Source organism: Melanerpes formicivorus, unplaced genomic scaffold (genome assembly GCF_026170545.1).
Source record: "Melanerpes formicivorus ecotype bairdi unplaced genomic scaffold, bMelFor1.0.p_v2 SCAF_35, whole genome shotgun sequence".
NCBI classification, from domain to species: Eukaryota; Metazoa; Chordata; class Aves; order Piciformes; family Picidae; genus Melanerpes; species Melanerpes formicivorus.
This window is the reverse complement of record NW_027142387.1, coordinates 8,779,987-9,068,344: the sequence shown is the minus strand read 5'-3', so window position 1 is coordinate 9,068,344 and position 288,358 is coordinate 8,779,987.

The following is a 288,358-nucleotide window of genomic DNA, read 5'->3' as shown; positions in this document are numbered from 1 at the left end:
ATTCGAAAGACTGCTAAGTGGGTTTCTTAAATTCACTGTTGCTATACATTTGTGTTCATGGTTATTCTCTTTTCAATCATACAAAAGCAAAAACAGTCTTGCTCTTTGGATTCATGATTGGGAAAATCATTACTGTTCTTGACAATAAGAATATATATTTACAAATATATATTTATAAAGTTATATTCAGGTATATAAAGTGTTTGTAAAGGTATACAAAACTCATTAATATCAGATTTTTGTAGTTATTTAGCGGCATGAGTAACCCAGACAAAATTTTAAGTTCTACTCAAGCTGGAAAGAAAGTTCTTGAGAAGACATGCAGTCAATAACCTGCTTCACAAAGGCAATTGCAGGATTTTTCATAGTTTCATAGTTTCATAGTTTCATTCAGGGTTGGAAGGGACCACAAGGATCATCTAGCTCCAACCCCCCTGCCATGGGCAGGGACACCCCATACTAGACCAGGCTGGACAGAGCCTCATCCAGCCTGCTCTTAAACACCTCCAGGGAAGGGGCCTCGACCACCTCCCTGGACAACCCATTCCAGTGCTTCACCACTCTCATGGTGAAGAACCTCCTCCTCACATCTAGCCTGAATCTCCCCACCTCCAGCTTCATTCCATTCCCCCTAGTCCTGTCACTACCTGAGATCCTGAGAAGTCCTTCCCCAGCCTTCCTGTAGCCCCCTTCAGATACTGGAAGGCCACAATTAGGTCACCTGGGAGCCTTCTCTTCTGCAGACTGAACAGCCCCAACTCCTTCAGTCTGTCCTCATAGGAGAGGTGCTCCAGCCCTCTGATCATCCTCGTGGCCCTTCTCTGGACATGTTCCAGCACCTCCACATCCCTCTTGTAATAGGGGCTCCAGAACTGGACACAGTACTCCAGGTGGGGTCTAACCAGGGCTGAGTAGAGGGGGAGGATCACCTCCCTCGACCTGCTAGCCACACTTCTCCTGATGCAGCCCAGGATCTGATTGGCTTTGTGGGCTGCAAGTGCACATTGAGAGCTCATGTTGAGCTTTGTGTCCACCAGCACCCCCAAGTCTCTCTTCTCAGGGCTACTTTCCAGCCAGTCACTGCCCAGCCTGTATTTGTGCCTGGGATTGCCTCGACCCAGATGCAGGACCCTGCACTTGCTCTTATTGAACTTCATGAGGTTGGCTTGTGCCCACCTCTCCAGCCTGTCAAGGTCCCTCTGGATGGCCTCCCTTCCCTCCAGCGTGTCTGCTGCACCACACAGCTTGGTGTCATCAGCAAACTTGCTGAGGGTGCAATCAATTCTCTTTCTCAGCTGACACACTTTGCCATGCAAATCTGTAAGTGTCAATTTCTTCCACCAGTGTTTAAAGTAAGTTTATAAACAGAGATTTATAAATATGGATGTGGTCTTCGTTTTGGAATAGATTGCTCATGTAGAAGCATGTTAAGGAAACTAAGGTATCATAATGTATCTTTTCAAAGCAGAACCCCTATGTTTATTAATTTGTTGAAGAAGCAAGCAGAAGGAGCTTTTGCAAAGTTAACTCTCAGATTTTTTTCAAACACAAGAAACAAAACCAGCATGATTCAGCAAGTAGACTGAGCACATAGAGGTAAGATATGAAAAGAGCATTTAAAGAAGCACTAGCACGATAAACATGTCTATAGTAAATTCTGGCCAAACCTTGCAATTACATTCTTTTTAAATGTGAAGATGTTCTGCCACTTTTCCCCTCAAGGAGTTACACTTTTGTTCTTCAGCCTACTGTATCTAATAATTTGTCCCATAGGACAGCATAATTTTCTCATAAGCACATAATTTATATTTCAGTGGAAATGACATTTACTTCAATTACAGTTCTACTTTTATTTATAACTATTTATTAGGTTCTAGTTTTAAATAAAGGGCAGTAAAAATGCATAGCAGAGGTAATTCTGAGACAATGTTTTGAGTGCTTGCCTTTATTTGTATACATTGCACCTGTGGTGACTGAATAGTGACAGCAATAAACTGCAAACTCAGATTAAAACCTACAGTGTCAGTAAGTGAATGATCCTTTTACATAGTTGAGAAATGCTGAGATGACTAAACAGTCTGCCTTCTTCATTTCGTAGATGTTAGCCATCTTAATAAGCACAAGAAACCACACTGTATAACATCCTCCTTTCCTCCTTGAGTCAGAACTGATGGATAATGATCAAATGAGGCAGATTCAGAGCAAGTCCCCCTTACTAAATTGGTCAAAGTTAATTGTAAGGCAGGCAGAGCCTGAATTAGGAAGGGTTTTTTATTTTTTTTGCATAGATATGCCTAAGCTAATTCACTGCATCATTCTCTACTACGCTGTAAACTCATCAATCTGAATAGCTTCTTCTATCATGCATGAAGAAATTCACACATCTTGTTGGTCCATATTTTCTTTATAGAATCATAGAATCCTTTCAGTTCTAAAAGACATTTAAGATTTAGTCCAACTGTCAATGCAACATCACCATGCCTATGCTTTTATTTATATTTTTTTTAAACACCTCCAGGGATGGTGACTCCACCATCCTCCTGGGCAGCCTGTTCCAAAGCTTCACTGCTCTCAGTAAAGAAATTCCTACTATCCAATTGAAACCTCACCTGACAAAATTTATGGGGAGCTCAGGACTGATGCTGACTTTTCCCATTGTTGCTTGCTTGGGAGGCCCAGAGCACTGCAAACAGGCAGTGCTAACAGAGCTCAGGGACAATCTTTTTCATGATGCTGTAACTGCCGATTATTTTTATAAGGTAAGCTGGTCAGTTTATTGACAGCTTGTCATGTACTCTGCAAGGTGTTGTCTGGTCCCTAATAGCAGATGCATACCCCTTCAGAGGCCAGCCTCTCACTGGCTTGCAGTGGATGCTGGACAGTGCCTGGAACAGCTCTCGCTGCAGCTGTACGCAATGCAATCAGGCAAAAAAAATTCAGCTCAAGTGTTTTCTTCTCCTATGCACTCTCTTACTCTCTCATGCCTCACCTCCACCCTTGCTTAATATACTCTTCCTCCTTCTTTATGCTGCACAGCATTTTTACTAACATTGAAAGATATTGTTTAAATGGGTTCAGTAAGTAGTTGTTTTCATGGGTCTACCTTTGTTCCCTTTGCTGACACCTTTTCTACAAGAGCAGCAGACTGCAGCAGTCCTGCTGCCATTGCTTGGATCTGAGAAATAATTTCACAGTAAGGATTTGCTTCTTTTTCTCTACAGGCTGCTTGACAGTGATGCATGAGGAGGCTACTGTGAGCAAGTGTTGGCCTCCTCCCTCTCCCTACTGACACAGCTATTACTTCTGGCTTTGTAACAGCTTATAGAAGATCACACCAGAGCTGAGGATTTTGCTTTGGTGACCGCTGTTTCTCTCTGTTACTTTGCTTTAAGTGGAATCATTGAACCCTACTTTCCTATGGTAGCATCATACCTTCCTTTCAATTTTCTCATAACCATTCCATCTTCTGCTTGGATGGTTACGTACATGAGGTCTAAATAAGGAGAAATGGAGGAAAGGCAGAAACACAAGCACCTTACCCCGACAGCCAGAGAACAGGCTGTTCTTTAGGTGTTTTCCCTATCTTATGACACGTAACATTCTGCTTTAACTTGCAGCCAAGCAGGTCTGATGAAAATAGTAATCCTGAAGTCTGTGCGAGTGTGCACACAGATATCTGAAGTTACAATTGTTCTTCATTTAAAGATAACAATGAGTTAGGAGAGGACTGCCAATAGAAATGCAGTCAAAAAATATGGAGAAGAAAATAAATGTACCAGATTGGATTGGGAAAACGCCTTCTTTTACTGGCTTATGACACTGGACAAGTCATTCACTGAGAAATCAGCTACAATAGTGACAAGCTGATATTTGACCAGATGGGAAGAAACATGGAACAGAAAGGGATAAGTACAGGCTATGATTTGTTACTGACAGAAAATTTTATAAATCAGAATTCTTTGCACTGTAGAAGTTGCTTTCAAGTAAAGTTCCTTCTTTTAGATATAAAACTATGTGTCACAGAGAAAATTGCCTGTGTTTGAATAAAAGGTATCTCCAGAAAGCCTTATTTCTATAACAAAATATTTTCTATCAATAAAACAATGTAGAAATAAATATCTTCATTAAAATATACCTCTTTTCTTTTCTTTCTTTCTTTCTTTCTTTCCTTTCTTTCTTTCTTTCTTTCTTTCTTTCTTTCTTTCTTTCTTTCTTTCTTTCTTTCTTTCTTTCTTTCTTTCTTTCTTTCTTTCTTTCTTTCTTTCTTTCTTTCTTTCTTTCTTTCTTTCTTTCTTTCTTTCTTTCTTTCTTTCTTTCTTTCTTTCTTTCTTTCTTTCTTTCTTTCTTTCTTTCTTTCTTTCTTTCTTTCTTTTCTTTCTTTCTTTCTTTCTTTCTTTCTTTCTTTCTTTCTTTCTTTCTTTCTTTCTTTCTTTCTTCCCTCATTTTTATTTCTTCTCCCTGATTTCCTGTCTTTGATCTCCAGGATCAAGTTCTCCAGCCCACCCCTGGACAGGTAAGTCTTTCCATCTTTCACACAGCAGTAAGAAAAAGAATGGATAATGAAGATGAGAGTGACATTTTTATAAAGAAAGAGATGAGAGAGTTCTGGCAAATGGGAATTTTGCTTTGATTTGGAGTTTCTAGGTTTTTGTGCATCATAGCTACTCATATAAAGCAAGACTTAACTCTTAACTTCAGACAAAAAAAATCTACATTAGTTAGGCAGAACATGTGAAAAAAAATTAAAAGAAATAGTGGAAAATGGTAGATAATTAATCTGAGGTAGCTAACTCCCTTAAGTTCCTTTAAAATGTATCTACAAGTTAAATGTATGTTTGGAAGTTAGGTAGAGAGCTAGATACCAATTTTTCCTTTACTGCTTATTTAGCCTTTATCCTTTGATAATGGGCATGACTGTTTGAGAAAATGGAGTACATCAGGCAAATAAATGAATATTTGAGTACATCTAGGACCAAAATAAAACATACTGAATATCATAATATAGTCCAGATAATAATTTCATTGCCAAAGGAATAGGATTTTATTTTTCTCCAAGCATCTGCTACATCAGCAAACAAATCTGCAGTAGATCCATGATTTGGCAGAGAGTACATCCTGATGAATTTCTTTTGCTGAGGGAATTAAAATTAATGCCACTATGATAATAAAACTATTAATATCACCAAAAACCAACACACAAGAAGCAGAGTCCAGAGTAGGTTTCAATTGTCACATTCTTTGGGCAGCAGTATTTAGCCCTGTGCACTCAGTCACATGTTTGTGCTTTACCTCTTTTATTCCTCTCTCCAGATGAGCCACACCTTGATATCTCAAAGAGAGTGATTTGGTTTTTAATTTTATTATAGACCAGAAAGCATTGACCTGAAGCAAACATCTTTGGCAAACACAGAATGCATCAGAGGCTTTAAGGGCTTAGCAATCCACAGGCAAGACATTTATCAAACTATCTGAAACATTGGCAGAGGAACAGTGCAAGGAGTCACCTGGAAATATTTCATGTTGGGAAACAAGAAAAAAATCACATATGGAAATATTTCCTTGCACAAGCACAAGCAGATTTTACAGTGCAGAAGTTTGAGGTCATCTTTACTCTGACCTCTGTATCCAAAATGCCCCACACCACGCAGAATATTACAAAAATCTCTCTCTCTTTGAAACAAACAAGCAAACAGGCCCATCTGCTGCCTTTTGTTGAAGAACCCTTAAGGCAGCTGAGAGAGTAATATTTGCCTTCATCACTGCATTACATTCTATTCACATATTTACAGTGCAGTCAAAATTAAATACAAGAATGCAAAAGGAGTCTTAGCCAGCTTGAATTTCATCTACATAAGAGGATGTAAAAGTGGTGCTTGAAAGAGCAGCGCTCTAGGGAGGTCAAAACTGGAAAGTTATCTGTGAATATAAGTGAATAGGTTTACTGTACCAGTCAAGCATGCTGGCAACAAGGACCACCTGCCAGAATAATCTCTTCGAGACTCACTTAAGGAACTAAATCACCTGCTTAAAGTTTTATTTAAGTGAAATGGCCCAGAAAAGCAAACACAGTGTAGCTCGTCAGGAGATCCTCAAGGGAGGAGCCATTTGTTACTTGCCCAACTCACCAGACGATGAGCAGTACGTTTTCACTTAGCCTGAATGACTGTGATCCTCCTCTCCTACTTGTACACACAGAGTGGTTGATAAGGCATGCCAAAAGAATTATTATTTTGGTCAGAGATATGTTAATTATGGGAAAATAGACACTGCTGTGATAGCTATCCACACACCTAAAGGTACCTGTAGCCCAGGGAAACAAATCAGAAGTATTCTGATGGTTTTATGGTTTAAGTTTGTGCTCTCTTAAATTACTGTTGCACCAAACACAGTTGTAGGATTACTATAACAACTTCAGGTAGGAATTTCACTCAGTCAGGTGCAGGTGCATAATATAGACTAGTTCTTATTCTTGAAAAGTCAGGCAGAGAATGAGGTATTATTTAAAAAAAAAAAAAAAAAAAAGAATAATTAGTTTCATTTTACAAGAAGAAAACTAAAAAAGGAAAACTTCAGTGTTTCACCTGCATCAGCATATAAATTTTTAGCGCTGCTAAGACATAGTCATTTTTGGTTCCAGTCAAATACCTTACAGAAGGATTGTTCTTCCTCTGAATTGTGACTGTTGTAGGAGAATAGCTGACTTTAGGCATTAAGCTGAGACCATGTGAAAAATTTAGCAGTCACTCATAGAATCACAGAATGGTCTGGGTTGGAAGTGACCTCCAAAGGTCATCTCATCCAACCCCCTCTGCAGTAAGCAGGGACTTGCTCAAGTAGATCAGGTTGCCCAGAGCCCTGTCAAGCCTCACCTTGAATATCTCCAGGAATGAGGGCTCAACTGCCTCCTTGGGCAACCTGTTCCAGTGCTCCACTACCCTCATGCTAATAATGCAACTGTTGTGTTTTTCTCATTGTGGCATATGCATTCACATCCTAGGACATGAGGTGCAGAACTCTCATAGTGCAATGTGCCTTAAAATTTCAGTCCTCATTCCAAGTTCTCTCATTGGAATGTTTTGTTTTGGGGTTTTTTTTTGTATCACTTGGCACCTGCTCATTCACAGAATGGTTTAGGTTGGAAGAGAGATCATCTAGTTTCAACCCTGCTGCCATGGGCAGAGACACTGTCCAGTAGACCAGATCACTCAAGGCCTCATCCAACCTAGCCTTTAACAACTCCAGGGAGGGCGCGTTCACAGCTGCCATGGGCAACTTCTTCTAGCGTTACACCATTTTCACTGCAAATAATTTCTTCCTAATCTCCAATCTAAATCTACCCTCCTCAAACTTCAATCCATTCATTCTCATTCTTTCACTACAAGCCCATGTAAAAATTGCAGGCTCCCTTCAGGCACTTAAGGCCACTATGAGGTGTCCCAGAGCCTTCTTTTCTCCAGGCTGAACAGCCCAAACTCTCTCAGCCTATCCCCATAGAGTAGGTGCTCAAGCTCTCTAATCATGTTCACGGTCCTCTTCTGGACCCTCTCTAGCAGTTTGATTCTGATGCAGAGGGCATCAGAACTGGATGCAGTACTCCATGTGGGGTGTCACAAGCAGAGCAGAGGAGCAGAATCACCTCTCTAAAGAGCTGTGATGGTTTAACCCACCCACGTTAACAAAAACTCAACTAACCCAGTTGGGAAAGCAAATGGAAGCTGTAGTCACAAGCAATACTACAGTCTACAATGGGATGCAATGAATATGTACAAATATACAGTATTTACAATATTATACAGGTATTTACAAAGAGAAAATAGCACAGAAATCCTCCTGCCCAGGATGACACTGCCTCGTTTCCCCCCTAACCCTTCCCTCCCCTTTTTTCTCCGGTTAATTAGAAGAAAAAAAAGAATGTTAGAGAGGACCATCATCTCAAAAAGCATTGTTAGGAAGCCAGTATTGCTTATCTCAAAGTTAGCTGATAAGGGTCTCTCCAGCAAAGCAGACATGCATGCCAGCAGAGAAAGACTGAATGAGAGAGGAATGTGAGATGGTTAGAACTACATCCCACACATCTAACCAATTAAATTCGTTTAGAATAATCTCTTGTTTTCCTTTTCACACCCAACTGTGGATTTGTTTGTACTTCTTCACTCTCCTGCTTGAAAGCTGCAGCTAGCTTTTTAAAGGCATAGCCTAAAACTGTCACAAGAGCTCACTGAAGAAAGACTTGAAGCAGTGCATTATGTCTTGTACAGCCTTGCTTGTTGCAATTCACTTTATTGCAAGAGCAAGATTTTGTCATTCTCAGTGAATTTTTGACTTTACTGTGATGTTATAGAATCATAGAATTTTTAGGGTTGGAAGGAACCTCAAGGATCATCTAGTTCCAACACCCCTGCTGTGGACAAGGACACTTAACATTAGATCAAGTTGTTCAGAGACACATCCAGCCTGGCCTGGGATGGGGCTTCTACCACCTCCCTGGGCAACCTGTCTCGCCACTCTGAGGGTGAAGAATTTATTCCTAACATCCAATCTGAATCTACCCATTTCTATTTTTGCTCCATGTTGAACAAGACCAAACCAAATACTGACCACTGGGGAACACCCCTAACTCCAGCTGTCTTGTTCTGCCAGTTCTCAATCCACCTCACTGTCCAGTCACCTAATCCAGACTTCCAAAGCTTTCCTATGACCATGTTAGAGAAGATGGTGTCAATTGCTCAATTCAAGGTAGACAACCTCCACTGCCATCACTACTTTATTTTATTTTCTCCACTTATTTTTTTCTCAAATGAAATAATCAGCCTCCATTAAAATTTCATTTACCAACCAAAATGAGAGCAGCATCATGATGTAACGTGTTATTTACAAAGATCTCTAGGTGGCCACAGTAGAATTGCAATGTAATAACCAATTAAAATGAAATCTTGTATGCTCTGAAAAAAGAAAAAGGAAAAAAAGAGAAAAGAAGAAAAAAGAGGTCAGTCAATCAGATCCAACATAGCTTGCAGCATTGTAAGGCTACACGTTTTATATTAACAAGTGGAGTGGTCTCGAACACATTTAGAATCTCTGAATTGACACAGAAGGTGATTCTGACATTTTTAAGTTCCAATTTTGTATTGTTACTTCCATCATTTGTTGCTAACTTGACATTCATAGCTCTTGAGAGACAGACATTTCCCCGAGAGAAAGAAAACTACATGTGAAATACATAGGTATGTGAAGGAACATGGATATATAACACAGAGGACAAAAAAAAGTAAAATAATATAATTGCATAATACCTCTGACCTTGACTGAAACTAACTGCACCACGCAGCCTCTTTAACATTTAGGAAGATTACTCTTGGAGTAATTCGCTGAGTTGTAATTGCTTGTACTCAATGATCTTAGAAGATGTGTCAGTATTACTTGTTTTCCAGAAGACTCCAGGATCTCAGGAAAGTATTTGGAGTCACATCATACACAGCATCACAGAACGGTAGGGGTTGGAAGGGCTGTCTGGAGACCATCTAATCCAAACGCCCTGCTAACACAGGTAGATCAAGTTGCACACCAACAGGTCCAGGCAGGTTTTGAATGTCTCTAGGGAAGGAGACTCCACAACCTCTCTGGGCAGCCTATGCCACAGCTCTGGCACCCCTGAAGTAAAGAAGCTTTTCTTCAAGTGCAACCTCCTGTGTTCTAGTTTATACACAATGCTCCTATCACTGAATCTCACTGAAAAGAGCCCAGCCCCATCTGCATGACCTCCACCCTTTAGATATTGATCAGATACCCTCTCAGTCTCCTCTTTCCCAGGCTAAAAAGCCCCAGGTCTTTCAGCCTCACCTCTGCTCTCCTTAGAGATTCTTCAGTCCCCTAATCATCCTCGTAGCCCTTTATTAGACTTTCTCCAGTCCCTAGATGCAAGGTTGCTTCCCAACCACACAGATCCTAACCTGTAGTGGGCTGCTTGGTTATTCCATCCCAGGTGTAGGACTTTGCATTTGCCTTTATTAAACTTCATTAATATAAAATGATAACCAAACCTAATTTTTACCTGATATTTGAATACTTTGGTGTTTCAAAGTCCAGTAAATGAAAACTATACCAAAAGAACAAAACTGGAAACAATTTTCTGAAGAAATTATGGCCAGTCACAAGGAACTGAGAGTGCTGAGAGCTCAGAAGAAAACAATCCTCTGACTGTTAATGCTGTATAAAGTCATGGGTGATACTAATAATATTTCTTTTATAGTTTTTATGCACAGGCTGTAAAGTGAAACAAAACTCTAAGTGTTCCTTTTTTTAATTATTATTTATTTATTCAGCATTACTTTTCCACTTACAAGGCTTCTCCCTCAGACAACTGCTGGAACAATGACTGGTAAGGTGACAGAAAAGGAAATTTTTCTGTCTGTATTCCCTATACACAGCACAGCTGATGGCACAAAAGATATGCACTATAAAATACTCAGAGCCCCTAGATGGCAGTCAATGGAGGGTTTAGAAATGACTTGTCCCTTCAGCTGCAGAAAATGAGTAGCAGGGACACCTCTGTGAATCCCTCTTGGGACCCTGTGCTAGTGAATCCTTAATTTCATCCCTACAAACTAACATTTCCTTCTCGTTGTTGTGTATTGTTGTGAATATCTGCCTGATACTGTTGCTGTCACTTCTGTAAGTCTGATATGTTCACTGTTACACCAGACTGTACACTTGGAAATGAAGTAATTGCAGCAGAGAAAATTGGAGGATTCAGGAGTTGTTGCACAGGACTATCCACGTTTGTTGTGTTCTGCAAAATATAGCTGGCACAGAAGATGTGCACTGAAGCACAGACAGTGGATTTAGGTGGATTTACTGCTGATATCTTGCTGAGAAGGATGGTGTCCCTGGGCCTGCTGAGACACCTAACATGCAGAAACACTGACAGACTTGCACCAACTTCCAGCACATGGAGAAGGGCCTTGCTCCCCATCCTGCTCCTCAGACTTTGTCCCTTTGCCCTAAGTTTTCAGTAGGGTCAGATTTCCCTCTAAGTGTGAAAATCATTTCAAGTCCAGTACATTTTTATCAGCCTGAGATGTGGGTTTCACTTTCAGCATGCATAATCAAAATGCATGTTTATAGACCTGGTATGGATTTTTAGGGCCTCTGTAAAAGAAATGCAGAGTTAAGTGATCTTTACTCACTTCATATGCATAAGAATGTGGGGTTTTTTGTCCTATAAAACATAATCTTTAAAGTACTGAAAATGAAATTGGCCTGTTATAAAGCTATTTGAAATATAGTAGCTAGTGCCTCTCTCTTGCCTTTTATATTAAATGAGCTGTTGTGATCAAGTTCTAACTTCTGCTAAGCATAAAACTTGGTTTGATATTTAAACTAAGCAGTAGCAATTTAATTTTCAGAGTCTGGAAAAGTAAAGATTCCAATGAGTTCAGTGTGTTCTGAGAGTTATCAGAAAAAAAAGGGGTTTTAAATTGGTATCTTTGCTTGGGATCTGAAAAGAATTCCTTTCATTTTTTAGTTTCCATTAAAATTAGTTTGACTCTTTTGTTTAACTTCTGGCCTGTTGGGCTGAATGTCTTATATTAAGCTTGAATATCCTTCAGCCAGATTCCAAGGCCTTTATCAAAGACCCAGCTCAAAAACATTTTAATCAATTGGGTGATTCCAAATTGCAAGAGTGGAAATTTGTGAGAGTTAAGATCAAGTGAAAACTGGAGGAATTTAAGCAGCTGGGTTCAGTCCTGCACCCAAACTGAAATAATTGATTCAACTGGGAACAGAACTGAATGACTGGTAAAGGCTCACAGTACAACAAGGCTGCTACAGTTAAAGGCACAAATGATGGATTGTCTTTATCAAGAGAAATAAACTAACAACATTTGGTTTCCTTATTTAAACCAACTAGATTTGGTTTATTTACTGTAATGAAAATATTATAGTTTGATGTATTTAACATTTTCCTAGGTAATTTATTTTGTTTTTTGAATATGTCTTTTATGCACTCCTTTTAACATCTTATACACAAGTACAGCCCATTATCAGGATTAATTCAAATGGACCACAGTGTTCCATACTCAGTAAAAACCACTAACCTTCACATAAATGCACTCAAAAGCCATGATGTATTCAGATGATGTTTTAAAGAAAGGTTGGCCTTTTGATGCAATCTTTCAAAAAGGTCTCTCCCAATCACATACAAAAAAATAAAGAGTTGGCATACTCTATAACTCTTTCTCCTTGTGATTTCTATTGCAAAGTCTGCAGAGAAAATGGTGTGGCTATTAGATTGCCAGTTCTGGCCTGAAGAGGTCCATATTCATTTCTCTAACCACCCTTCTATTTTCACTACTGTTCTAGGGAGAACTCTGTCCAGAAACTATTATAGCATCTTTCACCTTATTGCTGTCTATTGATTTCACTGAGAATTAAATACCTTACAAGCTCTTGCCTTTGTTTTTTTTCTGGGAGAGTTTCACCTGTTGTCAGCCATCTTGTCAGGTATCTAATCTGAATCGACTGATTTATACTTGGGATTCTTCTGATTTACTGAGGGAGTGAGGACAGTACTTCCAGAAGCTCACTATTCTAAACCAAGTATTTAGAACAGCAAAAATATACTGTTCTTTGGAATTGATGTCTTTCTATCTTCATGTGCTACAGAGGGAGGCTAAATGGTCAGCTTAACTGTTCAACAATTAGCTGCATATAGTGAATGGAACCGTCTCTCTCCCAACACTTATTTATTGAATAGGAACAGCACCAAAAAAATCTCACTAAGCATTTAAGATTAATTTTTCCCTAATGAAAACATTTCTCATCAAGACTTTATATCTCAAAAATTTAATCTGCTACATAACAGCAGAAGGAAAAGCATTTTTTAAGGGTCAAAACCTGATCCCCTGGTCACTATATAGAATACTTTGTTCTTTCTTGGCAGGCATAATCACATTGAAATAACATAAGGATATTGACATTTAGTGACCTGTTTGGCTTTCTTGTCTGACTTAATAAAAAAGCTTTCTCTTATTTTTTATCTGAAAGACTGTTTGCCCCATGCTAAAACGCAGAATGTTTTTCTGTGTCATGCTGAAAGCTACATATTAATAAAATGTCATCAGCAGCTAAAGTAGCAAAATGAGTTACAAAAGATACTAATGGTAGAATTATTATCTGTCCAATTTTCTGAAACCTCAAAGCCCATAGCAAAAATAAAATCAGTCTCCAATAGTTCAGAACTATTTCTCAGACCCAATGGCATGAAGTCCTCACTCTACAGCAGATAGGATTAATTGTGGGTGAAAAGGTGCATTTACTACTATACATTCTGGTGTTGTAAATAGTAATACAGCTTTTAAGCACTGAGCAGAGTACTAATATGGATAATAAAAGCAAGTTGGACACTCTTAAAACAGTCTGCTGAAGACTTATATAGTAAATGCAGTTCTTAATGATTGGGGAATTTGCAATTTATTTATTTTTTACATTTTTTATGGCATAAGATTCTGCTACTTTCACTTGTATTGCTTCACTTTGCAGTACATTGTACTTATTGGATTTTTTTTAATAAACCTAAGAAAACAGAATGAAAACTATTTCATTTACATAAGTTCCCCAGTAATATAAAGAAAAACAATTATGTAAAATTCAAATGTTGACAGATTATTCTGCCCCTCTACTCTGCTCATGAGACCCCACCTGGACTGAGTACTGTGTCCATTTCTGGTGCCTTCAGCATAAGAGGGACATGGAGCTGCTGGAGTGGGTCCAGAGGAGGGCTACAAGATCATCAGAGGGCTGGAGCTCCTCCTCTGTGGGGACAGGCTGAACGAGATTGAGCTGTTCATCTTGGAGAAAATAAGGTTTTGGGGAGACCTTATAATGGCCTTCAAATGCCTGAAGGGGTCCAACAAGAAAGCCAGGAAGTGACTTTTTACAAGGGCTTGTAGTGAAAGGATGAGAGTGAATGGATTGAAGCTCGAGAAGGGCAGATTTATATTGGAGATTAGGAAGAAATTAATTACAGTGAGGGTGGTGAGACACTGGAACAGGCTGCCCAGGCAGGTCATGAATTCTCCCTCTCTGGAGGTGTTCAAGGTCAGGTTGGATGAGATCTGGAGCAACCTGGCCTACTGGACAGTGTCCCTGCCCTTGGAAAGGGAGTTAGAACTAGATATTAATGTCCTTTCCAACCTAAACTATTCTATTCTATGGATGTATGAATCCAGCAGAAGTTGGAGTTGAATAAGAAGATGTAGCTCTGACATAGTATTCTATGGTTTTGATCAGTTATAATTCTTGTTTATAAACTAAATGAGGAAACTAAACATACTTTTCTTCATATGCCAGTTAAGATAGTCCTCCTTTTAACACAACATTAAAAAATAGAGCTAGGAGATTTGGATGTCTAGTCCCTCTTATATCAACCATAGCATAATCAGTTATTTTCATGAAAAGAAATAATCCTTCTACTGCCTTCTCAGCTGTCTCATTTAATCTGTATTCTTCATTCCTAATTCTGAGTTACCTATAACAGCCTTAATGGTCATATCCAATTTTCTTACTAGATTAAACAAAATCCTTTCACAAAATATATTCTCTACCTTTCCTATTGTTCTTATTAACATTAGTACCTTCTAGTTATTATTTTCCTTACTCAATAGTATTCTTTACTTCTATAGTCACATTCTCAAAGTTGCTACTATACTAACCTTTCACAAGGCCTTTCTCCCCATTCCTTAGCTCAAAGATTTTATCTTAATTTCCTAAGCATTTCTTCAGAAACCTCAACTACACAAATGTTCAGAAAGACAGCAGTAAGAGTTCTCATTGCAGGAGTAGGAAGATCAGCTGTACTCCAGCTTTCTCATTGTAGCTGTTCCTCATCTTCAAAGTACCCTCCTCACCACCACTCCCAGAAGAACCAATGCAAAGAAAGTCTATATTCTCCCTCAAAACTATCACAATAATATAGGCCATGTCTTTTATATATTGAAAGTAGGTCTTAGTTCAAATTCCTCTGTGAAACCATCTCCAACCTAGGATAGAGAAAACAGCAACCCTGTGTTAAGAAATCTGCAGCAGTTTAGGTTACTCCAAAAGTGGAAGATGGAAGCCCACAGGCAGTCACTGCAATAATCCTTATATACTTTTACAAATAAAGAGAGGAGCTGTCAAAGTGTGAGAATTAAAGGCTTTAGTGGCTTGAACTGACATTATTTCTCCAAACTTGTTCTCTCTCATGTTGGAAGCAAGCTAAGTTTGCTGAGCTGATCTTTGAATTCTCACTGCTCCATCCAAAATTGAGGTTTTGTCACTAAGGTCAGTACAAGGCTTCTTTTCATGTCAAAGAAACTAAATCAATACCATAGAGAAAACATTATCAACCCAGAAACGGCTATAAAGACCTGAAATAGGTTCATCAGCTGGTGGAACACAAAGTCAGAAGTCATGATTTGTAAAGCAAGGAAGCCATGACTGGAAGAGCAGATCGTGCTGGGGAAAAAAAACAAAACAAAACAAAACAAAACAAACAAACAACCCACAAACAACCAAAAAACACCAAAACCCCCCACACTGTTACAAAACCAAGGGGCAGTTAGTGGAGGTAAGACCTTTCAATGAGTATCTGCTTAGTAATTCTGAGCTGATACTTAGATTTGGAGACAGTAATACGCTGAAGGTGGCTCAGAACTGTACTGATATTCTCCTGCCTTCTAGAGCAGACAGTGATCTGAATTAATTAATACCAATCTACTTTTAATAGAGTGTTTCTGAGCCACATTTCAGTAACAAATGTTACAGACCAGAAGATAAAACATAGCCCTACCTGATATATGTGGAGCCTCAGCTGTACATATTTGACCCCTATTTTACACAGTTGTGGCTCATTGATTCTCTCTTTTAAACTCCTGGACTGAGCACTCAGCAATCATTGGACCACCCATACATCTTCTGAGCTGATTTAGTCTATGAACTGTAACCCTGCTACAGGGCTGTAATGTTTCTGGCACCTACAATGCTGGCTGCTTGTCATTATGACATATAACCTAGAAGATGTACTTAAGAACAAATAACCTCAGAAGTGTTAACATTTCATCAGTCTTTTCAGCTAAAGCAAAGACAGGGCTCAGGACTACCTGAGAGAGAAAAAAGAAAAAAAAATAATAATAAATGAGCAAATTCACGTACTATCCCAAGAGCCACCAAAGTTCAGGTTTGGAAACAAAAGTATTAGAGAAAGAAAGAAACCCAGACAAGGTCTTAACGGCTAACGACCCCACCCCCCCTATTTATTTTACTTCATGAAAGGCTGAGAAGTCACACAAGCTATTTTTCCTGGCTTTTACTTGAGGTACATTCTTTTTCCTAAAATGCCTGCAACTGGCTGCATGAATATGATTGACAAGCTTAAATTATAAATATTTTCCTTTTCCAAGGTTTATCAGAAATGCCAATGTGAACACAGAACCAATTGAAATAGAGGATCCTGATTTAATGTAGTAGAGCTTTCCAAAAGGTCAGGCAGAACATTTTATATTGAAAATTAAAATACAGATAACACTAGAACTGGAAAAAAATGTTTATCCCACTTTGGTTCTTTTTTTTAGTGAAATGGTATTAATTTTTTTTAATAATACATCAAAGAGTCAACAAGAAACAGTTCACAGAGTATTAAATATATCAACAATAAAAAGCTGGGTCAGATAATGGCAGAATTAAACAAAGACGAAAGGTAACAATCATGGCTTCAATTAATGTAGTGAATTAATGAATGATCTCTATTACTCTACTCATGTTCATTAAACAAGTATAATGGGCTTCTGAATTGTCCATGTGAACCTAGAGAGTCTATTCAATCAAAATTACCTATGCTTACTGTCAATCCCTTGCTGATTATTCATTGTCAGAGGCATACATAACTAGCCCTTTGGCATTTTCAGTTGCTTCAGGTTGAAGAATGCAGTATTACCAGGGCTGTGCCTATGAACAGAGACACCTCAGAGGAATAAATCTTCATTTTATGTAGTTATGTGTATTTACATATATAAATAACATGCTAGTCCTTAGTAGGGCTAACCAAATTTTCCAGCTATGTACCCATCTCAGCTTTTAGAATAATATAGTGTGATTAGGCCTGTGGATTGCCATAGGGAGTTAAGGAATAACAGTGGCGGGCTGAAAGATCAAGTGGCTTCTTTCAATCAAAGTAGGATTCTTATACATAAAGCAGGAAAATGGAAGGAGGATGTGCACAAAACTGCACCCTTACAAGCTGGCAGCATCCAAATACAGGTGTGCCAGCAGCTGGCAATAGTGGATAGAACTACAAACAGTTCCTAAAAGGGAAGAGACTGTGGGCCCTGGTAGCCATTCTTTCTCTGCTAATTTGTGATAACTTCAATTTTGGGTTTTTTTCCCCAGCATGTTTGAGTAGGACACAAAATTTCCCCATTGCCCACACTGATTCTTATAAACAACCAATTCCTGTGTTCATCACAATGAATATCCCAAACAGACAATAAAAAGCTACAGGATTTCATGTGTGCATTTTCAGCGACCTTTAAGAACCAGATCTCACAGCCTGATCCTTTCTTTTTACTAAGGTCAATGACGGCTACATTGTCTTAAAGGAAACATCACTGCCTTGCTCACATTTGCCCAGCCACTTTCTCACAAACTGTAGAAGCAGGATCATTTCACCTGCTTTGCTTTCATGTGCTTGAGTTAGTTCAATCCTTAACATTCTTATGTTTTTTCCTGCTGTTTCCAAGCTGAAAAAAATGAATCTTTCTCAATGGCCTATACAAGATGGCCCTGTGGTTTTCTGTTAAGATGCTACATTACTTACGTGCTATTTTACGGCAGGCATATTAGAACGAGGTAAAAGCACTAAACTCATGCTAAATGTTTCTGTAGGAAAGATGGTTGCATTTATTAGGATTAATAGACTACTTATACTGGAAACTAAAATCCTCTTTTTATTCACATGCAATATAGTGTGCAGGTAACCAAAATCCAATCTTCGTAATTCTCAGCGAAGCAGCTTTTTCCCTGACTTCAGCGACAGTTCAATTTCTGTTATGCTAACCATATGCTTCTGATTGATTATCAGTTATATTTAATTATTTGGAGTTACAGATGGCAGTTTTGTGAGGCAAACTGCTGATCTCTGGGGGCCCTGTGTGCTGATACCACTGCCACAGCAGTTACACTTCCAGTGTCCCCAAAGTTGAGAAAAACAAGTAATTTAATCACTTTTGTAAGCTCTATTGGTCTATCCAGCCAGAAGAGAATGACAAAATTCTGATAGCAAAGCAGTAAAATAAATACAAAGAGGTGGATGAGAGGATATTAAGATGAATACTCTGAAACAATGTGTGTTGCCTGTAATCGATGCCATTCTTTCTCATCCCCTGAAAGAAACCTTCAAGCTCCACTACATTTTTTTTCCTCCACCAAGTTTTCCCCATGTTTTACATTTGAATGGTGTTTGTACTATAGTAGAGAACCACATACCTGGTTCCTTACTGGTAGGACCTCAAGTTTAGACTCCGAGGCCCTGCTGTCAATCATTGGAACCCCAGTGTGCAGTAGAGAGCAATCTTTGGTGAGCAAAGCAAGATGGATCAAATGCTTTGGTACCAGAATGGAAATGATGTAGACAGCAGAAAACCAATGAGAATAAAATATTCTCTCTCTCCTTCTCCAGATGTTAAAAAAACCCAAACAAACAAACAACAAAACCAAAACAAGCAAACAAACAAACCCCAAACCACAAGCAAGGAAAGTTACTCAGCATTTTTCCTCCCTGTGTGTTTTTTGGCAATGCATACCACAGGGACAGTGAGAGAGAATTCACTGTTGGTTTTTGGTTTTTGTTTTGTTTTGTTTTGTTTCATGCTGGTTTCTTGAGAGAGGTTTTTTGTTTTCAATTCACCTGATAGTGCAGTCCCAGCAGAATGCACCTAACAAATCATAGTGAGTGTCTTCACCTTGCTATGTATCAAAGTCCCTTAATGTGCCAACAAAGTTCTCCAAGGTCAGAAAAGCAGTTTATCAACCTCTTATATCTCTTATAGGAGACAATAAATTTATTCTACTGGTGGAATCTATGAATAATTCAGATACTCTGTGAGATAAACACTAGTGCTTAAGATGCTCTGCATGTCATTGTCAACTAATACCAAACACTGTCGTTGTACCACTCACTCTGCACTTCTGGCTTCCTTTCAGCTCAGGATAATGCAATGCTGTATGGCTTGCATTTTCCTATGTCCTTTAGCTGTATAAAGATTGTTTTCAAATGCAACTTCCTATTAACAAATGAATAATTGAATTTAGAATTTTGAATAGTTGCTCATTCCCTTCTGTCTTTATTTCTAAGCAGTTTAAAACTATATTTAGATATGGGGTGGGGGGAAGAAAAAAGAAAAAGAGTCTTCTGTAGTCTTTTGAGTTCCTTATTCCTATTAATAAAGCAAACAAAATATCTTCCTTGCCTATTTTTATAGTCATTAATGAAATCTGGTACACTCATGTCTGCTTAGCTTAAACAAATCTATATGATTTAGTATATATATATGTCTAGCTAATCACAGTTTTATAGATTCCTTTAAAATATCTAATGAATTATTTAATTCACCTATTATAAAATCATTCTATCACATTTTAAAAGAAGTACTGCCATAGTGAGCCAAATGAAAGTTTCATTGTATGATCTAAGAGAATGGGAACAAGAGAAAAAGTAGAAATTTATCAGCTTTGTGGAAGGGCCTACAAAGACAAATATGACATTGAACTTCTTGGACTTTCTCCTTGATCAGAAGCTTCACACAGAAGTAAAATAATGCAGCTGTACTTTGTTACCTGTGTTAAAAATCTGATTTTTTTCAGAGAGGTCTCTGCATCTACCTCTATGACTTGATCTATATTTTGAAACTTTATTTGATGGAGGCATTCAAATTTTAAGCATGAGAAAGTGGTGGAAAGTAATATATTTGTATACAAGACATTTGTATACAAAAGTCCATATTTACAGTGAATGCAAGTATTCAAATTCACTGTGTTGCTTACCATGTACTCTACCACATTTTAAAAGTAAATTTAGTGCCATTTCAACTGAAAGAATTTTTTTCCACAGCAATTTAACATACTACTAACACCTGCTTCAAAAGGTTAAGACTCACTTCGGTAATGACTTTTGTATTAGAAAATGCATCCTCTCTTTTGAATGCTGTGAAGTAAATGATTATATTTGTGCTAAGCTCCTAAAAGAACATATATTTGTAAAAATACAAATTATGTGTAAGGGGTTCTACAAACAGAAATAAGTTTATATCTCCTGGTTGTTTGTGTCATTTTTCCAGTAAAAGGTAAGCAATTAAAACATCTCCCAACGTGAAGAATAGTAGTAATGGTTTGGTCTCAAACAGAAAAGCTAAAAGGAAAGAGAATCAAGAATCATAGAATGGCTTAGGTTTGAAGGGACCTCAGAGATCAACTTCCCCACCATGGATATGGATGCCTCTCAATCAGACTTGACTGCTCAAGGCCTCATCCAACCTGTCTTTTAACACCAGGAGACATCCTCAATCACCTTCATACTGAAGAGCTTCTTACTAAGATCCAATGCAAACCTACTTTCCCTCAGTTTAAAACCATTCCCCCTAGGCCTGTGGCTAGACACCCTTATGAAAAGTCCCTCTGCAACCTTCCTGTAGCATCCCTTCAGGAATGGGAAGGCAGATATAAGGTCCCCCCCCGAGTCTTCTCTTCTCTGGGCTGAACAACCCCAGCTCCCTCAGCCTGTCTTTATAGGAGAGATGTTCCAGCCTTTGGATCATCTTTGTGGCCCTCCTCTGGATTCTCTCCAACAGCTCTGTGTCCTTCTTAGGATGGAGGCACCAGAACTGGATGCAGTATTTAAGGTGGGGTCTCATAGGAGCAGAGAATTCTCTTATCTTTTCCTGAATGACAGAATGACACACTGCTTTGTGCAACAATCCTCAACAGATTGTTGCCATTTTAAGAGATTTTTCAATAGTGAGAGAGTTAGAATCATAGAATCAATAAGATTTGAAAAGACCTCAAAGTTCATCAAGTCCAACCTGTCACCCAACACCTCATGACTAACTAAACCATGGCACCAAGTGCCACGTCCAATCCCTTTTTGAACACTTCCAGGGATGGTGACTCCACCACTTCCCTGGGCAGCATGTTCCAATGGCAAACAACTCTTTCTGAAGAACTTTCTCCTCACCTTGAGCCTAAACTTCCCCTGGAGCAGTTTGAGACTGTGTCCTCTTGTTCTGGTACTGATTGCCTGGGAGAAGAGACCAACCTCACCTGGCTACTACGTCCCTTTATAAAAGGCAAAAGGATTGTGTTAAGATGGCAGATTTCCTAATCATTCCACTATCATAACATCGAGGCTTTTTAAAAGAAGTTTGTTTGCTTCTTCCTTTGCTTGGCATCACCAGAGTCTTAAAAAACCAAACCAAACCAAAACACAGCACCACAAACAAAACTGGTCTCTATTGTCCCTAAATTGAATCAAATCTTTTAAGAAATTGTTTCTCCAGACTGAACATATGGATGTAAAGCAAACATTTTGTCAAGCCTCTAATATTTGTTTCCAACACTCCTTATGAAAGCCCCAATGAATACAGTCTGTGATATTTTTTTTTTATTTACATTGGTTTACAGCACAATGCCAGCATTAAGAATTAAATATCGACTGAAAGGTAGTTATCTAGAAGATTATATCTTCTTTGCTGCTAGACCTAACTTAAAAGCCTGATTAATTAACATTCAGCCTATATGAATAATAGGCTTTCTTATTTTAGCGTAAATCCTGTTTCTAGCTCAAAGTCCTCTTCAAAAGTAAACCAAGGTTGGGTTGTTTTTCTTATTAATTGAAAATGATTTCATCTTTGCAAGTAAAATATTTCAAGTTAAGAGGTTATTTTAATCTGAAATTAAAAAACCAAACATCATATTCAGTGTTTCTTGTGTGGTTGGTTTGGGTTGGTTTTTTTAACTAGACATGGAGCACATCCAGTTTTTAATATTTTTTTCTGCATGCACTTGAAGGATATGAGTCTCAAAATGAAAAATTGAATATCAGTTGGAAAATATTAAGTCTTTTCCTTTTTAAAAATCCCCCAAGTGGTTTTGAGTGCACTTTTTATATATATACACTATATGTACTGTGCAAATAATCAAAACAATAATCACTCAAGCCCTCACAATTTCAGATTAATTTCTGAGCAAAATGATTTAAATAAATGGTGGTGGTTTTTTTTTTTTTTTTCCCATAAATATTCCACCAGAAATAAATAAATAAATTGAAAGATGTTCAGTGAGAGAACCTGGAGAAACCAGCCTCAGATTTCTGGGACAGTGATAGCAAGTCACAAGCTCACTTCTATTTTACAGGTTTATCAACCCAGCCACTGCTCACTGGCTGTTCAGACACTGTAATTCTTGTAAAAACAAGGCTGTTTCCTTCCATCATCCCCTCTTAGGTCTTGCATGAGCTGCAAGGACTAAGAGACTTAGGATTTCCTCATATACGTCTGAATATGGAGTCCTCCGGATCTAACACGTCTGACGCATTCTCAGGTAGCCTTTCCTACAGTGCATTTCAGATGGTAGCCTCCGTATCTCTCTGGATGGGCTTTTTTCTTCCTAAGACTGGTATAGTTCCTGAGCTACAGTAAATTTATGGACAACAACTCATTACCTGTATTTTGGTGATAGATCTGGACAGATTTCACACTTCCTGTAATTTGGCTGTGTTTTATTCCAGTCATTCCAGTAGAACACAGTCAAATATGCTGTACACTGTTAAATGAGTGCATGCAGTATTTATAAACTGCTGCAAGGAGTGATAGTAAGATGAGTAGAAGCATTGGAAGCCTGCACAGAAAAATATTTTTTCTGTAATTAGGCCTCTTGTAGAATTGTTTGACAAAACAATGTCACAAAAAACCCCAGTGACTACAGAATTAATTTCCTACAGCCTGAAGAGCTTCCCTGTAAGCTATTACCTGCCTCTATTGCACAATGTAAACAGTATCTACATATTTTTTGTCTTTAATGCAGTTATAAAGTAATGTTTCTTTTATATGAGTCTTATCTTCCACATATAAATTTAATAGTTACTGCAGACAATAAGACTGACATTAGTTTTAATGATGTAAGACTCCAATAATCCTAGAGTTCAAGATTAATGCAAAAGAACTTTGTGAGTCATGACTTACTTTTATTAGTAGCACTGCAGTTTGATTTAGGTTAAGAACAGAAAAAAGTACTATTTAACAACAGAAATTAGAAGCTGGGTTTTTTATTACATCATTTCTATGTAAGATGTGTTTGATTCTCATTTCTGCTTGCAGTAGAGATTCATATATTTGGCGGCAGGTGTATCAAAATTATTGCAGGTTGCATCGCACCAGTATGATCCCCATTCAAACTCTTAATAAAGGCTTGGTGGGAAAGCCCAACCATCAGCTTCAGACCGAGACTTGTGCTTTGTAAAGCAGAGGAAATCCTTAAGTACCAGAGACAGAAACCAACCAGAAATTATTTGCTTTGTTGAACCAACAGTAGAGAATGGAGTGTGGTGTTACATCAGATAAGGACATTGCCAACTTGAAGCCTGATAATTTCTTTGTACTTGTCTAATAAGTCCACTGGAAAAGTACCCTCCCACTCTATCTTTTCAGGTAATAAGAATGAGGCTGTCAAAAACTGAAGTATGGAATGAAGAAAATAAATAGTTTTCATATTGAAGCAGCCTGACAATGAAGTGGCTGAGACACTGACAAAAGTATGTAATTTAATGTGAATAAACTGTTACACCACATGGGAGCAGACATATTAACTCTCTTTAAAAGATATGTTCATCACAAGGTTGATGATTCCAGATAAGTGAATTTGACCTCAGTACCAGGACAAACTGTACAGTCTTAAAAGCAAAATTGTAACCATAAAGATTTTATAGACAGAAGAAAATAAAAACTATTCTCTGCTAAGTAAAAGCCACTAAAGCACTCTTGTCTGATCTGTTTGATTACCATGAATAGCTAAAAAAATAATTCAGCCAGAGGCTAAATTGTATGAAAAGAAATAAAATCTTTCTGTATAGATTTCCAATGTCTTTACTCATTTTATTATCCTGTCTTACAGCAGTTAATAAGTATTTTGATGTTGAAACAGTGGCCCATACCACTGATCATTTATCAGCCATTCTCATTATTGGGGTTCAGAGTGATCAAAGTGATATTAAGGTAGCATGATGTAGAGGAAGAAGATTAATAATCTAGGACTCTCAAATGCTAAGAAGAAACATAACAAAGTAAAGTTAAAAGCATCCTAAATGATTGACGCAGAGAAGAAGAATCCTTGTCATTGTTCCTTTGTTCTCAGGAAACAAAGATGAGACATCTGATAACCCTGATATGCCAAGAGGGACACCACTTTCAGTGCCATTTTGATTATTTATTATTGCTTTTACAGTTTTTCAGCTGATTGGGATCTTCCAGCTCTTTCATCTCCTGTTGTCCCATTAACAACAATCTTGAGTTTTGGTTTATGCCAAGTGTCTCTCATCCATACAGAAAGCAAGACCAGCCTGAATTAGAAGAGCTAACAGTTGCTTAACTGTTGTATTATGGGTAGGGGCTATTGTGATCTATGACAGAAACACTTGGTTTTACCAGACATGATCAAAACCATATCTCAAGTTGTCAGCATTTTTTCCTCAAGATATCAAACAAGGAAGCCATTAAGGGATTGAGATGTGTGCTAGGAAATAAGAATGTTACCCACAAAAGGACAGTTCCCCCAGAGCTGGATTCATTAACAATACCAAGCAAGGCCACAAATATTTTAAACCCCTTGAAGTTTCAGAAACAAGCAACAAGCTTTACAGCACACACAGAGGTTGTTAGAGAAAAGTAAGCATTTTCAAATGGGTTATGTGCATAGAGTCTGCAAGTGAAACCACTCACTGAATAAAATAATGACTGAAGAGTGATGACAGCATCATTTTAGGAATGCAATCACTTCTCTGGGTAAGCCTTTTTTCACAGCTGGGAACCTGAGGCATGAAGAAGTCATCAATTTAAAGATACCAATGGTTCTGAGACAAAAGGTATGTAAAACCTCTCATGGACTTCATTTTCATTGCTGTCACAAGCTGAAAACCAGAGTGTCTATGTTTAGCCCATGTCTAGGGTTAAACTGTTGCTGTATTGCCTGATAACCCCTCCCCAGCAAAGAAGGGGAATGAAGTAGAATGAAATAGTCAAAATAAAACCAATAGCAATACAAGCTATAAAAATTCTCAGCCCATCAAAATTGCAGCCGGAAGGTAGTCCCCAAAATCAGAATGAAGAGCAATCTAAGGAAGAGCTAAAGAAGACTTAAACAAGAAGCTGACCAAAATTCTTCCTTTATACTGTGTGATACTGATGGTCTGAGGTACACATGTAGCCATCTAAGGTCAGCAAATGACCTGCAGCCCATGGCTGGCTTGGGATTCTGACCCAGCAAAACCAGGACATGAAGTCATTTCTATTTCCTTTACGTTCTGTTGCTTGTTTTCAAATGCAAAGGATTTCACAGGTAGCTGACACTTGCCAGGAGTGCTTGTCTTTCCAGTAAAGATTTTCTTCACAACTTCTAAACTGGATTTGGAGATGAACAACTGTATTTTCAGAAGTTGTCTGAGATTAACTACTGCCAAGAGTTTTGCCTTTAGCTTATTTTTATATGTCTTTCAGCTCCAACAGGGAACAATAAAAATGAAACAGTGACATCTGTATCATATCCATAATTGCCAATTTACTGCTAGGTTAAAAATGTATTTTTCTTGTTTATCTGATGCTCTGCTTTCCTTCTTTTCTCTTTGTTTGTTAGCTGTGTTTAAGCAGTTGTGGGAACAAATCTTGTTTGTTTATGTCACCCAGTCACAGAATTGTATGTAAATACAAATTATTAAAGAGAATAAAGACCTCAATTTGCTGCTTTGGAAACATGCTTCATTGAAAACATAGAAATCAGGGCCTAGCTATGAAATCTGTTTGGGTTTTTTTTTCTCTTTCTTTTTTTCTTGACAGTTTCTAATAAAGCTAGCTAGTTTAAAAGACTGCAGATTGCACACAATTTAAAAAGACTCAAGGGAAAAGTGCTTCCTTGTGAGATTTTTTTTGCTGTCTGACTTTACAGGTCAATGTAAAACATATAATAAAACATATGTAAAACATATATACGAACAGCTCAAATATTTCTATGTCATTCACCTAACACAGACACATGATGGCAAATAGTTATTTCACATCATAAGTACAGGTAAATCCAGTAAATGATGGGAAATACTGGCCTCTTAAATATTTTTACATTTGATGTTACACATGAACTTCATGGTCCCAAAGAAATAAAGATCACAGAATCAATAAGGTTGGAAAAGACCCCAGAGATCGTCGAGTCCAACCTGTCACCCAGGACCTCATGACTACTAAACCATGGCACCAACTGCCATGTCCAATCCCCTCTTGAATGCCTCCATGGATGGTGACTCCACCACCTCCCTGGGCAGCATGTTCCAGTGGCTAACAACTCTCTCTGTGAAGAACTGTCTCCTCACCTTGAGCCTAAACTTCCCCTGACACAGTTTGAGACTGTGTCCTCTTGTTCTAGTGCTGGTTGCCTGGGAGAAGAGACAAAGCCCCTCCTGACTCTTCTTGTTTGCTGACTCACTGGAATTCTTCTCCTCTATATTTCAGTTTCTGCATTACATCTATCCAAGAGGCTGAAAATTGCTGCTTTTCTTTAAGAAGTGAAAGGGTATAACTCTACATTTATGGATGAGGGAGAAAGGACCTGGCTTAGGACACAATTGTATAAGTTCTCTTTCAAAGGTTAACCTCTAAAACACACTAGAAATACAGCATGGAAACTAAGTGTATTTCTGCAAGAGGACAAAAGGAGATTTCAAAGATGTTCTTTCCCAGATCAGACAGAAGTTATTAGTGAGGTGCTGGTATTGCAAGCACCAGAGCTGTGTCCTCTACTGTTTTTATTCATATAAATGAATTGGATAATGCTTTTGAAAGCAAGATTTCCACATGATTCTAAATTAGGAAGAATAGTAAATAATGAGGAACCATGCAGACATTAACAGTACTAATAGATGACAAATGTAGTTCAATGCAGCTTAATGCAGAATAATGAATCTGGTAATGAAGAAAGAAAAAAAAAAAGGGGCGGGGGGGGGAGAAGGGAAAGACAAAAAAAAGAGGACTTGCCACCTGCAAGATGAAACACACATGTACACAAAGGAGCAAAACAAGTGAATTAAAGAAAGAAGAAAGAAAGAAAGAAGAAAGAAAGAAAGAAAAGAAAGAAAGAAAGAAAGAAAGAAAGAAAGAAAGAAAGAAAGAAAGAAAGAAAGAAAGAAAGAAAGAAAGAAAAGAAAGAAAGAAAGAAAGAAAGAAAGAAAGGAAAGGAAAGAAAGAAAGAAAGAAAGAAAGAAAGAAAGAAAGAAAGAAAGAAAGAAAGAGAAAGAGGGAAAGAGGGAAAGAAGGGAAAGAAGGAAAGAAGGAAAGAAAGAAGAAAGAAAGAAAGAAAGAAAGAAAGAAAGAAAGAAAGAAAGAAAGAAAGAAAGAAAGAAAGAAAGAAAGAAAAGAAAGAAAGAAAGAAGAAAGAAGAAGAAAGAAAGAAAGAAAGAAAGAAGAAAGAAGAAAGAAAGAAAGAAAGAAAGAAAGAAAGAAAGAAAGAAGAAGAAAGAAAGAAAGAAAGAAAGAAAGAAAGAAAGAAAGAAAGAAAGAGAAGAAAGAAAGGAAGAAAGAAAGGAAGAAAGAAAGGAAGAAAGAAAGAAGAAAGAAAGAAAGAAAGAAAGAAAGAAAGAAAGAAAGAAAGAAAGAAAGAAAGAAAGAAAGAAAGAAAGAGAGAAAGAAAGAGAGAGAAAGAAAGAGAGAAAGAAAGAAAGAAAGAAAGAAAGAAAGAAAGAAAGAAGAGAAAGAAAGAAAGAAAGAAAGAGAAAGAAAGAGAAGAGAAGAGAGAAAGAGAGAAAGAGAAAGAAAGAAAGAAAGAAAGAAAGAAAGAAAGAAAGAAAGAAAGAAAGAAAGAAAGAAAGAAAGAAAGAAAGAAAGAGAAAGAAAGAAAGAAAGAAAGAAAGAAAGAAAGAAAGAAAGAAAGAAAGAAAGAAAGAAAAGAAAGAAAGAAAGAAAGAAAGAAAGAAAGAGAAAGAAAGAAAGAAAGAAAAAACAAAAAAAAACTGTCCTTTTTGGCAAGGAATCCTTTGCAAAACTTCAGCCTCAAAATATCCTGAGGATGACAAAATAAGCCAAAGTTTGGACAAACTCTAGGGAAGATATAGAAAAAGGCAAGATGATTATCACACTTAAAGAGAAAATGCTGAGGTTTTGCAGGTCTGTTTTCGGCTTCTCAGCTCATTTTGATCCCTAAACTGCCTGCCACAGACTAACATGCATCGATAGTTAAGTTGATGCACAGGCAGTGACTGTTACAGAAGTTTGCACTTTACATTACAGTTAGAGAAATTGCTATTTCCAGACAATTTCAACCCATCTTTTGTTGTTTGTCTACAGTTAGCCTGGTAGCCATGGTTTCTAAGGGCTCTCTGTCAATACTGCACTACTGGAAGTTATTTTCATGAGTATACTCAGTATTTATACACCTCACCTCAAGTCTGCTTTCCAGAAGGCACTACACAAAGGAGCATCAGTTTTGGTTTTTTCTATTATTTAAGTTTATTTATATGTCTAAAAAAAAAAAAAAAATCTATGAAAAGCTATTTATAATTAATCTTTTCAAGTTACTGGTATCATGTTTATGAGACCAGTGTTCAGTAGAATGGAAAAACTACAGTTAATACTGGTTATTTAATCTTGCCAGGTTTTGGATGTCTAGTGGCTGAGAGCATTTCATCTGAAAGCTGCTTGGTGTGTTGATATAACATTCAGATTCACAGTTCTCCTCTGCCTCATAAAGCAATTTAGGAAGCACCACTGCATTGTAAAACAGGATCTTTATCACAAGCAACTGTGCTGTAGCATCTCCCTGTTAGGATGTTGTTATGGTATGGACATCCAAAGCTCTAATGCAGTGCATCCCTCTAGTATGTGCCTAACATTAAGCAATAGAGTATTTCTTTTGATGTGGTTATCATTGTGTAGTTTCTTAAAGAATTTGTCCTCCTCAACCAATTTTAATTCTTTTGATGTGTCCTTCTAAAGAGTTACCTACCAGGTAAACCCTTTGTTGCCTCAAACATTTTTTTTTAGATTGTTTCTCCTTATTGACAGGAGATAATAAACAGGGTTGTAGTTCTTCGTTTTCTTTCCTTAAAATCATAGATTTAGGGGGGGTGTTTTTTTGGTTTGTTTTCCCTAGGCTTTCAATTCTGTAATATGCATTACAATCTACTTTTTTTTTTCCAAAAACAAAGATTACTCAGTGCTCTGAAAGACTAAACATTTGCCTTCCTGAAAATGCTAAGATATTTATTATTGAACCGCTTGCATGGTTTTTTTTCCTCGTGATAAAATCATTTTGCTAATGATGACTTTCGATTATTACAAAAAAGTATTTTTTCCCTGTTCGTTTACCATTTTCTGTGTGAATTTAAGATCAGCTGACTCAACCTACCTTGCAAGGTTCTTTTGTTGAGCTCTTTGACTAACAGTGTACTTCTTTCAAAGAGTGGATACTGAAGATCAAGGCCAACAAATGTTATTTTGGTCAGATGGGAAGGGAAATTGCCTTGATTTTGTTCCAAGCAGGCAATTAAGAAATGATAAATTGGAATCCCTGTAAAGCTGGAAACCATAACTCTCTGATGTGTCATGCACTCTGAAGTGTAAAACACCTGATAATAATAATAAATACTATTACTAATTGTGAAACAATGCAGATGAACATAAGCATATATGAATGGGATGATTTAAAAGCTGGCATTTGTTTGGAAGATTCCACTTAGTCTTTTGAAGTTAATAATTTCCCCACCTGTTGTATGTAATGTTTGACTTATCTGTCCTTTGTAATGTAAAAGTACTCTTTTCATACCTTAATATATGGCACTTCTATAATTTCCATGTATATTGTTTCAAGAGGAATCCAGGACCTCTTCTGTGCTCATAGCAAGCAGAGGTAATAAAGTGGTTGCAGTGGGCCACTGATTTCAACAGAAATTCAGTACATCCTCTGTTCTCAAAACAAGCTGTGGCAATAAAGTGGTTGCAGAAGGTCACTGATTGAGCCATTTAGCATATCAGAAAGCCATGTTGCTTACTGCTCAGTTGTGTAGACTACAACTGGAAGTGGAGTGAAACCTGGCTGACTGGCAGAGCTCAGAGGGTTAAGATCTGCAGCACAATCTAGTTGGAGGCCTACAGCTCACAGTATTCCCCAGGAGTCAGTTCAGCACTGCTCAAAATATTCAGCCTGGATGAAAGGACAGAGTTGACCCTCAACAAGTTTGCTAATGATACAGAAGTGGGAGGAGTGATTGGTATATCAAATGTCTGTGTTGTCATCAGTCCAGATTGTTCTGGACAGCTGAGGAATCTAATGGTGTTCAACAAGGGCAACTGTAGGGTCTTAACGCTTAGGGAGAAATATTGTCATTCATCAATACAGGTTAGGGGTTGACCCGCTGGACAGAAAATACACAATCAGAGACTATTTTCATCTCTTTTGTGATTTTTTTTTTTTTTATTTTGGGTGAGGTATGATTCATTCATTTAATCTGAAGTTCATCTTCATTAACTGTTTCTGAAAGAAAAATGGGAAGTATTTTAATTGGATTCACTTGAAACAGAGCACAAGGAAAAACAACTGCAGAGAAACACTTGCAAACAGAAGCTATCTGTTAATCACAATCAGAAATAACAAAAGATTTAGCTTAAAGGTCATTCAATGAACGGGTACTAAGTACTCGACTTTCTTTTTTTACCCAGCTGAAGATCAGAGTGAAAGTGCTGTGTCAGGGGGAAAGCTCTTCTGAGAAGTCTGAGGAGAACTTCAATCTAGTTGATCTAGACCTGAAATGTAGATTTTTCACACCTGGAAAAATTGAGGCCTCTTCAGTGAGGAAGCCCTGCAGGGAGGTGCCTGAGGTCAAAAGACATGTTGGCAGAGTGCCTGCCTTTCTCTACAATGACATGCAGAACCCCATGACCAGCTTAAGCTTTGCTTCTGAGTTTTAGGCAGCTGCATTGTACGAAACAAATACCTTATGGCTGTAATTTGCCTGACAGTGTTGCACACAAACAAAGCAATGTCGCATCCACTGAAATGCTTCTCTAGTTTAAAAGCCGGAACACTGCACTGCAAGATGGCAAAAGCCTCTATCCCAGTGTTTGTCACCTCTGTGACAAAACTTAAGAGTCAATATTATGTCTAGAAATGACAGGAGAAGGTTTCCTATGTGTTAGCAGATATGGCTTTTTGGAAAGAAACCTTCAAAATAGAATTAATGTGCATGAAATTCAATATGCACATACATTTTTGAAGGCTGAAGAGCTTACACTGCAAGATTTAGCAAAGAAATTAACATTAATTTGAGCTCTTTTCCTAAGCCCATACTGGATTTAATTTACAAGTGCAGTAATGTGTCTTCTACATCAACTTAAATAATTTATAACTTTATGAAGAGATTTTGAGAAGAAAAAAAGTTTTCATTTCAAACTAGATAATATTCCAGTGGCCTTGCACACATTGCCTGTTTGATTTTGTTACCCTCAGTATGAGCTTTCTAGGTTAGGAAGAGAAGTTTCACCTCAATGGAAGACTGTTCCAGGCAGTAGGCTACTGTAGCAATTAAAATTAAAACAATTAATGAGAATGATTTATTAATGTTGATAATTGGGAACATTTTTCTCTGCATTGTGGTCATTTAAAGACTCATTTGAAGGACTGTGAATTAAAATTCATATCTTGTAAATGTAGACATTTTGAAAGGTACAAACATTGATTTTATCAAATTTCTTGTGAGACATTTATGCTTATTAAACAATAAAAAAAAAACCACAATCCACCACCAAAACAGTAACAAAATAAAAAAGACCAAAAGCACTCTTCCCTTGTATTGTTTTCTGTTTGTTCGTTTGGTTTTTGGTTGGTTGGTTTGCTTTGGATTTGTTTGTTTGTGGGTTTGGTGGGAGTTTTCTTGGTTTGGGTTTGGTTTTTTGAGGTGGTAGGTTGTTTGGGGTTTTTTATTCTTTTATTTTTTTTTTAGTTTTGTTTTGTTTTGCTTTGTTAATCAAAAAGAAAATAGTTAAAAAGAAAATACTTCGGCACAAACACAAACCCCACCTGGATACATTCCTGTGTGATCTCGTATAGGTGATCCTGCTCTGCAGAGGAGTTGGACTAGATGATTTTTTGAGGTCCCTTCCAGCCCCTGACATTCGGTGATTCTGTGATTCTTATATTAACTTCCTTTTAGAAAAGTTTTTAGGAAGGATTAAGAGCTACAGTTCAAATTCTGCCATCCCAGAAAGTCAACGTTTAAAACTCAGAATAAAATGTATCTGTAACATTTGAAGCCCTGCTCACCAGGAGCTAGTATTCCTAAGAGAACCAAATTGGAATAGCTGTCTCAGAATTAGTGAATGTATTGCAAAGTATTGAGAGTGCAGTAGAATTTCCAGTGCCTGTTTCTTGTCAAAATAAGATATAGAAGCCAAGTTCTAAGCTAATCTAATGTGGCAATCTTGTGATTTTTCCCTCCAGGGCATGCCCCATAAAACCAAAGCCATTTCAGTAAATCTGTAATTGGACAATTACCTTTTTCTAGCCCATAAATGCTGACTCGGGGATTTGTCTTCCATTAATCTTTTCTCTACCAAATGGCACATGCATATTTATTTCACAATGGCCAGTATACATGCAGAAAAAAACCCATCTGTCTACCTTTTCCTAAGGTTAAAAATATGTAGCAGCTGTAATTTGTTTCAATCTTTCAGTGACCCACTGGCTTAGTGCACCTTTAGTGCCTTTTTCTTCTGGAGACCTGGGTTCAAATAATTTGTTTGAGTTGACAAGGGAAATGTGTTAGCCTCAACATATTTCTTACCAGATGTTTGTACACAATGACAATCATCCACATAATTCAGGCTGATGGATAAACTCTGTTCAGAAAAGCACTTTTACAATTAAAGCAACAATTCACATTCCAGTTCAAGCACAGTAGCTACTCACAGGCAAGAAAGTGGAGAAAAAGCATCCAAAGAATATAAAGATATTTTCTAATGCACAAATAAATTTTGTTAGAAGGCTTGAGCTTTGTAGTCCTTATCCTGGTAAAATTCTTATGGAGAAATAAACCAGAATTTTAGCTGGTGGTGATCTGCTTCATTGGCCCTGTAGTTTTTGTGACTTGTGATCACAGTGAAGAAAGCACTATCACCATATTTGTTCAGCCATTCAAACATCAGTAAATCTCTACAATTAAATGTCCAAAGGCACAATCACCAGAAAGCCATAGATAAAATATGAATTTTATGATAATTAAAAGAGAAGAAAGAAAAAAAAAAAACAAAAACCCAACAGACAGACATTTATGGCGTGGCAACTTAAGTTACAAACATAGGAGATGATGTTCTATTGATTTTAAATAATGTCTTGATTTTCTGTGTCAAACATGTAGAGGGAACTTCAATGGAACCACTCATTTTCTGGTCACAATCAGTAATGTTTAGAGTTTAACTGCATGATTTGTGCCTGCAGTCAGGTATTTGGCCATATAAATACTCCAATTACTTGCACCTGTAATTGATTGCCAGTGAGAAATTAGAGATTACATTTAAAAATATGGCCCACAATGAAACATGGAAGGATGCCAAATAAAGAAAGATGTTCTATGCTTAATTGCCAAAGCAGTCTAAAATGATTATTGTTCAAGTATGACACCAGGCAAACAACATCTGCCAATCTCATAGCACAAGCAGATACAAACCATTAAGTGGAAATGTAAATGGTAACTAAAGAACATGGAAAGAATGAGATTCACCAAAAGAATCCTTGTAAATAATAATCAAACCAGCTTATTTTCATTCTTTGCTTACTTTACTGACTACTCTTTTATGGACATGAAGCAACAGTGAGAATCAATCGGTGATAAGCACTGTCAAGCCCTAATGCCTTTAAACTGGTGAAAGATAGACTTGGATCAGACACAGGGGAGAAATTTTTCCCCATGAAGATGTTGAGGCACTGGAAGAGGCTGCCCAGTAAAGTTGTGGAGACTCCAAGCCTGGAAAAGTTTAAAGCCAGGTTGGATGTAGCCTTGAGCAACCTGGTCTAGTAGGAGGTCTTCCTACCCATGGCAGGAGGGTTGGAACTAGGTGATCTGTATGGTTTCTTCCAGCTCAAATCATTCTATGATTCTGTGATGCTTATGGACAAGGTCAAACCAAAAAACACAGCTATACATGTGAAGTTTCATTGGGGTAGCTATAGTGAAAGAACTAACAGAAAAGAGAAAGATTAAGAAACTCTTTTCTATGTTATGGATATTTTATAACAAATTAACATTGTTATAAAGTATTTAATTATGAAAAACTATGTGGCATTTTTGTCTTTTATATTCTAAGCCCTTCTTGTCATAGGGTAAATATGGCAAGAATTGGACATCTAGACTAACTAAAGATGACAACAGGGGAAAGGACAAAGAAAAAGTCTGTTGTAATTTAATTTTAAAAGGTACCATCATTTATTTTCAGTTGGCATTCAATTTTCAATACACTCATTTTAAAATGCATTACTGTTTAGTTTTGAATGTTATGGTAATTTGGGAATTGACTTAGCTTTTTCTCAGAGTTACTGATATAGAGGCATATTAATGAACACGAGTTTCAGATGACAAATGGTGCTTGAAGTTTCCATGTCTTTTAATTCATTTTTGATTAGAACATGGATGTTCTTCTGAAATATAGATGGCATTTGCCAGCCAAAATGGTCATCTGATTTCAACATGCAATGTGATGCTTCAGTGAAGTTTGAACTTTGGAGTGATTTAAAATTCATTGGTAATAGTGCTATAAAGACCATGTTCCCTGGCTCAGAATGCAATAAACTGCAGGATAGTATCGCCTTTGCAGCCCCACTGAACCTTCAGTCTGTTTCATTTATGGCTTTTTTCATTTTATTTCTTTTTATTTCTTTGAAAGTAGGCTACACGACCTGTGAATTCCAGCCGTGCTTCTTTGTGCTTACATTGTCATAAGCAGGTGCTGACAAGTAAGGATTTTACCAAGGGAAGGAATGTGAGTGGCATAAACTGAGCAGCATTTGTTTAGAACACCAGATGAATATATTTATGCTTACCCATTTAAAAACCCTAGCACATGTAGATGAAAATGAATGTTGGGATGGGAAACTTTAGTTTGTTATATATTTGCAAACCCAAGATTATGTTTATAATAACCAGAATGGATCACTTAACAGAAAATGTGTGAAAACAAAACATTCAAAAAAATGGATTTTTCATATTCAATTTTTCTTATTATTCAGCTCAGAAAATATTACAATTAAAAATATTTTCAAGGTTCCAAATGCTTTCAGAATGCATAAATAAACCAGATGGTAAAGGACTGTAACTGATCTCTTCTTTTTTTGTTTTTAAGGAGTACAAAAGCCAAGTTCTGGTCATACACACAAAGCAAAACTCACAAATGATGTTATCTATGAAAAAAAGTGTTTTAATACTGCTGTTCATCAGTTGTCATTAAATACAGCTGCTCTACTTTTCCATCTGGATACACAAAATACCTTTTTACTCAGAGAGCCACATGATGCTCTGTGGCTGCTCTGTGCTTAAATCTTCACATGAATCCTGTGCTTGCCTGTACATACTCACAAAAGGACTCATCACTCTTCACTAGAAGAGCTTTAACCTTTCCAGAAAGATGCAGCTTTTAATGTGTGAAACAGGGAGCATCAGGAGCAGAGCTGTTCCCGAAGAGCAGACAAGCCAGGAACTGAGTGTCTCTACTGGGGGCTGTGAGAGACTAAATCTTGTCTCTCTTGATGTGACTCAGCAAAGATAAAATCACCTTTGCTCTTTGCCCAGACAATAACTGATGTGTATCAGGCAGACACCACTGGATAACCACTCTCTAGAGTGTGCATAGACAAGATCATCTCTACCCATCAGCTACCCTGCAAAGGGAGGATGGTGAAAAGGACAATAGGTTCCCCACCTGGACACATACCTAAAAAAATGTACAAAAGATCTGAGTAACTACTGTCTCAACAGAAGGAAAACAGCTGAAGAAAAATGAAGAAAATACCAGGAGAGAAAAGGACAGAGACATCATCATATAACCTGGAAGAAGCAGACCAGGGGGGACCCTCCATCCGTGTCCTAAGTTCTGCCGGCTGCAACTTATGGAGCTGAAGAGGCTGCTCAGAGAAGGACTTGGACCTTGGGATCTCTCCCTCCCCTCCTCCTGCAGAGGACAACACAGCCAACAAGGATGACATCTCCTCCATGCCAAAGCGGCAGCACTCTTCCTCCACAGACCCAAACTGTCTTGGGAGGTGGGGGGTGTGGTAATATAATTCCTTCCCACTTCTCTCTCCCTCTTCTCCCTTCCTCTCAATATTTTCCCTCTCTCTCTCCCTTCTTCTGTTCCATCCACTTTATTCTGTTAATAAATAGCCTCACTGTTGATATTTTGGCCTCATTTGTGCCTCTAATTTCATAACACAGGAATATTCAAAAGAACTGTCTCCCTCTCTCTCTCTTACTCTCTAGGGTTCACGAGCAAGACGCAGTCCCACATGGACTGAACAGAGCAGGCAGAACCAGGTGGTGGTAATGAGGCCATCAATAGCCACAGACAAGACTGGGTCCAAGGTCCTTCCATGGAAATCCAGCTTGGAGCAAAAGCAGACAGGGCGAGAGACCAGGCTGAACACAAGGCTACAAGAAGAAGTCAAAGTCCACCCAGGAAACAATGTTGATGACAGAGCTACATAAAACACACATTGAAGTGGTACAGGAGAAAACCTACAGAAAACACAGGGACAAAGTTTATAGGTGATGGAAGGCCAGAAGCAGGGCTGGACATGAAGACCCAAAATAAAACTTGAGTACCTTACTCCTCTTTGCCCTCTCAAAGAATTTTGTTGTACTGACGGAACGTCAGTTTCTGATATCGCACTTGTGATGGGAAATTTGCTCTACACATTTTTAATACTTTAAGTCTCTGTTATATCTGTATTAATATTTGAAGACCTATTTTCACATCTTTCTATGAAAATGTTCAAGATATACTGCTGTTTAAGAACACTCTCCTTGAAGGCATAACTGCAAAATGGCTCATAAACTCAAATTGTTCACTGACAATTGAAAAAGAAACCTCAGAATCTTCCAATATTTCCTCGTCAATTATTTTATGTAATGACATTAGTGTACATGTTGGATATTATGTCTCTCTTGTTCCTTAAGAAAATCTTTTGGAACACTGAAGCTTTCTGAGGAAGTCTTGATGGGCAGGAATTTATGGGTCTTTGAGATAAAAATCCCACAAAGAATAGACGTGTTGATCCTCGAAAGACTGTGGAGTCCAGCAGTAGTACGATATTACCTTTGCTGTATAGTTCATCTTTTCATTTGCTTCAGAAAGTGATATGACAAAAAAAACCCAACCCCAAAATCCAACCAAACTAAAACAAAGAGAAACCACAAAAACAAACCACAAAAACCCAAGCAACCTGTAGCGAACAGTTTTAGACTTTCTAATCCTGCTGAGAACTGTGCAATGAAAACAGACTGGCAGTAGTTTAGTTTGTACTGAATCATTGAATACTTGCCTGAAGACCACTGAAAACCATGAAAGGCTTTCTGATGTATTGAACAGTTTCTCTTGATACTCAAGGCTGGTAGCTGATGGTGGATCAGTGATGGCAAAGTAACTTACAGGAAAGAAAACATTTCCACCCATCAATGTTGTGGAAAATTTTTCATTAACTGAAGCTGATAGTTTCATATGCACACTGATCAGGAAGGGGAAGCTATATATTGTCTGTTCAAAGAAAGTCTTTAGTATTATTGATTTGCTGTGAAACAAACTCAGGTGAGTATGAAATTTGCTTAGGACTGCAGCATACAATGGAATTTAATTCCCTTAATCGCTTCTAAATGCTTTGTTGACTCTGATTATTTTGAACAAATTATTTATGTGAGTTTCCTTTATTTGATACCACAAGAAGCAAATAAACTGAGAGTCTGAGGAAAAGATGTTGAATAATTACCCTGAAAGATTTTTAGTAGATGTCATTAATTTCACTTTGCTTCTCGTGATGTCAACATGTACAAAGTTTTATAGCATGGCAGTCTGTAAAATTTTATAGAGCTGACATCTTTCTCTGTGTCAAAGCATAAAATAGCTTGCAAATTTCTGTGGCAAAAAAAGCAGTGCAAGAGGTGATGTGCAGCAACACCTGTACTCAGCTGACATCTCCCTTTTCCTTCCTCCACATTTTCCTTCCTCCATTCCCTTCCCACCCACTTCTATAGACATCCCTAAACCTATCTCCTGATCCACCAGAAGAACTCCAGTGCCATAGAAAAGCACTGCATTCAATGTTCACACCTGATAGAAAAAAGGGTCTTACAAAATCATACAAAACATCACTGGTATCAAAGCAAATACTTTCCTTCATACAATAGCTGTGCAGTATGGAAAGAGGGATGTGGAAAGAAGTTATCAGTTTAAACTTTTCATGATATTTAATAATAAAAGGTGTATTTTAATTTATCCTCTCAAAGCAAAATTGGCACATTACATACAGAATGACTGTGAAAAACATGTTTAAACTGTATGCTCAACGAAATTCAGCTTCGTGGTTTTATAGCAGTACAGATTGGCTTTTGATTTGCCCCAAGGCACTTCTGTTCTATCTCCTATGTAAAATCAGTTGTTGCTAATGCCTTGATTTGTACTACAGAGCCACCGCTTGGATGATTAAAAATCTTTCATGTTGGAGTACTTACTATTTTTCACTAGGCAGCATGTTAAAGGAAATAGGAGGCTGTCTTTGTTGGGGGTAGAAGACCTAGGGGAGATGTTCTGAATTTCTGAGAAAACTTTAGATCTTTGGGGATGGCAGGAAGGGGAAGTCTCCATTTATTTTGTTTTGTTTGCTCTTGTGATGCAAAATTCTCTGAAGTTTCTCTTTTTGAGAAGATATTTTCTAATGAAGTCTTTTTTAACTTTTCAAGTGCAGTTATTTAATCAAACAGATGTAATTCCAAAGAAAGATTATTTCAGACTCAAGAAGAATGATTAGTCACAGGTTTGCAAAATAGGGAAACAGAACTTAAGGTTCCAAGATACGCACAAGAATTCAGGTTCAGCAATTAGAAGTGAGATTCTGTACAGGACCTCTTAGAGCAAGTTGTATTTTATGGTCAGTCTAGTTCAGCACTCTTGCTGTTCCTCTGCAGGATTTTACAGCACCTTGGCTGCACCTCAGAAGTCACACAGAACAGGCAGTGCAGATACTGGAAGAAGGTGTTCTAATTTCAGAGTTCTTTGGTGCATTGTGTTTGAGCCCACTAGCTGAGGTTATATCTAGACTGCAGATTGCACTGCATTTGATGCATCCCAGGAGGCCGTTTGCCCTCCTGGCTACCAGGACATACTGTTGCTTCATACTGAGCCTGATGTCAATCAGCAACTCCAGATCCCTTCCTGCAGGGCTGCTCTATAGACCCTCTTCTCCCAGTTTATATTTGTTTCCAACATTACTCTGTCCTAGATGCAGAATCTGGCATTTGAACTCATTAAATTTCATCCCATTAATAATAACTGATTTTCTCAGCCTATCTAGATGCCTCTGCAAGGCATCTTGTCCTTCAAGAGAGTAAATAGCATCTTCTAGTTTATAAGAAACACCTAATGTAACACAGTAATAATATGAGGACTTAAAGGACAAGAATTCTGTGTTTCAGTTCTTCATAGTAATCACTGTAATCCAGAAGCCTTTCTCAACATGAGGAGAAACTTCTTTACAGTGAGCTTGTTTCAGTGATGGAGCACTGAAACAAGCTGCCCAGAGGGGTTGTGGAGTCTTTTTCTCCATGACCCACCTAGATGCATTCCTGTGCGGACTACCCTAAGTGATCCTGCTTTTGGCAGAGAGCTTGGACTCGACAATCTCTGGAGGATGATCTCTTCCAACCTCTAGCATTCTACAATTCTGTAACCACACATTCTCAATTGAAGATTCTGTGGGTACTCATGGGGAGACAAGGCTGCAACAGTATTCTAAAATAATTCTTAGTTTCATTGCTTCCATCAAAACATGATGGAGATAATTTCTTTTAAAATAATAATAATGAAATTAATTCAAGCACACACAAGCTGAAACCTTGAGAACAAACTGCATGAAAGCTGTTCATTACGTTTTGGTGTTATGTTAACAATGAAGGGTGAGAAGTTTGCAGATAAATGGGAAGGGAAGGGCATGGTAGAAAAACACAGGGCAAGAGAAAAAGAGATAAAAAAAACAAGTGGTACTTGGGTAAAAAGAAAGGTGAAACAATGGCAAACAGGGAAAGTCTGAACAAAACAAGGCAAGCCTGCTCAAAACTGTTGGAAGCTGAGGTTGTCTTTATTTGTGCTTTAGCATTAGCCTCAGACTCCTTTAATGACAGCTTGTACTTCAGATCGAAACAATGACAGCTGAGTTTACATCATGAAGTCTCAATATAAAGTCGAACTTCATCAAATGTGTGGTTACTGGAAGATACGTCCTCACACTTTTTTGTTATTAAATAGCTTAAGTATATTTGAAGTCATAACACCCACGTCTAAAAATTCCCTATTTCACAGAGTATAAGACTTTCAATTTGAGCACTTTTTATATGGGTAGATAGGAAGATTTGCAATGGAAACCAAGTACTTCAAGCCAAAGGGTAAATTCACATCTCAGTGGACTGGGATTCAGGGGTCTCTCTGCTTTGAATACTGTCTGAAAAGTTGCCATATGCATGAAAACCTTTAAGCTTTAGAATAGAAATGCATTCTCAATATTTGAAAGGATTCAGTATTCAGTATCAGTAAGGTTGGAAGAGACCTCAAAGATCATCGAGTCCAACCTGTCACTACAGACCTCCTGACTAGAGTAGGGAGGACACTATTGCCTACTGCAGGCTTGAACTCACAACCTTCCCATTAAGGGTCTTAAGGATCATTAAGGATCATTAAGCTACGTATTTCAAAGAGCATGTAAGCCAAGGGGTATTTTTTATTTTCATATAGGTGATATGGATTACATTCTAAGTATCATTTTCCATGTTTCATAGGATCTTTCAGAGTTAATTTTTTGTGCGTGTTTTGGAAATTAAATGTTGCTTTTGGATAAAGGTAAGCTTTGTTCCAAGCTGTGAATCAGTTCTTATGTTTATCAATAATTTGTTATTTTATATTCAAGACACCACTGATTTTTCCACATGCATGCAAGATTATAATTTCACTAAACAACTCAGTGTTGAATACCTGGCACTTTTCTTTTAGAACTTTGTATGTTTCAGCTTTTTTGAAGGCTGCATAAGACCACTACCAGTGAGTGATTTGAATAATTCAGTTGCAAAATCAATAAATTTTACCCTGCAACACATCTAAGTGTTGCATAATTGTGACTTGAAGCTTCAGTCTGCAGGGTTTAACATAAAAGAAAGGAAATTCATGAAGTTCTATCTCCAGATATGTTAATAAGATCTATTGTTAGAACTTTTAATGCATCTGTTAAAAAGCACCATGTAAGTTACTGTGTGTATGTTACTTTACATGATGAAGCAAATTGTCTTCTACATTCTTTAAAATTAGGTAGTTCCACACTTTTTGTGCCTTTAATAAAATAAATTTGATAACATAGCTCAGTGAATAATGGAAAGATTCCCAGTGTTTTAAAGAAAACAAAACAAACAAAAAACAGAAATAAGGCTGCTTGAAGAAATGTTTGCTAAATTTGGAAAGATTCTCAGGTTTAAATGTCACAATTCAAGCATTAAGTAGCTAAATGAGAAGAGTTCTGCCTAGCAAATAATTCATGCTGAAGTGCTATATGGTTGTGGTGGGTTAGAAGGTCAATCCTTCCCTCCCTCCCACCAGGGCAGAAAAAATGAGACTCAGACAAACGGATTGCAGAAGTGGTGGAAAGTTTAAATGGAAAAGTAGTGAATGTTTTACAGAGAACCACAAACAGTGACAAAAGGAGATCCCCAAGCATACTTAGAAGCATCCCAAAACTTCCCTTTTTCCCCACCTGAGGGTACACCCAAAACCCCCAGGGCTCTTTCTGTCCCCCCACCCCCACTGTTAGGCTAATCTCAGCTGGCCAGATCTGGGATTGCCCTTCCTCCTTGTTCTCCAGGCATTAGGCCTGGGCAGGCACCAAGAGGCCTGGAGATAACTCTCATGAGGGTAGCGAGGGAAGAAAGAGAAGTGTAGCACTTTGCAGGTGGTTTTATAGGGAGCAGGACATTATGGGATGAAATACCTAGCTTCCGGTGTCCACCCACTGGGCTGGACCCTCAGGACACCAGAGGTGTGTCTTTATCTGGCCACAGCAGAGGGGCACCCAGCCCAAACTGCTACAATGGTACAAACACATACACAGACTTCCACTCCTTCTTTTTTAGTTTTGCATCATTTATGCTACATTTAGTTTGGGAGATAAAGTATGTTCTGCATAGATAAATAAGTACATCTATTTTTTTCCTTTGATATTGTCCCAGTTATTATCATCCTCTCCTATAGGAGAAGAGAAAGGTAAATATTTCCATCTATAAAGTTGTCTAATGTTGATTCAGTAGAAGAGATGGTAAACAATATTACAGTGAATAATGTGTTACCCACTGTGTTTCTGTCAATGAAATGGCATAGGAAGGAATTTGTGTATTGCAAAATAATTCATATGCTTGCATATACAAGTAGTACTGACTCTAAAGTGACTACACAGAGTTTATAAAAATGTTACATTTTTCATCTGTTCTGGAAGACTAATGATTATTTCAGGATTAAATCAAGAAATTACATAAAAAGCATTAAGGCTAAACACTCTATTACAGCACTGTATTATCTATATTTAGGTGCTTAGAGTACCTGGAATACAATTTAACAGGGCTGTTCCTTTTGATGAAGGAGGAGAACTGACAAGTTAGAGCTGCAGCTCCAAGCAACCTGGAGCCAAACAAGGAGCAGCTGAAATGTTGCAAATAATTGATGGTATCTACTACTTCCTGTGAAAGCTGTCTTCTGAGTGACAGCCTGCAGTTTGTTCTGTCTGCTCAAGGGTTGTGGGATAAAACAAAGGATGAGGTCTCTCTTGATCTTGGTAAGGATCTAGATCAACACTGCAAATGTATGGGTCATAGAATCATGGAGTTGTTTCAGTTGGAAAAGACTTTTAAGATTCTCAAGTCCAATTGTCAGCCTAGTACCGCTACAGCCACTAACCCATGTCCTGAAGTGTCATGTCTATAGCATTTCCTGTTTGTTTTGCTTTCAAAACTAAACTAGGCCATGGGTGCATCCTACAACGGATGGTATCTGGATGTGTACTGATTCCAAGAGCGATACCAATTTCAGTGCTCATAGGGGTACCAATGAATGTTACGTTTCTGACTTCTGACGAGCATGCAGGGATGTCAGTGAAGACCACTAGCCTGCTTAGTTGGAGGAGCTCTGGACACACTGAGAAACAAAACTAGCCTTAGAACCAAACACAGATTGCCCGGCTAATGCCATCTCAGGGGGTTTTCGTGAATCACTGGATTTCATATAAGCACCTCAGTTCCATCCCCTTCCCATTAAGATATCCATCCACATCAGACCTATTTGTCCTATTTTTGAAGACACAAGATACTGTCTTGTATATGAGACAAAGATTGTGAATGTATTTTCTCTAAAAGAGGTGGGTTTGATTGTGGTGTTTTGGTTTGGGGTTTTTTGTTGGTTGGTTGGTTTTGTTTTTTTTAAGAAAATGCCACAGGTGAACTTGCTGAAACCAGAATCTGTGACTGGATCTGCTGAAACCAAATTCTGTGACTGAGCCTGTATTTAAGCTTAAAGCTTTAATCTTGTTGAGTTACTGAAACTTCAAAGAGATTTAAACATGTAATTGATGTTCTTTGCTACAGCACTATCAACACCAACAGAACTTCTTGTTCTGGAACCAATACATATCAATGGAAATTCTAGATAACTTGAAATAAAGTTTGAGTGACAAGGTCTGTCATATGGAACCCAGGGTTTTGTTGTGGTAACTTCATGGCTGACAAATTTTTGAGATGCTGTGTCACTTCAGTGATAAAGTTATTATGTTCCATATAATTAAAACACACGCACACACCACAATGTAATTTGAATTTCTGTTTAATTTCTCTGCAATCTTACTGCAATCTTTGTGGGAAAAGATAAGAACTCCTATACAGGACTTCAGATACTTACATAGCAACAAAACAATTTAAACTATGTAAAATATCTCCTTTGTCTGCCCAGAATTTTTTTGTGTAGAAAGGTGTTATTGTAGAAGAAGAATCATTTTCCAGTCTGCATCAACCTTCCCTGCATTAGTAGGTTTTACATTGAATTATATATTAAACAGTAAAGCTACTCAAGTTTAGAAAACCAGAATGTGAGGACTCCTAATCTTCCTTCCACCGAGGAAAATAATATAGGTACATACATGTGTATATACATGATGTACATCTGTGTATTCCAAGAACCATGAACACTGCTTTTACATCTTCTGCACATTCTCATGAATTCCAGTCCCAGGAGCAAAGTACTTATTCAAATCTCAGTCTTACTAATATCAACATGTTTTTGTTACCACTAATATAAATCATCAAGACTTATTTTGACTTCATAGGTAATTTGCTTCCAGCTCATTTAATAATTCAGAATAATCAGTAGTGTTTAAAATCTTTGCAATTTTGAAGTTGTGCTACAATCAAAATGCATTTAAATTGCTATGCAATTCAACCTTACAAATCACCAGCCAATCAGCACCCCTGATGCTGTGGAGCACTCTTATGTTGCTCTAAGTGTTACCTCATGCTGCTCTTAACACTTTGGGAAACTGACAACATTGACTGCCTTTGGTGCCTGCTTCCATTGGGTGTTTAATGTCTGAGACATCACCACTACTCCATTCAATTTGATAGGGCATTTCAGCTGTTCCTATTTATGCAGTAGTCATTTTATATTCAATAAATATAGATTCAATCACACATTATAGAGAAATCAATTATGAACAAATACATTTTGAAATGTAGGAACTCCACTCACTGTCTGCTTGACTCCAAGGAAATTATGGACTTCAGGATAGTTTTAAGTCTACTTAGATTTCAATAGCATAATCATCACTGCATTGCCTAAGAAGTTATGAAAGTATATAACTTGCTTTTTGCATTCCAGATCAAGTGTGGAAACAGCAGGAATGGAATCTGAACCTTTTTGAATGGCTCATGCTTTTCAATTTATGAACCTTGCAGGAACTGGACGGTTTTCACTTACATTGTTTTGTATTATCCAAGGTGGATTTAATCCTTAAGCCTCAAAAAAAAATAAAAACAATTAAATATACCCAAAAAAAAGAAAAACCACAAACAAAATTAAGCAAATAAACCCAAGAAAAAAACTGTCTCTCTGTTTTGACATAAGTAGCATTTTTATTTGTCTTTACTGTTGATTTTTGCTTTTGCCTGCAAGTCAATATTTCATTTTTAACAGAAATCTAACTCTCATTTCAGGAATGCTACAAAACCATGGAAGAATAAATCTATAAAAAAAAAATATGTAGCAGTGTTATATTCACTCATGCTCAAGATAGATGTACCTTTAAATAATATTTCTTGGTTTAGATCACTAGCATCACTAATGTAAATTTTTCCATAGATTCATAGAATACCAGGCTGAAGGGAACCTCAGCAATCATCTAGTCCAACCTTTCACAGTAGGAATATAGTTGAAATGAGATGGCCCAGAACCCTGTTCTATCTAGTCTTCAGAAACTAATTAATGTCTTTAATTACTCTCTTTAAACACATACATCTACTCCAACTGCTGATATGAGCAGCAAAAAAATAACCCACCACCCAACTGACAACTACATAATTTTTTCTGAAATTTTTTTCATATTTTTGGTCCTTTGCTTGCTTGCTAATATTTCACAAATGTCATGGCAAATTTTAGTATCAGAGTTATTGATATCACAGAATGGAGAACTTTGGATAACTTGACCAAATCAACAAATAGTGAATAAAAAATTTCCATATTTCAGGCTGAATCCTAACCACTTTTTCTACCTGGGTAGATGAGAACAGAGAACTGAACATCACAAGCAGTAGCACAGGACAAGCTGGAGGCCTGTAGCTCATGGTTTTCCTCACTGAATAACTTCCCCTGTATCTTAAGATAATTTGCGTCCTAAGTAACTTCCCATGAATCCGAAGTATCAGATCAATTTTCCATTGAAATTAGGTTGCATTTTCCAGATGACCTGCATGACTTGGATCAAGACAGGAAGGGCACCAAGAGTGTCTGTGGCATAATTTACTGTCTGTGCTTTTTAGATCAGGTACCAAGATCTGACACCAGCTGCAGGAGCTCAGGGTTGGAAGAAGGTTCCATGAAAGCCTTGGGGTGGACACTCACCAGATAGCAAATTGAAAATTTTCACCTAATAAAACATTTTTGCTGAATGTTTACTATTGATGCTGGTTTGAATGTTTGTAATATTAGCCAGGTTCAGACAGATATTCACTAAATGGCAAAAGGCACATCTCCAGTGACACTTCAAAATTCTGCTTCAGGGATTTGGAGTGCTTGAGCCTGTTAAAAACATGCTAGAACTTTGAAGTGTAAGGAAAACTGTGTAATAGCCTTTTTATTTAGTTGTCAGACTAACTGCTTTTGACTAAAATTAAACATGTCAGCCTAAGGCACACATTTGGCCTGACAAATTTCAGCCTGGCTGGTTAAATTTTTCAGAGCTACAAGGAGCTGAAACACAACTCTTCTAGTGGGAACTTGTACAACCCTGAAAGATGCATGTGTGTGTGTGTATCACAACAAAAGCAATCTAAAACATGGCAGAGAACAAATGTCTCAAAGTCACATAAAATGATTAGAAGGCCATGCAGGATTCTCCACATGTAAAATCTATTCACGACACTAAAATGAGTGTGGAAGTACATACTTTGGAAGGGGCAGCTACCTTGCAGGAAAACCTGGTTAGGCTGGAAGAATAAGCCAGTAAGAACCTTATGAATTTCAAGAGCAATCCAGGAGTGCAAAGTCTAGGAACTACCTGGTTAGAAAGCAGCTCTTTGGAAAGAGACCTGGGATTCCTAGTGGACAAGTAGCACAACATGAGTCAAAAGACAGTAGGATGCTGGGTTGCACTAATAAGAGCATCACCAAAGATAAGTCATTATCCCACTCTACTCAGCACTTGTCAGACCACACCTGGAGCACTGCGTTCAGCTTTGATATGCAACAAAATAAGTGGACAGGATTAATATGGTTCAGCAAGGGGTCACATGGAAAAGATGAGAGGTAATGGGTACAAGTTATTTGTGGGAGATTCTGATTGGTCACAAGGGAATTTTTTACCACTGAGAAGAATCAGCCATTGGAATAATCTTCAAAGGAAGCAGCAGAGTCCTCTATGTTGGATACTTTAATGTTCAGATGGACAGAGCGCTGGGCAATCTTGTCTAAACTGTTTCTGACAAAACGGTTGGACCAGATGATCCTTGAGGTCTTCTCCAACCTGATACTCCATTTCTATTGTGTGGATGACTCTTGCTGTGCCTGTGATTTTATTGCTCACTTTGTTAAACATAGCAGCAGCTGTCCTCTCTCACACCTCTGGGGGAAATGAAAAAAATAAACTTGATTATTCAAAAGATTTAAATCCCTTTGAGACTTGGCCCTTCCACCATTACTATCAATCCCTTTTCACTCCAGGGTCAGACACTATGTTGGCCTTGATTTAAAACCCAGAATTCTATGGAAAATGGTGATGATATCCAGCTCTGACAAATTGAATTGGTCTCAAGGTATTGAAGGATGACTAATAAATCTGAGACTTGATCCTGAAACTTTTCTCAACATGCACTGAGTCTCTTTTTTCTGGAGACATTTAAAATACTGTTAAATATTAAAATCATGGCATACCAGTGATCTATTTAATTGACTTAAGCTATGTTTAATATTTTCCTTCAGGATTGAATTGGAAACTTTAATGAAGTTTGAGAGAATGTATCTTGTCTGCATGTTAGCAACAACTATAATTTGCTTTGGGTCAATGCTACTAAGTATTTCATCCACTAATGCATACGAAAAATAATTTCCATGTAGATAAAGAGGATTACATGTGCCAGGACTGCTGGTGTATTTCTGCTGTTAGAGAACTTCTTGTTTCTAAGAAAGAATCAATGTATATTCAGTATCCAAAAGGGAATCACTGGGGTTTGACCAAAACTAGCAAGTGTGAGGCTTATGTTTTTGCCAACACATTTATATTCAGGTTGTAGGCTTTTCTGTAAGGGCCAGTTGGTCCTCCAGCAAGCTAAACAAGCCATCTGAAGCATGCATAAAAGAATGAGCTGAGTTTGCAATGATGTGAACATCCTAAGATTTAAAGTAACTTTCCTGCCAGTTTAAACTCAAGTATTAATTCACAGTTTGAGTTGGTCTTATTTCCCTTGTAATTTTGGCTTAAAGTGGACTTCCTTCAAGGGAAATCTTTACTTTCCTTAAGGAACTACTTTTTTTACTCAAATAATACATAGACAGTACGGTAATATTTGTGTGTATTGAAAAAAATCCCAAAGGAACAAGAAATTACATAGCAGCCACTAGCCTTGTTCATCTGCACAGAATTCCAACATATCTTTAGTAAGCAATGAAAAGCAAGTTGTAATGTTAAGTAATTAAAAGGCAGCAACAGGTTGCCCAAGAAGGTTGTTGAACACTTCCCTCCCTGGAGGTGTTCAAAGTCACGTTGGACACGGCCTTGAGCAACCTGGTCTAGTGGAAGGTGTCCCTGCCCATGGCAGGGAGCTTTGGAGCTAGATTATCTTTGAAGTCCCTTTCCCCCCACAACATTTTGAGATTAAAAATATTCTCTTTCTACCTACTTAATTCAGGATAAACACAAAAAAAAGCAACCTATCCCCTAGGTTTTATCATCCTCCAAGTAGTCCATATACCTCCTATTTCCTTTCACCAAGCTCAATCTTTAATCCTTTGAATGGTGCACTGATCATGTAATGATTTAGCAGCAGATTCAACTCAGTCCATGACAGTTTTCTATCACCCATTAGCCACACTTACTTTTATAAGGTTATGAACTTTCATCTTGTGCACCCTAAAAGGTGTCTAGACCGATAATAGAGGAAGGGGGAAAATCATGACTTTTTTCTGAATAAAATCAAAATAATTACTTCATTTTTTTACTCTTTTTACAAGTAAATGCCAATAGGAATCAAACTTGAAATAAGATTAAAAAAAAAATAGATAAAAGGAATTTCATTCAATTCTGTTGACTGTCTCAAGGTATTTGCCAGTCAGGTTAACAATCTTTATAATAACCTTGTAACAAATTTAAACTCAGGAAAACTTTGCCATGAAATCAGGAATCATTTCAAAAACTGAAAATAAATTGGCTGTATCTAAGTAACCTATAGGGAAAAGAAGAAAAAAATTAAGGAAACAAAAACCATCTAGCTTTTAACATAGCTCTTCAGTTAATTAAAATCTAATGGATGTGGCTTGCATCTCTGAAAATGCTCTTTCAGTTTTCATGTTTAGCCTATTTAGTACTGTTGTAGCTTGTTCTGAAGCTGGTAAATTCTGGAAAGCCATATAAAACACAAGGTCACTGGCTGGCAAATGTTAATCTCCTCTATTACCCTCAGTCAGACAGACTGCGAACACAAGCATCTGTTAACAGAGAAATTCAATTCATAATTACAGCAGGAGCACTCCCAGCATTTATTTGGACAGAGTGTCTCTCTCATTCTTCAATTAGGTTGCTCGCAGAGTCCTCACATAATAGTTATCAAGGTGTTTCTGAAACATAATTTTGAGTGCACTCTCACAGTAACACTTCTGTGACTTTAGAAACTCAGGTCTGGGGATTATGGTTGTGAAAGGTAGCCCAAAATTTTATAATGTTTGGAACCTTACTTCCATAATGTAAAGATCACTTGGCTCAACTGTTGGATCAAAACATCTGGTCTGGTTTCCAGATATGGTTGCCAGTCTTGCTCCTGGTATGAGGCAGCTTCAACTATGGAGGATATTAGAGACCACCCTAGAAACATACCACCAGCCACAAGAATTCTGGTGCTCAGAGGCTGCAGTGATGGATGGAAGTGTAATTGCCAGAGAAAAACCTCCAGATAAGCATTTGAAATGATTCTTCACAGTGATAGGATGATAAAAATAATGGCAGGAGTGGCTACCACACCAGAAGGCTGTGCTGTCATTCAGCAAGGCCTGGCCGAGCTGGAAAGTTGGGCAATGGGAAATTTAATGAAGTTCAAAAAGGGCAAGCATAGAGTCCTGCACCTGGGGAGTAATAACCCCATGCACTACTACAGGTTATGAGTTGATCTGCTGGAAAACAGCTCTGTAGAGAAGGACTTCACATTAGGAAGATGTAAGAAAGACTCATTCACATCTCTGCTGTTTTCATGACTATCAGAATGTTCGTCAATAAACTGGGACTACAACATAAGCCTCCTTCTAGTGAAACTGAATTTATGCTACCAAAGCAGCTGCAACACATTGATTTCCTCCACCCACAATAGTCACTTGCCTGGAGCTTAATGTACATGCATGTAAATTCTAGGCAGAAGTCGTTTGTCTGGATTTTGTAAAGGGAACAATTTACACTCATACTTCCCAGTTTTGCCTCAGATGGGATAAGATGAAAACAGACTAAAATGTCAGAAATATTAGTAGCAAAGGAAGTGTTACCCCCAAAAATCAAGCTAGCAATTTTATTCTATGAATAAAACCAATTCTATAGCTGTTACTCACCTTACTAACCATTTCTATGTATTTGATTTCAAATGATTTTGCTTATCTCTGTAAAGAGAAGCTGCAGATCTTGATAAAAACCAGTATTCCGTGTTGAGAAAAACCATTGCTTTTGTTCCTTTACAGAAAATCATGGAAACACAATGAATAACAAAGAACATTTAAAGAAAATATTTAGAAACTAATGACAAACCAACAGTCTAAAACAGATTTCCAGGTGTACTGTGTTTTGTTGCTTTGATTTGGGCAAGACCATTGAATAAATATTTCTGGAAAGAAAACAGCATTCTGGCTTACAACATTGCTAATGCTACCTCTAAAAATATTTTCTAACAAAATATACCTCTGTAAGAAACTGCTCTGATGACAGAGTGCTGTAAGAGTCTGAAATATGCAGTATAAGGTACTTTGCCAGCCCAAGGGATCCTGGGCTGTGATGTCTTTTCCCATGAGGTACCTCTCCACTGTATTTATAAAAACTGGGTCACTGTTCAACAAAGTGTGTGAGACTCATTCCACAGGGAAAAGACAAAACAAGGAAGTTCATGGGTTTATATCTTTCTAAGATGGTGTCTTGCTAACACTGGTCTCTACATTTAGTTGTCTACTGACTGTCTAATTTAACTAGTCATAGAAGTCCACTTATCCATGTATTTACCCTCAAGAACTGACATAAAAGTTGAGTCCTGAATGATTACCAGGTAAAACAGCCATGATCATGTTTTTTGGGTCCTCCCCTTCCCATTATAATTCACATACTCTAAAGCATCAAGTAGACACCAAGCATCGGTACCTTCTACACCTTGAGAAAAATTATAATCATTCCATTACTACATGACTTAATCAGGAGGTCCTGCAGTGGACTTTCAGAAGTAAACCACTGGATTATAGGACAGTCTGAGTTGAAAGGAAACTCCAAAAGTCATCTATTCCAACCCCCTCTGCAGTAACCAGGGGCATCCTCAACTAGATCATGGGAGTGATTTCAGTTATATTATTGTACTTGCCACTCATCTCTAATTTGCTCTTCTGGATAGTTCTAAGGTAGTTCTCCACATAGTACAGTGAAACTTCATGTCTGTGCTTGAATTCTTCTCTTGGGCTTAAAAGGCAAGAAAGAAGGCACTAAGAATGTTGAAATTATGAATGTATAGATGTTTGAATATTTTTGCAGTTCAGCTTTTTAGACTGGAATGGTTGGGTTTTATTTTCATTTGTGCAATAGGAAACAACTTTTTCTTCATGAAGTACTGACCAAATGTTTGGAGAAATGAATGGAAAAACATCAATGTTATAAGAAAGGTGATACTCTAAGTGTAACTGCTGATCAGACTGCTAAAGTCCTCTGGGATTCTTCTAGAGCTTTGATTTATGGAACAAAAAATGAAGTAAGTGATGGGTTTTTTTGGTGAAGACAGCATGTTATTTCAACCTAGATACTGCTTCAGGAAGCGGTTTCCTTGCAGCAAGCTTCTTGTCTTCCTGTTTCACTAACTGTTTCTAGCAGACTATAATAGCTTTAATCTGGAATCTTTAGCTTCCATTCCCAAAAGCATGTAAGAGCTGGAGAAATTCTGAAGTTATCCCATTGTTAGCAACAACAGCAAAGTTTAGAAGCTTAGTCTGAACAGTATTTGAGTAAAAAAAAGCAATTGAGAAAAGCTTTTTTCTTTAAATCTCACTAATTTCTTTACATACTCAAAGCAAATTATTATAATGTAGCATTAAAAGAAAACCTTTAATATATTTCATTATTATCTTTTAAGTAGGTTTTCATGCCTTTCTTCTTTTTGGGTACTATATCTTAGCATATTTTGCTCATAATATTTCTTGTCAGGAGCAGTGTTTTCAGTCCTTGCACTGTGATTTAACCCTTTTTGTTCTTGACTAATCAGCTTCTCTGTCCTCAAACAACAGACATTTTCTCAGAAATTCAATTTGTGTTCCACCCAACTAGCATAACTGGTTATTTTCTGTAAGCTGAGATTCTGATATTGTTTATGCATTGCATATTAACCTTTTCTTTCAACCCTAGAGATCCTATTTATATTCTAGCAGAGCCAGTGAATGAGGCACTATATCAATGATAAGCAGAACTTAGGAGTCCATGCGTGCAGAGGGCAACTGTCACAGTGTTCATAACTACTTTTTTTCTGATGATGTATACTCAGGAAGCCTTTCCCCTTTCCAAAGGGCATGTTTTTAATATGGCTTTGTTGTCATCCAAGGGTAGCGAACAGATAGTATTGCAAAAACATTTCAGCAGGCACCTAAAGGACAGAAAGTCCACTCTCTCCAACCTTGTGTCAAAAGCACTGGGAACAATCTGGTAACTAAAAAGATGTGATCATTGACAATAAATAAACAGAAAAAAAGCATAGGATTCATACTCTGAAACAAAATTAACCTACTGCTGCTGTCAGCCAGGTATACCATACTACCCTGTTCACCACTATCATGCTGGAGAGCTGTCTGTTCTTAGTGAGGCAGGGAAGGAAGTTACAGAATCACAGAATTATTGAGGCTGGAACAGACCTCTGAGGTCCTCAAGTCCAGCCTACAACCTAACACCACCATACTGACTACAGCAGCCAGTTTTAACCTGACAAAGTGTGTACCCATCTAAGCCATGGCCTGCCAGCTTTTCCAGGAGGATGCTGTGGAAGGAAGGTATTTGAATTATGTCCAAAAATGGATTAATTTTTCCACATGTACTGTAGCACAGTAACTCAGCTGTCCTTCTGTACTATGGATGAACACTGTAGTTAGTGTGCCTACATTGTTTAGATAGAGTATTCATCTAGTGTTGAAAAAAGTGGTTTCTACAATCATATCTGGACACTCACATATAGAGACTTTAATTTTCAAGGTTAGCTTTTTAATTCAGTTTCTCCTAACTAATAAGCCTTCAGTCTTTTTATTCTCCCCCACCTACCAATTTCTTTATTTTTATTATTAACTGGTAGGCAAAATTCAGAGGTTGCTCTGATCCAGCAAAGATCATTTCTCTCAGCTGCTAGTTAAGGCTTTGCCACAGAAGAGGACTCTTAAATTTCCTGCCATTCACATGTCCTACTGAATGCTGTGCCCAGAAAGGGCTGCAAGATTCTGCTACTGAGAAGATCTTGACTCTGAACACTGCAGATTTTTAAGATTTGGAAGACCTGTGAGAGTCCTCTGAGAGTAGTTGTGCTGCTGCAGAGCAGTAGTTGCTTGACAAGACAACTTGTTGCCTAGCAGGCTGGTAAGATCAAACACCTCCCCTCTGTTCTGCTTTCAGCAGTTCCCCTGCCTCTCCCAGAGGCAATTTTACCCAGAAAACTTGCTGCCCCTTGCTACAAACAAGCCTGCAGAATAGTTCTTAAAGCTGTGATATTTTGTCCCCAAAATCAATAGTATTGGTTTCTCCTTGTCCCTCAAATTTTGGGTAGGTTTTCTTTTTAAAAAGATAATTGTTCAGAGAAAGAAATAGATTTCTAAATGCTCACATATTATTAGACAGATTTTTATGACAGAAAAAGTTGTTTTGTGAAAGGCATCTCATTTCAAGGACTATATATCTGTTCAAATAGATCTGACTGCCTGTGAGGAGAGAAGAGAAACCCACAATTTGCCATAAGAGATAAGAAAGCATCTTGCCTTTGGCAGTAACTAATAGCTGATGTTTAAGAGAAAGGCAAAAGTCTCAGTGAATGCCTCCAGCCAAGCATCAAATGCTGCAGACTGGGGTAAAAGGTGGAAGGAAATGTGTCTCCTGACCTTTGCAGAAGTCACCACACATCCCCACGCACAGACACATGAGAAATGCAGTACACAGCTATTAATAATGTGAGCACTTGATTTTTTCAATCTGATGCTTAAAATGAAAGCTTTTTTATTTACATGCAATTATCTTTGCCTGTATGATATTTTTCGCCCTGTGTTGTTACAGTCTTTGAAAAAGAAAAGATTTCCAAAGGAAATGTCATTGGAGTAGAAGTATATACACAGAGGTTAGAAACAGCTGAAATTAAAAGCTTCAACTTTATGAAAACTTCTCACTTTCTGACTGCCAATAAATCACAATCATAAATGTGTGAGACTTCTTGGAAGCTGTGGCAGTTCTGACATTGTTGTTTATTGAAAAATTAATTCAAGGTAGTGTTACAGGCTTGTAAAGAGAAAGCCCCATAAACAGAGATTTCCTAGAGCTTGGCTATATTACTTAAACTCCTCCTCTTCTTCCTAAAGGGTTTCATGGTTCTTCTGTAGTCTCTCTCCAATCAGGGAAATAGTTTAAATTTCAGGAAGCATAAGTCCATTCAATTTTGGAAAAATAGCACATTATTCCTTTAGAACTCAACTCTAAGTGAACAGATGATATTTTTGTTGAATTATTCTAATCCCCATAATTGCAGCACAAGTTCACACAGTATTTTTAAGGGATGTCAAGTGTCTTCCCAAAGTGAAAAGGTAGTAAATAGCAAAAATAAAGGAATTGGAGAGGGAGGAGGATTAAAAGATTGAAGGGTTTATCAGTCAGAAGAAACAGACAAAACCCTGACCTTAAAAAACAAACAGAATATTTCTCTAAATGTGTGTGTCCAGACATATGATACAGTTGGGGGGGGGGGGGGGGGGTTGATGTGTGGGGTTTTTTCCTTATGAGATTTTGAGAGAATCATAGAATCATACAATGTGCTGGGTTGGAAGGGATCTCCAGAGATCATCTAGTCCAACTTCCCTGCAGCAAGCAGGGGCACACCCAAACAGATCTAGCTGCTCAGGGTACCATCATGTCAGACTTCACCACCTCCCTAGGCAACTAAATCCAGTGTTCCATCATTCTCATAGTAAAGAACTTCTTCCTAATATCCAATCTAAATCTACCCTTCTGTGGCTTAAAGCCATTGCCCCTTATCCTAGTGCTTCATGTCATTGCAAATATGATCTAATAATGTGGAAACCTGAAAGGCACTTCTGAATGGCTGTAGTGTTGAAGGCTGAAAAAGCTTTTTCAACACGACCACATGATTGAAAAAATCATTTTCATTCAGTATATCAAACACATTCCTTGTCATACCTTGAAAACTATGTTGTTCACAGTATGAAAATACCTATTTGCTTCACATTTCAACAGCACCATTCTGAAGCTAATGACAAGGAAACTTTTCTGCATGTATAATTGTCTGAAAAAAGACACTATCTCACATAAGAAATAATTGCATGTAATAAATCTCCAGTCTTTCCTGACTGACCAACAAGAAATTACTTGTGGTCTGAGTTGACCAATAGTGGTAACTTGTAATTGATGATATTTTTTCCCCCACTTCACAGTTGCAAATGGTAAGGTCCTGCAGAAGGAAAATGACCTGAAGTTTTAATGTTGAAGATGCCTGAAAATTTAGGTTCCTCTTTAAATACTGATTAACTGTTTTCCTCTCCACTTTTCAGACCAGAGAAAAAGATGACAGAAAAATCCTATTCTTAGTGGTTTGATGATATTTACATGGTAAAAAAATTCTCATTAATTGCCAATAAACTACAAGAACTTCAGGCATACTTTCAAGAAGTATAACCTTTAACAATGAAGGGGGAATAACGCAGCATCAGCAACTGTAAGGAAAGCAACCTCATTAGAATTTCTGTTGAGACAGAAATTTAAGCAATATTCTAAGCCAAATCATGATGTTCCAAACAAGAAATGAAAAGAAATCTTCATACTCAAACCCATTCAAACAGTTTAGGAAAGTGTGCTGGTAGTCAAAATTTACTTAGATTCTTGATCTGAACCACCAAAATCTACCCCTTTCTCTGTAAAACTGATTTGGGGAAGAAACTTTGTGAACTTCCCTAATGCTTTTTTGGTGCTTCCCTTGACATCTCAACTAAATCTTTCTTTCTCTGAAATGAATGAAAAACTTGATAATAGATGATTCTTGGTACTCCACTATGCATGTTAATTTTGCAGAGTAGGCAGTGGCATTGTATTCTTGCAAATGTTTCTCTCCCCCATCTCAATTTAATGTTAGAATTTATGTGCTATAGATCTGGGACTTGTTGGGTGGCAGTATGATTAGCTATTGTAATACAGTTAATTTTCATGACCCCTGTTCCTATGCAGGATCTGAAGTAACAGTGGAGAAGTGTAATATGGCTTTATTATATTATGTGCACAGTGTATAGACTCTTAACCAAAGGCTTTTCACAGAAAAGAAGTTATCAGTTCTGAAAATGAAACTCCTCAAATGCTCTTCAGTAGTGCTAAAAATTATTCTGTTCTTCAGTTTGTGAGGCAACCCCAATCTTCAACTGATTTAAAATATGTCACAAAAACTTGTGGTGTGTTTAGGTTTAGTTAAATAATTTAAAGTCAGCTTTCCACAAAATTTTTGGGCAATTATACAAATAAACATACTAAGTGAGGCTTATGAACAAAACCCTTTAAGACTTGCTCAGTGACTTTTTGTCCTTGAAATAAGAACCAAACTTTTATGTAAGCTTAAAGGCAAGGTATGTAAGATGAAAAATAAATTACCTGAGACTTGTTTTCCAGATATCATAATGATGATTTTACCAGGAAGATGCAGAAATTTTTGTTCTCCAGTATTCAGACTGCAGGATTTAGGGCATTTTAAGAATTCTTATGGCAATTTATGACAGCCACTTCCTACATTTTACCCCTTCCACAGAAGAATTAACCAGGGAAGGTGTGCCCATAGCACATGTGATTCTGTGCAGGTTCTGGCATCTTAGGGCAAACCCAGCTTAATTGCATTTTTAAGCCAAGATATATAATTCAGCCAAGACACCTACTGATGTGTAGGCAGGTGTTCCCTTCTGACAGCTTTGCCATGGAAATAGAAACCTCAAGCAGAGAAACAAGGCAAGCAGCTAGGGTGATATTGTTTTTAATGGGACTCACTAGAGTTCATCTGTCAGTGTTGTTAGTTCTCCAAGTAGAGATCAGAAGCAGCAATTAGAATTATTTCCAGCAGATTCTTCTTTTCAGATCCTAATTCTAATGGGAATTCTGAAACCACACTTTAAATGCCTTTCATCTTCTTTTCACATTTTAAAGATTAAGTGTTGTGCAGCTTATCTGAAAATCAGGACCTTTCGTGTCTGCATAGAAGTTCATGGAGCCAAATTAAGACATACACTGCAAGAAGCATGCCTTATATTCTGTTAAATAGGACAAGATGCAAAGGAAGTCTCTGCATGCCCCCTTAGGGATACATCTAAAATCAAATCTATTAGCAGCACATACATTTTATGACCAATTCGTTCACCAGAATAAATCCAGGACTATATATGAAGTTTTAAAGCTGACCTAGGTCTTAATAAAGTAAAGAAAGGTTGCATTTTTCCCTGTGTTTTTAGATTTTTTTTTTTCCACTGAATCATATGCTTTTTGATAAAAATATTGTCAAAGATTTCTTGGATGACATACACAACAGTGCATTTCGATGTTCTACACTTCAGCTTGCTTCAGCCTACAGCATCTGATGCTAGAAGAGATATGAAATATGACATGACCAATGAAACTCGATAAAATGTGTCACAATCCAAAGCATCACTATGAAACCTGAAAAAGATCTTTTCTTCATTATTTTGCAGTGTTTTGTTGTTTGTAGATTCTCATTATAGCAGAGTTGTTGGTTTTGGTTTGGTGTTTTACTTTTGGTTTTTTTGTTTTGCTGTTTGTTTGGTTTTTTTTGGTTGGTTGGTTTGGTAGCTTTTGGGTTTTTTTTTAAGTTTGAAAGGACTGCATTAAAACAGTATGAAAAAGGGGAGAAGAAATCCCCAGATCTTAAAGGTGAAAAGTTCCAAACACTGGCAACTATAATCCTGACATGATTTGAAGAACACAGGATTCCATGTGCAAGAGGGGGGAAACTAAGGAACAGAGATGGAAAAATGAAATAATATGCAAACATCATTCATAGCAGTTCAAAAGGAATTACTGGACAAAAATGTTATTTCAGCAGCTGTGAATCTGCTGTAAAATCAACTAATAAATGGTAACAGCTTCTGTGACAATTGGACAGCACTTGCATGTGTGTGTGTACACACTTTTATTTGTATATATAAACTACAAGTAGCATTTCTAACTGCTTAGATATATATAGTTAAATAAAATGGTTACATCAAACCAGGAACAAAATGAGAAAGGAAGAGAAATCTGTGGGAAGAAGAGGGGCAAAAATGAGCATATTGTGATTCAGTAGAGACACATTAACATGACCCAGAAAACACACGACTTGCTTCCATTTGGAGATAATTAGCAGGGATTGTGCATACAACAATGGCTAACAAAGCTCAGTGGTGATTATACCTCAAAACACTTAGAAAAGCATATAAAAATGTATATTTAAATGATTGTATCTCTGTTTACTAGATAGTGTTTATATTTTGTCATAGAAATATTATCATGCCTAGGAACTGCCTCAAGATTCTTGATATTTTGCATGAAATACATAAATATTTATACATAAGCTCAATCAGAATAGTTTTATATAAAGATATAATTGTACAATGTCCTTAAAGCATTACAATATTGAACAGGATTTAGCAGAAACAAGCTGTTTAAAGAAATAGGCTAACAGTGTTTAGAATGGAGAGAACAGTCAAATCAGTGTAGAAGCCATTCAAGTCATTCTTCAGCCTTAGGCAAACACTAACATATATACATTTTACATTTAGTTGTGTTTATTGTGTTACAGCCTTTTAATGGGAACTATTGTTAGTTCATAAGCTGTGCAAACAGTAATCTTTAAACAGAAAGATGGATATTCCAACCCAGAAACAACAATGCCCATAATGTATTCTCAGAGTCACATTCTGCATATTCAGGAGGAAGAAAAGTTATCTAACTGTGATTTTACTACTGCTTAGAATAACACCTCCAAAATGTAGAAAAGCCAGAGACAAGGCTACAGCTTTCAATTCAGCTAGCCTAGATAAAAGGCTGTTTGTGAGCTGAGTGCCACTATTGGGAATAATCATAGCAGTAACAACAGAAGAAAACTTGACGAGAACTGCCAATTTCTTCTTTCTCAACTCACCCAATAGTAAATCTTATCCTGCCAGTCTGAGTTCCAAATTGACTCATGTTAGCTGTTTGGTAGCTAAATGCAGTTATTTTATAGCCCCAAAGCTGACTTTACTATTAAAGAATATAGAGAGCTGTGATAGTGAACGTATTGCCACAGGTGAAGCTGATGTAGTAGTCAGGACCTTCAGTAAAAGTTTCCCAGGCAAATCTTTCCAGGGAATTCAATTTGGTATGTCCTGTCCTAATGCTCTGCCTGGATTCCCAAAATCATCATAGCTCTATAAAGCCCAGAGCTTCTGAGTACTCTTAGCTGGTTGTGAATCAGTCACCAACCCATGCTCCAGGCTGCACACTGCACAGCAACTCTGTGTAACATTACATTTACCATTAATACTCTTCCTACCTAACCGGGGGGCCACCAGGCCCCCCGGCCTTTGTTGTCACCACCACCATCACCCAGTGTGTACCATGTGGACTCACCAGAGATGAGAGGAGGATCCTCCAGCCCAGATGGGCTCAGCTTAAGGCTTGTGCTGTTCCTGGGAGGCATTAAATAGGGGAGAGGGTGGGAGGAGACTCTAACAGAGCCCAGGTGCTTTGGGTTAGAGGGGGAAAAGGGGGAAAATGGGGCAGGTGGGGTGGAAAAGGGGCAGACTGTGAAGCCAGTGTTATTGAGAAATAATGGAGATTCAAAGAATATTCAAATATGAATTATTGACTTTAGTGATTGCTAGATGCTTAGTATGGCTAGCTTCAGGATGCTCCACTACTCTTGGATATTAGATAATTCATTGACAAGGTGGTGGGGTCGATGTTCCTGGATGTGTTTAAGAAAAGCCTGAATGAGGCACTCAGTGCCATGGTCTGGTTGATTAGTTAGGGTTGGGTAATTGGTTGGACTTGATGATCTTGGAGGTCTCTTCCAACCTGGTTGATTCTGTGATTATTAGAGCCTACTGCATCATCAAGGAAATCAGCTAAATTTCATCCTTCCTTCCATCTTTCATTCCCTGTCTCTGATATCTAACTAAGGGAAGACTTTGCACTTAAAAATATTTATGAAAATGTTGTTAACTCATAATGCAAACTTAAGAACTTCAGAAATACAGTCATTGACTCTTTCACCTGTTTTTTAAGCCAGATCATTCACTGACATATCAGTATAAAATCAGTACTTTCAGTAGGCCTGCAAGTGCTGTGCTGCTGCTGGGGAACCAAGCAAACAACTGATTTTTTTCAAGCAGTTTTCATCACAATATTCTTAAGAGTACATACTTGATATATTGCTTATACACTAAGGGGCCAAGGATATACATAGAAATTTAGAGTCACTAGAAATATTATTCTGACAAAAATAACCTTCAAAAGATTCTCCCAATTTGGGACAAAAAAAAACAACCCTAAAACCAAAACCACAAACAAACAAAACTAGAAAAGGGTAGAGAATATGAATGAAAAGACAAAAAACTATTGGACAGAGGAAGGAAAAGCAGTTACTCTCAGAAAAGACTGCACAAAGTGACTCAGGACTGATGGCCAGCAGGAAGAAGAACTGAGACATAAGAAATTAAATTCCTCTCGCTGATGTCTGCTGCTTCAACACTTTGTATATTCTTTGTAATGAAAGAACATGCCAGGCTATGTTAGAATTCTTCGGCTGTCTGAGAAAACCGAACATTTGGAGTGTATTTTCAAGTCAAAGGAGATACAGAAATAAAACAGTGATTGAAATGAATAAGCAGATTATGCTGAGTTTTATGTAGTCAAAAGATGGCTGGTGTTTATTTTCCATCAGTACAAAACTATGGGAATGAAATTAATTGCAAAGTAAAAGAAACAAATAAAAAGGGCAATGATGGTGATGAATGAAAGATAGTCTGAAGAGTAGCGAAGAGTAGCTTTTGAGGGATGAATTCACATTAATTAATTTATTTATTTATTGTATTGTATATTGTATTTATTGCACCTCTGTGTTTATAAAGGTATTTCCTTTTCTCAAGTAGAATCTACCCAACCTAGCAGATGAGTACCTGGCCTAAAATTTCATTACCTGCAGCAATGCTGCATATACACTTTGCTGTATACGACACAACATGTATTGCTTACACTGAAACACACAAAACTCAACAACAACAGCAAGTTATGACAGTGATTTCAACTGCTATAAGCTGCTCCTTCAAGAGGCGGAAAATGGTAGATTTCAGTCACGTTCCTCAGGGAATAGTTCAAGCAGAGTCTGATAACACATTAACAGGTGTGTCATTACATGCAGAGCAGAAAAATAACAGGCTAAAAGTGAAATATTCAGATATCAGGACACATAGCCCTCTGTTCATTTATATTTATGTAAATATTGAGTTGTCTGAGAGTTACAAATATTATTAGGTTGTGGGTGAAAAGCTGAACTTAAATAAATCATTCTAAAATCAGCTGTGCTTAACTTGTAGTGTAGTTTCTCTGTAATTTCTTACTCAGAACTGATGCTGCATCATCAACCCACTTTTCATCATCTACAAAATCCTAATGCCTTTAATTATATTAATTGTCTTGGAGAACTGTGGAAATGAAAGAGGTATTTTAATAATGCTTTGCATATTACTTTCAGAACTGTAATCAGGAAAGAGAAAATATGTGAAAACCAACACTACTCATTCATACTTTGTTGTTGTTTTTAACTAATTTAAAATATTAAAATTTTACTTAGGAATTTAATTACAGTGTAATGTTTTTTGCTCGTGGTAATAGCACACTGCATGTAACTTGATTTCCTTAACATTTCAAAAGCAGGGTGGTTCATGTTTCTGTTAGCCATAGTGATTTTGTGACAGAATAGCTGCATATTGACTTTTGGATATTTTTATGTCACCTGGACATTTCTTTTCAAATTACATCTGTTGACATTAGTAGGAATTATATTAAGAGAGAATTAGATCTTTATTGTGTTCATGACTGATCTTGCTACCTCTGAGTTTTGGTGCTAAATTAATTGGGACCTGAATAAGACCTTTATGAGACCTTCTGAAAAGCACCTGTTGATCTCCAGCAGCACAATTTTATTCTGCTTTACGAAAACTGTGAAGATGTCATGTGATACCAATCTGATATAAGGTTCTTGGTGATGATGGACACAGATCTAGATTGGATTCATGTTCAATAATCCAACTTTTTTAATTCCTCTTCTACCACCAAAAAAGCAATATGTTAGAGGAGCCCTTTGTTGGTGAGAATAGTTAGCTTTCAGATGCAAGGTGGAAAATGCAGGAAGTTGTACTTCTTCAGTTTTCCACCAGATACTCAGACTGGGTGTGACCGTTTGAGGCGGTGCCTTTAACAAAGGGACACCATGGCTGAATGTTTTCTAAACAAAAGGCAGGTGTAAAATAATTTCATTGGTGGAGAGGCAGAGCAATGCCTTAAATTTTGATTCCCAGTGAGACTTACCTCAGTCTTGCACTTCTTCCCCCCTCCTTCCGCAGTGTGCAGCTTCTGGGCTTTCAGCCAGACTGACCTTGAACAGATAAGGCCTCTACTAACATATTCTGCTTTAATTAACAATTGCTCTTTTTTCTCTCTTTCTAACCCTCTTCAGGGAAAAAGGGGAGAAAGGGGGGGGGGGGGGGGGGGGGGCAGAACTCTCCTCATCAGAGGAGGGAATCTCATTCCTGTGTTACTTTGTTGTATATTTCTGTATATATATTGTAAATACTGTAAATTGTGTATATAAACCTGCATTTCCTAAACCGCTTGTAAATACAGCACAATCCTTTGCTAATCCGGCTGTGGTTTTTCTTTCAATTTTCTTCCCTTTACTTACAGGGGTGGGGAGAAGGCTGGGCCTCGACACTGGGATATAGAAGAAATTATAATATCAGCTTCAAATGGAAAATAATAGAGACTTAAAGTCTATATGCATTTCTAAGTCCCAGTTAAAAGCTTTTAGGTGAAAGACATCCTTAAACAGATAAATAAGGGGGCCAAGGGACAAACCTCAGTCCCAAGGTCAAGTGGTACAGATTAATTTACCCATACTGCTTAGGATAAATTCTCTCTAAAAGAAAGTGGCCTCATTTGCACTACATTAATTTTGTTTCTAATTCTCTTTTTTTTTTTTGCCCTGGGACAGAAGATATCACTGCTACTTTTTATCCATTTAAAATGCTTAAGGTAACATTGTATGTTACCAGAATGGTCACTCTTCCTGTGACGTAGAAATATATGTGATATACCTAGAGACATTGTACATGGTTGTTTAGCTGTGTTGGGTGTGAAGTCTGATGGTGAACAGTAGGCTTTAGGGGGAAGGGGTAAACCTTATGCAGTTTCACTCCTGATGCCATATGGTGGGAGAATCCATAATGAACTGTTCCCACAGTTTTTTCTTGAAAGGAGTTTACTGTAAGATTAGTATCAGCTAACAATTGTTCTGTATGCCTCCTAATCTGTCACAGGTTGCTGGATCTCAATTTTTCCTAATGTGGCTAGAGTATACCACTTTTCCAACAGGATAGGGAAAGTGTTGCAGCTGCAGTCCTTCTGGGACACATGTAGAGTGCATGGGATTGTGAAATACTTTCTAGCTAGACAACTACAAGTTGCAAAGTTGGTTTTCTACGTGAGCCGAGAACAACATTCTGCATGAGCCAGACATGCTGGCACCTTTCACTGGGGCATGTTTTAATTTATGTATGGGACTGGATTTCATTGCTTAAGTAAGAGATAAGAAATTATATAAAACTCAGGTACTTCAGGCAATAGATACTCACTTAAGGATTCTTAGGGACTTCTACTTAGTCACTTCATCTGTTAAGGGCTTCTGGGACTTCTTCTGTTAAGGACACTCTGAGACTCTGTAATGCTGGAAATTCTACAACACTCTAACAAAGGACTTCTGAGAGGACTTCTGAGATTCTCTGCCCTCTGCATTTCTGGAATTCCTTGGTGTGATGGGGTTTGTATATTTGTCACTCAATGGGACCCCATTATCGGGGTTATTATGTCTGCATCAGCACCCCAAAACAGGAGTGCACTAGGAAATTTGGTTAACTGTATGTGACTGCTTTTCCTGCATCAGGACATGTCTGCAGTGTAGCCTGCTTGCTGGTCATCCCTGTGCAGATTGCTGCATCTCTAATTTGCACTTCTAACTGCTCTTGTTTCAGTGTCAGGAGTTGAAAGTTGTTATTATGTACCACCATGCAGTTTCATTTTCCCTGATTTCTGAGATGCTTAATTTTATATTCTGTTCTGTGTCAGATACTGTGTTTCTCAAATTTGGTTTTTATGCTGTTCCACTTTTTCATTTGTTGCTAATAAGATGCAAGTTTTAAAAATTATCATAATAAGTACACACAGTTGTTTCTGCGAGGACTGATCATGACATTTGCTACCTGCTATAAAAAGGCTCCTGTGAGAATCCCATAAGTACTGTCACAAGTCTGCTGTCATGGTTTATTGGCTAATCAGCAAAGAATTGAAGTCTTGATTGGCTTTATTTGTTGGTTGATTGAAACAGTGAGATAGGAAGTACTGGACAGATTAATTAATTTGTACTGGAGAATCCAAACAATCTAAAGGATGCTGTCACTTTGATTGATGGCTGTGTAGAAGAAGAGGTGCTCTGAAAAAAAACAAAACACAAAACAGCAACCAACCTTCATGAATTGCCACTATTGTGGCACATTAATACTAAGCTCTTCCTTTTAACTGCTTCTATTCTGGTTTCTAATATAAATGTCACTGCCAGCATCTAGTAACAACTATCTCTATGTTTATGAAGCAAGGCTAGTCAGCACCTGAAAAGTATTTAGAATGTTATCAACAAGTTGTGAGTGTGTGTGTGTGTATACACACAACATGTTGATAACATATACATATATATACACACATATGTATGTGTGTGTGTGTGTATATATATATATATATTTAAACTGCTTCAGGTTATTGATAAAGGCTTTTTACCCTTGTGATTGAGACTATCTTGTTAAGTTATAAGAGCTCCTAAAATGATGACAATTTACAATGTACAGAAGGCAAAATAAAGAGAACAGGTCCAGTCAGTCATAACTATTTTTAATAATAATAATAATAATAATAATAATAATAATAATAATAATAATAATAATAATAATAATACCAGCTTGGAAGAGACCTTCAAGATCATCGCGTCCAACCCATCAACCAATCCAACCCACCTAAACAACTAACCCATGGCACCAAGCACCCCATCAAGTCTCCTCCTGAACACCTCCAATGATGGTGACTCCACCACCTCCAAATGTGACATCAAAAGCAGTGGAAGAATGAGCATTGTTTTCACATTCTCATCAAGTTTGGAGAGTCGGAGTTATAGCTCTACTTTTTTTCAAAGCTCACTATTCATTCAATGTAATTGTTACTATTAGGCTATAATTTTGTATTTTAAGCTACATGTCTGTTATGTTATATGACAAGCTCCAAGCTGGAGCCCTTCAGACAGATTGATATATTAATCTCTGTTCCCCCAGCATATAAAGATTTCTTCTGTAGCTGAGGGAGGTCAACAAATGAAACAGGATTTTTGAAAGAGATTTTGTGATTTATTGTTCTGTAAATAATCAACCATTTTTTCCTTATGTGACAAGAAATAAAATGAAGAGCTGCAAACTCATAAATTTGTGGAAGCAACTGTTGCAGTCTTTTCTCAAAGGCTTTTTTTTTTTTTTAATATATAATTTTATTTTTTTTAAAAGTCTATTTTAAAGCACTACAAAATAATTTCTTTATCCAAAAGCTCTGAAGCAGTTATTAAACCAGCTGTTTTCAAAAGTACACAAATCTGCTAAGTTGCAGTTGGGTAACTGTTAAATGTTAAAGCAGTGAATGATCAGCATGTAGCAGATGGCCTGGGAATGGGTTAGAAAATGGCAATGTTAATACCACCAGACTGAGATGTTCATTTGTGCTGTGGTATGTGCAGGCTGGGTGAATAATGAAGACTCTGTAATAATTGTGTAAATCCCAACATTATTAAATCGATTCAGCTGGGGTTTCTTAATATATGTGAAGCACTTGATGTACTTTGAGAAACACCTCCTCTTTTTGCTAAAGCTGTTCTCATTAACTCATACTGCTTTATTTGCTGTGACCTCAGTGTTCCTGTTTAGTAATGAGTGGAATAAAAATTAGAAATCCGCTTTAACTCTCAATATGAGAGATGGGAAAATATTCCAGAAACTAAGTACCTATCCCACTGTTTTTGCAGGTTGGCCATTGTTTGAATTGCACACCCTCTCTTTCAGGATTTAAAAAACTAAAATTTCTCGTGAGAGGATTGGGGGAAGGAAAATTACAACCTAGTTAACTGCTAGAAGTTGTTTTAAGCAGGTCAAATAAAAGAGTACACAAAATCAATAACCCCAATAAGTATCTTTCTCAAACAGCTTATCAAAGCTTGCTGCTCCCTGTGTAATGCTAACAGGTAGAATAATTTTATATGGTTAGGGGGGATATAGATCATGAGTAATGCTCTTATACACATCAAAGAAGTGACCTGCTAGTCTTGTGTGACAGCCTCCAGAGGATGATCACCTGTGATATCCAAGGTAAAATGGTAATCAGAACAAAGTAGAAAGTCAATACACTGTGAATGTGCTTCAGGCAGATGCAGAGCTTGCAGATTGTCCCTGGAGCACCATACCTGCATTTGGGCAGGTGTTAGAACGTTTAAAAACTGTTACCCACCTACAGGTGTTTGAGCCTGTGAAGTGGAAATTCTCCTTAGCCCTCAGCCCTCAGCTTTTACCAGATATCCACCGGATTATGTGGAGGCTGAAGGCTATTAATACAGTGTTGCTTTTCACCACCATAGGCAATATGCTGCTTTAGCTATGCCTGATGAGCCTTACATCTGTGCCAGGACTGATAGCAGAAAAATGGCCCTCTGGATCAATATGAGGCACCACACATGATTAACAGCCAAGGCAGAAGGAAGCTTCAATTCTGCCAATTCCTGTCACTGACTCTTATAGATACATTAGGAAAAACAATAAGGGAAAGCAAGAATTTATTAGTATTGTTTTCCTTTTGTAATGACCCATACTAAATGCCTCATATAAACAAAGCCTTTAAGTGACATCTAAGAATGGGGGGGTGGGGGTGGGGGGGGTGGGGGTGTGAGAATATTGGATAAAGGGAAGCACAGATGTAGAGAAGGTGCATGTTTACTTATTTGCTAATTAACAGTCTGAACCCAAAGTTTCTTGCTCTACACAGAAGAAGCAATATCTGAGATGGCAGTGAAATACCTTGCTATTTTACAGCTAAAAATCAAAATGTCTGCAAGAAAGAGACAGGCTAATACATCCCCTTTCCTTAGTGGATCTTTTTTTTGCAGAAGCGACAGCTCCCACTGAAATGAAAGAAAGACTTTCTACTAATTTTATACAAAGCCACCCCAGTACCTGCATTTGTGTGAAACAGAGTTTCCATCATATGCCAATGAAAAAAAAAAGTGAGGATGGATAAAAATTAATATTTTCATGTTAGATTTTGCTCTCAGTTACATCTCTATAACCCTGCAAGGGTTGTAAATGTCACTTGATGTGTCACATGCTTGGCTAAGGATAGAATTTGCCACTCAGCTTTCAGGATAAAGAAGGACTACAGAGCTCTTTAGGATGTCTGCATTTTCCTTAGCTCTACAGCATAGTATAGCCTATAGGAAGTATAATCTGTTTCCAAAGCTGGTTTAGCCAGTCATGGTTAACCAGATTTAAGGATGAGCCTAATTTTACAGGGTTAATAAGTAATTCTTTCAACAGTCCTCTTTCCAACTCCAGCTGCTGCTATGGCAAAAAGAGAGTGAAATTTGATAAAAAAAGAAGTTCCACCAGAACATCATTATTCTATGTCAATCCCCAAGTGTCTTTTTATATTTGTGTGAAAAGCCAGGGCCATCACATGTCAGACTCTCTTATTGCAGCGCAGAGAGCTACCCCTGAACAAAGCAGCAGCAAGAAATACAAAGATTAATTTTAAGGTCCTCACAGTTTCTGTCTGCAATACTTGTAGTGTGAGCTATCTTCTCAGTCATGCCTATCACAGTAGAGGTAGACTAAGTAGCAGTCCACAGCAAGTTTATACGCTGGGGTTTGTTTAAGAACCAGTGACTAAAACTTTACCCCATTTAACTATTTCATGAATTCAGTTTCTCAAGCATAACTCAGTCTTGTTTTCCCTTCCCATCTAGGAAGGCTGTACTGAAAGTCCTGTTGACTTCATGTGGTCCATGTGTTTGCAGTTACAGCTGCATCCCAAGGCTTCCTCCAGCAATGGCCGGTGCATTTCAGAGCATATCTCTTACAGGACAAGTCTTCCCCAATGTTAACAGTCTATTGCAGAAGCACAAAGCATCATCATTTCCACAGCTGTTCTTTTCACAAATGTATAGTGCATATCTCTGCACTTTAAAGTCCCGTGTGTGCAGCTTCTGGGCAGTCAGGCAGTCATCACAATTTACAACTGGCCCTTACTCGCTATAGCTACTGAGCTAGCTAGTAGGCTTGGACATGAGAATCCCAAAGACACACAATTATCTGCAGCCCACAAGCATTCATATTGTAAGGCATACCTCTTCTACCAAAAATGCAGGAACTTCTAAAAGAAAACTCAGGATTGACACCATAATGGAATTCACAGAGTGAATTAATGTGTAGCTGTATACCATATACACTCAGTGTGTATGCAGCTGGGAAGCAAGTGTCCAGGTACAAAAGAAGCAACAAGACAAAGTGACAGTAGATGCCTCAGGGGTCAACACATGGTGACTCATTAAGTAATTTCAGTTCTTCTAAACCAGTTCCTACTTTCAGCATGTGTATAAAAACCTGCTTATCAGAAGGAACAATAGAATTAGACCTGCTATGAAATACAGTTATTCAAAAGTGTAGCTTTTATGGTCTTCTGTTGAAATTGAAGTACAAAAAGTTGGCTAATGTATTGATTGAACTTAAAATAAAAATAAAAATAGAAATCAAAATAAAATCCCACGAAGAATATTACCAGTTGTAAAAGCAACCAGCATTTAGTTTTGTTTGCTTCATTCATTTTCTCTATTCATCCTATTTCCAGATCATTAATGAAGGCTAAACACAGTCCCAAATTGCACCATTTAGCAAACTCTGTGTTTTATATTGCCATGTTTAGAAAAACACTGTTTATTTTGTTAGCATCCAGTCCACAACAGTAGTTTGCCTCATCTCAAAATATCTATATTTCCACATGGCTTTTTATAAGGAGTTTGATTGCAACATTTCTGAACCAAAAATAAATTCTAACTGTCAGTTCCTGCTTACCTACTGTTTTGCTGACCAGCTTGACAATATTTTTCTAAGAGGTCAGAGCCATATATTTTTTTCTCCTTTCCATCTGGATTCAGGCACATTATATCTTGCCATGTTCCAGTATTTCAAATGAAATTCCCAAAGGAATGCAAAGCCTTTATATAAAGCTTGAATGTTACTCAAATATGCTAAATAATAGGACATTACCTGTGCTAGGCAGGAAATTTAAGTGAATAATAATGTTTTAAACTTTTTAAGTCAATTAGATGTATATTCGCCCAGACATTTTAAAGTTTGAGAAATCATTCATTGTTTCAAGTAATTTTAAGAGTAAGGTAAAAAGTTGCTATCCAGACCTTCTGCATGCCACACATTTTGTAGAAAATAAACTCATTTTTATGAGTGGCATAGACATGTAATTCTTCCAGTCCATCAGAGATTTGGGTAGACATAGGGTTTGTGGCTTTTTTTTCCTGGGAAAACTGAAAATAAAAAGTCTGAGGCATCTGAAAGCTTCATGGAATCACAGAATCACCAAGGTTGGAAGAGACCTCAAAGATTATTAAGTCCAACCTGTCACCACAGACCTCATGACTAGACCATGGCATCAAATGCCACATCCAGTCCCCTCTTGAACACCTCCAGGGATGGTGACTCCTCCACCTTCATAATCAAGTTTTTGAGAAATATGAGTTAGTGCAGCACTGGAGAATATAACAGAACAGGTGTTGAAAAGGAAGTAAAAGGAGAATTGAGGCCAGTCAACTTCAATTCTGAAAAAGTCTGGAAAAGATAATCAAAGGAATTATTTTTAAGTGCATGGATGATAGCAGGGAGATGAACAACAGTCAAACAAATTGAGTCAAACAAACCTGCATGATAAAGGAACAGGTGTTGTGGAAACAGCAGAAATAATAGGAAATCTGTGTCTTTAATCTATTAACCCACATCTCACAAAACATTCTTATGAGCAAGCTGTGGGAAAAGATCCTTGATGAAATTTCTGTTGCAGAAAAACTGGTTGGACAGTTCAATCCAGAAAATACATTTTCAGCAATTCATTTTCACACAAAAAGATGTGTCAAGAAGCATTCTGAAGATTATGACATCCTTCTGTATTTTCATTAGTCATTTTGCTGATGGAATACAAAATGGCCTTGTTACCTTTACAAATGACACCAAGTTGAATGTGGATATGCTGGGGACAGGGGCAGAATTAAAAAAGCCTGAACAAATTTCAGACATGATCTGGAAAGTGTAAAATTAATTTCTATAAAGGTATAGGTGAGACAATCAGTTGCGCAACACAGGCTGGTAGTATTTAATCAGAAAAGCATCTGGGCTTTTGTAGAGCACAAACTGAACACATGACAACACAAGACAGCAATACCACACTGTTGCAGAGAAGGCAAACTGCAAAGTAATATGAATAAATATAAGGAGAGAAGAAATCTTTCCATTCAGCTCTGCTCAGCTAAATTCAGTACAGTATCACAGTATCACAGTATCACCAAGGTTGGAAGAGACCTCAAAGATCATCAAGTCCAACCTGTCACCACAGACCTCATGATTAAACCATGGCACCAAGTACCACATCCAATCCCGTCTTGAACACCTCCAGGGATGGGGACTCCACCACCTGCTTGGGCAGCACATTCCAATGGCTAACAACTCTCGTGGTGAAGAACTTTCTCCTCACCTCAAGTTTAAACTTCCCCTGGTGCAGCTTGAGACTGTGTCCTCTTGTTCTGGTGCTGGTTGCTAGAGAGAAGAGACCAATCCCCACCTGGCTACAACCACCTCTCAGGTAGTTGTAGAGAGCAATGAGGTCAGCCCTGAGCCTCCTCCAGGCTAAGCAACCCCAGCTCCCTCAGCCTCTCCTCACAGGGCTGTGCTCAAGGCCTCTCCCCAGCCTTGTTGCCCTTCTCTGGACACATTTAAGTGTCTCAATGTCCTTCCTAACATAGCTCCTTGCTATGGGGTAGGGCTGGATGCTGATAGGCTTTGGGCTCACCCTGTAAAGCTTCAGCAGATGCAAAGCAAAGCCACATGGAACAGACAGCACGGTCCCCTCTGGATACCATACTCCAGGATGGGGAGCTGGCTCTGGTGCCAGCTCATGTGTAACAGTTCTCTCTTCAGACCTGTGTTTTAAGGAAGATTTGAACCAGTCTACGCAGACTATGCCTCTGACATAGCAAAGAGAATCAAGTTCTCCAAAACAAGACTTAACCTCCTGGCAAAAAAATAAAGCTATTAAACCTAAAGGAAGAAAGGCAGCTGAAAGGGGATATAGGAACATATCTAAAGTTACATGCAATCAGAATGGAAAAGAATAAATTATCTCAAAGGCCCACCTTGCCTGCTATCATGTTTTCAAAATGGCCAGAAACGGAAGTATAAAGAAAACAACTACAAGAAAAGATGATACAACCCAAACTTTCTCAATCTTTATCTCTTTTCAACTGATAGACCTCCATTACTGGGGCCACTTTACAATAACTCTCAGCAGACAACGTGCCTAACACAATTTGGAATGATTGGCATAATGATAAAGAAAAATATGTCTTTTCTCCATGCATGGGTGAGTAGGACTGTGTGTAATGGACTTCAACTACAGCAACAACAACTTGGGGTAAATAATGAAAAAAAATAGTAAAAAAAATTATCTAGTGATAATGGAGAATAGAATAGAATAGAATAGAATAGAATAGAATAGAATAGAATAGAATAGAATAGAATAGAATAGAATAGAATAGAATAAATCAGGTTGGAAGAGACCTTCAAGATCATCGCGTCCAACCTATCATCCAACACCACCTAGTCAACTAACCCATGTAACCAAGCACCCTGTCAAGTCTCCTCCTGAACACCTCCAGTGACGGCGACTCCACCACCTCCCCGGGCAGTCCATAACAGTCCATAATGAAGTGCAAGGGCAGTTTACCTCAAGACCTTGTGGGGTCTTCAGTGTCATAGATCATTAAGAACAGACCAACATCATTTGGGATAGATATAAGAATCTATAACACCATACATCCTGCATGGTTGCAAATGGGAGATGAATAAAACTGCTTATGTTCCTCTCTGTTCCTGCCTTTCTTCCAGTGGTATTTTTTCCCAGCAGACTACCTTCAATCTAGGTATCTTCCCAAAGAACTAACTACACAATGCACCAGGAATTTTCTTTCTTTCTTATGGCTTTATTGTAGGAAATTCTGGTGTGAATACTTTGATGGCTCATATTTTTAGATTTTTTTTCACATTTTTCCAGATTTCCAGGTTTCTAGGGTTTTTTTCCTTTTCTTTTTTTTTCCTTATAGATTTTCATCTATTAGTTTTCCCTTATGTCTGAAATTGGAAAAGTGTGCATATGCCATTTGCTTCCTGAATTTTAGCATAGGATTCAGAAAAAGATTGTTCCAGTTAGTCATTTCCACACACAATGAAAATGCTACACCAAAAGCAAATGTAGTCCCCTTACTGGCTGGCAAGTAATTCTGTGAGAATACAATTTCTGTGCAGAGAGCAGTATTAAGTCTGCTCTACTTAGTGTTATGGTCACATGTTACCTCTTTATTCCAATTTAATCCTATATTCATTCAGCTAAAGCCGTCTCTCATTTAGATCTTCTGTCCAAATATCAGAGGATGTAAACACTTTATGATCCTTGTAAGACAATACAAGAGTGCTAGAGGATATTGTAAGAAAACTCATCTCCTTTCACTGCTCTGTACTCACAGGAAAAAGAATCCCTGAGTGTGCTTGAAAACATGGATCTCTGTGGACAATCTATTTCAGATGAATAAGCAGTTTCTTACTTATGAGCAACCCAGAACAAAATTCAAGATCTTAATTTATAGGTGAAACTGTGTTGAATGAAAGCTAATAAAAACATTACTACTTTCCATGACAAAAGGCAAATTTGTTCAAACTGGCATGAACAGAACATAGATACTTATGTATAGAAAGAAAAAAAAACCTTTCAAATCATTAGTGGAAAGAATTACTAAAGTTATAAAGTACGTTGTTCAGGAGTGTCCATGGGTTAGGGGTTAGGGTTAGTCTTAGAGGTTAACGTTAGGTTAGGGTTGGGGTTAAGATTAGGGATTACTGTTAGGGTTAGTGTTAGGGTTTAGGGCTGAGAGCTATTGTTAGGGTTAGTGTTAGGATTAGTGTTAAAGTTACAGGTTAGGATTAGGGTTAGGGGTTATGGTTCTGGTTAGTGTTAGGAGATTGGATTAAGCTCAGAGTTAGGTTTGAGATTAGGGTTAAGGTTAAATTTTGAGTTAGGGTTCTGGTTAGTGTTAGGGGATTGGATTAAGCTCAGAGTTAGGTTTCTGATTAGGGTTAAGGTTAAGTTTCAGGTTAGGATTATGCTTAGTGGCTTTGTTTTGGTTTATTGTTAGGTTTAGGGATGATGGTAAGGTAACAGTTATGGCTTAGAGTTTAGGGGTTAGTGTTAGTGTTAACGATAGTGTTGCTCAGAAGGAATGCCCATGAAATATATCAGTGCCACATCTACAATATTACTCTCACTATCCATGTATCCAGTAAGTTTTCAAAAGCGAGGAAAAACACCTCTTTTAGGCAAGTGACACTAATCTTGAAGGTTTTCACTCGAAACAACACTGACTTAATCAAACTGCATTTAATTGCAAGTCTTTTCACCCTACATTAAAATTAATCAGTGCTTCCTTTGTGTTTCTTCTCTTCTGCATAACGTGTGGGTCCAGATGGTTCTCCAAGTCTGTAATTTCTAGGGATTTTGAACAACACATTTGTATTCTGTAATAGAAGGCATTTTGATCCTTTATTTGATGTTGGTTCTCGGAAAATCCCTACCTTTAAAAATTCATGAGAGGATTGTAGTGGTAATCTAAGCAGCTGGTCATTTTCCTGTTCAGTTCTTTTGAATCTAGTAAAAAAAATTAAAAAAATAAAAAGAGAGAGAGAGAGATTTTAAAACAATTTTTAGTTTCCAGGTCCTAATAAAGATAATAGAGTGTGAAATTTCATCTGTGGAACTGAAAATGTCCAAGAATCTCAGCTAATGAAAACAACTGGCTGCAGGAATACCTATATTATCTGATCTGTTGACAGCAAAAATACAGCTATTACTGAAGGTTTTTTCCCTTCTCTAGTTAAATAAAACACTGTTTATGAGTAAAAGCATGAGGTTGTTAGAAATACCTTTAAACCTTTTTTTTCTTTTAGCTAAGTGGCCTGAGTATGGCCCATGTCAGTAGAGAGTAACAGCCAGTACTATCTGATGTATAGTATATTCTGTGGCATATTCAAAATTAGCTCAATGTCTAATTCTATTTCACCAAAATCAATTCTTCACTTTACAAGACAGATCAATTGTTCAACAAACAGTAGATCAGGATGAAAAATACAATCCAAGTTGATGAAAAGAACCAATAAAGCCTTATACACCAGCATACCTTAGCCCAGAAGGGAAACATTTGGATGCTATACTTGCATTTCTATTACTTACGTCATGTAATGGAAGTAGAACTGAAAATAGCAGTTGTATCATAGGGATATGTACAAGTGCAAGCATCAAGTTCTGGAAAAGGGTTTATGTTGTGGCACTAATGCACTATACAATGTGTAGTATGCATATATGTGTGTATATGTGTGTGTGCATATATGTATGCATATGCCTATTTATGTGTCTTAACTTTATGTATTATGTATGGCATTTGTTATTATCATTAATGAAATCAAAGCTTCCTAGAAACCCATATAAAATACATGGTAAATGTGGAAAACCTGGACTCTGTTCAATAATACTATGTGATATTTGAAACCTCTTTGAGATAAAATTTTGAAGTGAATATGAGGCTTTCCTGAACGAGAGCTTAAGTCAGAAGTGCAACTTGATAGAAGAGTGAGGGAGGGAAAATATTATCATTCACAAGGAAATATTAAAAATGTTCAGAGAAGGTCTAAATATAGAAATTTGTTTTACATTTAAGCTATGCAAATGTGAAAGGATTTTAAGCTGAGTGTGTGCACATTCAGTGATAGCTTTTCTGTCCCTAATGGAACTAAAGTTTCAAAGCATTTAATTATATAAAGGATATCTATACTTTTCCTTTATATTCCATGATCTCATACATCTGTAATTTATTTCCTGAAAAGTCCATTTCATTAAATTTTATAGCTTAACACGTTGGGTTTTTTTTTGTTGTTGTTGGTTTGGTTGAGTATTTTTATTCTGTTTGAATTTTGCTTGAGTTCATTGGTGTGTGTTTTTTTCAAGGGGTTGTTTGTTTATTTTGGGGTTTTGGAGTTTTTTGTATTTTGGGAGGGGTTTTGTGTGTTTGTTTTGTTCTGTTTTGGTTTTTAGCTTAGAAAAATTAGGCTTTGTTTCAAAATTTCCCATGAAAACGTTATTTATATATTTTGATCATATGCTTGTTTTCCTCTCTCTCATTTAATCTTCAGTTCATTGCTTCCTCTCCTTCCTTTTCTCCTCCAAATTTTGACTGATTTCTTTTTGTCTCTGCCATCAGAAAAATACATGGGGATTTTGCTTCTGTTAGGTAGATGGCTTGGGTATTAGAGGTTATTTTTTTTCCTCACTTATTCATTGGCAGATGTTGTGGCAGTATGCAGCAAATTCAAGTGGGACCAGCAAGGGAGGAGGGAGAAAGGAAAAAGTGCCATTTGGGTTAATAGTGATTACCATAAACATGCATGTGGTACTGCTCTCTCCAAATCTAATTACTGAAATGAATAGCAGGAGTAGAATTCTCTGATACGTTGGTCCAAATACACCTGGGGAATTGGTCTGAAAGGACAGCATTTGTCAAATCATCATCTGTGTCCCCTGCTCCAGAGGGCTCTGTGGGAAATATCTGAAGTGTAAACATGAGTGGATTATCAGCTTTCATGGTATCATTGTGTTGCACCTTTCCTCCAGTAAAGAAAATGAATGATTGTCTGTCTTCATAATGATCCTCCAGTGAAAGATGGTAGTGCTCATGGATTAGATGGAATTTAACATGTCAGAGAGAATATTCTCACTAAAAATAAAACCTGAATTTCAAGGTGAATGTGCAGAAGTTAACCTATTTCAATTTGAGTGAATTAAAATGATTAAGATAGCAATTTACATTAGACAAATCCATTTTAAAGTCGCAAAGCAGAATTTGAGAACTAAGCTTCTAGGGGTTAAAATTCAGGGAAATTTAAACTGTTGTTTCAGCTTCTTTTTCACATTGCTCTTCGAGTCTCTGACTAGACAATGCTCAGACAGGTTTGATTCCAAGAAGCCTAACATACATCTAATTTAGATTGTCACAACTGAAAAAAAAAAAAAGATCATGGAAAATCAAATCCATTTGTGTTGCTTAGCAGACAGGAAAAGGAAGAAACATTTCAGCTGGGACAGAGAAAGCAAAAAATGAAATTATTGTTAGCAATCATAAAAATACCCATGGAAATTTGCTGAGGCAGCTGCATGTTTTGGTGCATTGCTTGTTATGCCCAGAATGATGTGAATAGGTGAAGTGTGTGGGTATTCAGCACCTTCTCGAAATCAGAGCCCTCCAGGGAACCACTCAGGGTCTGTTATCTTTACTTTATTCTTTTTGTTCCCTTTTAAAATCACCCTCCCATAAATTCACATTACACTGCCATTTAGTGACCGATAGAGCAAGGGTCAACACAATCAATCACAAGGTCAAGGATCTGAAATGATTCACAACATGGACTGCATGAGCCCAGGAGCTGCAGCTCCATGAAGAAGATAAGTGGACAGACCTCAGCTTCTCTCTCTGGAGAAGCCCCTTGTCAGGGGACAAGAGATTGCTGCTAGTGTTATTTGGAACATCAGCTTTTGAAAAACAACATCTCCTTGCTTCTGTTGATAGTCCAATGCACGCTTAACCTCTAATTTGAGCAAGAAAAATGGAACCCGGCACACCTCTCACTGCCCTTGGTTTAAAGGATTTCTACCAAAATACTAAGTATTCCCTTAAGACATAGAGATCTGCATGAGGGGAAGGACATGCCTCTGAGGAGGGAGTTTCTAATATATTCACTAAATAATCTTTGCATACTGTTATAATGTCACCAATGTGAAAGGAGCTGCCAGAGAAAGATGAAGAGAGGAATAAAGGAAGGGGAGAAAAAGGGATAAAAGGGATGGGAAGGGAAGGGAAGGGAAGGGAAGGGAAGGGAAGGGAAGGGAAGGGAAGGGAAGGGAAGGGAAGGGAAGGGAAGGGAAGGGAAGGGAAGGGAAGGGAAGGGAAGGGAAGGGAAGGGAAGGGAAGGGAAGGGAAGGGAAGGGAAGGGAAGGGAAGGGAAGGGAAGGGAAGGGAAGGGAAGGGAAGGGAAGGGAAGGGAAGGGAAGGGAAGGGAAGGGAAGGGGAGTGACCTATGAATGAATCTCAGCAATAACAGATTTTTCAAAAAGTATTGTATTTTGCTATAATTGATAGTGATAAAAAGCAACTCATTTCTAACAGACATTTCTTGTTACTTTTGTTTTCAGGGATTGTGAAACATATAAGCAGAATTTGAATATATACACTTGTTTCTTGATAAGAAAGAACATAACATCTTTTTTCCATTTAGAGATAAAATGTAAACAGCTTTCTTTGATCACTTCTCTTTCAAAACAGACTTAAATTTTCCTGGCTGAGATATCATGATGTGACATAGCACACCTGGCTACACCTGTCAAGTTGTATAACACTGCATTCTGTAATGCACTAATGCATGGCTGATGTGACAAGAAATTGAACAGGACAATACAGAATTTCAAACCAGGAATTTTATCATAAGAACACTGTGTTTGCTGAAAACCATTTAGGCAAACAGATCTGATCCATCAAACAACTTGCTCTACCTTCATTTCCAAATGCAAAATGGCTGTACTTAACTGCAGCTATTTGGAGGTGTTTAATAGACTGTGCTTTTCTTTGTAAATAATTGTGTTCTGGCAAAAATGAACTAGGTTTATAGCAACTGAATTAGCCAAGAAGTTTTCTGTAACAAGTTGGTCTGAGGCCAAATACATTTCACACTAAGAGCTCACTAACACTGAGACAGCTTGAGAAGCAAATCTCCCCACACTATTCTGTTTTAATAGTTCAGTTTATCCAGCTTTATAAAGGTTATTTCTCAGCCTTATGCTCAGAAAAGCATGATACCTACAAAGAACTGAGTTTATACATGCGTGAAAATTAGTAGCAGAGTGCTGAGTGCTGCAGAGGTATCTTCAGATACAGGAGACATTTATATTTTAAAAGTAACTCTTCGCAATGTACTTTATTTTTGTCATTGTCTCACACAGCTCATGTGGGCACATGGAGATTGAGCCTGTCTTTAAATCTAAATTAAACAAAGAAGAATTTTCCTGCTTTGTGGACAGATGGCAGCTTATTACAGGTATTCTCAGATGGTTCTTCTGTGCTTATGTGGACATATGTCAATGAAAAGTGAGCTACTGTCAGGCTGGACTCTTGATTTCTTGCTGAGGAGAAGTTATATCCCAGGCTCTTTACTGATACATGAAAAGATTAATAAATTACTCTTCTTATAGTACAGGGAGCTTTCCATTATAATAAACTAGTAGATTAAATTAAGTAATTATACATCATTAGACTAAATATCATGAGATTGAGTCAATAATCACTCATCTTTGACACATTTATAATCAAACTCTTTGGAACTAGACTCTAGCTCTCAGGATCCCAGTACGAAAACCTTGGAACAGAGGGAAATAATTCAAAATTCAATCCATTCTCAGGTAAATAGTGGAATCCTCATCTGAATCACAAGCAATTTGGAAAATTCTTGTAACAAATCAGAGGCTGGTATAAGTTGTATTGCAAATGCTCCAGACAAGTGCTTCTGCACTCTACAGAGACAGAGATTGTAAGCTTTGATGAAATGCACTGCTCAGTTGCTCAGCCACAACTTAGTATTTTAAAGAGAAGCTCAAATAAATCCCATCATCGCTCCTCTGAGAGAGGACAGGGAAATGGAGCAGTAGAAAATAAACACTTAGGCTCCAGAAACTAATCTGACTGGCTTTTGCTGATGAATTAATTTATCTGGAATTAGCCATTGGATCTTTAGTCCTACAAACTATTGAGCATTCTTTCTCTTCTTCAGCACAGCACTAAAACATGTACATAAACAACAACAACAACAACAAAGCAGCATTATTTGAGATTTGCTTGACTGGGTCATGCTACTCACTGCTTCATAGAATCAAGCACTTAACTGTCATCTGTGAGTTTAGCTCCTTGCCTTTTCCTCTTAAAACCCTTAAAATTACCTGCTCATTAAGTTTATACTCTGTGAAGAAAAGTGCAAATATTTATTGGACAGAGTAATCTCTTTACTGCTCACTAAAAGACACCAATAAAATGATACAATTTCTTCTAAGTTATTTAACATCTGACCTAATAAAATTATATTCTATGACCAAAAAGAAATAAATTAAACAATCACCAAAACAACAACTTCCCTAAATCACTCAATATACTCTGTCACGTTTTCATTAATATTTCATATTTCTTTTTCCAATATGAAGATGTTGAACACCTGGGTACTAGTCATATGAAATTGTTGTGCTTCTAAAAAAGACAAATATTAGGAATAAAGTTTGCAGAACACATTCACAGAATCACAGAATCACCAAGGTTGGAAGAGACCTCAAAGATGATCAAATCCAACCTGTCACCACAGACCTCATGACTAAACCATGGCACCAAGTCCAATCCCCTCTTGAACACCTTCAGGCATGGTGACTCCACCACCTCCCTGGGCACCTCATTCCAATGGCTAATGACTCACTCAGTGAAGAACTTTCTTCTCACCTCGAGCCTAAACGTCCCCTGGTGCAGCTTGAGACTGTGTCCTCTTGTTCTGCAACTATTGATTTAATTGGAATGAAAATTGGTAGAATTAAGTATTCTTTATTGTATTGTGAATATTAGGAATATTACTAATAAGTTCAATCCATTCTTTTTAGAACTGTGAATTTTTTTATAAGCCAGAAGTCCTAGAAAAGCTGGTTTAAAATTAAGTCTGCAGATGGATGATATTAAAAAAGTATCTCACTTTTGCTGAGTAATATTTCTTTATCTCTTGGAATCATGTGAAAAATGCAGAGGAAAGTTAAGTATTTTGTGTATAAGGTTTTAATTCTCTTTATTGTGCACTCACTTGAACATTCATTTCCAATGAACACAATATGAGTAAGCTACCTTATACTTCACTGTGAAAACCTTATTCAAATGTAAGGTTTAGAATATTTACAGAAGGTTTGTAATACAGAACAATCAAGTATATACATGTAACAATCAACAGCTTAGGTTTAGGCTGGAGGTTAGGAAGAAATTCTACACAGGGAGAGTAATTGCCCATTGGAATGGGCTGCCCAGGAAGGTGGTAGTCACAATCATTGAAGGTGTTTAGGAGGAGACTTGATAGGGTGCTTGGTTGCATGGTTTAGTTGATTGGGTGGTGTTGGATGATAGGTTGGACACGATGATCTTGAAGGTCTCTTCCAACCTGGTCTGGTCTATTCTATTCTATTCTATTCTATTCTATTCTATTCTATTCTATTCCATTCCATTCCATTCCATTCCATTCCATTCCATTCTATTCTATTCTATTCTATTCTATTCTATTCTATTCTATTCTAATCTATCCTATCCTATCCTATTCTATTCTATTCTATGTCTGTATTTCTTCTAAAACCTGTCAAAGTTTCAAGCTACAAAAACATATCAAATGCTGACTTTACATAAGTGTCAGCAGATACAGGAATGTCCTGTGGGATCTCAAGGATTGCTTCATGATTGCTGCTGTCCTGATAGACCCAAACATTCATTTCAGAGACACTTAAGATATCTATACTAAAACAAAAGTGCTTCTTGGGAAGTTTTCAACAGGATGTCTTTCCAGCTCTATCTCATATTGCAGATCTAATCTGGGGATGTCACCACACTTACCTTTCACATTATTAAAAAAAAAAAGAAAGCAAAAAAAACAAAAAAAAGCTTAATACAGTCAAGAAGTAAAATAATTAATATGCCAAGAAATAGAATGATTAAGATATAACCAATTATTTGGAGACAAAATATGAAAAGATACTTGAAAAAGGAGGAAGAGAATCAAACTCCTTACACATCTGAAAGATTCTGATTCTGATTAATTGATTCTGATTCCTCATAAAATCCTTGTCTAGAATTATCACTGAATCAGACATTCAAGCAGAAACAATTTGTTGTCAAATAAATTTATCAGCCTAAAATCAAGGTGTTCTCATATATACCTGAATCCAAAGAGGTCTTCTGATGCTTTGATCAAACCAGAACTGGAAGTCATCCTCCCTTCATGATGATTAAACACTTATTCCTTGCTCACCAATCAGAAAGCTCTTGCATGCCAAATTCACCTTGAGAAAATGCATCATTAACTACAGGAGTCATACTTGGAGTTTTAGACTGTACTGTGACATGACATTTTTCTCATCTTTGCTACAGAAAATGGTTAAAAATATTAATTTTTTTTTTTAAGCAGATAAATAGCCATAATATTAGTTTTAATGTAGATTTTACCTCCTCTGAAGACTAGACAGCTTTATTCTAATGTAGATGTGTTTATTCAAGAATTAACTTTTTTAATGTTGTACTCATTATATCTAAAGAAGTGAGGAAGAATGAACATGTCTCTAAATTTCAGGCCAGCATAAACACTGTGCTTGCCTAATTTAAAGATAGTTACACATGCAAGGAAATTCTCAGTTTTACTTTCTAAATAATTCTCGAGGACTGCTAACCCATAGAAAAAGAAATGAGTTTGGCAATCAAAGTTCATTATTATTCAAATTGCCTTATTGATAAGAACACATTAATCTTTTCCAATTTCAGCCAAATATCTGTGCTTTCAATACAGTGCAAGATGCTATCCAATATTAGCTGGATGTATTAACTTGATGAATTTCTTTTCTTCATAATTTTTCTTGGAAATACCAAACTTTGTCATGGTCAGAGGAATATGTTGTACTCCAAAGTTCTTTTGTATCCAAGACACTTGCTTAAAATATGAAAACATCTGACCTGGATATCATATGTTTATTGGGACTTTGATGGAAGTATCTGTGAGGCTAAAACATTAGAGGTTTTTATGAGATGCTATTTGGCTTTTGGTACTATAGTGTCACATTGTGATAGCATGACCCATTAGAAAGACTATGACTGCATATCACGGAGGGCAGTGAGTTTTCATCATTTTGGCTTTTATAGACAGAGACAGGTAGAATCTCTTGTTCTTAGAGAATGCTTCTTTCCTAGAGTTACTGAACATACACACCTGGGAGAATGTCATGGTGAGCTGTAGTAAAAATGGCAGAGAATAGGACAGAGATGCAGGATCTGGGAAATCTGTGGCAAGAGTAGAGACTGAGTCTATGATGAGACTAGAGACCAGATATGTAGCCACATCTCACTCTTAAGACGAGTGCCAGGTTCAGAGGACTTTCTGCAGAGCTTGGCCTAAGATAGAAAATCTATGAAGACTGACAGACTGAAAAAGCAAAGTCCTACCAAAATATTTACTGGCAAATAACTAGTGAGGTGACCCATTCTTGGAAGAGATAATGTAAGGAAGACAGACAAAAGTCTTTAGAGGAGACCTAGGCCAATATTTAGGTTATTATCCTTGCCAACCAAAGTTTTTCAAGCATATGTTCCAAGATGATTGCACAAATACTTGGCAAGTCAAAATTAAGCTCCAACATCATCTCACCTCTTCCCAAAGTCACTCCCATTTTCTTAAAATGGTAGCTCCTCTTCCTTTATTGACTACATTTCTTAAACATTATCCCTCTTCACTCCAGTGGATTATGGAAGAAATGAGTTTGCATTATATACATTTGTCAGTCCTCAAATTCTTTTCCTCCTTGAAATTTCTGAAAACTGATACAAAAAGGTTTGGAGGCTCCTACTGTTTGCAAAGTTAATCTTGTCTGCTTCAGGTATGAGAATTCAAGTACACAGAATCTACCCACTTTGATTTTAAGTTGAAAATGGAAGATCAGGATATTTTTACAGAAACTGACACAGACACAAAGCAAGTAGTACTTAGAAGGACTAGTCTGCACCAACTAGAACCTTCTTGAAAGGTGCTAGATGGGCAGCAAGATGCCACAGGGGAGGTTTAGACTCGAGGTGAGGAGAAAGTTATTCACCGAGTGAGTTGTTCGTCATTGGAATGGGCTGCCCAGGGAGGTGGTGGAGTCACCATCCCTGGAGGTGTTCAAGAGGAGATTGGACGTGGCACTTGGTGCCATGGTTTAGTCATGAGGTCTGTGTTGATAGGTTGGACTCGATGATCCTCGAGGTCTCTTCCAACCTTAGTTATACTGTGATACTGTGATACTGTGAGAGTAACATAATGTGCTTATGTTTCAGAACAGAGCACACTACACAGATTTTGTTTCAATACAGTCATGTGAAGTAGGTGATGTATTGTTGGAATTTTTATATTGAGGTTGGTAAATAAATATAAACTTCTGTTTGCAGTGTATTTCTCAAGAACCTGCCTTGGCAAAGAGCAGATAAAAGCAAAGTAAGGATCTATGAATATCTTTCCTTTTACTTGTGTTGCTGGAAAGTTCAAGAACAGGACACAATAGCTGCTTTCCAAATCAAAAGGGAAAAGAAAAAAAACCAAAACAAAACCAAAACCCAACATAGTAATTTCCAATGAGTTATTGAACCTTTACACTGCAAGTAAATTTTATAGCAAAAATACAAACTGCCACTTTCAAAAAGGCTGTTTTGGTCTAAATGGATGAATAATCTCTACCTCAGTGATCAATAAAGAAGAATCTGACTGTATTGCTTTGGCATTCCTGGGCAGCACGCTTTTAGATAAAATGACCTCTATTTTACAGGACAAACATTTCAGCATTCTGACTTGTCTGATTCTCTGACACCAGCAGTGACAGAACAGTAAAATAAGCTATATAAATATTCAAGAAGAGAGCGTTTCCCTTAATACTTAATTTAGCTTTTTTCCCTACTAAGTCTAGTTACATACCTGCTATCAGAGAAGCAATTTACTTGAAAGCTGCGCTTGCTAATGTTCTCATTTTGATTTTGTGTTCACAGATCAAAAAGGAAATCTACCCTTACAAAACTTTCTCAGTTTATCACCTTGGTGGATTTGGCATTTATTAAATTCTTATCCCTCTGAGTTTATGTAAAACTCAGTGTGTAATTATCACCATTATGTGCCATGCAGAAGCTACGGCTTGTCTTTTTTGACATAACCAGATGATGCAACAGGTACAAGAAGTCTCAGAAACAACTTCCCTGTTCTCATCTTACTGATCACATTATAAATTTTGTATATGGAGCATCTATATGTGCCCTGCTTGATTTCCTCTTATCATTCAGACGTCAAAGCTAATAAACATACATATAAAGAAAAAGCAGAATTGATTATTGCAGCTGGTTTGTAACTTCTACAATGAAATATTGTCAGCTAGATCATGATGACCTTTTCTTAATGGGAGAAAATCAAAATGGACATGAAGGAAAATGGAAAGTCAGAAAGAATCACAAAAGAAAAATAAGGGCAAGACATTAAAAATGACTGGGTTTGGTTGCCTCCGTTTCTAGACAGATAACCTTTTGGTTTCTAGGAGCAAATAGTTACTTTTAGAAGCATATAAAACACCTACTCTTAGTCACCTTCTTTATGCCTTTTGTATCTCTGTGAGGTTTTCCTCTTCTTTTTTTGACTCCTCAATATGGCACGAGAATTTTTTCCTTATTGAAAAAGTTTTAAACCCTGAATTACAGGAAAATGATTTGTGAGAAGATGGTAAACAGCAACTAGAAATCCTTTCCTTCACAGAAAATGAATGCACTCTTCCATTTTAAAAAATATATGTTATTAGCTAGATTGGCCTGGTAAAGACTCTTAAGGATAATGCATTGATAGTTTTCATTAATCAGACTGACTGGGGTATGTGCAATATTTATTTTGGAAATGGCATGCATTAAGTAAAAATAAAACAAAACAGCAACAATAAAAACAAAAAAACTAACAAACCCACCAAAACCATCCACCCAAACAACAACAAAAACAAAACCAAAAATCCCCAAAACAAATATAGAAAGGAAGAAGATTGTTAAGAAATAACAAGAAACCATTAGATTTGTGATTTTAAAGAGTGGCCTCAAACAGGCCACAGCATATCTCATTTGATAAAACTTTCGGGATTAAACTACATCCAGCAGCCTTGACTTGAACAATAAAATTTGCAGTAAAACACTCACTGTCTTATCCACTTCCCTGTCTTGCTATGAAGTTTGCTTCTGTAGGATGCATTAAACAGACCACCTAAGCTGATAGTGATTGGTTTCACCCTAAAGATTTCAGTAGCTGTGTACCCCTTTGGGACAAAAAGAACACTACAGGGACCTAGGTAGTGGTATTTCACAGGAGTACAGGATGTTAGGGGTTGGAAGGGACCTCTGGAGATCTTTGAGTCCAACCCACCTGCTAGAGCAGGACCATAGAATCGAGCTCAGGTCACACAGCATCCAGACAGGTCTTAAAAGTCTCCAGACAAGGAGACTCCAGAACCACTCTGGGGAGCCTGTCCCAGAGCTCTGTGCAGTGCAGTGGAAATCTCAAAGTATATTAATATATTTAAATACACAAATTACCATTCAAGGGTTATGAACTACTGACTACTGCAAAGACATTCTTTGAGGTGAAAAAGGGTCCCAAGGTTGTATCAAATCCCACAGAAACTAAGAATTTTTTTCAGAAAGAGGTTAATGGCTGAAGTTCTGGTGGGGACCTTTTCAGTGGCCAAATTAAAGGAAGGGACATGGATCTTTAGCCCTTGTAAGTCCCAGGGAGACTCACTGTTCACTTGCATCTGATAAACGAAAGACAGCCATGAAAAATAACAGTGAAATACTTGGAGTTACTATATTAGTAATGCATGCAACTTCCAGAATACCACAGATAAGGCCTAGAAATATCAAACAAGAATAAAGATAAGAAGGAAAGAAAAAACAAGTCTGACTCAGGAAATAAATGATGACTATTCCTTATCACCTCAGTACAATTCTACACTAAATGCAGATGATGAGGGTCCTCTGGATAAATGCTATATTTAAAATAAAAATTTTCAAATGGATGCCCTAGAAATACAATGCAAAATATTATTAATAATAATAATGCAAAATTCAAGTAGAATATAATTGAATCTGAGCAAGTATGTAGGAATAAAGTCAGAAAGGCTGAGTCACAAACTGAGTTTCAATTAGTAAGGAACACAAAAGGCAGCAAGAAAAGGTTCTATAAATACACTATAAATAAGAGGAAAACAAAGGCAAGAGTAATTCCATTACCAAATGGAAAAGAAAGCAAATAATATATGACAAAGAAAAGGCTGAAATATTCAGTATCTTCCAGGCTTTTTACTGTTTACTGAAACAATGAATTGTGACTAGCTACTTGAGTTTAGGCAAAAGATAGAAACATAGTCCAAATCAGAATAGTCTGAAAAATATGCAGTTAGAACAGTCTGAATTGTTAGAGCTTTGCAAAATTCACGTTTGAATGCCCTTCTGCAGCAATCTCTAAGTCTTTGCTGTCATCCTTAAGGACTAAAGGAAAGCAGAAGTAAAAGTATCTTTACTAAAAGGAAAAATGAGAATAAAACCTCAGAAATTGTCAGCCTTTTCACCTCTTGAAAGAGTCTGGGGGAAATTATGGAAAGTAATCAATTTAATACCTGAAAATACGAAAGTAAGATAAAACAATTAACATTGATTTGACAAGAGTAAAGGATGCTAAATTTGTTCAAGTCCTTTCTTTGACAGAATATAGTGAGTGTTGTAGAAATTACAATTTGGATATTTGGATTTTGCAGCATCGTTTGGTATTATTCAAGTGGCTTGGCTCCTAAGCAAGCTAAATAAATGCTGATCTAGATGTAACTTACATCACTGGCATTTTCGCAACAAACAGACTGGTTTGTGCACAAGACATTTAAACAGTAGCTCTCAAAAAGAATTATCAGCATGTCTCTTGTCAAAATGAGAAGGGATTTCCTTCAGATAGGAGTTTTATCATCTGTCAAGTTCCACATAGTATCTTCAACAATTCGGATGGCAGTGTGAGGCTTCTTGCAGGAAAGTGAAAAGAACAAAGTTTTAAGCTCTTTGGAGAGTTTGGTCGTAAGTCAACATGATCTTGGCTAATTGGAGAGAAAGCAAGAAACTGACAAGAGCAAATTAAATGAAAATATGAGCAAAAACCTACAGTTTAGTGAGAGTCTTTAAAAACCTTCATAAAAAATGAGACCTCTCCAAGAGTAGAGAAAAGAATCTAAGGGCTATAAAATATTTGAAATGAAATAAGGGTCAGCTACATGTTTCCATAACAAAAGGTTTAGTTTAGGCAATGAAGATCAGAGCTTCAGCAACAGAAGTATCCTGTGTATGGGGAATAATAATTGCATTCTATCAGTTCTGATGAAACTGGAGGTAAGTTGACATAGATTCATTTTTAGGAAAAAAATAAAAGCTGCTTTTTAATCCTTCAGATGACAAAACACTGGAACAGCATTACTTAGAGTCTTATGAAATCTCCCTCATTTTTGTCACTTGTTGCATTTGAATTGAAGAAAGAAGTAAATAATAGGGTTGAGTTAACTGCTTGGTTAATCCATCATATGTTGGATCTAATCTTTCAAAACAGTTTCTCATTGAAATTGAGGCATAAGCTTTCAATGGATACCAAAACCACATGAATAATATAATCTATTATTATCCACTATGAGTTTAACTGAAAATCATTTCAGTTATGTCTTTTTCTTTACGATGATGAAACCCAGATTTTGACACAGATTTGTCTCTACACTCCAAACGCCATCTCTACCAGAGTCTTCATTTGGAGGCAAAATAATAGGCCTTGCCCTGGCACTACTACCCTGTGTGGCTAACAGTGTGCTATTAGGAAAAATGTTTTTCATAAAAGTAATATGTTATGAATTAATTATTGAAATATAATGATAGTTTCAACTACAGTATCCTGAGTTATTTAATTATTTGCTAGCTGTAAAATCTTGATGCAGCCATTTAAATTTGAACTGTTATTCGTCCAGCTCAGAATCATAGCTGTAGCCAGTCTAAATTAAAAATGCATTGAAATGCACTGAAGACACTTTATTTAAAGTGTTACCAAATATGTTACAGGACGTAAAGCTATGTAATTGCTTAAGGGATCATATTTATAGCATTGGAGTATCCCAAGCATTAAATGGCTTTTGTAGTTGATTAAATGTTGAAGTGATGCTGAGGTAGAACTGCCAGCACTGCCAATGTGCAACCCACACGTTTTCTCCCAGTCTCTGAAGTGATGTGCTGGCTTTCTTTAGGGCTGTCCAATACTATCACTTGAAACAGCAATGAACGATAGCGATTGGGAGTTACTTGTAATGTGAGGAAGGTTCAAAGAGGAGTATGAGAGATTAAGGAGCACATAATGGAAGGGTAGAAATCAGCAAGATATAGCATCATGGAGGTGGAAGATTTTTGTTCAATGAAAGTATGAATGAAATAATTGAAAATGGTAGCGAGTGATAAAACAAAGTGGATGTTATTTTAACTTGAAAATATTGTCTATGTACCTGGCATGAAGGTGCACCAGCTGAAAGACTGAAAAACACTTTAGAAGAAAATGTAGAGGTCTGTACAGACTGCAAATCAGTGGAGGTGCATAAACACGAGTCTAATAACTGTATTTTTACATGAACACAATGCAGTTTGTGTAGCATCCTCAGTGGGAGTATGGTTATGTCCCACGCACAACACAGCTGAATGAAATGTCAGCTGTGTGTGCAGACTCATGAACAGGGGTATGTTTGGTCAAGGGGGAAAAAAAAGAGACTCACCAGAGGATGTATAAAATCTCATAACAAATTATCAGTAGTCACTACTGACAGAATGACACTACCAGAACTGCTGAAGTATGTTCTTTGCCATCTACCCTAAAGCTGTGAGTGAATGGGGTTATCCTTATTCCCATACATTAATTCAAGTAGCTCATATATAGCTTGCTTTTTCAGATTTTGCACAAAGTAAAAGGAGCTTCAGACAAAAAAAAGAACTCCTTCCTTTGTTTAACGTCTGCTTCATATTAAGAACTCCCTTCTGATCTTTCTAATGCTGTATTTGGGAAGGACTGATCTTTGTATAGGATTGTAATCCTTTCCAATGTCCTTTGGAGAAAAAGTAATTTTATTTGGTAAATAGAATACATGAATAATGAAGAATAAAAGAATACTATAAAATAATTAAGAAGTAGTTCAAAGGTGCTCATTTACAATGGAGGAAATTAAATATGCAAATACGTTATTATCACAGAGGTAGTTAGCAAACAAATGAGTAGGGAAAAATGATTGTGCCTTCTAATTCATCATCATTTAAAAGACACCTGTGAATTCTATCTGAAAAACAACAATGCTGAGAAATGCAGATGGGTGCATTTCACCACCTGGGGGGAGGGGGCAAGAATGTTTCCTGTAAGAAGAAAATACAATTTAAATCAATATTTAATGCAATTTACACATAATTTAAATATTTAAGTTAAATGGCTTAAATAAAGGAAAGATATCTTTCTCCTACACACCTTTCATGCTTCATCCATTTTCTCAAAGCATTAGGAACTGACAGAAATTCCATCTAGAAGATATTTTCATGGAAAATTTGGTCAGTTAAGCAGTCCCCTATATGTTTGTTGTACTGCTTCTTTAACTCTTCCTATCAGGTTGGCACCTGACAATCATACCACAGACTCAGAAAAAATTCATTATATCCACATAAAAGATTTTCAGAAGGACATTATTTTGTTTTTTAAGCCAACTTAACTTGTTAACATCTTTTCATGTTTCAATCAAAATAGTTTCCTTGTCCTGTAAGATCTCAGTATGGAGGTTCATTTCTTTTACAAAGCCTGATTAGGGTTAACAGCAAAATTCCTTGAGTTCTACAGAGTATAATGAAGTCTTTCCATGACCCTGAGTGGGGTCAGCACAGCCTGCTAGTCTCGTGCAATCTAAAGGAATGTTAAGACAGCCAAGATCCATCCACTAAGACAAGGACAGGGAGGTACCACATACTCCTAAGTATTCAGTACTCCTAAGGTTGGAAGGGACCTCAAAGATCATTGAGTCCAACCTGTCACCACAACCTCCTGACTAGAGTAGGGAGGACACCACTGCCCACTGCAGGCTTGAACCCACGACCTTCCCATTAAGGGTCTTGTGTGCTACCAACTGAGCCACCTGCTTCCAGTAAAGTGGTGTCAGAAGTGGGATTCTCACATAAAACTCAATCTTCAAAAGCATGATGCTATTCTTACCACAAATACAAAACTGGGTTGAGTGTATTGCCCTGTAAACTTCAAGAAGTCATGCAAAACTGGAAAGAGAATGGCAGAAATCTGTGCTATGAAGTTGTAATATATAAAACCCATTTCATGCATATTTAGCAAGTAATAAACACCATGCAGGGATGGTGTTTTGATCTAAATTGTGAGTATTAAGGATAGAAACCAAAGAAAATTAATGAAGGTTCTACACATATTTGCTGCAAGCAGTTAATAGCAGTGTTGGTTTTTTTAATGCATTTTAGGGAAAACTGTCCACTTGAATACATTAGGTTGGTTTAGCATTAAGCTGTTAAAAAGCAAGAGAAAATGGGGTAGCAGTTTAAAGACAAACAACTACATGAGAATACTTAAGATAGTAGATCCATACACATTTGAAACCAGATTGTCCTTTGAGCTTACTGAAGCAGCTGGTTAAAGGAAAAAGGGCAGTGTCAAGATAACTCAGTCTTCAGATGAAAATGAATCCTTGCCAACTTACACAGTTAATTGAGAGGTTTCAGAGCCACAGATAGATGTGACAGAGCTTGGAAAGCAGAAAGGAAAAATTGTCTACAATATTTGCATCATTCAAAAAGGAGAAACTGTACACCTCTTATATTTGCCAAGTCATTAGGTTGGTTTCTAACTTTAGAAGTACTTTTAAACTACCTGTATTTAGTACAAACGCATCGGTCTGAGAGGATTCAGTGTACATCTTTCTAGGTCAAGGCTATGTCATGTTTCCTTACTGTATGCATTTTACACCCTTCACATTTTATATTGATAACACAGAGACCAAAACCAAATAATTGGTGTTCTATGTCTAAATGAGACAATTTTAATTTAATTTTATGTTTAATAAAAGCCTCTTTCATATATCTCATTAAACATCATTTCAATATAGTAGTGGTACTAATGAAGATAGCAGTTTTTTAGGAGAAGCCATAAGAAGGAATTGACAGACAGGGATCAGTTTCATGCCCCTATAGAGCCTATATATATATATATATATCAGAGAATGGCCAGGTATGAAGTGGTGAAACAGGAAACAAGGTGTGAAACATGACTGCACCAGAATATTTGAGAAAAATCCAAAGAATTTCAAATTTCATCACTGTGATTTCCATGAGTATGGAGGTGAAATGGGAAAGCAAGATTGGAGGTTTAGCAACTTCTGGTAATGTAGGCTTAAAAAGAGCACATGAAGCAAAATTAGTTTGGTAGTCTATCCTATTTCTTGACTTCTACCTTCCATGAAATATCAGAAACCTTGCATAGGAAGGATGGTGGGGAATATTTGCTGAGAACCATGGGCACTAAACTCGTCTCAGTGTGACACTTGCAATTTTTTTCCCACAAGTATTCAATACAGCCACAGTTTTTTTGGTTTGGTTTTCTGGGTTTGCTTTTTTTTTTTCAGAGAAGAAAAGAAAGAAAGAAAGACATTTGCAAGAAAAACTGTCCCTATTTTCAGAAATAATGTTTGCTGGCAAACAAGTACAGTATGTGCTCTAAAAGAGTTTAATACAATATATACTGAATTACTTCTTGAATTGCCAGCTTCCAAAAGACACAAGTAATAGTTCAGAGGATGAAAATTACTGACCAATTCTGCTGATTATATATATTTATTGAAGGTTGTGCTATAAATGTACCAGACATGGAATAAGCCAACTCTTTCGCTTCATCAAAAAAAAAAACAACCAAACAACAAAAAAATACATCATTTTTTCCTAGTCCCACAGAAACATATTTTTCATGGGCATAAACACATTTTGCAACCTTTTCTTTTTCTCCTTTTCTTTTATCAAAGAAAAGGTACATAGCAGGGTGTCTTGTAACAAACTGTCTCTCGAAATTGCAGCAGAGCATTCTATATGCCTAGTGGCCATTTAATTTAATGGGATTTTTATTAGTGTACCCCGACTGAGTTATTTAAACCACAGGGGTCTTTGCAAGCAAAAGCACAATTTGACCGTGAAAAACAAACAAACAAATAAAACAAACAAACAAACAAAAAAACCCAACAAAATCCAGATATTTTTGTTTAAAATTAAAAATATTGCACTTTGATTTGTGTATTAAAAAGCCATTTTTCTAATGTGGTGACAGTTTTACTCCTGCTGAAGTGTATTGCATAATTCAGTCCTTTGATTGCTCTTGCATAACAGTGCAACTGTGTCAAGAATCTCAACAGACTTTACTGCGAAAGTCCCACTATCTTTGCACCTGAGCCATTGTTTGCATGCCCCAAACTATTTGTTATCTTACTTGAAGAAACATTCCTATTTACTTCATAGTTTCACATCCTAATTTCTACATGCAGGGGCAGGAAAGTGGACATTCACGAGTGTCCACAGTAATCTGAAATAGCTATCAATCACAGCAATCTTTAAACTTCTACATCTACTTTAACTGCTCTTCCAACAAGATTGACTCACATTCTAATGATTAGCTTTACACTGAAGTTCATTAATAATTTAATGTTCTTGCTTAAACTATTGCAGTAAGGTTTCTTAAATGAAACATCAATAACTAGAATGTAAAATTTCAGTTTTGCAGCATGAAGACTACAGAGGGAAACAAAACTCTCACAAGAAAAGCAATGCTTTATTTAAAAATACTTCTATCTAAGGATCATTTGAAGTTCAAAAAAAATCTTTCTGTACTTCTCTCAACTGAAAGTAGTTGGCATTGTACGTGCCGTAAAGCACAGCTTTTGTTTCAAAGAGCCTGAATTTAAACAAACTCTGATGTTTGCGAAAAATAGTTAATAAGAATTGTGAAAAAATAGTACCAAATCTATAGCATGGATAAAAAGGTTGCAAGCAAGAACATGGAGCAAAGAGGTGTCCTTGGGATGTTACTTAGCAGTGCAGTAATCTTTTAGCTCGCATAAGAGAAAAATTGGCAAGAAGCTGAACAGCAACAATCTACATTTAAAGAACATTATCAGGGTTACAAGGTCAGGCGCTCAGACTGCTAGAATCCCATGATGCCACCAGTGAAGTGTTGCTGTATTTTAGAAAAGCAGCATCAAATACCTAGATTGCATGAGAAAAAGTGGGAAGCTTGCAGTGCTAGATGAGCTGTCCTGTTTTCATAAATCAAAGAAGTGAAGAAAAACAATTCCTTTAGTAATGTACTATGAATACATCAAATACTACTAGTGACAAAATATAAAAGACAATTATTGAATCCCATAGTTAAACACAGAAGAGGATGGCCATTCTTGTGTGGATGGTCTGCATCTGTGAATAGTGTTTCAAATATGCTTACATATAACATATTCTCTTCTGTACAATCAGAAGACTTGCTCTTCATATTGAATTTGTAAATTCAAACACTTACATGAGCTAATGTATTTGCTTTGTCATTTCCTTGCTTCAAAAATAGAGCTAATTAAGCAAAACAAGGTCCAGTTGTATACTTCAGAGGTTACCACTCCCCGCCCCCTGCAAACAATGAATAATCAGCTAGAAATATTCAAAATGAATGATTTATTAATACACTAATTTCAAATTGGTGGCTGACACTGCAAGAGCTCACAAATAGCAGCTCATAATTGTATTGAAGATTGAACCAGAAATCTTTATTTGTGAAAAGATTTATGATGAGAAAAAGGGCTAAACTGAGAACAAGTAGTGGGCATGCCTCTGAGCTCATTTCTACAAGATTAATTGCACTGACTTGGATGAAGTCAGTGGGTTTGTTTGTTGGTTAGTTATAACTCACCGCAGTCTGAGTGAAAAACAGTAACTTCTATGTCAAGAAGATTGTGCCTAAGGGCCAGATGTCACACAAGAAAGCAAAGCAATGTAAATGGGCAAAAGCAAGACTGAAACATACCTTATATCATTAGTTAGATGAGATTACCTTAAAATGAAAATAGGCTGTTCCAAGCTAAAATATGATTCAAACAATTTTGTTTCAAGTTCTCCAGCTTAGTCTATAGACATCATGAACTGATGAACAGCCTGATTTGATTATGAAAGGTATGACACTAGAGACTGAATAAAATGATGTTGCTGCAGCCATAAGGGAGGAAAACAGTGTCCTGTTTCACAAGCTGATTTAGTTCCCCATATTGCTTAAAAAAAAACCCCAGCAGATATGATTTATTTTGTGTGCTTATTCTGGATAGTTCATTCTGTATTGTAATGACAAAGGCAACATAATTCTGGAATCATTCTGGATTACTTGGATGCTTGGATCTTGAAAAATAATTCCTCCATCATGGTTTTCTTTTGAAGTTATGGGTGTACAAGAAGCTATGTGACTGCTTTCTGCTTCTTTTTGAGAAAAGAAGGTCTCTGGCTCATTCTGGAGCATGAAAGCTAGCAAGGGGACTCAGAGCCACATTGTGCCTTCTTACTGATCTATGCTTCCCTCAGTGCAAATGCAATGCAGGAAAAGGAAATCATCAGTAGGACTTTTAAAATAATAATAATAATAATAATAATAATAATAATAATAATAATAATAATAATAATAAACTATAGAAAAGGAATTTACAACAGTAATTGATCATTTGGTGACAAGATGCTGGGTATTACAGGTACAGATACCAGATATCACAGATTGCATTATCTCATTTTCTGCAAATTACCACTTTGAGTGAGTCAAAAGCCAGGTGTCCAATGATGCCAGTCTTGCCCAGTCACAATCTAGGGCTTTTTTCCCCACAAATTCCTGAGTTTGAGTTTAAAATTGAGAGATTTTATGACATGTGATCTCTCCCCCAGTGGGAATTTAATGCTTGAAAATGCATGAAGAATTTCTGTTCTCTCCCTGAAGAATCATAGTAATTTTACCTCTGTGAAAGACTTTTATACACCAGAGCAAGAGTTGAGAGGAAATTTGGTATTGGTGGAAATAGATTTGTCAAAGTAGAAAATCTGCTTTTAGACAGCAATATTCTTGTTTTATTCAAGGGGTACAGCTTGCAAACTGTAAAATGCTCAGTAACTTCATTTTTAATTTTTTACTAAAAAAAAAGAGACAATCTTCAGTCTTCCATTATACCTCTTCAAAAAACTTTTATCAGAAGGGTAATATCAGTTCCAAGATAGCTAGTTACTGCACTTCTGTAGGAAACAAATGCTATTAAAGAACTAATCACATAAGAAATCCAGCATGCTAGCAAGTAAAGGATATACAAAGTGTAGGCTGGTCACCTCTTTAGAGCAGAATGTCCTGACTGAGACTATTGCACTTTGCCATACTTGATTCAGGTAAGGAAAAAACAATAATTTAAAAAGTCAGTGAAATTATTAACCTGAAGAAAAACTTTTTCGCTGTCAGGATGACACTGGCACAGGCTGCCCAGAGAGGTTGTGGAGTCTTCCTTCTCTGGACACATTCAAAACCCTCCTGGATGTGTTCCTGTGTGACCTAGTCTAGGTGATCCTGCTCTGGCAGGGGGTTTGGACTGGATGATCTTTTGAGGTCCCTTTCAATCACTAACGAGCCAGCCCTTAAGATACAGAGCTGTAACAACAATTTTAGAGTCATGCTATGTAGAGAGCGGCATATTTTTGAGCTCTATACTTGACCATGTCTGATCCTCCCCCCCTCTCCACCTAGTCAGGAGCAGTCATCTTACCTTAAGGCTGCAGAATACAAACATGAAGCATACAAAGCAGGAGGGACAATATGTACAGCCTCCTGTATTCTGTGGAGTATGCAAATCAAGATTTAGGTTTTTAAAAGATACTTAAATGCAGTACTGAGAAAGTACTCCTTTGCTCAGAACATTCAATGCACTTGCTTTTTTAAGTCCATGCACTAGATTTCAGTGCAAAAGTCATACTTATCAATCACATTTCATTAAATAAGTAATTTGCTTTATTTTGTCAGTAGCATATCAGCACAGTGAATAAATAGATAGCAAACACAAAAAACTTCCTAAGGGTACCCACATTTGAACATGAAGTTCATCAATGCTGTTTTTAGAGTTGTTACTGTCTGTGAGAACAGATCACTGCCAGACAGTTGGGTAATATGGCTTTTAGCTTTTCTCATTCTGTGCCTTGATTCTCTACAAATGGTTGCTTGTCTGTGCAAGCACTATTAGTTGCCATGACAGTATCTGTGATACCAATAAAGCAGCAGTAAGTTCTAAATGTCCTGCTCCTGGAAGGTGCTCAGTGCCCACAACAAAACAGTCAGAGTCACAATCTGTCTTTCACAGTTCAGAGATGTAGAAGAAAAAAAAAAAATAAAAGAAAAAAGTCTTGCATCCTATAAGTCAAAGCCCTTCTGGAGGACTAGCTAGGTCAGTAGAACTAGCTGTTAAAATTTGCTGGTTATGCTGTACACGTTTTCATTAGGTTTCATCCACTGCCCTTCCCATTTCTGGGAAGCCACCCACACAAGCCTTGTTCTCAAAACATAGAAAGCTCATCTTCCATGCATATTACTGATCTCTGCCTTACTGTTTTCTGTTTCATCTGTTATGTGATAGCTATGTGAAACAAGCTTGCAATCCTAATAGATGCAAGAGGAAGGAGAGTCAGAATGGAGTGAAATGAGTCCTGCTTGCAGTGTATAATACTTAAATCCTTGTTACACCCATCCTGAGGGGAGGGCTGTCTCTCTTGATGTAACTCAACAAAGATAAAATCACCTTTGCTACTTGCCCAGACAATAGCTGATGTGTATTGGGCAGTTGTCATGGATAACGACTCTCTGGAAGGTGCATAGATAAAGTTTCGCACAAGACTGCAGCTGCCCTGGAAAGAATAGGCAGAGGCCACTGCTATCGATACTCTCTGGAATATACATGCCTTAAAAACTGTGTAAAAGATCTGAGCAACTACTGGCTCGAGAGAAGGAAAAGACCTGGACAATGCCCCTGAGAAGGAAAACACAAGAGAAGGAAAATGCTGCTCCGGGGCAATGTTGCTCTGAAGAAAAATGGAGAGAATACCAGGAGAGAAAAAATGACAGAGACATCACCATGTAGCCTGGAAGAAGCAGACCAAGAAGAACCCTCTCTCTGTGTCCTAAGTTCTGCCTGCTGCAACTCATGGAGCTGAAGAGGCTGCTCAGAGGACAGCACAGCCAACAAGGATGACCTCTCCTCCACGCCAAAGCTGCAGCACCCTTCCTCTACAGACCCAAACTGTCTTGGGGGAGTGAGGGGTGTGGTGATATAATTCCTTTCCTCTTCTCTCTCTCTCTTCTCTCTCTCACTCTCTATTTTTTCTCTCTCCCCTTCTGATCCATGCACTTTATTCGGTTAATAAATAGCCTCGCTTTTGATATTTTGGCCTCATTTGTGCCTCTAATTTCATAACATGGGAATATTCAAAGGAACTGAGTTGCTTTCCCTCTCTGGACCAAGACAACAGGTCATGGTATAGTTCATAAAATGATTTCTCATTAAAGCACAAATGAACCTTTAAGATTCTGAAATACTGAAAATTCTTTTAGTGCTTAACTCTATCAGCAGGAATTATTGTGAGAATATGAAGAACATCTCTAGATAGGACTCAAAAAACCCCAACAACATAAGGTCAAGCAGATACTTCCATTTTCCTAAATAATTTATAAATATTATGCTACAGAAGGAAGGTAGCTATGTAACCACTAAAATAAAGCAGAAGGTAAGTAGTATGTGAACTATGAAGCTATAATAACTGCTTCAATCTACATATTGTGGTTCTTTGACACAGGGGAAAAACTTACAGGATAAATGACTGGGGTAACAAAGAAACTGGTAACATCCATTTCTGTAAAGAAGGCTACTTAATTTAGAACATGACTGATTTTGATAACAAACTGCATTTACAGGTTTCTCACTAAATATATGTTTTGTGCTTCTTTGTATAAGCCTCAGGAGACATCGAATTCAAGATAATTGAAGTTATAAATAGAAGGGCCTGTTTCTTGAAACGACTGAAGGTTGGTATTGAAGGGCTTAGACATTTTAGATGCTATTTTCTTCAATTGTAGCTCATTTGTTGGACTAGGCAGTGACTAAAGAACCTTTAACATTTATCTTGCTTTTAGATCTTGGATCATTTATTGTAAAAATGTCCATGGAAAGAAAGAACTAAGAACCAATATGACTAATTCCCAGAGGATCTGTTAGTTAGCAACTGTTATCTCTGTTTTTTTTGGCCTTTTTGCCTGTTGACATTTATTGTTCCTTTATAAGGCCATTAGGAAACTGCAAAACATAGCTTCTAATACAGTGAAGGTCCCCAGTGACAGAAGACCAGGAAAAAATCTGGTAAGGTGGTGTTTGGTGTAAATTAGCAGAGTTTGGAATCCAAATACTGTGAAAATACAGTCAGTGATAAGTGGGACCTTTCTGGATCAGCACCTTCTCACTTATGCCAGAAGAATAGCACATTAACAGCCTAAAGATGTGTTTACTTATACAAATTAGGCAAGCTGGAGAAAACTGAATTGTCACATAATGCAAATTAATGTGAATGAAATGTAAAACAAAAGTAGCTTTTATTTGTCTAACACTTGCTAAAATTAATTGGAATTAGATGTAGAAAAGCTGCTGGGACCTGAATTTAACTATAGAGAACAAAAATCCCTACATCTCCAGATAACTATGAGCTGATAAGAACTGCACTTCTAAGAACTCAGATACCTCAGTAGAGAACCTATCCTGGAGTTAGTTTTTAAGTCAAACAGCAAAGGTATCCTTACTCTGGATCTGAAGCTTGATCAAAACTCTGTTTCTCTTTCAGGCCTATTGAAGGTGTCAGAGGGAAAAAAAAAAAAAAAAAACCACAATAAAATCTTTAAAAATGATGAATGGTTTTGTGATTAAGGAAGTATGCTGGGACTAGCTCCCAGACCTGCCACAGCCTCCCTGTCTGACCTTAATCTCTCTATTATTCAGTTCCTTATCTGCAAAATAAGGTAGTAGTACTTCTGTTCTCCTAATCATTGTCAGGCCTGGTTCTCTGAACTGTCTGATCTTCAGAACAGCAACAGATTTCATCTGAACATATTTTCTGATCCTTCCACAATTGCAGTTTGATCCTAGGTGAGGTCACAGAGGTTCTTTTAATAAAAACAATATCTATCTACCTACCTACCTACTTACCTATCTATCACTGTTGTGTTTTTTTTTGTGTGTGTGAGTAAAATCATATACGAAACCTGAAAAAGCAAGTGTGAAAAGCTTTTATCTTAACCTAATTCAGCTTAATTGCAACACTAATATGTAAGTAAATGTAGATTAATCAATGCACACAGAACAAAAGTTACTTAACTTTTAAAAAATTAGTGAAGTATTTTGATCACCACTTATCAGACAAGGAGTATGGAGGTGAACTTCACTGAATGTCTGCAAGACTACATCAAGGCTGAATGAAACAGAAAAAGATGCCCATATCATCTCCCAGGATGCACAAAACCATACCTGTCATGGGGGACATTAAGTACCAAGACAGATGCTGGATAAAAACACAACTAATCAAGCATGCATCATCACAGAGGGCAATTTTATGATCCAGAAAGGAGAGGATTTTGCTAACCTGCTCAAGAAGGATTAGTAGAAATTGTGAGAAATAGTGACATTCAGTGCCATTTGATCATAAGCTGCTTCAATTTAACAAAGTAAAAAACATTGACCCTGAACCAAAGAATATAAAAATGCTGTGTTTTGTGAAAGCAAAATCAGATGGTAAGTTGCAACTCTTTCCAAAATGTTTAAAGGCCAGAGCAGCAGTAAATTGATGACATTACTTCATACATTTAAAGCTAAAAATTATTTTCTTGAAATACGTATTTTTGGCAGTAATGTATGTAAGATATAAGGTAATTATTAAAAACAAGACAAAACAGCAAAAGAAACTCCAACCACATGGTCAGAAAGTGGGGAGGAAAAAAAAGGTAAATCTATTATGGATTAACAAGATCTCTTTGTCACTACTAAAAAGTGCATATCCTACAACTAGAAAACATTGAGTAATAAAAAACCCAGAACTGATGCTAGAAAAATAGAGTCAAGGGAGTGAGGAAGATGTCTGCAAATCTAATCAAAGGTAAAAAAAGTGATCTTGAGCTCAGTAATAAACAAGGAGTGGGATAAAACTGATGATATGAATGTGTTCTCCTAAGGCTCAACTTTCAAAAGGAAGAAAGTGTTAGTGCTATACAAAATTGGCCAGTTTTGGACAATTAGGGGGTATAATGGCCATGAAACCTTGAGCTTTCAGGGATTTAGGTAACAAACTTACTGAACCATTTTCAATTGCTTAAGCCATAGAGAATTAGAAAATACCTGAGAAAAGCAAACCTACCAGTGATCACAAAAGAGAGAGAAGATTAATCTTTAGGAACCATATCTTTAACTCCATTGCTTAGGGAAATATATAATATACACATACAAAAATTGTCTGAAAAACATAGAATTTTATAGTGACTATCAGGACAAAAATCTTTATGTAGGATGGGTCAATAAGATAAACTTAAAAAACTAACTTCAGAACAGGAGGCTTATTTGGTTGTGTCAAAAAAGTGAAGTCTATATATAAAGACAACTTGGAACTGTACCCAGGGGTGGGGGTGGGGGGAGGGGTGGGGGACACACACAAAAAGAACACAAATTGAAAAAAAATAAATTGTGCTTTGAAGTACTTTATGATTTAGCAAAAATAAACCCATGAAAGAGTAGCAAGTGTTTTCTGTGTCAGTGTTATTTTTTCTTTACCAGAAGAGTAATACTGGGGGAAGTCTAAAACACAGCATTCAATAATGAATCCAAGAGAACTTTCCTTTGTCTCTCTAAAATAAGTTTGTTTCATTAGGACAGTAGTGAAAAACAAAATGTCGGTTTTTGCCTTAAAGTTCATGAGGATCAAAGTCCTGTTCTGTTGTCTTTGAGAAACACACATATTAAAATTTAAGGCAATTATTTTCTTAGTTTTTATAAGCTACAATGAAGGCAGAATTTACGACAAGGTTCAGTAGCAGCAAGAGCCACTCTGTACTTTTGGAAACATGAAAAGGAGGGGGGAAAAAACCAAAAGGAGAGTCATAACATTGTTTTGGTTGGAAGAGACCTTTAAGATCATCAACTGTTAACCCAGCACTATCAAGCCACCACTAAGCCATTTCAGAACTCAAGATGTAGAAAGCAATTGACAGCCTGGATTACATTCTGATAAGCTTAGTAGATCTGTGTAAATTTTCAGTCTGGTTAGAAATAAGATTTTCTTAAGGATTATTTAAATAATACCACAGAATTGGAGCTAGAATGAATTTCTCATTATAAGAGAAACACACAGTACTTCACAAGGTAAATACAACTGTTCTGCTTTTCTTCAGAGTAAGGAAGGATTAGGTGTATTTGAGTTGATTTATTCTTTAATATTCATTGAAATCTGCCATTGCTTTTTCAAAAATGCAAAATACTTCTATTTCGTGTTCATCTGTTGTAGCTTGCCAGTCAGGCAGGTAAATGGGGATTTATAACAGCAAATACAATGCAACACTTGCTCAGGAGCTACACAGACTCCATTGAGACCCCAAACAGAAGAAGAAAGATTCTTAATATATACTTTGCAGAATTTGCCTATTATTTTCCAAGATTAAATTATCTGGTCTTATTTTATTTAAGATTAATTTGATTTGCTGAGCTGAAAAATCCTGAGTGGTATATTGATTCCGTGCTCATTCACCACCCCTCAGCTGCTGATAGCTGTCTGATTCAGGAGATCAAATAGCAAGTCATCAACATGTTGCATTTTCATCTGCTATTTTCATCAAGATTTTTTCTTCAGGCTTTATTTCACTCTCTTTCTTACTATATTTTTCATATTCCACCAAGGGTTTTGGGGTTATTTTAGGAAGTTTGCAACTTTTACATCAATAGTAATAAATGACTCATTGCAACACAGAATCAATAACCTTTTCTACTCTTTTCTTAGACACCCCTTACACCATCTCACCTTAAACAAGGCAGCTGAACCAGTGAAATTAACCACCTTAGCTTCACTAGTCTTGTAAAACAGGGATTTTCCACCCAAAAGCCTGCTAAAAACAAAGTGCTTTACAGAAGGTACACAAAATGTCAGTCTCTAAGCAATGTCAGTCTAGAGAACTAAAAAGTCCAAACTTACAAAGCCAAGCTGATATCTGCCTCATAGTTACACAAACAGGCTCCATCTTGAGTAGATCTCTTTTGACTAGGATACAGCACAGCAACAGAGTCCATACAGAACATGGTATGCAACAGACCTCTACATCACAGTATAAAGAAATTAGAGTAAGAAGCTACACAAATCCTTTTTCTCTGTGAGTTATCACCTTGCCTAGTTCAAGCAGAACTTCCCCCAACGTTTCTCAACTACAGCCCAGTAAACATATTAATCATCCATTTCTTCTCCATCCTATTTACTCAGTCTTTATGACTTTAATTGAAATAGTCAAAGCATTCTTTCTTGTATATTTCTTTGTAGAAATTAATCCACTTTCTCAATTAACTGCTTTAAAATTTACTGCTGTTTTCAGTACTGTATTAAGTGCCTCTGATATGATCCCAAAAGGGTTATTGTCTCTTGAGAAGTGCAGTTGTTTTGAGGCTCAGTCACTTGGCATACTCATATTACCCACTTTGCACTGTCTAAAGTCAAGACAGCTCAGCCCACATTACTGCATCTGTTATTTTTTAAGATTACAATATCAATGAGTAAAGGAATAGTTTGTACTTGACAGCAGGCCAGGGTGCCAATAGTAAATGTAAAGGGCATTTTATCACGAGAAATCATCAAACTACTCACAGATGAAGTAGGTCCTGAGTAAATGTGAGCAAAAAGTATTTTGACAATATCACCCTTCAGTTCAATTATGAGTACTAGAATCTGAGGTATCATTTCCATTTTTAGTGACTGTATCAGTTTTATTCCACCTAATGGCTGCAGCTTACTTAATACATAAGTTACTGGCTAGCCATAAAAACATATCTTGAGATTCTTTTTTAGGTAGGGCATCAAGTGCTATTCTTCTGCCTGATTTGATTTAATGCAATGCCCTTTCAGTGTAATAAGAGTAGAAGAAAAATATACACCTTTTTTCCTGTAAGGAAGCAGACTATCCTACACCACTAACAGTTGAGCAGCAGATACAACAGAACACATGCTTTTGTAACAGCTGTTTTCCTGGTGCCAACAGAGAAGCTGGACTTAGCAGGACTTAAACAAATTCAGGCAGAACTGGCCAATGCAGCTAAGTACCAAAGACATGTAAGATCCTTAATTGACTGTGCCCTAAACTGCAGTTGGAAAACGTTAGTTTATTTCTGTGAAAGCCAAATTCACAACATAAAAATCCTACTCTCAGGAATGTGTCACCTACTCTCCTCAGCTGAGCTGAAAGACATCTTAAATGTGTAGTTTCATGTACTCTCGCTGTACAGAGAAGTGAATGACACAGCCTCTGTTCTTTCCTATACAGACCTCCTACTTTTTAAATTCTTTAGCTATACACACAGCTCATTCAGTCATTTTCCCAGCCCAGGATTGTTTTTTTCAGACTTACAGTTGCCAGATTAAGAGGCAAAATTTCAAAATCAAGCTTTATTTGTTTTCCTTTAAAATATCAACTCTAAGAGGAAGGTCTCTTGAGTGAGAATTAATCCGGAAATTCTGCTGATGATGGACAAGATAAAATAGAACACAGCTTGCCCATCTGCAGCTGTTTTGGCTCGGCACTACCGGCAAGAAGATAAATGTGCACCTGTCACTAAGCTAGACATGGTATTCAGAAGACACACAAGAAACAGACTTCTGCAAGACATAAATGCAGGTATAAAAAGTGGATTTTTCTGTCTACATTCACAGAAAACGCTTCCTCCTCAAGAGTTATGATTAGCAGGAGAGTGAAAGCTATTCATAAAGCAGGCCTGTGAGAGTATTTCGTATTCACGCTGGCAATTCTTCCATGGTTCACCTGAGCACAAAAAAAAATACAGTTTTCTGCTAAATATAAGGAAGTCTTTGTCACAAAGTAGATTTTTTTTCAGTAAAAGATTTATGTTTTTTTAATTTGCCAAAATGTCAGAGAGAAGTGAGTAAAATCAGTTTTAAAGCATAGGCTAAAATTCTGATAGTCAAGACCCTCTCTTGAGCATAAAAGGGCTAGCCTATTACTCCATAAAATAAACATTTCCTCATAGAAAGCCATATTTTGTTGCAAAAGTAAATTTTCAGGTTTGTTGAAAAGATCTCATTTTTTATTGGGAAAATCATAGTGATGAGTATTGGCTACCTGCCTGGAAGACTGCTGTCAATTTATCATTTTACCTGCGGGGAGACTGAAAATTTGACAGGAGTGTTTTAGACACTCTAGGAATGCAAGAAAGAGAGAAGACAGCTTGTCTTTACTTTTTGCTTGTCCCAGCATTGCAGTGAACACAGTCTTGACTCAAGGATATTCACTTAATTTGGTGTATTGCAGATTAATCTAAGCTTTCAAATCCTGGTTGTCTTTCCCCTCAGTACTCACACAGTTAAACACTTTGGGTACATCTTCCTCACTGCTCCTTCCCCACATTCAACTTTGCCCAAGATTTCTATTCTCTCCCCTTCTAGCCTCAGCTTTCATTTTCTTAGCAGTGCACAGTGAAGGACATTATGCTGCTGTGTAAGGGTTTGCTTTTGCCAGTCCTTGCTTGTTGTTTTCCTCTATGGCTCCTTGTGTCTGACTATTCAGACAACAAGGATTAATTCTGTACAATGTGCACACACACTCAGTAAATCTCCACCCCTAACCCTTGGAAAGGAAACTGTTTGAGTTAACATTACCACAGTTTGAATAAAAGGTCCTCACAGACTTCTCCTGTTGTCCTTACAAAACACAGCTGTCAAAAGCTTACCAGACTTGCAATCAGACCTGTTTCTTCACCTGAGCTTCTGTTCCCCATGGCTCAGTTTTGCTGAGTGGTCCCAGTCCCTCCAAAACCCAGCTCAAAGCACAGGTTCAGCACAATGCACTCTATGGCAACATGTCCCCCACTCCCCCACAGTCTCACAGACCCAGACCCCAACAGGCATCACTGTTTCTTCAGTGGCAGTTTCCTCACCTCCAGGCTTTCCACCACTTCAACTTACTGCCTATTAACAGCAACTTTTAATTCTTGAGGCCAGGATTGGTGAAAATAAACACTGGAAAAAAACCTATCCTCCTCCTTCCTTCAAAATTCAATCACCTCTTCTCATGTCATCTCACCTCCCTCTGTTTCTACCTTCCAATCCCTTTGCTGAGGTGAGGATGAGCAGCACATTAAAATCAGCTGAAACTGGCCCAGGGTGGTTCACAGCCTCTCCCCTCACAAGGTGCTAGCTGTGCCCAGTACAAGTCACTGCTGTGGCTACAGCAGGAGAGGGCAAGTGCCACCTTAGGAAACCTCTAAAAAAAAAAGAAAGTCTAATTTGAGATGGAATTGAATTCTAGTTAGAACATAATTGCAAGTCCCTCACAGGACAGGGAAGGGAAATTTTAGGAAGGGAAGTTTTGGGAAGGGAGTTTTGGGAGGAGAAGAAGGGAGAGGAGAGAATAGAAGAATGGAATGGAATGGAATGGAATGGAATGGAATGGAATAGAATAGAATAGAATAGAATAGAATAGAATAGAATAGAATAGAATAGAATAGAATAGAATAGAATAGAATAGAATAGAATAGACCAGGTTGGAAGAGACCTTCAAGATCATCGCGTCCAACCTATCATCCAACACCACCTAATCAACTAACCCATGCAACCAAGCACCCTGTCAAGTCTCCTCCAGAACACCTCCAGTGATGGCGATTCCACCACCTCCCCGGGGAGCCCATTCCAGTGGGCAATCACCCTCTCTGTGTAAAACTTCCTCCTGACCTCCAGTCTGAACCTCCCCTGGCACAGCCTGAGACTGTGTCCTCTTGTTCTGGTGCTGGCTGCCTGGGAGAAGAGACCAACCTCTGCCTGTCTACAACCCCCCTTCCGGTATTTGTAAAGAGCAATAAGGTCACCCCTGAGTCTCCTCTTCTCCAGGCTAAGCAGCCCCAGCTCCCTCAGCCTTTCCTCATAGGGCTTGTGTTCCAAGCCCCTCACCAACTTTGTTGCCCTTCTCTGGACTCGTTCCAGCAAGTCAACATCCTTCCCAAACTGAGGGGCCCAGAACTGGACACAGTACTCAAGGTGTGGCCTAAGCAGTGCAGTGTACAGAGAGGAGAGGAGAGGAGAGAGGAGAGGAGAGAGGAGAGGAGAGAGAAAAGAAAAAAGAAAAGAAAGACAACAAAAGAAAAGACAAGAAAAGACAAGACAAGACAAGAAAGAAAAGAAAAGAAAAGAAAAGAAAAGAAAAGAAAAGAAAAGAAAAGAAAAGAAAAGAAAAGAAAAGAAAAGAAAAGAAAAGAAAAGAAAAGAAAAGAAAAGAGAAAAGAAAAGAAAAGAAAAGAAAAGAAAAGAAAAGAAAAGAAAAGAAAAGAAAAGAAAAGAAAAGAAAAGAAAAGAAAAGAAAAGAAAAGAAAAGAAAAGAAAAGAAAAGAAAAGAAAAGAAAAGAAAAGAAAAGAAAAGAAAAGGAAAAGAAAAGAAGAAAACCTCCCTTTTCAAATCAGAATATCTCATTTTAATGCAGGAAAACAGTGTGTAGCTGTATGCCTGCATATTGTGTCATCAATTTGTAACTCTGATAATACAAGTAAGAAATGGGCTTGAGCACTGCGCCAGAGCCAGCTTTGAGCAACGGGATCTTGGCTGATCTTCGACAAAGGGATATTGCAGGGGTGTCCTTGTTGAGGTGGTCCTTGCCCAGCTCCCACACCAGCTGGAAAGCTATGACTATTTTGGCAAGAATATCCAGCACCAGGTCATTAATGCAGCAGGATTTTCACCGCTGAGTCAAGCGGAGAAACCAAAACACATATTGATGTTCTTTGCCTCATCAGAGAAAGGGAAAAAAAAGCTTTGGTATTGCCTTCACTGAGTAGTAGTGGTGCTGGGGGTACATACAGCTCATTATGGGGTACCAATGGGTATAGTATGCACAATGTTTATATTGTGCTGTAGTTTATTCACATGAGATAAAGGCCCATTAGCAGCTGGAGAACATTAAATGTGCTCTAAGTGCAACTTTTAGTTTAACATCTTCTACATTACATTTGTGTACTCTGAGACTACTTTGCAATATGAAAGAAAGCATAGTTCAGAGGATTTACTTCAAATGCATGTTCCTGATCTGCTTGAAACATTAATGTTGGTGCTCCTTTTCTAGGCAAAAAGCATAAATACAATGTCTTGACTTTTACAGTATTTTTAACCACAGAAAACAAATAACTTTCTATTGAGCATGTTAGCATTAGAACCATAGTAAGTACATATTGAATAGCATTTAATATGTTAAGAGTCTTGGCAATATAGGCAAGTAGAAGGAAGGAACACTTCTGAAATACTTAACTGTTTAGGAACCTTGCTCTTTGGAAAAAGAAAATGAAGACTGGTGAGAATGGTGCATACAATTGCTTATTTCTGATCCAAAAGAGGTTTAGTCTTTAGTGTGTTAGGGATGGTGACTCAATCATTTCACTGGGCAGTCTGCTCCAATACTTAATAACCCTTCCATGCAAAGCATTTTCTACTAATGTCCAACCTAAAACTCCCCTGGTGCAACTTGAGGCCATTTCATCTTGTCTCATCATTTGTTGCACTTTGGAGAAGAGACTAACACCTCCCTAGAACCTCCTTGCAGGTGGTTGTAGAGAACAAGAAGGTCTCCCTTCAGCCTCCTTCTCTCCAGACTAAACAACCTCAGTTCCCTCAACTGCTCCTTGTAAGATTCTAGACCCTTTCCCATCTCTGTTACATTTCTTTGGATGTACTCCATCTGTCTTTCTTGTACTGAGAGGTTCCCAAATTGAATACTGCTTTCAAGGTGCAATCTCAATAGTGCCAAGTACAGAGGGACTATCACTTCCCTAGCTGCTGGCCAGACTATTTCTGACAGAAGCCAGGATGTTATTGGCCTTCTTGGCCATCTGGGCACACTGCTGGGTCATGTTCAGATGGCTGTTTACCATGTAATGACAGAAGCAATCGTAATACAAGAACATGTTTAAATGAATGTGTAGCCAATAGATTCAAACTCCCCCATACTGAGTCATATGCTTCTTCATATCTTGAGACATACATGTCTTCAGTAATTCAGTATGTTAAAAAAATTAATAAGGTGCAAAAGGGTATGTCTAAAAGGTTTTTTTTCCTGATTATTTTTTCCCCTCAGGTGAAACTTGAACATCTGTCAGGTCATCTTGTCTCTGAGGAAGCTGTGAGTGTTAATGATGTTATTTCTCCCTGTTTTGAGAGAGCCTACATTGATTTCAGCATGCTAACTTACACCTTGCATGCTTTGTACAGGGCAAACTTGCAACTTTGCTGTCAAGTCTTCAATGTAATTATTCAGGCATTGGAACTAACACAGACTAGATAACTCTTTGTCCCAATTTTTGCCTGATACACAGCAGTACAGATATATTCAAATTCAGCAATGCATTGCAAGCTATTGATACACACACCATCGGTAATGAAGGCATAGTAGCATATAGAAATTAGTGATGGAAAACTAAATGTGAGATCTTATGGAAGGGGAAGGTCATGCATATTCACAAAACCCTTATGCAAGTGAATTTTATGCCTTCACATTCTCAAAAGCAGCAAGACATATGTATCCAGCTGGCCTGGCCAGGATCACTGCTGTGTTACACAGGAGAAAAGACTTGGCAGTTAAATCCTCACAACAGCTCAGGGTCCCCTTGACTGGTAATGACAGTCTTTGGGCAGATCATCCATAACCTTTAGCAGTTATCAGTTGTTAGGGTCATAATCTGGCTCAGGATCTTGCTTACTTTAGTCTCTATAGATCTTAAGCCGTATTGCTTGCCTGCTGTCCGGGTTGTTTATTGTTGGGTATTTTTCATTTGTTTGTCTGTTTTTTTGGCATATGAATTTGAAATACATATTTACAGTTTTTTTGCTTAGCAGCTAAGAGGAAAAGAACTGATATATGTGATAAATTACAATATTTCTGCAGTCTTCATGGTATTAGGACATGGGGGCATCCCTGACAGTCATCTCAGTCATCTGTGCTTTGATGTTTCCCAATGTGGCCCTTTCAGTCTTGACATAATACATTTCTTAATTTTCCTGATGGGAATGCTGTTCTGGAAATAATGTCTTAAGGTTTCAGGAACAGGGTGTTTAATCCTGTAACCCTTCTAACCCTTGTTTTATATTTTGGTTTTAGTGCTTACCTACCCAGTCATGGTAATTCCAAACTTAGAAATGCTGTTGCAAATTTCTTCACTCTTTCAGAGAATGATGTGGAAATTCCCTATCTTTGCTGCTGCTGAAGTGCATCCCTAAGTGCATCAGATGACATTAAGCCTTGGCCAGCTTAGACAGCTCTCCAGACTGTTGGCACAGCACATTGGTGTTACCAGCTCCTGTGTCTCTTTCCTGCAGTGCCTGATGAAATGGAAAAAGATAGGTCAAATGAAGGGAAATAGCAGTTTGTGTTCCTGTAATCTTCTGCCATCAATTTTAAAGCAGTACTCACCTTTAATTTCAGCCTTTCTCATCCTGCTTTAAAATAAGGTAGAAAAATCAAGTCTCTAGGGGATATTTTGAATGGTGTTTCTAACATATAAGCCTGATGTTCACTGGCTATACACTGGATCCTCATGTGTTGTATTTGATACAAATTTACTGGCCTGAACTGGCCTGAAGTTTCTTCAAAACTACTGAGGATCTAGCTCAGACACATGGGTAAGTTTACAGGAGGCTGAAAATGCCAAATAAATACATATTGCAAACTATCAAGGCTGGTACCACTTTCCAGTAAATATAACTGAAATACATGGGAAAAAAACTATCTACCAAATAAAATTATGTATTTTGGAGATTTAAATTACTTCAACACAGGCATCATGGTCTGATCTTCTCTGAGCTAATCAAGTCTTTCCTAAGAATCTCTCAGCAAGATTTTCTGGTATAGCCTAACTGCACTGTGAAGATTGGCAACACAGTTGTTTTTGTACTTTAAGTAACCAGGTAAACCAGAGTTATGTGCTATTTAGCTCTGCTGGAAGAAGATTAGGCAGCCAGTATATATATACTGCTGTATGAGGCAGACAGGCCATGCTAAAACGAAAGCTGGGGGCAATTGTTTTGGCAGGGCCTCTTGTGACAGAGCAAAGGGTGATGGTTTTAAACTTAAAAAGGGGAGACAAAAGGGGGGAAAAAATCAGTGGGAGTATTGAAACATGGGAACAGGTGCCCAGAGGGGTAGCAGAAGCTCTATCCTTGCAAACATTCAAGGTCAGGTTAGATGGCACTCCGTGCAACCTGATCCAGTTAAAGATATCCCTGCTTATTGCAGGAGGTTGGACTAGGTGACCTTTAAAGCATTCTGTGATCGTAACAGTCTACTTAAGCATCAGCATAATGAGGAATTAGTTTATTATATTTTTGCTTAGATCATATTTGGAAGTAAAATTGCAAACTTGGCTGCCTGAAGTGTCTAGGATTTTATGTTGGGATCAAGACCCTGCCTATAATAAAGATAACTCAAAGGATGACTGCCTATAAAAAAGATGATCTTCTCTGTCAGAACTTCCTTTGTAAAGAAACATATTTATAAGGAAAGAACACTGTTTGCTTTCTAGATCTTCCCTCCTAGTAAAATACTGCATTTTCACTTTCTCTTCTACATTCTCCACATGTACATCTACTCCCAGAACAAATTCACTATTAATTTAATGTAGGAGTAGGGTATGTCTTTATCTAGTTATTTCATTTGAAACAGTAGAATTATTTTGCTAATTTGCTGTGTTTTAATAAAACAAAACAAACCAGAAACAACCACAACATCTCTCTGTACTTCAACTAACACAGGAGTTGAAATTATGGAGTGCTCACTCAGGTGCGTAAGCTTTCTCCAGATTTCCCACTGAAACAAATCACTTGCTTAATTTTAAACCACATTAATAACAGCCTGTATTTATTAATGTCCATTACTTAATCTAGTCTTCCTACTGAAATCAAATTGGCTAATTCCTGCTGATGTCAATGATACCAGGGTCACACCTGCATATAGCATACTCAATAGTTTTGTCACTCTTTAAAGGTTTTTTCCTGTTTAGAAGAAAAAAGTTATTTTGTCTATGGGCATCCAGCAGCAGTACAAGAAGATGTAAGTTGAAGGCTAATCTGCACTGAAAGGTTTCACCCACAAACATGATCTTGGTGTTTAAATAGAAGTTGCTACAGTGTGCTGGTGGTTACTTCAGCCACTTGGATGAAGTGATTGCTCCAAAGCCAGTCTGAAATGCCTCACATGGACGGAAAGAGAGAGCAGCATGATTGCTTCCTAACTGCTCCTTGCTTAATAATCATCCTTCTGTCTGACTCCTCAGGGTGCTTGGCCTCATCATGACTTAATTTGCTGTTTCCACAGATGTGATTCCATTAAATGAATAAAATAAATCACAGATCTCATACACCTCATAGATTTATATCACAAAGTGACCCTTTCAAAGTAGATTTTTCTGTTAACACCAACTAAAAACCTACACATTTTCTTGTCAAATTTTCTGTGACCTCAAAAAAGGGGGATGATTGAGGCTGTCTCATCATCATGGCAACGCTGTAGAAATTACAAAAGGAATCACAACATATTGAAAATCAACATTGAAAAAGAATTGAAATGACTGAAATGATCTTAATCGGTGTTGTTTGCATGTTATTTACTGAAGCACGTACAACATCTGCAGCACTTCATATCAGAGTCACTTCAGATCGATCCCACACTTGACATAAATGAAGCTTCTCTTCAGAAATGGCAGCTCTAGAACCAACTTTTCTGATAGGATTTTAGTTTCAGGAAATTGTTACAGAAACATTTCTTTTTTAATTCTGTCCCAAATGTGACTTTCTTTCAGCTAAAGCTAATAAGAAAAAAAATATTTAAAATATTAAATGTAAGAGCTGAGCCTTTCCAATATTTATGCATGCAGTTGAAAGAAGCTAACACAAGTAGTGTTCTTAAAGAGTTATTTCTCCACCTTTGTGTTTTCGAACTTAAGTTTATCATTAAGCTTGGGTTAGGATGAACTGAACTGAAACTCTTTATCAGTCTAGATATTAGATCTAGTTACTTCTATACCCATATAGCTGTGCCTTGGAAAAAAAAAAAGGGGGGGGGGAGCAGTATTATGCTTTACAAATTCAAGTTGAAAGTGTGGAACTAAGAAATATATGAAACTTGGATCATCTTGTGTTGTCAGGCAAACAGAATTTATAGTTACAAATAGCAGCTTACATCTGAAAGCAGCAGACACCTTTCTTTGCCAGAAGTAGTATGTTACCTGTATCTTTTGCTTGAGTTTGCTACTAAAACCAAGGAATACCTATAGTATGGGACTGGTGTTGAGTAGCATGTGAATATCAAGCTTGAGGTGAGAGTTACTTTGCAAACCATTTAATGATAAACCAAATTGAACTTGGCTACCACTGAACATAAGAAGTCTAAGAATTTCCAGTTCTTTATAGAGGGTGAGTACATTATTTAACCTCCTTCCAAAAGATTTGTATCCAGAGTTGTTCTGAGTACCTAAACATGGTACGAGTCCCTGCACCATCTGTTTCACTACCAGAATGGCCTGCTTCCCTTCATCTCCATCTGTGTTGCATGCCTCTCACTGTATTTATCTGTGTAGAAATGCTACCAATACATTTAACTGTCTTATAAGAAAGATGGAGAAAGAATTATAACAGGGTCTGTAATGACAGGACAAGGAGTAACAGTTTTAAACTGAAAGAGTATAGATTTAGATTGACTATAAAGAAGAAATTCTGTATGATGAGTAAGGTGAGACCCTGGAACAGGTTTCCTATGGAAATTGTTGATGCTCCGGGACCCTTAGGTCCTCCTCAAAATATTCAAGACTGACTGCTTCTCATTATTTCTGTTTACATTATGTTGCAATTGATTTATATTTTTACAGTTGTTATAAAGTTGGTTGCAGGTCTTGCTTCTCGAGTATCAAAATGCATTGTACAAAGCATCCTGTGATCCCAGAACTGAGCACCTTCAACTGCAAAATGGAAATTTAAACTGAACAATTATTTGGTGTTTGAGTGCAAAGGATTAAAAAGAAGGAAATGGCTGATTTTAAGTATCCATGGGACAACAATGTGTCCTTGTGGCTAAGAAGGCCAATGGTATCCTGGGGTCCATTAAGAATGTGTCCAGTAGATTAAGAGAGGTTCTCCTTCCCCTCTACTCTGCCCTAGTGAGGCCCCTAGTGGGCCCCACCTGGAATATTGCATCCAGTTCAAGAGGAACAGGGATATACTACAGTGAGTCCAACAGAGAGCCACAAGGATGATTAAGGGAATGGAGCACTGCCTTATGATGAAAGGCTGAGAGAGCAGGGGCTATCTAGTCTGGAGAAGAGAAGACTGAGAGGGGATCAAATAAATGTATATAAATATCTGAGGGCTAGGTGTCAGGAAGAAAGGGACAGGGACAGCTTCTTCTCACTTGGGCCCTGTGTTAGGACAAGGGGCAATGGAAGTAAACTACAGCACAGGAAGTTCCACTTCAACATGAGGAAGAACTTCTTTACTGTAAGGGTCACGGAGCACTGGAACAGGCTCCCCAGAGAGGCTGTGGAGTCTCCTTCTTTGGAGACTTTCAAGCCCTGTCTGGATGCATTCCTGTGTGACCTGCACTAGATTATATTCCCCTGCTCTGGCAGGGTGGTTGGACTCAAAGATCTTCACAGGTTCCTTCTAACCCTTAATGTCCTGTGATCCAGAGCTTAGAAATGCCCTTTCTCTCTTGGTGACAAACATTGTTTTTACCTTCAGGTTAACAGAGGCATTCTTCCACTCAACATTCCTTGGGTGTAGAATTAGGGGCTCAGTGGATGCTCAAGTCAAGTCTCTTCTTATCTTTGATGCTCATCAGTAGCACATACTGCTGTTAATTTAAGATTTGTTTCAGAAAGGCCTGATGTAGAAACTTTTTATTAGCATTTTCTTTCTCAACCTCTGAATGAGAGGCTCATTCCTGTTTTTAAGTATGTATGTTTAGGTCTTTCTCCTGATCATTTTACATAAAAAAAGATGGAGGACACATGCAGTAGTTTTTGTACTGTTTACTAACATGCGATTTATCTCACTAGTCAGGAATCTGTTCTTATTGTTTGTCTGGTAATTATAAGGATATTACTTGTAATACAAATGACGAGTAATTAGTAAATTAAAGTGAATTCCTTTTGGTCATTAATGATCATACCATATATTGCTAGCCTCATAATCTCCACTTTCTTTGTGAGCAGTAACATTTATAACCCTGATTTTCTCTGCTCACCATTTAATTCTAGGGAAATAACACAACTGCAATTTTGTATTTTTATAAGCTGACCTCCTTCTAGCTTCCAAGTATTTTTGGAAGGCTTTCATTGAAATTCAGTTCAAAAACGAATGTAATTTACTGCTAGTTGATAATAAGAGATCATCTGGCTTCAGCAAGGCTCGCGTGACTGAGTTTAATAAAACATTTGATGAAATCTTGATTAGATCACACAAAGCTTGGTATTTGGGAAACATCAAGTGTGGTTTGTGCTTTTGTATCATTCTAACCCTAATGTCCCTTGTGCTGAATGAAATAATCAGCTTAAATGTATGTACACTAATGATGTGTTTGTCATGAAGACATCGCGCACAATTCCTTCATCAGTGTCACAGGGAAGTACAAAGGATTTAATTCAGTGCTAGATGCAAAATATTTTTGTGGTGGGATGTTCTTAAAAGGCAAGATAAATTTGAACAGCTCTTCTCTGTGTAATTTATACAGACAGTAGAGTGGCAAGCAGGGTCTTAACCTAGATGTCCTTTTCGTTCTCTGGTTTACATTTTGGAGTTGGGAAAAATAATGTATAATTGGCTGTAATAGGATATGGTCTGGAGTAGGAGTACATTTACCATCACTCTGCTGTGACACTGCTCAATATAAGTCTCTCAGTGCAATAGTTATATATGTGGATCATGAAATGGTTAGTAACTTCCTCTCCCCATTACCTTTCCTTCCATAGAAGCAAAGTTAGGCCAATATGAAACACTTTTGTGTCTCCCATTTGGAGTTGTTACTGTAAGAGGCACATAACAAAAAAATTAATACATCTGAACTCTTAGAAAATGTTCTCAGATATTCTTGGTTTTGTTGGGGAACTATGTCTCATTAAAATGAAGCAGTTAGATTTCACCAATAGTTCCGTAAAGGACACTGAAATAATTTCAGTAAGCTCAAAATGTTCTAGGTGAACCTCTTTGACAGAATAGTGTGAATTTGCATTTCAGAATATTTATTCATGTGAAGATATTTGACAGGACATTTTATGTTACTCAGTTACAACATAAATTGTCAAAGGTAAAATTTTAACTTTTAGTGCCATCAAGCCAGGTGATTTTCACTTACTTATTTCTTTTTTCAATTCAAAGTCATAAGATGAGGTTCTGATAGTGCAAATACCTTCACACATGCTTTTAATAATACACACCTCTGTAGAATGGACAATCTGGTTTTGTCATCTGTTAACTGCACAGTTAGAAAAGTTCACATTTTCTTTGTCATGCAGTTAAGTGACATTGGAATACCTATTTTACAGTAGGGTTTTTAAATAAGCTTTTACTTATTAATATTGGATAGAGATGTTTGTTTACTGGCAGATCCTATGTCCTGTTTGTTTTTTGTATCCCTTGAGAAATATTTTATGATCCCAACTTTTATCACTGCAAAATTAGCTAACTACAAATTAAGGCAGAACGGATGTCTCCAAAAAACAAACAAGCAAACAAACAAACCCAAACAAAACCAAACCCAAACAGCCATTTTGGTGGAATTTAAAATTCATCTGAGTCCAGAGAGGAAATGCCAGTCCTCTTAGTTGTTCATGTTACTAATTTTGTGCTTACCTTGTTCAAGCCTTGCTTACTTTTTTTTCTTCTTTTACTCTGTAGACCATTAAAATTAGGAATAAATGTCTTCTTTGGTTAAACAAAGGGCACATTGGCAACATATAGTCCTGGCTAGGGGTTGCTTCCATCCTTATTTTATGAAAACATTTTTCAAACGAAGTCAGAACCAGAGAAAACCTGATTTCCCCATAGTTCCCTTTTTTTCCCCAGGAAACTAGCTAGGAAGAAAGAGTATGCTAAAATAAAAGTCTGGTGTGTTTTCCTGTTTATGGAGGGAGACATTCTGAACTGGAGTACTTAAGAGAAAAGGGCACAACATAGTATCCCGTGTGAACTGTAAACCATTCTGTGCTTACAAAGCCTCGGATAGCTCTTTAAAATTGGAGTAACCTCTAGTTGAAAGTCCTCATTTACAATGTCCTTTGTGTGTCAGTGGCATCAATAACCTAATGTGTGGCATGTTGTTAGAGGGAATTAACTGGTGGCTTACATTAGTGAACCACAATAAAGTCTCGTTAAGGAACACAGAATTTCTTATATAAATTTTCATATTCTTAAATTCTGAGTTTAAATGTACACAAGATCATATATTTGGATCCACTTTTCAAATAAAGAGTGAATGAACTCTGGATCTAGTGTCTGATGTGATATAAACATTTGGTACTTCTAAAATCTACACTTGGCTATAATTTGCAGTTGTTATATCTATGGTTATTGTCATATAGGAACTCTAGCCAGAGGTCAGAATTTTATTGTCCTAAGTGCTATGCAAAGCAAAAAGGTGCCACACTGTGAGAGTTCATGTTTCCCATAAAATACTCCTAATGCTTTTAGCAACCAGTGAGAGGTGGATATAGAAACTAATAGCCATTAAAATTAACAAGAGTCTGTCTTGTGGAGAAGTGGTTCAACCTCTGTCTTAACCTCTACATGCTCAAGTAAATGTAGTATTAAAATTTGCAGTCTCCTTGATCATGTAGCTCGATACTCACTCAGATCCCTGTTTAAATGATTTGGTGAATACTCATGCAAACACAAATGAAAAGGAAATATCAACAGTACAGAAAAGAGACTCTAATCTGTCACCATCAGGATTTATAGTGAATATAGCAGCCTCTGGAAAGCCCTCAACCCTTCAACTTGTAATACTGGCACACACTTCCATTATTTTTAGAGTTCATGTTTCATATTCTAAGTTTCTCTTGTTATTTGACACTACCAGTGTTTTCCTGCTGTGAAATGCTGAAAGTGCCAAATGATTCATTTTTACTGTATTCCTAAAGTGAGAAAATTATTTAGAGGAAAGATATTTTAGAATGTTTTTGATGCCATCATATTTCACTGAGTGTAGGAGCTCAACCTTCTTACTCTCTGGCAATTATGTTGAAATATAACAAATATTTTAATATGAGGAATAACACCACATCCAAGTACTGGTAGAAGACTTGCAATGGGAACTATTAAAATGCTATCTAAAAATCTTTGGCATGTGACTGGGTGGAGGGGAATTTAATGAAGTTCAACAAGGGCAAGTGTAGAGTGCTGCATCAGGGGAGGAATAACCTCATATTCCAGCACAGTTTAGGGGCTGACTGTGAGAAGGAAGCTATGTGGAGAAGGTCTGTGAGTCCTTATGGATAACAAGGTGACCGTGATACAGAAAAGGGCTCTTGCGGCCAAGGCGGCCAGTGGTATCCTAGGGTGTATTAGGAGTGTGACCAGCAGGTCGAGGGAGGTTCTCCTACCCCTCTAGTTTGCCCTAGTGAGGCCATATCTGGAGTATTGTGCTCAGTTCTGAGTTTTGCAGTTCGAGATAAAAGAAATCAGTAAAGAGAGTCGGGGGGCGGGGGGGAAGGGGGAAGGTGGGGGGTTACAAAGAAGAAAGGGACTGGAGCATCTCTCTTGATGAGGAAAGGCTGAGACCTGAGTCTGTTTAGCCTGGAGAAGACTGAGGGGATCTTATCAATGCCTATAAAGATCTAAAGGCCAGGTATCAAGAGAATGGCATCAGGCTTTTTTCAGTGGTGCACAGTGACAGGACAAGGGACAACAGGCATAAACTTTACCACAGGAAGTTCTATCTAAACATAAGGATAAACTTCTTTCCTCTGAGGGTGGCAGAACACTAGAACAGTGTACCCAGAGAGCTTGTGGAGTTTCCTTCTCTGAAGATATTCAAAACTATTCTGGATGCATTACTGTGCTACTTGCCTTAGGCAAGCCTCCTGCAGCAGTAAGTGTTGGGCTAGATGATCTCCAAAGGTCCTATCCAACAATTGCTGTTCTGTTATTTTGTGGTTCTGGAAGGTTTCAGCATTTCTCTAGCTTGTATTCCATTGATATTCTTAGAAGATTTCTGGTGGACTTCAACAGTACCATTTATATCAACACTTGTGAAAATCCTCCTTTTTAAGAATCTCCTTAATTCGTTGTAAAAAACCTGTAAAATACAGAAAGCTTAGTCTGACATCTGAAAGTGGCATCAATTGTATTTAGGTTTCTAAATCTTGAATATACAAGATTAAATAGCCACCTAGGTTTGAAGGCACATGAATGTACTTGACATGTTTTTTTCTGAACTGCAGATCTGCCCTGATGTTCCTTTATGCTCACTATTCCTGGCAGCCAGGATGTACATTGTCAAACAAACTTCATTTTGATCACCAGATATGCATTTCTTGACTCTGTCTGTTTTCCAGAAGGTGTATGTTAAAATAATCAGATATTATCTGAGCCTAGCATGAAATGCAACTCAGAAGTTGTCGAGGGTTGGACCTCAAACGGTCACAGAAGTACAATCAGCATTAATGCTTACTGCATGCACCCAAAGCAGCATTGCATCTGAAGCACTTCTGTCCATTCAGTGACTTTCTCAAGCAAAGGCATTCAAAACTACCTCTCCAGTTTCTATGAATAACTATTGGAAAGGAGTGAAAACCTTTACTTTTTCCATCAGAGGTGGATTTAGTGTGCAGCCAAGAATGGAATTCATAAGGACAGAATAATAGAAATTTGGAAAAACTGATTGTTCTGCATTGTGGTCATGATATTTCCCTCAAAGCTGGAGTTTTGCAGGGAACAGTGAATGGAAGATGAGGATTTGCCCAAGTCCAAATTAATTTTTCAGTTCATAAATGTTTACATATGCAACACTTGTAAACAGAAAAAAAAAACAGCAATTAAAGATGTTTCTGGATGTACACAATCCTTTTTTATCTATTTCTAATTTTTATACCAATTTACAGCAACTTCTACAAATGAGTAACTCAGCATATCTGAAATCTACCTATTAATTAGATTTATAATCAGAGCATGATGGTTTTTAAATATTTGCACAGTGAGAGTGTTATGGCAAGACCTGCAATATAAAAATAACTGTTAGGTTTATTAAAGAAAGCAAAGGTGAGCATATCAGTTAACTGCCTCTTGATCTCTTCAGTAATATAACTGCTACTTCACTGTGTAAGGATATCTGCCATGTCCTGTATGGATCAAAATCCTGCCAAATACTGTAATGCTTCATAATAGTGCATCAGAAGCCAGGAACAGAACAACCAGGAAAACAGATAGAGGCAACCTACTAAGCTTCTGTTACATGTTTCCCATCTCCTAAATATATTTCAAGATCTCAGGAAAGGGGAAGTGCAGTCGAAGGCTACTCAAAGGTAGTATGACTCCCTTGTTCTGCATAACAGATCAGCAACCATTTCTGAAAGCCATGGTAAATGCAATGCAATGCAGTCTAGGAAAAATATAGGTAATCCCTGAACTGACAAAATCAGAGTAGTGCTAAACAGTTTGTCTGCTAAGACATGTAGGTACTGATGAAAATTAACAATAATGGCTTTAAAAACACAGAAAATAAATACAGAACATAACATGGTGAGATGTAGAGTTAGATGTCCCAGCCCACACTAAATGAGGATTTCACCTGACTACTAGGTATGTTTCTCATTATTTGGGGGAAGCAAAAATTAAGAACATAAAGAAGAATCACACATTCTACTTCATTTCTGTACCTCTTATACTGACAGATTCAGGCTCAACAGTGCTATGGACAACCTGATGCAATGGAGGGGGTTGGACTAGGTGACCTTTTCAGGTCACTTACAACCCAAACCATTCTATGGTTGTATGATTCTATATATTTGAGGTTTTTTTCAGGCTTAGCATTCAAGGTAGCAGGGTGATTTTTACAGGCAAATATCTCAAGAGGGTTTTTTTTGACAATTGATTGAAAATTTGATGTTATATCACACCCTAACGAAGATTAATTGGCACAAGTTGCTATGGAGAAGTTAAGAATGCAAGAAGAATATGATTTGTTCTATCAATCATCAGTTTATTTCAGTAAATGTGTGACATATGGTGTAGATCTATACATTTCTCAATGCTTTAATACTGCTGCTCACTCTTTTGACTAATCAGGAGTCATATTTCACTTCTTGTTGATGCTAGAACTGATGTTTAAAAAGATTTCCAAGTAGTAATAACTGAGCCTCACATACTGACAATCCTTTAAGCTACAATGGTTTGATGGAGATGCTTATTATAATTCTATATCAGTGGCTTCACCTCTTGAATATTGTGGTTCTATTGACCCTAAGTAAGAAATTGTTAGGAAGCAACTTTACAAAAGAATTTGAAAGTAGGAGTGACTACTTTTATAGGCACAAAAGTATGAGTTTTGGGGTGAGAAATAGAAAATAGTTTTTTAATTTCATGCATCTTTTTCTGTTACCATTGTAAACATCAACTTTTGAATGTAACCAGGGTCTTGTACTCATACGTTGTCAGCAGTGGAGTTATAACCACAGTGATCTAGCCAGGGAATATGGGGGAGAAAGGATGTTAAAATAGTTGGCTTTACAAGCAATCCAGAAAAGCAATATGAGTCTACATATCCTTTTAGGGTTCATGTTCAAGTATCTGGGGACTCACTGGACATTAATTCTTCATCAGTATTTTTATTTGTTTCTAAGTATAAACTCTAGGTTTTGAAACATGTAAAAGCAACCATGAGGAGACTGAAAAGCTCTTTCTCTCTTGGTGTGAATTTTTCTTTGGCCATTAAATGAGAATGCTGGCATTTAGTTTGCAGTATTTGGCTTCTAGTGTCTACTATATTTTTCTTTTCATTTTATTTCTTTTCCTTTTTGCTATAAAGACAAATTATAACTAAGGATGTGGATCTTAAGATTGTGTACACAGTGCTGAGCTTCTTCTACAAGGCAGGTGGGAAAGTTGCTTTTGGTAAAACTGCAGGTAACTTCAGTGGTTACAGAAAATATTGGAGTACTTTGCTTGGTGGATAACTGTAAAGCAAATCAGTTTTAAATTCGTACCTTCATTCCTTTGTGTGCTCTTTGCTAGGTTCATGGCATGTTAATTGAACTTGGAATTCATCTCCTTTTGACTAACCCCTCTAATAGCTGCAAATTGTCATGTCATTTAGAAATATTTATTGATATGAGCACAGCAACAGAGCAATAAAACTGTAAGAGAATGCTATTGAAATGAATGACTGTGAAGATTTGGACTGTCTAAATGTCTTGGATGAAAGCTACAGCCTGGTTGAGAAGGGTTCTCAGCCAATCTAATAGTCTCCTCCAATCACCACAACACCTGGAGTGATAAAGCTTCCTCTCCACTTTGCTCTGATAACTAAACATTACAGATTTATCAAGTTAACAACCAAGAAAAAAAAAGTTCTAGTTCTTTTAAAAAAATCCACCTCACATTATGTTGTTATTCTTACTAAAGTATTCTATAAAACACATTCCTTCAGTGCACTGCTTTGCATATGATTCCTTAAGCTGTTATTTCAAAGGAGGTGAAGAAGTTTAATGCCTCCCCATTGCAGATGTGGATTATGGCTGTATAAGGTTTTGACTGACCATTTGCTACTTACTCTCTTTGCATTTGTCTGTCTATGGCCAACAATGTATCTGGATATGACAGGGATATTGTTTGCCACTTTGTTTTCTCAACTGTGGAAGAATCAGTGAGGACTTATAGGGAAAATGGTTTAAATATATGAACTTTCAAAGGATAGCTTCACCTCCATCTTATTAAGGGAGAAAGCACAGCTCAGCTTTTGACCACGTCCACAAACATACAAGTAACCCTTGAAGAGACACACACTATAGGAGATCAGTTTCAAGACCATCTAAAGAAGCTGAAGGTGCACAAGTCCATGGGACCTGATAAGATACATCCACCGGTCCTGAGGGAAATTGTGGGTAAAGTGGCTAAGTCACTATCCGTTATATTTGAGAATCTGGGGCAGTCCAGGGAATATCTCACTGACTGGAAAAGAGGAAACATAGTCCTTGTTGTTAAAAAAGGGGAAGAAGTCCACCTGTGGAACTATTGGTCTGTCAGCCTCACCTCTGTGCCTAGCAAAACTACAGAGCAGATCCTCCTGGAAACTATGCAAAGGCACATGGAAAACGAGGAAGTGACTGGTGAAACCAACATGTCTACACTAAGGGCAAATCACACCTGATAAATTTGGTAGATTACTATGATGGGATTACAGTGATGGTGGGCAAGAAAAGAGCAACTGACATCCTCTGCCTGGACTTGTGCAAAGCATCAGATACTGTCTCCCATGACATCTTTGTCTCTAAATTGGAAAGACATGGATATGTTGAATGGGATCACTCAGTAGGTAGGGAATTGGCTGGATGGTAGATGTAGGTTAGATGCAAGGAAGTTCTTCACTGTCAGAGTGGTGAGGCATTGGATCTGTGGATGCACCCTCTCTGGGAGCATTCAAAGCCAGGTTAGATGGGCTTTGAGCTCCATAGTCTAGTGGAAGTTGTCCCTACCCACACCAGGGAGGAACTGAATGTAGATGATGTTTAAGGTCCCTTCCAACCCAAACCATTCTATGATTCTGATTATCTACAGTTGCATATTTGAGGAAAGATCCTTCCAGTCCGAGAGGCTGAACATATACAAAGACCATGATTTAGATGCCCTCAGTATAAATGCTACTTTTCAAGCAAGGTAGTTCCTAGCACTAAGTCGTGTCAAGTTTTCTCCTTCTTTCCCTTTCACATCTGTTGCCTTCTGTATATAGAGTAGAATAGAATAGAATAGAGTAGAATAGAATAGAATTAACCAGGTTGGAAGAGACCTTCAAGATCATCACGTCCAACCCATCATCCAACACCATCTAATCAACTAAACCATGCAACAAAGGACCACATCAAGTCTCCTCCTAAACACCTTGCACATGCCTAGCAAGTCACTTTTTTATTCCAACTAGTTGCATCATCTTGGAATGTTCTGAAAAAATCAGAGTTCTTCCCTCCTGTTTTCTCTGAATTTCTTCATTTTCCAGTCTTTCCACACCCCTCTCCAACACACACAAATAGTAACAGCAGGTGTAGTTTGGTTTAGAGCATCAGGAATTTTTTTGGCTTGTAATGCACAAACATAAGGAATGGACATTTCTGTGGACAATTCTACCCATAGCATCAGATCAAAATTGAAAATGAAGTCACATTTCACTACAAGTTATATCCCTGAGAATGTGGGCATAAATATATCTGAACAAAAAAGTTATTTGGAATTGCTGTGCACTGAATTCAGTGGTTTGGGTCACTCTCTGCAGTCCTTTTAGTTCTTCATGACTAATAAAATTTCTTTGCTGCTACTGGGAGTGCCAACATTAAAACTATCTTTCTAATGCCAGGAAAAAAAAAAAAGAAAAAAAAAAAAAAGAGAAAGAAAAAGATCTGTGAGTCTGCACTGATCTTTTAATTTTCCATGCTGTGTGATCTGATACACTCTTTGAGTACATGAACATGTGCATGTGGGAAAGAGGAAAGAGGAAGAAGTGCTTCTGCCCAGGATGACCATATGCAAGACAACTCTGATATGGTAAATATCTGTCTACCTTCATATAGTTTTGATTCAACATTTTCTGTCTAGTTTTGAAGAATAGATCTAAGAATTGAGAAGAGGACTACTTAATGAATCATGACTGACTTAGGACTTCAGGTATCCAGGGTATTGAGAGGGTCTTCAGACAAGGAACTGAACTGAAGATCCATCTGAGAGCAATCATTACCAGACCAGATGTCATTGATGAGACATTATACTATGGTCAGATATCTGCTGTAACTTATTCAGACACTATTGTATCGACTCTCTATATTTCCAAGGATTCTTTTCAACACAAACTACATATTCATATTCAGTTGCAAAAATACATTTGAAATTTTGAATTAGATCATACTAAAAAATCACAGCTCATTTCCAAATGATTGTTTTTGTTTTTCAGTTATAGAACAGAAAATTAGTATGTTTCTGTTTTTCCTGTCATTTACTTAAAGTTTATTATGAGCATAGAAGTGTTATGAGAGATACTTAATACTTAGTAAAAAGTGTATTTGGGGTTTGGGATCCTACAGACATTTTCTGACAGGAGCAAAAATAATTACAAATCTTCATCCTTCTACCAAACAGAAAGTGTCTGTATTTAGAAAGATCATTAAGGTCCTGTGAGAGACTAAAAGTTGGCTCTCCTGGTGTGACTCAACAAAGATAAAATCACTTGCTGCTTGCCCAGATAATAGCTGATATGTGTTGGGCAGAGCCACTAGAAGGAAGATGCAAAGATCATGTAGGGATCCTGTCTATCAATCCTGGATGCAAATCACCTTGTGATTGCATCATGATAACACTGGACTGCAGCTGGCCTACAACAATGACCAAGGACACAGCCATCACTCCTTCAGGACAAGATAATCTCCATCCATCAAGTACCCTGGAAAGGGTAGACAATGGATTCACCACCTGTTTTCTGATGTGTAATGAGTGGGGGGGGCATGTCTGGATGGAGACGGAGGAGGCGGAGGCCACTCCCTCCCCCGCCCCCCCATCCAGACCTCTGCCCAAACATACAGAAATACACAGAAAGATTTCTGGGGGAACGATACCTACGGATGATTTCCTGGCCCTGGAATTCCTGAGGGACAATACTTGGACACATACCTAAGGACTGAAAACTGTATAAAAGACTGGAGCCACTACTGGCTTGTCAGAAGAAAAATGCAGAAGAACAATGTGGGGGACTGTGTCCCCCAGACTGGATGATTAAGAGAAGAAAAGTGCAGGAGAAAAACAGAGATGTAGAAAAACACAGGAGAAGGACCATGCCACTGAGAAGGAAAAGCCCAGGACAATGCTGCTCCAGAGGAAAGAGGCTGTGGAACCTGGAAGAAGCCCTCCGTGTCCGCCTGCTGCAACTCATGGAGCTGAAGGGGCTGCCCAGAGGACCACATCTCTTCTCCAGCCAAAGCCTCAGCACTGTTCATCTACAAACCAAACATCTCCTGCAGAGCCTTTCCTCCACAGACTCAAACTGTCTTGGGGGGGGGTGAGGGGTGTGGTAACATAATTCCTTTCCTTTTCTCTCTCTCTCTTCTCTCTCTCCCTCTCTATTTTCTCTCTCTCCCCTTCTTATTTCCACCTTTTTTATGTAATAAACAGCCTTGCTGTTGATATTTTGGCCTCGTTTGTGCCTCTCATTTCACAACACGGGAATATTCAAAAGAACTGAGTCTTTTTCCCTCTCCGAACTGAGACAGGTCCTTTTCAACCCTAATCATTTTATGATTCTATGAAAAGGTATCATTCACTTGCATCACATTTTGGTGTCCTAATCAGATTTCTAATCCAAATGTTTTCTTCTGTCTTTCTATCTCCTGTTTTCTGCCTTCCATCTTCTTCTAAATGTCTATTTATAAACCAAAATCTGAAATTTTCAAGACCCATCCTTTTCACTCTCAGAAATATCTACAGAATTATGACCTTTCAAAATAATGTATATCTTACCTGGTGTTAATAGTAATTTTGTATATTTTTTTTCCATCCCATATTTTGCTCTGAAAATACATTTTTCATTTTCACTCTTAGTAACTCCTTCCATTAAAACTCCAGTCTCTTTGTTAGTCACATCATACCTATTACTCATTAGTCAAACTTCGTACTCTCAGCTCTGTCTTTTAAACAATACCAGGCAACATTGCTAGGCATTTTTGAGCACTGAAATTCCCTTTTGCTTATGAATATGTATTTTTAACTTGACTAGACTCCATGGAGACCAAATAGAATTGTATTAGGAAATTTCAGGGCACTGCTCTCATGTTAAGCTGAACCATAAGATAAGTCCACTGATTAGTTTGGATGATGCCACCCTGTTGTGAAAGGCAAGAAAATTTAATGGTATGGACACAGTCTGTTGGTCTCATTGCAATAGTTCAGCTCCAGACACATTTAATTTACTGGTGTATGTAGTCTCAGATCTCTCTGCAGTCATCCTGAAATCTGCCTCTATGTTCTCTACCCATAGAGTTCATTCTATCACATCTACTAATTCTTCTATGTAATTGTCCCCCTAGTATTTACATAAGCACTTAGCTTTTGTTTCTTCAGCCATGTGTATCTGTCATGTATATATATTTCCCTTTCCTCTTTTTTATACTCTTTTTATAAATGGAACATGTGCATCCTAAAAAGGAAAAGCAAAAGTAAAAAAATATTTCTTAGAATTCTCCTGTTAGCTGCCATGAAGTGACACCACCAAGTTAATAGTCACCTGTGTGAGTCTGTGGTGTGCCACACTGCCTGTTCTCAGTGATATCCAGACCATTGTCAGGAGCTGAAATTGGAGAATGTATTAGCAAATGCAGTGGTTGGCCAGAGTGTTTCCTGTCAAGAAGCAGAACAAAGACCTGTGTAATGAGCTCATGGATCAAAGAGTAGAAAATATTTGATGGTAGTGAACAGCAAGAGCAGCTAATGAAATGAATTGTAGCTAGAGAATAAGGAGCTGTGGAGGTTAGTGGTGATTGCAGAGCAGAGCAAGGAACAGTTAGAAGAAGGAGAGGCTATGAGAGGAGAACCAGATCACATCACAGCAAGACCTAATAATCCTGAACTATGAGTGGCAGAGAAAGCAAAGAATTTTCCTCGCAATGTGAGGCACTTACAGTCACACTGAAGAAAGTAATGTGATGGGGAAAACATTCTATCATTGTGTAGTGTTTTTTACTTTTTCTCTCTTAATATAGGATTTTTGGTAAATATACTGATGAATGTCCATAGGTGGGGAGAACCAGTGTCTGACACTCCAAGTAAATGCTGCAAACTGTTTGGATAATAGCTCAAAATATTGGTTCAGCAGTGGCCTCTTAACATTTTAACTGAGCCCTTTATGCAACCTGTGATTTCGTTGCAAAGACTAACAGTAGACCTCAAAATATCATGGATGTCTCTCTAGGGTGGAATATCCCCAAGCTCCATCACTGCAAGTGCACCATAGAGGTCTTCCTTGAGAAAAATCATTTATTTCTGCAATGCTAGCTGAAATAAGCTTAAAGGATTCGCCATCATCTCTCCATTAGAAATAACCGACGTCGAAGCATTCATGCACAGAGTGGATCATTACCCAGTGATAAAAACAGTCTCTGTTAACACCCAGGACTCATGCGTCATACAAATTGAATTATTTCTAAGGGTTAAGCAGAACAAAGCAGTGAAACTCTGACCTGTGGATCGATAAGGAACTTACATCTCCAGCAATGTGCAGCTCTTAATCAAACTGTGGCTGCTCATTTATACCAAAATAAAAGGTCATTGAAACACTTTCAGAGAAAAGATTGACAACTTTCCCAAACACCTACATTCCCTGATCCTTAAAATCTTTTAATGAGCAAGAAATGTACAAGAGGAAGTCCTTCAGATTGAAAAATACAATAAGAACTTAAATAAAAGAAAGAAAATATGAAACTGGAAATAAACCTTTCAATCCTTTGACTGAAAAAAAACCAACAGAAACTTTTGTATCCAAGTTCCCTTTAAGGGCAATGACAGTGAACTTGTGACTCCACTAAGAGACAAATTTTAATACAACAGAAATCTCATCTATCTTTAGGAAAAAAATAAACAATTAAAAACCACTTAACATTTAAAGTAATAATCCTTTGTTGTTCTAGATAGCTTTTATTTGGTTCTGTATGAAACTGCATTTTATTTTTCATGCTGTTAGTAAATGTCTGAATAATAACCACAATATTTGACACCCTTGACATAATGGCAACATTGGTAAAGTAAGTTATTGCGCAACAGTCATGCCAGCAATGTCAGTAATGAGTTTCAGATCTGTTCTGTGAGGAAATCTGTAAAAACTAACCTGTCCTCATATAAAAAGAGGAACTCATCATGAAGATCCTGGTTTTGTAGTTACTCTTGCTGTCAAAATTTTGTCAAATTAAGGAACAAATGAAACGCCATTATTTGTGCTGTAGAACTGAAAAAAAATAGGTAAAAAATCATTCAATCTCCCTAACACCTAAACATGCAAAATATCACCATTAAAAGTAGGTGTCACATTTTGATCTTACTGTGTTGTGCATTACTCAGTAACAATAAGAAAGTTTAAAGATGGTGGAAAGTTTATCTGTTTCTTTCACTCTGTGAACTCACAAGAGCTTTCTCAGAGCCTACCAACAAGTCAGAAAGACAGGAAACTAAATCAGTCATTTACTCTATGAAATGTTCTGACTTTCTACCTGCAAAATAAGATGTCCAGTTAAAAGGGGAAGAAATATTTTGTTTTATAAAAAGAAAATTAAAGCCAAGAACCATTTCACTGAAATCAGTTATAATATTGCATGTAGCAGGACTGGCAGACCTACTTCTGAGTTTCAGTCCCAGCATTGCCACTTGAGTAACTCCTTTCCTTCACTGCATCAACAAACTAGTCAATTATGTTTGTAGACTTTTTCTTCATAATTTAATTGATTTTGCTACTTTCACACTCACTTCATGACATTTAAACCAGAGTTATACTAGAGATATAAAATCCATCTCATGGGCCAGTGCAGTTTTTGTGAGCTATGTAAACTGCAGCTAGTTTAGATGCTAACAATTGAAAAAACAACCAAACAAATAAACAAAACAACAAACAAACAAAACCACACACACCACAGTTGTTAATTTTTTACCATTCCTGCAAAATATAACAGTCAGATTGGTTACCTGCATGCAGTTCAGTCATTGCTGTGTAATAGTGCACATTCCTTTGATACTCATGCGAAATGAGAACATAAATTCAAAGGAAGCTCTGATGTGCAATGAATTAGTAGGGTAAGTCATTTTGCTTTCAGTTTGACCATCTCAGTAAAGGGTGATATTTCATGTCTTTTTCATATACCTTACCAAAACTCTGCACAGCTGGTTTTCCTGACAAGAAAAATTCATTCTCATTAATGTTAGGAATGACACTAGTGTAGGGGAAAAATAAAACCAACAAAAATAGTCCTACAATAAAGATCAGAAGCTTAAAATTGGTGTTAGTATTCAAGCAATGTGTTCTGAGGTGTATGTTCAGTGCAAGTTTGTACTTCATGGCTTCCTCGCTGAAGAAAACAGAGGCACTATGTGAAGGTTGTACTGTCCTAGCCTGTGCTTAAACCTGCAAAGGAAATTGGTCTCTCACTTTTTCCTCTTGTCAACTTCTTAGGGAATAACTTTAGCTCTGAAGGAAGGGAGACAGGTTTTAGGACAGATTCCAGCTGTATTTGTGTGAATCAAAAGAAAGGAAGAGACACAGCTCCACTCTTTTCTCATCAGGATGATGAGTAGGAAGGTAGTAAACACTCAGTGGAAAGTTTCTGTCATACCTAAGTCTTGAATGGTCCAGTGTCTTGCAGACTCATTTTCAGAATACAGATTATCCACTAATATGATCTAATTCAACAGAGCAACCAAATCATTGAGACAAGTAGCTAAGAGTGGAATTCTTTATTTATTTTAATTAGTGCTATTAAACTCAGAAATTTAATAGCAAGAGGTGAAAACAGAGACTTTTGATGTACTCAGTAAAGTATTTTTGGAAAGGAACAGCCTGTAGATATTTCATCTGTCATGTACAAGCCTCTCACACCTGATAGTAGTTGCTAAGGCTGTAGCATGATACAGACTAGCATTAAGCTCTAATTCTGGCATTGCTACAGCCAAACTCTCTGTCCAGAAGAAAAAAAGAAGAAAAGAAGTTCCTTTAAAATTGCTTACCCTCTTCTATCAGATCACCTTCTAGTTCTCTATCATTGACTGGTTGTTGCAGTTTGAGCTGGGTGCCCCCCTGCAATGTTTACTTCCTGTGTCCAGAAGTCCAGCCCAGAGGGGTGGACACAGGAAATTATGTAGTATTTCATACCACAATCCTTTGCACCACTATAAGATCCAGTGCGGAGTCTAGCACTATCTCTTTTCTTCCTCCTCTGTCAGCCGGTAACTGGGGAGATGTCTCCTGGCTTTGGGCCTGGCTAGGCCCAAGGCCACAGGGGGTTGGGCAGTCTCAGATCTGGCCAGCTGAGACTAGCCTAGCAGTGGGAGGGGGAAGAAGGAGCCCTGGGGGTCTTGGGTGTACCCTCAGGTGGGGATGGGATCTCTCTGGGTCTGCTTTGGGATTTTTCTTTATCACTGTGCTTTTGCTTTTCTGTAAAAGTTCACTGCTTTCTATTTAAACTTTCCATCACTTTTGCAATCCGTTTGTCTGAGTGTTTATTGTTGCCAGGGGTGGGGAAGGGGGCTGCCTCAACCCAGCACACTGGTTTAGCCTTAGTAAGGAAGACTTCATGTGATAGTAAACAATCTGATGATGTCATAAATGACAGTGTTCATACATCCATCAGTCTCTGTTCAGTGCTGACATTCTGAGCATGCCTGCCATCCTCCAAGGAATCTGTTAGCCTTATTTCATGTACTAATTTTCAGTAATACTTCACTATGTGGTACAGCTCTCTGATGGCAAAGCAGCAATAACCATCCACGGTAATGCCTTTTGATTTAGTCTTTTGTCATGTGTTTATGATTGCTTCCTTTATCTGACAGAAAAGGATGGGTTTTTTTATTTAACATAGTTTAAATTAACTTGTAGGTCAATCATGTCACCAAAACTTGCCCACAAATTGTTTTCATTGTAATATCATTCTTTCCTGCACAAAGAATTTTGTTAAGGGCAGTTAATCAAGCAAAATTAGAAAAGTAAAATATTGACAGAATGGGTAGGCTACAATCCTTTATTTGTTCTTAAACACACATGTAGAGGACATAAAACAAAGCAAGGCTGTTAATGCCTCTTACAATCATTTGGCAGGAAATTCCGTGAGCTCCTTAAAATATCGTCCTTGTGAATTATTTGTGGCATTCTTCAAAATGGTCCTTTTCTGTTCTCATTTTCTACATCTATCAGTTGATCACTACAAGGAGAGGCATTTTTATTACTGTACTCATCCCAGAAAAAGAAAAAAATAAAATAGTGACAGACCTTCAGAGAAATAGAAAGCAGTAATAATTTGTGTCAGGCCATTTGAGAGCTGATGAATACAAAGACAGCAAAACCAAGCTGATAATGTTGCCCAACTAATATGTTAGAGCAATCAGAACTTTATTCAGGACTAGTTAATGTAACTTTCACATAGCTTCTGGGAGTTTTAGTGTACCCATCTCCCTTTCTGCTGTAGAAGATGGATCAGGAAAATCCCTCTTAAACTATACCATCGGTATGGTAAATTTTGGTGCAGCTTTCCCTTTAACAGTGAATTTAAGTTTTGAAATATATAACAATGTTTTTTGTGCTGTTATATTTTTGCATAATAGTGATGGTGCAATAAGTGATGGTATAATAAATCTCTTCAGTCTGGAGAAGAGAAGAGTGAGGAGGGATTTAGTAAATGTTTATAAATATCTGAGGGCTGGGTGTCAGGAAGGAAGGGAGAGCCTCTGATCACTTGTGCCCTGTGATACGACAAGGGGCAATAGACGTATGCTACAGCACAGGGGGTTCCATCTCAACATAAGGAAGAACTGTACTGTAAGGTTCACAAAGCACTGGAACAGACTCCCTAGAGTGGTTGTGGAGTCTCCTTTTCTGGAGACTTCAAGACCCCCATCTGCCCATCTGGATGTATTCCTGTTCAACTTGCACTAGATTCTATGGCTCTGCTGTGGCAAGGGGGTTGGATTTGAAGATCTCCAGAGGTCATTTCCAATGCCTAACATTCTGTGTTCCTGTGATCTTATTTTCCCCACCTTTTTATTTCTTTTTTTTTTCCCAACACTGCTTTAAAATCCTGGCATGTGTTTTCTCAGAGGTGTCACCAGCATGGGTCCGTTGGAATCAGCTGGCACTGGATCTGTCTCACCCAGGACAATCCCAGACCTCTTCTCACAGAGGCCACCTCTGTAGTCCCTCATGATACAACCCCTAGCCACCTATACCTGAAACTTAATTCACCATAACATTGAGTTTATACTTTAAAAAGAAAAATCATTATTTTAAGACCAAACTTACTCAAGGAGCTCTTTTGTCTTTCTTATAGACACAGTAAGCTGTTAAAAAATACTAAGGATGAAAATTGCAAGTGAAACATTTTGCTTCCTTATGAAAATAAATATTTACTCTTAAAAAATGAAACCTAATGTTTTTACCCCTTACAGTGGAAACACTGTACTGAACAAAAAAATAAAGCAGAATACAAAACCTTATTTTATTCCCTTATACCTATGCAACATCCCATCACTGTCAATGGAACAATTGCAAGTATAATGAATAGAGAATAAATTCTATCATGAACAAATTAAAAATATTAATTTGAACTAATATACTCTGGAAAGATAAAATCTTCCTGCCAGCCTTTCAAAATTCCACAAACTGTAGTTGTACCACTCCTGCTATGTTTCAGTTACTCGACATGCCTTTTTACCACGCTCAACTGCCTGTGACATCCATAGGGAAAGCAGCAGGAACTCCACTAGATTGAAATTCACAACTCCAAGTCAGAAAGGACATTGCCATTGCCATGCCAAGTGCTACTTTCTTTGCTAGTTTGATGTGAAATCTAGGCAGAGCACATGTCCTTAGGAGGCAGGAGGCGATGTTGACACTGAACAGTGCTAGGAAGCAGATGAGAACCACTATGTTTTCATTTTCAGTCAAAGAGACATCACTTAACTACCAATAAATGGAATAAAGACCCAAGTCTGCTCTGCCTCTTCAGCATTCAGGCTGAGGCCTGGGCTAGATGGAAACAAGGGTGCATTTAGTGTAGGCACCACAAATATACAAGATAAGAAGCGATGGCTACCCAGTCCCCAGCTTTCAGAAGTCCTGTTGTGCCCCTTCAACAAGGATCATGGAATTAATAATTAATGTTTAACAAGAATAGAAAGCAATTAAACACCAGTAAAGGACAAGTTCAGGGTCCCCACTTTATCAGGCTTCAGAACAAGCTGTAGCATTTCTGAGGTGTTGTCTCGGTCCAGAGAGGGAAAGAGACTCAAGTTCTTTTGAATATGCTCATGTTTTGAAATTAGAGGCACAAACGAGGCCAAAATATCAACAGCAAGGCTATTTATTACATAAATAAAGTGGATGGATTAGAAGGGGAGAGAGAGAAAATAGAGAGAGAGAAGAAAGAGAGAGAGAAGAGGAAAGGAATTATATTACTGCACCCCTCACCCCTCCAAGACAGTTTGAGTCTGTAGAGGAAAGGTGCTGCAGGAGATGTTGGGTCTGTAAAGAAAGGGTGCTGAGGCTTTGGCTGGAGAAGAGATGTGGTCCTCTGGGCAGCCTCTTCAGCTCCATGAGTTGCAGCAAGCGGATCTTAGGACATGGAGAGAGGGTTCAGTCTGTTTGTTCCAGGCTCCATGGCCTCTTTCCTCCAGAGCAGCATTGTCCTGGGCTTTTCCTTCTCTTGTGGTTTCCTTCTCAGAGGCATGGTCCTTCTCCTGTATTTTCCTTCATCTGTGTTTTTGATTCTCCGTTTTTCTTCTTCTGAGCCAGTAGTTGCTCAAGTCTTTTTATACAGTTTTTAGCCCTTAGGTATGTGTCCAAATATTGTCCCTCAGGAAATCAGGGGCCAGGTGGTGAATCCATTGTCTCACCACCCTCTCTTTCCAGGGTACTTGATAGGTGGAGATTATCTTGTCTTATGCATATTCCCGAAGGTGGCCTTGGTCCATTGTTGTGAGGCCAGCTGTGGTCCAGTGAGCAATGTTATCTTTGCACCTTCCAAGAGTCGTTCCAGTGGCTCTGCCCAACACACATCAGCTATTGTCTGGGCAAGCAGCAAGTGATTTTGTCTTTGTTGAGTCACAACAGGAGAGACAATCTTTTAGTCTCTCAAAGGTGTGGGACCTTCAAGACAGTTGGCAGAGACCAATGGCAGATAGGGGATAGGATACAGACAAACTCAAACATGCCTGAGGATTGCAGACCCTTCCTAGAAGGCCACCAAGGGATTGCTGGTGTAAATATGCAAAGAGCCCACTCTAGTGAGCTGGATGGGGAGACACCTGTAATCTGGTCCAACACAACAGAATGACTGTGCAGTATTATTGGGCATACTATGGGCTTTACATGGTGTTGCAAGATACAGACAATGTTGTCTGTGAAAATTGCAAGACAGAACAAAATGCCAAATTCAGGACATGTACTGTGTCCAGTTCTGGAGCCCCTATTACAAGAGGGATGTGGAGGTGCTGGAACGTGTCCAGAGAAGGGCCACAAGGATGAGCAGAGGGCTGGAGCACCTCTCCTATGAGGACAGACTGAAGGAGTTGGGGCTGTTCAGTCTGCAGAAGAGAAGGCTCCGAGGTGACCTCATTGTGGCCTTCCAGTATCTGAAGGGGGCCTACAGGAAGGCTGGGGAAGGACTTCTCAGGATCTCAGGTAGTGATAGGACTAGGGGGAATGGAATGAAGCTGGAGGTGGAGAGATTCAGGCTAGATGTGAGGAGGAGGTTCTTCATCATGAGAGTGGTGAAACCCTGGAATGGGTTGTCCAGGGAGGTGGTTGAGGCCCCATCCCTGGGGGTGTTTAAGAGCAGGCTGGATGAGGCTCTGTCCAGGCTGCTCTAGTGTAGGGTGTCCCTGCCCATGGCAGGGGGGTTGGAACTAGATGATCCGCGTGGTCCCTTCCAACCCTGAACGAAACTATGAAACTATGAAACTACGAAACTACGAAACTACGAAACTACGAAACAATAAAAAAAAGACACAAAGGCAATACCCCAAGAAAACTACTTGCTTTTCTTGCTTCTTGCTTACCTTGCTTTAAAATCTCATGCAGATGGAAAGGGTGGAACAGGAAGAGATTCATCATCAAGCCACTCTTCAGTGTTTTAATAATAAATAAATTGTACACTCTGTGGTTACAATTAACTGCATACTTTTTTGTTTCAAAAAAATATAGCAGTACACTAAAAATATGCACAAATCATCAAATGTGTGTTGTTTGCACTGGGATCAAAACTGCCTGAATAAAACCAAACTTTTCTGGTGTGTGGGTTTGTTTATTTTTAGTTTGGGTTGGGTTTGTTGTGGGGGTTTTTTTGTTTGTTTTGTTTTGGGTTTTTTTTGGAGGGTGGGTTATGATGGCAATAAAATTTATCCAGAATGACTAGAGTTACAAGCTGTTGAAGGGATCTAGACTAGCCAATATATGTCTGTTTCAAAAAATAGAATGACATGATCTGAAGCAAATTTAGGGAACCACTCAAGAATACTTATGACAAGATGTCAGCATATTTACACAGAATCACAGAATCAACAAGGCTGGAAGAGACTTCAAAGATCAAGTCCAACCTGTCACAACAGACCTCATGACTAAACCATGGCACCAAGTGCCACTTCCCCTGGTGCAGCTTGAGACTGTGTCCTCTCATTCTGACACAGGTTGCTTGGGAGAAGAGACCAACCCCCTCCTGGCTACAACCACCTTTCAGGTCGTTGTAGACAGCAATAAGGTCTCCCCAGAGCCTCCTCTTCTCCAGGCTAAACAACCTTAGCTCCCTCAGCCTCTCCTCGTATTTATATGAATACAATGATAGTAAGTTTTTCATTTCGCAGCTTAACATCCTAGAACTGAGTGGGAACTTTCATGTTTAGATTTATATGACTTAGAGTCCACTAGTGAAGTATCTTCCTTTTTATGACTGGAGAAATCTTTTGTAAACTGAAACTTTTACTCCTACTTGATTTGCAATGGAGAGCATCTGGCCTATATCTGAAATAATAATTATCTTCTTCTGACACATTTATGAGTTTTCCCTTCATTAATTTTTATCTGGGAAATATTCACTGCTATGGTAGGGTAGTCTTAGAACAAACACCTGGTTTTTACAACTCTTATCAGAAATTTGCAAGGTTTCAGACAGGGAACAGCTTAAACTTAATGGAGTGAAAAGCTTAACCCTTTGGGCCTTTTTTTGAAGTGTCTCAGTGATACCCTTTCCAGTAGCTTTGAAGGGTATTTTTTTTCCCTTTACCCTGTATAGTTCTCCCTCAGTGACTCACAAGGTGCTATTACTTTCTGCAAACCAGAAGTAGGAGATAGTGAAGTACAGAAGTCATTGAAAGACCCGACATATCCAAAATTTTTGGCATGATTCAAAATTTATTCCTAACTCATTGTATTTCTAAGTACAAAGAGAAAATTAAATTATTGCCTCTGCTGCCTCTCTTAAGTGAGTAAAAAGTACTGTGTGGAAAACGCAAACCAATTATTCTGTGTGCAGAACATATTTTGACAAAATTATTTATGTGCTCATAAAATATTCAAAAATCAGAGAAATTTCTTTTGAAAGTGTAGGAGGAAGAATACGAAGCAGATTAGATAAAGTGTTGGTTTTTTTTACTTCAACCACCTTATAAAATACAGTGAGACTGTAGTCTCTCCTAAAAAGAGAATCCTTGACCAATAATACTACAGAACGTATTAAGTTTATATAAGGTCTGATGGACACAGCATAACACAGCCAAATCATGATAGCATTCAGCATACAACTTATATACCATATTTATTACACACATAAATACAAGTCTAATTTTTATGGGGGGGAAACATCTGCACAGAAAAGACTTTTAAGTGGTGGTGGGGGGTGGGGTTGTTGTTGTTTTGCTTTGTTTTGTTTTGTATTTTAAGCCAGTCATTGTCAGAATTAATGTACAAACCAGAAAAAATCTTGGTCTTTAAGGAAGGACTGAAAACTCAATTTACCTGTGTTAAGGACAAAACTTAGTCTTTTATCATCTCTGAGTCATGGTACAGAAATCCCTCTGAGAGCTGGGAGAGATTTTGTGTATTTGGTTTTGATCAATACAATCTTTTTTTTCTTTTCTTTCAACTTATGTTTGGTTAATATTACTTAATGTATGTAGCTGAAAGTTTTCCTTTGACAATTTCAAATTACAAGGTTCTAATACTGATTTCAGAATATTTCTTTCCAAAGCATGACCAAGAAAGTCTCAGGAACAAATAATGTCTTAGCACACATGCACACCGCTACTGAATTTACCTTGCACAAGGAACTGCAACTCTGGCATTTACTAACCTTTCTGTACTTAATTTTAACACTACTTCAACATTTACATTTTTAGAACACAATTTTATATGCTTCCTATGAAAAGAAACCAAAACCAAACATCGAACAAAAACCACCACACACCAAAACCACACAACAAACACATCACACACACTACCAGCACAATAAAGTCAGAATTCATGCAGTCTCATTCAAAGGTGCTCTGCTGTGGTGCTGAGGAGTATGGTTCAGCACCACAAGACAGCACCTTGTTTTTTACAGAGCAATATATGTAACACAGCAGGTCACAACCAAACACACAAACACTAGATCTTTACATGATACTTTATTTAGGGAGGGATGAGGAGGATGTGAACAAAGTAAATATGTTTGAGCTACCAATATTTACTAAGGAATAAAGTGGCAGAGAGGGGGGGGAAAGCTAGACATTGCAGACTCCAAGTGATAGTTTCAAAGATTCTTTTCTGCCCAGCTGTCTTTGTAAGCTCTATTATTTTTTAAAACCACCAAGAACATTCAGACCACAAGAAACACATTCTTACACTTCTGTTGTCATTATGCCATTATGGAGACAGAGGAAAGCTTTACAAATGAAAATACCTAAAGATAATTAGGGATGTGGGATGTCACAACAACTGCATTTTATTCTCCTTTGAAGTAGTAGACAATTTAGGAACTTCTGTGAGTTTTAACCATTGCACTCCTGACTACACAATAAGCTTTTTTCATTGATATATTGAATCTGCATCATCTTAGTCAATAAGAACTGAACAATAGGTTCATTTCCATTTTAGTTACTTCATTTGAAAACTTCAGAGGTTTTTCTGTTGCAGTTTTGTAGAAAGGATGGGTAACAAAAGCCTGAAGTGGTTTGTATCAAATGCTTCCTTACCATCCCTTCAACATAGGTCAGCACAGTGACACTCAGCTGCACATAACTGAAGCCACATATCAACAGAAATAAAAACACGTTCCAGAGCACAATAACTGAAATTATAAGCTTTGTTTTAAACAGATCCACTCAATTTTGTTTATAAAATGCCTTTTGTTTTTGATTAGTCTGGTTTTGTCTCTTTTTTTTTCTTTCATTTTTGTTGTGATTCACTGCTCAACAGTTTAGAAGCAAAGTCCTCCTTTTTTCACACAGCATCTGAAATGTAAGATTTTGTGAAAGCACTGTGTTGACCCAACTGTGTCTATTCAGGTCACTATGAGCCTTACTTCTGATTCTGGTGAAGGATTTTTTTATATGTATTGTTTGGTTTTTCTTCTAATTGAAGTTCTTTCCAAAAGGGCAAAAAGTTTTTGTGTTGGAAAAAAGGCTAAAATTGAGTTCAGCCATGTCTGGGCACTGTCAAAAGTCAAGAATTAGCAGCTATGACTTATAGCAGTACACATTCTTTTTGCCAAGAAATATCATTACAAATAGTTAAACATAGTGTGTTGAATATTACACTGATTTTTTGACTGGATTTCTCTACATTCTGTTGCCAGAAACTCTGCAGGTCATTAGCAAGTCTTCTGCATCTGCTTTCAAAACCACTTTTTGTCTTTGCCATATAAAGAGTGACTTGTCAAAAGCACTATTCCCTTTGTACAACAGTGAAGTGACCAGCACAGTGCAAGATCATTTTCACATTGTCACTTGTAGACATCACTGCAATACAAATAAATAATATCAGGTGGTGAAATATATAGATGTGTCCAAAGCTCATTACAGGAAGTAATGAGGAAAAATGTAGTTGCAAATTTGTAACAATTCTATTATTATTATTATTAATTTCCTTACTGATTTCAATGGGGAAAAAAAACCCAAACCTTAGTAATGTATTTTAAAGATGATGAGGAAAACACCACATGAATGATTTACTGAAAAAAAAATGTAGTTTTCTTGAAATTTTGTGCAGGATTTCATTCTGAGGATAGAATTATTTTCCACCTGCAAATGAAATTAAATATTACATTTTCAATAAGCTCAACCTATAAATGCAATATTTTTCATTGCTTAAATGACCCAAAGGGTTCAATTTGAATGCATTCAAGACCTATAAATTATATCACCCAACCACACTGCTTTACAGGTATTAGGCTTTGGCTATGTATGGACTCCTTGTCTTGAATATTTACAGCTCCCAGGGTACACTGGAGTATACACAATTAGAGGGACAACACAGCAAGGCACCAGCAATCCAGGATGTTCCTGGACTGCATAGAAGACAACTTCCTCCTCCAAATGGTGGAGGAACCAACAAGAAATGGTGCTATGCTGGACCTTGTTCTCACCAACAGGGAAGGGCTGGTAAGCAATGTGAGGCTCATAGACGGCCTTGGCTGCAGTGACCATGAAGTGACCATGAAGCAGTTGAATTCAACATCCTCAGGGCAATCAGGAGGAAGTATTCCAAGCTCATGACCCTAGACTTTAGGCATGCAGATTTTGATCGCTTCAGGGATCTGCTAGCCAAAGTGTCATGGGACAAAGCCCTGGAGGGAAGAGGGACCCAGGACAGCTGGTCAGTATTCAAGGACCACCTCCTCTGTGTCCAGGAGCTCTGTGTACCAACAAAGAGAAAAGCAGGTAAGAATGCTAGGAGGCCTGCCTGGATGGGCAAGGAGCTACTGGACACACTATTACTTAAAAGGAAACTCTACAGGAAGTGGAGGGAAGGACAGGTAGAACAGGGGGAATACAAGGAAGCTGCCCGAGCAGCAAGAGTCCTGGTCAGGAAAGCCAAAGCAGAGTTTGAGTTGAATCTAGCCAGGGAGATTAAAGGGAATACTAAGAACTTTTACAGGTATATTAATGGGAAGAAGAAGACTAGGGAAGGTGTGGGCCCCCTCAGAAAAGAAAATGGTGACATGGTCACCTGTGATGAGGAAAAGGCTGAGGTACTTAATAACTTCTTTACCTCAGTCTTCACTGCAAGGGCCTCTAGCCACACTCCTGATGTTATGGAAGTCAAAGCCAGGGACAGGGAGGAAGAACTGCCCATTGTAAGTGCAGATCAGGTTCGTGATCATCTGAAGAACCTGAAAGTGTTCAAGTCCATGGGACCCGACGGGTTACACCCACAGGTACTGAGAGAACTGGCAGATGAGGTTGCTAAACCCCTCTCTATTATATTTCAAAAGTCCTGGCAGTCTGGTGAAGTCCCCACAGACTGGAAAAGGGGAAACATTGCCCCCATCTTCAAAAAGGGCAAGAAGGAGGAACCAGGGAACTACAGGCCAGTCAGTCTCACCTCTGTGCCTGGAAAGATCATGGAACAGATCCTCCTGGAGTCACTACTCGCTCAAAAGAATAGTGAAGAGGTGATTGGGAACAGTCAGCATGGCTTTGCCAAGGGCAAATCCTGCCTGACCAACCTGGTGGCCTTCTATGAGCAGGTGACAAAATTAATAGATGAGGGGCGAGCAACTGATGTCGTTTACCTGGACCTGAGCAAAGCCTTCGACACTGTCCCGCACCACATCCTGGTCTCCAAACTGGTGACACATGGGTTTGATTGGTGGACCACTAGATGGATAAGGAACTGGCTTGATGGCCGCACCCAAAGAGTGGCTGTCAATGGCTCCATGTCCCAGTGGAGGCCAGTGACAAGTGGAGTCCCTCAGGGATCAGTCCTGGGACCTATCTTATTCAACATCTTTGTGGGGGACATGGACAGTGGCATTGAGTGCACCCTCAGCAAGTTTGCTGATGACACCAAGCTGTGTGGTGCAGCAGACACGCTGGAGGGAAGGGAGGCCATCCAGAGGGACCTTGACAGGCTGGAGAGGTGGGCACAGGCCAACCTCATGAAGTTCAATAAGAGCAAGTGCAGGGTCCTGCATCTGGGTCGAGGCAATCCCAGGCACAAATCCAGGCTAGGCAGTGACTGGCTGGAAAGTAGCCCTGAGGAGAGAGACTTGGGGGTGCTGGTGGACAAGAAGCTCAACATGAGCTCTCAATGTGCACTTGCAGCAAAGAAAGCCAATCAGATCCTGGGCTGCATCAGGAGAAGTGTGGCTAGCAGGTCGAGGGAGGTGATCCTCCCCCTCTACTCAGCCCTGGTGAGACCCCACCTGGAGTACTGTGTCCAGTTCTGGAGCCCCTATTACAAGAGGGATGTGGAGGTGCTGGAACGTGTCCAGAGAAGGGCCACGAGGATGATCAGAGGGCTGGAGCACCTCTCCTATGAGGACAGACTGAAGGAGTTGGGGCTGTACAGTCTGCAGAAGAGAAGGCTCCGAGGTGACCTAATTGTGGCCTTCCAGTATCTGAAGGGGGCCTACAGGAAGGCAGGGGAAGGACTTCTCAGGATATCAGGTAGTGATAGGACTAGGGGGAATGGAATGAAGCTGGAGGTGGGGAGATTCAGGCTGGATGTGAGGAGGAGGTTCTTCACCATGAGAGTGGTGAAACCCTGGAATGGGTTGTCCAGGGAGGTGGTCGAGGCCCCGTCCCTGGGGGTGTTTAAGAGCAGGCTGGATGAGGCTCTGTCCAGCCTGATCTAGTGTGGGGTGTCCCTGCCCATGGCAGGGGGGTTGGAACTAGATGATCCTTGTGGTCCCTTCCAACCCTGAATGAAACTATGAAACTATGAAACTATAAGAAAGATAGGTAGTTGCTTGCCTTATAACAATTTTTCTTAACCTGTTTTGTGCATATTTTTGCCTAGAGTTAAGAAACCTTAGATTCAATTCTCTCTTCAGTTTGATTTGGAGAAACATGGCATGAAAAATTCTGACGGGAATGAGGCTGAGCACAAACTTGTCTTACATGTCACAAATTCTTACCCAGGGCCTCTTCCATTGTGTTTCCATTATCAGTGTAATTTTCCTTTAAGAAAATTCTCTTTCCTCACTTCTTTAATTAGGTGATTTTGTTCTAAGGATGAATAAAACCTTTTTTTTTTGCTTTGGTGTAGAACTATCATATTCCTACCCATACTGATCATAATACATTTTGAGTTAAGAAAACTGTAACATTAGGAAATCCCTTAGCAATATTTACAAATAGGATAAAACTCCAGTCTTATAAATCTTGCATGTTCAATACTAATTTCAGCTGCAAATATTGAAACCTTTTCTCACTCTTTTGACTACGCATCCATGATTTATTCTAATCATAGTTATTGCATTATAATTCTTGATACTTACTTTAAAATAGAATACAGAATTAACCAGGTTGGAAAAGACCTTCGAGATCATTGAGTCCACCCTATCACCCAACACCGTCTAATCAACTAAACTATGGCACCAAGTGCCTGGTCCAGTCTCTTCTTAAACACTTCCAGTGATGTTGACTCCACCACCTTGCTGGGCAGCACATTTCAATGGCCAATTACTCTTTCTGTGAAGAACTTCTTCCTAACATCCAGCCGAAACCTCCCCTGGCACAGTGTGAGACTGTGTCCACTTGTTCTGGTGCTGGTTGCTTGGGAGAAGAGACCAACACCTGCCTGTCTACAGCCTCCCTTCAGGTAGTTGTAGACTGTAATAAGGTCTCCCCTGAGCCTCTTCTTCTCCAGGCTAAGCAACCCCAGCTCCCTCAGCCTCTCCTCATAGGGCTTGTGCTCCAAACCCCTCCCCAGCTTTGTTGTCCTTCTCTGGACGCCTTCCAGCAAGTCAACATCTTTCCTAAACTGAGGGGCCCAGAACTGGACACAGTACTCAAGGTATGGCCTGACCAGTGCTGAGTACAGGGGCAGAATGACTTCCCTGCTCCTGCTGGCCACACTGTTCCTGATACAGGCCAGGATGCCGTTGGTCTTCTTGGCCACCTGGGCACACTTCTGGCTCATATTCAGCCTACTATTGACCACTACCCCCAGGTCCCTTTCTGCCTAGATACTCTCCAGCCACTCTGACCCCAGCCTGTAGCACTGCATGGGGTTGTTGCAGACAACCTGGCATTTAGATGTGCTAAATCTCATGCCATTGGACTCTGTCCATCATCCCCTTGACATCTGCTTGTCAAGGTCCCTCTGCAGAGTACGTTTATAACCTTTAAATTCCTTGAGAATTTTCTCATCCTTTCTGAATGGAAAATATACCATTAGTGAAGAAAGTTATTCCATAAAGTCCATGGGGTGTAGAGGTAGTAAAAATATTTTTAGACGCAGCTTAAAAAATATATTAAAACAACAAAAATGTTAGATATGTGAATGATGAGGAATGAGTCTGAAGAAGTGGGGCATACAAATAGAATATTGCATTGATACTGAACATAATTTAGTTTTTTTGGGTTATTTTTGTTTGTTTTTATGAGGACAGCTTGAGATTGGTGATGAGTTCAACAAAATAGAAATTTTCATCATCAGGTGAAATAACAATCAAAACATTTTGTGTACTCATGCGTGGGCAAAAAGTGATGACCATGTTAGATTTCTGAAACAACTGTCACATGAAATCAAAGACTCAGAAACAAGATTTATAAAGTTTGTCAGGTCAACAAGAGTTTTATATGACAACATGGTACCTAGATTTAAGAAACAGAGTATGAGCCATGCGACTTCTGTACCATACAAGATATTAAAATGCATTGTACAACAAAGGTTCACATAGAATTAAGATAAATTGCAAAATAAGATAAAATGTAATGCTAATTTACTAGAGAGAGAGATCATGACACACTAACGTGGTAGTGTTCTCTGAACAAATTACTAACTTTCTATAGGGGTAAAATATATGATGGCCACAGATAATTTGGGTCTAACATTTGATACTGGCCATGTGGGAAACAATTAAGAAGGCAGAAATGCTGATTAATAAAAAAATAATAAGCTGAACAAGCAACCAGCTAAATGAAGAAGAGCTGTGGGGCTAAAAGAAAGTATTAATTAAACTGTTAAAGTTGTTAATGATAGATAGTTTGGATGTGTTACCAGTACAAGAGAATAAAACAGGAAAACCTGGGTAACCTTCACAAGCCAAGTAATTGGAGCAAGTTTTAAATGTACCTGATATATAATTTTGCTTCTCTGAGCACTTAAAGCTAGTTGGTGCCAAGCAAATAAGTGCCATATGTCATGTGTAGATTCTATCAAGATTGTCAGAGTAATTACTGCCCTAACTTTTTATTCTGTATTTCCAAATACAGGATGTACAGGATGAGGCCTCATGCAATGATGAAGGGTTTATCTTTCCCCTTTGACTGCATATCCAGTAGGTAAAACCATTTAAAATGTAGGAACAGCCAGGACTGTTGAAGGGAATTTGAATTTGAATTCTTCATCTCCTATGTAAGTGTCCTTCCTACCCATTTTAGTTTATTTTAGGGTATGACCTTTGATCTATCTTAAAAGTTTATGCCACAGAAATCATGACAAAACTTTTAGTCCACTCCACTAGTATGGAGAAGACATCTGTCCTGTTTCTTTCTCAAGTTTTATATTGAATGTGTATTTTGCATTAAAATATTTTAATTTAAAAAGAAATTGGGAAGAAGTTATTAGTACTCAGGATTTCCTTGTTAAATAACTTGAACAATAGACTATAGTCATGTTTAGTCTTAGAATCACAGAACTATTTGAGCTTGAAGGAGGTCAGGTCTGTTCCTTCCACATGAAATCCCATCCTGATTTCTTTCTCTTTGGTAAGGAACTTCACCTACAAGTGTTATGCTCCAGTATGCTCTACTGTTCTCTGGAAAAACACCATCCAGAGCATTTGAGTTTTGAATAATTACATTTAATACTAGGTTATTCCATAGAAAAAGTTGATACACATCCCTTAAAAAAAAAACCCACACCTTTTTTTTTTTTTTTAAAGCACCTGATTTTCAGAAAAGTTCAAGAATGTTGATAAGGACAAGATCAAGTTTGCATACAAGAAGTCTTATGAGAGTGACTGCAATTAATAACAGAATCCTGTTCTCCTTGTTTGCTACTTTTAGGCAATTACAAACCAAGCTGATGTGAGCTGGTCTTTTCGACAGTGCATTCCTATCTGGAGATTCCAAAATTTCCCCACATTGTGCTATTGAATTCAGCACTTCATATTTGTATTCCCATACCCCTTTCTGATATGTCTTACCTATTGATGTACTGAATCTAGATGAAAATTATTTTGGGTCTCTAGCCTTAGAGTGACTGAGACTCATCCTGAACTGATATGAACTCACTACTAGTGGACCAGAAGACATGTGCCAGTCATACAAGGCTTTCAAAATAAACAAATCAAGCATGTCAATCCAGTCCAATGCTTTTTCTCTATCTATTGGAAGAATTGTATGAGTCCTAGCAAGAAGTACCAAACTTTGCGTCTTTACAGTAATCCTGACAAGTGAATCTGTCCCTGTACAAACCCAATTAAATATTTTTGGAGTGGGATAAGAGACTACCTTTCCACGGCTTAGGGTGACAATATCTCTATGCTTAGTGGGAGGAAGGGAAGAAATCTGTAAGAGGGGTATTTATCTCTGAAATTACTTTCCTATAGACATGTTGTGATATCCACCTCTTATATGGAAGAAAACTAGTCATAAGAAAAATCAGAGGAAGAAGATGGCCATGTTTTATAATGTACTAGTAAGAATTGAGTCAAATTGACAGCTTTAACTGTGTTTTTTTTTTCCTTCATTTTATTAGCTATTTCTACTGTTCACATTTAACTCACAGATTTTTTTAGCAGTAGAAATTGAACACTTATTCACCATAAAACTCTGTAATATATATCGTTTTGAATTATTCTGCTTACACCACTGTATTCAGTTTAAATTTCAGCACTGATCCTTCTTCCATTTTCATGTTTCTTCCTTATATCATGTGTGTAAGCTACAGAGCAAGATCAGTATGAGAAAGAAACTGGTTCTATTCACTTTACTTTTGGCAAACGACTTTGCTCTCAGCTGTGTTCTTACAGAAATATGGAAAGCATGGCACCGTAATGGCATTATGGAGGATCATAGTCACTTCTTTTTCTGACTGTGAACACAAAATATTTTGAGTATTAAAAATACAGTGTGATGACCATAGCCTCTCTAGGACCTTACTTACTGTCCCTTTGTACTTCAAGAAAGTCTCTGTAAAGAGATTTTTATAATTTGTGCATATACCTGTAAAGACCTCATCCCCTGAAACTGCTTGAATGGGGTTGGTGGTGGTGATTATCTGTTGCAATACATAATGGCAGCATCACTCAGAGCAATTTTTGCAAGGAATGTGCTTATTTTACAAACAGAGCCATGCTTGCTCTGTTGAGACAGTCAAATGGTGAAAATCCCCTACTGAGGAGTGCCCCTAAGCCAGAAGGTCTCCAGGATATTTGATAAATGATCTCCTGTTGCTTTACTTGGCTCTTGCTGGTACCCATTTCACTGCTGACTGGATAAATGCCATTTAACAATAAAATATCCTTGCCTGGAGGATTTGACACAGATGGTTCTGGTCAGATTGGTCTGTTAAGGGTAAGGAAGCAAGCCCATGACCTTTTTTACTGATAATGGTATTGTTGTATGTCTTACTTTTCACAGAACAGCTGCTCACTGATTGAGTTTGCATTGTACTTTTGTTTAATTTTTATTCCTTTAGGGCTTTTTTTAACCCAAGACTCCATAACATCATAGATAAATACAAAATGATATATCTGTGTACTCAAGCCAAAGATAAAACATTATTCTTCTGTGTACAGTTAAAAAAATAAAATGCTCATTTCCTTTTTTTACTTTTTTGACAAATACCACTTTTTACTAGCACTTGACTAATCAATATGAATATTAATAAATCCAATCCTTACAAACAATTTTTGGCACTTAGATACAAAGCCAATCAGATCCTGGGCTGCATCAGGAAAAGTGTGGCTACCAGGTCGAGGGAGGTGATCCTCCCCCTCTACTCAGCCCTGGTGAGACCCCACCTGGAGTACTGTGTCCAGTTCTGGAGCCCCTATTACAAGAGGGATGTGGAGGTGCTGGAACGTGTCCAGAGAAGGGCCACAAGGATGATCAGAGGGCTGGAGCACCTCTCCTATGAGGACAGACTGAAGGAGTTGGGGCTGTTCAGTCTGCAGAAGAGAAGGCTCCGAGGTGACCTAATTGTGGCCTTCCAGTATCTGAAGGGGGCCTACAGGAAGGCTGGGGAAGGACTTCTCAGGATCTCAGGTAGTGATAGGACTAGGGGGAATGGAATGAAGCTGGAGGTGGGGAGATTCAGGCTGGATGTGAGGAGGAGGTTCCTCACCATGAGAGTGGTGAAACCCTGGAATGGGTTGTCCAGGGAGGTGGTCGAGGCCCCATCCCTGGAGGTGTTTAAGGCCAGGCTGGATGAGGCTCTGGCCAGCCTGATCTCTTGTGGGGTGTCCCTGCCCATGGCAGGGGGGTTGGAACTAGATGATCCTTGTGGTCCCTTCCAACCCTGAATGATACTATGATACTATGATACAATTACTAATCCTATCAGACTGCTAAAAAAAGTTTTTCAGTGACAATTAATAAATGGCCACTCAATGAGATCATAAAACCGGATACACCAAGGCAGTTCTCCTTACACAGTGGTATGAACCAAGAAATACTCCACTGAAGTAATCTGAATCAAGTGAAAGGACAATTGGAATAAGCTGCCCAAAGAAGTCATGGAGTCACTGTCTCTGATGGTATTAAAAAAAACCCTTGTAGACACAGAACTTTGGGGCATGGTTTCATCATCATGGTAGTGTTGGGTTGACAGTAGAGCTTTGTGATCTTAGAGGTCTTTTCCAACTAAAATGATTCTATGATTCTATAACTATGCTGTCATAGACCTTACCTATGTAGTAATGTGTTGAATGGCTCTATTCAGAAAGTAGTTGTTATGATCTTATTTACCATATCATTTTTTATTCCTCTAATCATATTTTGGTTTTAAATTTTCCATTGTTTGGATCATATTTCAAAAGCAGTTTCTATCACCATATATAAGTAAAACCAAACCCATTCCTGTTCATAGCATCTAAAGGTATAAGAATTGAAAATCAGGTAAAACAATCATTGTTATTCTTTAAGGCCTCTTTCATAATGAAATCATCTCTTTAATTTATTGAATCTTAATGCTACAGAATATTATGATTTGTTGACATGTGGGTTTGTTTTTTGTTACATCCCTTTATTTGGCATCCAGAAATGTATGAAATTAACCCATATATCACCAAGTGCCTTGACTATATGGCAAGGATCCTGTATCTCTTGGCTTAACATAATGATTTGGCTCTTAGGCATGTAGTGCATAGGTCAGGGAAATAAGTCACCCTTGTAGTCAGTTCTAAGCAATTAGCTCACAGAACACCATACTGGAGTGTAGCCATGTCAAAGTATGACCATGTAGATTTACCTGTAAAGCAAGGCAAAATCTAACCTCTGGTGTTCAGAATCTAGTTTAAAGATATTTCAAAAGTGTGTGTGTGTGTAGTTCACTAAAAAGGCAGAATTTTCCAAATTGCTCATTGTGAAATGTTTACTCAGCTCTGATGATTAGTCCTTGGTTGGCAGAATTTAATCTTCAAAAATACTAGAAATATTTTTATGAAGAAGCAGTGCAAATAACTGGAATGTAAGTTGCCTCACTTTAATGTCTGTACATTCTCACATCTAAATTGTTACTACAAAGTTGTTTTGAATTAAAACTTGGGAGTTTAAATTGAAAACTGTCTTGTATGTTGTAATCAGCTTTTGAAAAATGTAATTGTAGCACAGGATTCCATTTAAATAGTTATTTCCCATGGCATAATTACCAGTGAAGAAGAATAGAGTGGCTAAACTACAGTGAGATTGAATTTACAGCTGCTAATATATCTGTACTTCAGAATACACTGTTGGCTGAAAGGCAGATATGGGATCTCCCAAGGTTACAAGCTTTGAGTCCCAAAGCCTCCAGCAGGTTACTTCCCTCATGGCCACCCATTTCAAAGAGCTCAGAGGTTTGACTTTAAAGCAGAAATAAGTATCCTTCGGAGAAGGCACCACGTGATACTAAAAAAAATCAGCATTAAAACTGTGATACAAGAATCAACATCTGTTCATAGAAAAATGTTCATAACTTTCTTTCTACCCAAACATTCCCCATGTGAATGGTGTGTAGGTCTCCTAGTAGTCAATGGCCTCTAACAAAATTCCAAACACAAATACAGAGAGAGGCAACTGGCGTTACAGAGATAATCAAACACTTGTAGACACGATGAGAGATATGTGGAGATATCTATTTATCTCTGACTATCTCTGCATCCTCAGAGTATCCACTAATAATAGCACGTTTTCATGCTATTTCAACTGTTCATTATGATGTAACAGCCTTATTTTTCCCTTCACATAAAATCACATGGACCATTTAAGATGATGCAGGGAACTTTGCATTGCGTTACACAGCTCTCCAATCTATTGGCCATCATCAGAGTAGCTTCAAGAGCTATCAGACAGATGTTCTTTCACCTGCAATTACCTTTGGCTTATAAAGGAACATATACACCTCCCTAAAATAAAAGAGTCTTCATAAGCTTAAGGGAGAGTGTCTGTCAGATAAAAGCACTACAGCTGCTGAATATGTTTTTATATATTAAAGCATTTAAAGATGGTGGGTGTATTTCAAGTAAATGATTTAACTACACTCAGCTGTCCTGTGAGTTGTTTGTAATTACTGATTTTGCTTTTCGGATGTGCATAATAAAGTTCTCAATGTAGCTCTTTCAAATGCAGCAGCAGCAATGCTGACTCTTCAGTACTCGATAGTTCAATCACACAGGATATCTTCATATTCAAGTGAGGCAAAAAATAAAAAAGAAAGATAGAGGCAGCTCAAGGTGATGCCTGGCACTATTAGTGGCTCAAATTCTTTTGCCTTGCAATGATAAAAAAAGAAAAAGAAAAAGAGGGGTTTTTAATCATACCTCTGCCAGCAGACACAGATGAAAATATTTTGTAGTTTATTTCATGTGTTGATAAATTTCCCTACATAGTCTAGAGCAAATGCTTCTCTCTAGTCAAAAATTACATCAAAATATCTTGTCCCAAACAAGCAAGATGCTCATGATGCATAAAAACACAGCAAATTTTAAAAGCATCAGAAGCTGATTTGACACATGCTCTGATCTCTGGTAATCAGCTATTTGTAGCCCAGCTTATCACAGCAATATTCAAGTGCCTGGGTTTTTTAATTATTTTTCCCAATAAGACAATTGTTTTTTCTTGGTTTCATATAGAATCAAAGGATATGCATTCAGAACATGAGCCACAAAGATGATCGTTGGGCTGGAACACCTCTCCTACCAGGACAGGCTGAGGGAGCTGGGGCTGTTCAGCCCGGAGAAGAGAAGGTTTTGGGGAGACCTAATAGTAAGCTGGCCTAATAGTGGCCTGCCAATACCTGAAGTGGGCTACAATAAGGCTGCAGAGGGACAGTTTACAAAGGGCTGGAGTGATAGGGCAACAAGCAATGGTTTGAAATTAGTGCAGAGTATTGGATGTTAGGAACAGATTCTTTAGCACGAGGGCAGTGGAACACTGGAACAGGTTGTCCAGGGAGGAAGTTGAGGCCCCATTCCTGGAGATATTTAACATCAGTCTCAACAAGGCACTGAGCAACTTAATCTAGTTGGGGATATTCCTGCTGACTGCAGGGGGATTGGACTAGATGACCTGTGGCGGTCATTTCCAACCCAAACCATTCTAAGACACATGGTTCTGCGTGTCCAGATATTGGATTTGTAGAGCTCTGTAATTATAATTCATAGCTAAAACTTCATTTCATAAGTTTCATAAGCGCAAAATGAGATTGTGACAATATATTCATCCTGAAATGCAAACACTGAAAACACAGTTTTATGAAGTATCAAAAACATTTATAAACCAAAAGATGGGAATGAGAGTGTGACTGCAGCTTACATAAGAAATCACAGCATTTCAGCTCAAGCTGAGAAAAGATCATCCATAAGAGTTCATCTGAACAGTTTGTTTAGCTCTCAAGAGTTACTCAAAACTTGTTAGGACAAATCACTCTGTTGTTCATGCCTACCTCGGTTCAAGGACTGGTTTATATGCTACACAGTAACTGAAACACTGCCATGGATCAGCTGAAGTGTCATGGCTCCACATAAACATGGGATCTGTGGTGAGCTACATCAGGGTAGTTAGAATTAGCTTAAATTTGGCAAAATTGTTTTGAATGTGACAAATCTGAACCCATTAGTGGTTAACACTGTAACTTGATTGGAATCATAGAATGCATTGGGTTGAAAGGGACCTTTAAAGATCATCTAGTCCAACTCCCCCTGTGGTAAGCAGTGACATCCCCAACTAGATCAGCTTGCTCAGAGCCCCTTCAAGCCTGACCTTGAATGTCTCCAGGGGTGGGGCCTCTGTTGTTTCCCCCGACAGCCTGTTCCAGTGTTCCACCACCTTGAGTTCTCAGTTTAGTTATTCCTGTGTATTGTAATACTAACATTTTTTTAAAGTCTCTTCCTCTGCCTTTTCCTATTCAGTTTGACTTAGAGGAGAGAACAAAATACTGAAAATGAAGGCTAATGTACAAGAATCATTTCTGAAATAACAAGGAACAGTAGCTATTTAAAACAAATGAACATGTAACAAGCTTACAGAACAGTAACAGCAGGATACAGGAGGAAAAAAAAGTGTAAAAATAGCCACTTCAAAAAATTGTTTATTAAAGCCCTCATCTCCACAGCAGGAAATAAGAAGAAAAATACTGAAACAGCCACCTTAAAATTATTTATTAAAAAACACATCACCAGAGATGCACAAAAAAGAAAACCGTTTACCAAGCATCTTAATATAAATTTATTCAACTATGTCTCAGCAGGAAACACTATAAAAAGTAAAATTTCCACTGTGTGAAAATAAATAAATAAAAATATTTTCAAACAAGGAAAAATAAAGAAGTCCTTTTAAAATAGTTTTCTATAGCTGGTATTGCACTAGTGAAATACAAAGACAGCTCTGTTCACACAAGCCTTCATTCTTCATAATGACACATGCTCTGGTCCCATTCAACAAGTGTGTCTGACACACGTTTAAATGTTAACAAGTGATAGATCCCTGCTACCTCGAATTTAAATGTTGGTTTAAGCTCACCATCTTTCCTATCTTATCTCTTTAAATTACATTTTAAAATACATTCTTTCTAGCATCCCTGTTTTCCACAGGATGATGGAGCTGTTCTAGAAGTTTGTTTCCCACCCCAGTTAGGATTTTCACTGGGAAGTCATCATCTTGAGCAGTATGTTTCCGTTGTATGAGGGTGGTACCCAAAGTTGTGTAGAAACACAGCATCTTTAAAGAAGCAAAGGACTGCCCAGTGGTCAGGTAGGGGCACCCCAGGGCATTGGATCTCTCCACTGTCATTGGTGAGGTTGATTCTGATACATAGTGGTGGAAGTGACAATAGAGTCAATATTTTCATTACCAACCTAGCTTAGCCATTGACTGTGTAAGCTTGGGTATATGTGTTAGACCCATAACTCATGGTTTAGTTTTACAAATAAACAACAACCAGCTACTTTTGCCACATTAAGATTGAACAGATGTGATCTTTGTTCCAGGCTATTGCTTTATACGCAGATAAAATTAACTTCATGCTTACAAATAATTGAGCTTGAAGTCTCTCACCAGGATGTTTGTCCCACTGACATGAGCTAGGTTTGTCAACCTGGAGAACTGCTTTACTATGTATATTGCTCAAAGCTTTCCCTGCATTTAGGAGCAGGCTTTGGGCAGCCAAGGATGCAGTGATTCTGCTGTGTTCCAGTAGACCTAGATTAGTTACCTGCTTTATGCATGGCAAGCCCTGGAAAGCCACCATGCCCACTGATCCTGTACAGAGGGAAAAGGCAGACTCTGTGGCTTCTCCCAGTAGAACTTTTTTCAGTTCCAGTATGTCAGCCTTATGTACTAGTAAGAACAGGAAAGCTTTACTTCATGTATTTATTGTAGGTGTCCCTGCCTTTCCCTGCTGGGGCCAGGACCAGTCAGGCCCTGGGCTCTCATTCTTGATATGGCTCAAACAATGTTGACTACACTGATAAAACACTCTGATCTGTTTGTGTGCAGAAGAAAAGGCTGTAGAAGAAAATGACATGAAAAATATTTATGATCTTAGCAATAATGATGAGCCTTCTAAGTAGCACTACTGTAAAATCAGGGAAGACAAACCTACATTATACACAGTAAATTCCTCTGTGAATGTAAATAGATACATGTGTGTACATATCATCACAATTAAATCATTTTGGTTGGAAAACATCTATAAGATCATCAAGACCAACTGTTATTTCAACACCACCATGCCCACTAAACTATGTCCCAAAGTGCCACATCTACTTTTTTTTTTAACACCTATGGGGACAGTGACTCCACCACCTTCCTGGGCAGCCTGTTCCATGCCTGACCACACTTTCAGTAAAGAAATTTTCCTAATATCCAAACTAAATCTCCCGTGGTGCTATATGAGGCCATTTCCTCTAGTTCTACACTTGATACTGGGGAAGGAGGCCAACTTCCATCTCATTACAACCTCCTTTCAAGTAGTTGTAGAGAGCAATTAGATGAATCTCAGATAAAACTTACTGTGTGACAATGTAGCTATTGTAACATATATATCCACAAAATTTAAGCATTTCTCTGCTTTAGAGAAAGCTAAAATAAATATAATGAATCTCTTAGGGATTGATACTGCATACAAAATTCATTGACAGTTCTCATCTAGATAAAAAAAAATACTTCAGGATCAGGCCCAATGCTTATTTATTTCTTCCTTCAGCTGTGTAATTCAAAAGCTAGAGTGATGAGGTAAAAATTGTGTATAACATGAACCATATCAAGATCCAGCTGTTCACTTTGTCAAAAGAAAACAGTGCAATTGAAATATGGGAAATCAGGATTAGTTTTATTGCTTCATGATTTCAGAGGAACACAGCCCCAGAAATAAAGTTCATCTGCACAAAAGTTGATGTTGATGCTTCAGCAAATTGCTTGTGTGAGTGGCAGTGATGATTACAGCTAAGGAAATAAGTCCTAGCAAATTATTTATTCAACAAATCTCACCATTTCTTCTGCCCAGGATTTGTCTGTGATCCAATGGTGATTCTCCCAGTTAGTCTTCATTCAGAATTGTTACGAGATGTGATTGCTGGGTGCATCTTGATCTAAAAGACACTCACAAACAGCTATTCAGACTCCACACCTGGCCTCAAGCCTGGTTTTGTTTCCAAGAGCTTGTCAGGTAGCAGATGTCTCAAGAGAGTCTTTTCTCAATGGCTTCTCATTAACCTTTGTAGAACATCTTGGAGAAAATGTATGTGACCTCCTTTCAGCTGCCTTGCTGAAAAATGAAGTTCTTTATACTGGAAAACAGAGGCTTAACAGGACATATGGGGACAAAGATGAAAATCTTTAACAAAGCTATTTTCTTGACCAATTTCTACTCAAAATCTGGTCACTCTGAAGCAATGGAGAAAGCAAGCTCCTCCTTAGAAACACTGTTCAGTAATTTCTCCCTGCTGTTTCCTAATGCACATCTAGGTTGGCAAGGAAGGGAACCTAAAATCTTGAAAGCATCAGAATCATGTTAAGAATGATGAAATCTTTAAGATGTAGATTGTCATTATAGTCATCCTTTCCACTTTCTTCTTGGTCAAGCTGCTGTGCACACAAACTTCAATAAATAGCAATTCCAAGTTAATGGGCAACAGCTATGACTGAAAATTCTATTTTGCAGTTTCTATTTTCACATACTTTATATCTATATAAAATTTCAGCAAGTGTTGCTTTGGACACAGTTTAATGGCCATGGTGGTGTTAGGCCGACAGGTGGATCTGATGATTTTAGAGGTCCTTTCCAACTGAAACAATTCTGTGATTCTATGACTTTATGACGTAAAATATTAGTCATGGATCTTTTTTTCGTGTAGATATGTGTTACCCATGTCCATGACAGTGATACCAAGGATAGGTGGAATGAGCCAAAAAAGGCATTCCCATTTCTTCAGCAACTCCCTCCACACTAATCTAATATAGCTGCCTATTGTACTGTTGCAAGAGATAGGTAGCTGGTTAGTAAAGGAAAAATCTTGTGGAATTTCATCTGTAAAAAGCAGTAGGACCTGAAACCTCAACACAAAGAAAATTTCATAGTGTTTCAGGTAGTCAGAGCTTTGTTCACAATACTTCATACCTCACTGAGATACACTTGCCAAATACAGTTATTCCTGTAGTGATTTTGGAAAAGGCAAATATAATGTCTCACAATAGGTTTCTTATTCTTTTTGGAGTTTCTAATAACAACATTGGGAAGATGTTATTGTTCTCCTTATAGATGAAAGTTCTTTTTTGCTTGTGTTAAAAATAATTCTAAGGAGTTTAATAAACCTCCTGTATAAAGAAGTCCTAATATGTGTATTTTATGCTACTTCAGCTGTAGTTCTATCTTTAATTTCATATAAGCTATTTGGAGTTGATTAACTAGCATATAATCTCTGCCAGCCAAATACATGAAAAGGTGGTGGTGTATTTTTAATCATCTATATTCAGAGCTGGAAATTAATTTTACTTTGCCTTTTTTTTTTCCTTCTTCTTTTTTTTTTTTTTTTAAACGTCTCCTGATTAAAACTTAAGCAGTCAAACATCTCAGGCATTTAACTTCAATGTTGTGTCCTCCTCTATCAGAACAAAATTGGGCATTTTCCTATACACAATAGAGGGAAAAAAAGTAATTACTATCAATCAGTGACTAAGCAACAGATTGGAGTATTTAGAAAGACTCATTCATACACAGATTTGCAGCAGTGTTCAGCTCTTCTGATTAGATTCCATAGATTTTAAATTGTAGCTAATTAGGCTGTCATAGGTTCATTAATGGCTCTACTGATTCAGCACTCCCTCACCTGCATGCATATTAAAGCTCATTAGCTCCCTTGTCTAAAATACCACCTGCATTAATTGCTACTGATGCACTAGGACTCTTCAGAAGGCTCTTCTGACAACTAGTCTACCTGCTTGTAATACCCATTGCCCCCAGAGCTCTTCAGGAGAGCTAGCACATAAAGTTCATAGTGTTTCACACATTGTAATGCTGCAGCTGTTATGAGGGCAGTCAAGCCTGTTTTCTGCTTAACAGCAGGAAATAAATAATTAGCAATGCCTATACTCTAATGCTTACCACAGGACCCGTTTATTTGCTCTGGAGTCTCGCTACTGTAAGCTACCTAACAATATTATGTACTAACAAAGTGCTAGGGGAGATGTAAAGACATAAATAAAGTTATGACCAAGAAGAATAGATGTCCTCAAGTTAGACAAGGACTGATGTTTTGTGACCTCACAGTATCGCAGTACATCAGAGGTTGAAAGGGACCTCCGGAGATCGCTGGTTTAAACCCCCTGCCAGAGCAGGATCACACCGGGTAATCTGCACAGGAATGCACCCAGATGGGTTTTGAATGTGTCCAGAAAAGGAGACTCCACAACTTCTCTGGGCAGCCTGCTCCAGTGCTCCATCACCCTCACTGTAAAGAAGTTTCTCTTCATGTTGAGGTGAAATCTTCTCTGTTCAAGCTCATATCTATTGTTTTTTGCCTTAATATTGTGCAGCACTGAAAAGAGCTTGGCCCCCTTCACTTGATACCCATCCCTGAGATGTAGACATTGATCAGATCCCCTCTCAGCCTTCTCTTCTCAAGACTAAACAGTCCCTCATCCAGGTCTTTGATAAAGATATTGAACAAAACTGGACCCAGTACTGATTCCTTGCTTCCAGAGAATGGGGTTCCTGAGGGCTGGTCTCAAGAGTAAAGACTGAGGCAAAGAAGGCATTCAGCAACTCTGCCATCTCTGCGTCATCAGTTACTGTATCTCCCATATAATTCAGTAGTGGGCCTACATTTTGTCTGCTCTTCCTTTTATCACTGATGTATGTGAAAAAAAAACTCTTCTTGCCCTCTTTCAATCCCTGGCAAGACTCAGTTCCAAGAGGACCTTGGCCTTCCTTGTTGCATCTTGTTGTGGTGACAGGTTGGACTTGATGATCTTTGAGGTCTCTTCCAACCTTAGGAATACTGAACTGGCCATTGGAATGTGCTGCCCAGGGAGGTGGTGGAGTCACCATACCTGGAGGTGTTCAAGAGGGGATTGGATGTGGCACTTGGAGTTCCTTGTCCTTCTTGTGCTGGGGACACTAGAACTGGATGTAGTGCTCCAGGTGGGTTCTCACCAGAACAGAGGGTTTAGTTAGTTAGCCATGGTTTGGTTAGTCAGGAGGTGTTGGGTGACAGGTTGGACTTGATGATCTCTGAGGTCTTTTCCAACCTTGTTATTTTTATGCTTCTATGTGTCTATCTCTACATTCTCTGGCTGTATGTCTATAATCTTCCCAATTGATCAAACCTTTTTTCCACACATTGTAAACCTCCTTTTTCTTTTTGAGTTTTAATAAGAGCTCCTTATCCATGCAGGTCTTCTGCCTGCCTTATTTGATTTTGTTTTCAAGGGAATATATTTTTCTTGAATTGGAGGAGCACTCTTGGGCTCCCCTTCCTTCTAGATCCATAGTCTACTGGATATTTCTAAGTAGAGTCATGAAGAGGGCAAAGTTAGCCCTCTTAAAGTCAGGATTGAAATTTTACTTATCACCCTGCTTCTTTGTCTGTTGATATTGAACTCTAACATGGCATGTTCACTACAGACAAGATTACCCCCAACCTTACATCAACAACCAGTCCTTCTTTGTTAATACCAGGTCCAGCATTGCACTACTCCTTGCTGGTTCTTTACCTGCCTGCAGGAGAAAGTTGTCATCAATGCACTGCAGGAACCTTTTGGACTGTTTATGCTTGGCTATGTGATCTTTCCAACTAATACCAGAGTGGTTGAAGTCACCTATGAGCACCAGGACACTTGATCTTGAGGCTACTTCCAGCTGCCTAGAGAAGGGCTCATCAACATCTTCCTCCTGGTTTGGTGGTTTGTAGTAAACACCCACAACTGTATCACCCGTGTTTGTATGCCCTTTCACTCTTACCCATAAGCTTTCAACACTTTTATCATCTTCCCCTGAGTTAAGCTCAACATATTACAGTTACTTATTCACATAGAGAACAACTCCACCACCTCACCTTGTCAGTTTGTCCTTCCTGAAAAGTATATAGCCATCCATAACCACATTCCGGTCATGGGAGCTGTCCTACCATGTTTCTGTAATTGTGATAAGATCATAGCCCTGTGACTGCACACAGATTTCTAGTTCCTCTTACTTATTTCCCCTGCTTCTTGTGTTGGTATACAGACACTTCAGAGACTTAGCAGAGGAGCATTGTGGGTGTCACATAATCCACCATTCTCTACAGGCTCAGGGATAGCAGTGAAGCTGGTACCCTACCTCACAACTCTCCCACGATTGTCTTCAAGTGAGCCTGTTTTTTCCCTCTTCCCCCTTCAAATTTAGTTTAAACCTATCAACCAGCCCTGCCAGTTCTTGTCCTAGGATTCTTTTTCCTCTTAGATATAAGCATTTCCTATCTATAGTCAGCAGGCCCAGACTCTTGTAGAGTAGCCCATGATCAAAGCACCCAAAATCCTGCCATTGGCACTAGTCCCACAGCCTGGCATTAGTCTGCTGTATTGTCATGTTTATGCTGTCAACAAGCATAGCTAGTGGGGGGACAGAAGCAAATACTACTTGTGCTCCTGACCCCTCCACCATTTGTCCCAGGGCTCTGAAGTCCTTCCTCATTGCTCTCAAACTTCTTGTTGAGATGAAATATTTGGTGGATTAAAGATACTGGGCCAAGCCTGTGACATAGTTCTAACTAATCCTTTAGTGTCTTGTTTTATGTAGGTGTCCTCACAGATATCAGGGTACAGATTATGTACCACACCTGTTTATTGTTTGAGTGACAAAGCAAGGCTGTAAGTGCCTGGAAGCTGTGGAGAAAGACTGCTCTAAGAAACAATTCTCCCTGGCTTCTGATGTCCAAGCAGTTAAAAAGACAGACCAGTAAATTAACATAGAATAATAGAATCTTTAAGGTTGGAAAAGACTTCTAAGCTCATCATGTCCAACCATCAACCTAACACTACCTTGACCACTAAACCATATTCTGAAGTTCCACTTCTGACAACAGATCAAAATACATCTGATAAGATTACTGATAGCAGCTTGTTTTGATGAAAAGTTAAATTACATGCAGTCTTGCCTTGTCATGGACAAGTTTAGGGTAAGCAAAGGAAACATTTCAAATCTGAATCCTGGTCTGCCAAATAAAAAACAAAACACTGTATCAACAACAGGTGGTTTAAAAACACCTTGCATGTGCACTGAGGCACAGACAGATGGAATCAGCAGAGCAAACCCACCGATGATGTTTTAGAGCCATTTTGGCAAGGTTCAAGATATATCCCCTCCTTCCCGCCTGTGTAACTGCTGACAGATGCCAGCAGAGCTGGGGTAAGAAAATGAGAGCTCAATTCCCCACCTCTTCCCACCTCACTCATCCTTTCTGGCTGTGCACAGCTGTGGAGTGTGACAGGAGGGGTTTACACTGAAGAACTCCACATGGAGCAGGTTTTTATTCTTATCAAGATGGTAGCAAGTGAGAAAACGACTTCTCATGATGTATTTCCTCAAAATTTTACTCATTACTTTCCCTCTTCTTTTACTTAAATGCACTTGTGAAGAGAAAAATCAACAACAACAAAATTGGCTCCTCATCTTCCAACATTTCTTTGGAGCCTGGTTGTAGCCCAGAGGTAACAGGATTTACTGCTTTCTTTGGGTGACATTTTTCACTTCAGCATGTCACAGCTACAGCTGTTATTCAAATGAAGTTGTTACTATGGATCAGTTTCAGTGTATATGGTCAGGTCACTGATTCTTAGGTATTTTTCCAGTTAGACCTAGGTTATGATGCAAATCAGTTAATGACAACTGACTACAATTTTCAACTTTACTGGCAGTCTCAGCTGAATGACTTCACCAGAAAGACCAATGCATTGCCTTATCCTTAGATATGGGAAATTGGGACACAGCAATTAGCAACATGGGAATGGCGGACTCTTGATGCTGCTTTTTTACTAGTTGGTGAAGGGAACTCTTTTTGGCAATGTAGCATTTTCACAATATATTTTTGTGAGAGTTTTTGAAGTGTAAAACCACACTCCTCTATTTCTTCTCGCTTTAGTGCTGTGTGGAGTTTCTGTTATTTCCCAGAAGTGCTGTCTGAGAATATCTGTTGCATCACAATAGACTTCCCATAAAGAAAACATGCAGGTGCTTCCAGCAATACACAGAGAACAAGAAAACATATATTTTGTAAGCATATACAGGATCAAACTGTTATCCAGTCACAGGAAGACAAGTTGTTGAAAAAAATGCATTTCTTAGCTCATAAACAGATTACTATGCACTATCCCATGCAAATACCTTCACGTACAAATCACAGAAGTATTAATCCATGCTGAACAATAGGATTATATTCCTCCTCTCATATGCACATACACACAAACATCCCTGTGTTTTGGAAAAGACAGAAGGACAGTTGGAAGGATTAAGATGTTTGTTCCTTCTCCATACATCTGCCTTTGAGCACTCTAAAATGAGTGCTGGGTGACAGAAAAATCAGAGGCATTCCTGGAAGGGAGGATGCAGCTATTCCTGATACTTTTTCCCATAGGTTGCATACTAAAATCTCTCCCTAAACCTGGATTAGTTATTCCAATCTGTTCACCAGAACCCCAAGAGCCACTGGCCACCAGCCAGCGAGCAAGGCAGCTTCCTTCCATCTGCCCTGCCACTGACAGCAAACAACTCTGTAGTGACAGTGTGAGAATACACATGGACTGCACCAATGATTTTGACATGTCTCGGGTCATGCATCTTTCTGTGGGCCCCAACCCTGGTCTTATTTTCACCAAGCTTTTCAGTTCAAAATATTGATATTAGGAAATACTGTTGTTGTTCATTCATTCATGGGAACTGGCTTTTGATTAGACCTGAAGATTTTGCACTCGATTACAAGTGCAGGGTTTTATCCCTCGTTTTTCTGGGCATAGGGTGAGAATATCAGGGCCTCTCATTTTCCTCTCTTTTTTAGTTACCTGTTAAACCAGCATATCTGAAACAAAGCACAGTTTATACAGTGAAATCTGAAACACAAAATAGTTTTGATCCACATATTTGTATACTTACTTTAAATAAACTAGAAATGCCCCTGCTTTGTTTTTCTTGAAATATTTTGTCCGTTTTTCTTTGAAACTGCAATGTTAGCAGGAAAAGATCCTCTCAAGTTCTTGCTGCAGTGTCTTTTATTATCCTTACACAAAAGGGAGTGCAGAGAGCCTTTGAGACCTTAAAGAAACCTGACAGAAAGGACAGGCCTTTGAAGTCTACAAAACATGTATAATCTACTTTTACTTAGTCTAACAGGAGAACCATATTTACCTTGCTCATGTCATTATGGATTTTAGGTTTTTGTTTTGAGTACAAGGTGTATGATAGTCTGGAGATTATCAATTTGGGATACATTTGAAACTTGACTTTGATCTCCTTAAAGCTATCAATCTCAGCTTTGGAAGGAACAAAGAGATAAGAGAAACTAAAAACCTAATTTGCATCTGATACCTCTGGTTAAAAAAAAAAAAAATCAACAAAAAAAACCAACAGAGGAAACAGTAAACGAAATAACTAGAAAGCCCAAAGTCTCGCTCTGTTCACCGCAGGGTCTTTGTGAAATTGCTTGTTTTATAGCTGGAGAGACATCCAACAGACTGTGGTGAGATAAAAAACAGTAACTCAATTATAGCCATGGGCAGCCTTATTCTTTATACGGCTTGTAAAACTAGGATTTGTTTTTAATGATGAACTAGAACTTGTATATTCTGCAAGATATAAGCCAGAAGCCAAGCAACAGGAGCATTTATTTAGACTTCAGAAAGAAGTCTGATAAAAACTGGATGTTAATTATAAAAGGGAGTACAGGAATAACAGTCTGTTAAGAGCTCTGTTTGAAAGTGTGTTTTGATTTTTCTTTTGAATCTATTTCATCCTTCTATTATCACATCACACCACATCTCCACCAATGATTCAATACCCACACACAGATATTGCATGGTTTTTTCCCCATTATCAATATGAATGAAGTGCCCTACCAGGATGGGTCAGAAAAGCCATTGCCCTTTCCTCTGTAATTGTTTCCTCAGAAAAAAAATGCTTCTTTTGTTCTGTCTGTGAGGAACTGACCAGGTCAATGTGCACTTCTTCAACCTTGCTAACTCTAACATAAAAAAATAAGAGCATGTACATTGGAAAACAATGCCAAGTTCCTGACACAGCTGAATGCTTTATTGCACACAATTCCCCCCTGAAGAATAAGTACAAGGCATTTGAAGGAGATGCTAGTACTGTCATCTAACACAAAGGGGTGGGCATCTTTCCCTGTATGGCTGGGCATCTTTCCCTGTATGGCACTCAAAGTCTTCAGACAGCTGAGTGGCTCAGTGGCTACAAGACATCCTACACAGCTGAGAGGACAGAAGTCTCTAGGCATGGTTCATGGATGGGTACACAGCAACATTCACCAACCAGCTTACAAACTCAGAGTGAGAAACAGCTGCAGCAGAGATAAGCTCTGGAATGATCTGGGGTAGTCAGCCTTACTATCCACTCCAGCCACTTCCTTCTGCACCTAAGAACACGGACTGCCAGGTAGTCCACTGCTTGAAAATACATTGTCAAGCCCTCCAGACAAACAATGAAAGTCTTCATTTCACTGTGTATGGAAATACTTGTTGCCTGGAGCAATAACTGTGTCTTTGTTACTACCAGGTGGTCTTACACTCTGATGGTTTCAGCCTGAGAACAATGAATAGAATAGAATAGAATGGATTTGAATCGGCCTCATTTCATTATCTCATGAAAGAATTACTCATGTGGATTCGTGGATTTAAATTGGGGGGCATGCAGACATCAGCTGAAATCCTGGATTCTCACTTAATACTACCTGCAAAACTCTCACTGACAGAATGGGGGGGCAAATCATCATCTACTTAAACTAGAAGGGGAAATCCCTATAGGAAAATGACAAAGATTTCATGGTGTTGCAGAAAGGACTTTTAACAGTCAGGGTAATCCAAAGAACATGTAATGTATAACACGGTCACTTAGCTGAGGCAATCTTAGCTCACTTCATTCCTAGACAAATGCTGGGAGCTGGGGTTTTGGGGAGTGACTTTGGAGGGAGATTATGCCTTTTGGGTTTTTTTTAAGTTATAAACTGTAGATTATTTAACTTTCACTTTTATTTGTAAAGTATTCATACCCTAAAATCCTAACTGGAGCCTACAGTAACTTTAATGACATTTGGGCTTAATCAGATCATACAATTAACATACTTTTCTTAGAGTGGATTCTTTTGTGTTTCAAACACTCTTGTCTCCTGGCAGAAGATGTTCTCCTCTCCTTTGCTTTCATTCAGTGAAATATTTAGAATAGAATAGAATAGAATAGAATAGAATAGAATAGAATAGAACAGAATAGAATTAACCAGGTTGGAAAAGACCTTCGAGATCATCAAGTCCAACTTATCACCCAACACTATCTAATCAACCAAACCATGGCACCAAGTGCTTCATCCAGTATCTTCTTAAACACCTCCAGTGATGGTGACTCCACCACCTCCCTGGGCAGCACATTTCAATGGCCAATCACTCTTTCGGTGAAGAACTTCTTCCTAACATCCAACCTAAACCTCCCCTAGCACAGCTTGAGACTGTGTCCTCTTGTTCTGGTGATGGTTGCCTGGGAGAAGAGTCCAACCCCCACCAAGCTCTCTTCAGGGAGTTGCAGACAGCAATAAGGTCTCCTCTGAGCCTCCTCTTCTCCAGGCTAAACAACCCCAGCCTCCTCAGCCTCTCCTCATGGGGCTTGTGCTTGAGACCTCTCCCCAGTCTCTTTGCCCTTCTCTGAACACCTTCCAGCAACTCAATATCTTTCCTAAATTGGCAGGCCCAGAACTGGACACAGTACTCAAGGTGTGGACTAACCAGGTCTGAGTACAGGGGCAGAATGACTTCCCTGCTCCTGCTGGCTACACTGTTCCTGATACAGGCCAGGATGCCATTGAGCTTCTTGGCCACCTGGGCATACTGCTGGCTCATATTCAGCCTACTATTGACCACTACCCCCAGGTCCCTTTCTGCCTGGCTGCTCTCCAGCCACTCTGACCCCAGCCTGTAGCACTACATGGGGTTGTTGTGGCCAGTGTGTAGAACCCGGCACTTATATGTATTAAATCTCATGCCGTTGGACTCTGCCCATCTGTGCAGCCTGTCAAGGTCCCTCTGCAGAGCAATTCTACCCTCTAACAGATCACCAATAACAATTACCCTCCTTTGTTTTTTAAGGGAACAAGTCCTGATGTGGGGGACAGGCTGTTTTGTTTTAGGCAACACCTCAGATGTTGTGTCATCTGTCTTCTCATTCACCTCACCCTCAACTTCCAGTGCCCCATATTTATTTTGCAAGGGCAGCTGGGAAGGTGAGGGGAACCATGAGGGTTTTACTTTGCATCTCCTAACAGGGACCTGTGTCTGTTTCCTGCTTCATCCTGTGTCGTCTCCCTCTGCTAGGGGAGCCTGCAGAGCCTGGTTCCCCAAATCCAACTCCTTTTCACATTCCCCTACTGAAACAAGTACCTAAAGTATTGAAGTGTGATATGCCTTTGTAGATTTGGAATTTTGTTTCTTTCATTTTATGTAAATAATTTTGGGGTTTTTTTTTAATTGAAAATTAACTCCATCTGACAGTCTTTCATTAAACTTTTTGTTGTTGTCTGAATATCTCCATTTGTGAAAATGATCACTGAGAATATTTTTCTTCTTTTCCAATAATATAAAATCAAAAGCAATTCTGAATAAGTCTGTAACAATTGTGAATCTTAGGAACTCAATGGATTTTGAACTCATCTTGTCACTTAGGATGCCATTGAAAGCTGAGTGAAAAATGATGCCACAGTGCCAAGATTTTGTTAAGCTAGGATGAATAAGAACAAGATTAACTACAGAAAATTGAGGCCTTTTGTGGTTCCAGCAATGTAAGTGACCTGTGAATAGAAATTACAGCCAGTTTCTGGGGGTCAGTTTATAATAGCTGAGGATTGTGTTCTTTTATTTCTGAATAATGCTTAGAATGATTTAAGGAGTATATTTCACTTTTTTGACATAGATTATATTTCAGTTCTTTGATACATATTTCCTCATTTTTTTTCTATGAAGAACTGCAATATACTCTAGTTTCACCCTAGCAGAGTTTCCTTGCTGAATTGTTTCTAATGAAACATACAGAACCATTTCAATAAAAATGTTGTGATTAGCAAAACCAATCTATGGGTTAGTTTCACTGCAATCAATGGAACTTGCCTGTCATCTTTGTATGTTGGACTTCAGTGGCCTAGAAAGTGCACCAATGAAATATAATGATATTGTTTTAAAGAGAACAGGGACTGAATATGGGTAAGATTGGAGGAAAAGGACTGAGAAAATTATTCTTAAAGAAAGAAATAATTCCTCAGGCTAACTCAAAGCCCATAAAAGCTAGTGAAAAGCCCTTCAGTAATGTAAATTTGCTCCAGATTAATATTTGTTTTTATCTCAAAAATGCAAAAACTAGAGCCTGGTGAATATCTTTCTGTTTCATAGACAAAATATTTCTTTCTTTATTTGGCATTGAAGGTTTATCTGAGATCTACAATTTATAAGTTATAAGATAATAAGACCTGATAATTGTTGACAGACAAAACCATAGAGTTACTGATAGCCTTCCTGAGTGGAATAAATAAAAAGTTGCTTCCTTTAGCAACTAAAAATCTTGGTTTGAATTAGTATAGTCATCTTTCTTGACCATTTTTTTCCCTTAAGTCTTGTTTTCCAACACATTTCTCTCCTCAAGCTTCAGTACACCATAGCTGAACAAGCCTAGCAGGCAGCCTTTCAGTTGCAACAGACATAGAAACAAGAAGGATGCACTGCAGCAGAAAATTAGGTAAGCTTTATTCACACACCCTGTAATAAAATAGATTACTCACCACAAGGACTCAGATGTGTGGACTAGACCTCCCAGAATGAAAACACATGTGTCTCCAATAGGAGCTAAATATTCTCTTCTCAGGAAAGTCCCACTCTCCCAGTTCTTGTGCCAAGGATGGTAAAATACATCACACAGATTTATTGAGACTAGCTCTACGTTTGTGCGTAAGGAAAGGAAAAGGACATGAAAAGTCATGGCTCTCTGCACTTGCCTTGAAGCAACATTACCATACTTAGAGTTGTTAAGATTTCAAAGACTGCTGGGAGCTAATGCTGGCATTAATTAGCCTCATCAAACTGGGTCAGGAAAAGAAGGGGGTTATGACCACTTAACCTGACATCTTCAGATAAAAGATTTAGGGAAAATCAAGCCTTTTGTAATCTTTGACGCTGCTTGGAAGTCAGTGAAAATATTGTTTAGTCTTAGTAAAGTTTTAACATGAGACTAACAGGGGGAGTTATTATGGTACAACTTGTCTGGAAATGCTGTATAGATGCAACAAGAGAAAGCCCTGGAAACTAGTAAGCACAGTGAAGCTTCTGAAATGGTGTTACTGGTTTGGTCCAGTTTAATTCACTATTTCTATACAGCAGACCCTGCAAGAAGTTATTCACATAAAGGGAGGTATTATGGAAACCTGAAATAATATGTGGTATAACACACATTGAAAATTAATCTTAAAAAAATGAGTTTCCATTGCACTGTAGTAATCTACTCTTACAAAATTAGTTCTCAACATTACCCAAAGTTGACTGAACTTAAGTGTTTACAGTTGCATTTAATGAACAAAGTACCTTCATGCTTCCATCAGTTTAAAAAATGCTGGCCAACAAATTTGTCTCCCGAAATGTGGGTTGGAGATTATACAATATGAGGAACTTTGTTATAAATCAGGTGAATAAATATTTGTCTCATGGAATCACAGAATTATTTTGGTTGGAAAAGACCTCTAAGATGAAGTCCAACTGTGAACTCAGCACCAAAGTGTCCACAAATCCCTGTCTCAAAGTGCTATGTCTACGTATTTTATGAACACCTGCTGGGATGGTAACTCCACCACCTGCCTAGGCAACATATTCCAATGCCTGACCATTCTTTCAGTAAAAAAAATGTGCCTAATATCCAATCTAAACCTCTCGGTGTAATTTCAAGCCATTTCCTCTTGTTCTGTCACTTGGTACTAGGGAGAAGAGACTGATCCCCACCTCACTCCAACTTCCTCTCAGGGAGTTGTAGAGAGCAATGAGGTAACCCCTCAGCCTCCTCTTCTACAGATTAAACAATCCCAGTTCTCTCATAAGACTTGCTCCCTAGACCCTTCACTAGCTTTGTTGTCCTTCTCAGGACACACTCCAACATTTCAATATCTTTCATGCACTGAGAGGCCGAAAACTGAACACAGTATTCAAGGCTGAACACAGCATCAAGTACAGGATCATGATCACATTCCCTACTTCTGCTGATCCAGGCCAGAATGCTGTTGGTTTCTGGGCCACCTATGCACACACTGGCTCATTTTCAGCTGGCTGTCATCCAGCACCCCCAAATCCTCCTCTGCCGGGCAGTCTGCCACAAGATTGTAGCCTTGCATGGGGTTGTTGTGACCCAAGTGTATCACCAACCACTTGGCCTTGTTGAATCTCAAGGTTCAACGTGGCCTCGAACCACAGACTCAGAAACTATCTCTAGATCCATATGGAAAATACCATATAAAAGTAAAAGTAATAGAAACAGTGAAGAAGACAAGGAAGAAAAGTTGAAGTCTAATCTCAAAAATTAGGTAAATAGCAGTGCCATTTGAAGTCATTTTTCCTCCTCTGAAGTCAGCAGTTTTGAGATGTTATCATCTGCTGATTGTGAAATCTCATGTGATCATATTCTGATTAGTTCTTTCATTCCCCGTGGATCGTTGCTCACACAACACTGTAACCTTTTCTAAGTTGATTCAGCAAACTCTGTATGTATTAAATGGTAATGAAGAATGATCTGTATTCTTTGTCTTTCATGATAATCCCTTGTGGGACTGATAAATCTTATTTAAAAGACCAACCAAACAAAAAAAAAACCAACACAAAACCCAACTTTGCTTTTGTCTTAGGTGAAGTGGTTTTGTAATTAAACAGACAAATTCAATCCATGGAGTAATTATACAGCTTTTACCAGTATTAAAAACAGACAATGAAAAAAGTGCAATATTATGTTATTTCATCTCTATTAACTCTCCCTCTGTCCTGAGATGGCATGTCCATGCCTCCTCTAACACTTGTGGTCTGAGCATTGCAAAGTTATGTTGTAAAAGAAGCCATATTAAGATATTTGGACAAAACATTCACTTTCATATAGATTAAAAATTACTATCATATTCAATATTAATTCTGAAGTTGTGAAAGTGACTAGGGGCTACAGTGATGAGGAGTCTTTTGTGTGGGATACTACATGAATATCCAGTGAAGTTCATTAAACTTCTACCATCTTCCAAATTTTAGTCCAATCTGCATAGGAGATAAAACCTCCAACAGTAGACATTTCAGACAACTTATGAGAGACAAGTTGCACCAGAAGTTTTGGGCACTATGAGACTGTGACACATGCAAAATGGCAGTTGTTTCTTCTAAGGTTTCCGGCACAGTTTCAAAAGAAGCTTCAGGAATATATCCCTAATGAAGATGCAGCATTTCAATGAGTATGCAGGTTGAACCATCACATCTTTGGAGTTCATCCATCACCAGATGACATCTGACACCTCGATAAATCATCACTTATTGCTAAGTTAGTTTATGCAAGATATTTCTGCAATGTAGCTGATCATACTTTGTTACAGATGCTAATTTTCAAAGGTATGCAAAAAAATGCATTAATTTCTGAAGGCTGAATCAGAGAGGATAGCAGTAACGTGACATTTCTAGCATTTCACCTCAAAGCTAGCAAGTCAACCTGGGATCAGATCAGAAGAAACTGAAGTTAGGGCTCTCTGAAATATTTCAATCATCCACACAGAGAGAATTAATCATCTCCATTCAGTTCCTGGTGTCTCATGCAACAGAGAAACGTATGCAACTTCCCTACCCAGTTACTGGCATCATTTCAGAAAAAGGATATTCCTTGCATAGGCATAAAGGCGTTTGCAAGTCAAAACAAGTGTCATAGAAAAAAATAAAAAGAGAGACATTTTATTTTCACCAAAATTCACAGACAATATATGCTGTACACTTATTTTATACTGCAGTCCATGCTTTATTTGTGAATATGTTCATAATCACAACTGTAACTCTGTCTAAAAACTTAGATGGTGCATTATTCCTGATCTCAAAGAGTTTATATGAGAGTGAAGTGGTTAAAAGGCCTGTCAGTCGCACCTCAGTGCCAAGAAAAAATTATCAAGCAGGTCATCCTGAGTGCCATCACACAGCACTTACAAGACAACCCGGCAATCATGCCCAGTCAGCATGGGTTTATGAAAGGCAGGTCCTGCCTAACTAATTTGATCTCCTTCTATAATAAGCTGACCCACTTAAAGGATTCAGGAAGGGCCGTGGGCATTGTCTACCTGAACTTTACTAAAGTCTTTGACACTATCTCCCACAGCATTCTCTTTCAGAAACTGCTGGCACAAGGCTTGGATAAGTGCACCCTGCATTGAGTAAAAAAATGGCTAGTCAGGCCCAAAGAGTGGTGGTGAATGGAGTTAAATCTGGCTGTCATCCAGTCACTAATGGTGTCACCCCCAGGGTTCAGGACCAGGGCCTGTCCTCTTTAATATTTTTATTAAAGATCTGGATGAGGGGATTGAGTGCGCTCCCAGTAAGTTTGCAGATGACACCAACCTGGGTGGCTGTGTCAATCTGCTAGAGGGTAAGGAAGATTTACAGTAGGATCTGGATAGGTTAGACTCATGGCCAAGGCTAATTTTATGAAATTCAACAAGGCTGAGGGCCAGGCCCTCCACATGGGTCACAACAACACCATGGTAAGCTAGGGACTTGGGAGTGGGAAGCTGAGATTTGGAGAGGGACCAGGGGGTATTGGTTGACAGTGGACTGAATACGAATCAGGAGAGTGATCAGGTGGCCAAGAAAGCCAGTGGCATCCTGGCTTGTATTAGAAACACAGTGGCCAGAAGGAGCAGGGAAGTGATCTTCCCCTTGTACTCAGCACTGGTGAGGTCACACATTGACTACTGTGTGCAGTTCTGTGACCCTCACTACAAGGACATTGAGGTGCTGGAGTGTGTCCAGAGAAGGGCAATGAGGCTCATGAAGGGCCTGGAGCACCTGGCCTACAAGGAGCATCTGAGGGAGCTGGGGTTGTTCAGTCTGGAGAAAAGAAGGCTGAGGAGTGACCTCATTGCCCTCTACAGCTACCTGAAGGGTGGTTTGAGTGAGAAGGGGGCAACTTCTTCTTGACTGCAGGTGACAGGCCTAGAGGAAAGGGTTACAAGCTGTACCAGGGAAGGTTTAGGACAGATATTAGAAAATAGGTCTTCACTGAAAGGGTTATCAAACATTGGAATGCTTTTCTCAGGGCAGTGGTGGAGTCACCATCCCTGGTAGCGTTTAAGCAGCCTGTGAACCTAGCACTCAGGGACGTGGTTTGGTGTTGACCCTTCAGTGTTGGGCCAAGGGTTGCACTGGATGAACTTTGAGGTCTCTTCGAAACAGATTTATTCCATGAAAAACCATACATCAGTGATGGAAGGTCTAAAAGGATAAATCAGATGTCATACTCATGTAGAAACCATGTATGAGTGGATTCAAACATTGCTATATTGCATAGGAGTAAGTTCCAAGACATCATAAACCTCTATAGGCTGCTCGATTCAGCTGGTGCTCTGTGACTAATTTTCTGGTGGGAGGTAGAGGAAAAATAAAATCTAAACTGAAGAATATAGGAGTGTCCCTTTGGTCAGGGAAAGCATACCATGGAAAATTCCACCAGCATAAAATGAGACAGACAAGAGTTATGCTGCATCTTGAAACTAAAGTGGAGGAAATCCTTTACACACTCAAGGCTGCAGGGAAAGAGCTGATCTGAGCAGTTAGGTTTTGTGCACAGCAGTAAAATGTGTTTCAAGGAACACAAAGAGGAGGATGCAATAATCAAAGCAGGAACAGATTAGAAAAAGATAGTGCTGATGGATTGGATAGACATTTTTTCATCATGCTACAGAAGGAGAAGTAACAAAAAAAGTATAAAATGATGTGTATTAACTGAAAATAACTGAGGGTCTGTCATTCTGTCACTCCTATTTACACATGAGAAAACAATTTATACACAAAGGATGATATGCTGGCATTTCCAAGCTTGTCCCATATAATCTTTTCATCAGGCTATTCTGATTTACCAGTGTGGAGAGGCTAGCAGAGAGAGCTTGCAATGCTCACAGAGAGCAAGGTTTGTTTAACAGGGAGAGTATACTGAAACAACACTAAGTACTTTAGTCATCCAGATGCACTTTAAAATACACTGAGGAGTTCCTACACATAGTGCGACTTCTTTTAAAACCTCACGCTCATAAAAATCAATAAATTTCAGGAATTGCCTGTAGGTTCACACCAGTCTAGTAGCAGCATATGTTTTCATTACAATACTCTAACACAATCACTGCTGTAATAAGTATTCCCAAAATAATTCTCCTTCCCCATCTCCCTTTTCCCTTACAGGTTAAAAGTAGTTGCAAATCTCAGTTTCTACCTACAGAGAAGGAAGTATTTCAAAGGATGATGGCTCTCTTAGGCAAAGGGAAAAGAATAAAGAGGAAGATGCAAGTGAGCTGACAGAATCAAGTGAGTACATAACATTTGATCAATGCTTGCCATTGTCAGAGACATTCTTTAGGGAAATTTTCCATTGCAGATGTCATACACTAAATGAAGTGGAACGGAATTAATACAGAACCTGCAAGATTAACAATGAAATTTTCGGGGCTGAACTTCTTTGTTGCTCTTCCCCTTCTACAGCTGCTCTTTAAATTGACAACATTTCAGGATGAATTGATATAGCCTAGCTTTAAGCCTTTGATGTGTAAACTACTTATGATCTCAAACATGCATCTCAAAATTGATTTGTTTCTCATCAAAAACCACCTTGCAACCTATTCATATAGAACATTTATATCAGTGTATAACAAATATAATGGAAATATTTTTGTAACCAACAAGCAGCAAGACAAATTTGGTTTAGTCTTTCGCTGTAGTTTTCTTTTTCACCCAATACAGATAGGAGAGGTGCATGAGGGCATCAATGATGTAGAAACACTACAAAGTTTCTACAATGGAAAAGGAATTGTGTAGAGGTTGTTCTGTTTTTGTTTTTTTTACAGCTACCTCCTGGCAAAAAAACCCTCAACCAATCAACCAAAAATAAACCAAAACCCAAACAAAACCAACCAACCAATCAAAAGTCCACAAATAAAAATTATCTCAGATAAAATTCCATAGCAATTTAACATCTTGATCAATATCAGCAGAATATCTGTAATAAATAATTCCATCAGCAGCTCATGTAAGTAATAAAGGTGATAGGATTTCCCTGCTTTATTGTGTCAAATGTATCATCATGGTCACGATCCCTTGCTTGCTGTTGTTGTTGCCTCCTTTGCTGCACATGGTGACAAAAGAGGCTATGATAAAACACTGGAGAGCAAACAGGGTTCATTTCACACTCCTTCACATAAATAGATGGACATTGTCTTTTGGGGGTGGAATTCAAATATTTGACAATAATTTCCACTCTCACACTATGCTGAGCCCTTTTTTTAACTTCTTTTTTCTTCCTTCCCATTTTTAACAGGATATTTTATTAGTTTCTAATTCTGCTTAGGACCCACTTTAGTAATACTTTCTGCCTTAGATTAATTACCCTGATCTAATTCATTTAGTGGAGGACAGCTGTGGTACGTGGGTTGCCCACTGATGTATTGTGTTAAATGACGCCCATCTGTCATTGCAGCATATCAGCATGGATTCAGTGTCATCCACTTCATTGGCTCTGCTGAGATGTGAAGTACAGCTACAATGTTTACCACTGTTGTTAATTTAATATCTACACCTTTAATAACCTGACTGCTGTCATTCGCTGAACAATGATACATGATGGCCAGTGAGCAGCCAGAGAAAAGGCATTAACTTAACAGCATCGTAGACCATTTGGTACAGTTAATTAGAACATGTCTAGGCAAACTTACTGTTGAGGGACTTGTAGGGCATTCCCATGCAAAAATGCCTTATTGAAAATAAAGGTTAAAAAAAAATTCCTTGTTAACTGTGATCCTAATAAATGTCATCATTAACCCATTTCCTTGACTCAGAAGTGGCAAATTTTTATGATAGCAATTTTCTCTTACTTACCACTAGTCATTCTCCTGCTCTTTCCTCCAGCCTGCTTCCCTTGATTTCTCCTTCTGTATCTGGAAAAGGGTTGGAGGCAGCACCTCCAAATACACAGTGTCATTTCAGTGTGGTGGTTTATAAGCATTTGTCAGAGAGAGTTTCTCATTGTGCAAATGCCGTGCCCAGTCATAGACCCTGTGAATGTGAAGAAGTAAGCTATACAAAGTGTTCTGACTGTTGTTTACTTTCTGAATGGAAAAGGTAATAAGAGGCAAAAAATGTTGAATTTTTAGCACAATAATAGACAAATACATAAGAGAAAAATATATGAAAAATTATGTACTTAGCTTCTGTAGGGTGACATTTTTTTGGAGCCATCTGCAAGCTCATATGAAAACTTTACTGAACAGTTAAAATACATATGGAAAGAAGCAGTGTGTGCTCTCAACCCCCTTTCATATATCTCTGTAGACATAAATAGTCACACATACAGAGCACATTGTGGTTATCATTTCCAGGGAGCTGGGGAAACCCGTATGATTGCCTGCAGCTGGTAGTGTGTGATTAGTGTTTTAAGACTCTTGGCTCTGTGCCTCAAGCAGCTTTGGAGCAAGAATACCACCTGTTACACAAGCTTGAAAAACCTCCAGATTCACACAAAATCATGTGGAATATTCTTCTGAGAAGAACCTTACTGTGGCCCTTTCTTTGCTTTTTCTTTTAGGGGAACTAAGACAGGATGGAAGAAATAGAATCACAGAATCATAGAATCTATTCAGTTGGAAAAGACTTTTATGATCATCTAGTCCAACCATTGACCTAATTCCACTATGGCCATCACACCATGTGTAAAATAGTTCATCCACAGATTTTCTATTCAATTTTTAGACTTCCCCAGAGTAGAAGGATTTGCTACAGGTTTTAAAGGTCTAAATGCCATTGAGGATCTGAGACATGTTTGTTTGCCTTATTTTTCTGGCTCTAAAATGGAGACTTTATTATCTCAATCAACACAGCAGTAAATGTCTTCAAGATCTTCATGTACAGTGCTGACAAACACTCTGATTTAGGCCTGAGAGCTAGTAACTGGAGGTCCATGATAGTTGAGATGACCCTCTGTGCCCAGGCTGGCTAGGTTAAGAGAAGCTTCTGTACAGAAATATTAATAGTAACTCATTGTAGTCAACATTGCAGAAGAAATGATACAATAAAATTGAGCTACTTTTGACTGCTTAGTCTGAATGACCCATTTACTGCTGGATTAAGGTGGTCTGAGGAATGAAACAGAAACAAGAATCCACTGGCAGTGTGAAGACCTGCAGTGAGAAGCCTGAGGGTGTAACAATAATAGAGGCTTAGAATGCTCTTACAGAGCTTTCTTCATACCATTCATGAAAGAAAGATATAACTCCCTATTTCCCCATACTCAAAGAAAGTAAGTTCAATATTTTCTTGTGGAAATTGCTTTCCCAAAACTTGCAAGAGTTTCTTTAACATGTTTCTGAGCATGAAATATTACCACTGGCCTAGGGTTCATGACACTAAAACCAGGATCTGACAACAAAAATAAGATCTGTTTTAAAAAGTATATACATTGCCACACATTTTACAGAACATCCCACCCCATAGTCTGAGCTTCAGAACTAATGGTTAATTAACAACAAAACTCTCATTTTAATTACCCAAAATACTATCCCCCTGCTTGCTCTTCTTCTAAGAAATACCATTTAAGAAAATAACATCAGCAATAATTCCAAGATGCCAGAAAAAAGGAACTTCAACTGACAATATTCAGCTGTTACTTTAATTCATTATCCACCATTTTCCATCATACTAAGAAATATTAGAAGCTGCCAAACTGTGAAGAAGGGGCCTGCAAAGAACCTGAATATGAAACCATGTAGGTGCTCCACATATAAACACCTTTGCTGACTGCAGTCAGCTCTGAACACAGATAAACAGCTCCTTGGGTATAATACAGTTAGAACAAAGCTGTGAATCTCATTTTACTCCCAGGCCATTTATGCATTGACAATGACAAATTTGCAAGGTTTTGAGAAAATAAAACATTGACCCAAAAGGTTTTAAAAGGTTTTAAGATTTTAAAGCCTTATAAAATGGCTCCCATCCTTATGTTTACAAGCAAAAATCTTCACCAAGAAAAATCTTTGTGTGTGTGTGTGTGCTTGTATTTGTCCTGCCTTTCCCTGAGAGAATAAAATGAGACAAAGAATAGATAGCTTTAAAGAACTGAGTGTTCATTAGCTTTTTCTTTAAACCATTCTTCCTGAGATCGCACACACAAAAACACTTGGAGACAGACAAATAGGACCTAGAGGAAGACAAAGAGGCAACAGTATTTTACTAGGTTCAGCTTTTAACTTTTTGCTTTTCCTTTTAGAGTAACAACATGTCTTGTCTGCCAAAAATACAACCCAGGAAAGCAGAGGCTATCAGACACAGAAAATGGGATTTGACTATGTCCAGACATGTAGTCATTCTTGACTCCATTTACAAATGATCAAGATCTAGTAAAAATAAAACCATCTTGGGTAGTATTAATCTAATTTTAGAAACTATGCCTAAAGAAGTCTAGATGAATAATTCTCTGAAGAAAACTTAATAGAAGAGAAAATTGTAATCCATAGTTCCTATGGAAAACACTTTCTACTTGGATAGTGAGTTCTCTATATAGCAGGTAGAAGGTTTCTAGAATTTAAAGCCAAGATATTTCTATAGGGAACTGTGGAAGTTATCTCAAGTCTGGGAAGGGATCTCACTAATGCTTTTAAACATTTAAAGAGTGAGAAGCAGAAGGATGGAACCAAACTCTTCTCAGTGGTGCCCAGTGACAGGACATGTACACAGACTGGAACTGAGGATGCTCCATGTAAACATAAGGCAGAAATTCTTCACTTTGGGGGTGGCAGAGTGCTGGACCAGGCTGCCTGGAGAGGCTGTGAAGTTTCTGCCTCTGGAAGCATCTAAATATGAAATTATTTTCTATAAAAATGAATGTCTTTTGCAGGGTGGAGAGAGGTATCTCTTCATGTTCCCAAGATGAGACTTGTGTTCAAGCCTATACTGAAGGATGAGAGCTCTCTGTTCAAAGCAGTGAAAGAAACAGAGAATAGTGCAATAGTGCCAATGCAGTGCGTACATTTTTGGAACATTTTTATTTAAAAGAAGTTATTGTTTGTTTAGAATGCAATATTCAAAGTGGCTTTTAGCAATTAAATTCTTAAGTGTACCCAGACTCAGTGGAAGATGGATCTAGAGACTGTTTTACCAAGCAAGATAATTACACAACACTTGTACGTAATATGAATTATATTTCATGATATCAACAAACTGCAAAACTTTGGAACTAGAGTAAAATTGCTACACTTCTCAGTTGAAAGGTAAAGAAAATGTGTAATGAACTGTATGGAAGAGACTTTTTTGTGACTTCAGTGAATTTTACCTTTTGGCAGTTTCTGAAAAATGCTTCCGTTTGACAAAGAAAGTCACCCTTGCTCATACGTCTTAGCTACTTTCAATTTAACACTGTACATCCAAAAAGCAAGGACAACCTAAGGTTAAGAAAAGAAAGTTCTTTTCTTTTTCTTTTCTTTTCTTTTCTTTTTTTTTTTTTTTTCTGAAAGAGATCTGTGAACTGGGTAATATCCCTTCAAAAGGCCAACTTCCTCATAAGAAGAAATTGCATTGGAACTATTGATGGAGCAGGGGAAACAACTTGGGAAATCAATGAAACTTTAAGTACTATGTATGGTGAAAAGGCCTTTCCAGACTCAGCTGATTCATGTAAGTTTAGGGTCAAGTTTGCCCAGAGCTTGCTGGTTTTTTGAATGTAACAGTTCCAAATTTCTTTTTCAGCCATTCAGTCAGCCTCCAGGAATTCCTACATCTATTTGCTACAAAGCAGAAAAAAGCCCCACCCACCCAACCAACCAAACAAAAAAACACACAACACCCCCAACAAACAACAACCAAAACCCAAACCAAAACAACAAAAAATCCCCAGAAACTCAAACAAACAACAACCAATCCAAACAAACAAAACAACACAAAAATGGAAGAGCCACAAATACAAAACACAGAAAAGCTGCCAACATCAGTATGCTATGGACATCCAGTCAAGATTACTAGCGGTCACAGACCTGGCTTAACGTGCAGTAAATTCCTTGATCACTATCCTTGATCACTATACTAACTCTCAAGAAGGTAAGATTACATTTGGGGTTAGGGTTAGAGTTTAGAGTTAGGGTTAGAGATGGATGGATAGATAGATAGATAGATAGATAGATAGATAGATAGATAGATAGATAGATAGATAGATAGATAGATAGATAGATAGATAGATAGATGGAGTGCTATCACTTTGACTTCTTCAGGGAATATGGTGCATCAAAAGTGATTTTTCAGCAGAGAAGGAGAAGCTAAGTTTCTGAGGAATCATAAAAAATATCATAACCCTCAGCCTTTCTCCAGGAAGGAGACTAGAAATGGGTCCTTAGCCAACAACTTGATTTGATCTGTGCTACAGACCTTGCACATCTCTCACTGACATGTTTGCATGTACTGACTCGCTGACAACCTCCAGGATTCCTTCTAGGTTTTCTGAGTTCATTACTGGACAGAGTGAAAAGCAGTGGAAGACACTGTCTCAGCACTGTAACAAACATGGCTATCTGCCAGTGCAAATAAGCTGAGCACTACAGAGAAAGTTATATGTAAACATATGGAGTTCACACAGTTTTTGTGTTATGTTTCTTTGCTTTCTCTTTCAGACATTGGCTACTGTTTGCAGTTCTTACCTAAATGACCCTTCCTTAATCTAGTAAAGAAAAACAAAATACAGACTATAGAGACATGGAAGGAGTTGCTGTTTGCAGATCTGTAAATTAACTTTATTGAAAAGTTTTTTAAATTAGTGGCAATACTATTGAAATTATTAATGTTATTTTGTTTGGAAGACTATTGATTTTATTCACCTTACTTGGCTGGAATATCCTGGTTCAGAGGCATCTTTGACTCAATGGAACTTTATTTTTACAAGGAAGAACAGAGGAAGTTCATGTATTTCTTTCTTTCACTTTCTTCTTCTAAAACAAATCATCAAAAATCCCTTAAAAATCTCCAAACAAAACAAACCAAATAAACAAAAATACCTTTATGTAGACAAAACCTTTTAAACTGGTCATAAATGAATACTTCCTTGCTGTCTTATCTGTGTGCCTCAATGTAGATCTCTTTCACCCTAAAGTTAAATTCTAAGTTTAAAGCCCAGTTCAGACAATAATGCAGCATAAAGGACAAGCAAGTTAGCATTAGGAGCTCCACAATAATTTTCATGGATTTTACATAAAATACCCTTCTGTGCCACCAGCAGTTGTAGCCACAGTTAATCTAATTCTGCCCATCAAAAAAAGCAAGAACATTTTGAAACATCTTGTCCTTTGTACCAAGCTGTTCTTTGTATAAAATCTAGATCCTTTGAAAGATAAGAAACCTCCCGTTGCTTTTTATAAGCCATCAGAAACCAACAAATATTATATTTCACAGAATCACATAATTATTGAGGCTGGAATATACCTCTGAGATCACCAAGTCCAGCCTATGACCTAACACCACCACATCGACTAAACCGTGTCACTAAGTGTCACATCCAATCTTTGCTCAAACACCTCCAGGGACTCCACCACCTGCCCGGGCAGTCCAATCCAGTGTGTGATTTCCCTTCACGCCTACTCATCTACAGGTGGTAAAACCCCTGACTGATTCAGTTTAGCACAGTTCAATCCACATCAATGAAACGATTGCAGATGATGTCTTTAAAAAATTTAAATTTTTAATTAGCTGTAAGTAAGTCTTTTTGTTTTTATTAGTACTCTGTGTTATTTGATGGATTCGAGTGGCACAACACTTCCTAGGGAAGCGTTTTCTGCCCAGTGTCACGATGGCAACTTAGATCTCTTACTTACAAAACCTATGGGTTTGCTGTAATAAGCAAGTGAATTCATAACAAATATATATAAAGTTTGTTTAACAGAGGTATTGTGAAATAAAGTATAGGTAATGTGAGCTGAGCTGTACCACCTTTTCCTTAGAATGGATTTTGGATGCATAGTGCCTTTTGGCTCTGTGGGATTAAGTGCATGGAAAACAGGAAAATTATTAAAGGTTAAGTACTGCATTTTTCATTATATATTTCCACTGCGCAGTAATGAAAACTGAATAAGCAGATTAAAAACTGATTTAAAAATTAATCCTCAAATCTCTTCTTCGAGAGATTTTGGTCTTCAATTAGTAACTCAAGATTTAAAAAATTCACTTGTGGAGACTAAGATTTACATTATTGTCGTGGCTGGGGCTGCAAATAGCCTGAGTATAGCTGACAAATGAAAAATTCCTCTCAATTATATTTTAATATGAGGCATAATAAGTAAAGGAAAAATAAATGGCATGTTAATTTGCATATGCAAATATCAATTGGGAAGAAAATGAAGTCAGATTAATACCTCTCAGAAATTGTTTCTAAAAAAATAAAGTTCTGACGGCTTTTAAGGGAGAGAAAAGTCAAAAGTAGGTGTTTATTGAGTAAAATCCTGATCCTCCAGCCCACAAAAGACTATGTCTAATCATTCAATGATGGAAGCAGTCTCTTTTCACTTGTTTTGAAGAACAGATTTTTATGTTTGCTGATCTTGAGACTCTCACATTTTCCTAACACTTTGATATGAAAAATCCCTAGATATCATATCCTACGTAGGGACTAAAGTTGCTAGGCTCATCATTTCCACTCATGATGTCAAGGAAATATCTCATGCTTCTTCTGAAATAATGTCAATTTAAAAAACAAACAAACAAACAAACAAACAAACAAACAACAAAACAAACAAAACCAACCAAACAAACCCAACCTCCAAAACAAACAAACAAAAATATCCCAACAAACACATAAATAAAAAAGAAGGGGCCAATTTGGCTCAAATTACTACTTCTGAAGCTCTTCAGACTCCATCTGTGGTACTGGGGTTAGCCTATTCCTTTAATTTTGACCATACTGAGTCCATTAATATGTTCTTGATGGAAACATATCCTCTAAAAAAAGGCCAATTTGAAGATGTCAGGAGAGGGACAACTTATCCTTATATTTGACTTCTACTCAAACAAATAAACACCATTGCTGGAAAAAACATGTCTTATTTTGGAAAACCGAAATAAGACCACCCAATTTTTTTCATTTTGGGGAAATAAGTTGTTATTTGCTTGCTGTATTTACTTCAAAAATATTTTTAGGAGGTTTGTAAAAAGGAATGCATTGAAAGGAAATTAAATAAAAATAAAATATGGTGGCTGATCTTATTTACCAAACCAATTTTTTTTTTACAAAACCAATTTACATTTCTTAACACACTTTTTCTCTTGTGACTCATAAGAACTCCTCATGGCTTTCAGACAGTTTCTGTGAAACAAAGACTCTGGCCTGCTCTAGTTTAAACCTCACTGTTTGAAGCTCTACAGCATTATTTTGATTGCCAGAGTGGCCATACAGTAGTCTTTCTTCAGCCACTTTTTTATAACACAGTTTCCTGAGCACCCCAGTTTTGACCCTTGATGAGAAAGGCATTAAGATTCTAGCCCACCCTTTATCTATCATAGATATGTACAGGTGACATATTTTTGCAAAAGATGAGAAAAAAAGTACAGTGATAGTTGAAATGAACTCTGTATGATTACTAGGGATTTACCACTCAATTGTCTCTGTCACAGAGACATAAAAGCTGCCTAAATCAGCACAGTGCTAAGGACAGCAAAAACACTAACTGAATGTAGGATTCAGAGAGGAAAACATTGTCCCATTTTCCGAGGAGTTATGAAGCATACAACTTATTGCAAAGTATTGATTGTTTTAAGGCTTTTTGCTCTCCTCTCTGTTTTATCAGGAAAAGCAACTATCTTGAAATGATAACCGTGAAGTGGTGGTGAAAACAAAGCATATAACCTTCTGATTCTGACATTATGGAAGGAGGTCAGTTAGTCATGAAACTATTTTTGGCCCTTTAATGTCTTCTCCTTAAAACACAAGTCCAGCTGCAATGCCGTGGCTTTTCATGCATGAACTGTAAGCCTGATTTCTGAGAAAAGCAGCTCCTCAAATGGCAAAGAGCAGAGTGTGTTTGTGAACTTGATGCTAGTGCAACAGAATGGCCAAATAAAAAATACTTCTCTGTGCCTGTGTATCTCCCAGAATTTAAATATTTCCAAAAATGACCAATTTTAGGAAAGATGTCTCTTCTAAATTACAGGCGTAGAAAATGGATCCATAAATGTACAGCTGAGATACATGAGAAAGAATCATGGTTAAGGTGGCTTTGTCTTCCACGTGCTACACACAATACCTGGGTAATTAATTCAGAGTAATTCCTTAAATCCTAGATATCTAATTTTGATGAGATTACTCTTGAGTGACTACATGTACAGTGTAATTCTTTACTGTCTTTATTAGACCCATCAATGTTACAGTATCACAGTATCACAGTATCACTTAGGTTGGAAAGGACCTCGAGGTTCATCGAGTCCAACCTATCAACACAGACCCCATGACTAGACCATGGCACCAAGTGCCACGTCCAATCTCCCCTTGAATGCCTCCAGGGTCGATGACTCAACCACCTCCCTGGGCAACCCGTTCCAATGCCGAATGACTCACTCGGTGAAGAATTTCCTCCTCACCTCGAGTCTGAACCTCCCCTGGCGCAGCTTGAGACTGTGTCCTCTTGTTCTGGTGCTGGTTGCCTGGGAGAAGAGGCCAACCCCCTCCTGGCTACAACCACCTTTCAGGTAGTTGTAGAGGGCAATGAGGTCACCCCTGAGCCTCCTCTTCTCCAGGCTAAACAATCCCAGCTCCCTCAGCCTCTCCTCATAGGGCTTATGTTCAAGGCCTCTCCCCAGCCTTGTTGCCCTTCTCTGGACACGCTCAAGTGTTTCAATGTCCTTCTTAAACTGAGGAGCCCAGAACTGGACACAGTACTCAAGGTGCAATGTTCTAATTGTCTACAACATAATTTGGAGTAGAGCAGTGTTTCACCATGTGCCACCAATTTTGGGCAGCTCTGAGTTAGGCACCATTACAAAATCTGATGGTCTGAACCTAAACCAACTACACCTATGCATGGTTAGCTCCATGCAAGAGGAATACATTGCCTTATGAAATAAACTTATTGAGCTCGATTTCACATGCAGCAGAGCAGTTAAATAAAGGTACCTTTTTTTTGTCTTTATTAAAACTTTAATAAATATTCCCTGACATTTTGTATTGTTCACCTTCCATGAATCTGTCTCTCCTTTTCTGTATTTTCTTCCACATACAGGAGTGTTACTGGGGTTTGTCTTACTGTGTGTATGATTCAAAAATAGAAGTTGTGTGTTTGGTTGGGTTTTTTTTCAGTAATGGCAGAGGTAATCCTTTATTTTCCCAAACCTTATTTATTTATTTTATGGGCCTTTCATGTTCTGGCAACCCAGTCCACAAATGTAACACACTCTAATTATCTGTGCTGGTAATCATATTTAATCTTGTTACTGTAAAAATGTCTGGACAGTCTTGTCATGATCTCTTTCTCTTAGCTCAAAGAAAGATTATGAGAGTGAATTTGTTCTTTTCACAAAGACAATTCAGGTTCTAAAGGACAAGGGAAATGAAAGGACTAAAGTCATTGATGACATGGCCAGGATTTATGCTGCCAAAAGCCTTTAAGGAGTTCTAAGAAATACCATTTTTAAAGACCACTAAAGCATTTTGTCTTTCCTTGTAAATTCAAAGCACACAAAATCTTCTGTTCCCTTGACCTAGCACTTGTACATTTTTTTCTTGCCCAGGATTTCTAGTAGATCAAGAACACTGATTGAAGTCCTGTGGCCTGTTGCTGGTTCAATAGACCATTCAACTTTCAGTCTGAAAAAGAAACCCACCTCATTTTCTATTGTGCAGTTTCTGTGTGTACAAATGATACAAGAAATTAAGATTTGCAAATGTTATTTATTCTATGAATTTGGGGAAAAGGAGCAGAAATGAATGCAAATTGGACATATCTCACTGTGAGTGTGGAAAACACAAGGTAGCTCATTATCACAGAAATATACAACAATATCTTCCTAAAGTGGTAATGGCTCTTCCTAAGCACTCTTAAAATTCAAACACAAATGTCAAATTATAATGACTTTCAAAAAATCTGTGTCTTATTTCAAATTTATTCACATAAATTTTAAGAAATATCCCTCAGTTTTTCATTGCTGCAGATTAACCAGAAAGGTGTCTACAAGGCTAGAAACAGAAGACACAAGGAAACAATAAGAAAACCAGGCAAATGGCAATGAATCTGGAAACAGGCACTTTTAAAGGGGATAATTCACTCAGTTCTAATTGGTTTAACCTTCTCATTATCTCTCATTTCCCAGTCTCAAATCCAGCCACTCTGCTTTTCAGATCAGGCACTAAAGGTTTTGTGGTTTACAGTAATATTCAAAAGGTAATTCAGATATGAGTAAACACAGTAACTTATGTTTTCTGAATAATTTCTTCCAATCCTTTAAAAGTAATTCCCATAACCTTCATATCTATGTGGCTTGCTTACTCTCAGAGACAGCAGTAAAACCCCACAGTGCATAACCCCAAACCAAAATGACTATAGCAGTAACAGCTACTTTTTTTCTGAGATAAATAGGCAGGGTCTGTGGAGGGTTATGTTGCCCAATTCTTTTCAAACTTAAAGGCATTTTGAACATATCTTCTCAACAGGGACAAACGAGCATAGAAAATTCCATCTAAATATGAGGAGGAACTTTTTCACTTTGAGGGTGGTAGAGCCCAGAGAGGTCGTGGAGTCTTTATCTCTGGAGTCATTCAAAACCCACCTGGACATATTCCTGTGCAGCCTATTCTAAATGAACCTGCTCTGTCAAAAGGGTTGGACTACATGATCTCCAGAGATCCCTTCTGATCATTCTGTGATTCTCATTCTGTGAACTGCAGCATTACTGACCAACATTTCTTGCTGGTAGAAATATAGTTTGCAGACATGTTAAGGGTGAAACCACCAAAATGCTTAGTTTTCTGCAGTATCCTTCAACACAGAAAGATGAGATTTAGGCAAGCAGCAAGTGCATTTTCTAAATGAAGAGAAAGAGGAAGAAATAGTAGTAATAAACTATCCTGAAAAAGAAAAGACAGACAAAATCTGTAAGTATAGACCATTTAACATATTTTAATCAATGCTCAAGAAAGTTGTATCCATTTTAAGGAGGGAACACTCTAGTCCAGTGTGAAATTAATACTGTAGCCTAACAATTAGTTTAAACATTAGGTCCAATTGAATCAAGTACAGTTGTTCAAATTAAGAGGCTTAATGACAGAATTTTCATTAACCACAAGTCTCGAAGGCAAATGAATTTTAAATTATTTCAGAGGTTTATTTTATCTGAAAAAACTCACAACCTGCTTTCATGTTATTCACTCTTCCTGAAAATCTCTCATGTGAATTCTAAAACAAAATAATAATAATAATAATAAAAAAATAGCCAATAAATCCAGTAAGCAAAATCCAATCAAATGAAGAACTAGTACAGTTCTGAGTTAAAAGGGTGACCTCTACTCATCTTACAGAATCCCTCTGAATTTTAATTCATTTTTATCTTCTTACTAGCATGCCTTTAAATCAATCATCATCACCCCCTGTCATCCCATATTTTTATAGCATAGGCTAGGGCTGTTCTTAAAGTGTTAGGAAGGTGTTTTCCATAAGATGCAAACAATAGGGGGAAAGTTCATTGTGCAGTTCTTAGAAGTTACTGACTGCATGTGGAGAAAATTACCCTTGTTCAACAGCATTTTTCACTGGTGAATGCTGGGTTATGTAATCATCAGTTTATGAGAACATTTTAAATCTGTAAACAGGACTACAGGGGAATACTACAAAGACATGTAATTTATCTGGCTGAAGCCTAGAAGGTGGCCAGAACACAGTACTAAATCAAGTGGAGTATATTAGATACCTTGCGGTATTATAATCACGTCTCATATTTTTAATTCAAGATGAATCTTGATGAATCAGTCATAGCAATAGGTAGGAATCTCCAAAGTATCTTCAAGTAGATGTACAGTGTGATGATGTCTTAGTTTCAAACAAGACAGAATGACTCTCCAGTCATATTTGTATAACATACAATGGGAATGGTGACAAATAAATAAATAAGAGCATACGGAGGAGATAGATAAGACTTAGAAGTAAAGAAGCACTTTTGATATATAATCATGTTACAGACTGCTCAGCAAATGACATTTACATTCTGTCATCACAGAATGCCTAGTCAAATTATCACCATCATCACTACTTCAGAGCTAAAGAGGAGGCAATGTGTACACAAACTCCCTCTTGCAATAACACAAGCTGATATGATTACTTCCCAAAAAGGCCAAAAGAATCACATTTGTATAAGCATTTCCCAGTAATATTCTTCACCTTTTTACCACTACTGGAGAAGGAAAAGTAAATAATAATTTTTTTAAAAGTACCTCACTGCTTGCAATTTATCATTAAAATATACTTGTCTGAGAGATGGACTCTACTGGTTGAAGCCAGCTCAGTACAAACTTTGTTAAGTAGCATTTTCTACCCTGTTTTGGAGCTTAATCACTGCTCCTTTATAAAGGGCAATACCATGGATTTAAAAATGTTAAAATAATGAAGTCTCACTATTTTGCTGCTTAGATATCATTGAATCACTACAATAAAGATCACAAGATTTTAGAGAAGGTTAAGAAAAATATCTTTTGATTTGAAAGACATTGCAGAGCATGAAGTCAATTAATTTTTTTTCTGACTTTTCCATCTGGGAATTCTATTCCCTTGAAGGTAAATGGATGTTTTTTCATTGATTTCTGGTGATTACAGTGTGTTTGATCAAGACCCAGACACACAGGGATAACAAGACATTGCTTATTTTCTTTTTTACTTTCTTTATGTTGCATACTTCGAAGCACAACAAAGATGAGAGGTTTTTTATGTCTAATGTACTTTGAACAATTCCAGTGCATATACATCTGGAAAGGCACAACTAGAAGTACTGGGAATGAGAAAGTAGTTGTGAAAGAACAGGAAGAGTTTGTGGATAAGCCCTTTCTCTGTGAACAATAGCCAGAAATCTATGACAGCTGGGTAGATGCTACTTAGATTTACCACAAAGGGGTGAAACTGCATGACAGTTGGATATATTAACGTTATGTTGGTAAAGAAAGGAAAAAAAGAGAGAGATCTGTAATGGTGTCCTCCATGGAAATAAACAGCCAAAATGCATTATACAAAACTTGGGAGGAGCAATGGATGTGACAGAAAATAATATATTCCAATATGTGTCTTAGCTGACAAGATGAAATTTTCATGAAAGTTCTGAAGATCTGTAAACCTATTTACTTGGTATCTGCTAAATATAGCTTAATGACAGTGACATTTTAGCCTAATTGGTTCTTTTAGTAGTTTTCATTAAAAATGCTTCATTTACTTTAATTTTCCATCTACCTCTCCATTTCTTTTTGATATATTTGTTCATTGCTAGTGACAAGAGTAGCCTAATTCAAATTTGTAAGTTTTGGAGGGCATAACTGAAAATCACAAACATTGTAAATTTACTCAGTTGTAGAGAGGGTAACAAATTCTAAGAATTATGTGGTGGGTTTTTTTTTCCCAGTTGTTACAATGGCAATAACTAATTATATACCAGACAACCATTTTAATTAATCCATATGCATATGCCAAGGGTTATCCCTGGAAACAGAGTCATATATTATTATGAAACTGCAATTTATAACACATACTCTTTCCTAAGAAAAAATCTTTAATAATGATCTCCTGTAATGGACATGATAAATTCAAGATTCAGAGTAGAAGTTTTTGTCTCAGGATCTTACTACAAAATGAATTAGAACCCATGGAATACAGTAAGGAGGTTGGTACATTAAAATGCTATGGGCTGAATAAAATCTAACTTGGGGGAAGGAATAGATTGAACATCGATGTGAGGCTAGAACTCTGAGCAGGAACTCAATAAGCTCATATTCTATATCCCAATATTACCATCCATATTCTTTGTGTCATTGAATCTACTGCCTTTCTGTGCCTGTGTGGCAGTGTATGTAGCTTTTGGAAATTCATTGACTCAGATTCATCTGCTATATTAAGGATTTTAGTCCCTGCTGGAAATGGAATTTTATTCAAGGACCTAATGATTTCTCTGATTATAATTAACATTCAGATTTTCAGGCTACATAAAACATGGCCCAGTTCACATTTCTTTATAGTTCTTCAACTTAAGAAGTTGATTTCCTTGATGTTAATTACTCATCACATTCTTCCTACCCTGTTGTATACTTTTCAATAGCTATCTCCACATACACTTTACTAGGATAAACAAATCAAACTTTCATATAGTCACATAGACTTTGTACATGATCTACTAACTCACCTTTCTTGCATCCATGTCTCACCAGGATGTTTAGCATCTTTAATCTTTCTCTTTCTCTAATAATCATATTTTTGTCTTCATTAAAATATACTGCTAGGAACCGTGTAATATTTTGACTATTGACATAGAGGGCTCACCAGACCTAAGTCAGTCTGAGTTTTGCAGGTACAATTTCCCTCTTACAGGACATCCAGAGCTATCATCATTACCCTTTCAATGACTAAAACACAAAATAATTTTTCTTCAATTATAAATGATCAATTTCCAGGTAATACTAAAATATTAAGTTACTAATCCCTATAAAATCTCAGTTTACTATTCAGTTCTTAAGGCCTGTTTATTCTTTTTGTGAGATATTCTATTTCTTCTCTATATAAGTAATTTCTTCCAGGCTTGTGTCATGCATGAGCACAGTTCCCTAGTACAATTCACTTTGTGATAAGGTCACTAATGTAAAAATTAAATAAACCCATCTGTAAAAGTATTTGTTGAAGCATACTGGCAGTCTTTTCTAGCTCACAAATTCTTCCTTGAACACATCTTGCTGTCTTTTTCCATGTAGACAATTTCTTATCCACTTCACATTTCTTGTACAAATCCTAGTCTTCTCCTACCTTTAGGTAAGGAGCAGGAGTGTGTGCATTTACACTGCTACTTTTCTTGACACTTCAGGTTCCAAAATACAATTGCTTCAGGGAAAATACTCAAACACTGCAATTTCCACTGACTACAGTCTTTACCAATCCTAACCCAGATTCCTCTGTTGCTGTTGGCCATGTTTTCAGCCAAAATATGGGCAGAATATATGTTTCTTGAGCATGGAGGTGAGTATTATAATTGGAAAAAAGACTAGTAGCTCAAAAGTATGAGTACTTTTAGCAACTAAACTTGAATAGGTCTTTGCATGTTTAAGTTCAAATTCAGGTCACTGTGAAGCTTAATCTGTTAATATGTGTGAAGCACTAAAGTACTACAATGATCACTTCCACAGAAAAGCTTGCTGACCTCTGACAAATGTGTCCATATTTTTAGTCAACAGATTAAAAAGCTTTAGTGTCTTTGATGTTAACCCACTGCAAGAGCTACATAATATTCAGCAGGCAGACCATAATTTTCCAAAGCCCTGACTTTTAAGAGAGCCATAGTTAATCTGGAGAGGGAAGTAAAAGAACTTGACTCATTCTGCCAGAGTCTAGTCTGAACAATATTTTTTCTAAGAACTCCCAAACACAGATGGAGAACTTCAACTCAGACTCTTATTTTTCACAAAATGGAGACCTACCTTTCAACACACAATGCTGTAGCTGCAAGCTACACAGGAGTAAAACGAAATGTCAGTAAAAAGATGGCCACACTCGAAATATTGCAGGCTATGATTACAGATTGTGTATTTAAAGGGGCCTTTGTACAACTGGAGACTTGATGGGGTGCTTGGTGCCATGGTTTAGTTGTTTAGGTGGGTTGGATTGGTTGATGGGTTGGACGCGATGATCTTGAAGGTCTCTTCCAACCTGGTTAATTCTATTCTATTCTATTCTATTCTATTCTATCCTATCCTATCCTATCCTATCCTACCCTACCCTACCCTATCCTATCCTATTCTATTCTAACTGTACAAGCCACAGATATACAAAGCTAATGAGATGGGTTTCATGACTAATTGACAGTGGTAAACTAAACCCCAATTCAGTATTGCATCTAACAGCTTCATACAATTATTAATTGCCCATTAAAGAGGGGGGAAAAAAGCATCCATTAAAATATTTTGATTTCTTCATAAATAAGCTCTACACTTAAAATGTCTTTATGGCAATGCCACCTTAAAGAGTTGGCACAGCTTTTATTATTCTGCCTATGATATTTTTACCCTATGCCAATTTAGAGATTTATACAAAAGACAATCTAAAACCAGGTACATGAAGTCAATTGGTGGAAGGAAGGCTACAGTGAAAGGCCAGATGGAAGAAATCTCTTGGTGGGCACTGCTACCTTGAAGGATTTGTGCATTTATACCCTGCACAAGATTTTCACCTTAGCCAAATTGCTAGTATGTCTGCACTGCTGTTGACACTGTATCACCACTAATATTTGTTTCAGGTTCTTCTAAGTATTATTGGTTTATTCTTAGCCTCTGCAGAGAAAATGTTAAGTTTCAGGAAGTGGTTATCACAATAAAGTACAAGATAAATGTTTTCAAAGTAGGTATGAACAAAATCATGATACAACAAACTACAGTATTTACATGACAGTGACATGTATTCAGCAGTTCTAGGAAGAGATAATGATATTCACTTACATAAGTACTTATTTTACAAAGGAATCAAAGAATGGTTTGGGTTGTAAGAGACCTCCAAATGCCATCTAATCCAACCTCCCTGCAGCAGGCAGGGACATCCTCCATTAGATCAGACTGCACAGAACACTGTCAAGCCTGACCTTGGGCAATCTGTTCCAGTGTTCTACTACCCTCATGGTAAAGAACTTCCTCCTAAATCTAGTATTATCTCATTTCAAACCATTGTCCCTTGTCCTATCACCACAGGCCTTTGGAAACTGCCCCTCTCTAGCCTTCTTGTAGGCAGTCTTCAGGTACTGGAAGGCCACTATTAGGTCTCCTCAGAGCCTTCTCTTCTCCAGGCTGAACAACCCCGGCTCCCTCAGCCTGTCCTTGCAGCAGAGGTGCTCCAGCCCCCTGATCATTTTTGTGGCCCTCCTCTGGACCTGCTTTATCAGGTCCATATCTTTCTTGTATCAAGGGCACCAGGACAGGACACAGTACTCCAAGTAAGGCCTTACCAGAGCAGAGTAAAGTGGTAGAACCACTTCTCTCAACCTACTGATCACACTTCTTTTGATGCAGCCTAATATATGTTCTGTTGACAAAAGAAAGTCATGGTATCATCAAGACTTCGTGTTCAGTATTAGGCAACACTCAGTCCACTGGTTTACATGAATTTTAAGGACAGGCTAACCCAGACATCCTGGCAATAAAAAAAATAGTTCCTTCTTTCTGTGCATGGAGAGAGAATTATTGAATAAACCAGTTAAAATAGTGCACAGTCAATCACTTCTTGGATTCCCCCAAACTCCACTCACTCATTCACTACTCATTGTGCTGTGGAAGTCCCCAAACAACCATTAGCACAGGCATATGTCATTCAGAATTCCACCCCTTTAATACACAATTTCTAAATAATTAATGTATATTACAAAACAAAACTATGTAAGTGAGCTGCTGTATGACAACACAAAGTGCTCATAATTCCCAGTAAGCAGTTATTCCCATTTATCAGTCGTTGTAGACAGCATTACAGAGAATCTCACACAGACTCACAGACTGGTAGGGGTTGGAAAGGAACTGTAAAGATCGTGTAGTCCAACCCAGAGTAAATTACATGGGAACACATCAAGGTGGATTTTGAATGCCTCCAGAGATGGAGACTCTACACCCTCTCTGTTCTTTCTCATCCTTTCACCTCTGTGGCATGCACAGTCTAGACAACTACTGGGTGCTAGACAAGCTGTCACGACTCATCTCAAATAGTACAAGTTTTCTCATTCACCCATGAATGCTACAGGTTAAAGATATCATTAGATTATTTTCAATAATTTAAGAACGTAATTGAGCTGATTTCTAACATTTTATTTGTCAGTGTCTATTGCATTTTACCACATGCAGAGTGAATTGATAATAGTAAATCAAATACAGTATATCTCTCAGGAATATGTACTGTACATGTGTTTGTACACTATAACTACATTGTTCTTAGAAGCACTGTTCTGATAGTTAAAGCAAACAAAGCATTGCTTAAAATCTTTATGAGAAATATTGATGTATTCATAAATCTCTATACTCTTGCAAATGGAATAAAAATATTTTCTTTTACAAGTTCTTTAAATCACTAATTGTGAGAGGAAAAAGCAGAACCCAAAGTTTAGTGAAATCAAAATCCTGTTATCCCAGTCAAGGGGCTGTCAGGCTGTCACTAAAGCATGGCCTGTAAGGCAGAAGTGGCCTCATGTCTGAAAATGTCTATACTTTTAGTAAGAATGCTATAAAGTGCTGGACTAATTGCCTGAGTCACTGGAATAAAAGTGCTGGACAGAGCAGTAAATGAGGAGAAGAAGAATGGGAGGACACCTCTGTAATGATTTGCTCCCTTTGCAGCCCCAGGCAGATCAAAAGTAAAGGAGAAAGCCATGCTGTGGTCTAACATGTCAATTTATGGCTATATATCTCTAAGCAAAGAAACCTAAACATTATAGTGATAAAAAAAACAAACCAAACTTTCATTATTTTTTTTCTTCTTCAACAATGTCATTAAAAAAAAGAAAGTAAAAGAAAACTTAAGAAGAACATTTTGTTCTTGAGACATACCTTGTTAGGTCAATTGTTTAAATATTTTTAAGTCCATGATCCTTTTGGAAAATAATGAATTGTCATTGTTCATTCTACCTTGCAGTAGCACTTCACTCCTGAATTCTTTCTAATTTTCTAAGAAACAGATCAAATGAATCTCTCTTGCCGAACAAATTGAAAATATTATCAGTCATGACTAGAAAAAAATAATTAAGAATTCTGGAGAATGCAGGAACAAAGATTAAAAATGCATCTTCCTTAATTGTGAGTCATTAATTTACATAATCAACAGCACTGTTGAGATTGAAGGCATTCCTGACAAGCTGTGCACATCATTTAACAACTATTCTGGTCTTGGTATTAGAAATTATTTAAGACTGAAACAAACAAACAAACAAACAAACAAAATACCAGAAATGCCTCTCTCATAAGAACATCTGTAAGGGAGATTTGCACCTAGAATAGCAAGATATTTTGAGTTCAGTAGTAACAAAAAATGACAGGAAATTTAGAGCTTTCAAATATTTCCAAGGATATGAGGATTTTCATGCTTTCTCTTCCTCCTTCTTTGTCCATGCACTCAGGATTTTGGCATCCCATGATATGGTGATACAAACTCTAGTGAATGCATATATCATAAGATCAGATAGAAAAGTGAGTTGCAAGGTCACTGTAAGATCATCACAGAACTCAGTAGCACACACACTCACAAATGTATTAATTGGATGGGTGTTGGGTGCAGTATAGCAATTTTTATTCCATAAAATACAAAATATATACACACACCCTAAACCTTAATCTCCTAAACCTAATTTAGACCAGTACATTATAGACCCAAGGAAAGAGGACGCTGATAAGTTCTCATCATTACCAGGTTCTGCCTGGCAGTTTGGATTCAAGTTGTGACAACACATCCCTGGGCTCTGCCTTCCACATGATATCAGACATTTGTGTGTCCTCCTCCCATCCCATCAGCTGTTGTTCACACAGTTCATGGTTTTCTCCATCAGTTTTCTCAGGGTAGGTAAGCAGACAATCACCTTGCCAGATCTGTTACAGTTTTGACAAGTGATCAGGACTGCTGTCAGTGAGAGCGTAAGTGGTGTAGAAGAGCATTGGTAAAATGTGGATATACCATACATTCAGCTTCATAAATTGTCACTTTTATCAGTTTATTTAGCTTCAAGGCATGCCAGGATCCTCCTGGTCTCGGCTATGTCTGCATAATGTATTATGGACTGAAACAAACTCTCTTCATCCTGATCTTAATTGTCAAAAAGCTGCTTAATCAAGGACTGTTTCAACTTTCAGATCAAGGTCAGTAAGAAGTCTGTAAAAAGCATGGACAGAAAAAATTCTTCTGTTCTAACAACAGGTATTGTAGACAGCTTTCAAGAGTATGATTATGCAAACCCAAATCTATCTTTCAACCCAAATATGGAATCACCAACTTTTCCCTCTCTCTGGTCACATCCTAGTTTTATTTTACTGGTTGCAAGCTGAGGCAAACTGTACAGAAATTGCTACTACTATTTAATTCAAAGGACTGAGATGGCCCTTTCCTATGAACTAGGGTGTCAGGGCCTGGAGAATATTTATCCATTTATCCATTTATCCATTTAATTGACTGAATTTAGTTGTCTGAGTGAGATGGTTATTAAGTTAAGGAGTTTAGCTGGCTGAACACCTGGTTCCTAGATTGATGCTATCATACTCCTTTTCTGGCTTCTGTCAATAACACCTCAGTCTCCATAAGAGGCATGTACTGTTGACCACTTCTTCTTAAGGTCACCACTCTCCTTCCTCTCTCTATTTTCCTCAGAAAGTGGTGGAGAGGGTATCTCTGATGATCACCAAGGATGTTGAGCGACAAATTCATATCAGGATTAGGTGCATAGACTGCTATCAGGGTCAGATCTCCCAGCAAATCTACAGTGACAAAGAAGGTCCCATGGAATGCCAAGATGCTCAGCCAGGTGTGAGTCAAGGATAGTATGGACAAAGAAAGGTTTGAGATTGAGCAAAAACTTCATTGCTGCCCATCTGTAAAGTCACACAGGCCAGGGCCAGCAGTAAAGCCTCTTCTTGTGAGCAGTTACCAATAGAAGGAAGATGCAAACTCTCACTTCCAGTTTTCTTCACAATAGCTTTTATCAGTGAAGCAATTGACACTGGGGTCAGCTGGCTAAACCCCTGAACTCAGACACATCAGCACTCAGAAAGGGGCAATTTGCTCAGGACTCTGACACTGGCTGCAAAATATAGAGGAACATTTATTTCCATTTAAAAATGCTGAAACCAGGATGTGTGCCCCACTGCTAGGCTGAAATCTGCTCTGATTAGGGAAATTCTATACGTTTGCTTGTGTTGCTTCAGGGACACAGCAAGTCCCTGCATTCTGAGGTGCAACTTGGTTGATTTCTCCTGAGGAAGTTGATAGATATATTATTGTGAAAGTGTAAATGAAATTTAAAGAAGTGGCTCACTGCATAGGAGTTTGCATCTCTCTAGAATTTCTAAAATAGGCTGAGACTTTCAGATATAAAATGCCTTAGAAGTGAAAAGCTTTTTTTGCTTTGCAGGAATTAGGTACTAAAAGAGGATTTGAACCGAAATTATGATGAATTTCAGGGCATTCCAGAACATAATGTAGCAAGTATAACACAGATCTCATGAGCAGCGATTAATGGGCTTTCTCATGTTGGTAGCTTGAGAAAAGAATGAAAATAAATGCAGAGAAGACTATCCAGCAAAGCTACATACCCCTGTAAATACCCATTACTGAGCAGAAGCAGAAGATTAGGCAGAGTAGAGCAGCAGTATAAATCCAGAGTAACTACTGAAGACAGTGAAGTTACTCCATATTTATACTGGTTTAACGGAGAGAAGAAAAAGGTCCATTGAGTATAATTGAATCAAGGAGTTTTCCATTAAGTCCAAATGACTTTCACAGCAGGAGGCTCCTGAAAGCTCAGAGGAGAATAGTCCTTTCAGAACAATAACATTTCACTTTGCTCCAGCATTTTAATCTTTACTGTTTGGACATAGTGCTTTAAAATTCACTCAGTTTATACTGTGTTTTTTACATTAGCTGCATTTCATGCCAAACTCTATTGAATTCCAGCAAAAAAATCCTTATTTTCTATAGGCACCTGCTTAGAATGTCTGATTATTTTTTATATCTTTGAATTTTATTTTTTTTTTCATGATGTCTTATGTTATTGTACACTTTATCATGTTATTCACTTTACTTTGGATGTTCTGGTCATGAGACACTTCAGGAATCATCATTAAAAGTTTTCTGTTGCATTACTGGAAGGTTAGATAGATGACCAAAAAGGAAGGTTCATATGAAGAATCATAGAATGATTTAGGTTGGAGGGGACCTCCAAGGCTCATCTAGTCAAACCCCCCTGAAGTGATCATGGATATGCTCCACTAGATCAGGTTGCTTACACCTTTGTCATGCCTTACCTTGAATACCTCCAGGGATGGGCCCTCAACTACCTCCCTGGGCAAACTGTTGCAGTGTTCCACCACCCTCATGGTGAAGAACTTGCTTCTAATATCCAGTCTGAATCTACTCTTCTCTAGTTTCAAGCCCTTGTCCCTCTTTGTACCGTTTCAGGCCTCTGTAAACAGTCCTCTTCTATAGGTCCCCTTCAGGTACTGGCAGGCTGCTATTAGGTCTCCCCAGAGCCTTCTCTTCTCCAGGCTTATGCTCCAGGTGTACTTTTGAAAAAGGAAGGGAGGCCACAGGTGCAAATGCATCAGCAGAATGCACAACCACTTTGTCTGTAAGTTTCTTAAGCTCACAGTTGGTTTTGTATAGTGTAGAGCTGAAGCGTATTAATAAAATGTTTTCAGGATTGTATTAATTTCCAACCATTCTGTAGAATCATAGAGTTATAGAATCATGGAATTGTTTTGGTTGAAAAGGACTTCTAAGATCATCAAACCCAAATATCAACTGGTTGTCAAGGTTTTTTTTTTCTCTCAGGGGGGTGAGGTGTGTGTGCATTATTCAGTTGTACATTTTAGTGTTCTTTATTACTTTGGTTTGTTTGGGGTTTTCTGGTTTGGGGTGAGGTTTTCTGTTTGTTTGGTGTTTTTTTGTTTGGTTGGTTTGCTTTTTGCATTTTTCATGAGCTCCAGTTCCAATATTTATTATGCTTTCAAGCTATCAGTGAAAAAAAAAATAAAAGGAAAAAATTAAGGTTACAAAGATACACAAACATAATGACTTCACAGATAACACTTAAGTCTACAGATATAAAGAAACCAGTGACAAAATGAGATATATAACTCTCTGTAAAACTTTAAAGGATACAAAATGCCCTCATATTAACAAGCCAGTCTCTAGATAGAATTTTTGCCCTGGAGATCTGTCCTTTCCAACCAAAACCATTCCATGATTCTGTAAGGCTACTTACCTAAATAAGAATTACTCATTTTTCATTGTGGCAACAGGTCTCTGAATTCTTACAATACATGCATAAGTGTATCCAACTACATATGTGCATGCCACAAGATACATGTTCTTACTAATATCTCTAACACAATAATGCTTGTAAAATGTTACAACCAACCAGAACCATATGGAAATACTAAAGGTAGCACTTATTTGTTTGTTTGTTTGAATGTTCTTTTATACAAACAATATTTGACCCATTCTTGGAAGACAGATTATGTGAAAATGGAGACTGCTGATATTCAGAGATTTTACAGCTGGCACTTTTTGAAACTAGTGACTAAAAAAGTGAAGTAAGAACACTGAAACCAAAGTTGCAAAGTAATTAACAGTGTGTTTTCCTTTTTAATTGAAAGTGAAAATGCAGTTCTGGCTCAGCAACTGTGACTTTCTATTTCAGGTTTTTACCCTTTTTTATTAAGTAAAGCCTTTTTATTTAGCTGGTGGAGAGAGTATAATGCAATCTTGAGTTAATAAGTAAAACAGCATACAATGAGAGGCACTGAATTTCCTGTTCTAGGATCAGACTGTGTTTAGGCACGTTTCCTTTCCCACAATGAAAACCTACTTAAAACATGCATATCTCTTTTAGGGTGTGATTAATTTCTCCTCATGACTTACATGAATCTTATTATTTGGTGCACTACTTTTTAATTCATTATGGAGGGATCAATTAAGAAGAAAAAAGTTTTTCACTTTACACATATTTGTTAATATTTTCACGATTATGTCATCTTCTTTTCTTTTTTCTTCTTATCACTCTCTTATCCCCAAAAAGGGAGAAGAGATGCATGAAGGTCACTACTGAAGATTCATAAACCATTGTGAATAATGTCAGAAATATAATTTAATTAGAGGCCCATCTGTCACTTTCTGTTTGATGAGCACTAAATGTCCAATTATCGTTTAATATCTGCTCTAATCAGCTCTGGCAAATTTCACAGGCACACTAGAGATGACGTTAATAGATGGAAGTGAGGCTACCTTTGCAACATTATCAGAAAGAGAAAGCTTGTGCAGTTTTGACTTACAATGGGGAAGGCATGAATTTACTCCGGTCAGTAGCAGAGACATTTTACAAAGGATATGTTACCTCATACTGTAACTAAATATTTTAGTTGATTTTTCAACATCTTGGAAAAATATTTCTAATTTTTAGAACATTTTTTATTCCTGTTAGTGTCCAAAAATAATATCAAATATTATATTCTCATTGCCTTCCTTTTCAGTTTCTCATTTTTTACTGTCATTGTGAATTAGTTTGAGCCTTTAGTTTCTTCATTTTCTTTAGTCCTCAAAAACATAAGATGCTCAGGGTTCTTCACAAAGAAAGAAAAAAAGACATATTGGGAAAAAAAAAAAAAAGAGTAGACTTTAAAAAAACAAACAAACAAATAAAAAGAACACACAAACAAATGCATCTAAAACCTGAAATACACACTATAGACATTTAAAAAACCACAAAACTGGGCCAAGGAATTTAGTCTGTGGTGGGACAGAGAACTAGTCACCACCATGACTTTCTTCTGGTAAAGAAAGTAAACAGAAAATACAATCTTTTAAGGAGAACACACAGTACATGTGTCTTTTGACACAGGACAAGGAAATGACCACATGTTAAAAGCCTAGAGTAACGTGCTAGTAAGATTGATGATCTATGAAACGTATTGACAGTGTCATAAAATGTACTTTTCCACTAGTAATGAGAGATTAAAACCCCTACTTATCCACATCTTGGGTCAAGGTCAGGCAGCCCATACCTTCTCAGATTTGAGATCAATAACATAACAGTCTCTGAAAAGGTTTTTGGCTTGACAAGAATCTTCCTTTAATAAGAAAATGCTGCTCATGTGACACTTGAGATTTAGTCCTCAGCTTTGATTCTAAGTAAAATCCTCCAGCACATGGAAAGAAAACATGTCCAAAAACCCCTGTTTGTAATATGACTGCATAGGTTCACTGCTTGGGATCGCTGCCTGGTAGATCCACTGCAGTGATAAAATAGCCAGTTAAAAGTAGATATGAAATAAAGCACCTTTTCTCTCCCGCTATATGTTTTGGCAGATACTCAAAGCTAGAATGTCATTTCTGGGACCTCCATATTTCTGCTAATAGGATCGAATCTGAGATTCTACTGAGTACAGCTTGAATTTGTGGGAACTTGCCAGGATGTTATGATCTACTTGACCCTTCATTATTCTACCCAACCCAGCAGACATCATAGCACTATCTAAAAAACAGAAATCTGCTGCTTGCTGCTATGCAGGTTCAAATAATGTACATGAAGAGGAATTCTCATTATGTGCATCTCCACAGGTTTCCTATGGTTTATAGATTTTTAAACCTGCTGTGCATTTGAGCCACTGATTTAATAGTGTCTAAAAATGATCATGAGAAACCTCTGAATCAAGGTGTAACAAAGGGATTTCTGCATAAGGAAAAATCAACAAGAACACACAAAACCCAATCTAGTACAACCCCAGGGTAATGGAAATGGTAAAGGAGATCCTGAGTGAACAGAGGTGATTGATTCTCCTTTCTTTTCCTGCTTTGGTTCATAAATTTGGGTCCAGATGCAGGTCTGAAGAAGATGTAACCCAAATATAAGCCTTTGCTCTTGAGAAACCCTGTAAAGACAAATCTGACAGAGCTAAATGCAAATCCAGGAACGCAAAAATTGGCTATCTAGGACCTTATTCAGAGGAACAGGAAAGTGCCTTGATTCTGGAGATAATTTTAAATGCCTCACGGGAGTGAAAGACAGAATTTTGGAAGAGAGGGGGTTATTTTTATATAAGGTTGATATCAATAAGCACTAATATTAAGGCCCTGATCAGACATTGTCCTTTGAATGTTGTATTGCAGAAATTTTTGAAATACCTCTGAAAGGCTGGCAATATTTTAATACAAAGTGAATCCTGAGGATAAAACAACGGCTGTTTCCGAGTACATCAATATCTTGTCACCACTGTGGAACCTTTTATTTCTGATTACTCAATGGACAGCTGGATAAACTGATCATATGGAAAATATTATCAAGTATTCATTATTTTAAAGTATTCTGAGAAGGTATTTTGGCTCAACAGGGAGTAGTAGACATACCTCAAGCATCTTCTCATTATTGCATCTATTTCTGTATGCATTCAGACTGTATTTTTCCATTCTAACTACACATCTGTAGAAAGAACTGGAATAAACTGGTATCAGTACTATGGAACTTACATAACTAGAAAAACCTTTTAGTCAGCATTGCCTTGACTACCTGCTTTTGGTAGAAAAGAAACATCAGGTCACACAGACTAGTGAATAAGTAAGTATTTTACACAGATTGCAACATTCCATGAAAAACTTTCAACATCAGCACATACTGTAGCTCCATAACCTTGTTGAAGTTACTCAGAAGTTGTGTAAGAAAGAAATTGTGTCTCATCATGACCTGGTACAAGTACACATCTAAATCCAGATGTGAGTAGACTTGTTAGTTTTGCCTTATAAGCACAATGCTACTGTGAAAGAATTCCAAGTGTTTTACCCCTCTTTAAAAGAAGTTGTTTCATGCAACTAAAGTATATTACTAATTTTATCCAGAGTTGGGTGGATATCCAGTGGATTACTGATAATACATAATCAGAGATAGATTAGATAGGTAGGTAGGTAGGTAGGTAGGTAGATAGATAGATAGGTAGGTAGGTAGGTGGGTAGGTAGGTAGAAAGAAGCCAAAATGCAGATCAAGTTGAGGACCTCTAGGTTATTCCATAAAGAATGGCAAGCAGATAAGAAGACCAGTGTTGGGGAAACCAGCTTTTACTGGTCAGATAAGTATTTTTCATTAGCATTACAACCTGCCCTGTGGGTCAGTGCTCAGACACAGTGTTAGATGGCTGTGATGTCAGACTAGTCTGAAGGTTAGGGTTTTTTGAATTTTTTTTTAACATTGTTTTAGCTTTTAGATCTTAACCTGGAAGGTGACAATTAACTAAAAAAAATAATGATATACATCTGAATTATAGAAAAGACCTAGGTTATTTCAGATTAGCAGAACAGGTTCAAATGTTATTCTCATTTCCCTTTTAAATCACATCTTAAGTTTTACCATTCTCCATCAGTGTACTATATTTCTATAATATTTTTTCAACACTAGACACCTTTATGAATTAATTAAGTATAAACCAACTAATTTAGATTAGCTCTTTAGCTAATGTAAAATGTACAGCAAAGCTTTTGACACTGTGTCCTATAATATTCTCACAGGGGAGCTCAGGAGTGTGGGTTAGATGAGTGGACAGTGAGATGGATTGAGAACTGGCTGAGTGAGGGTTGTGAACAGTAGCACAGCCTTAGTAGAGGCCTGTAGCTCACGGTGTCCCACAGATGTCAGTACTGGGTCCGTTCTTGTTCAACATATTCATCAATGACTTGAATGAAGGAACAGAGTGTACTTGCAGCAACCTTACTGATAATACAAAACCAGGAAGAGTGGTTGTGCTGCCATTCAGTGAGACCTGGACAGACTGAAGAGATGGGTTAAGAATAACCTAATGAAGTTCAACAAGAACATGTGTAGAGTCCTGCACATGGGTTGGAATAACCAGTTAGGTTAGGAGTTCACCTTCTGGAAAGCACATCTGATGGAGAGGGATCTGGAAGTGCTGGTGGATAACAAGTTAACCACAATTCAGCAATGTGTTCTTGTGGCCAGAAAGGCAAATGGTGTCCTGTGGTGCATGAAGAAGAGTGGCTAATGGATCGAGGGAGATTCTCCTCCCCTTCTACTCTGCCTTAGTAAGGCCACACCTGGAGTATTTTGTCCAGTTCTGGGCTTCCCAGTTCAAGAGAGACAAGAAACTAATAGAAAGAGTCAAACAGAGGGACACAAGGCTGATGAGGGGACTGAAGCATCTCTCTTATGGGAAGAGGCTGAGAGACCTGGGGCTGCTTAGCCTGGAGAAGACTGAGAGGATCTTATCAGTACCTATAAATATCTGAAGGACGAGTGACAAGGGGATGGCACTAGACCCTTTTCAGTGGTGCCCAGTGATAGGACAAGGGACAATGGGAACAAATTGCAATCCAGAAAGTTGCATCTGAACATAAGGCAAAGCTTCTTTCCTTTGAGGGGGACAGAACACTGCAGGAAGCTGCCCAGAGAAGCTGTGGATTCTCCATCTTCAAAGACTTTCAAGACTCACCTGGACACAGTTGTGTGCAACCTTCTCTAGGTGAAGCTGTTTTAGCAGGGTGTTGGACTAGATGATCCTTGACATTTCCTTCCAACAAAACAAAACTAGCTTCCAGGACATTTTCCTGGACTGAGTGCCCGGTATTTCAGTATAATTCTTTCACTGTAAGCAAGCTTTGAAGGTCAGCCATGAACCACAAATTAAGTTTGAATGGTGCTTTTCAGTAGCATGCTAGGGGGTAAATGGACACAAAGAGGACAACAGTAAAAACAGAGCCTGACTCAGTAGATAAAATTTATAGTGTTTAGACAAGTAGATAGTGAGCTGGAGACTATACACCAGTAAAGTACTGAACTGACACACTCTTATTAATCCTGTGAGGCAACCCTGGAGAGTCCTGTTTTGCCTCTCTGTCCTGCTTTACATCTGCTGCTTATTTAGGAAATTTTGCTCACTCTCTTTATGAAGGACATGGTCTTGTTACCTTTGAAGTCAATGGTCAGACTGTCATTACTTCCTTGGAAGCAGATGGGGCACATATGGCCTGCTTGCATGATCATTGCTCACGTACAACACCCACAGAGCAAACAGGTTGCTAACTAGGATGAATTGCAATGTGATCAACAGTAAAATGAATGAAAGAAGCTAAAACAATGGGAAAACTTTGTGGGAAGCAGTAAATTTTATGTAATCCCCTTCTGGGCATTTCTTGGCACCTCACACCTTCTGAAAGACTCAGTGAAGGGATGAATTGTGAGGGGCTATAATGGGACAGTAAATAATAGCAAGAGGATATGGAAAAGGCCTCTAGCTTTGGAAGGTGAAGCAGTAAGACATAATCAAAAGGCTGTTGCTATCTTGGAGTGTTAGTGTCTGACCCCACTGATGTCATTTTCCATTTAGGAGATTCCTTATTCCACTGGATTGTGAAATGAAGTAGATGTAAAAGGTGATGCCCAGAACATCTGAACCTCAGTATTGTTTTCACCAAAGCACAGAGGTGAACAGTAAATGCCATTAAAGAGCATGAGACTAAAATCAGTTTTCCTGAGCTATAACACTGAGTGTATTAATCTTGAAAAGTATCAAGTGGAGTGCTGAATAAAGCACATAGGAATAGCAAAGGGCCTGTTTCAGGGCAGGAAGACAGAATTGCTGTCTGTACCATTCAGTATGAACTGCATTTAAAGGATATGGCAGCAGGAAACATGGTTGTGAAGGCACGGAAATTCCAAAACATGGACTAGGCATGTTTGAGAAGGGCTATAGCTGCACTGAGTAGCAGCCTAGCCCTGCTGAAATGAAGTGTTAATTAGCTTAAGTGAGACAAGAAGTGAAGCTAAAGAACTCTCAGATGATAAGCAGTGTATACAATGTTGTTAGAGATGCTCTGTGTCATCTACATAGTGTTTGCTCAGTAGTAACTTGGAGAGTCTCAAGATGAACTGCAAAAAATGAAGTGCAGATGTATTGTTCAGATGTGCTTTTGCTTCACTAACTGCATATTAAAGGCTAACCAAGGCAATGGATCTCATGGTCTTAACTGAGTGGAAGAGAGAGGCAGTCTGGTTGTGCAAAGTAAAAAAAGACAGGGCAAGCAAACTAGACAAAGCAAACATATTCAAATAGGCACACCAAGTCACTGCCAGAATGGCATACCACAGCCAGCTTTCTGGAGCATCACCTTTACTCAGTATGTGTTTCTCCTGATGAAAACAAGTAAATGTAGTTATAAAATGAATGTGTATCATGCACAGTACTGCAACATGGGTGTGAAAAATCTCTGAGGTGGTTAGTCCTGGTACTTGAGCCCTGGCACCAGCAGTAGGATTTCACTCTTAGCGAGGAATATAATACCAGGTTCTTCACTGTCTGCCCAAACCACCACACTTGGCAGGTATATAAAACATAAAGGAGAGATACAACACCTACATTTTCAGGGGAGAGCTATTTCTGTTTTGGTAACCTAAAATCTGCCTATGAATGTCATAACATGCACCTGGTGTTACTTATTTACTTACTTGCATAATCATTCTGCTTAAAAATACCACTAAATATATGTCTTTCATATAGAGAATATGGACACACTGGTAAAAAGGATAAGAAAAAGAGTTCAAAATTTAAAATCAATGTAATTAACAAGTTTTCTTTTTTATGTACCAAACTTGCTTTGGAGATCAGTGAGAAATCTTTGTCCTTGAATAGTAAATGTTTGCTGAATCATGAAGGAAATGTCAATGGTATAACATTACAATAGGTCCTGGAAAACCCAGTAATGCCCAGTACCCTGCTATGACAGGGCCATAGAAATAGGAGTATAAACATACTTTTCTCAAGGCACTTTCTGTGATGTGTTGTCAAGGGTGCCTCAACAGTGATGACAATGAGACCACAGTGATATTGTAGAAATGGCAACATCAGGAGTAGAGGGGGAGAATCACCTCCCTCGACCTGCTGGCTATGCTTCTCTTGATGCAGCCCAGGATGTGATTGGCTTTTTGGGCTGCAAGTGCACACTGGTGGCTCATGTTGAGCTTCTCATCCACCAGTACCCCCGAGTCCTTTACTTCAGGGCTATATTTCAAGCCAGTCGCTGCCCAGCTTATATCAGTGCTTGGGATTGCCCCACAGAACATGCCACAGAATAGGTCATTCAACAACAAAATGCAGTTCCCAACAAGGAAGGTAGGCTTGGAATTTAATATGGAAGAAGAAAAAAAAAATGCCTGAAGAGAGGAAAGATTTCTTCCCAAAATGTTTACTTTAACAGTATCACAGTATCACAGTATCACTTAGGTTGGAAAGGACCTCGAGGATCATCGAGTCCAACCTGACACCGCAGACCCCATGACTAGACCATGGCACCAAGTGCCACGTCCAGTCTCCCCTTGAACGCCTCCAGGGTCGATGACTCAACCACCTCCCTGGGCAATCCATTCCAATGACCAATGACTCGCTCGGTGAAGAACTTCCTCCTCACCTCGAGTCTGAACCTCCCCTGGCGCAGCTTGAGACTGTGTCCCCTTGTTCTGGTGGTGGTTGCCTGGGAGAAGAGGCCAACTCCCTCCTGGCTACAACCACCCTTCAGGTAGTTGTAGAGGGCAATAAGGTCACCCCTGAGCCTCCTCTTCTCCAGGCTAAACAATCCCAGCTCCCTCAGCCTCTCCTCATAGGGCTTGTGTTCAAGGCCTCTCACCAGCCTTGTTGCCCTTCTCTGGACACGCTCAAGTGTCTCAATGTCCTTCTTAAACTGAGGAGCCCAGAACTGGACACAGTACTCAAGGTGCGGCCTAACCAGAGCAGAGTACAGGGGCACTATGACCTCCCTGCTCCTGCTGGCCACACTATTCCTAATGCAGGCCAGAATGCTATTGGCCCTCCTGGCCACCTGAGCACACTGCTGGCTCATATTCAGGTGGCTGTCGATCAGCACTCCCAGGTCCCTCTCTGTCTGGGAGCTCTCCAGCCACTCCGACCCCAGCCTATAGCTCTGCATGGGATTGCCATAGCCAAAGTGCAGCACTCGGCACTTGGACTTGTTGAAAGCCATCCCATTGGACTCTGCCCATCTTTCCAGTCGGTCGAGGTCCCTCTGCAGAGCCTTTCTACCCTCTAATTGATTAACATCTGCCCCTAACTTTGTGTCATCTGCAAACTTGCTGATGACTGACTCTACCCCTTCATCCAGATCATCAACGAATATGTTGAAGAGGACAGGGCCCAGCACTGATCCCTGGGGGACACCACTGGTGACTGGCCTCCAGCTGGATGCGGCACCGTTCACGACCACTCTCTGGGCCCGGCCCTCCAGCCAGTTCCTAACCCAGCACAGAGTGTAGTGGTCCAAGCCACGGGCTGACAGCTTAGTCAGCAGTTTGCTGTGGGGGACGGTGTCAAAGGCCTTGCTGAAGTCTAGGTAGACCACATCCACAGGCCTCCCCACATCCACCAGGCGGGTCACCTGATCATAGAAAGAGATCAGGTTGGAGAGGCAGGATCTGCCCTTCCTGAATCCATGTTGGCTGGACCTGAGCCCTTGGCCATCCTTCAGGTGCGCAGTTATTGCTGCCAGGATAATCTGCTCCATCATTTTCCCTGGCAGGAAACATTACTTTCAAAAATGCTATTCTCTGGTTCTTAGATGCCAAGTAATCACTGTTATTTCTATGCTCTCAATTGCATTCTGGTTTTCATAATTCTTACTTTCTTGTTCTTATAATGCTAGAAATGTCCATAGGACTATTTGGGGAAATCCCATGGCTTTCATAGAAGGGGGAAATGATTGTCTTGACTCTATTAAAGGCTTGTCATATGTCTAAGTACCAGTCAAGATTTTAACAGTTCATTGAAGATTATAGGCAATTAAATCTTCTGGGGTTTTTTCTCATTTCAGCTGAAAATAAAGTGGAATATATCTGAAAAAGATACTTGTAGTGGGCAGTTAAAAATTCCAGTCCTCACTTGTTTTAAAGTTGAGGTCAGAATGAAAGAGAGAGTGTAAGACTCTAATACTTATAACAAGACCTTGAACACACATCTTGAATAATAGGCAGACAGAGTTTGCATGAGTCCTGCAGGAAATAGGTCCTTGAACAGTCATGCTGCTGCATTCAACATGAGTTGCAAGTTGTAAGTGGTTTTCAAGGGTAACTCCAAATAAAGAACATTAAGGTAATGCAGCCTGAAGGCAAAGATCAAAGCTGAGAGATGGGAAGATATAAATACCCTTCCTTTACAAATGACCAGATGATTCCTGAGCTGTCTACTTAAATACTTCCCATAATGAAGTAACAGAAAGTAGTGCAGCAGTGACAACAGCAGAAATGAGAACAGGCACTTTCTGCTTATTTCTGCCATTTATCCTGAGCAAAATGCTTCCAGATTCTGGTGTTGAACTTCCATAGTTTTTGTACAGAAATCCTTAACTTAGGAAGCATAATTGACTTTTGCTTATGCAAAACTGCCCATCAGTCTGTAGCCTTTGGATTGTCCCTTCTGGGAGAAGAAGTTCAGGTATACTGAATTCTGTGGGATACTGAACAATGAAGTATTTTCTTATTTAAATGCACTTGAGACTCCACGCAAAGATATTACAAAAGTTTTATGTATCAAGTACCTTTTGATAACAAATACTTTTCATATACATGATTGTTTTCTTTTTGTCTTTCAGATGATGGTGAGTTCATTACTTTTCTCCCAAGTAACTAGTGATAGAACGTAAGAAAATGGCCAGGGGACATGTAGTCTGGACATTAGGAAAACATTTTTCACTGAAAAGATTGTCAGACCCTGGAACAGGTTGAGCCATCATCCCTGTATGTTTTGCTCTCTACAACTACCTTAGGAGAGGCTGTAGATAGGTGGGGGTTGGGCTCTTCTCCCAGGCAACCAGCACCAGAACAAGAGGACACAGTCTCAAGCTGTGCCAGAAGAGGTTTAAGCTGGAAGAAGTTCTACACAGAGAGAGTGATTGCCCACTGGAATGGGCTGCCCAGGGAGGTGGTTGAGTCACCATCATTGGAAGTGTTCAGGAGGAGACTTGATAGTGTGCTTGGTTGCATGGTTTAGTTGATTAGGTGGGTTGGAGGATACGTTCGACACGATGATCTTGAAGGTCTCTTCCAACCTGGTCTATTCTATTCTATTCTATTCTATTCTATTCTATTCTATTCTATTCTATTCTAAAAGCTGTGTAGATGTGGTGCTTGGGATGTGGCTTAGCGGTGGACCTGGTAGAGTAGGGTTAATTGTTGGACTTGATATTTTAAAGGTCTTTTCCAACCTAAATAATTCTGATTCTATGTGACCTACTCTTTCACAGTTTATTTACCTTTATATTTACTTTCTTTTGCTATGTAAAGTGCATTGGAAGGCTCAAAGAATATTTACAATGTTTATATCCAGAGTCACAGGAAAAAAAAAAAAAAAAAAAAGAAAATATAATTTCATAGTTATTAGGAATTAACACTGCCCTTAAAATAAGCACAAAATATGCCTTAACCACCACTCGCCATTTAATCTAGTAATGTGGTGTCACATTGTCACATTTAAGCTTTGTTCCGTATGTTTTGCTTTTGCTTTTGCTTGAAGTCCCATTGTCTTCACTAGATGTGATGAAGACTTTTCTAGGTGTTACAGGTGTTTTACTTGCTATGAAAAATGCTACCAAAATAATTTTATCTCCTTTTTGGAGATGTTTAAGCTTGTTTTTTGTCCATTCTCCAATCATTTTCCTCTCACAGCTTTTCAATAACGGTAGTCGTCAAACTGCAAAGTTCTACCAAGCTATTTGCCTCAGAAGCCAAACAAAAATGCAGAATGGACATAAAATAGATGTCATTAATACAAGTTCATATTATCCAGCTGCCTCAATCTTTACTCAGTATCTACTTTTTACTCTGCCTTAGTTGCCTAACATGAGCTGGAACACATTTTCACCAAAAAAGTCCTTTCCTGAATGATATGGTTTGAAATTGAATTAATCTCTTTGTCCACTTTCAAATATCTCTGTTAACTCTGTCCTGCTCTGAGGACCATTGTTTCCTTTTTTTCCTATGTCACAAGCAGTTTTTATAACTCTATAGCAGGTCCTCTTTAAACCATATTATCCATTCTTTCTTTTTTGTCTTTCCTAGACAAGAAAAAATTAAGTTCACATTATTCTTACAGGCAACCACTTTGTCATAACAATCACTGACTCCCTCATCCATCCTTGTCTTTTCAAGATTTAAGGCTTTAAAGTTTTTCTGTGATCTTCCACTCATTGAATTTTTATTTTGTTTGAAATATACTGGGGGACTTTTCCCACAGTATGTTTGGCAACAGAGTATGTTTCTTAAAAGTCCATTTTCTATTCTAATTGCAATTTTTTCTCCTTCCTACTCAGAAGTTCTTCATTCACATATGTATACATGTATGTATGATGATTGTTCTTTTTTTTCTGTTAATTTTTTTTTTAAACAATTAATGTGGAATTGAAGTCAATTGACTCTGTAAGTTACTACATCATTTCTCTGGGCACTCTTAGAGAAAGAACGACTCCTTGAAAGTGTAAAAGTAATTTCTTAGACTCTGCTAAAAGGGATTCAGTAAACTCAGTCCATAAAGTCCATGCTTCTTTATGGATGGAATGGGCAATCATATCTAGACCTTCCCTAATACTCTCAACTCTTTTCAGATCATGGATTTTCTGAGCTAGGTGGATTTTCTTCACATTTACTAACCATGATGTAATTATCTTACCTCCATTTCTCCAGTCTCTCCCTGAATCCATGGATGTCAAACTACTCTTGAACAGATGACTGACAAGGTGGTTATCTCTATCATCAGTTTCTTAGGAACTTTGGAGTTTTAAAGAGTGTAAGATGCATCTACAGAACATCACTTTCTGCCTGCTGAGAGAAAATCTTGGCATGTTTTTCTGTTGGAATAAATATATTCTCACTGCCCTGATCTCTGCAGAGTGAAGAGAAAATCCAAGTTCCTACTTGCAATCAGCTTGACATAATAGATACATAATGTATCCACAGAGGCATAGAGCAACCTTGCTTGTTCCCAGGACTTTCTATTTACTACACATGTTGTTATAAATTGCTAGGCAGACTAACACTTTTTGTAGCAGATCTACTGCTTACTTATTTTGAATGATCTTTGTGTATGTTCAGGGGACCAGATGTGTCCTTTCCAAATGTTAATGAGGAATTGCCATGGACGGTAATTCATGGGTGTATTTTATATAAGCATCCTCAGTCCCTTTAAAACAGTATTTGTCACCCTTGTAGTAACTGCTGAGAAATAGTACCCACATGGGACATTTATTTTCTTTTCAAACCCATAAGTTTAGGTCAGAGGTGCAGATTTCACTTTTCACTGCCTTTGTTAGCTTAACACAGGACAACACAGAGACCGAAGGGGAAGAAATGCCCATTTTTGTCACTTGCAATTGTATCAGTGGTGGTCAAAGAGTGATAGAGGCTAGAACACTTGATAATTTGCCTGCAGTGATGCTTGTACTCCTTGGGAGTTGTTTGAATTAAACACTGCCAACCAGGGAAAAATCAATAAAGTTGTTTAAATGGTTTCACAGGGGCTCTTTTGATGATTGAATATTACTCTTCCTACAAGACCAATAGCAGCTTTTTTTTTTTTTTTTTTCATTTTCTTTTTCAGTGCATGACCAGTAACTAAAGTTACTCAGGCTGAGAGTTCAAATGAAGGCTTAGGGTCTTCTCATCTTACTGTCTTCTTCTACTGACAAATAGTTTTCATTCCCCCCCCCCCCCCCCCGCCTTTTTTTTCTTCCTTTTTTTTTTTTTTTAACTAAAGTAGAACGAATCAATAAACCTCCCAGAAGCCACACCATTAACATTCCAAATCATCCCTTTTTCCAGCTAAATTTGCAGAAAAGAAAGGGCAAGAGCAACAGCGATTTACACCAGCTGAGGATCTACTCCATTTCTTCAAGTTAGATGACATTCAATCAATTTGCCCATGGAATGATGCACTGCACAAAAAGAACTGCAAACAATACACTTTTTCAGTGTATGCAATAGCATGAAATTTTATTTCTATAAATGCTTTTGGCTCCTTTTAATGATAAATAGCAGCTCAGAGAATTTAATAGTCAAGAATTCAGCATCCAAAGCTGTGCTTTTTGAAGGACATAGAAAAAAAGGTATTCTTAATAGTTTGACTATCACCTTGGAAAAGGTAATAAATCCAAGAAAATTTGCCTTATGTACATACATAGAATCTATTAATTCTGCCAAAGATGCAGGATGTGGTAGGTAAGAGATTTTAAATGAAGCTTCTTCACACTGAAACAAACCTCAAGTCTTGCTTGAGCACTCTCTTAGCTGAACTAGAAACAGTGTTACTAACATGGACTGACTGTACAGTCCATACAGCAGTCAAACTGATGGTGATTGTCTGCATGGCTTGTGTGCATCCTTGTTGTTGTTACAAAAGTAGAAATCAACAGCATGAATCCCCAACATATCAATGGAAATGGTCCTTTCACTCTTCTCTGGAAATGCATGCTGTCTCTTAGGAGTTTCAATTCACGTCTTTTCCTGAAGCCAACTTTCTTGTTTTTGTACTAGGTATCACACATGCAGCAGGAAAAAAAAAAATAGATTAAATGAGGTCAAAGGAAGCAGGAGTCTTGGCTTTTTATCTCTGCTTTGCCACTCTTCAGCCTTTAAAATAGGCCTTGATTTCCTTGCTAAAACAATGATGGTAACAGCAACAGAGTCACAGACTGGTAAAGGGTTGGAAGGGACCTCTGGGGATCATCCAGTGCAATCCCTCTGTTAAAGCAGAGTCTCCTAGATCAGGTTGCACAGGAACGTGCCCAGGTGGGTTTTGAAAGTCTCTGGAAAAGGAGACTCCACAACATCTCTAGGCAGCCTGTTCCAGGGCTCTAACACTCTCAATGGAAAGAAGCTTTTCTTTATGTGTAGGTGGACCTTCCTGCATTCAGCTTTGTGCCCATTACCCTTTTCCCTTGCCATGATGCTGGGCACTGCCAAAAAAAGTCTGACCCTATCCTCTTGACAGCTGGATATAGAAAAGCTTTGCAATTTAATTATCTGTTACTACCTGAAGGGAGGTTGTAGACAGGCGGATGTTGGTCTCTTCTCCCAGGCAGCCAGTACCAGAACAAGAGGACAGTCTCAGGATGCACCAGGGGAGGTTTAGGTTGAATGTTAGAAAGAAGTTCTATACAGAGAGAGTGATTGTCCATTGGAATGGGCTGCCTGGGGAGGTGGTGGAGTCGCCGTCATTGGAGGTGTTCAGAAGGAGACTTGATGGGGTGCTTGGTGCCATGGGTTAGTTGTTTAGGTGGGTTGGATTGGTTGATGGGTTGGATTGGTTGATGGGTTGGACACGCTGATCCTGAAGGTCTCTTCCAACCTGGTTTATTCTATGTAAATTCTATACCATTTAGTATCTTTGTTAAAAATTCTTTATTGTGAAGTAATTATACATCTGGAAGCAATGATGAATGATGGAGGAAAATATGCCAACACAGGCCAAACAAAAAATAACACACCCCCCAGAAAACAAACAAACAAACAAACAAACAAACAAAACACAGAAGAAAACTCCAATAACCAAAACTTAAAAGTCTTCCAAGAAAGGTTACACAGTGTTTTTCCACAGTTGTATGATTTTGCCCTCCCTACAATGTACTTTTTTTACACTAATTGATGTATATACCTACTGGAACACATAGCTTCATACAATAGTATTTATTTATGTATAAGCATCCTTACAATAACCTCTCTCAGGCTTTCCCTGGATATATATTTTTTGTCCAGGAAATACAGCAGTGTTTCTATGGCAGTTAATTCTCTTCATCCCAACTTCTGACATAGGAAAAGCCACCGAATTCAACAGCAGAAATCATCTTGATTGAAAAAAAAAACCAGCTATGCTTTGAACCTGGCATGTACCCCTAAATCCCTGACTAAACCTCTCTGGGAATGAAGATTTAGTATTTATTTATTTTCCTTTCTTCTTCTAAACCCTCATCTACTTCACAAAAGAATGAAAACCAGGAGTAACTGTACTGACACAAATTAAAACACACCAGGATGTGTTGGGTTTGAACAAAAGGGTTCAGAATATTCAAATAAAAAGTAGGGTACAAATCCTGTTTTTTGATAGGACAAGAAGAAATAGCCTCAAGTTTCATCAAGGGAGGTTTAGATTAGATATTAGAAGAAATTTCTTCACTGAAAGGCTTCTCAAAAACTGGCACAGGCTTCCAATAGAGGTGCTTGAAACTCCATCCCTGGATGTGTTGAAAAGAAGCAGAGATGTGGTGCTGAGGGACATAGTTTATCACCAGCCTTGGTAGAGATAGATAATGGTTGGACTCAACAATCTCAAAGGTCTTCTCTGAGACATTTCTATGATTCCATGATTCTTTGATTTTGCAACATTTCCATACATCTGGCATGATGAAATATAGCTCTGCAAATTTTCATTTCTTATCACAGTTTGACATTCTAGTTCTATATTCCATCAAAACATAGAAAAAAAAACCCCATAAGGCAGGAATTCAAAATAATTGATAAAGCAAACAAACAAACAAACCCACAAGTTGCCTTGTATCTATCAGTAAAGTTCAAGCAATGGGGAAATACTCAGGATAGTCTGAATTCAAACTAGTTTATTCTCTCTTTGTAAAGTACTTTGTAAACCTGTGTCATAGGCCCATTGGTTGGAAAAATGATAGTCCAGCTATAGTCAGACCACTACATGGTCCTTTGACTAGGTTGTAGTGATTAAAACCTTGATTCAGCTTTGTGGCTGTCTTCTTGAAGTCAACCAAACACTTTAGTATTCGTGGACATGGAATGTTCCAGTCATTTTAATAAACAAACAAAACCACAAACAAATAAACAAAGCAGAACATAAAGGAAAACCCTATCAACTTTGTCATTTAGAGGTGATTAACTTTTTAAGAGCTAATGGTTTTCTGCCTGATGAAAAACGTAATTAAAAATGTTTATGTTATTTGATTTTTTTAATTCCAGTCTTGATAATAAATTCCAATATCTAGATTGTCTTATACGTGACATTTGCTTTCATAAGCCATGCAGTTATCAGAAGCTAATCCTGTAGAGAAACTAATCAAGGAAGGTGTTACACAAATACAAAACATATGATTAAAGAGAAGGAAGGCAAAGCTCACGCAAAGAACTGAATATTATAATGAAATTGCCACTGAATGGAGATGTGAGGACTTCAAGCTTAGTTTAATTAGGCCACTGAGTGGAATCCCCTAAGACTGACAAGAATTGAACAGCTAATAATCAGTTTGTTCTTTACTGATTACCAGCTAATCATGTCCCAAACACAACCCCTTTCCCCTTTCTCATTATGAATACATTTGCAAGCCTTTTTTCCCCTAATCTCTGCACTTTTGTAGGCACACAGGCCCTAATCAGCTAACTTCAAGAGCTTCATCTAGTATCTTTAAAGACCCACCTATTGTATGTGGAGCAAATATTTGCATCCTTCAGCACTGCATTGGTAAACATTGCCTGAGTTTGTATGAAGTGATGACAAATCCAATTATGAAAGAGCAGCATATTTGGTTGCCTCGTTTTCAAAAGTTAATTTCCATTTCCCAGCAGCTGTGAATCTCTGCTGAGTGCAAAGCAGAAAACCCACCAGCATTCCAAATTTCTTGCATATCATGGCACTGACTTCTCAGCAATATTTTTACTGTTCAGATCCTTTTCTATAAAATGGAAGAATAAACTTACTTTTTATGTGTCATCTCTCTCATGAACTGTAAGCTAAAAGAGTTTTATCTATACTCCATTTAAGTCATTTGAGAGATGTCTATTGGCTTCAGTGGACCTTAGATCTGACCTGTCATGCTATAGACGATGAAGTGATATGGTTAGAAAGTCAACTGATGAAAGAAGCAGAAAACAACTAAATCAGTAGAAATACATCCATCAATTGTAATGGGGTGGACAGGTTATCTGGATTATTTTTAGATGAAATTTCTCATGAAAAGAGATAAAGTGCCAATTTGTCTTTTGAAAAACAATAAGCTGAGAAAGTGTTCTACAAATGCAAATCATGTAATTCAGGGTAGTGGACAAAGCTTATGCACAGAAGTTAACCTCTTGATAATACTGCCTTACTTGCATCAAGAACAGTGTGGCCAGCAGGAACAGGGAGATCATTCTGCCCCTGTACACTGCACTGGTTAGGCCACACCTCGAGTACTGTGTCCAGTTCTGGGGCCCTCAGTTTAGGAAGGATGTTGACTTGCTGGAGCGTGTCCAGAAAAGGGCAACGAAGTTAGTGAGGGGTTTGGAACACAAGCCCTATGAGGAGAGACTGAAGGAGCTGGGGTTGCTTAGCCTGGAGAAGAGGAGACTCAGGGGTGACCTTATTACTCTCTACAACTACCTTAAGGGAGGTTGTAGACAGGCGGATGTTGGTCTCTTCTCCCAGGCAGCCAGTACCAGAACAAGAGGACGCAGTCTCAGGCTGCGCCAGGGGAGGTTCAGGTTGGATGTTAGGAAGAAGTTCTATACAGAGAGAGTGATTGCCCATTGGAATGGGCTGCCTGGGGAGGTGGTGGAGTCACCATCATTGGAGGTGTTCAGGAGGAGACTTGATGGGGTGCTTGGTGCCATGGTTTAGTTGTTTAGGTGGGTTGGATTGGTTGATGGGTTGGACGCGATGATCTTGAAGGTCTCTTCCAACCTGGTTTATTCTATATATTCTATGTATTCTATGTATTCTATGTACTTAGTGTATATAACAACTGTGAGCTAGTTTTTTAGTGTTTAGCTGTATTCCTCTTAAACTCCTACTCAGACATTTTCCTACTGAGGAAATGAGTGATAAATTCTATATATCTCAATTTTCATCAGTACAGTTTCCTAAATTGCTTATAAATCTTCCTTACTTTCATGAATACAAAGGACTTCTGTCATCCTTAATAGACCCAAATAGTTCAGCACCAGGGTCATGGATGTCTCATCAGGATGCTTGGTACATGATAGGACCAACCCCACCTCAGCAGTAATCTCTGTAGCAACTGCAGTGGACTTTTAGTCAAGACCACAGTGAAGCAAGACAGAGGTGACTGCATAGTTCTTCCTTTTTTATATAGTAGCTCAGAGAATCTACAAGACCTTTGTGAAAGGTTCTTCCTGGTATGAAAGGCCTCAAGCCTGCACCTCTGCCCCACCAGGCTCCACATTTTTTCCCAGCAGCCACATATTTCCAGTCCTGTGCTGTAGCTTTGCAGTCTTTCATAAAAGGATTCAGTATTTTTGTTTGGTCTGGAGAAAAGGAACAGTGAAGAATATAATTCCTTCCCATCCAGTAAAGCAGGACACCTGCTTCTGACCTCTTTCCATAGACTGCTTCTGTGTCTTATATAATGACTATTTACAGCTATGCATGTGTAATCACCTGTAGAGGAAAGGAGACTAAGAGAGAGAGAAAATACTTTAGTAAGCTCTACATCTCTTTAGGACAAAAACCATCATAGTCTATAGTCATAAAACAGCTAATAAGGTCAATTAAGAAACTCCCCGTTATCTTACGGATATGGACAATAGGAGAACAATGTTCATACAGAGGTAAAAGCCATGAGAGATTCATTCATACAGGCCTACCAAATGTGTTTTATAAAGGTGAGAAAATGAGGAAAAGTTGGGAAATATCTATCAGATATTATGATATCTGTATGCGATGAAACAAATATAAAAGGGTCCAGATTGAAAAGAAGAGAGAAAATAGAGAAGACAACATCAGTGCCTAGCAAAATTCCATTGGGATTTTAATTTCTTAATTTTTGCCATTCTGTACAAGCTATTAATTTCAAAATTTGCCTACATCATGAACCAGTTTGAACATATCAAAATTACTTTGCCCAGTCTGTTGTGAGCAATTTACTGTTACATGTTATATGCCTGTTTAATAATTAACACTTAGTGCCAAATATTCCCACAAAACTTTGAAACAACATCCCTGAAACAACAGTGATATTGATAAAAAATTCCAAACCTTCCAGAAGTTATATTGCCTAGCATCTCTTCCCATCTCATTCTTGAGAGAGGTCTTAATAAGACAAAGGTCTGTGCAGCCAAGTAGCACTTGCTGTGAAATACTGATACCTTTTCAGAATCATAATCCGTACAAAACCGAACATAATTCCTATTATGGTCATTTGGAAAGCTCCTCTCTGTCGGATGCTGGTTTTAAATATTGCATTATTTGTTGAACAATTACTTAATTTACCAATGATATCTAAAATCATATAAAATCAAGAATATGAAGGGCATGGAAAACACTTTCTGGAGGAAGGAAAGGAAAAGCAAACCAGGATTTTCAAGTTAATGTAACTCTATACTAACACAGCTAATATACTGGTTTGATGAGCTTTGTCCAGTTCTTCCAGAATAGACATTTTTCTCTGACCCATTGCTGCCAGAATGTGTATTTTCACAGTTCTGAGTGATAATCAGCAAACAGCATTTTCCCAGACTGTCCAGATCAGCAGATACAACTATGGCCACAATTCTTTCACTAAGAATACCTTCCATTTCCAGCTACCAGCAAGCATTCACTCCTGTTCTGTCCATCTCTGTAAACACGAGAATACCCTGAATCTTCAAGTGCTTCTACTCTAAGTACATGATTCTAAATTCATGCCACTCTTTTCACAAGAATGTTTCATATATTTAAAGCTAAACAAGTACATTACTATGAGCATGTTTTAAAGCTGACAGAAAAAAAAATCAGCACTAAAAATTTGTGCTTTAGATCCCAATTTCCTTTGATGAGCTCTGGTAAAAACATTGCATAAATATACTCTGACAGCTCTATTCCAAATATTTTCACCTCTACTTGTCTTACAACTGAGGCATATCTTTAAATTGCACAGGTATGAAATGCATTTGTAAGTGATGTTATTGTTATTAATTATATTTCTTAAAAATCCCTGAAAAAAAACCTCAAACCACACCTTGAAGAATTCAAAGTTTCCTCTCCCTTGCTATAGAGAAAAATCAGTCCTATTTTGGGAAAAAAAAAAGAGAGAGAGAGAGAGAAATGCAAAGGAATAATCTAAATTTAAAGCATTACAGAAACAATTACTTCCTCTGACTTGATTCTTTAAATAAATATATAAAAAAGAAGGGAAAGAAGGAAGCAGTAAAGTGACTACATTAAGAAATTGATTGATGTGTTGCTGCTGTGTGATGTTCAGCAAGCCTTCCTCTGCAGAGTCTTTATTGGTTTGCTGGTACTAAATTTTCCAAACATATATATATCTTCTGATGCACAGCAAGTCTGTCACTGTTGAGAAACTACGTCAGCCGAGTTAGAAAAGTTAAGAGCCTGTAAAACTTAAGTCATCCAGAACTGCCACTAACGGAAAAAAATATAGGGAGGTATTAAAGAAATTCAAAGTTATATGAAGGTTGAGTTTTTAGATGGATGAGGGTAAAAGGTGGGAAGAACAGACATTGCATTTGCATGTTGTTTTAAATACATTAAAAAGAGAAAAATTTAAAATGGAGTAGCATGACAGGCCGACTTCTGAAATTGTGAGGAAAAAAGAACTAAAATACCTTGAATCCCATAAACATTCCTAAAGTCTTTCTGCGTAGATTTTAGCAGTGCAGCAAAGCTTAGCCTGGCAATTAAAACCAATATTAAATAAATCAGAATAATGAAAGAAGTAGATTTGGTTTTCTCTAGAGCCTTAAATCCACATGACTTAATCATACAATCTTTAGGAAATCTGATTGTCTTCAGCTGTAACAGCAGCTGTTTTCCACAGGATTTTTTACACAAGACTTTCTAGAGAATTTTTTTAATACATTTCAGCTTCGGCAATCAAAAGTTGTTTCACTTAGTCACAAAGAAAAATTCAGTCATTTTTTCACTTCAAAGAGGTGTTTTTATTCTGGTTTACACCACTATGCGTGAGAACAGAAACAGTTCTGTGGACTCTAATAATTCAAACTTGGACTAGTTACTGAACTAAATTTATTTGTGTGCATAGAGTTTATTTTCAGAAAGGGGTACACTGAGAAATATCATCTCAGTGATTGACCCTCAGCTCTGAAGTGATGTGAGGATAAACAGTTGATTTGTTAAATGTGTTCGGAGTCTTCTGTTTTTCCTCTTTAATTCAGAGGAGAAACTTTTGAACTCGAGCATGATTCAGCCACACTTTGAATCATCTTCACCTACTGTAAACATTCAAGTGTTCAAGTTTGTTGACAGAAACCCTCCTGGAAAATGATATTTCTATGTGGAATGCTTGAACATAGTCAATTGTGTAAATGGCAGTAACAAAATTGGATATCTCCAGGAATATATCCTCTAGAACAAGAGAATTATGGTTATATCATCTAATAATGAAGGAAAGGAAATATCGTTTAACTTGGGCACTTAACAATGCAATGCAGATGTAAATCTTTCAAAGTTCACTCAAGCTGTAACTATAAATACATAGGCCTCTCATAGGGTGATAAATACTGGTTTTTGTACATCATACATCAATTGACCATGTCTTTGTATTCCTTAAAAAGTTCCTCATCAAGCATGTCCAGAAGAATGTATTTCTGAATCAGAACATGATGATAATAGGTGGATCTTGCTATTCAATAATCCCCTCACCCTTGGGTTCACTGCCCTTCCTAAATCAGATGAAACATGTAGGATGTAAAAAAAAAGCCACAGCCCATTTTTAACAACAGGATATAACAAGACATAGAACTGAATAATATATTTTAAAATCATATTTAAGCATGTGTTCTGCTGTTATGGGAGTATTATATGATACTAATTTACCACTAATCAAGCACCATCATTCACAAAGAGCAGCCTCTGCCAGTCGATTGTTATGCTCTTAAAAAGCTGACAGATTGCTTTCTCCTACAGCACGCAGAAATAAGAGATCCTTACAAATGACATGCCACAGCCATGAAAGCCAATGACACAGGGAGCATTTACAGCTGATATGAAGCATTTACTCTCTGCCACTTCAAAGGCGAATCCTCCCTGGGATGCCTTTAATCCTACCTTGCACCTTAAACCTAGTGCTCTGCACTGCAGCAAGAAGAGATGAAAGCAAGAGGGCAGAGGCAACAGAGAGACAAGCAGATTTAACAATACATGTGACTGATCATTTGTTGACACAAAATATGTGAAGAAACAATGGAATGAGGGAGTAATAAGAACAATAATAATAGGTTTTAAACACATCTTTTTAGGTGATTATTGTTATAATCAGTCACAGCAAGTGGACCCGAAGCTGGAGAAGTGGTTTCATATCGGGAGGAAAAATGAGTGAGTAAAACATTAAATGTGAATCTGTTCTCTTTTTCACTGTAAAAATGGTCATATCCCCTAGGTGATAACCAGATCATCAAGGAAAGCAGAGATTTGGAACTCGCAGACACAGAAATGTTTTGCTATGTAAAACGGTCCAAAGCCTTCTTTCCTTCCAGACTTCCATCTTCTAAGACTACTTGGCTCTGAAATACTGCAACATTCACTTAGTACAAAGACTTCCAGTTTTGTCTGAGTCACAGAAGAACCACAAAATGCAAGCCCCACCAAACTATACCTAATAATAATTGAACTGATTAGTACTTCTTTTTTTTTTTTTCATCTCAAATTGTCAAGGTGGGATGTAAATTCTAAAGATGATTTAAGTTAGTTCCTTTCTAATCTGCAGCCACAGTAACTCCAGAACTACATACTATCTAGATAACCATGGCATACAGCTATAATAAAAATAATCAAGCTAAAACACATGCCATTTATGGTAAGATGCATATGAAATATTAATATAATGTTTAATACTTTCACCACATGATGAATGATATATCCACATAAAATCATATCATCACAGAATGGTAGGATCATCTTGTCCCCTGCTAGAGCAATATCAGATCAGGTTGCATGGGAATACATTCAGGTGAGTTTTGAATACGTCCAGAGAAGGAATCTCCACAACCTCTCTTGGCAGCCTAGTCCAGTGCTCTGCCACCCTCAAAGTGAAGAATTTTTTTTTCCTTATATTTACATGGAACCTCTTGTGTTCCAGTTTGCGTCTATTACCCTTTGTCCTGTCACTGGACACCACTGAGAAGCATCTGGCTTCATCCTCCTAACGCTTTCCCTTTAGATATTGATCAACATTAGAGACATCCCACCTCAGTCTCCTTTTCTCCACGCTAAACAGCCCCAGCTGTGTTGGAGAAAACAAAGCTGTAGCAGTGATGTCCAAATTCTGCCAGTCTTCCTCTGCTGAACGAGTCTTTCTAGAAAAAAACAAATACTTTGGAGGCCATATTCTCCAAATAATGCACTACGTAATGGAAGGAGTTTGGCAGAATCTTGAGCAAAGTAAATACGTGATTGAAAATGGTGACTCACATAGATAAAACCCAAGATAAAGATGGAAAGAATGAAATTGTTACACAATAATGTTAGTTAACTGAAAAGTTGCTCCCAAGCCTGAATCCTAGCCCTGCATGATGAGGATTTTTCTGTTAAATTTGTAGTTACAATCTGTGCACAGAGAAACATATTTAAGGTCTTTGTAAGTTTTTAAAATGTAAACACTCAAAGCTAAATAATAAAAAAAAACCCAAACAAAATCAACCAAATAAGAAAAAAAACAACAAAATAAAAATAGTATAAAACTTTTGTAAAGGTTTTATTACATATGAAATTAAACTATGCGAATGTACTTATTCAGAGGATATTTGTTTCAATATCCAACAGCTATGTGGGCTTTAGCCTATCTGGTAATTATATGCTGCAGTTATGACAAAGCTGCTTTCATTTCAAATTTAGTCCCTTTTGATGTATCTCACTTGTTTCTGCAACATTAAAGAACTTGCCTAAAATAGTTACACTTCATCAGTTCACAATTTCAGAACAATGACAACTTAGAGAAACTGACATCACTTAATGCCACGATCCCCAGTGTTTAAGAATATGGTGACTGTTTTCAGTACTTTCTGTCTGCTACCCTCATTATTTTGACAAGTTTTAATGCTCTTCATCAAAGAGCACACACTAAGTGTACACTTTCTTGTTATCATGGGAATTCTCAAACTCATAAAATTGTGTCATTATTCTTTAGCTGAACTGAATGATTGGTGTTCTATAGCACGAATCTTCCTTTTAATAGTCTGAATTAGGCCTTGAATGAAATTTGGAATCTTTTTATGTCACCTAAAGTGTGGCATTATTAAAGACCAATCTTCTTACACCTTTAATTGACTTAAATCTAAAATAACTAATTTCAGCTTTTTCAAATGAATGACAATGAAGTAGTTGCAATAATGTTGCAGGCAGTACAGTGTAGCATTGAGAAGTTTTGGGCTGCCAGTCTCTTTTTCTGTCATGGTGTTTCCTTCCATGAAAGAGCAACATTTTATTTTTCACCAGTACTAGTGAAAAGCCCAGTTCATTATCTATAATGCCTTGCTTATTTGAAAAAGAGTGCTATGTTCATTAACAAAGGTCAGTGAGCAGAATGATCCTATAGGCTAGGAGGTGCAGGATCTCCTATTATCGTGCCAAAACAGCTTCCTCACTTTAAATAACAGAAGTCTAAGGAATCATATGAAGCAGATTTTGTTACTCAGAATATCATCAACGACAATGATGTATGGTATCTCCCACAAAAAATGTCATCTGTTGTATTGGGAGAAGTGTTACTGGTTGCGGTGTGTTGACCCTCACTGGCCAGGAGGTGCTCACCAAGTTGCTTCATCACTCCCCTTGCAACTGGACATGGGGAAGAAAATACAAGAAAAGGCTCATGGGTTGAGATAAGGACAGGGAGATCACTCACTAAGTACCATCAGAGGCAAAACAGACGTGACTCAGGGAAATTAATTTAAGTGCATGATGAGACACTATGAAATGCTGTATTCTCCATGACTTTGTAAAGCTAGGAAAAGCATTAAATGTTAATATAATATGATGTCCTACTGAAGGAAAATGTATCAGACGCAAAACAGATCTTGTTTCAGAGGCCTATGTATTTATAGTGGTAGTCACTATAAAAATACACACTTGCTATTGTCCTTTAGACAGTTTCAGCAGCTAATTCTCTTCTTCCTGATGCCAGGAAAACTAGAAATATGTACAAAAATACTTGCTTAACTTCCAGGTGATTCATTTACAACCGTATCATTTTCTAACAGTTTTGTTTGACCCACTGACTGACATGCGTACAGACTGGCAAGGTAGTAGCTCATTTCCTTTGGAGAATAGCTAACACTGCCTTCATGTATGAAAGACTGAATAAGATGACAAGTGGAAGCTAAAAGCAACTGGCAAAGCATCTGAACAAAATCGTGGTTTTCCTGATGGTGCAAACCTGTCCTGAACAAACTGCTGCACTATCCTGATTAGAAAATTGGAGAAAAAAAGTAGCAGTGACACCTGACAATGTGATGAACTCTCACAGTCCCTTTGGAGCAACCATTCCATATTCTCTATTCCTTTCTAATCATTCCAGTCACCTACAGGCAGTCCCTTCTACAATTGTTATAGAGAAAAGTGAATATATTTTTATCTGGTGAAAGTTCATTTGACATTTTGAATGCTTTCATCATATTATATGGGGTAGAAACACTGTTTCTCACTAAATAAAATGATCTCAAGTACAGTAGACTCAACACAAGGTGGTAAAGAGCTTTGATTATGATATTTCAACAGCATGAGAATCAACTGTAAAGGTTAAAAGAGAATTCTGTTCCTCTGTGGGAGACCAATCTTCAGAACAAAGGCTTTTTACTACCTAGGACTTTGCTAAGTTTTAGATGCTGATTTCCCTCACGTCTTTTTTCAACACTGGAACATGTCTATGAATGCTTTTTTAGAGTAAAATATCACACAGGGAATTAAAAAGGCACCACAATTTGGTAATTGAGGTCTATTATCACAATTTACTTAATTATAAAGTTATGCTTACATATATGTAGCAACCAATAAAAGTATGAAAGTGAGGTAGTACAGCAAAGGTGTTGCATTCCAAGCAGTTTTGTGCAGATGGACAAAAATAAATATTTTTCCACCTACCTAGATGCACACATTTTAATGCATTTAAATCCTGATCCAATGATCTATATTGATATTTGTTCTGTGGCTTGTGGAGAGTCTCACACTATTACCCCTATCCATTAGAAATGCTAAACCAAGTTTATTCATTCATCTTTGTGCTACTTTAATAGCAATTCAGCACACATTATTGTTAAGCAAATGTCACTGTCCCCTCAACAATTGCATAACAGAGATGATTTTCTGGATTCTAAAGTCATGGAACTGTGTTAATCTATATTCAGTCAGTGTACAGAAATCATAATAAACATCTCAGATATGTCCTTATAAGTCAGTCCTGAAACTAAAGGGAGAGGCAGAAGGATAAATGATGGGGGGGAAACCTCAGCTTAAATATCACTTGATGTTTTTTGACCTGTCACAGAATTTCTATTGGATTTTGAGGGATGAGAAAAACAGATGAGGGCAGAACATGAGTAGAGACTCCTAAACATGTGTATTATATTCATGACAATATGCTGTCTTCATCTCTCACAACATTCAACCTACCACAGTCAGCTGAAATACTCTTCTGAGATATAAGCAGATTGATGGAGGACACTACAGAAAGACTCCAGAAGTAGTTCGGGTCATGTGCTGCAGTTCACTCTGGACACAAATATTCTCTGAGCCTGAAGTTAGCAATATTATACCAGAGGATGAAAAACCAGTCTTAGAGTGTTGATAATATGCAAGATACAGAATATAATACAGAAACAGTGGTATGTGTTGCATTCAGTCTAAGTGGAAGACACATACAAATAAGCACTCAAATTTTACCCTGATTTCTCCAGATTCTGTCAAGTCTCAGAAAAAGAGAGGTAAGAGGCCTTTCACACTTTAAGTGCCCATTGGGCAACCAGATCTGCAGCCAGATGCAACATAATTAGTTAACTGAGCTTGTAGATAATTAACTATTCCTCAGTGTTCCTACTTTGAATTGTAAACACTTTCATTCCTGGAAGTTCTTAAGGCCAGGCTGGATGGGACTTTGGGCCATCTGATACAGTGGAAAGTGTCCCTGTCCATGGCAGGGGGGTTAGAACTAGATAATCCTTCAGGTTCCTTCCAACCCTGACAATTCTGCATTTCTATGGTTCTATGAAATACCTATGCTCAGGGAAAGGAATCTAAGGCATGAGGCTACGATTCTTATCCTACTCAAATTATTGACTAAAATGCATAATTCTGACATAATGTGGGTGAGTGCTCAGTAATAGGGTTGTAATAAGGGTGTGACAGTTTCCCTATGTAGTTACTTTGATTTTTGCCAACTTGAGATACTGAATAAAATTCATACTATTTTCTGCCCCTTGCTCAACGTCAGTTATAAGGAGCTGCAGTCAGAGCTTTAATACTTTAAGTATGCTGTGAAATATTTAGCAATAATGTTAGTACTTTGACCTTTACAGTATCCTACATCTTCATTGGCTACCCACTTCATCTACTTCCCCATAGGTTAGCGAGGCGATAAAATAATAGGATACATGGAACAGGTAGGCCACACAGCCAATCAAACCAGGGAATATTAAAAAGGTCAAAATACTCAAGTCTACTACTGTGATTTATAAAACATATGAAGAATTGGAATTTTAGTACCTAATTCTACTGAGAATAATCATAATGAGAACTGAAAATGGCACAGTGAATAGATTTGGTGACAGTAATTTCATTTTGAATGAAAGATAGCAGTCTGAATTCTTCACTAAAACTAGCTTCATTACTTTTATGATTCTACTCTTCAAAGGTACCTTTGGGTCTGGGACCTATTCTTCCATTTCCTCACAAGTCAAATTAAATATTATAGCTAGCTATATCACACTGCCACTCTGGGAAATGCTGTGGAATCCATATCTTGCTGTGGGAGTAAGAGGCTAAATCTAAGCTCACATAACATATTTTTATATATATTTTCATGTGTGTCTGTATACCTAGGCACATATGTATGTATACAAACACCCCACACACAGCTCTTTTGAATATTAAGAAAATATGCCAGACAAAATTTGAAGATAAACTGATGAATTAATGTCATCCTGAATCTGTGTACAGATGTGAAAGAGGTTCTTTTCATCAATGACCAGTAGCTGTGTCAGTGCAGCACAGCAAGATGAAGATTCTTGAACGTGTCCAGAGAAGGGCAACAAGGCTGGAGAGAGTCCTCAAGCACAAGCCCTGTGAGGAGAGGCTGAGGTAGCTGGGATTGTTTATTCTGGAGAAGAGAAGGCTCAGGGGAGATCTTATTGCTCCTGAAGGGAGGTTGTAGCCAGGAGGGGGTTGGTCTCTTCTCCCAGGCAACCAGCACCAGAACAAGAGGACACAGTCTCAAGCTGTTCCAGAGGACGTTTAGGCTGGAAGTGAGGAGAAGGCTCTTCACAGAGAGTTGCTAGCCATTGGAATAGGCTGCCCAGGGAGGTGTTGGAGTCACCATCCCTGGAGGTGTTCAAGAGGGGATTGGACGTGTCACTTGGTGCCATGAGTCATGAGGTCTGTGGTGAGGGGTTGGACCTGATGATCTTTGAGGTCTCTTCCAACCTTGGTGATTCTGTGATTCTGGGGTGCATTAAGAAGAGTGTGGCCAGCAGGTCAGGGGAGGTTCTCTTCCCCATCTACTCTACCCTTGTGATGCCACATCTGGAGTGTCGTGTCCAATTCTGGACTCCTCAGTTCATGAGGGGCAGGGAACTACTAGAGAGAGTCCAATGGAAGGCTTTGAAGATAATGAGGGAACTGGAGCATCTCTGTTACCAGGAGAGGCTGACGGACCTGGAGCTATTTAGCCTAGAAAAGAGCAGACTGAGAGGGGATCTTACCAATGACTATAAATATATAAAGGGAGCTGGGCTCTTTCAGTGGTTCCAAGTGATAGGACAAGGGGCAACTGGTACAAACCAGCACACAGGAGATTTTACTTGAACATAAGGAGAAATTTCTTTACTCTAAGGGTGAGGGAGCACTGGAACAGGCTGCCTGAAGACATTGTGAAGTCTTCTCTGCAGACTTTCAAAACCCATCTGGACACGTTTCTGTGCAATCTGATCTAGGCAAGCCTGGTTTAGCAGGGAGGTTAGACTAGATGATCTCTGGAGGTCCCTTCCAGCCCATACCATTCTGTGAAGACATCACTGGCAGGTTGAGCCATTGTAGCTGACTGTGTATAGACTGTTTTCTTCACTTCCCCTAGGCTTATTACTTCTAGGTTCTTACTCTTGAGCTTTCTTTGAGTTTGTTCTCTCTTAATAGTACATGCAGAGTTAACAGAGTCAATAAATAACATGCATTAACATATGCTGCCAGATTTTAAACAATTACATTTTATATTGTGCTTGCAACAAGCTAGGAGAGCTAATACCATTACCGTGGCTCAGAGAAGTGGAAGCTCATTAAATTGTGTTCACTTAATTGTTTGTGGTCATGTGAACATACCGGTATTGAAGTCCATGAGACTATCTAGGAAGCTTTATGGTGAGAATTTGCATTTCACTGCAGCTATGTTAATGCTGACCTATTTAGCAAAATATGAACCTCATGTGCTTACCTACTTTCCTGCAGAGATCTTTGCAGGCAGATCTTAGTGTCTCTGTTCAGATGTCCTTTTAAGAAAAGAGCCGCCAAAACTCAAGTGTTGAAAACAGCATCTTCTGTCTGGCAGTTTTTCAGTCTGGAAATTCTGACAAGGTACAGAAAGCAAAGAAAACTAGCAGAACTGTGAAAATAAAGTACATATCACTGGTTACATGGCTTATTTTCTAGTTCAGATGAAATTGCAGCATGATTTTCAAGCTGCTACATAGTACTACCATTGAATTCAGGGACCTTGCTCTAAAAATTAATCCAGCTTACTAGAGAACACTGTTTGTATGTCCTACATTATAGCTTGAAAGCATTACCAGAAGCATTTAATCATGTTTATGAAGCATGTAAGGCTAATAAATATCGTATTTTTAGTTACGGGGAAACTGTGAATCATCTTAAACATATTCCTGCAAGTATGCTATAGTGGATTGCCTGCTGCATTCTCACATCATTTTGACTGCCTCTTGAAAAAAGGTTCTCTAACTAAATGCCATTATGTCACCCACTGAAAAAGTTTGGTGCAGAAGGTAATATATTAGTCTTGTTCTGCAGCCATGGTAGAGTTCATTAGCTAAGATAAAGTCCTTCTGGGAATTGTTACAGATGCAGAATTTGCAAGCTGCAGATTTATACACTTCAAAGATGTATTCCACTTTGGAAAGAGAATGCAAAAGGCAATTTTTCTTTGCACTTTTTCTCTAGTCAACAGAGTGCACTTCCGAAAAATACTTCACAAATCCATCTTTGGATCCATTTGGAGGATGTCCATTTGTCCTGGCTTCACTTTCCTCCATCACCAGCTGTTCAGTTGCTGCTGAAATTATGGTGCTTCCTTGCAGTTCCACTGCTGGCTGAGCTGAGACAGCTTCTAACTTCAAATACGTTGTAATTCTGAATCTCTTTAATTAGTCAAATTCTGCCAAAAGGTCATGGAACAGTGGTGAGCTCTATAATTTCAGCATACCAGATGGCCACTGAGTTCAGAAATACTTTAGGTCTGCACTAATAAGCAGTGTTTCAGCCATGTTTCAGGGAGAATCATGAACCCGTTCAGATTGAAACAGACTTTAGAAGGTCTCTAATTTTGCCATGTACTCCAAGAAGATTCAGTGTTAAGATGAGACTAGGTTTCTCAGAGCTTTATCCAGTCAGGTCTTGAAAACATCTAGAGGTGCAGAGTACAAAACTCTCTTGGAACCTGTTCCACTGCTGGCCTGTTCTCTGAGAGGAAATCTTTTTTTCTCATATCCAGCCTGAACCTTCTTTATTTCAGTCCAATGCCACTTCCTCTTTTCCGCTCACATGCACTGCTGTAAGGAGGTTAACTTAACTTGGTCAGTAACCTCCCCAAAGACCCTGCTGTTAGCATACCCCCCCAGGCCATACCTTTTCCAGACTGAAGATGCTAACTCCCTCAGCCTCTCCTCTGAGGGCAAATGCTCCAGGCCCTTAATATCAGATTGATCTTGCTCTTTTCATCATCTTCCTGTCTTTCTTATGGCCAGAAATTTGTTCCAGTGTACTTAGTTCATGATTTTCCAAGGTGCTGTAGTAAGACTGCTCAGCTTGTAGTTACCCCAGATTGTCTTCCGTTCTTCTAAAATATGAGTACCAAATTGGTCTTCCTCTGGTCTTAGAGGATCTTCTCTGCTCCCCACAACAATTCAGGAGAGTGGAGTGTAGCCTCATTGTGAGGGTGGCAAGCTCTTAGCACCTTCATATACAATCCATCAGGCCCCACGCTCACTCAAGCAGTCCCTGATAGAATGTTCATCCAGTATTAGTAGTCCTCATAAAAAACTTCCATTAAACACAGAGGTCTGGAAGGCTTTGTCTGTGAAGAATGAGGCAGAAAAGACATTCTGCACCTCAGATTAAAGCACAAGCAGCACTCCACAAGAGACTAAACAGTACAAATTCTAGTAACATGAAGTCCATTCCTGCTTCCACCTCCTGTAAACTGCCTTTCCCCATTACAGCTCCACAGTGAGCTCTCTGTTTAGCTAGACTGATTTCCTATTACATCTGCTTGTTTTGCCTGGCTCCAGCATGGGCCATTCTTGTACTCAGAGGCCTTTAAAGACCTGCTTGTTTTCTTGAACTCCCTTAGAGCTGACTTCTATAGTGTCTTACCTACCAGTTCCCCAGCTAAGGGCAGAATGAGTAAAATGGCAAAAGAGAGCAACTATCTTGCCTCGATAATCTTGGGTTTGTTTTTCAACTCACTTCTATCTGTACATTTTCACATAACCTGTCTTGTATTTTCTGTGCTTCTGACTCTTAAGAATCCTCACATTTTCAAAAGAAACTCCAGGTTTGTGAAGACCAAATGAAGACAACTGCCTAGAATCACTAATGATATCATTGTAATGACAAGAAGATTTAAGCAGTCTCCCAGAATGACCACTCAAAACTCAGGGAATCCAAATCTCAGCCGACAGGTCCAAGTGTGCTGGCCTCATAGCTTCTCATCAAAGTAGGCACTAAGGTTCAGCCCTGTGTAGATTAACCAGCAAATATCACAGTCTGAAGTGATTTGGTGACCGGTGGCTGGGCCAGACTTTGCACTTAGGAAGGCTTCTTTAATTACAGATCAACCTTGTTACCATAAGAAGTTTTTTATTATTTTCCATGATAATATCTTGCATTTATACCAGCTTAAGAAAGGACTTTGCACTGTCTCTCGGTGTTGACATTATGCATCAGAGTTCATAACCAAGGTTCCACATGCTAGACAATTCTGTACAAATTCACTGTCTATGCCAAGCATATTAAATCTGGGTTGAAGTGGGTTCCATCTCTATGTGTAATTTTTTTAGTTTCTTTCTGACAGAACCCCCTCACAATCACTATTTGCTTCTTGATGTTTTGGTGTCTTTCCCTGGTTTAAAATAATCTTTCCAAATTCCATCAGCAGCCTGTCTCATATCTTTATGCTTTATATTTGTTAAAAAGATAACCTCAATCCTTTCAGATTAATTTTTTATCATTATAAATGACTTTCTGGTTTTGCAACCACCTCCATTAATACATGACAAACTGTGAAATTTACAATTTTTGCCATGAACTATCCATAAAACCTGTCATCTTCCTGCATGATGCTGTTCATGATTTACATGGGCTCTTACTTATAAGATCACTGATTTAAATGGCTTATGAAAATTACCACTAAGTAAGTTAGTACATCCTGTAAGTGGAGAGTCGCATGAGAACAAGTTGCACCTCTTTCCCTTTTACAGTAAGAATTCTTTTTCAGCTTTAGCATACTCAGTATTAAGCCCATTCCTATCTTTTCAACTCCCAGGAATTAAATAAGTCTGTTACTTTCCTTCTGCTGAGCATATGCTCTCAGCGACCTAGGTGAATACCAGGCAAGGCAAAAGGAATTGCAAAGTGTCTTATTGTGGGTAGTCTACAGATTCCTCTTTGTGATAAAAATTTACAACTTTGGTAAGAAGCAACAGGAGAGGAGACAGCAAAAATGCAGAGTGCAAAAATAAAACTGACTTGTAAAAGTGATTTAAACGGTGCCTAGACATTTAGAATCTCTAAGGTTGAGCATCCAGGCTAAGGTCCAAATTATCAAAGAGAAGCATACAGATGTTAGACAGAAAATAGAATATAGGGACATGAATGTTCAAGCATACATATTCTGCTACGGAATTCCTTGAAATTATTTGTTGGTATAGCAGGATTTCTATTATTAAAAAAAAAACAATTCTACCTTCAGTCTATGTGAATTTAACAGCTGTAATCTTCATCAAATAGGAGCTGTATCTCCAGGGATTCCTCTGACACAGAAATCCTCAAGAGTCTGGAAGATTATAATTTAAAGAAATTCACAGCAAGAGGTGTCTGACTAAATAGAGAACTTTCTGAATCATGAGGAAAAGAATGACTGTGAGAGTGTGTGAGAGAGAGCTTTGCTTTTTCATGTGAGGAAAGGGAGGAGAATTATTCCTGTCCTTACATTTTGTGGTGAGTGGAGTTGGGGTCCCTGGTGTTAGGTTTGGATCTGTTTGCATTCCTCCTCCTTTTCTCCTGCTTCTTTCTCCCTCTACCTTTTGCTAAAAGCAGAACTCTTTTTGGGTTGGGTTGTTTTTTTTTATTTAAGTGATTATTAGAAATTCTTTTTATACTTATGTTTGTTAACCAAAAGGATCTTTTGACTCCTCTGCTTGGGGCAATTCCAACACAGAATTAACATTATTCATTCCAGATTAAAAGAATTAACAGATTGCTGTTAATTGTGGGTCAGAGGAATGGCAGGTACCTTCTTCTCCTGGAAAAGAAAAAAAAAGTAGGAGGTTCTAGAGAGCCATACCTATGAAGAACTTCTTCCTAACATCCAGCCTAAACCTCCCCTGGCACAGCTTGAGACTGTGTCTTCTTGTTCTGGTGCTGGTTGCCAAGAAGGAGAGACCAGCCCCCACCTGGCTACAACCTCCCTTCAGGTAGTTGTAGACAGCAGTAAGGTCTCCTCTGAGCCTCCTCTTCTCCAACTAATCCCTGAGAAAAAGGCAACACTGATATATGAGACCTAATTGCCACCTTCCAGTACTTGATGGGACCTGCAAGAAAGCTGGAGAGGGCCTTTTTCCAAAGGCCTCTGCTTGGGGCAGTTCCAACACAGAATTAACATTATTCATTCCAGATTAAAAGAATTAACAGATTACTGTTAATTGTGTGTCAGAGGAGTCCAGGTACCTTCTTCTCCTGAAAAAGACAAAAAAAAGAGGAGGTTCTAGAGAGCCATACCCTGAGCAGGATCATAAGGAGCTAACAGCTCTTCATAGCACTTTCTAGGTACTGGGAGTTATCCACAGAAGAAAATTGCATTATCATGCCTGGAAGGAAAATCTCATAACTCTGCATGCCCATCCCATGTCCATACCAAGGACTTTGGATCCCCAAGCTGACACAGGAGAACGTCCAATTGATTCAGGAGCATTTGAGACTCACTGTCACTTACTGATACCAGCTGCTGCCCAACTCACCCTTAGGCACAGCTGGTCAAATATTTTCTCACTCTTGCAGCTTCAGCAATAACCTTCTACTGCAGCCAGTATGGCTGTGAGTCAGAGACTGCTTGGGTGCAAACTAGAAGCTCTGTTTGGAGCTGGACCTACCTCTGGTGCAGTTTCAAAAGAGCTAAGGTACTCTCAACAAAAGGTCTGTGGTGTAGTGATGTGTGAAGTGGTCTCTATTACATTGTAATCAAGCTTGGACGGTACCTAAATTTCAATTCTTCTAAAGTTATATTCATGCTTTTAAGGACTCTGAACATACATACATACATAAATATGCACCCATACATATAAATAGGTGTATTCAGAAGTCTTTTATGATGGGGAACATGAAAGAGAAATGATATCCCATCAATCAGGAAATAGACACAGTCTATTAGAACAAATTATACAATAAATGAAGACTTGGATTCCATCCAAGATCAGATATAATATCTCTTCCCAACAAAGTCCTCTGAGATAACCTTAATCAGAGTGATATGCATCTGTATTTTCAGTAACGTTGGAAAGTATCACAACCTGATGGAAAGCAGTTGGGTAACTGCCTGAAGGGAGTGGTTGTTCTGTCACTAGTAGATGTTAGGTTATTCTCTACCAACAGAAAATCTTTAGGCAGAAGCTAAATTGCCCCTTGTCGAGGATACTCATTTATATAAAGTGACACTCTGCTACTCCCACCCACCAATAGTGACTTCCAGCAATCATTCATGTGTCATATGTACCCTCATGCAGAGTTAGACTGAGTCATGTGAGCTAATATTCACTCCTGCACTCTCAGGCTGTGACCACTTACTCATGTCAAGATATGTGCTGTCCTGTTCATTAATACTAATGCCAATTCAAGCATATCAGTGGAGTCATCTTCAATCTTACTCAGTTATGCTGGCACTTTACTCCATCACGATCAGTCAGGCCCACCCCTTTGCACTCTAGCTGTGACTGATGCCCAGGCTCAGAGCCTCAGGGTGCGCTTTACAAATAGAACTGGTGTCACCTACATTTGAAGACTATTCTACTCCCATATTTTAGTGGTAGAAAAGAAGCAACAGCTTCATTCAAATAACTGTTCAAGAGGACGAACATTTACTGAAGGCTAAGATGACATTTTCTGGCCAGAATTATAAAGACATCTACATTCTGTCATAAGAAGTATAGACACGAGTGTAAATAACTGGCAGAAAGGCTTCAAAATGAGAGATTACATCTGCAAAGAGGCGCTGGCACACGAGTCTGACATGTTTTACATATTCTTCAACCTTTTGGTGGATACATGTGAGCGGCAGATATTGAACCTTAAAAATAATTTGTAGAGGGTGACACTTCTCTGTGAGCCTTTGTCAGCTCTCTGGGTCACTCCATGCAGTGTCACTTAATTGTAAACTTCTATTTCCTCTCTCAGTTGTGCCTCTTGGCAAAGCAGGTAAAGGAAATATTTCATAGTTTCATAGTTTCATTCAGGGTTGGAAGGCACCACATGGATCATCTAGTTCCAACCCCCCTGCCATGGGCAGGGACACCCCACACTAGATCAGGCTGGACAGAGCCTCATCCAGCCTGCTCTTAAACACCCCCAGGGACGGGGCCTCGACCACCTCCCTGGACAACACATTCCAGGGTTTCACCACTCTCATGGTGAAGAACCTCCTCCTCACATCTAGCCTGAATCTCCCCACCTCCAGCTTCATTCCATTCCCCCTAGTCCTATCACTACCTGAGATCCTGAGAAGTCCTTCCCCAGCCTTCCTGTAGGCCCCTTTCAGATACTGGAAGGCAACAATTAGGTCACCTCGGAGCCTTCTCTTCTGCAGACTGAACAGCCCCAACTCCTTCAGTCTGTCCTCATAGGAGAGGTGCTCCAGCCCTCTGATCATCCTTGTGGCCCTTCTCTGGACACGTTCCAGCACCTCCACATCCCTCTTGGAATAGGGGCTCCAGAACTGGACACAGTACTCCAGGTGGGGTCTCACCAGGGCTGAGTAGAGGGGGAGGATCACCTCCCTCGACCTGCTAGCTACACTTCTCCTGATGCAGCCCAGGATCTGATTGGCTTTGCGGGCTGCAAGTGCACACTGAGAGCTCATGTTGAGCTTTTTGTCCACCATTATTAGGAAAAGAACTAGCGAGAGTGCTTTCATAGTTTATTTTAATCATCACTGGTATGTAAAACAAGCAAACACTCTTGATATGATATCATTTTTAAAATTATGTGTCTTAATTCTGACAACAATAAGTAGTCACAAAAATATTTCTGCATCTTAGCACATTTTGGGTTATTTCACATTGGTCTGTGGAGGTCTTGAGTATATAGCACTTTATAAGGAGGCAGTTGCAGGCTTTTCATTCTTTAGACACAAGCAGAAACCTTTCTTTCAGTAATACTTGCCCTCAGCTTAAGCTGCCTCATGACTTCTTGGCTTTGCCTGGGAATAAGAGAAAGAAGCAAATGGAGCAGCTATGGAAGGCAACAGAACAAAAGTGAATATATTCTACAACTCATAGAACTGTCTTTAAAGCCACAGAAAAATGTTTGCTGTCATTGCTATACGTATGAAATGGAGGAGGAAAAGGCCTCTTTGTGGGTGCATACGTGAGAAGAGACAGGGAAGAGCTATTATTTACTTTTATGATCCCATTGTACATATTGCAAATTACACAAATTTAATCCAAATGCCCTTTTCTTAAGGGAGAAAGATTATCCTTTAAAGCAGAGACCAAGCAAGGAAGCAGACTATTAAATTTTGCCTGAGAAAAAAAATAAGTCCCAGTAAACTTCATTATCATAGATCATGAACACAAAAATAATGACCATTGTACTACTGACATAAGAATTTACATCATCATATTTAAACCCTTTTTTATATTTCACATTGAAAATTGGGAACTGAGCTTCTGAGATTCCGTAATATAAATACTTGGATTATTTTAAGATGATAAAGATGATAAAAACTTTGGCTGACAGGGCTTGCATGCTACTTATTAAAGATGTGTTTGCAAGTTAACAAGGACATCTCATTTCCATCAGTCAGAAAGGTAACAGAACTCAGAACTGTGTTCTCTCAACACAGGTCAAACCTTTATGTGTGCCCTAATCTCTTTTCAACATGGTTACTGGTATTGTGCATCCAGTGGTTTCCCTATGACCCTCAATAATAGATCAGAGACCACAAAAAATTGTAATTCCTGAGATGATCTTATGACCTTGTATTCTCCACTGGGTTTCTCCAGTCTGATCTGCATTTCCTTCTGTATAACACAATCTTCCTCATAATGACTTCAAGGTCCTTCACAACAGTGAACCTTCACTTTTTGCTGTCATCATGATAATCCTCCCTCTATCCTCAGACCATAAATCTATTTCTTAAGAATAGATTATGTTTTAGGTTCATTTCTCTGACTCTCTTAGGAGACAGGTTGCAGACTGCTATTTCTGCTTCCAGGTCTTAGATTACTTGCAAAAAAAAGGACCACAGGGGATCAAAAAGCATCTAGTGGGTGGGAACCATGGAAAAAAAGAAGTAGCAGAAAAAAAAGAAGCATGACTCACCTCATCTTGAGAAGTTTAGCAAAGCAAGATCTTAGAGCAATGTGAAAATTGACTGTATCATTGTAGATATAGTTTAATGGTTTTTCAGTTCTTCCTTTTTAAACTTTCATTTATTTTAGATTCAGAATATTTCAGAGCAATCAAACCAGTGTCTGGCTGCCACAATCTGTGTGATCTGATGATCAGCCTTTACGTTTTTAATTTCTTTTCCATTGATTGTCATCCTTCAGTATTGTGCCTTAATGAAAAATAAATCCAAGTCTACATCAATGGTACTTCATCTGGTCATTTTTTGCTTTTTCTGAATGCTAATGGTATTAATATAGAATAGAATAGAATAGAATAGAATAGAATAGAATAGAATAGAATAGAATAGAATAGAATAGAATAGAATAGAATAGAATAGAATAGAATAGAATTAACCAGGTTGGAAAAGAGCTTTGAGATCATTGAGTCCAACCTGTCATCCAACACTATCTAATCAACTAAACCATGGCAACAAGCACCCCATCCAGTCTCTTCCTAAACACCTCCAGTGATGGTGACTCCACCACTTCCCTGAGCAGCCTATTCCAATGGCCAATCACCCTTTCTATGAAGAACTTCTTCCTAACATCCAGCCTAAACCTCCCATGGTGCAGCTTGAGACTGTGTCCTCTTGTTCTGGTGCTGGTTGCCTTGGAGAAGGGACCAACCCCCACCTGACTACAACCTCCCTTCAGGTAGCTGTAGGCAGCAATAAGGTCTCCTGTGAGCCTCCCCTTCTCCAACTGTTGCCTGAGATAAAGGCAACACTGATATATGAGACCTAATTACCACCTTCAAGTACTTGATGGGGCCCTCAAGAAGGCCTGAGGGACTGTTTCCAAAGGCCTGCAGTGATATGATGAGGGGCAATGGTTTTAAATTAGAGAAGAGGAGATTTAGATTGGATGTTAGGAAAAAGTTCTTTGCAATCAGGGTGACTGAGCACTGGAACAGGTTGCCCAGAGAGGTGGTCATGGCCCCATCCCTGTAGATATGCAAGGTACGGTTCAACAAGGCTCTGGACAACAGGATCTAATGGAGTATGTCCCTGCTCACTGAAGGTGAGTTGGGCTAGATGACATTTAGAGGTCCTTTCCAACCTGGGTGGTTCAATGACTATATGATGATATCCCTTTTTGATAATAGGACATTTTAAGAAACTTCAAAAAGGTTGCATCTCAGCTGGGCTGCTCAGAAATCCTAAACTTTCTGAGACTGTTCTTTGTTAGAAACAGCATGAATTAATTGTTTTCTGCAATGTATGCCAAGCAGTCAAACTTAGAAAATTAAAGTCAATGTGACTTTTTCTTTAATCCTTATTTGATTACTTGATGCAGTCTACTGATGCATCTGTTGGCACACTAGATTAAGTTACTCTTAACCACTGCAACCACTGTTGCTTACAAAGCCAAATCCTAAAGGCTTTTTTTTTCTTTGTCTGCCTTTTATTAGCAGCAAAAGTAATTAGAATGTTTAGTAGATAAAACACAAGAATAGTCACCAGCTGAATATTCAGACCTTTTTGAAACGCTGCAGTGACAGCCAATCCAGGTGGCCTTTGCAGGTGCACAGCTGCTGTAAATGATGAAGCTGGCATCTTTGGCAGTTGTCCTCAGTGCTGATGGCAGTGGATTTTATTATTTTTTTTAATCCAATCTGTAATCCCCCTTCCCCTTTTTGTACACACAGAAACACCCACAAACTCAGTTTGTCTTCACATCTTCTCCTCACAAACATGTTCTTAATTGTTCTTAATTGCAGCCACTGCATGGAATATTACTCTATTTTCCCTAATTCTGGTTTCACAAAGCACCACTTTACACACACAGAGACATATACACAGACTTTATTTCATTTTACTTTCAATATTTTCATTATAGGTGCCAGCATATGCAGGCTTACTTTTTTTTTACTATGAAGTTGCTAAAATGTTGCAAGACAGAAGCACTCAAACCAATGAAGCATTGCTGATATTTCTGAGTTTCAGATTGGAATCCAGGAAATATTAATGTTTTCTGCCTGATCTTGTCTCACTCTGCTGCAACAGATGACATTATGACACATAATAACAAAATACAAATTGCCTTAAAAATATAACAATGAATATTTTAGAAGCAATAAAAAGAACACCCCCAAAATACACTGCATGGACTCAAAGATGAGACAGAGAGATATTAACAGATGTTTAAATAGAACCCCCACTCACTTTTGCCTGAGCCTAGAAATACAACCAAGCTTTACAAAAATACTTCAAAGCTGGAAATTCCAGCAAATCAAATTAATTCCAAAACAGTGCTTCTTAGCAGCAAATACAAAACCTCTTAATGCATTTTAAACACATATCATGATATCCATTAAAAAAAAAAGGTCTGGTGAGCAGTGACTTGACTGAGATGCTTTGGCATAGGCATTATTTCTTGTTTGTAAATATTTCTCAGGAAACAGATATTTTGGTAGATTTTGATATAGTAAAATGTGTTTTAAATTGGTCACACATTTTCCAAATCCATTTTTGCACTGTGGATCAGTGCAAAAATTGCAGCTCAGAAGGCTGGTCACAGCCTGGGCTGCATCAAAGGAAGCATGGCTCAAGGAAGGCGATTCTGCCTCTGTAGTCTGCTATGGTGAGACCTCCAGCGCTGAGGCCCTCAACACAAGAAGGCCATGGACCTGATGAAGAGTGTCCAGAGGAGGGACACAAAATTTATCAGAGGGCTGGAGCACCTCTCCTATGAAGACAGGCTGAGTTGGAGTTGTTCAATATGGAGAAGAGAAAGCTTCAGGGAAACCTTGTTTTAGCCTTCCAGTACCTGAAAGCGGCCTAGAGGAAAGGTGGAAAGGAACAATTTACAAAGGCATGCAGCAACAGGAAAAGGGGCATTGGTTATAAACTATGGAAGAGTTTAGGTTGGAGATGAGGAAGAAGTTCTTTACTATAAGGTTGGTGAAACACTGGAACAGGTTGTCTAGGGAGCTACAACAAACTTCATGCATCATGTCAAATTATGAAACAGGAAAAGGACCAGTTGAGATATGAAACAGTTCAGGGCAGGAAAAGTAAAGAACTCAGGACAGTTTGAAGAAAGAAGATGAGTTTTATCCCAAGCATCATTCAAATGCAGCTTCCAAAATTGTTGGGCTTGAGCAGAGCAGAGTCATTCGTATTCTGATATCCAGCAGTGAATTTCCTCCCATTCTTTGCAGTAAAGTGAGTGTAGCAGCAGATATTTCAGTCACACTGTTGTGTGAATGTGTATGAAAAGTGAGACAAGAGGTATGGAAAATGGAAATGGTGAATTTGATTACATACCCTTTTTGGCTTATTCCAGTGGCAATTTCCACTGCTTTTGAATAGTGGGCCCATGGTGAAAAGACTGAAGACTTTTTTTTTTTCATGAATGTGATCTGTAATGCATAGATCATAAGCCAAGACAAAAGAAAATACTAAGCTAAAACAATTGCAGAATTGTTATCTTCAAAATTTTATTTACAGCTTTTTATTAATTTCTAATGAGAGAAATTTCCTATTTAAGCTTCTTGTAGCATTTCAAGTCTGAGAAAAGTAATACGATGATACTGTATTTTTCCTCTGCTCTCATTTCACAATGAACTATATTAGCTGGAATACCCAGGAGAAAGAGAAAACTTCAAAGCATGGCCCCAAATAATGTAGAGAATAGGTATGGTCTGAATACCAACAGAGCCTGAGCTTCAAGTTCAAACAACCTTTAAAGACACTTCCCAAGAAATAACTTTTTTAATGAATTGAGGTCATCTCAGGGTTAACAGTGATGTAAAAGTAGGTTCCAAATCTGACTAGTTCTCTTCTGCTGCACATGTCTTTTATATCCTGCATAGCAGCTTGGGCACTAGGGATGACTCAGAAACACCCTCACTAGCCTCCTGTAGTGAATAATTTCCAAAGCTAACATCAAACACAGAACTTTCAAAACCTCCTAATTAGGAGGTTTTTGTTCAGTTTAATCAGCAGGGAAAAGAAGGTTGATTTCAAGAAGTACTCTCCATATGTGAAGCAGAGAAGTTGTTGCTCAGTCAGAAACCAAGCAGCAGACCCTCATAAAAACATTTATTATAAGAGCTGATAATATAAGCAAGTTGCTGTATTAGCAGACTTATCTCTGGTAGAAGTGAAAGCATTTCTCAAATCCAGGATGTCCAATTCAGCATCACAAATTTTCATGAAAGTTTACTCACCCAAACAAGAATATCCAAGTTCTGCCATGTTTTCCCAAGATTTTATTGAGAGAATTGTCAATGTCGAGGAGGATAGTTGATGTGTCCTAACATTCTGTACAAAGCAGATATGTGAATGACACTAAGAAAAGCTCAAAGGGAATTGAATATGATCTGAAGAGAATTAACACAACTTCAGGGTTTTTTGGTAAATCCTCCCATTTTTCCTCTTGGCTCCTGCCTATCATCTACCATCCTGCTGGTTGTGTGCTGCTGGCCCCATCTCCCTCCAGCAATCACCACGTGGTTTCAGTTTTGCTTTTGGTTTGGACAATACGCTTGGTTCCTATTTTATTTTTCCCTGGCTTTACAAAATTATATCATGAACATAATTTTTGGATTGTAAAATTTCCTGACTGCCGCTCTCAACACCACATCTGGGACTGACCAGAATCTTCCAAACTGAATACTGCTTTCATAAGTGATCCTGATTATTGACTTTATAAAAACATATTGGATATTTTTTTCTTCTTTCTGCCTTTGCTCCATCAGGGAGCAAAAGAAGCTCACCTTGTTACCAAGTCAAGAATTGCGGCTCCTCGCTCTCCCTCTAACTTTGCATTTGGTATTAGGTGTGTTGTTACTTTTGTCTTTTTCCTTCCTTTCCCTAAATTGTTCATACTATTATTATTAGCAACATTTTATGTAGGTAATTCTCCACTGGATAAACGAACATGAACAAATTGCAAATAACATTTACTGATGTTTGGTGCAGGATTTTGAGTTAATAAAGTTATTAATATTGTTATTAATTGTTTTGCTTCTCAAACATTAATAACTATATAATCATAACACCATGAGTAGACTACCTTCTAGAAGGAGGTTTCTCTAAGGAGAGTGTCATGGTAGGGCCAAAAGGTCCCAGCACAAACCCAGACAGACACTAAGGTGTCTAGACATGGTCCTCTTCCCCCCACTCCTTCCTGCAAAAAGCCAGGGTAACGCAGGAAAAGGAACAAAGGGGACAGGACCATGCATGTCTGGTAAACAGCCCTCTATCTATGGTAAGGGCAAGTGTCCTGGCCACAGCCTGGCAGAACCCCTTCCCATTGGGTAATTACGTGCTGGTTTCATGCCCAATTAGTCAATCAATCTTGGGTAAGATTTATATACAGGCTGATTTCTAGTTGCCTGTGCCTTGCTTAGCCTTGCTTAGTCTTTCTTAGTCTTGCTCAAGCCTTGCTCAAGCCTTGCGTGCTGGAACCTGCTTGGACCTTGTCTGGTTGAAAACTTCCTTGACTTGCATAGCCCTGAGTTGCCCAGTCCAGTGCCTGGGATAAAGCCACAAGCATACACACCACAAGCCACAAGAGGATCCACAAGCTTAGGAGTCAGAGCCAAGCCTGCTTCCCCTTGTGACCAGGATTTTGGTGTGCCTCAATTCACCCAGGACAAAGCAAGCACCCATCAGGAGAAGCACCATTAACAGCCTGCCGTCTGCTGAAGCCAGACTAGCCATCGATGACTGCGTGGCATTCCTGCCGGCAACCTGCTGGGCTCACGAGAGTTCCCCAAAGCCTCTAATACACAGTAGCAGCACTCCCTACCTGGTTAAAACCATCTGAGAGTAATTAATTAACTGCCTCTTTGGCATAACTGTTCTTGTTGAGTCTCCCCCCTACTGTGGTTGAGAGCCATTTCGCTCCTGAGGTGTTCTCTCTCTGTTAGTTCCTCCCAGGTTGCATAAAATTGTTTAAATTGTTATAGTTGCCCAAACACTGTACATTCCCATTGTAAATATATTCTAACTGTGCATCCAACCTTTCAACACATTTGGCAATTTTCATATTAATAAAGGTTATTAATACTTTGATTAATATCACCACATAATTTATAATTAAGGAAATATTATATATCCTTTTATGACAGAGAGTTTCCAAGTCTTTCAGTCACAGACTATGAAAGGGTTTGCTAAAATAGTCTAACATATTATGAAGTCAACCCAGTAAAATCGGGTATGTCACCTATGAGAGAGAGAGATTAAGGTGTATGACCATGCTGAGTTTTCCTTTTCTTTTACAATGGCCACCAGCAGTCTGTCAGTGTGCAGTCTTATTTAAATATTATATTACTCAGAAAATTTATCATAAACCCTTCAACTCTCTGTACCAAAGGGCAGCTTAACCCCTATGTCATTCTTCAATATTTTTGATGAGTGATTCATCAGACTGTTTAGGATTTTCAAGGGTATAGAACCCTTCCAGGCCATGAACTTCTTACTACTTCTTCTCACTTGATGTTGAATAGTTGGATCCACACTGATGGTTCCAGTTTATATCACCTAGAAATCATTCACTGAAGAATGTGTTCTTGTCCTTCTTTCTTTCCACTCTCTTCATGCCTTTCTGGGTTGAGTCACTGCTGTATCCAGAATGACTAGGGCCACCTAGCCTTGATACTAATTCAGTGCCTAATGCTTTAGATGCAAGACACCACAGCTCAACTTGAGGGAAATGTTTTTGTGCATAGACTTTGCAGACAGCATGAGCATACACAGATTATTCATCTAGAATGTGAATGCATCTTCTCTTTCCTTCAAAATCTTGCATATCTAAAGACCTCAGTCATTTCTAGAGTGTACACCAGGTGAATTAGGTCAACAAAGCTGGTGAAAGGTCTAGAGAGTAGGTCTTATGAGGAGTTGCTGGGGGAACTGCAATTATTTAGCTTGGAGAAAAGGAGGCTGAGGAGAAACCTCATTGCTCTCTATAATTCCCTGAAAAGCTTTAGCGAGGAAGGGGTTGGTCTATTCTCCCTAGTATCAAGTGATAGAACAAGAGAAAATAGCCTAAAATTTTGCCAGAGGAGGTTTAGATTGGATATTAAGAACAACTTCTTTATTGAAATAATGATCAGGCATTGCAACAGTCTTTCCAGGGAGGCGGTATAATCACCACCCCTGGTGGTGTTCAAAAAATGTGTGGATGTGACACTTTGAGGCATGGTTTAATGGCTGCAGTGGTGTTAGTTGACGGTTGCACTCAATGATCTTGGAGATCTTTTCCAACCCAAAAAATCCTATGATTCTATTAATGACTTTTACAGGTTTACCTTAATCTGTTCCCAAGGATCCTTATAAGAACCTGTTTAAGACTGTGGATGGCCACGCATAACTCAGTCTGAACAAGCTGAATTTCTACTCTTAAATTTCAGAAGTGTTTCATCCTCTTTATACTTCATCCCCCATCCTTCAGTGCTTTTATTTACTGTGAATCTTGGTTAGCTATTTTGATTGGGTTTTTTTTTAGCTATTTTAAAAATGTATATTTGTTTGAAGAAGTCCTTTTGTATGCCACATATATGTCATTATCTGAAATTTTATATTAGTCTTAGCAGCAAGAAAATATGCAAAACACAAAATTAGAATTTCTGCAATATATTCAGCTGATATGCAAGTAAAGTAGGGGATTTTTTGGTTGTTTTATTGTTTGTTTTTATAAACCACATTAGTTTCAAGATGCTACAGGATATTTAAATCCAAAAGATTTTCTTATTTTTATTGGTTTTCTGGTTGTTTTATATATATATGTACATTTAAATTTATTATTTTTGATGCATTGACAGCTCACTGGCTTTTCCAATACAATTAATTGTCTCCATGTGGAGGTCCTATTCAGTGAAAATCTTACATGGAGTTTTGTAACATACAACAGGGGTTATGAAACACCAGTGTAGTTTAAGTTGTCCAGTCCAAAGCATACTGAGAACATGGGACTCATTATACTTTAGGAACTGAAATCATTAGGTGGTAACAGCTTGTTGTCATACTAACTACCAACGTGGCCTGCATTAAAAGAGTAACCCTGCTGAGATCCTTACCAGGACTCATTCATTAATTCCCTCTCCTTGTTCTCATCTGTTTTGCAGCTGTAGCCAGGTGAGAATTAACGGGGCAGTTTACATCAGGCAGATGGTATGTTCCCCAGGACAACTCTATTTAAAGAATAAGGAGGAGGAATCAGTAAATGGATAATAAGCACGGGGCAAATAAGGAATGTAAAGATCTAGGGTTATTTTTCAGTATGGTTTTGACTTACAGTTGCTCTTGGGTGGGAAGAAAAACACTATTAAAGTATAGTACCTGCATATGTTACTGTAGACAGCAGCTGCTGAAGAAATATGTCTTTACTCTGATAACACAGAATTCTTTCAAGGAAAAGGGAAGACCCTGCTCTCTGCTTCTGAAATGCAGAATTAGTTTAGGTCTGAATTCATCAAAGATAATCTTTATATTAATAGTGAAATTAAGAAAGCAGGCAAGTGTTTTCCAAAGTGGTAAGATCAGAGATAATCAGAGTTGCTTATTACACAAGACATATCCTTTGAAAAATCTTGCCCTCAACTCCTTGCTTCCTACAAAATGATAGGGTCTGCTTTAGAGACAATCCCAAAGAAAGAAGTTCTAAAACAAACTCTGAAGTAGAATTCCCCCCTGGCTGCTCATTGTCTGTCTGCTGTAAAGTGATCTTCAGGTGAATACATCTTGCACTTCCTTCCTTGTTTTAGCCTACAGTCACAGGAGCTAAATAACAAATCTCTGACATTCTTGCACCCTGGAGGAGCACCAGCTCTTTGCCAGGTTCTTTAGGCAACAAATGGGGAAGTCCATACAGAGAGAATCTTTGCCAGATTATAACGTTGACCCAAATAAATGACAAGCACCAAACATGTGCCAAAATGATCAATAGTACTTAGAACCTTAAAATCAGTAAGGTTGGAAAAGACCTTAAAGACCTCCAAGTCCCACCATCAACCCAACACCACCATGCCTACTAAACTGTGTCCCAGGGTACCATGTCTACATGCTTTACTTGTCTCCTATTTTATTAGCAAACCTGGAAGGGCAGGTCTAGCCTATTCCTGATCTGTGACTGCCCAGCCAGTCCCTAGAGGGTGCCACCTTTACAGTCTCCCTGAACTCGGTTTGCTCTCGTGCTTCTTGTCCTTTTTTACGTAGCCCATGCTTTGTAAGAGTTCCAGATAATTTGATACAGCTTGCTTTTTCATAAATTCTAGTGTTTTTACTCAAATGTTTTTATATACCAGAATGTGTGTGATGTATGACCTTTCATAGCACTTGAGCATTGCATTTTTCTTGGTAATGAATTTCATCTTGTACCTGACAGTCTAGGCTTGAAACTTATAAGCATAAAATTAAAATACCAAACAAATTTTTAAACCTGCTCTTTGAGTTAGCAAACTGCACAGTATCTCAGAAGGCTTTGGTAAGCATTTTCTCCCCCTACAGCTTCCAAGACACCTGGGTAAGATGATGTTTGTCCCTCTTATCTTTCATGCCCTGTACTTTCTAATTCTCCTGGCTTTTTACCTCAGACTTACAAGAATTCAGAAGGGCACAAGGGAAATTATTTTTAAAATTGTTCTGGCTCTGTTAAAGAGGAAATCTCAACAAAGCTGTGGGGGTTTTCTTTTCCCAGATATGTTTAGAAAAGTTTTGCAAAGGCATTGGCAATGGCCCAGGAGACAAGTACAGTATTTTGATTTCCATTAAGCTGATTTTATTTTGACATTATTGCTTTTGGTATTCCCTCGAGATACATATTTCTTGAGACGAAGTAGCTGCAATGTTTTTCGTGTGAATATTACCCAGATCCTACCTTTCTCTCAGTTTCCCAGTACCTTATTTCTCAAATAATCATGTTAAGCATATAAGTATTTTTATAGATGTATGTGTGTGTGTACATCTATCTAAAAAAAAAAGTATTTATATACGTATTTTTTTATTTTTTTATATATATATATTCCTGTAAGTTTTCAGAAAGGGCTTCTTGTTAGAGAAGTTCTAAGTCTGGGTTTTCAAAAGTGCTTGTATCAAAAGCCAGTTTCCAAGAACTGAGCATTTAATATGACAAAGTGTAGGGAATTTGGATGCACACATTCTGCATTTTGATATTCTATGATACATTTCTGTTGGACTTGATTTACACAATTCAGTCTCTAGATTAACTTAAAAAAAAAAACACAAACAAACATGTATACCAGTTCTTGGGTTAATTAGTCCACCTACATGCATTAGAGAGGTTTGGAACACAAGCCCTATGAGGAAAGACTGAGGGAGCTGGGGTTGCTCAGCCTGGAGAAGAGGAGACTCAGGGGTGACCTTATCACTCTCTACAACTACCTGAAGGGAGGTTGTAGACAGGCGGATGATGGTCTCTTCTCCCAGGCAGCCAGCACCAGAACAAGAGGACACAGTCTCAGGTTGCACCAGGGGAGGTTCAGGTTGGATATTAGGAAGAAATTCTATACAGAAAGAGTGATTGCCCATTGGAATGGGCTGCCCAGGGAGGTGGTGGAGTCGCCGTCATTGGAGGTGTTCAGGAGGAGACTTGATGGGGTGCTTGGTGCCATGAGTTAGGTGTTTGGGTGGGTTGGATTGGTTGATGGGTTGGACGCGATGATCTTGAAGGTCTCTTCCAACCTGGTTTGGTTTATTCTAAATAAAGGCTTATTCTAAATAAAGATTTGGAAGCTTCTTTTCCTACTACGTCTCTCCCTGCAATACATTTCCCTGGTGTTCCCAGATACTCTAAAGTTACAGTACAACTTAGCATTTCCCCTAAGACTGCCCTTTCATTCTCTATTTGGGAGACTTTTAAATGGCAATATGTTGCCACAGATCAAAACCTGTGTCCTCTAAGTGAGAAATCAAAGCATGCTTAGCTTGGTCTGTTTGCAGCTTCATTGCAGCGGACGTTCAAAGGAGCAGTGTGTTGGCTTTTACCTACTATGATTGCTGCAAAAGATAGTCTAGGTAAAACACTCTTCTTCTTTTGCACATTGCTCATTCATGTTTTCTTTTAGTGAAATAAAGTTGCCAGGTTGCATCAAAATCCAATATTCATCAAAACTAAATCAAGTGAAAAAATCAAAACAAAAACCTTCACCTTGCATTTAAGGAAGTTTAAATTTTGTTGGTATTCTTTACTGAAATAGCCATCTTCACCACAAACATTTCAGTTAATAAATCTTTCTTTGAGTATATACAGCTTTTTTGCAGGAACAATAACAAAACAAACACAAATCAACACCAACCCCCCCCCCCATCCAAACAACAAACAAACAAAAAGACTAAATGGATGCAGCACTACAATGATATCTTTCTGGTACCCTGAAGGGTTAAAGAATTCCTGAAGAAAGCCTGGGTTCTCTTCTGTCTTCTTTGTGACTGGGAGACTATTCATCTGTACCTAAATCATGCTGGATGTGAGGAGGAGGTTCTTCACCATGAGAGTGGTGATGCACTGGAATGGGTTGTCCAGGGAGGTGGTTGAGGCCCCGTCCCTGGAGGTGTTTAAGCCCAGGCTGGATGAGGCTCTGGCCAGGCTGATCTAGTGTGGGGTGTCCCTGCCTATGGCAGGGGGGTTTGGAACTAGATGATCCTTGTGGTCCCTTCCAACCCTGACTGATACTATGATACTATGCCTGCTGTCAGTGATCATAATTCCTTGTAAGATGCAGATTCATCCAGAAAACCTGAATGCAAATATTATACCTTGGGGAAAAAAAAAAAAGTCCATCATTTTAACATAAAACACTGTACCAAATCACCATTTACAGCACTGACCACATGTTTGGAGGAATATGTTCTTAGGTAGTTTTCCAGCATAGGATGTAGCCGGTACTGTGTTTACTTAGTATTTTTTAATGTACTTGCCAAAAAAAACCCAACACCATAAAACATAGATCTCTCCTCTAAATAAAGACTGCTTGATTGAAAAACTAATCTTGATTTCTGCTCTGTTTCAGAGTGGCATATTCTCTCTGGCTGACATGACATCTTTCTAATATCATAAAACATCAATGTTTTGAAAGTAAAGGTCATCCTAGAAATTTAATACCTGACTAGAAAATATCTCTTCATCATTTTTTTTTCTCCTTTGATCATTTAATTGTCTGTATTCTAATAAGCATGCCTAAAGAAGAACAGAATAGATCAGTCAAGCTCAATTTAGATCTCTGGCCAAGATCTGAGCAATTAAAAAGATCTGTGCTATTTACAACACCTTCTGATACTAACATTTGCCAGGTTAGAATGTCTGTATCTTTTCATTTCAGGTAATGAAACAGCTCTTGTGTAGTTCTGTGCATCTGCTTGGATTAGATGACTTAGTTATTTCTACCTGCATGCACATTTATTATTATATTATTATGCACACTGGAAGGATCACAGAATAAAGCTTGATCTAGTATACTGCAGTTAAGGAAATTAAGCATACGTACCTATTAACAGTAATCTGCTTAACTGTCTCTCTGGCTGCCTCATGCTGTATTACAGATAAGTTAAATAAAAGCAGGATCTATTCTTACTCATTCCCATCTTCAGCCATCAAGTAAATGGCTGCTCATTCCATATTGTCTTAGCCATAAACTGGAAAAAGTATTTTATATTAAAAATCTGTGTGCATGTTGCTTTCATAACTACTTTCAAGTAAGGAAAGAAAACATGAGTCTCATCAACAGCTTTTTATGACCTTTTAATATACACCGTGAGAACATAACCTTTAGTTACAACAATAAGCAGAATTTCCATTCTGTTAGAGTTCAGAGGGTAGAGTCATATATTCTTTATTTTGTTTTATGAGTGACACAGAAGGTGCACAGCATCAGAGATGCTCAAATTCCACTTGAGGCATTTAATTTCTACAGCCAAGGCTGTAAAAAACCTCTTTTGAGAGAAAAAATGAGTGACAGTGATGTGTAATTCTAATAGTCATTTTAAGTATTTCCCAGGCTGTGGCACCAAATCAGCACTAAAACAGCATTCACTCCTTTTTATGCTGAATTCCATATTGACTCTGAGTATTACTTTTGAAGTTTGTAAACATGGAATTCCTCTTCTTTAGAACAGTCAATGGATTAACAGTTTAACCTATTCTTAAGGCAAGCAGCTCCAAGTTCATATGCATTAATTTTTGCTGAATTGAAATCAAATTGATGTATTACATAGCGGCACCTGTCATTTAACTCTGCTATTTATTGCAACCATTTCTATAAGCTATGCAAGAACAAGGCTTGTCAGCCTGGTTCTGTTTCCTCTTGAAAAGTGTAAGCTGATGTTTATCTATCTCCATATTTAAAAAAAAAAAAAAAAAAATAATTAAAAATCTATTATTTTATTACTATAGTGAATATTTTTTTTCACATCTGAAACATGTCTACTGTTACTGAAAGTTTTGTCTGTTTTTACAGGTACCACACTTGTTCACTTCTTTCTGCGCAAGTTAGAGAATCATGGAGTGGTCTGGGTTGGAAGGGACCTCCAAAGGTCATCTAGTCCAACCCCCTCTGCAATAATCAGGAGCATCCTCAACTAGATCAGTTTGCTCAGAGCACTCCTCACTTTGAACGAGAGATGGGGCCTCAACCACTTTCCCAGGCAACCTTTTCTAGTGTTCCCCTGCCCTCATGCTGTAGAATCTGTTCCTAACATCCAGTTTAAATCTGATCTTCTCTAGTTTGAAGCCATTGCCCCTTGTCCTATTACTGCAGGCCTTTGTAAACAGTCTCTCTCCATTCTTCTCCTAGTCCACTTCAGGTACTAGAAGGCCACTATTAGGTCTCCCCAGAGCCTTTTCCTCTCCAGGCTGACCAACCCCAGCTCCCTCAGCCTGTCCTCATAGCAGAGGTGCTCCAACCCCCTGATTATGCCCTGCTCTGGACCTGAAGAATCCATGTCATCAACGAATGGCTCAAGGGATGGTGTCAGCAGCAGAATTTTGGGTTCTTTGATCAAGGGGCAACTTTTACTGCACCTGACCTGCTGGACATAGATAGGGTGAATCTATCTAGAAAGGGCAAGAGGGCTCTAGCACAAGAGTTGGCAGGACTCATTGGGAGGGCTTTAAACTAGGTTTGAAGGGGGTAGGTGATGAAACCAGTTGCTCCAGAGAGGAGAGAGAGGGGCATAAACTAGAGTTAGTTGAGAACTAGTTAGTTGAAGCAGCCCAGCTGAAGTGCATGTACACCAACACAGAGGAACTGGAAGTCTTGGTTCACCGGGAAAACTATGATGTAGTTGCCATTACAGGAATATGGTGGGACAATTCACATGATTGGAGTACTGCACTGGGGGGTTACAAGCTCTTTAGGCAAGATAGGTGAGGGAGAAGAGAAGGAGGGGTGGCCCTCCTCGATGCCACAGAACTTGAGGCTGCAGATGAAAGGATTGAGTGCTTGTGGGTTAAAATCAGAGAGAGGGCTAACAAAACTGACATCCTGGTTGGAGTCTGTTATAGACCACCCAACCAGGATGAAGAGGTTGATTAATTATTCCATAAGCAGCTGGAGGCTGTCTCAAGATCATCAGACCTAGCTCTTGTGGGTGACTTTAAGCTGCCAGACATCTGCTGGTAACTTAACTCAGCAGAGAGAAGGCAGTCCAGAAGGTTCTTAGAGTGTATGGAGGACAGCTTCTTGATGCAGCTGTTAAGTGAGCCTAGCAGGAGTCAGGCCCTGCTTGACCTGCTGTTCTCAAACAGAGAAGGGCTGGTGGGAGATGTGATGGTAGGGGGCTGTTTAGGGTACAGTGACCATGAGATAGTGGAGTTTTCAATATGCAGGGAAATAAGGAGGAGCAATAACAGAACCCTCACTTTGGACTTCTGGAAGGCAAAGTTCAGCTTGTTTAAGCAACTAATTCAGAGAGTACCCTGGGTAGCAGCCCTTGAGAACAAAGGGGTCTAGGACAGTTGGTCCTACTTCAAACAGGAGCACTTGAAGGCACAAGAACAGGCTGTGCCCATGTGCCGAAAGATGAGCCGGCGGGGAAGGCGACCAGCCTGGATGGGCAAGCAGCTCTTGAAGGAATTAAGGGGAAAAATGAGGGTGTATCACCTTCAGAAAGGGGGGGAGGCAATTCGTGATACATTTAAGGATGTTGTTAGATCATGTAGGAAAAAAATTAGAGAGGCAAAAGCCCAGTTAGAACTCAAGCTGGCCACTTCTGTGAAGGACAATAAAAAGCATTTTAATAAATATATTAATGCTAAAAAGAGAGGCAAGAAGAACCTCCACTCTTTATTTGACCTGGAGGGGAACATTGTAACTAAAGATGAGGAAAAGGCTGAGGTACTAAATACCTTCTTTGCCTCCATTTTCAACAGTAAGGCAGGAGGACTTCAGGACAACTGGCCTCCTGAACTGGTAGATGGAGTCAGGGAGCAGTAGAATCCCCCTGACATCCATGAGGAAGTACTTAGGGACTTACTGAGCCACTTGGATACTCACACGTCCATGGGACCAGATGGGATCCATCCTAGGGTGCTGAGAGAGCTGGCAGATGAGCTGGCCAAGCCGCTCTCCATCATTTTCCAGCAGTCCTGGCTCACTGGAGAGGTCCCAGAAGACTGGAAACTGGACAATGTGATGCCCATCTACAAGATGGATGGAAGAACCTGGGAATTCCAGAGCTGTCAGCCTGACCTCAGTGCCAGGCAAGATTATGGAACAGGTCATCTTGAGTGCAATCACACAGCACTTACAGGATGGCCAAGGGATCAGGCCCAGCCAGCACGGATTCAGGAAGGGCAGGTACTGCCTCACCAACCTGATCTCTTTCTATGATCAGGTGACTGCCTGGTAGATGTGGAGAGGGCTGTGGATGTAGCCTATCTGGACTTAAGCAAGGCCTTTGACACCGTCCCCGACAGCAAACTGCTGGCCAAGCTGTCAGCCCATGGCTTGGACAGCAGCACTCTGAGCTGGGTTAGGAACTGGCTGGAGGGCCGAGCCCAGAGAGTGGTGGTGAATGGTGACACACTCAGCTGGCAGCAGTCACTAGTGGTGTGCCCCAGGGATCAGTGTTGGGCCCCATCCTGTTCAATATCTTTATTGATGATCTGGATGAGGGGATTGAGTCCACCGTTAGTAAGTTTGCAGATGACACCAAGCTGGGGGCAGGTGTTGATCTGTAGATGGTAGGAGAGCACTGCACAGGGACCTTGACTGGCTGGACAGATGGGCAGAGTCCCACATTATGACATTCAACAAATCCAAGTGCCGGCTGCTCCACTTTGGCCACAACAACCCCAGGCAGTGCTACAGGCTGGGGTCAGAGTGGCTGGAGAGCAGCCAGGCAGAAAGGGACCTGGGGGGTACTGGTTGACAGACAGATGAACATGAGCCAGCAGTGTGCCCAGGTGGCCAAGAAGGCCAATGGCATCCTGGCCTGTATCAGGACTAGTCTGGCCAGCAGGAGCAGGGAAGTCATTGTGCCCCTGCACACTGCACTGGTTAGGCCACACCTTGAGTACTGTGTCCAGTTCTGGGCTCCTCAGTTTAGGAAAGATGTTGACTTACTGGAATGTGTCCAGAGAAGGACAGCAAAGCTGGTGAGGGGTTTGGAGCACAAGCCCTGTGAGGAGAGACTGAGGTAGCTGGGGCTGCTTAGCCTGGAGAAGAGGAGACTCAGGGGTGACCTTATTGCTCTCTACAGCTACCTGAAGGGGGGTTGTAAACAGGCAGAGGTTGGTCTCTTCTCCCAGGCAGCCAGCACCAGAACAAGAGGACACAGTCTCAAGCTGTGCCAGGGGAGGTTTAGGCTCGAGGAGAGGAGAAAGTTTTTCAGAGAAAGAATAATTGGCCATTGGAATGGGCTGCCCAGGGAGGAGGTGGAGTCATCGTCCCTGGCAGTGTTCAAAAAAGGATTGAACATGGCACTTGAAGCCATGGTTTAGTTAGTCATGATGTGTTGGGTAATAGGTTGGACTTGATGATCTCTGAGGTCTTTTCCAACCTTGCTGGTTCTATGATTTTATAATTCTATACCTCATTGGTTGCTTCTCACTCCTACAGGACCCTAGTTAAAATGTAAGCATCAGGGAGACACTTGAAATCACTTTCCAAATCACTTGGAAATACTGGTTGTGGATGTGTGATGTGAAACGGGGAGTAGGTATCATTAATCACAGTCATCTTCCTCTTGATTAGGTTATTGGGAAAGTCATTGTCAGTTCCTTAGCATCTTTTGTGCACTTGTGAGGTGGGGTTAAAGTATTTAGTCAATCAGAGACATCCAGGGGCAAGAGGAAATTACTGAAAGATTCTTTACCACATTTTGTATTTTTAAAGGGTGCCTTTTATACCAAGCAGTGAATTACTTCCTGAGAAAATGCAGGAGCCATGTCAAGACATATAACACAGTCTTCCCAAAAGAGTCCTCTTTGCTCTTCCTAAGGCTATATGTATGATTTGTAACAAGATTAGTTTCTCTTTTATTGGTCTGATTTTGAATTAAGGTAATCTCATTACTTATTTTTTCTAGAGTTGGCAATGTTTCCAATAGAACCAAAAATATTAATTAATAAATATGTTTTGTGTTAGCTATATCTGAAAGACCAAACTTAAAAAAAAAATAAAAAAGGGAGGAAAAAAAAAGACCAAGCTAACAATACAATTACAAAACTGACTTTGTTATATACCATCAGAACAAACTGTCCTGGCGTTGATTAATTCAAAATTAAGTTAATAAGTTTATAGCATCAATAAGAAGGGAGACATCCCCTGTATGGCTCCAGCCTGCAATGTGTCATAGTTTCATAGTTTCATAGTTTCATTCAGGGTTGGAAGGGACCACACGGATCATCTAGTTCCAACCCCCCTGCCATGGGCAGGGACACCCCACACTAGATCAGGCTGGACAGAGCCTCATCCAGCCTGCTCTTAAACACCCCCAGGGATGGGGCCTTGACCACCTCCCTGGACAACCCATTCCAGGGTCTCACCACTCTCATGGTGAAGAACCTCCTCCTCACATCTAGTCTGAATCTCCCCACCTCCAGCTTCATTCCATTCCCCCTAGTCCTGTCACTACCTGAGATCCTGAGAAGTCCTTCCCCAGCCTTCCTGTAGGCCCCCTTCAGATACTGGAAGGCAACAATTAGGTCACCTCAGAGCCTTCTCTTCTGCAGACTGAACAGCCCCAACTCCTTCAGTCTGTCCTCATAGGAGAGGTGCTCCAGCCCTCTGATCATCCATGTGGCCCTGCTCTGGACACCTTCCAGCACCTCCACATATCTCTTGTAATAGGGGCTCCAGAACTGGACACAGTACTCCAGGTGGGGTCTCACCAGGGCTGAGTAGAGGGGGAGGATCACCTCCCTCGACCTGCTAGCCACACTTCTCCTGATGCAGCCCAGGATCTGATTGGCTTTCTTTGCTGCAAGTGCACATTGAGAGCTCATGTTGAGCTTCTTGTCCACCAGCACCCCCAAGTCTCTCTCCTCAGGGCTACTTTCCAGCCAGTCACTGCCTAGCCTGGATTTGTGCCTGGGATTGCCTCGACCCAGATGCAGGACCCTGCACTTGCTCTTATTGAACTTCATGAGGTTGGCTTGTGCCCACCTCTCCAGCCTGTCAAGGTCCCTCTGGATGGCCTCCCTTCCCTCCAGCGTGTCTGCTGCACCACACAGCTTGGTGTCATCAGCAAACTTGCTGAGGGTGCACTCAATGCCACTGTCCATGTCCCCCACAAAGATGTTGAACAAGCCTGGTCCCAGGACTGATCCCTGAGGGACTCCGCTTGTCACTGGCCTCCAATGGGACATGGAGCCATTGACAGCCACTCTTTGGGTGCGGCCATCAAGCCAGTTCCTTAGCAACCAATCTGAACAAGTGACATTGATTTCATCCAGTGGTAGAAAGAAAAGTTTAAAAGCACAAAGAAAAGTTCAAAGCAAGACTCATAAGCATTAAGTCTTACATAAGCATTAAAGCTTACACAAGAGAACTGCCCTCCCTGTGATGCTTCAGGAATCACAGACCAAATCCAATTTGTTTTGCTCAGGTGAGTAGTTTCTCACTTGAGGTGTAGGTTGGTCTAAGACAAGTAGATTTGCAATTCAAAGCAATTGCATCTAAAATGTGTGTAGGATAATAAGAGTAGTAAATGACTCAGCATAGTAAATGACTTGTTCTGAAAGTGAAATTCCAGTGGCTGGCATTGTGGCAGCTGTGTTAGTCTGTCCATTTATTTGAAGTCTGCAGATCATTACACAGAAGAGAGTTGGCTGAAGATGAACAGACTGCTTTAAGCACTGTCAGAAAACAATCAAAGAAACTAAAATCCCAAACACTCTTGAAAACCTCTGGGGATGGGTTGTTTTTTTTTAATGTATCTAAAGCAAAATATTAGGCTTCCACTGTGTATCCCAGTTTTATTTGTCTTCTAGTACAGAGACTTTAGAGGATTTCACGTGTGAAGGTAAACAAAGAAACATTTTCGCAGGTCCTCTGTTCTTATAAGACAAGTCCTAGACCAAAAGATCTGAAACACCAGACAGTGGTCCGGTTTTCCTCACTAGTTCCTCTTTTACTAGTGAACAAGCCAAAACTGAAAATGTGATCACTCCAAATTTATAGCATTTCATAGTCTGGATTCAGGATTGGAATTCTGATTTCTCAGAGACCAAACATTTATGCTTTAATCCTGAATCCAGGATGCCCATTTTTTGGATGAAAACGCCAGTGAATAAGTTACAATCTAGAAGGTGGGGAACAGCACCAGTCTAGGAGTGATGATAGTGTAAAGGTTCATGAACGAATTCCCATGGGAAACCATATAATTATGCAAAAAAAGGAAAGGGCATGCTGAGACACTGGGATGAATTTACCCCTCCTTTCCCCTACCTTTTCTTTGGTTTACCTTACCAGGAAAAAGACAGGGGTGGGACAAATCTCAATCTGTTACCATTTGAGCTTTCAAACTCCAGTTAAAGTTCAAACCAGCATAATAAGACAGAAGTTTTTAATTTCACATGCATTCACAGCCATTTCAGAGAGCAATTCTGAACAGTCATATGACTACACACAGACTTAACAAAGACTTAGATACTTTTTGTGTGTGTGTGAAGATTTTATTTCAGGAACAGTATCTGTGGATTCTTATATAAACTTGGATGCAACAAAGAAAGCAAAAATGAAGCAAAGACTACATTGTTATGCTTTGCTGGCTATGTTTCCTGAAGTCAAAAATGGCTCTTGACTCATGCAATATTCCAGGCTCTCAGTACTGTCTTTTACATTATTGGTAAGTGGGAAAAAAATAATTTAACTAGAGGTATATGACACTAAAGCAAATTGATTTTGCAGTTGTCTCTTTCAGTGGTTTCTATCATTCTAAACTGCTGAAATCAACTGACTAAAGAGATGTGAAAATACAACCATATCATAACTATGGGAGAGGCCTGCTCCACCAACTTCTGTAATTTTAGTTGCAGCCCCTGGAAACTTGAGCTTGAAGTCTAATGTTCATCTTCAAATAATTCAGAAGTAGCCCATGAAGAATGATGTGGGTTTGGCCTCAAATCCTAAATGGTGCTCCTTCAATGGGTATCCTACACTATTCCTAACTGTCCCCTACTGATGCTCTAAAAGCAGTATTTCTCTGCAACAGATACAGGATGCATTGACTTAGATGTCTCTACCTGTCTGTTGGTCTTTCTTTTCATAGCTTTGCTAGCTTTCACATTATACAAATCAAATTGTAGAAATCATATATCATAAAATCATTAAGGTTGGAAAAGACCTTTAAGACCACCAAGTCCAACCATCAACCCAACACCACCATGTCCACTAAACCATGTCCCAAAGTGCCAGCTCTACATGTTTTCTGGATACCTCTAGGCATGGTGACTCCACCACCTCCCTTGTCAACCTGTTCCAATGCCTGACCACTCTTTCAGACAAGACTTTTTCCCTAGTATCAAATCTAAACCATCCCTAGAAAATGAGGCCATTTTATCTCATCATCATCTCATCTGACTTTTATTACCAATGCAATTATCTTGTGCAAACTGTATACATTAATATCTTGAATCACAGAATAACACAGAGACAGTTGTGCTGTTGGCTTTTTCAGGTCCAAACCTGTAAAATCCAACTAGTTCTTTCCAGTCTTAGGAATGGACCTAAATATGGTGTTTGTGCTCACAAAGGGATAGAGATGGTTCTTGTCTGCACAGGGAAATGAGAGTCTTGTTACTACTGAATGGCAAGCAGAAAGTTTCCCAGAGAATTTGGATGTTGAACAATCAGAGGTACTATACTGACATTAGTTTTAAAATGGATACCAAAAGGGATTTAAAAACATTCAGGAGTTCATAGATTAATTTCAACATAAAACATTTTTAGTTTGAAAGTTAGGCCAGAGCTGCTGAGAAGTTTGATTTGATACAATCCCAAATCATTCCTACAAATCCTTTGAGCAGATTAGAAGGTTAAAAATCTGTGTTTTTTTTCACCATTAAAGTTCATGTTTAGATTTGTTGCACACACCTCTCATATTTTTCACAGATTCATAGAAACATAAAATGGCTGGAAGAGAACTTAAAGATCTCCCAGTCCTAACCGCCCTGCCATGGGCAAGGACATCTCTCACTAGATCAAATATTCATGCTTCATTTTCAACCTTTAATTCACCAAGTAATGCCATTGCATGGATCAGAACATTATGGGATTTGTATTAATTTATTCACTCCTTACATCACGTTGTAGATGTTGAAAATCTGCAGGCAGTCCCACTTCAAATTGCAAAAGATTTCATCCTCTTGTCTTCCAATACTGTTTTTCACGAGGAATATTTCCTTGCAAAGGGAGAAAATTGTTTATGGGCCAATCTGGCAAGATTGCTCAGAGCTGAAAGACTCCTGTGATAGGGTATTAACAAGTACTTTCTGCTTACCAATGAGAGCATACCCGTTTTCATTGGCCACTGTTCCTAGATCCATTCTGGCAGAAGGATTTTCATGGGCTTTCTTAAAGTTGTAAAGGGACCAAGAATCCAGACAGTGTATATAGTTTGGTTTTCTTTCCAACAACAAAAACATGAGCACTAAACAAAAAAAAAAAAATTCTGTGATCTTCTACTTGTAAAACCCACCTTAAATAGCCTACCCAAACTGTTCCTTATTTTATATCGCTATTCACGTGACTATTACTGCTGATTTCTTATTGTTTGAATCTCAGAACAACCAGGAGCTTTTAGCACTGCCATTTGACTTTCTCCAGAGCAAATCATAATGCAGATAGTTATTAGCCTGAGAGATTACAATACTGCCATAGACACAGACTTGTTTGCACTGTGTGAATAATGTATGTTGTGAATCAAACTGAATGTAATGTTTTTCTTCAAAGTAACATTTACAAGCACTTTCAGCATTATTTCTTCAGCTTTGCCCGTAAGATCTGGTAAATGCTGACTTCTTAACAAGCAGCTACTGTAAATATTGAACTTCTCCCAGCTTCTTTAAAAGTTTAAATTTGGAATGCAATGAGTCAAGTTAACATGGTTAACCTGATGAGCTGGTCTCGATTTTAACGTCTGTTCTACCTTTTCTCTTGAAGGTGCTGTTGTTGAGAGTGAAGGTATAAAGCAGCGGTACTTCTTGTCTTGATCTTTGCTGCCATGTTTATTTCTCTCTGTCTCTCTAAAGAAAACAAAACAACAACAACAATATCAAACAAAATAAAAATGTTTTGTAAAAGTAAACAATTCATCGCTTTTCTTTTGGGTACTTTCTTTTCCTGCGCCCCTGGCAATTTGGAATATAGGTTCTTCCTGGGAGGAGCTTTATGCTAGCATTTGTCTGAAAAGTACCAAGAATAGTGTTTCTCAAAGAGCTCCCAAGGTTTTTTGTACATCAAAAAGTTGGTTAAGAGTAATCCAATCTCCTTTCCTGGTAGCCACAGCTTACAAATGAGGTCTCCTTCCATCCCTTGCCCACCCCCCCACCCCCCCCCACCCCCCCCCATCCATTCATATATAAACAGAGCAGTATGTCTGAATCTGTTACTGAGATAGTACTGACAACATGGGCTACATAAAAGAATTCTTATGCTGTCTCTTACTGTTAATTATGTTTTTTCTTAAAATCTCCTTTGAGAATAAGTGATTTAACCCCCAAGCTACCTAGTGCCTCGTGAATTACACTCACGCCTCACTTTTTGATTATGGTAATGCCACTGATAGCATCAGCACAATAATTAATAGCAGGTTTTGTCAATTTTCTGCTTCACAAAATCCTCCCCGAGCCTTACCTACATCTTACCACATCACACAGGATTACGTTGCTTTCCTTCTCCTTTTAATCTCCTCTCACTTTTCTTGCCCGTATGTGCATATCTTGAGTTTGATTCTTCAATGAAGCTTACTTCCTTCATCTCCAAGTGAAATAAAAAGGGGCTTCAGGGCTCCAAGGTTTCTGCTTTCTCATTTTTAGTATTTTGTAATACCCTAAGAGCAAATCCTTCCAAAACCAAAATAAAGATACTGTGACAATAGTTTGGTTTTCAACTGCACCTTGAGACAGCCAGTGCACAATAGGTTAAACAAAGCTATTGACAATTTCAATTTACAGTGGGTGATAGAGAAATTTTTAATAGAGAAAAACAGGAAATATCCACAGCAAGACTCCCATTATCTAACAAATTATTTGCTTTCAAAATATATTAAAATCATGCAGATCTTAGCAGGACTGTTTGTAGCACAACACTTACCTGCCTCCTGGCAACACAGTTACAAAGGCAAAGTGTGTCTCATTCCACTTGTGATTTTATAATGAGATGTGAGCCTACATTAAAGGGTAACATGTTTGTTTTCTGACTGAAATTCCCTAGGTATTCCAGGATGCCAGGCAGCCTTTCTGTTTGCTCTATTGTTAGCATGTTCCATAAATCTAACTCAAATGCAGCTGAATCTTTTCCATTGCAAAGCATCAGGTTTCAAAGCTAGGCAGGCATCACATGCATAAAATGGTTAATTATGTTGTGGTTTCAAAGGCAATCTTAGTCTAAATCACTTGCTGCTCTGTGAGAGAAGGGTCACCTATGCATCAGAACTACAAAGGGAAGAAGGCATTTCTGCTGTCTGTTCTGTCTCCATTTTGCGTGCAGGCTGCCTGCTGATTATTCTGCATTCCCTTCTCTAAAAAGCTTATTAATGTGGTCTAGAGGGAGACTGTCAGAAATGGCAGACCGAATCAAGGGATTTTCTTTCAACATCCAAATGACATGCTGCAGCAAGAGAATTAAACAGATGACTAACCAGTGCCCTTTTGTCTGCAGATGAAGATGGGATTGCCAACTTGTAAACCAGAGACTGACATTTGGGTGGATTAAATCGTCCTGTTATTGTACTGCTAGTTTCTAATCACTGGCGCTTTCTTGATCTCAAGTGCTTCAGCTGAAGTCCTTCTCAGTTCTCCAAGACTTGTTTGCTGAAACCCTCAGCAGAGCTTTTGCTGTAAACATTTATCCATAGAGAAGTACTGCTCTGACACTGACTGAGGAGGAGTTGACTTCTAGGTATTTAATTAAAACATTAAGCAGAAAAAGCTTTAGTGTCAACATTCACAAGTGCTTTACTATAGCTGTGGGTTGTTATAATTGAGTTTTCCTGCAAATGCTTTTTTTCTCCCCTTCTCTAAGAGCTGCAAAAGCTTGAGGTTCACTTTGTCTCATGCTGTTAGTTGTGGCTTTGAGACTATGCCCCATGCTGTCATTCTCTGCATTCTTTCAATCTGGTTGTTAACTTTAATTTCTAAAATCAAGACTGGATGGCAACAAGGGGCTTTAATGAAAAGTGGGGGGAAAATGTCATTTGTTCAACAGCATTAAAAATTCTTACTTGCAACAGTGTATAACGTGGTCAAGCTGATTGTGTTCTGATTTTGTATACTGTCAAATGCTTTTTACCTTGTAATTGGTATTTAAAGAGAGAGTGCACTGTTCAGGAACCAAAAGAACCATGACATCTATAGAAGATCCATCCAGGTTTCTATTTGTCATGACTCTAATGTTTGTAATTTAAAATAAAAACCAAACCCCACAACATTCACAGCACTACCCCACGGACAATGTCATTACAATTATAATTTAGGAAGCAAGGAGCTGACACAATTATTTCTTGCCAGTCACTTCAGTAAGTTAGTACATACAAAAGTACTGATTGGTTTAAAACAAACAAAACCTGTACCTGCCAGCTTGGAACTAATAGGAAAGCACAAAATGATGCCCCTTCACAACACTTAACTGAATGCAATCTGAAAGAACATGCTTTTCTTCCCACAGTCTGGGAAATCTCACTTCTACTACCTCAAATGGTCCGTGCATATTACACCTTCAACATAATGAGTTAAATAAGAAATTGGCCCTTGGAGAAGGCAAAAAGGAAAAGATTTCATGTAACATCTCAAGTCATGGAAACAACTTTTCCAAGGAAAGATTTCCAGATTGACATAGAATTACAGAAGTTGGTAGTTAATTAAATGGCAGGACATTTGTAAAGACACATTCTGAATGCTCTGCATCTGCACATTTGCTTGATTTACATTCTGACCTGCACTTCCCTGCCTTTGAGAAGCAGAAGCTAAAGGGGACAGTTCTGCTAGGGTATACTTTGTAGAGCCAGGCATCTTAGAATGTCGTAGTATTTCTCCCCACTTTGCATACCCTGCTCAGAAAGAAAATCCAGGTGTAGGCTAATACAAAGCTGTTGTGTGAGCATGGTGCTAGAGCTCTTGGTTTTTCACACCTTGTTCTTGCCTGCCCAGATGGCAGCCTGCAATGAACAGCAGCATTCAAGCAACTCAGGCATTATGCTTAGTAACAGCCCTTCCTTGCTTCTGCCAGGTGTTTTCCCCTCTCTCCTCCTGACACAGTGAGGCAAAGGGTTAGCACTTCTTTCCAAAGTACTTACAGAATGCCCTGGAGCACAGAGCATTGCTCTGTTAAGCAGTGCAGGGTTGTTTTATAGACATGACGTGAATGAGCATGACACAACTTGAGCCCAGACTCAATTCTATCTGACCCTGAGCACTTTGTCATTTCACTGCAGTGGTAGGGTTAGACAAATACAACTTTGCTACTTCCTCCTAAGTCAGGAGGTTATCCCTGTTCTGCTGTACAGTCACAATATCTACCATGCAAAATCAATAGGAATGAAACATTTTTTCTTGCTGCTGTATTTATGGTGGGAATAACCTTTATATTTCCCCAGTACCCCAAGCCTTTAGCAGTCTGATTTGCATACCTGTGCAAACAACATTGCAGATATTTTTTGAACCTGTTAAATAAGCTTTTGAAGTATTATTAAGAGATGAAACAGCCACATGAAAAGCTTGAACAACAAGAGCTAGTACGACTGTTTCATTCTGTTAGAAAATACCAAGACTGGAATAGCTTGAGAGAAAAATCTCTCAAACCTTTGAAAAGGTTTCTTTAGAAGGTGAAAAGAAAAATAAAATCTCAAAACCAGAAGTTGAATTGCAAATGGTATATTAGTTCTAGTTAACTTTATTTTTCCTCCTCTATCTACACACAGACACTCACAGAGATTATGCATGTGTTATAATTTCAGCAAAACACATATCTTTATTAGGACTGGAATAGCTGAATAGACATTTTTCTCTTCCCTCACTTTCTAAGAAACATTGGAAATTTTTGTTCAAAGACTTAGAGGAAAAGGACAGACTGTTTTAGCTGAAGATTGCTTTTATACTTTCATTGCTACTGATTACACATACATACATTTTTTTAGTAAAAGCAAAATTAATCCACCCAAGTTTTATTTATACTTGAAATGTACCCTTAAAACATAGGAAGAGAAAATTCTAAATGAACCTAATCCAGATAGCCTTCAGATACCCTTTCCAATTTCTACCATTCTCTGATTCTGTGTAACCCATGCTATACATGCTATATAATTTATTTCTGCTATTTATTATTTTTTATACAGGTAAAAAATTAGGAATCCACAATTTAAAAAAAAAACCAACAAACACATAATATTATCATTAAAAACCTTTGAGAAGGTGAATTATTGTTTTATGAGAAGGTTTGAACTTGCACAGCAGTGACTAGTTTAGTTAGGAAAGAAACTTTAATTAGGAAAAATATTGTTCTTCAAGCTGTCATGTTCTTCAAGCTGTCATTACAAGATCCTACCTAAGTTATAGAAAAGCTTTTAACAATCTGTTAATAGAAATGGATGATATCTCTTTAAAATTGTCATTAGCAAGCTGGGGAAGTCATTAGTATACAGCTGTAACCCTAAGAGTGTAGACTTGAAAGAACTGTTTATTTTCTGCCTTGCAGCTGTGTGTAAAACCCACTGAGAGAAACTTGTTACCAATTACTGGTTTAGAGGCTTCAAGTAACGACAGCAGGTACCAAGAGAGTAAAACAGTCTAGCTCACAAATAACTCTACAACACTGAAATTCCTTAAGAACAGCTGCTGAAAGAAAGGAAACATAACTGCTGAGAAAAGAAAAACAACAAACTATGAGTTAGAAAGGAAGGAAGGAAGTAAAGCAAAGCAAAGCAAGATGTAGACCAAAAAAAAAAACCATAAAAATCAGTTAACTGAGACAGAGAAGGAAAGTTTTGCACCATAACCTTCCTGTGACAAAGATCAGATCAATAGCTGCAGTCCAAGAAAGCAATATATTTCAGACAGTGTCTGAGCACTTGTAATATGCAATTGGAAAGTCACTTGCATACATCATGTACATTGAAGGATATATTGCAAAATGAAAGAACATTTTATAAGTGTAAAAGAAACCATTAATATTAACTTGCAAACAAAAAAATCGATCTCTGACTTGGAATGAATTTTATCAGTCAGTGAAAAAAAAAATATAATAATTGGGGGTGGGGGAGTAAATAAATAATTATTTAGGACATACCAAGAAAAAGAGTTGATAGATGAGAAATTACTGTCAATTCTGAGATAAAAAGATAAAAAAAAAATATATAGATCATCAAGGTAAGAACATCTAAACTCAGAAAAGACAACTATAGACTTTCTGATGTACTCTGGATGAGGGGCTTGAATTCTTGAAACCTCAGTTCTCAACCAAAATACCTTGTCGTACTGTAGCTCCTCAGGTATGAGCAACTTAGCACATTTTCCTCTCACCCTCCTCCCAAGGAGCTCTAGGCCTAGGTGGAGGTCCTGCTTCTTCCTCTGTTCCTCTCATCTTGGTTATGGATGGCTGCAAATTTGCATTCAGAATAAGAAGATGCTTGGCGGTGTGCTCAAAAACTAGTGTACACGTGAACATGGAATGGGTTGTCCAGGGAGGTGGTCGAGGCCCCGTCCCTGGAGGTGTTTAAGAGCAGGCTGGATGAGGCTCTGTCCAGGCTGATCTAGTGTGGGGTGTCCCTGCCCATGGCAGGGGGGTTGGAACTAGATGATCCTTGTGGTCCCTTCCAACCCTGAATGATACTATGATACTATGACATTCTCATGTTTCTTTTACATCCACGCGTTTCTTTTACATCCTCGTGTTAGCAGAATGAAATCCAGCTCACTGTGCACTGTCTCTACAGAACTTTTCCTAATTTTTGCCAAGCAAATATAAACCCTGTAATACTCTTAAAAAAAAAAAAAAAAAAAGCTTTCTGGTAATTTCTTACTAGAACAAGGGAAAGAAGTTTAAAGATAAGTGTAATTCAGAGAGATGCTAAGGAGAAAGCATGACGAGTAGGAATCTTAAGCTTCTATAAGAGAGGTACTAGAATGTCAGTTCTTCAGTTTTGAACCCCTGTGTTCTGCAAAGTAGAATGAACAAAGGACAGTTATTAATTCTATTCTACCTTATATTATATAAGGAAATTAATTGCATCAAAAGAATGATCCTCAAAACCTGCACACTGAGCAGTAAACTTCTTAGAGAAGACAGTAAGCACATCAGTCAAATGGAAGGCTCATCATAGCTTGCCTATAACTTGGCCATTGTAAGATAACATTACATGTATGTCCGTAGGAAAGAATAAGCCCTGAAGTTTCCTAATGCATGTGCATCCATTCTATCCACAGAGCAGGAATACAGTGAAAAGTCTCAAAAGTGTGTTCATTACGGTCAATACCAAGGAGACAACTGTGGCAGGAGCTTTAGATACAGCACAGAATGGGATCAAATCAGTATCAGATCAGACTCTTCAAAAGGGACAGGAGCATATGGAGTTACATTAAAGCATAATGATAAATAAGAGTTCTGTACAAGGCAAACAGCTTCAAATCACAAGCAGGCTCTAAAATCTTGTCTCTACTGAAATCAGCAGCTAGGTATTCTCAGTCAAAACTGACTCAAGAGAAAAGAAAGCAAACCAAACAAACAGGAAAGCAGCCCCAAACAACCTCCTTTGATCATTGGTGGGCTTGCATCAAGCCCATGAGACAAAAATGTTACATACTACAATGCATTCGTGTTCCTACTACTACAGCAGAGTATTCAATGTTAGAGCCTCAAATAGGGTCTTTCTTTGCTTTTTATAACTCATAAGTAAAAGTGAAAGTGATTTTTACATACAATCCATTGATAGCAAAACCTAGGCAATTACAGATTAGAAAATGCAAGTTCCCATTGCACTTGCTACCTAAATATAGGTCACTGGCTGCAGTATATCAAAAGCACACATACACTGTCTTAACATGAGCTGGTATAAATCTGACAGAAGGATATTACACCTGCTTATGCATTGCAATTATTGTGAGGGCAATTGAAATTATTTCAGTTTTAAAGTACCTTTGTTAAGATGACTGTTGCTTACTCCAAATGCTTTTTATGTGTTTTTCTTTCAAGTGACAATTGCGACAACGTTGGTTTTAAACTCACATTAAAAGCATATTCCAGTGAAAATTTCTTGTTTACTTGAGAGATGCTGCTTAAATGTTTAATGACATTAGCTACTTGCAAATGGCATTCATTTCCTGTATATGCAAATTTTCTTAATGTGAAACCCCCATAACAGGTAGAATGTAGAAAGTTAATGAAGCCATGTAATTACAATCACTATAGTGACTGCAGTCCCTGGAGAACAATAATGTGATAATATACATGGGTTTTGACTTTCTTTGGAAACAACAGCTTATAATTTGAAAATAGATAGTAAAATATTTTCATTATCTTCTGCTGTCTCCTAAGGCAAATGGCAGGCACAAATAGATTATGCTTTTATTAACTTCAAAAATGGGAGACAATGCAATTAGGCAATATTTAATTGTTTTCTGCTTTCCACAACTGACACTGGACTAAGTTTAAACCCTTCTTTCAAACACAGGGTAAGGCCAGGATCAATCTGACTTTAGCCTGGAAATACTATTTTTATTCTAACATTGGAAAGGTGCACTTTGAAGATGACTAAGTATATATCATTGATCACTTGAAAGTACATAACAGAGAAATCAAAAGCTAATTAGAAGCTTTGAATGCCATTTAAAGAGAAGATTTCAAAGGACCTGTTCTGAATTTCAAACATTTCAGTGCATTTTTGTAAGTCTTCTTGCAAATAATAGGAAAAAAATTGCTAAAGAAGTATTTGATGACTGATCTTAGATTTTTTTTCTGCATATTACTGTGAGGACTATGAAGAAAAGAGGACAAGAGAAGCTCCCTCCTCCAACAACATACTATTGTGCTGCAGCAGTCTGAGACAAAGTCCTATAGCATCAAGAAACCGTCTCTCTGCCAGCTCTGGCAGATCAGAGCTGGCTCACAGGAAGACTTTCTCACCTCTTACCCAAAACAACCAGAGGATTCATATTACCAAAGGAACTTTGATCAACCTGAAATCTCTGTAGGGCAAGTAAAAGGAAATAAATTACATTAATTGTCTGCTGACAATGTGCAAAATTTCTCCTAAAGGTTCTTGTTTCTTTCCATTGAGTGGGCTGTTAACTTAGGCACCTCAGACGGATAGATGGCCATGGCTTCCTGGTGTCTTTATTTATTTACTTTTCTTTTGTAACTAATTCACTTCAGTATCATGGAGAAATCACAATATTTGCCTGTCTGCATTCATTTTCTGCTGTCAAGCATGCTAGTTTCGCAGCATGGAGGTTTTATGGTATTTTGCTCTCATGGAAGATGCACTTCTAGAAGGAGAGGATCATTCTCTCCATCAAAGAGAGAGTGAGAGCTTCCCCTCAAGTGATGAAATTCTTTCTTTAACAAAACCACACACCATTACAGTATTAATACAGACTGCACCACAATATTCCCATTTCCCACAATGTAATTTTGTGGTAAGCAGCACAGTTCTCACACCACCTTTTTGAGCTGACATGTAGCCTTCCTATTTTACTCCCTGTATAGCTCATCTACTTTTTGAAGTGCTCTGATAAAAATATTTATTTTATTCTCTCTGCAATGGGTTATCTCTTTGGGTTTTTTTTCTAACATCAAAATTTTAAACAGCACTGCTAAGCAGACTTTAATAGGTTGCCTCAAAGTAGAGCAAGCATCTCTCAAATACACAGGTTGCTGTTAGCTAGGCCTTTCATGCAGTCTGTAAGAACCAGTAGCAGCCTTTCAGACCATATTACCAGCAGGAGTATCAGAAACTGCAGGCTGATGCTACGTGGTCAGCTCACCTTAAGGATGAGGCTACAAATCATGAATAACTACTAGAGCAGCCAGATATTTCCGTGATTGTTAGATCTGAGAGCTGTTAAATTGGGGGCTGCTCACTGTATGAATGTGGGCTATGCACTATGGCATGTTCTGGATGGAAGCCCCCCAGTACTGCACAACCAAGACCAATGGGAAGTTTGTCACCTCTTCAAAACTAACCTTCTTAAAACTAGACACTGGTACATAGCAAGGTCTCTGTCCACTAATTCCACTAATAGGGACAAGGTTTGTACAGGTTATGAAAGAGGTGCATGGAAATGTTGCTGGCCCAGCAACAACGCAAATTTGACCTCTAATTTCTTGGGGCTCTAATTTTTTGGAGCTCTAATTTCTCGGAGCTCTAATTTCTCGGAGCTCTAATTTCTACATCAAGCCCAGCCACGTTAAATATTTTACAAGAAATCTACTGAATTACTTACACTTTCAAAGACAGTTAACACAATTGCTGTGAAGTACAAATAAGTCAACAAAACCCACTGTCTGTTCCTAAACACTTCACACTTAGCAAAATGATTATATTTCCTAGATAAATTAATTGTTGGGAGTTCTTCATACACCTTAATTTATCACCTACCACATTGTGAGGAATAATTAATGTCAGCAAAGCAATTATGAAGATGAAAATGGCTGGAACTATTTAGAAAATATACATATCTGTTCTGAAGAGAGTGTGAACCACATCAAAATACTTCTCAAGCCATCTCAGAAATACTCTGGTTTTATAGGTATTCCAGCTCTTTCTAAAGCATGGCTAGTTTCTTTCCACTAGAGCTGTCCCATTTACATATTAGACAGTAAAAGCAGAGATTCTTAATGGTACTATTGTGACAGGATCTCAGTGGGATTTAGATTCCTAAACTTCTTTGGGAGCTTAAGTTTATAGCCACGAACAGGTATCAGACTGCCTCTGACTTTGGCACATATACGTAGCCTGTGACTGAGAGCTAAGGCAAGCACAGACTCCAAGGTGCAGAACCAATCACAATTTTTGAGGAAGAACATTAGAGAGAAGCTCTAATTTTAAAGAGTTCCTATTTCTTACATACAATAGTTGACAACAATTTCCCTCAGACTAGTACTAATACTCTGAAATAATGTGGAAAAAGAAGGATGTATTTGGAACAAAGGTGCAACATATTAGATAATTCTTTTGAAAGAACTTCCCACATTGAAATATTTTCCAGGTGTTTTCAACATTTAGAGAGAATGTTTTGCTGGTTTATTTGTTCTTGTATTGAAGGGAGAGAACAAAAATAGACACTGTCTGTAGCAGATAGGCTGAAAACCTGGAACATTTTATCTGTAGCTATTCAGAAAGTTCATTTTGCATAGAGATAGTTTCAAAATATTTTTGCAGGTGCTGTTACTAAAAAGTGGGCAGTTCCATTCTTCAAAATGCTTCAGAGATTCTCTCAGAGGAAACAACACTTACCAGGCACTCACTTGAATGTGTCCAGAGAAGGGCAACGAGGCTGATGAGAGGCTCGAGCACAAGCCCTACAAGGAGAGGCTGAGGGAGCTGGGATTGTTTAATTTGGAGAAGAGGAGGCTCAGGGGAGATCTTATTGCTGTCTACAACTACCTGAAGGGAGACTGTAGCCATGACCAGCATCAGAGCAAGAGGCTTGAGGTGAGGAGAAAGTTCTTCACTGAGAGAGTCATTACCATTGGAATGGGCTGCTCAGGGAGGTGGTAGAGTCACCATCCCCGGAGGTGTTCAAGAGGGGATTGGACATGGCACTTGGTGCCATGGTTTAGGCATGAGGTTTGTGGTGACGGGTTGAACTTGATGATCTTTAAGGTGTCTTCCAACCTGGGTGATTCTGTGATTCTAATGTGTTTGTGATCAAATTACATTTATGACCCTACCAAAACCACTTTCTTCACCCAGCTGTAACAGCTGAATCCAAACTACCTTGATTATATCAGAATTCAATGAATTTCAGCATGATTTGGGGTTTGTGAACATTTCCTTGACTTTCATGGATATTCTTGTAGGTTATACTCCTATCATTGGAAAACATGTTAGGATTTATTGACATATAGTAGTAAAAGTATTATGTTGTTATGTTAAAATGGAAGAGCGAGGTCTCTATGTTTGGACAGTTAGGAGAAGGGAATAATTTAGAGATGTGTCATTTATGATTTGCAATGATACACCCATGCATTGCTATGACAAGAGAGAATTCAAAATTACCTTGACATTTGAATCATATTTTAATTGCATGTGAAGATAATATATCTTATTCTAACTCCTCCAACCCCTGTAAGGAGGTCCACACAGACTTTTACTTTGGAGATCTGTCCCCAAAACTTTTATATCACTTCTTAGATCTGGATATTAATCTGAAACCTGTAAGGGCGACTAAGAAAAACAGTGTGAAAAGCAGAAAAAGTGGTAAGAGCAATATAGACAAAATAGTTTCTGCCTAAATGCTAAACCATCTGTGAAAATTTTCTTCCAGCTCTATGGGCACCTATTGTACTTCTTATATTTGTAACTATGCAAAGCTCACATGTCCCATGTTAATAATCTTACGTAAAACAAATATGGAAGGGTTTGATCTGTTAGTATCTGTTTGCAGTGGTCTATGCTAATAAAATGCATAAGAATGCTACAGACCTCCCTGTAGAAGTACCCACACATGTTAGATATACCCTGGTGTGAACAAATTACGAAGAGCAAAGGATAAGAAAATATACTATGCTGATAATCTGCTAGAAGATTGCATTTATATATTAAGTGTAACGTGAAACTTCAGGAATCTTTAGAGCAGCCAGTGTGAACTTTCACAGCATGGTTTAACAAAATTGCAATATATGAATATACAAACTACTGGAAGAGTCATTACTTTCATTAAGAATATTACAGTGAATAAATTAACCTAAAACAATAAAACCTGAGCAGCAGATATATGTAAGTCATTTGCATCTTGTAGTAGACTCATTTGGTGTAAAAAAGAATGAATGTGTTAGAGTAGAGGCTTCATTAGCACTTGCATTTCAATTGACTTAGAAGCACACCATATGAATACAAAAGCAATAAATACCATCCATAAACAAGAATACTGTAAAAGGTTTTTTCTTTCTTTCTTTCTCTCTTTCTTTTTTTAAACAAGATGTTCTGTGCCATTACACTTTAATAGTCCTCTTGCATTTTCCGTGTGAAAAAAAAAGCTAAAAGGCCTTGTAACGGTGTTGTCAATGGAACCAGGATTCCTACTTTATATGGCTGTATTACATAACTCTGCATTAGCCCTGTGAATGTGTTGTCATGGAGTGAGAGAAGCTGAAGACTTCAAAAAACAGATTTTACCATATTCTGTTAAAATCACAGTAAACTTACCTCTTCTAGAGAAATTTTACCCATATTTACTAAGCATTTTACACAGTCTAACAGAAATAGCCCCAGGAGTCAAATTGTTTGTGAACACTTTTATTCACTGCCACCAAGAGAAATTTTAACATGTTTTAATTATAATTTTTAGTACCTGGGTAAAAAGAGTATAGAAAGTCTCTTGATCTTATTCTGTACACAGCAAGAAGACTAAAAAGATTTCTTGACAGCCGACCGGGTGGCTAAACTGTTTTACTCACTGCCATTTCGAGGAATAAAATTCAATATAGACTGAGCTATCAGTCTGAACAACTTGTATCTTACTCTGCATCAAAAATGATTGAGGAACCAGGATTACACTGTGCCTGTGGCTGATGCTTACCACCTGTGATCTATTGCTGCTCATGCGACTGTGTCTGGTATCCTATGCATCACAGTAACACATGATGAACTGTTTCCAAACTAGAAATATGCAAGATGTCATATCACACAAAAAATAAAACCCAATTAATTTCTGCCAGCATACCCATATGAATGTGTATCTGCATCTCAAGAATAGAATTATTTCTACAACATTTTCATAAAAAATGGCTAACCAAAGCTTAACTAGCCTGCACTTCTCTAAACTTTCCCTTTAAACCTTCTGGTGTGTTACTATGTTCACAACCTTGCTTTTTCACCAGTTCAGTGTCTGAGTCAGCAGCTAAATTACAAAGCAGAATTCACAATTTGGCAGTTTTCATATGGTGATTTCTTTAGAACTTCTGGGCACAAACCACCTAGTCATGGAGAGAGCAATACTCATTTCATCAGCTCTTTCTAAAACTTTAAATGACGGCACCACGAGCTGAGAAAGTTCATGTGTCCTATGTCCCTTGGTGAACAGTCTAGATTGTCATAATTTCCTTTAAACTGAGCACTGAGTCAAATAATATATTCTGGTTTTCTGTGGTGTCCTCATCCTCCTTGAGAACTCATTTTAGATCTTGATCTGTATATAAGTTCTACAGATTCTCTGTCAGGCTGCCAGCTATTTTTTTTTCCCTCTGTGTTTGGAAAAGACTTAAGGAAACTGATTTTCAAAATCCTTTTGCTTTGCTTTGTAACTGTCTATATCCATCTTTTCTATTTAATTTGATTTTTGCTTTCACATTTTATAATCATCTGCACTCTTCTATAATCTCTCCTGGCTTTGGACCTGTTTTTTATATGTACACACACACTTGGCTAAAATAGACTATGTACCATGATCTTAGACAAGATTCATACTCCCTGTGTTTCTATTATCCTTTTTGCTATTTTTTTTCCCCCTAAATTGTATGACATGTTGTCACAAAGTCATCTGAATTCCAGGATAAAGAGACTGTATAAAAATCACTTCAAAAACTTGTCACATTGTCTTAGTTTTGAAATGCTGAGTTTTTATTTAGTGCTGTAAATCATTTCGCAGGAATATTTTTTTTAAAACATTAAGCAGCTGTAAATAAGATCAAAATATAGTACCAAAAATTTTATTGGCAAGCATGATACCTTTACTTACACTTTTGTTTATAACAATTTCACAGCTTTTCAAACCACAGCCAGGTACAGTTAACCACTGCCTTTCAGGCAATCAGTTGCCACTTCTAAGAGTGGATGAAGAAAATCCCACACCTATCCTACCAGAGAAAATATAGACACACCAAATTTGTCATGGAGATGCAGCTTTGATTTTTACTAGCCTGATGAAAGTTGTTCTAATTTATCAAAGTCACTGGACTTTTAGAACATATAACATCCAGAGTGAATTTGTAATTAGCAGCCTGGCCATGATATACTGTTAATACATGTATGCCTATGCCATGGTTTAAACCCAGCCCATAGCTCAGGACCATGTGGCTGCTCTCTCCTCTCCCTCCACCCACTGTGTGATGTGATAGGAAAGGGAATCAAGAGGGAATCAACCCCATGGATTGAGATAAGAGTTGAATGACAGAATCATAGAATTGTTTTGTTCAAAAGAGACTTTCAGGGTCACCCCTGGAAACATTGAAAGTCAGATTGGACAGGGTTCTGAGCAACCTGGTCTTGTTAATGATGTCCCTGTTCACTGAGGGCTGGTTGGACTAGATGACCTTTAAAGAGCCCTTCCAATCCAAAGCATTCAGTGACTCTATGATAATCAAGCCCAACAGTTAACCTAGCACTGCTTAGTCACCACAGAACCATGGCCCTCAGCACCACAACTCTACGTCTTTTAAATATCTCCAGAGATGGTGATTCCACCATCTCCCTGGGCAACCTGTTCTGATGCCTGATTACCCTGTCAGTGATCAATTTTTTTCCTAACATCCAACCTAAATCTCTCTAGTGCAACTTGAGGCAATTTCCTATTGTCCTGTCACTAGTTACTTAGGAAAACAAACTGATCCCCTTCCTCACTCTAAACTCCTTTCAAGTAGTTGTAGAGAACAAGATGGTCTCCCCTCAGACACCTTTTCTCCAAGGTAAACAACCCCAGTTCCTACAGTTGCTCCTTGCAAAACTTCTCTAGATTCTTCACCAGCTTTGTTGCCCTTTTCTGGACACACCTCAATGCCCTTCTCGTAGAGAGGGTTCCAGAACTGAACACAGTACTTAAGGTGTGGCCTTACTAGTGCTGGGGACAGGGGAACAATAATTTCCCTTGTCCCGATACATGCCAGGGACTGCTGGCCTTCTTGCCCACCCAGGCACGCACTGGCTCATCCAGCCAGCAATCAACATCCCCAGGTCTTTTTCCACCAGGTAGCTTTCCAGCTACTCTGCACGAGGCTTGTAACATTGCTTGGGGTTTCCTGCAATAAAACTGCCTGCTGCTCAGTGTGAGGAGAACTGTCTACACCCACCATCTGCAGAAGATTTGTGTGCTCACTTTCAAAAGCAGGATGAAGTAACCAATATCTCTACTGTTCATGGGTGCCAGTTAATAGAAAGAAAGTAAGGGTTATGACAAATGTAGTCATGTTGTAGTCATTATTCACAGATAATATGAACAAAGTTCCTATTGCTTTCAACCTACTCTATAGAGAAACGTTATTTAGGAGTCCCAGATGATATACAGTCAAAGTCACTGATAACTCCTAAATTCACATTCTTTTATACCTACCAACCTTGACACCACAAAACACAGGTTGAGCACAGATCTACAGCTATGTTAGATTGAAAATCTTCAGATGTTTGTGTGGTTTGGTTTATTGGGGTTGAGATATTTTAACATTGGGCTGCTAGAACAGATTAGCAAACTAGGAACATTTAGGGAGATTTTCATCTGGTTCTCTGTTTCACCACACATAGCAGTACATGCACTGTTGTGTCTCCTGATGTCCAGACTTCTGTCTATTTCAAACTCTTTCAAGCAGAGGTTACAGATTTTTTTTTTTCAAATATATATATATATTTATTGCAAAAATATTATTCCTATGACTAGAAGATACAGGTAAGAATCCTAACCTTTGAATCCATAGGTGTGAAGGATATGAATTCCCTTCCACACTCCATAAATTCAAATATGCTTTAAAATGTTGTCTAGCTTACCTCTGCTAGAATTGAGACATGGTGAAATGAGATACCAAGCTTTCAAAAAGAAACTATAAAGCTCTAACCCAGCTTCAAATCAGTTAATGAACCCCCATCTAAATCCAATACATGGGCGCATATAAAGTACAGACTGAAATTAAATTGAAGCATTTAGGAAACTTTTTTCTTTGCATTCATGATTTCTCCTCCTCATACAAAATAGAAGAGTCTACATAGTGTAATAACAGTTAAAATCCCAAAGCTCTCATTTATTTTAATTGCATGGACAGTCTGAGGCAGGCACTTTCCAGAATGAGAATGTGGAAAGATCATCTTATGTGAAACTCATCATCTGGGGTTACTTGTTAGTGTCTTACTGAGTACTGCAGAGAAGGATGGATATAAAACCAGATTCACAGTCTAGAGAGACACCAATTCTTTCATACTTTGGCACTGGGACATATTAATCTAATTTATCAGACATTTTGAGCAATTAGTTACATTGTTTCACCCTGTTGTTACATTACACCATGCCCCCTTTTCTGTTAGCCAGGATAGCTAAAGCCTGTTTAGTTCTGGTGTTTCATGTTTATTAGTAAGCAAAATAATTTCTTCACCTCCCTTATAAATTCATCTCTTCTTGTGTGTTCAGAAGTTAATTTCAAAAGCTTTTGCAGGTACTATATCTGGTAGTCAGGGGTTTATGATTGTCATCAAACAATTTGATAACTAAGATGCAGAGAGGACACGCCATGAATTTTAAATCAAGTAACAGGGATGACTCAAGTGGTAAAAGATGTCAACTGAAAATCTTTCAGCAAAGGAGTCTTGGTGGGGTTTGTATTAGAGCTGTGTATGCTTTTATCATAGTATCAAAGTGTTTTTTATTAACAAGGCAAGCATATGCATTTCATTTCAAAATTTGAGTTATATTTAACCACTGGTTTGTTTTCTTTTCCATTACAAACTAAAAATTTTAGATAAAGTTCATCAAAGAATGTGCAATTTCCAAAGAGGCTTGGTTTCTCCCTGAAACAAATTCCTGTTCATTTAGGGAATCACTCTCTGTGTTATATACTATGCTGCAATTTTGATTGTTTTGCTTTCTGTGCTTCAGCTAATCCAAAATGCAAATTGAAAGCAGCAAAAAGATTATATATTTCCAAAAAGAAGATTTTGATACATTTCAACTGAACTGAAATGTTCTAGAGCTCAAGTTAATGGTAAAAATTTTGCATTAGATTTGATTTTCATTGGCTCCTTTAGACAACAATTTAACGTGTCCAGAGAAGGTCAACAAGGCTGGTGAGAGACCTTGAACACAAGCCCTATGAGGAGAGGCTGAGGGAGCTGGGATTGTTTAGCCTGGAGAAGAGGAGGCTCAGGGGTGACCTCATTGCCCTCTACGACTACCTGAAAGGTGGTTGTAACCAGGAAGGGGTTGGCCTCTTCTCCCAGGCAACCAGCACCAGAACAAGGGGACACAGTCTCAAGCTGCGCCAGTGGAAGTTTAGACTCAAGGTGAGGAGGAGGTTCTTCATTGAGCGAGTCATTCATCATTGGAAGGGGTTACCCAGGGAGGTGGTTGAGTCATCATCCCTGGAGGCATTCAAGAGGAGATTGGGCGTGGCACTTGGTGCCATGGTCTAGTCATGGGGTCTGTGTTGATAGGTTGGACTCGATGATCCTCGAGGTCCTTTCCAACCTAAGTTATACTGTGATACTGTGATGCTGTGATACTGCTTTTGTCAAACTTTTATCTAACCTTGTCAGTAGGATTCCTATTTATAGCCAATATTAATGCAATGCTATCTCATAAGAAAGATTACATTATAAATACTTATATATTTCTTATAGCCTAGCATAATTTAGCTGACCAAAACATATGGTAGAAAACAGACATAACTCACTGCTACAAAATGTCTTAAGCCAAAACCCATTGAAGGACCCCCATTAACTTCAGAGAAGCCCTTCAACAGATTCAGTGAATATTTTTGGCATCCACATCTGCTCCTAGTAAATATGTACTAAGCATGAAAAGACATCTAAAAAGCAGCTAGATAAACTGCCTGGATCAGAGGAGCATATTTCACTCTGCAACCAGTTCCACACAACCTTTCAGTTTTCATATGGGCCATTGTGGTTAGGTGGAACCAATTCTTGGTGCCTTGTACTACTCCTCTTAATTTTTTGTACCTTTGCCCATTGCATAGAAGCCTTTTAAAATGTCAAGAGAAGACCTCTCAGGTCACTTACTTCCCAGGACTGATAAAAAAGTGCAGAGTGGGCAAATACCTGGTGATTTTAGTCCTCTGGTAGGCTCTTGTCAACATGAAGATGGAAAATATACTTTGATTAGGGACCTGTCCAGGTGACACAACTGTTGGTGAACAACCCTCATGATCTTTCTTCCCCTCTCTGATTCTTCAACCCCCAGCAGATGCTGGGAACTGACAGGACAGTTGTTCGTTATGAGTTTTACAGTTAGTGCATGAGATTTAGCTCCTCTGCATTGGGCTGAGCTATATACCAAAGGATATTTTGAACTGCTTTTTATTTCTTTGACTTTGAAGACTGAAAAGGAAGACCTTTTTCCAAGATTCTGTGGTTTCCCTGCTTACAGAACTGCTGCAAATCTTCTGCTACCACTATAGTTTCAATGGCCTGCTGCAATTTGCCATTTGTGACAAAGTTCAATAAATAGAAAGTGTTAAGTGCCTGAAAATTATATTTAAGGATCCTCTTCATCTGCAGAAGACCTCCTTATTAGCTATATTGCACATTTAGCTTCAAGGGTTCTGATTATAATCAATAACTAATCAGAAAGTAACTTACACAAATGAAGTCCTGAATAATAGACAACTGAGTCACCACTTCCCCAAGTCCATAAATACTAACCCTTTTATTGAAAAAATAAGCAGTTAGCACTTTTTCTCGTTTTATTATGGCATCTGTTTCAGAAATAAATTTTAAAAGAGCATTTGCAACAGCAGCCTCTGTTTTCAAGAGCACTGTATCTACAGTAGTGACTGCACTTTAATTAGAAAAGTTGGATAAGTGCAGTGTCAAATGCATTGTGCAGGGGAGAACATGCAGATGGAGCTGGTTGGAATGGAGGGTGCAGGGGTAGATGCTCTTCTTAATAGACAGCTTCTTTGAAGTGGGCAAAAATGAGGCAGAAATCCACCTGCAGGGCAAACACTGGTCTCAGCTCTGAAACACAATGCAAATGCTGTGGGAGAAAGTGTGGTGAATAGAGTTATTTATAGATGCCCACGGACGAAAGCTTTGCCTATAAAGAAAACTCACAGACACTCCATTGAGGTAAGTACCAACAGGGTAATAAGATTTAATGTGACCATCAAAAGAGAAATAAAATGGAAAACTTTTTGATCACGCTTCCTATAACAAGGGCAAACTGCAGGAATGACCTTTACTGCTAATGCCAAAACGTTGAGCCAAATTCGATCCTGGTGTGACAGTGCTGAATTCCAGTAAATTACACCAGGGACAACCTTGGTCTATTCTGTTTACATACCTTAGCTATAAGCACCAAACAGTAGCCAGAGCATATTGTGTTTGGAGCAATAACATTTAACAGGCTAGAGGTGAATTAAAAAAAAAAAAAAAAAAAAGAAAAAAAGAGAGAGAAAAGGATTTAAAAAAGAGAGAGAGAGAAAGCAGTCAATTTTACTGACAACTCAATTCAACTTAGGTTTAATTGAAATGGCAGCAATAAACTGGAAGTAATTTCTGTTGAGAAACAGCTTCACTACCCACCCAAAACACAAGAGCACAAATGAAACATTTCACTACTAGAAGACAAAGCAAAAGAGAACCTTTCGCTTTTCTTGCAAGTATCCTGAAGCTGTACCTAACACCTTCTGAAAGCTGCCTGCTTTATGTTTTTAACTCCTTCATGGAAAGCTTTTATGCCAATTATTGGATATGTGCTAGTATTGAGTAATACTAGCATATGAGTGAGGAGGAATACTAACATATGACTTAGGAGGAAGTTCTTCACCGTGAGAGTGGTGAAGCCCTGGAATGGGTTGTCCAGGGAGGTGGTTGAAGCCCCATCCCTGGAGGTGTTTAAGACCAGGCTGGACAAGGCTCTGGCCAGCCTGATCTAGTGTGGGGTGTCCCTGCCCATGGCATGGGAGTTGGAACTAGATGATCCTTGTGGCCCCTTCCAACCCTGACTGATTCTGTGATTCTATGATTAATACTGTTTATCAAAATATACATGAGTAGGATTAGGATCATTTTAACAGGCTGAGATATTCTGGGCTTCCCAGCTAGCTCTAAGAAATGAACAAGATAGAAGATTACTTTATATAAGCAGAGATTTAAAGTTACATGCATATTATGTCACCTTGCAGTCAGAAGAGTCTGCAGTGAGGCTGAACTGTAAAAGTTCTCTTAATTCTGTACATCAGAGCTCCCAAGCACTTTCAGCTCACTCTGTACTAGGTCTGAGACATCCAGACATAGCTTACAGTTAGATTCAGGTCTCATTTTCAAGGTCTAGTAAGTATCTAGGACAAAAAGTATTTAATCATCAGCCAATTAAAACAAAAACAAAAGAAAACAACAACAACAACAACAAAAAAAAGCCCCATAAATTTCTTGAATACCTTTTTTTTTGCCCCTTACAACACTAAAAATATTACAGTCATGAAAAAACAACATCCTTTTAATTGATACTTGTTGGCCTTTTTCCATTGTACTTTTCATGGATATATCTTTTTTTCTCCCAGTTCTGAACTTACTGAGCTTCTGTCAGATTTTATATGGTTATGTTTCACCTACATGCAGAGCAGGAATCACTTCTTGTATGGTATGTTGGGAAGCCCTGAGGAAATGAAGTTGTGCCAGTCTCTTGAGATATTATAACCTGTTTCTTTGTTGTCATCTGTATGTGCTTCTTGTGTGACACAGAACTGTCATCTGGCTTCTATTGATGGTCTTCATGTTAGGAGAGATGTGAAGGTGCATTCATTCACCAAAATATCAAGAAGACATAGAACACCTAACTCATGTGCTTTAAACTAACAGTAAAGTTAGTTGTGAGAAGTGCACCTGCGGTCCCTACTCAGCCATTCTATCCTTCTGTGGACCCAAAATATTAAAGGACACCTACAAGAAGGAGTAGGGAAGCAGATTATAGGACATATACCATAGTGCTGTACAGGGTTATTCCAAGGCTGAATTATTTAACCAAAGATAGATAACTGCTTCAATAAAAGCAGTCTGTGACTTGGGGCAGTGCCAAATTACAAACAAAATAGCTACAGTCAGGGAATAGTGCTGATCAGAATATGCTATTTTCAGTTTAGAAAAAGTGCCAACTTTTCAAACACATTTTAGGCTTCAGCTGAGATGGTTTTCTGCTCAATGTTAACAGATTATTTATTTATTTGTTTGTTTGTTTATTCAGAGAAACTGATTCTTCTTTAACTTTTCTTCAAAACAAACAGCCTGGGCCACTGAATGGGTTATTGTCTCTAGGTCCCCAGAAGCTAAAACAGTCTCTCAGTGTTATAGGAATCCTCCACTGGGGAGTCATGGGATCTAACATCAGCTGACAGTATTATTCAGAAAAAAATGCCAGCCCTCAGTATTAGGCGAAGGTGATGAGCAGCAACTCAAACCTGGCTCTCTGGGACTCTGTGATGACAAAGAAGAATGCAGTGCATCTAGAAGCACCGAGCATCCCTGCCTCAAACTACCCGGACTTCCAAATCCTTCCTTCAGCTGGTTTCAGGTTCTTGTTCTGTAGGCACTCAAACACCAAAGACAGTCCACAAAGTAAGATCACTCCATCCCTGTATGCTAGGTGCAGTAGGGACCAGGAAAATCATGGAAATACTGCAAACATTGGCCTATGACTCACAGGGTTTTGAACGAAAGGTAGAATCATAGAATCATTAAGATTGGAAAAGATCTCGAGACATCAAGTCCAACCACCAATCCAGCACCACCATGCCCACTAAACCATTCCCCAAAGTCCCATGTCTACACATTTTTTTAACACCTCCAGGGACAGCGACTCCACCACCTCACTGGGGAGCCTGTTCCAATGCCTGACCACTCTCCTTCAGTAAATAAATGTTTTCTAATATCCAAGCCAAACCTTCCCTGCTGCTGCTTGAGGCCATTTCCTCTTGTCCTATCACTAGTTAATTGGGAGAAGAGACCAGCATCCACCTCACTACAATGTACTTTCTGGAGGTTGTACAGGGTGAGGTCTCCCCTCAGTCTGCTCTTCAGACTAAACAACCAACTCTCTCAGCCACTCCTCATAGGACTTGCTCCCCAGGTACTTTGACCTCATGGCCTTCTTACTCCAGAATAAAGCTTTTTTTCAATGTTTCTTTAGAAAAAATTCCCACTAAGCATCTGATTTTTTTACAAGAAATGCCAAATGGGACCTTTTTTTTTTAATTAAATTTCAAATCTAGTAGTATCCATCACTCTTACAGTACTGGATCCTTAGGTCCCAAAATCTTATGCAGGTAGCCACTCCTCACACCTAGGAAAAAAACTAAAACATGAGTTCTGTATTTACCTTTACCTTGTTACATTTTTGCATTATCATTTAAAGGATTGTTAAGGAAATAGTATTTCCAAATTTTCTACAGTCAGAAAAGATCTTTGTATTGTATCTTTGGCTGAGAGTTTATTATTAGCCTACTATTCCCAGTACATTCTTTGCAATCTAACACACACCAGTCTCAGCCTGTGATCCTGCTTCTCCTTGCACATCATGATATGAAGTATTGTTACTACTGAGGAGCAGACACACAAAAAGAATTCTTAAGAAGGAGCACATGTGAGTAATTGTGTCAGGCAGATGTATGGAATGGAAAAATTATATTTCTGAAAGTGGTTTTCTGGATACTGTGTTTATTGAGATGTGAAACACAGAGGACTGGGAAAGGACAACACAAATTCTGGTCCCTGGTGCTTTAGCTTGTTTCACAAAGACTTGTCTGTGAAAAACATGAGTAATTTATTACACTTTCTCCTGAGGATGTAGCAAATATGCCTTAGCGTTCATTGCTGTAGCAATTTCTGTGATAAAAGCAAATATCCACCAAAAAAACAAGTAAAAAATATTTAGAAGGAAAAAAATAAAATCCCTTCTTTTAAGCAAATGGTAAAATATAAAAGGAAAGGTTAAAGGAAATGTAGAGTTTTCATCTTCTGATCTCCATGGAGTTCATAATAAAACTAATATTTCTGTGTGGCCTGCACTAGATTCTATGGTCCTGCTCGGGCAGGGGGATGGACTCAATGATCTCTAGGGGGCCCTTCCAACCCCTAACATCCTGTGATCCTGTGATCCTGTGATATAGAATGATGACATCGCACACCAACACTGATTTTGGGGCATTATCTTTGGGTTTGTTTCTGTTTCAAATTATTTAAGTCCTTTAGGACTGGAAAGGTATCTTTTCAATCAGTGTAACAAGTTATCTTGCAGAACAGCAAAACCAGGTTGAGTAATGTGAATTGTTTCACATTAATCTCATTGCTAAAGCAATTATTTCATAAATACATATTCTCTGCCACTTCTCTTTTTTGTTGTCAAATACTCCAGTTGTTACCCCACAACAAGAGATAGCTATTGGAAGCTGGAGATCTGCTGTAGCTTATAAACCAAGAACAGATCTCTGAGATGTGAAAAAGTGAAGCTATAGCCACAGAGTCAAAAGAATTGACTGCTATAAAATAAATGCAGTGGGGTTACTATGTTGAATATTTGCATATTTAGCTCTGAGAACCATCCAATGTGAAATTAAAAGAAGTTATCGACAAATGTTAAAGCAAAGATTAACACAGAATCCAGGAATCATATAGAAGGCCATAAGACTTTCTTCATTCTCTGTTCCCATGATAGTTTCTGAAACATTGCTAACCATGATTTGAATTAAAGCTTCTCTTGCTTTGAAAAACACATGATTAATATTTAGATGTGATTTTTTTCAGTGGGGAAATTTCAGGAATAGAATAGAATAGAATAGAATAGAATAGAATAGAATAGAATAGAATAGAATAGAATAGAATAGAATAGAATAGAATAGAATAGACCAAACCAAGTTGGAAGAGACCTTCAAGATCATCACGTCCAACCTATCATCCAACACCACCTAATCAACTAAACCATGCAACCAAGCACCCTATCAAGTCTCTTCCTGAACAGCTTCAGTGATGGCGACTCCACCGCCTCCTCAGGCAGCTCATTCCAATGGGCAAGCAGTCTTTCTGTGAAGAATTTCATCCTAACCTCCAGCCTAAACCTCCCCTGGTGCAGCTTGGGACTGTGTCCTCTTGTTCTGATGCTGGTTGCCTGGGAGAAGAGAACAACCTCTGCCTGCCTACAACCTCCCTTCAGGTAGTTGTAGAGAGCAATAAGCTCACCCCTGAGTCTCCTTCTCTCCAGGCTAAGCAGCCCCATCTCCCTCAGCCTCTCCTCATACGGCTTGTGTTCCAAGCCCCTCACCAACTTTGTTGCCCTTCTCTGGACACGCTCCAGCAAGTCAACATCCTTCCTAAACTGAGGGGTCCAGAACTGGACACAGTACTGGAGGTGTGGCCTAACCAGTGCAGTGTACAGGGGCAGAATGACCTCCCTGGGAACAGAAAGTTACACATAAACCCAGAAAAATAAATATAATAAATACAAGAAATATAATAAAGGATATGAAGATTTTTCTCACATAAATGACTACAAATATCCCAGCCACTCCTGCAAATTCTTAAGGGAGAAAAACTCACCTTTGGAAGAGTGATTAGCAAAGAATTAGAGAGACCCAGTATAAGAAAATAGAAAGGATGTTAAACAATTACTAAAGCTCAGCCTGTAGAAATGAAATCAATGAACATTTACCTACATCAGAAATTAGATTTACCAGGAGAAAAAAAAAAAAAAAACAAAGAAAAAAAAAGAAATTAGAAAGAATCTTGATAACAGAGTTAATTATTATTAAAAGGTTTGAAACTGGGACAATGCTTACACTTCTAGATCACGGCGTATACATTCAAGTCCAACATCACTAAAAAGAATTAGAAAACAAATTATAGTAATTTAGTGGATATTTTTATGAGTTTATTAAGCCAGCCCAAGAGAAAACATTAAAGGCTGGAACATGGCCAGCATCATTACTCACAGAAGAGCAGCAACAAGCTAGGAACTTTCACATGCTTTAACTCCAGCCACATATGTTGTAACAGATCATATAAAATAACTTTAGTTTATGCAATTGCATTTCATATGGCAAACTAAGTATTCAGGATTGCTAGAAACAGGAGAGCACACCCTCCTTGAGAAGGCACTGCTTAATAATATACATCACATAATTCTTGCTGCTACTACTAGCAAATCAGCCTCAGTTTTCACCGGCATCTATGCATTCTGTAAAGATCAGGAAAGAACTGTTAGGAAGAATATGACAGCTGCTGACTCCTGTGGACCTAAAATTAGCTCTGGTGTTGATATAAATTAACTAATAAAATAATTAATAAAATATAAGTAACTAATATTTACTAATATGAGCTAATATTATTTATATTACTAGATTTGTAGTAATCAAGTAACCAAGGAAAATCTTCACATCGACGGTGGAAGAGCATTGGATAAAGGTGCTGAGAGGGGTTATGGAATCTCTGCCTCTGGAGGCACTGAAAACCCACCTGAATATGTTCCTGTGTGATTTACTCTAGGTGGTCCTGCTCTAGCAGCAGCGTTGGACTAGATGATCTTCAGAGGTGCCTTCCCAACATCTACCATTCTGTGACTCTGTGACTTAGCACTATGAGAAACAGAACTACACAAATTCACTGGTTCACATATGCTTTCCCACATTCCTTCCCCCCCTCACAGCTGTGGCATGGTTTGCTTGAAGACAGAGAAAGCAGAGCAGGAGATCGTGTTGTGGGAGCTTTACATGGAATTGGGAGGTACCTGCACAGAAGCAAATCTTAACTTCTCATCTAGTAGTAAAATCTGTTCCTTTCAAACTACCAGCTATCATCTGGCCCACATATGTTTGAAATTAATCAAGATGAGAGTTTTTGGAAGGGCAGATGTAAATTATAAGATGTTTAACAGTAACTTAGTGGTGCCATTTGCTTTTGTTAATTTCATTATCCACATTTTCGTAACAAAACTTGCATGGGACTACAACCAACTTGCTCTATCAAGGACCAAGATCTAGTCAGTGGTATTTTCAGTGTCTCTACATTGCAAACTACACAAATTTGATCTAGATTTTCACAAGTTTACTCAGACATGCAGGAGCAGAGTAGCTTCAACAGCATAAAGTTCAGCTGACGTGGAGCCTAACCTGCAGAAAAAAAGTATGAGAAGAAGGGTAATTTAGCCTCCCTGCTACCATGCCTAGAGAGCTCCTAGTGCCACACTAATTAACTTACAAATGGCTCACTAGAGGTACCTCTACACTGTATTCTTCAGGAGAATCATACCAGTAGAAATATGCTGAATAAAAATGGGCATACACAGTCACTTGAGATGGTCTTCTTGTGATGAATGAGCATCCTGAAAAAGGACAAATCATGCATCTTTCCTGATGTGAATTGTAATTAGGCTTTAAACAAGTTGAAGCAGAAACTGTGGGTAAAACCTTGCCATGTGTAAAATTCATGTGTGTGCCAAACAACTCAATTGGTATGACCTATGTAATTGTACATACCACAGAAACATACCAATTTTCTATACATTCTGCTTTCCCCAGTAAAAGCCCTGATTGTCAGAATGAAGACAGATATGCAGACCAACTTTCTTTGGCAATGTTTGTTATATATATGTAGATGTTTGGCCTTAGCGAAGCTTAGTGAAACATAGAGTCTGTTAGCACAGATTAGAAATGGAATAAGGCTCTTCTCAGTGGTGCCAAATGACAGCACAAGGGAAAATGGGTGGAAATTGAGGCATAGGAAGTTCCATAAAAGCATGAGGAAATTTTTTTTCACTGTGGGGGTGATGGAACACTAGAACAGGCTACCCGGAGGGGTTGTGGAGTCTCCCTCTCTGGAGATATTCAAAACCCAGCTGGATACATTTCTGTGTGATTTGGTATAGGTGACCCTGGTCTGGTAGGGGGGTTGGACTAGATGATCTTTTGGTCCTTTCCAACCCCTAACATTCTGTGATTCTGTAATTCTGTGAAACAGAGTCCAGGAATGATGCAATATACTAGAAACCCATGGAAGACTGATTCTACAATTGATGCAACACAGATCAAAAGTGAAAGCCATTTTCTACACCAGTGCTCAAAATACAAAAAGCAGAAGACAGATCCTTCCTCAAAACATCAGAAGTAATAAAGGTTCTCATATAAAGAAGAAATCAGGTGTAGGAGAATTAAGCTTGGTTTTAGGAAAATTACAGATGGGAGGGGAGGGGGAAAAAACAAATCTGAAATGAGTTGCAAGAAGCTCTGAGACTGCAAGTAAATAGTCATTCCAAATAAATGTACCAAAGAGTAGTATGCCTTTCCCTGAAATTCATCTTGTTCAGATGTTGATTTGCTTGTTTGTTTGTTTGATGATTGTTCTGTTTAGCCATGTCAAGTATCCAGGCGTGGAAGTATAATGAATTATGATAATGATAATGACACTGTAAATAAATTACCTGAAATACCTTCAAAATGAATCTTTAATTAAAGCAAAATACCTGAGCATGTGTAATGTTAATAGTTTCTATATCTACAGCTGTGCTTGAGTGATTTCCTGAGAACTGC